The sequence below is a fragment of the Euleptes europaea genome, chromosome 2 (genome assembly GCF_029931775.1).
Source record: "Euleptes europaea isolate rEulEur1 chromosome 2, rEulEur1.hap1, whole genome shotgun sequence".
NCBI classification, from domain to species: domain Eukaryota; kingdom Metazoa; phylum Chordata; class Lepidosauria; order Squamata; family Sphaerodactylidae; genus Euleptes; species Euleptes europaea.
Window position 1 is genome coordinate 32,649,115 of NC_079313.1, and position 288,358 is coordinate 32,937,472.

Below are 288,358 nucleotides of genomic sequence, written 5' to 3' on the forward strand. Positions count from 1 at the left end.
TACTTATGCTAACTGTAATGAAAAATTTTGATTGTGTTTCCCTTTAATTCTTGTATATACGTTCACTTTTTGCACTTATCTGCACTCTTATAAATTTATCCTTTGTTAATATTACCTTGTAGTGCTGTTTGGATCTTTTCCAACCTCCAGGTAATAGCAGACGATCTCCTGCAATGGCAACTGATCTCCAGCCGACAGAGATCAGTTCACCTGGAGAAAAGGGCCGCTTTGGCAATTGGACTCTGTGGTGTTGAAGTCCCTCCCCAAACCCCGCCCTCCTCAGGCCCCAAAAACCTCCCAACGGTTGTGAAGAGGGACCTGGCAACCCTACCCTCATTGCCACTGCCTCATGCATTGTTCCCATGTTTATTTATAATTTCCAAGACCTTCTGCAAAGTAAATGAGAGCAACAAGGCAAACTAAATGAGAACCGTACCCTTTGAAAACCTATTTCGGCTCTAATGGGAAAGAATGTCCAGTGTCATGGGAAAGCAGTGTATATTTTGTACATTTTATGTCTGATTCAAAGTGAAACCAAATGATGGTCCACTGGCATTTAAGTAGCTGAAACCTAAACCGCCTAGATGTGTATACATACGAGGAAACAGTTGCTTGTTTAGACTGCCGAACTCTGTGATGCAGTTGCTATACAGAATTTGCATAGGGAGCCTTCTTCCTAATCTAAACCATGTGATAGCCCTTTGTTCTTACAAGAACTATTGTGTGTGCTGTGCAAGAGGCAAAAAAGTATGTGTGTTATACGTGAGGCAGGTAAATCAGTCATTTGAGCAAAGCTCCATTAACTGTGGCCACAATCCAGCCAAAGTGAAACAGTTTTAAATCCCACTGATCTCAGCAAACACTACATTGCAGTACTGGGATGTACATCAAACCTGGAACCAGTTTTTCAAATGATGAGAGCTGTTCCGTGAGGCCATGTGCCAAATAATTTCCAAACTGCACAAAATGCCTGGGTAGCCTGTAAAAAATGTGAGTTGCAGAGACAAAGTGGACCATTTAATCATAGTTGGACAATGAGGCCCTGGGTTTAAGCATGCTAACTACAAATCGTTGGATGCATTTGGAAATTGCATTTTTAACCCAGGCAGAGATACGGCTTCAGATTCAATCAAAATTATATCTGCTTGAACCTGATTTGTCTCAGGCCTTGCCCATGTGGGCTATCTCCAGCTCTAGGGTTGCCAACCTGCAGGTACCAGCTGGAGATCTGCTATTACAACTGGTCTCAAGCCGATAGAGATCAGTTCACCTGGAGAAAAGGGCCGCTTTGGCAATTGGACTCTATGGCATTGAAGTCCCTCCCCTCCCCAAACCCCACCCTCCTCAGGCTCTGCCCAAAAAAATTCCCGCCAATGGCAAAGAGGGACCTGGCAACCCTAAAGGTTGCCAACCTCCAGGTGGTGGCAGGAGATCTCCTGCTATTACAACTGATCTCCAGCTGATAGACTGGAGAAAATGGCTGCTTTGGCAATTGGACTCTATGGCATTGAAGTCCCTCCCCTATCCAAACCCTGCCCTCCTTAGACTCCACCCCAAAAACCTCCTGCCAGTGGTGAAGAGAGACCTGGCAACCCTAAGCGGGATGTACTAAAACTAAGGACACTGATTGCCCGTAGACAATACATGATTGCTCTCAGAGAATGCATGATTGCTCATAGGGAATAAAGGAAACCACAATTGTCATTGAGAATAATGGAGAGCACGCTTGCCCATAGCAGATGAATTCTTCAAGAAAAAAGAAAGAGTCGAACAGGAGGTGACCAGAAGTTGAACTGGACAAGGGCGGTTTCCATTATTCCCTATGGACAATCATGGTGTTCATTATTCCCTATGGAATAATTCTCGTACTTAAGATTTGCCCTGTGCAACAAAAAGGCTATTGCTTCTGTAAAATCTTTTGAAGGTTCTGTTTATATTTATTGTTAGTATTCCCTTTCCTTTCCTTTATTCCATTCTTTAAGCTCAGGTCATGAGCAAAACAAATTCAATACATTCCATAATACATAAATAACCGAACATACAAAAATATAATATCTAAACGGTACAGTTAAAAGGAGGTATCATTAAAAACCATAGATAAACATTTTGCCACGGCAAGGGTTACATTTGGATTGGTATCAGCCAATAACTTTGCAACTATATCTTGCTTTAGGGCAGGTCCCCACCTCTGAATGTATATTGTGATCCATTTGTCTCTGGTGAGAGCATGCTTTTTACAATCTACAAAAAAATGCCAAACAGTGCCCAGACTCCCTGATCCACAAAGTCGCTCGGAAAAGGGGACCCCTGAAAATCTGCCTGCTAACTCCCCCAATGGCAGTGCATTTAATCTGGCCTTGGAGAAAAGCACTCTGTATTTGGGAACAGATAAAAATTTACAATAAGCAGGTGGAATCTTTGGAATGGGGAGTCCCAGATGGTACAAAGAGCATACCCTGAGCGCTCTGCAGCCATTGCTCCATTTGTCAAGTACCAACACTCTAGATCTGACTAATTTACATGCAGAGGGATATTCCATTTGCTTTAAAACCTCCAAGGGACAAATTCAGTCTCTGCAATCTATCCTCAACTAATTTTTAATGTTAGTATTAATGTAGGCTCTTTACAAAACCGCTACTCCAAAAATGCGTTGTTGTCTGGAATAAGGAGCTCATGTACTATTTACAATATTGTCTGGAAAAAGTCCAGGACATAGTCTTAGCATCATTAATATATATCTGCCTGTCTTTCAGTTTGTCTGGAGGCCTCTTGGGCCTCCTGGCCTACCTTCAGCCTGAAAAGCCACTCAGTCTGTTGGACCTAGTGAAGGCCATTGGCAAAATCCTTCTGGAAAGTTTCCTTCAGAAGAAGAAAAAACGGATCCAAACTCTTTGACCAGCATTAAAGGAAATTTTACGCCATGATGTTGCAATGAGCACGATATCATACTGATGCTCCTTAAAACAGTGGGAGGTTGTTGTCCTGCTGTCCACAAGGGGGGAAATCCACATGTGCAGCAGCCCTAGACACACACAAATCAGCATTCAGCCTCTTGGGGATTTTAAAGGAGATGCCTTCTATCCCCTGCTATTATAACTGACCTCCAGGCAATAGAGATCAGTTCAACCTGGAGAAAATGGCTGCTTTGCTATTGGACTCTATGACATTGAAGTCCCTCCCCTTCCCAAACCCTGTCCTCTTCAGGTTCCCCCCCCCCCAAATAGGGTTGCCAAGTCCCTCTTCCCCACCAGTGGGAGGTTTTTGGGGTGGAGCCTGAGGAGGGTGGGGTTTGGGAAGGAAGGGACCAATGCCATAGAGTCCAATGGCCAAAGTGGCCATTTTTCTCTAGGGGAACTGATCTCTATCAGCTGGAGGTCAGTTTTAATAGCGGCAGATCTCGAACTAGTATGTGGAGGTTGGCAACCCTACCCCGCAAAAACCTCCCACTGGTGGTGAAGAGGGACCTGGCAACCCTACTTCATACCAAATTCTTGCCAAAGGAGATTCATAGCAAATTCTTTGCCAAGGGGAACTCAGTTTCTTCTTGGCATATCTACACTTTATGGGTACGTGTGTGAAAGGATGTAACAACCATCTGGCTGGCTGAGAAAGCACAGCTAACAGATGCCACCTTTTGTAGGACCGAGAGGTGATCCTGCTGAAAGAGACACTTCCATTGGTTTGTGTGTTGTTTAATTAGCTCCTCTGTGTAATTCAATGCACTCTTATACATGATATCCTCAGTTGCCACCCAAACTTAATTTGCCTATGGAGCCTTTTTGTCTGATCTGGATTATCTCTGTCTCTTTCAGAAACAACATATAATAGTAGAGCCATTCTCTGTGTCTATTGTTGGTCATCTGGTGATTATTTTGCTATAACAAATGTTTTCCACACTCTTGCATGGTTTATTTGTGCCTTTGAATTTCATTCCCTAAAAATTCAGCCATACTTCATTCCAAGAGCAACATAAGGGGAGACCCTGCTAACACGTTAACCCATTCTGAGCCACACATTCAGCCAGCATGAGGCCACATGCTATATAGCAGCATACTTGGATGATAATATCAATACCACAAACTTAAACCAAATTACTCTCTCCAAGGAACACTGGAAAATGTAGCTTTTTAAAGGACCTCTAAGCCTGACATTCTCATCAACCTCAACTAATTCCTAGGTTCTTAGGAAAGGGGGACTACTGCAATTAATCTGATATAAAGCCCATTAAAGTTTGCAAAATAATTATGTGCTCGGTCATCCTGGAGAATCTCCATAGCTTAGAGGCACTTAGTACGTAGATAGTTCCAAATTCTGTTCCTGGCATCTCAAATGGCAGAGCTGAGAAATACCCCTGCCTAAGGCTAGAGGCCCTGAGCTGGATAGCCCAGCACAGCCCGAGCTTGTCAGATCTCAGAAGCTAAGCAGGGTCGGCCCTGGTTAGTATTTGGATGGGAGACCACCATGGAATACCAGGGTTGCTGTGCAGAGGAAGGCACTGGCAAACCACCTCTCTGTTAGTCTCTTGCCATGAAAACCCCCAAAAGGGGTCATAAGTCAGAAGTGACTTCACGGCACTTTACACACACACACAAGGCTAGAGGCCCTGAGCTGGATAGCCCAGCACAGCCCGAGCTTGTCAGATCTCAGAAGCTAAGTAGGGTTGGCCCTGGTTAGTATTTGGATGGAAGACCATGAAGGGATACCAGGATCACTAAACAAAGGTAGACAATGGGAAACCTCCCCTGAGGTTTCCCATTGTCTTACCAACCAATCTCTTACCAACCAATCTCTTGCCTTGAAACTCCTATGGGGTCACCATGGCCTTTTTATGCAAGGCTGTTTCCCTGTGGTCACCCCCACCCCTGTCTGCTTTGGGGCTTTGCTTTGATTATGCATGCCTTTTCTGACCGTCAGAGATTGCCTTGCTCTCCTTGTGTGTTTGCTCATGTTTTGCCCTAGTTTTCTGGATGCTGGCTAAACACAAATCAGAATTTGCTCATATCTGATTTTGCACTGTGGTATCACCAAAGTCTGGTAATGTTAAAATGAGAATTTATTTATTTATTCAATTTGTTCAATTTAATGTACTTGCTTGGCTCATGTTTATTTCACTGTTTCTCTAAGGAGCTGGGGATAGAACACCAAGAATCTTCCCCATGTTCTCCTGACCGCAACCCTGTGAAACTGGTTAGAATAACCCTAGCCTGTTTCAAGAATGAGGCTGGCTTGGAACTGAGGTATACTGCCCCTGAACCTGGAGGTTCAATTTATCTGTCATGGCTATTTGCCTAATCCAGAGTGGCCAAAACCCAGGGACTTTATCCAGACCTTTTGGAGTCCCCAGTGTGGTTGCAGCACCCTATTTACACTCCGTGTTGATTATGGAACGATCTTCAGGGATAACCAGCCCTTAGAAAGTCACAAGAGCTGATATGCTAGTCTCTGCTACTACACTGGCTAGTCTCGCCTACAGCATGACAGAGACCACAACATGGTCTTTGGACACTTTTAGGTGGAAAGTTTGGCCTCTAACTAATTTTTGAATGGTTACACAGGCTGCTTCTCTCACAGTTCCCCCCCCCACTGTGGTGCTGGGGGGGGGGTAACATTTTCTCTCCTGTTGATCAAAACTGACAAATACGCTACTGTATGTTATTATACTAGGCTGGATCTAACCACTTTTTCCATTGTTGAAAAAGGGAGGCGAGCATCCCTGTTGACTGCCAAACAAGCTATGCTGCGGTTCATGGGATCTGCAAGGACAAAAGCCATGGAGGTTGTAGTAAGGAGGGCAATTAGGTGAGATGGAGTGAAAAAGCTGGCTGGATCCAGCCCATTGTGTTCTAGGTTACCGTAGCCCTTGGAGGGGAGGGGTGGGAAGACAAGCAGCTTTATTTGCTTACCGTTTTTTCTTCCAAAGGTAATAACAGCATGAGAAGGTTGGTTTCAGTTAGTAAAACCCACAAGGGGGTGGGGTAAGGTTGGGAAATTCCTGGCAATTTGGGGGCAGAGCCTGGGTAAAGTGCTTGGCAGAGATATAATGCCATACAGCCCACCCTCTAAAGCTGCCCTTTTCTCCAAAGGGACTGATCTCTCTCTTCTGGAGATCGGTTGTAATTCTAGGAGATCTCTAGACTCCACCTAGAGATTGCAGCCATCCTCCTGGGGGAGTCTCGGAAGCAGGAGTTTGGGTAAGATGGCTCTGGAGGTATTGCACTTAGTGCGTGTGTCTGAACCTCAGTTGTCCAACAATTAAAATTAACGCTTTTCATAAGAGGCTGGAATCATTTCTGGGGGGTGGGATGGGAACGACATCTCTGAACTAAATTAAAACCCCTGAGACCTATCGGTGCTATAAGTAGGAAAGGCATCAATGAAAAGCTGCCGGGGTGGGGGGTGATAGGTTATGTTTGGAGAACCTGCATACAGTCTTTTGCCTGGGACAGAGCTTCTTGCCCCCTCCCTTAGATGCTTCTATCTGCATGGCCCTAAACAGGGTATGCCTTAGGGTTGCCAGGTCCCTCTTCGCCACCGGCAGGAGATTTTTGGGGTGGAGCCTGAGGAGGGAGGGGTTTGGAAAGGGGAGGGACTTCAATGCCATAGAGTTCAATTGCCAAAGCGGCCATTTTTCTCCAGGTGATCTGATCTCTATCAGCTGGAGATCAGTTGAATTAGCAGGGATCTCCTGCTACTACCTGGCAGTTGGCAACCCTAGTAGGTCTGTACAACCTGTGATCCGTTAAGCTGAATGAAGTCCACCAACCAGGGATATGATAAAGCTGCAAAACGCTGCTATTAAAAGGCTTGGTGGATCACAATTTATACAGGCATGGCACCAGCACCCACAGCACCAAACCTAGGTTTCACCTCAAACCCATTAGCATGCTTACCAACCAAGGAACCTGGTGAGGAGGAGGGGTTGGTTTTTATTTGCCACCTTTCTCTGCCACTTAAGGAAGAATCAAACCAGCTTACAATCACCTTCCCTTACCCTCCCCACAACGGACACCCTGTGAGGAGGGTGGGGCTGAGAGAGTGTGACTAGCCCAAGGTCACCCAGCTGGCTTCAGGTGTAGGAGTGGGGAAACAAATCCAGTTCACCAGATTTGCCCCCACCGCTTGCTCATGTGGAGGAGTGGGGAATCAAACCCGGTTCTCCAGATCAGAGTCCACCGCTCCAAACCACCGCTTTTAACCACTACACCACGCTGGCTAAGCAATGATCAGCACACCCAATTAGTTACCACCCACATTTGGGTCCATATTTCTATTTGCTTATGCATTATGCTATGACCTGAAGCTCATTTTCCTAACAGCAACATTTTTTTTTTGGATGGAATCACAAGAACATTGTTTCCAGCTATTGCTAATTTCCTGTGATCCTCTGCAGCCACACATATCTACTGCACGTGTCCGGAAATGCTCAAGGACTTCCAATATCTTATCTACAACACTTCTCTGTTTGCCTCATGTTATGGCAATTTACAACTTAACTACCTAAAAACTAAAATGATGGCATTTGCCAGGAGACCCAAGCTACTATCATGGAACATTGAGGGCCACAATATAGAACAGGTCAACTGCTTTAAGTATCTGGGAGTAATCTTCCATTCCTCTGGAAGTAGAAAAGCCCATGGTGACAATGCAGCTGGGAACGCACAAAGAAGTGCAGCTGCCATATTAAAACACCTCAGGTCCAAAGGTGGACACTACATCCCGGCTGCCCTCAAATTGTTTGAAGCCAAGTCGATTGCGCCGCTTCTCTATGGTACTCAACTAGGACCTTGTGCCAATATATCATCACTAGAACGTGTGCCATCTAAGTTCCTGAGATCAGCCTTGCAAGTCCCGAAACATGTGTCTAATGCCACCTTATGCCTCGAAACAGGCTTCACAGTATTGATGGCCGCAATTAACACCTGGCTTAGGCTATCCTGCCAACCACGAGGCCTTGCTCCCTTAGTTACAAAGGATGACTTTCAATCATAATGGAAACAAGCGGTGACAGATAAAATGTCAACATTAGGCTTTACACCGCAGGTACTAACTGACATGGGCTATGATCAGGCCAAGGCAACGATTAAACAGCGTATAATTGACACAGAGCGTCAAACAGATCTAGCCAAAACACCAAACTCCATTATTAGTGAGCCTTGCAGATACCTTACTACTCCCATGGAGTATCTAAGCAGACTTGAAATTCCAAAACATCGAAGAGCTTTCACCCTGGCCAGATGCCAAGCTCTCCCGTCAGCCATCCAGGAAGGCCGCTACAAGAAGATGCCATATGAGGAGAGAAAATGCCCCTGTGGTTCTGGATACATAGAAACCCCTGAACATGTTCTTTTTCATTGTCAATATTATACAGCTGTCAGAGAAAGGTTCATCTCACCACTAATTCATAAATCTTCCAGCCAGTATGGACAGTTCCATATGTCATCCCTGCTACGAGATGTCAACTCAGATATAACGTATTCAGTTGCTAGATTCTGTGCCGCTGCAATTGACATACGACGGAGGAGGGGCTGTGCTAACCAGCAGTCTTGAAAATGAAGGCAAACAGTTATATTATATGTGCTCTCCTTTTCTTACCAAGTGGTTCATTCATTATACTAACTAATGAACCAGCATGTTTTATTCAGATGTTTTTTTAGACAACTGTAAATTGGTAACTTACCTGTTTTACTTGTGCTGGTCATTGACTGTAATAAAATTTTCTATTCACCCGGTGAGGTGGGTGGGGCTGAGAGAGTGTGACTAGCCCAAGGTCACCCAGCTGGCTTCAGGTGTAGGGAGTGGGGAAACAAATCCAGTTCACCAGATTTGCCCCCACCGCTCGCTCATGTGGAGGAGTGGGGAATCAAACCTGTTTCTCCAGATCAGAGTCCACCTCTCCAAACCACCGCTTTTAACCACTACACCACCACTACACCACGCTGGCTAAGCAATGATCAGCCCACCCTGTTAGTTACCACCCACATTTGGGTCCAGATTTCTATTTGCTTATGCATTATGCTATGACCTGAAGCTCGTTTTCCTAACAGCAACTTTTTTTTTTGATGGAATCACAAGAACATTGTTTCCAGCTATTGCTAATTTCCTGTGCTCCTCTGCAGCCACACATATCTACTGCACGTGTCCGGAAATGCTCAAGGATTTCCAATATCTTAACTACAACACTTCTCTGTTTGCCTCATGCTATGGCTGTCTGCAAATGTGCAGACCTTTAACAGCCCATTCAAATCACCATAGGATTTATTGCCAACAGCAGGTCAATACCAAGTAAATAAGAGGAGTTTAAATTTTATAGGTCAGAAATTCTGCTGAAGTTAATGACTCCCTTACAACAGCTGTGTAGCAGAGACCTCGGTTTTGCTTCCTATTTTCAATTGCCTCTCTTTGTGTTTGAGCAAACCATAGAGTTGCAATTTCTCTTTTCATGCGGTAAACATTGCAAAGGTACTCTTTCACGAGAAGAAAACTCTGACATCCCAGTTTTTCAATCCAATGAAATGGCTGCACTTTATTGAGCAGAAATGGATACGAAACTGTTCATGTTCAAACCACATTACACTGTGGCCTCTTGGACCCACATAAGAGGCCATGTGGAGGCCCTTTAACCATAGAGTATTACAAACAATGGCCCAGAACTTTATAAAGGAATCAACTATGTATATTTCATAGAAATATGTATGAAATATGTATCCTGTGCCCCCATAAACTGTATTCTGTATGTATGTACACAACTGACTTACGATGACCTAGTTAAGGGGCTTTCAAGGCAAGTGAGAAGCAGGGGTGGTTTGCCACTGCCTTGCTCGGCTGAGTCTTCCTTGGTGGTTTCCCATTCAAGTACCAACCCTGCTTCGCTTCCAAGATATAACAAGAATGGGCTATATCGTGCTGCTTTTCCCAAACTGTATTCAACACATTATCCTAAAGTGATGAATTGTTCTATGAGCATTTGACCCCATTGTATGACTTTTACTTGGGGGTTTCCTTCAAAGGATATCAGGGACAGTTAGAATGGGGAAACATCCAACATATTGGGGTCTAAATGATCCCAAGAAGGAAAAAAAAACCGAACCCCATTGCACTTAACTCAAGGAGGTGTTAATAATTTAGTACTGTTTGTTATTTACACCTTTGGGGTATCTATACTACTTGAGGGGGCAAAATGAGTTGAGGCAGCCCTAGGGTTGCCTGCCCTGGTGAGGTAGATTTCCACAATATTCAGAGTAATTCTTACACACACACACACCAAAAAAAAAACTTACCCAGCCCGATCTGTAGGGTTGCCAACCTCCAGGTAGTAGCTGGAGATCTCCTGCTATGACAACTGGTCTCCTGCCAATAGAGATCAGTTCACCTGGGGGAAATGGCCACTTTGCAGTTGGACTCTATGGCATTGAAGTACCTCCCCTCCCCAAACCCCACCCTCCTCAGGCTCTGTCCCAAAAGTCTCCTGCCAGTGGTGAAGAGGGACCTGGCAACCCTACCCATTTATCTATGTTTACTCAGAAATTATTCCTGTGTCAATTGGGCTTACTCCACATAAATGCACAGACAACTGCAGCTTTACTTTCTCCAGTTCCCACCGCCTACTCCACATAATAAATGCCTTATATCCCCCATCACTCATGTAAGCTTTAATGAGTATAGGGCCTCTGTGTTTAAGTGTATGTGAATAGGTTCCATTTGGGCATTCAAACCACCTCCTTCATCAGCATGGACTAAGCATATAAGTTTACTCGGGTGTTTATGTACAAAAGCCCCACTTCCTATTTAAAGTGATGTGTGTGGTGGGAGAGAGCACATAAGCTCAATGCTTGCTCCCATGCACCAGTGGAAGACTATGCACCTTGGCCCTACATGAAATGGCATAAGAGGGAGAGCTATGGAAAGGATCATGCTTATGCTGCAATTCTGCAGGAGTAGAGAAAAAAGCTTAGAAGGTGGTATTAGGAAAAGAATTCATCTTTTTGAGAATTTGTGGTTTTTTTAAAACCCCTCAAGTTTCTAGCTCTTATGACTGAGAAGATATACTTGAAAGAGTAGGCATTGTTCCAAGATCTCTCAGGCCAATTAGCTCTTTGGCTTCCCCATGACTACCAAAATTTGAAAAATTTAGGCAAAATACTAAAAATAAAAAAAAGGAACAAATCATGCAATAAAAGAAATTATACAAGTCTGACCATTTGGATAATGTACATAGGTTGCACAGTCCTAAAGTGTGTGACTTTATTCTTTGCTTGGCAGAGTACTCGGCAGTTACTCTTGTGATAGTTATCTGCCTTGAGTCCCAGCGAGAAAGGAGAACTTATAAATGAAGTAAGTAAATAAATAAAATTGGTTAGTGTGACTGGTAAAGCAGTGAAAATTGCCCCCGCAACACAGGAATAAAGAGAGTGGGTGAACCAGCAAACAACAGCTGAAAACAGGTTAAGATCTGACAGTGGAATTTTGATAGCTGAAAGTCGGGAGTGAGACAGAAGGGATTTTAAAGGGCTTTAGTTTAACAAGAACATGGGGTTAAAGCTCCACAGTAGTATCAGGTCTTTGGTTCAATTCCTCTGGCTGGTTAACTGAGGGAGCGATCCTAAACAGGTCTACTCAGAATCAAACTCAGGTCTATTCAATGGGACTTACCCCCCAGATAGTGTTTTGAGGATGGCTCAGTGTAAGCATATTGCTGCTTAGGGCTGTATTTGTATTCAGTAAACCTGTCTGGGACGTGTAACCTGACATCGCACATCTCCTTGCTATCAGTTAAGATTTACCAGTTTGTGTGTGTTTTTCCTATTGAATAAACTCTGCCTGTTTGTGTGTTTTTTCCTGTTTAATAAACTCTGTCTTGTTTCTTTGAAAAGTAAACCATTGTGTCCTTGTCCATTTACTTTATCACTGTTATGAATCCAGGTTTGGGTGAGTTTAATCCCAGGTCCATGTTTATTTCCTGGGAAAGTCAGCGTGGTGTAGTGGTTAAGAGCGGTGGTTTGGAGCAGTGGACTCTGATCTGGAGAACCGGGTTTGATTCCCCACTCCTCCACATGAGCGGCGGAGGCTAATCTGGTGAACTGGGGTGGTTTCCCCGCTCTTCCACATGGAAGCCAGCTGGGTGGCCTTGGGCTAGTCCCAGCTGTCTTAGAGCTCTCTCAGCCCCACCTACCTCACAGGGTGTCTGGGTGGGGAGGGGAAGGTGATTGCAAGCTGGTTTGATTCTTCCTTAAGTGGTAGAGAAAGTCAGCATATAAAAACCAACTCTTCTTCAGTTAAAGGCAAGCAAAGCATTGGAGAAAGTTTCCCTTTAGAAAAAGATGGCTATGGGTCATAGATTTATAAAATTATATATGTTATGGAGAAAGCATACTGAAATAGTTCTCTCCCATTACATCAAAACTCACAGTGAGCTAAGACAAAAAAAAAAGTACTTCTAAATACAATTCAGTTGGTTTATGGAACTCATCTCTACCAGCGCTGGTGATCATTACTGCTTTGAAAGGGGTTAGAACATAGAGCCCTAAAAGATAAGTCTATCAATGACAACTCTGTCTTTTGACAGAGGCCTCTGATTCCCTATAGCTGTGGGGAAAACAGCCTTTATTGTGAGCTTCATGGAGCTGTTGGAAAACAGATACTGGCCTACATAGACTTCTGGTCTGATCCAGCAGGAATCTTATAATACAGTAACAGCATGTCCTATCTAAGGCTGATTCCAAGGTTGTGAACTGACCGACAGGATACTACTAGGGATGATGCTCCATCTGGCTAGGCTCCACACACCCATTCAATGAATGTATATCTTATGGGAAGTACTATGCTAGACATTTAAACCGGCTGGGCTTGGGCCAGTTTCCAATGTTGCCAGTTCCTAGAAAAGGTTTACAAAGGCTTTATTACAGTTTTATTATCATGCTTCCGCCACCAATTTTGTCAAGAGCACTCAATTCCTTTTGGCCTGAAGAACTTAATGAGCATTAATAGAATGCCAGTGCGGTACAGTGGATGAGTTTTCAGAAGAGGGCTTACAGTGCATTCCTGAGAAGAATGCCTGCGCCGGGCTTAGGAGGCAACGTGGCTGCGCTGCCTCCAAAGGAGGTTTTGGCCCTGCCGAAACCTCCTCCTGGCGCCATAAATCCGTGCAACTCTCATAGGGCTAAATTAAAAGGGGCGTTCCCGAGCCGAAAGGGCTTTGGAGGCCGCCTAAAGGCGACCCCGCCCCCAGCACGGCACCGTAACGCCCCGGGAACACCTCCCCGGATGCCGTAACACCCCAGGAACGCCTCCTGGGACACCGGCGCGGCCTTTGACGGCGTTCAGACCGTCAGAAGTCCCAATCAGAAGGAGAACGCAGAATTTGTGGGAGAATGGGAGGCATGGACAACATATTGTGAAAATGACTTAAAGCTGGGAAGGCTTAAAGGCTATATTTTGATCTAATTCAAACGAGAGAAGTAGAAATATTATTAAGGATATTGATTTAGATTAAAAGAATTGTAATTAGATTGATATAAGAAATATATTATAATGAATTAGAATTTAAATGCAAAGGGGACAATTAAGTTATCAAATAGACAGAGGAGGGGAGAGGGGAAGTCAATGAAATACTAGCATTAATTAGTCACTTGGTTAAGAAAAATAATGTTTATATCACATAACAATGTTATTGAATGATGCAAATTATTGTGATATAAAAAAAACAATAAAAAAATATTTAATAAAAAAAGAAGTCCCAATCAGTGTCCCAGGCCTGCGCTGCTGCATAGGGTTGCCAGGTCCCTCTTCGCCGCCAGCGGGAGGTTTTTGGGGCAGAGCCTGAGGAAGGTGGGGTTTGGGAGAGGGACTCCAATGCCATAGAGTCCGATTGCCAAAGTGGCCATTTTCTCCAGGTGAACTGATCTTTATCAGCTGGGGATGTTGTAATAGATCTCCAGCCGCTACCTGGAGGTTGGCAACCCTACTGCCGCAGCAGTGCTCTGCAACCGTCACCCAGGCCTTTCTGCCGGCATTTGGGCCACTAACACCAGCGTTAGCTGCCTGGATGCCGTTGCAGCGCCTTCCTGGCCCTCCTAAGGGCTTTCGCCCTTAGAGCTCAGGAATGCGCTGTCAGCCCTTGGTTCAAATACTCAGCCAGAAAGCTCATAGGGTGACCTTGGGCTAGTCACTTTCAGCCCAACCTACCTCACAGGACTGTTGTGAGGATAAAATGGAGGACAGAACTATGCATACCACTCCTTAGAGGAAAGATGGTGTAAAAATGTGATCGCTTGCTGAAAAGAGAGCAGGCACGATCACAGTGCTGGATATTTCTTTCGTGGCTTAGGGGTGGGGTACTTGAAGAACTGCCTTCCTCTCATACTGTTGAGCTTGCCAGCTCAAACCCTCTTCTCAGGCCCGGCTCTTTGCCAAGGTGAGGCAGGTGGCAGCCACAGGCTGGGCCTTTTCAGGGGTGGCACCTTACTCTTGGATACCTGCCCCCTTGAGGCTCATCTAGTGCCTCCCTTACTGTAGTTCAGGCACTAAGCCAAATAATTTTTTATTCAGGCTTGTAACTGATTCCATCTTTTAAACCTGTTTTTATGGTCTGCTTCTAGCCTGAAATATATAATAGTAAGTTACTGAGTATTGTTTTATGAGGTGTTTATGCCTGTGGCTTGTTTTGATAACTTGGTTTTTGTTTAGTATTGATAATTCTTATGCTGCTGCCTTTTTAATTTTAATTGTATTTACTTTGTAGGTTGCCTCAAGCAAGTCACTGGAGAGGTGGCACATAAATTGTCAAGAGTGCGAAGAGGTGACTGAATGCCATGAAACTGGTTTTTCTGTGTTTCTAGCTTTCATGATGGCTGACTTCTAAAAGTCCTTTCTGTGATCCTGACAAAGTTCCCATACATCAGAATTAACTGAAGTACATGCTGCTAATTCTACTGATGTGGGGCTGATAGATAACTCTTATTTGGACTGTTTCCACTACCTCCTATGCATCCAAGCAAGCTGAATGGCTTTATATGGATAGAGAAAAAAGAAAGCTGTCAGTTTTAAAAGTCACCTTGGAATCTGTAGTGCTGTTGCCTGGTGACTGTTTTTCACTGAGAAACTTGATAAACCCTTCAAAATATTTTTTTAAAAATCCAGTTCCCAAAGAAACACTATTGACTTGTGCTAGAAAAGCACATTTTGTGGAACATACTGCCTAAAGTTTTTGCACCCCCCCTACAGTGACTATTTTGGAACTACCAGTTCTTCATTACAAATGACTGTATGAGAGCCTATATAGCCTAGACTAGTTCCCCCCCACCCAACAGTACAATGTATCTGAGGTCTCTGCACACAAAGACCACTTCGGATTGCTCAGGAAACCACTTTTACCCAAGCCTTGTTCTGATCGTAGTACTTTAAAACTGCAGTTCTTTACTTTTCCCTTGTACACTGAATGGCAGCCATTTGTCCAAGTAAAAGTGCATTCCAAGACTGCTCCCCAATCACCCCACTGTCTATGTAAGAGGCAGATCATGCACCTCTCTCCTATGTCCCGTAGAACTCAATAGGAGAAACTGAGAATCAATACTCTTTCTATTTTTCACAGCCCCCACAATGGTGGTCCTTTTCTTGGTCATCCCTGAAACTGGTTCGGGTACATATGCAGATGGAAGCTCCAAATGTTATTTGTGATTCTGCAGTATCTGAAAAAAGTTACAATTAAAACATTTTTACACTTGCAGCTGCATGATGTTATCCTAATTATTTGTGCACAGATGTAAAGGAAAGGGCCTAGCAGTTTATTTGCTTAACAGGATGGTATTTTCTTGCAGACTATTGTAAACTTAAGACTGCAAACAATGGCCTTCGCCAGTCTGTCTCCTTGGATGACTTCATCCCCCTTAGCTGAAAATAAATTCTTTCCCCCCTTCCAGTTACTCAAAAGACACCACAGGAACTTTCAGGTTCTTAATTTGAAGGCTCAGGTTTCAGATCAGCACTCGATGTCTCTGTAGCCTGATCCAACTTGTACCCCTATCTGTGTACCCACACACAAGCCACTTTCTCATGTACAATTCCAAACCGGTGAGATATGTGAAAAACAACAACAATGGAATAGGTCTCATCTGATTGGGTTGAAGAAAGACATGCACTATCAGGCCACAAACCCCGCCTGAAGTATTAACATACATCCTTCAGGGGTATGGGAATAAATCAAGAAAGCCAGCATGATGTAGTGGTTAAGAGCAGTGGATCTGGAGAACCAGGTTTGACTCCCCAAATCCGGGGAGCGGAAGGCTAATCTGGTGAACTGGATTTGTTTCCCCACTCCTACACATGAAGCCAGCTGGGTGACCTTGGGGGAGTCACACTCTCTCAGCCACACCTACCTCACAGGGTTGTGGGGAGGGGAAGGGAAGATGATTGTAGGCCGATTTGATTCTCCCTTAAGTGGCAGAGTAAGTCGGCATATAAAAACCAACTTCTTCTTTCAGAATGCATAGGAGCTGAAGAACAAGGCTGTTCTGCCCATGAGGGGAACCCCACTCCCAAATTTAGCATGAGTATTTAAGAGCAGACTAATTCTTTAGAGCAATCCAGATAACAAACTTCAGTCCTTGACTTCTAGGATGGTCATTTTGTATTCCCCAGAAACTGTCCATCGTTCAATAACAAGAAAGTTCTGTTACAAAAGCATCCACCACAATGCCTGACGTCTGAAAAGGCACCAGAGATGTTTTCTACCATCAGTGGTGTTTGTTTAAAATAAGTGCTCACTGAATATGCATGCTTCCTACAAGGAACAAATAAGTAATGCACCCCCAAAAGTAAACCAAAGATTCCACCCGTTAAAAAGACTTGAGTGAATGTAATATATCCTCCCCCCACCCTACAGTATTGAAGGATGAAAATATAGCATCTGTTTAATTCAGAATATCAGGAAAAATATATACATGTAGTGATGTACACCAGTGCAGGGCAGTTCAAAAATTCTCCAAGGAAACCTACAGCACAGAACTTCATATAGTGAATAAGCATCTCTAGCAATATTAGAAAATATTGCAAACCTCTTTTTTTAAGTTTCAGTGTCTCAAACAGTAAGAGAAGAGAGGACGGATTATGTGGGGAAACTAATCACATTATCTACTGATGTAATATTGCAACATACAAGGTTTGCCAAAATAAATATGGGAAGATTTATTCCCCCCCCCTACAAAGCAATAAACTCTTGAGCTTATTCATTGGTCATTGTAAGTGACTACCATTCAAATTGTAGCTTCAATTCTGTATAAAATTAGACACAAACTCCATAAAAAGAAGAATGCTGGACAAGCCACTGAAAGACTAACGGTGCAATCCTTTGCAAAGTTACTCCCGCCCAAGCCCACAGGGCATAGACTGGAGAAACTCTGCACAGGATTATGCTGTCAGAGACCAAGACAGTAAGCGGTGATAAGCAAAGAAAACTGAATTTTTAAAAGAGAAAAAGTCAAGCTTTCTTTGCATAACTATATTCAAAGGCTTCAATGAGATACAAGATATTTAAATATGTTCATTACAGTAGAAAGATTTACATTACTTGCACAAGTTTGGGTCCATACAAATTGCAGCTGCATTTCCTGATTAAATATGAACAATCAGTCGTATTACTGTTAAACACTGGAATTCGACAGAGACTCTAAAACCCATTACTGAGTGGTACATGCACATGATGCAGGGGGGAAAAGGGAAGATTTATAAGACCCCGTGCAAATGGTACAGGACAAACTGTTACGAACGTGCACCGGACAAATTTGAACTTTACAAGAAGTCTGGCAGAGTTATTTTGATGAAGGCAAAAATTCAGGAGCACATTTCCCCCTCCATAAACACAGTCTTCATTTGGCCTCCTGAGCTTTCTTCGCATTCTGTTTTTCTTTTGCCTAAAAAGATAAAGGTAAACACAGACATCATGATGGATACCTGTAACACAGTACATGATTTCTGGATGCAACTCGGCATATACAAGAGGTACCTGTTGGACGATTCAGCATCCTATCGACTACATCCTACAAATCTGCTAAACGTCCTGATACCCAGTTACACACATCAGTTCAGAAAATCCGTGAGTTAAAGTACATGCATGCCCCCTGCAACATTTTTGTAAATGCACCTCTTGAAATTGGTACTGTCTAGAGTACAGGTCATCAGCACTGGTGTACAATTCCTATTATATCTCTGTAACCAAGAAAGCAAAAACTACTAAAGCAGCCTAACATAAAACATATGGCATCCAGGTTGAGTGCTCCTGCTACAGCCGTAGGTGACTCAGCCCCAAAGTAAGCTTAACTTTCACTCTGAAAGGAAAATGCCCCAGAAGTCAATGAAACCAGCCAGGCTGCAATCCAGGGGACCAAAGTTGGAATGCTCAACGTATTTCTAAAACACACATACAGTGTCGAGAGAATTTTTCTATGCATAACTTTCTCCAAGTTTGGCAGGCATAAAGAGAGTATGCATTCAAACAGGCTGGGAATTCAAACTTGTCACTTGTTAAGAGCTGAACTAGCCTATGTTCTACTAAAACTGCGACAGCTGTTTCTTGTTAAATGGTGTTCATCGCAGCCAATAGCGCAAAGGTTTTGTGAATTCTGATTGATATTTTGACTTAAATTGGTATCAGATATTCAACATCAAGCACACATGGGAAGGACATGTGCGAAGACAACAACCAAAATAAGGTCACGTGAGCCATCAAGCAACTTAATAGCTTGATAGGAGACTGACGTGGGACGTTACATATATCTTAATTTTATGTGCTTTGACTTAAGCCACATCAGTAAATCAAGGTTACAACTCTAACTAGAACAAAGAGGAAATTGCAAAAAGCCATCAAGTCAATGGCAAAGATCCTACAATAGCAAGCAGAAATCAACTGCATACCAGCCATTCAGAAAAAAACCTGCACATTAAGAGTGCGCCACCTAATGTTCACAGCACAGAAAGGAGAGTACTATTGTGCAGAGACTTTTAGATGCATATACTCAGTGTTTTTTGTGTTAAAAAATGCCAGTACTCACATATAAGGTTGCACAAATTTCCAACTCAGGACTTGGGAGAGCCCCCCGCCCCCACAAGGTGGTACTAAGTATCAATAAGTACTACCACAAAAAAAGTCTTGTTTACCATTTTGTATTATGGGGACAATTTCGACTACAGCTTTCTTGTCGGGTGGAAGCTATACACAGATCCAGCAACTACCTGGCGAACAGTAAGGGACTCGCAGCTCACCTTTTCTACAAGTGGGATTAATTGTTGGTGTTCAGCTAAAGTCTTCAGCAATTCCATGATGAAAGGCAGGTAGTTATGTTTTCTTCTAATATTTTCAATCTGCAAGAATGAGACAATACTTACATCAGATTCCCCCCTCCCAAGCCTTACAAAGTTTTATCTCCTTACATGAGTATATGCGTAACAGTGAGTCTGCAAAGCACCTGAAAAAAAGCCTCCGCTGTGCAAGTCTGTAGTACTGATTTTTGGAGGGGGGCACAGAGGTGGAGGGGGTGGAGAGACAGAAGATGGCTAGAGGATGCAACACAGTTAGCCCTCACCCCATCTTGAGCTGCGATAAGAGTTTACCGTGGAGTTAGAGGCTGGTATCCTGATCTGCCTGGGTGTGTGCATGTGCACATGAGATTTACACAGATACGAATATATTAAGTCCTACAAGTGGCACACTGAATATGTGCTTAAGTTTCTCTGAGGGGAAAATTAACCAGTTCAGAGGAAGCCCCACAACATCTGAAGGAAAACCATTTGCTTTCTGAAGAAAAGCAAGTAAGAGGCAACTTCAGTTGGTTGATCTTAACTGGTGACAGGCAGTTGAAATATCTAGAGGGCGATAAAACTGGTATGCTTGCATGCCATGTATCTTCCATATTAGCCTCTGGTCATAGCAACTAAAGAAAAGAAAAACCAACTAAAAAGTTGCCAAAACATTATAACAACATAAAACAGGAAGTATCCATAAAAGCCTGCTTTGATTTAAGCTGTGAGGTAAATAGAGAAAACCAGATTTACAGATGCTTCTAGCACAATTAATTGTGTTTTTTTTTTAAAGGCAAGCAACCGGCAACTATTTTGGCAAAACAGCTTTGGTTCAGATCACAATCTCATGTCATCTACGAAGGAAAAAAAAAGCTTGAGTGTGCAATCCTATGTCCACTTTTTTGGAAGCAGGTCCCACCAAAGCTAATGGGAACTACATCAGAATAAATATGCTGCAAGAGAGGAAACAGGAAGAAACACCACATGCAGGTACTACTGATTTCAGGAAATGTTCAAATCAATGGAAAAGAAAGCCTGATTTACTGCAGGCGGTCCTCTTGGTACATAGTGAGTTAATGTAAGGATACAGTTAGCCTGTACAGTATTACAACTTCAGATATCAGAAGACAGCACCTGCAGGAGGCAAGGGGAAGGCCATTCTGGCCTGTATTACCAGCCACAAGTATAAGGCCTCCCTCTCATGAAGAACAGCCTAGCCCTGTCAACTTGAGAATTTAGAGTTGTCAAGAGCTTCTGTCCTCCCTGCCAGAAGGAACTCTTCTCCAGCCGCCAGTACCTTATGTCTGCATTACTGGTGGTGGGGAGAGGAGAGGAATGGGCCCTGGCCTCTGTCACCGACTAGCTGCTGAGCAGTTGCAGCATTTCCATCTCAGAAAGAGGACGTCAGTGTTGGACCCAAGTGTTTAACTGCTTTCTTCTAGCATTGTCACACTGATTGCCCTCCTCTACCCCTCCCCTTGTGCATCTTTTAGTGAGGGAGCCTGAGCACAATGCCGGCGTCTCATTTTCATCTAAGTACAGCGCCCTTAGATGTTAGGACTGTGATCTGAATTTTAAACTATGCCAAGAAGCCATTTTTGTTTGAGAAGTGGGATGAATAAATAAAATGGCATCTAAAACTCAGAAACAGATGTCCTTTGAGAAAAAATATTGATGCCAGGGAATATTAATCTCAGTTTAAGTAAAAGCTTCTACCCTCATAGCTGTGCAAATGAAAGGATGACAGTGCTGCTCAGAAGCCAAATTACGAACACCCCTGCAAATCATGTTTTCAAACCCTACTGCTCAGCTCACTTAGGACACGGTGAAAATGTTCCCAAGTTACCCTTTGTAATGAGCCGGACAACCACTTGGTGCATCACTTTTCTACTAACACAGTTGAACAAGACTTCTGCAGTAAAACAAAGTCTCTGGTATCTTTTTTAAAAAACCACCTGACATTGTAACACAAATGAATCAAAGAAGTTAGACCAAAGAATTACAGCTGGAACCGATGTCACTGCACCTAATGCTCACAAATAACTACACATGCTAATGGTAGTGCAATGCCCTGCCCAAGTTTATCTAAGGTTGTTCTTCCCTTTCAGGAAGAAGGAAATAACAAACTGGGACTTTCTTATTCACAATACAGCCATCTTTGCGAGTTTGCCCTTCTAACATTATGTGGCGCCTTCTTGGTCATATATGCAGTTAGTTTGCGGGAGCTAGATAGCTGTACAGAGCAAGCTTGGACAGGCTGTGCTGGTCCCACAGAATGCAAGGACCACTGAGCAAGAAACAGGATACTTTTATTGGAACAACAAATATTTGAAATTATGGAAACTAGCTCAAAAAAGGGGGGGAGGTTTTTTAAAAAAATAAAAACAAACAGGAGCTAAGTCAGTTAGATTACAAATTATCTGACCTTGCTGGAGGGATCAGGTTGCACAGCCCCCTAGAATCAAGGCAGAGAAGAAGTTTCAACAAGGCATGGAGAGGAAGTGGGGGATAAAAATCGAGCATGAAATTAAAAAAAAAGGCATCTTTCCATCTCCAATATTATCAGGTCTCACAAGTCCCTTCTAAGGTGGAGGATGCGAAACAAGTAATTCAATAAGAATGGGAGGTAAATTTGGAAACAGGTGATTCATATCAATTGTCCACAGTGCTGAATAGCAGTCCAAGGGTATGTCACATCTTCTCTGAATCTTCTATTGTTTCAAATAAAAAATGAAATTTTATATGATTAACATCAGCCAGGGCACATCATTTGATTTCACTGTCTCTTTTTAAACACAAGGTATTGGAGACGTTACCTTACTAATTGGAATTTTTCCATGTTTCTTTTGCTGCGTTACACATGAAGTTGCAAGGAATCTAAGATGCCAAGTGAGTGGTTTTCAAACTGTGTTCCTGGAAAATCCCATAGTTTCTCAGAACCTTATTAGGGAAACCTCAGTTGGGGACACACACACCCCGACAAGAGTATACACAATACAACACAAGAGTATATAAACTTCATTGAAATATTATCAATCTTCTGGAAAGTGCAGCAGAGGTTCTGTGCTGGGTGTATTTTAAGGGCAACGATGAGCCCCGGAAGGCCTGTATGAACCAGTTCAGGTGAACAACTGTGCACCCTATATGAAAACCCTGCAATCACAGGGCTCCGTGGAACACATGCTAAAGCAGCAAGCAAGGCAATATAAAAAGCGGTTCCTGAATAAGGAAAATCTGAAAGTCATTTTTTAGAAACATAGTTTAAGCTAACTACCTGTAGGACAGAACACCCTGTTAGGTAGCCATCACTCTGGACACACGATATTTTAACACCAAATGAAAAAGAAATAATCTGGATGCTCAAAATGTTTTCGTTCACCTTGCGATCCCCAAAATGGATACAGTTTCACCTATCCCGTGTTTCACATTTTGTGGGACCAACACAGCAACTCAGTTCAGTGTTCCTCAAGCCTTTTTTTTTAAAGTTCAATAGACCATTTGTACCTTTTACTTATTATTCAAAGCAAGAACTCTACACACCTTGTATCTTTTCAACTTTTGGTTTTCTTCATCAATTAACATCTGGTATTTGGCAACTTCTGACTGAATAGAGCTTAGTATATTACTGCTCTGATCTGTATCCATGGGCTCTTCCTTTGGGAGAAAAAGAGGATAAAGAATTTATGTGTTGTTTCCATCAAGGTACAGTCTATTTAGACTGTTCTGTTTTATCAACAGACAACCTATATACCTAATTCTCACATGTGCCCTCTGCCTGCGGATACTAAAATCCACAGATAGGGGGCACATTTACCCCAAACAGATGTTTCTGCAGACCTGGGGGATTTCTCCGGGCAAGCTGCCAAGAGAGCAAAGCTCGGGGCGCTGTTCAGAGAGAGAGAAAGCAAGAACAAGTACACAAGGCTCAGCAGGGCTTTCAGAGACAGAGAGAGTGAGCAAGCACATGAGCCTCAGCACATCATTGAGAGGGAGAGGGAGAGAGAGGGGGGAGAGTGGGAAGAAAGCCTTGGTTACTGAGCGGGATGGAGGGAGGGGGAGCCTCTGCCCACCTATCTCTGCTAATTTCTTGCGAGTCTCCACTTATATAATGGTCAACAACCCAACCTTTGTAGTCTTTAACAGCAGCATCTGTCTTTAAAATAGAGGACTAGTATACTGTTCTGTTTCGCCTAAACGTTATTTTAAACAACTGTATTCTTCATAGTGCTCAAAACTTTGACACTTTTCCAGTGCCTTCAGTACGTACAAGTTACAATTAATTGTAGTTTTCTTAATCGAGCTTAAGCTGTCTCCTAGTACTCATTTTAAATGCTATCTTTTAGGAAATCAAGAGAGGTGTCTCTTGTGCAGTTCAGTTAAGATTTTGCCTTGCCATAAAAAAACTATACTTAAACTTCATTCTTACACAGGCCTCCCTCATCAAGGAACTGATCAGGTCCATGCCTACTTAAGATTTGACGACTGTAAAGCAGAGAAACAGCCAATTGGAGTCACACAATACCTCAGCTAGTTGTCTCTGCAACTCTGAAATTTTCTGTTCATATATCATTTTTCTGTCTGATACAATTGCCATCAAGTTAAACCTTATTTCACCTTCACTATACCTACAAAATAAAAACAAAATTGTCAGAAACCATCAATAGCATAATATGGGTTATTAATAAGCTTCAGGAATTTACAAATCACAAAGCCAAATGAACATTACATTTAATCAGGAGCAAATGCAGGCGCCAGTAGTTCATAATGAAACATAACTCTTTCCCTTGTGTGAATTTCTTGAAAAGTCAAATGGCATAACATACATACCTCACATTTATTTAGAAAATTTACATTCCGTTTGGTCATAACATGCAAAGCTGTGTACAAGAAAATCACAGCAGGTAAGAAAAATCAGAAGACACGGTAATAGATCCTACCATTTCATTCCATCAGCACTTGTGTGTTCTCCCAGCACAAGGACCCTTCTGTCATAAAACTCACTGATACAAACGTGATTGCAGAAAAATCCTTAGGCCAGAAGAAGGTGTGAACATCTAAAGAACAATGCAGTAGGAGCAAGCCTTCAGAATATTTCAATTCCACTGCTCTATGGACCCCATTTTAACTCCATGTGTACATGCAAATTTGACAATTTTCAGCTTGATGCTTGGAAATGTTAAGGATTTCACTACAGCTAAACAAGCCCAAGCAAAAAATGGTATAAATCAAACTTGGGGAGAAATCTAATAAATTTTAGCCTGAAAGGGAGTCACAGGAAAGAAATATTTTCTTTGTTTCTAGTGGCTGATTTTCTCATGCCCAGTCATATATTCATTCGTAGAGGAAGTGGCAAAATAGTAAAGTATCATGCTATATCCTCCGATGTTATTTATTCTAAGACTACCACAATAAATAATGGTGGCTAGAAGGCATAGAGGAGTCCTGTGGCGCAGAGTGGTAAGCGGCAGTACTGCAGTCCAAGCTCTGCTCACGACCTGACTTTGATCCTAACGGAAGTTGGTTTCAGGTAGCCGGCCCAAGGTTGACAGCCTTCCATCCTTCTGAGGTCAGTAAAATGAGTACCCAGCTTGCTGGGGTAAAGGGAAGATGATTGGGGAAGGCACTGGCAAACCACCCCGTAAACAAAAGTCTGCCTAGCAAACGTCAGGAATGACCCGGTGCTTGCACAGGGGACCTTTACCTTTAGGAGAAGGCAGATCCCAGTTACATACACGCTATTTATTGTGTATTATGATACTATTGTTTTTAAATTGAAGTATTATTGATGCTATATTGGATGTGAGGTGCCCCGAGCCCGACCCTGGTTGGGGAGGGGTGGGATAAAACTCTAACAAACAAATAAAAAAATTTTTTCTAAAAGAGGAAAAAAGTTTTTTCCCCTTTACTGATGGTGGCACATAGAGAAAACAGCCTACACTGGTACACTGGGGTTATTTTATTTTTAGTATTCGTTAAGGAGTGTTAATACGTTAAATACATTATGTTTATCTGTTTTTGGGGTTGATGTGTACCATTATTTTTAATTTTTTTTGTATTTTTGCTATATTTGCTGGTTATGGACCATAATAAATACCTTTCATTTTGACAATGTTAGCCATTTGAGAATATGCCAAGAATTTCACCCACAGGAAGAGGGGAGAATGTACTCGTAACCATTTTGCCTTACGCCAAGGAAGTTTTACAGGAGTTTAGGTTGTTCAAGAGTAGTTTACACCAAACATCCTGCTTATGACTTGCAGCCTGAAATTACAGGTGTCAGCAGCACCAAGCACCCTACAAATTCATCTCCAAGAAATGTGGGATGTAAGGGCAGACTTGTGTGTAGGAAGAAGACCAGAGTACTATTCAGAGTACTTAGCTTTCTAAGAACTAGTGTCACAATTCAGCTTCAAAATAAAAACAGCTGAGTTGTATACAAGTTTTAAAAGTTTACTTTTGTATTCTCTTTTCTATGACAGGCCTTACAGCGCTGATCCAATCATCTTGATTGCATGCTCCTAAAATGGAAACACACAAGAACTGAAAGTCAACATTCCTGCAAACACAGAATTTCAGGCTTTTAAAATTATCAGTGCAAGAGTCAAGATCATGGCTCCACTAAACACAACTACACAATTCTGAATGTTGTATGTTACTGTCTAATCAAGATCAATATATTATTCATAGTCAAATGTTGGTGGCTGTTGAAAAACTCGAGGGAAGTGTCAGCTGAACTGAAATGCTTCATTTACTGATCATAGTGTATTCTTATAAACATGAAATAGAAGTTTATTAATTTTAGAGTTAGGCTTAGTATACAATTGTTATGACTATAATGGAAGAAACAGTAAAAGGTACTATCAGTATATACTTGTCTGCCCTATAGTCCTGTAGACAAGGACACTCAGTCAAAATGACTAGCTTTAATAATGAAGGCGTATAGGGGTCATTTTTGAAATTTTAAAAGGATGACCTGTGACATTCAGAGAAAGGTAAGGCTTTTACCAGTAATGCATATAACGAAGAGACTAAAACTAGTTTCTTTACCACCCCCTCCCAAGTATATGCTGGATGTAGTAACACACAGATTTTGTTGCATATCTGACAGTGCTTTGGTGTCTTCTATTTCAGGTTAAGTGATTTAACTACTTTAAATATATTTTCCTGTTCAACATATATCGATTATTGTAAACTATTTAAATAATCAGAAAAAAACTCAGAAACATTTTAGCTGCTTGTGATCGTTTTGGGAGTGGACAAGAACTGAACTAATAAAAGGTCTAATAAACTGTCTTCTGAGACAATAATGGTTTTGGGGGGGTGATTTAAGAGTTACAAACCTTTACAGAAGTCCATTTGCTGCCCCCCCACAGTCTTTTTATGTTTCATGCAATTTTAAACAGCCTTCTACATTAGCCTATTTGTAATATTTTTGCAGAACACTTATTTTGAAGATTAATCGTCTAATTTAGAATTGTTTCACAGCCATTCATCTATCTGAAGGTGAAGGTTTTCAACATCTGCAAGACTTCGCAAAATGAAATATCAAGGACACTATTAAGAAGTCAAAAAGGAAATGTTACCCAAGTCAATTGGGCCTTCTCTGAGACCATCAAGTTCATATAATCTCCCATTTACAGGAACATAACTGACAAAATGGAAAGCATCTTCTTCTTTAGCTGTTGACTTTGCATCAAATTCAAACATTTGTTGTCTAAAGGCAAGACAAAGACAAAAATGAAAGTTACATAGTCTCCCAAGATAGCCTTGCTTATTGGTGACAAGTGTAGTTTCATATTACCTGGCAAAACTGTTATGGACTTGCCGAATCACTTCTGAGTTACTTAATGCTAGGCCCTTCATCTAAAATTGAAATGAGAAATTCAGACATATTGATCTCAAACACGAGGGTTCCAGAGAGGTAACAGAATCATTGCACGTACCGCTGCATCAAAGCTTTGTGAGAATTCTTTAAATTCTGATAGCGTTTCTCCTAAGTGGACATCTTGATGGGTACAGTTCAGGAGCACACTTACTATGGCTTGAGTTGCACAAGCATTATTTATTACCTGCAAAGATATATGAAAATATAGTTACAAAAATTACAAGAGGAGTTTCATTCTTTTCCCCGCTGGAATCCCTATGCTTCTGGGACTCTACATCTACAGAATATCAGGGACCTGTCCATACCAGTATGCACTGCATAGGAAGACTATTTCATGCTTTCTAAGCACACATATTGAAACATCTGATAGATTGTGGTTTGATTTGCAGATTCACACAGAAATAATTACAATTGTAACTTTATTACCCTAATTTTAACAGGCAAGCACAGCATACTGTTGTATAGTTTAGTCAAAATTTATTGCCTTTTAATATGATGTTTGTATGATATACTGTCTTGTACCAATGTAAGCATAAGAGCCCCATGGCCCAGAGGGGTAAGCTGCAGTACTACAGTCCAAGCTCTAATCACGACCTGAGTTTGATCCCAACGGAAGTTGGTTTCAGGTAGCCGGCTCAAGGTTGACTCAGCTTTCCATCCTTCCGAGGTCAGTAAAATGAGTACCCAGCTTGCTGGGGGTAAAGGGAAGATGACTGGGGAAGGCACTGGCAAACCATCCCGTAAACACAGTCTGCCTAGTAAACATCGGGATGTGACGTCACCCCATGGGTCAGGAATGACCTGGTGCTTGCATAGTACCTAATCCAGCCTCCCATAGCCTCTTTGACAACACAAATACTTTCTGGAGACTCTCAAGTGTGCAAGCAGTACACTAAGCAGAGAAATTATATGTTACAAACTGGTAAAAGAAAAAAAAGAATGATCCTCAAATGAACAAGCACATCAGAAAGATGAGACAGAAGGTATACAGACGTTAAGATGCCTAACAAATCAAAACAGAGTCATGAATCATGACAATAGAACAATTAGGAACATCTTCCAGAGCAACAGCTACCGTATATACTCGGGTATAAGCCGACCCGAGTATAAGCCGACCCCCCAAATTTGAGGCCAGAAAAGGGAATTTCTTATTGACCCGCGTATAAGCCGAGGGTCAATAAGAAATTCCCTTTACCGGCAATGCTGCGCTCTAAAATGCCGGCCGCCATTTTAGAGCGCAGAGCCCCTGCCCCAGGTTGCCCTCCCGCCGCCTCCCAGGCCCTCCCGCCCCACCCCACCCCCAGTGCCATCCAAGGGGGGGAGGGGGAAGAGCCCCTGAACCCCCTACTTACCGGGAGACGCGGCGAATCGGCGGTGTGGCCTTCCTGGGCCGGCAGGAGGCCTTTCCAGGCCCCTGCCGGCCGGAGGAAGGCGCTTGGGTGCGTGGGTGGTGGCAGCGCAGCCGGCAGGGGCCTCCTGCCGGCCCAGGAAGGACCCTGCCAGCAGAAGAAAGGCGCCCGGGCGGCGGCAGAGCGGCCGGCAGGGACCTCCTGCCTGCCCCTCCAGGCCCCTGCCGGCAGGAGAAAGGCTCCCGGGCGAGGCGGCGATGGCAGCGGTAAGTTCCTCCCTCCTCCCCCCTCCCCTCTCCTACCGTATTGACCCGTGTATAAGCCGAGTTCGACTTTTTCAGCCCTTTTTTTGGGCTGAAAAACTCGGCTTATACACGAGTATATACGGTAATTCTAATTTCTTCAATGTTACAATGTAGTATGACAATGTTGGATAATAGGAAGTCAAGATCAGAAAAATTCAAACTGGGTAAGATAAGATGTTAGCTCTTTAGGTTATGTTCTGGTCATATTAGCGCAAAGGCTTAACTAGCTATGTTCCTCTACTCCAGGGGTGTCGAACTCATTTGTTAGGCGGGTCGGATATGACATAAATATCACTTGGTTGGGCTGGGCCATGTGCAGAAAAATAAATAAATAAATACGTAAGAAAGAAAAGGAGGGAGGGAGACAGAGAAAGAAAGGGAGAGACAAAGAGGGAGAAAGAGAGGGAGAGAAAGAAAAGGAGAGAGTGACAGAAAAAGAGGGAGAAAAGAAAAAAGCCTCCCCCCCCCACACCCGGCCCCGCGCGACTGGGCCAAACCTTCTCCCCCCCCCCCCCCGGCTGTGCACGCGGCCCTGCACAACCAGGCTGAAGCCTTCCCCCCACCTCCCCACGGCTGCACACATGGCCCTACGGGACCAGGCCACTTCAGCCACTCTATTGCACTTCATAGTTAGTGTATTATAAATATATTATACATTAAATATATTATAAATAGAGCAAAAGCAAGAACAACATCAAATGCATGTAAAATGACAGCCAGTCATCTCAAAGTCTGAGGAATCTTCAGTTGCCAAATATACTTGCATCAGCTATTTAAAAGACACTGTACTTTATTTATTTACTTGATTTATACCCTGCCCTTTCCTGGCAAGCTGGGCTCAGGGCAGCTTACAACAATAATGATCCATAAATATATATATAAATACAAGTTAAAACATACAATTAAAACCAGAGCCCTAATCTACCTAACCACCTACATGATGATGATGGGCTAAAGATGGTAACAGGGAGGCCACCAGGCATGCAGCAGACTCTACTGCTCCAAGAGGAAGGAGACAGGGACCAGAAAAAAAGGAAGTGAAAGGAGAGGAGGCCAGCTAGTATATAGTACCATTGCTATCCTCAATCATAGGCTTGGCAGAACATCACCAATGTCAATTAGGGGGAAAAGCAGCTTGCCAAACTTTAAACATTACCAGCAATGGTCAACAACAATACTCTGTGAAAATCTTATGAGTCTAGTTTGACAAAACAAAGCTAGGGGGTTTAGAGTTAAAGCAAAAACAGTATACTTAAACTCACCTTATAGTATCGAGGTACCCTAGACCATAGAATCATAGAGTTGTAAGGGACCACCAGGATCTAATCCAACAATGCAGGAAATTCACAACCACTTCCCCTCCCCCCCCCCCAGTGACCCCTACTCCATGCCCAGAAGATGTCAACAAAAACCATCCAGGATCCCTGGCCAATGTGGCCTGGAGGAAAATTGTTTCCTGACCCCAAAGTGGTGATCGGCATTACCCCAGGCATGTAAGAAAGGGCCACGAGAGCCAAAGATTGACACAACCCTTCCTGCCCTCCCTCTCATGATCTGCCTAAGTTCACAGAATCAGCATTGCTGACAGATGGCCATCTAGACTCTGCTTGAAAACCTCCAAAGGAGAGCCCACAACCTCCTGAGGAAGCCTGTTCCACTGAGGAAGCGCTCTGTCAGAAAGTTCTTTCTTAAGCAAGGCTACTCCAAATTTCATTTCAAGCAGACAACGTGCTGTAGCCCACTCCAAGCAGGGCTTCTCCAGCAGTTGCTCCCTACAGTAAAATTCTTCCCTTTCTGACAGTCTTTTAATGATGGCTCTGAACAATTATCTTTTAGTCTTGTGGTTTTTATGCAAGCTGATGAATTTTTGATGTTGTGAACATTAAAGCCATAAATCACTGTGTCTCGTAGTAAACTGTCAGCGCCCAACCCCACAGATGACAAAGACGGCACAAGCTTGCCCACAGAGAAGACAAAGGGTCTCTGCATACTCAGAAGACTCTCTATACATGCAGAAAAATATAACTCTGAAAACCAAGTAACCAACCAAAAGAAAGAAAAACTGCCCTAAAAACCATTCTGATGAGGGCTGGCAATCTGAGAGAGAATAAATGAGATGCTGAGAGCAGAGGTGCATCAGCTGAGTGGGTAACCAGTCTGCTTGATCACTTCAGAGAAAATCCTGGACCACCAGGGGGGTGGTGGTGGGAGGATTTCAAATTGTTCTCCTTCCTTTAATTCTTCATCAGCCCCAAGCCCATATAAAAAAATATTGTTTTTATTTCTTTATAGCAACTTTATTTCAAAATGATCTAGATATCCAGAGTAACTGGTTCATACAAATTTAAATGAGATAAAGCAGTAGGAATGCAGAAATATGTTCTACTATGTCCGCCCGACACCAAGTGGCCGTGTCTCAGTCGATTCCTCCCCAAAAATGTGCATTTGGCTCAGACTACTTTTCCACGGATTCTGGCACCTCGACTCTGTTGTCCATGTGGGCCGCCACGGAAAGGGAGCAACTAGAGAGCTGCCGTGAATGGTGGGAGACAATCCCACAGGGCGTGCACTGGATAGGCATTGGCTTCCTGGATAACATCCGTGGCTTGACATGGGATCTCGTTGAGGGGCAGGTGCACCTCCAGGGGTCCTTCGACAACCTCTCCCACACTCTGCAGGGTCCTCCACCGCCCACCTCTCCCTGGCTGCTGCCTCCCAGGGAACCTGAACAGGTGCTGTTGTTGATGGGCAACACCCCTCTGTCCAGCAGGGCCACCGTTAGCACCCCAACTAACCTCTCCTTTCTGTCCCGATTCACATCTCCCCCTGGCTAGCACCACTAGGAGTATGGCAGGAGGCTCGTTAATTCACCCCTCAAACAACATGCAGGATCGAGGCATCCTTCCCCACTACAACTCTTGGTATGTGAGGATGCAGCTGCGTTTTGGATGCTGCTTGGCTGCCACTGGCCCCAAGGTGGTGTGGTCGTGGACCCCTGGCCACCTGTGACAGTTCCCCACCCCTCCCCACGTCTCAGCCGCCCTCCCTCTGATCCTCATTTGGGTGGGGGTGGACCAACCCTTTGGACTGCTTTGCCTAATCCCACCCTGCAGGTTAGTGTAGGAAGGGTCACAAGAGCAACCATCTCTGCCACAATGATATTCCAACCTGCCTTGGCTCACTTTCCTCTTAGAATTTTACACGGAAAGAAGTCAAAAAGATTTCACCTAAAATGAGAATCTCTTTTGAGAGGTACCATATTCATTGCATAAAGATATTTGACTGGTAACGACTCTGTGGACTATTTTCATGAGAAGTGGCAGTCATTCTACACATATATCTAACATACAGACTATGTATTTTTTACTTTTTAGTAATAATTTTCTAGCAACTCTCATATAAGAAAGTAGACAATGTAACTAGTTATATGAAACGTACTTGGAATGGATATTGATATATATATTAATGACCAAAAAATGTTTGTCTATTGCAGACGGATTGTTTTATTCCTTCCTTTTTTTCTTCCCTTCCTGTATCCTATATATACAATTAAAAGCTTTAAAAATGAATAAATAAAATAAAATTCAAAAAAGTTTTTGACTGGTTATGTCTCTCCTGGAAAGCATATACATTACATTTTGCTATTCATTTTCAAAGCAAAGTATAATCATTTTTGTTAAGTGATAGAGGAAATTCCTAAACATCCTCAGTTGCTATACATGCTTAGCTTCTCAGGATTAGCATAGTTTCAGCATGCATTTACTCAAGACACCCTATCATATCTGACTATCACATCTTTAGCACAATCAACTGAATGCTCATTTTAATACATACATGCTGCTCTTTGCCTGAGATGACTTATCTGGCTTATCACTGAACAACCTGTTTTGCCATGCTGCCTTTCAGATTATATTTCTGATTTTACATTTTCATTTAGTATATATAAATAGAAATTGCCACAGAAGAACTGTTACTATACCTGTTTAGCAAAAAATATTGTATCTAATCTGGAATCCTGAACAACAGAACCAGCTGGTTCTTCACCTGGTTGCCACTTGAATAGAAAAATTAACCCATGAACTGGCCTATATGAAGGGGAGAAAAAAATATTTAAAAAGCGCAATTAAGTACATACATTTAAAACTTTAAACATGCCTACTGGAAGCTAATTCAAATGAAGCTAGCAAGACACATATATTGCAAAAAATGGCACTCCAGATCACCTATCAATAAAATCTTGGCTAGCAATTGCCAAGGCTGTGCAGCATAAAGTGATGGAATGCTATGTTTTTCTAAGGTGTGTGTGGGGGGAAACCTGTGGTATGCTGCTCCCACACCAGGTTACTGGTGCCCTCAAAAAGGAAGGCTCCAACAGAAAACTGCTGAATTAGATTTCATCAACAGGAGTGACAGCATTGATCAGGGGCTCAATAGATCTGATAAATTTCTCAGTCTCGTTAAGTGTTTAGTTGCTTTATGTAACAAAGTAGTCTGTGCTATCACCAACAGTAGTTGTTGCAAATGATCACTGTGTTTATTTTCTGTTTTACATAGAAATGTCATAAACTAGACCTTTTAACTTTCAAATTTTATTCCTTTCTCTATGTATTAGAAAAAAATCTTCCTGACTGAGAACCCATTTCACAGTATCTGATGAAGTATGTTCAAGCCCATAAAGGTTTGTGCTATAATAAATGTGTTAATCTTTAAATGCCACAGAACTGTGTCTCACTGTGCACATTCATCTGTGGAAGTCACAGCTCTGTAAATGGACAAAGTTACATCTGGACTGTGCCGCTCCATAGCAAACAGCAGATATAGGCCATAAGGCCCACATCTTGTACAAATATAAAAATATTCCAACTATAATGTTGCACCACTTGTTCCCCTTTTGGATACTATACCTTCTAAATTCCCTGTGAAAGTTATTAACAGCAAGACTGTGAAAAGTTAAGCTGTTGAAATTATAAACTTACTTTAACTTTTCAAAGTTCTCTGGCTCCAGACTCCATATTTCTTCAACCTGTGCACCCCTACAACCTGGAAAAAAAATTACTTTAACTTTCTATATAAGAATGATTACAAGCGAGACACACTTATCAACCTAGTTTCAGTATACAAACAATAACCTCTCCTTGCTCTAGTACAGTTTCCAGAGCATCATGTATTTCATGATGCTTACCAAATTGTAACAAATTATGCAAGTCACCAAAGCCAGAAAAACTCCAGATGTTGAAAAACCTCCATATTCAGTATATTTGATCTTGCATATTAGAACCTAAGAACCTCACATGCAAAAATTTTAGATATATTACTTCTGTCTGCTTAGAGTTCTAACAGTCACCAATTCTAGAAGTAATTGTTTGTATTATAAGAACTACGGTGATTAGATGCCCACTGTGTTCATCAAGAAGGTAGGACAATTCACAACAAGAACATTTATTTTATCTACTTCATGTATACCTCACCTTTCTCCCTGATGGGGACCCTAAGCAGCTTACCTTGTTCTCCTTGGCTGAGAGTATGTGACTGACCCAAAGTAACCCTGCAACCTTCCCAAGCAAAGAGGGGATTTGAACCTGGGTTTTCCAAGTCGTAGTCCAATGCTAACCACTATGCCACATTAAGATAAACTACTAATGTGCTTGAAGCACCAACCTTGTTTACATGACCCAAATGGACAAGGAATATCACTACTTAGTAAATATTAAACAAGTAACTCTAGCCTTTTTAATTCTTTAGAACTGCAAATTGGAAACATTATACTAGAAAGAGTATTTTCATTGTTATAGAACAGTTTGATATAGATTTTCTGAAAACTGACTGAAATTTACCAAAGAAGGAAAAATTATCAGTCCATACAAGGCGTATGCCAACAGTTCTGCATTAAGCCCTCTGAAGACAGCACACTCAATCACACAGTAAATTACTAGGAATGAATGAGTGGAGAGCACAAGCATGGAATCTTGCATACATATAAATGTGCTCCATGACTTAGCTTCCCAATCTGCCAGCTCCTTCATGCAGCTATTCCAGGAGCTAGCCAAACTGGAATGTGTGGTTGATTTTTGATAAGATATTACTTTTTAAATTAATCTGAGCTTCCAAGGAGCTCAGAATGATAGCTTAACATAACAACAAACCTAATAATAGGTTAGGCTGACAGGTAGAAGTACCCCATGGCCATTGGCTACCTCGCATGTTGTGTGACAATTTGCAAGCAAGCATACACTACTATGTGGATCTTCTCAACAAATCCTATCAGCACAACACACAATTGATGCTCACACTCTATTCACACGATCTCCATTAGATACTGTAAACCCCATATAGGTAAAACAATTTGTAAAGGGCAAATACAGTAAATGCACGTTTGCAACTCTGTATTATAAAGGCACACACGAGGGACTGGCTGCAGTGAGCATGCTTCATCATATATAAGGACTAGGAGTCATCTTATGAACTGCAATATTGTAGTCAGATTAAATTGCACAGTCTGCGGAAGCAAGTCAATGTGAAACAAGTATATACTGGAATCTTGTTATATTTTTGTGCAATATTATCGTCTGTGATGCACAGCACCAGTAATTCATAAGTCCACGCTAGCTGATACAGCAGATGGGAGATTCAGGCTAACTAGCCGATCCAGCAAGCGGGATTCCAGCTACGTGATTGGCCAGCACCAACCAGCTGATCGCAACTCTGTGTGCATCTTTTTATCACAACAGGACTAATTTTGCTTGAAAACTTATATAGACCATCTCTCCGGAACGCTCCACTTAGTACCAACAGTGTTTTCTGATTCCAGGATCACCGTGAACTGAATTTATAACCAAAGATAGGTTAACTGAATGTGAACATTTGGCAACTTGTATACACATTGATGTTCATGTCATAATTACAGTAGAATATTTGTAATTATCAGTGGCTGTGTACTGAGTATTATTTCCTTTAGGATTGCATACCTTTCATCAGTACACATCGTGTTTATTGTATCATCATATAGAAAGCTGACACGGCTCTTGGGCATTCACGAGAACCAGCACATGTAAAGCAGCCCTGAACAAATACTTGAACACAAGACTCCTGATATTCAACACCTTATTAACTTATATGCACAATGTAGACATGGGGAGGGGGGAGAGTTAGCAGCAATCCTGCTCATCCGATTAGAAGCACAGCCCCATCAGCTGCTGTGTGTGTGTGTTAAGTGCCGTCCAGCCGCTTCCGACTCACGGCGACCCTATGAATGAAAGTCCTCCAAAATGTCCTATCTTTGACAGCCTTGCTCAGATCCTGCAAATTGAGGGCCATGGCTTCCTTTAGTGAGTCAGTCCATCTCTTGTTGGGTCTTCCTCTTTTCCTGCTGCCCTCAACTTTTCCTAGCATGACTGTCTTTTCCAGTGACTCTTGTCGTCTCGTGACGGGACAAAAATACGATAGCCTCAGTTGAGTCATTTTAGCTTCTAGGGTCAGTTCAGCCTCGATTTGATCAGCTGCGAGCCATGCAGATTTACTAGCCCTGCAACATTTTATCCTCCAGACGTAGCGTATGGGTGGGAAGGAAAGAGAAGTGATAAAAGAACGTGTTCAGGCTTTTACACCTTGGAGAGACATTTTGACACTTGTGTTTTTTCTTTTTAAAAAAAAACACGACTTCCCACCCAATGGCTACAGACGCTATGCACGTGCCTCAGAGATACTCGTGTCCTTGGGGGGTGGGGTGGGAGAGAGATCCTGACCTCTTAACAAAAGAAAAGGCACCCAGCACGCGCTCAGAGGCAGTTGCTTTCAAAACTGAACCCGGCCTCTGTTGACTGACTGACTGACTGACTGACTGACTGGCCGCCCTCCCTCCCTCCCTCCAGCCCACCGCCTCGGGAGAAAGCCGCGGCCGGCCTCCCAAACCTCACCGAACCCCTTGATGAGCTCCGTGAAGACGCCCGGGTCGCTCTCCATGAGGCACCACTCGCCGGCGCTGCCTCCTCCTCCGGCCATGGCGCGGGACCGGCCGCGGCCTCTTCGGCGCGCAGCTCCGGCGTCTCCTCCTCCTCGCGCCGCCGGAAGCCTCGCGCCGCCGCCCGCCGGAAGCCTCGCGCCGCCCGCCAACCCTGCGCGAGCTCGACGCGCGCGCACACAGGAGCGCCGCCGCAGAGGCTTTCGGGAAAGGGGTCGGCCGCGCTGGCCGACCCCTTTCCCGAAAGCCTCTGCGGCGGCGCTCCTCCCCTTCAGACCTCTAACCGCGACCATCACGTCATCGTTAGGGCTGGAGGAAAAAAAAAGCGGCCGGAAGTGCACCACCGAGAGGAAAGGGACGCTCCTTCCTGTTTCACAGAGGTGGACAAGGCGACGCGTTCGCGCCTTTTTCTTCCGGTTTCTGGTTGGACGCGTGCGCGGTCGGTTGCCGTACTTTGACCTGAGCCCAACCGGAAAGCTCCCTTGTCTCGCACACACAGGGAGTAGAACAGGGCAAGAGTCCAGTAGCACCTTAAAGACTAACAAGAATATTTTCTGGCAGGGTGTGAGCTTTTGGGAGCCACAGCTCCTATCCCATGTAGATGTAGAAAATATACATATGTATATGTAGAAAAGGGGAAGAGTCCAGTAGCACCTGAAAGACTAACAAGAATATTTTCTGGCAGGGTGTGAGCTTTTGGGAGCCACAGCTCCTATCTCATGTAGATGTAGAAAATATACATATGTATATGTAGAAAGGGGGAAGAGTCCAGTAGCACCTTAAAGACTAACAAGAATATTTTCTGGCAGGGTGTGAGCTTTTGGGAGCCACAGCTCCTATCTCATGTAGATGTAGAAAATATACATATGTATATGTAGAAAAGGGGAAGAGTCCAGTAGCACCTGAAAGACTAACAAGAATATTTTCTGGCAGGGTGTGAGCTTTTGGGAGCCACAGCTCCTATCTCATGTAGATGTAGAAAATATACATATGTATATGTAGAAAAGGGGAAGAGTCCAGTAGCATCTTAAAGACTAACAAGAATATTTTCTGGCAGGGTGTGAGCTTTTGGGAGCCACAGCTCCTATCTCATGTAGATGTAGAAAATATACATATGTATATGTAGAAAAGGGGAAGAGTCCAGTAGCACCTGAAAGACTAACAAGAATATTTTCTGGCAGGGTGTGAGCTTTTGGGAGCCACAGCTCCTATCTCATGTAGATGTAGAAAATATACATATGTATATGTAGAAAAGGGGAAGAGTCCAGTAGCATCTTAAAGACTAACAAGAATATTTTCTGGCAGGGTGTGAGCTTTTGGGAGCCACAGCTCCTATCTCATGTAGATGTAGAAAATATACATATGTATATGTAGAAAAGGGGAAGAGTCCAGTAGCACCTTAAAGACTAACAAAAATATTTTCTGGCAGGGTGGGAGCTTTTGTGAGCCACAGCTCACTTCTTCAGATACAGCTAGGAGAGTGAATCCATCTGTCTTTAAGTAGAGGAGAGTGAATTCAGACAAGCATTAGTATGTAGATCTTAACAAGTGTGTAAATGTGAATAGCAGGCGTGATGGGATTAGGTGTGGTATGCAGAAGAGTCTGTGATGCCCAGGGGAGAGATGGGTGTGGAGAGATCAGCGTTGGTCATGAGCCATGAATGCAAGGTCTTTATTCAGCCCAGGTAAATGCATTGACTTTAGTTTGAATATCATGATGATAAACTAAACAGGAACATGGACTCTGGCACCAAGGCCTGCAACAAACCAAGGTGCCAACTTTGCCCTCATAGAGATTCTAGGAACATCATCTCTGGACCCACCAATGTCAGCCATACTATCTCAGGTTCATACTCCTGCTCATCTTCTAATGTGATTTATGACATCACATGCCAGCAATGCCCTTCCACAATCTACATTGATTGGACAAACAGGTTAGTCTCTTAGACAAAGATTAAATGGACATAAGTCTGATATCAGAAACCACAATATTCAAAAACCAGTGGGAGAACATTTCAACCAGGACATTCTGTTGCAGATTTAAGAGTAGCAGTTCTCTTACAAAGGAATTTCAAAGGGAGATTGGAAAGAGAAACTGCTGAATTACAGTTGATATTCAAACTAAAGTCAATGCATTTACCTGGGCTGAATAAAGACCTTGCATTCATGGCTCATTACCAATGCTGATTTCTCCACACCCATCTCTCCCCTGGACATCACAGACTCTTCTGCATACCACACCTAATCCCATCACGCCTGCTATTCACATTTACATACTAATAATGCTTGTCTGAATTCACTCTCCTCTACTTAAAGACAGACGGATTCACATTCTAGCTGTATCTGAAGAAGTGAGCTGTGGCTCATGAAAGCTCACACCCTACCAGAAAATATTTTTGTTAGTCTTTAAGGTGCTACTGGACTCTTGCCCTTTTCTACTACTGCAGACAGACTAACACGGCTACCCACTGTGAATTACACACAGGGAGAACAGTAGCGCTATTATGTACAGGGGGTGTTTCTCCCGGATCCCATGTGGTATTAGGGCTGCAACGTTCACCGCGATCCAACACCCACGACAGAACCAATGTAGCCAACGCCGGTTCTAAGAATAGATGAGAACATAAGGAAGGCCAATGCTGGATCAGACCCAGGCCCATCCAGGCCAGCAGCCTGTTCCCACGGTGGCCAACCAGGGGCCTCTAGGAAGCCCCCAAACAAGATGACCGCAGCGGTTTTTCGTGTTGCGGCCAAACCAGTCTCCCTTCCCGAGCCTTCTGCTCAAGCCTCCTGCGAGAAGAGTTAGACGGGGGCGCGGGTGGTGCCTTCCGGGTCTTTGTAACTCTTGAGGGTATCTATCGGGGACAAACCACAGCGGGTCACCGTGTTAGTCTGTCTGCAGTAGCAGAAAAGGGCAAGAGTCCAGTAGCACCTTCAAGACTAACAAGAACGTTTTCTGGCAGGGTGTGAGCTTTCGTGAGCCGCAGCTCCCTTCTTCAGATACAGCTAGAATGTAGCACGATAGTATCATGATAGAATGTGGCTAGAATACAGATACAGCTAGAATGTATCCTGATAGAATGTAGAATGATACATTCTAGCTGTATCTGAAGCTGTGGCTCACGAAAGCTCACACCCTGCCAGAAAATATTCTTGTTAGTCTTTACGGTGCTACTGGACTCTTGCCCTTTTCTACATATACATATGTATATTTTCTACATCTACATGAGATAGGAGCTGCGGCTCCCAAAAGCTCACACCCTGCCAGAAAATATTCTTGTTAGTCTTTAAGGTGCTACTGGACTCTTGCCCTTTTCTACTACTATCAGGGACAAAGTGTTTCTGAGACCCCCCCCCATCTCTCCCCCCCCCCCGAGGGCGGGCATAACAACGCGGAGCTTCTCCATCCGGGTCCCTCCCCAGCACAGGGACGGGGAGGAAGTTGTCAGGCCGGGGCTGGGAGAAGCGCGCAGGAAAGAATCCCGCAGAGCAACCGAAGCTCCTCTCTGCTTGATTGGCCGCCGCTGGCGCGCACGCACGCACGCACCCGCACCCCTGGGCTTTGCTGCGCTCCTTGCGAGCCACGGAGGTAGCCGCGGTCACCGCGCAGGTACGGCACGCTTGGCGGGAGGGAAGCCCCCCCGCCGTGCAGAACCAGCTTCCCGGGAGGGAAGGGGTGGGGGTGGGGGACGGCGTGTCTTCTCTTTCTAAACCGGGGACCCCTTTTCAAGGGGTGCAGTTCACCCACCCACCTACCCACATGATGTGCCGGATTTACGTATAAGCGAAACAAGCTATAGAGTAGAAAAGGGCAGGAGCCCAGGAGCACCTTAAAGACTAACAAAAATGTTTTCTGGCAGGGTGTGAGCTTTTGGGAGCCACAGCTCCTATCCCGTGTATATGTAGAAAATATACATATGTATGTGTCGAAAAGGGCAAGAGTCCAGTAGCACCTTAAAGACTAACAAAAATGTTTTCTGGTAGGGTATGAGCTTTTGGGAGCCACAGCTCCTATCTCATGTATATGTAGAAAATATACATATGTATGTGTAGAAAAGGGCAAGAGTCCAGTAGCACCTTAAAGACTAATAAAAATGTTTTCTGGTAGAGTATGAGCTTTCCTGAGCCACAGCTCCTATCTCATGTATATGTAGAAAATATACATATGTATGTGTAGAAAAGGGCAAGAGTCCAGTAGCACCTTAAAGACTAACAAAAATGTTTTCTGGCAGGGTGTGAGCTTTCGTGAGCCACAGTTCTGAAGAAGTGAGCTGTGGCTCACGAAAGCTACTGCAGACAGACTAACACGGCTACCCACTGTGAATTATCAAGCTACAGAGCTTAGGGCCCCACTCTCTTGCCCCCCCCCCAAAAAAAATTTAAAGGAAAAAAAAACCCTGGATGTACATTTCCAAAATATAAGATAAAAAAAACAAATAAAATAAAACCAACATACAGCAACAGGGTTTTGCTGTTAAGTTAGAGCTTGATAATTAAGTTAATAATTAAGTTAGAGCTTAATAATTATTTTACTATTAATATACTTCTTAATTGTATTTCAGTTCAACAGTTACTTTGATAAAATACGTATTTTGTTATGTGCAAACGGCTTTAGATACCTGTTAGGTCCATAAATTACCATATAGCATATATTCAACACAAAAACCAGCGACAATTTGTTGTTGACAGCTGGACATATAAAGGGCCCCATTACCTTCAATAGCTTAGGGCCTCATCAAACCTAAATCCGGCCCTGCGCCACATCCCCGCCCCCGCTTTATGCATTCCAAAAACTACAAGGAATTGGGAAAATCCCTATTATTGACATTAAAAAGAGGACTCACTTTATGAAAGAAGGTGGGAGAACGAATACGGAGAGAAGAGGACAAACTGTGTTACGAGCACTTATTGTGAAATTGCCTGGTTTGCTGGAGAGCTGTGTGTGAGTTCAGTGACGTTGTTTATTAAGTACTTTTTATTTCTCTAAGGAGCACAAGGTTCTCTTCAGTTTTATCCTCGTGTCAGTTGCATGAGGGAGGTGAGATTGAGAGAGGGTGACTGTCCCGCTGTCACCCAGGGATCTTCATGGCAGCACAGGGCTTTGAACCAGGGCCCCCCAGATCCTACTCTGATATTCTAACTGAGGGGAAGGGAGCTGTGGCTTGGTGATAGAGCATCTGTCTTGGACTCTCCAGTTAAAAGTTATGAAGTGGTAGGTGGTGTGAAAGACCTCAGTTTGAGATCCTGGAGAGGTACTGTTAGAGTAAACAGTACTGACCTTGTTGGGCTGTTGGGCTGATTTAGTATATGTTAACTGCTCTGGCACATTTCACATTTACATTCACATTCACATTTACATTCACATTTACATACTGTTCCTCTACTTAAAGACTGATGGATTCACATTCTAGCTGTATCTGAAGAAGTAAGCTGTGGCTCACGAAAGCTCATACCCTACCAGAAAATATTTTTGTTAGTCTTTAAGGTGCTACTGGACTCTTGCCTTTTTTGCTCTGGCAAGGAAGTATACACACTCCATCCTGCCAGAAAGGCACACTGCCCTGATTCAAGCCTCACGTATAGTAACCTGAGGCCTGGTGTACGCATGCAGCAGAATGAGGTGGTAAAATAGATGCTACTACTTAAGAGTGCGGGTGATGAATTCTGAATTTGAGTGAGGTCAGGCACTGGGAATTATATACAAAACAGATTGTTTGAAAATTATTTAAGAAGTAAAATGTTCAATGTTACGCTGAATGCAAAAAGAGACTTTCTGAGTTGCATGGAACTGTGTAGCAATTCTGAGCAGGACATACCACCAGAACCTGTGGAAATAGCTAGCGCACTTTCCTTATGTTCAGTAAAAAAGAAGGTGGTGTATCTGCTGCTATCTATTGAATGTTGTAGCCTGTGAAAATGACAAGTTGGCAGTGTGTTCAGTCATTTGCACATTTTCACTAGTAATTGATAGTATGCATACAGTATGGTTTTCTTTGTCAAAAAGAGAAATTGAAGGGTTCATGATATAGTGGATACAACAAGCCAGGTGAGCGAGCCACTTCCATGAAAATTTAGTGAGGTGTCACATTTTTAAACATCCCACCACTAGGATGAACTGGAAATATGGAGTTTCACACAGTCGTAAAATATAGTGCTATATGGAAGTGTGTATTAACTGTGCTTTTAGCTGGCAGTAAACTATGTGCAAAAAGGTTGGGTTGGATTTTATGTTGCATTTTTCAACTTCATAATCCTTTGTGTTTTAAGTATTTAGAAAGTGCCTTTTATTTACCTAATTTCACTGTGTGGCTGCAGAAAAAAAATACCTCTTAAGTCTAGGAAAATTCAAATGTAGGTCAAAGTAGCCAGCAAAGCCCTCCTTAGCAGGTCCACTCAGAATCCTACTCAGGTCTATTCAGCATGGTGTAGTGGTTAAGAGTGGTGGTTTGGAGCGGTGGACTCTAATCTGGAGAACCAGGTTTGATTCCCCACTCCTACACATGAGTGGCGGATGCTAATCTGCTGAACCGGGTTGGTTTCCCCACTTCTACACATGAAGCCAACTGGGTGACCTTGGGCTAGTCACAGCTCTTAGAGCTCTCTCAGCCTCACCTACCTCACAGGGTATCTGTTGTGGGGAGGGGAACGGAAGGCAATTGTAAGCTGGCTTGATTCTTCCTTAAGTGGTAGAGAAAGTTGGCATATAAAAACCAACTTTTCTTCTTCAATGGGGCTTAAACCCAAGAAAGAGTTCTTAGGATTGTAAAGCAGAATTTGCTATTACATGCTTAAACTACCTTTAAGTCTGTTAAATAAATATGTGCTGGTTTAATAGTGTGGTGGATCTCACCAGTGCTTATTGAAAAAAAATGAGCATAGATTTAATGTACTTCTGAATGACATCTGATTATATGACTATAGAAAAGAGATCAAAAGCATCATGTTTATTTTAGAAAATATTTTTGGGTTTTTTCTTTCAGGAAGCCTCCAAACGCCAGAAAGGTAATGGAAGAAGCAGTGAGCCAAATGGAGCCCTTGAATGAAAAGCAGGTGTCAAACTCTGCAGATGGATATGTATGGCAAGTTACCGACATGAATCGATTGCGTCGTTTCTTGTGTTTTGGTTCTGAAGGAGGTACTTACTACATCAAGGAACCAAAACTGGGGTTTGAAAATGCTGATGCACTGCTTAGGCTTATTGAAGATGGCAAAGGCTGTGAGGTGGTACAGGAAATAAAGACGTTCAGCCAAGAAGGGAGAGCAGCAAAGCCAGAACCTATATTGTTTGCACTTGCGATTTCATCACAGTGTTCTGATGCAAAAACAAAACAAGCCGCTTATAAGGCTGTCCCTGAAGTCTGCCACATACCAACTCATCTTTTCACTTTCATCCAGTTTAAAAAGGATCTCAAGGAGGGCATGAAGTGTGGCATGTGGGGTCGTGCTTTGAGAAAAGCGATTGCGGATTGGTACAATGGAAAGAATGGCATGGCTGTTGCATTAGCTGTTACAAAGTACAAGCAAAGAAATGGCTGGTCTCATAAAGATCTTCTCAGGTTATCCCACCTAAAGCCTGCAAATGAAGGTAATAGGAACTGAGAACATTCTGATACACCTGTGTTTGTCAGCATTAAATATATTGCCATATATGTAGGAGGCATATAAAATGACACGTTTGTGGATCTGAACCACTGAGACGTTACAGAAATGGGTGTGGTTTTTAGAAACTGTGCTAGTATGTAAATGCCCCTGTGAACAATTTAAGAATAGAGCTTGGGAATATGTGCAGTGTCTAGAGTTTTGCCACATACTATGGACCCATTTCACAGTTATTAGATAAATTTGTGACACTGACATTTCACCTAGGACTTTACACATATTGTGAGGAATCCCCTTTGTTGTAACACTATCATGTAAAACTTTGAGTAGTGGGTCTCATTTTACAAACTGCTTGTCAATATTATTTGTGCAAATTATGATTTCATTCTTTGCTTCCAAATGAAGGAAAACATATCTTAAACAGTTTTTCAGGCATAAATCTTGCTTTGGTCATAGTGCTGACATTGTTCTAGAAGCAACAAATTTGTATTACGTTTTATTTTTATTCAATATAGTAGTATCAGTAACAAAATGAGGGCAAAATTACAAAAAATAGTTTGAGTGTCAGCTTTATGAAAATACTTATTTCTTTTGTATGTGAGGGTTTAGATTCCCCCCCCCCCATTAAATACATTTTTGCATACAAATATGCATCGAGAACTATAAAATTCGGAGACAGGATTATGTCTTATATATAAATTATCTTTGTACTTGTTTCCCTTTTGAATGCACATGTTTGGGCTGCTATATCCTGGATCAGTTAGAACGTCTGAATTGTTTTCAATGAGGGTAGCTTAGTATAGCTAGTGAAACAACTGAAGATGCAAAAACACACTTCTGTCACCTGAGCATCCAGAATGTTGAATCCAGGAGCATCCCCAAGCTGTGAACTTACTCCTTGAGGAGAAACATGACCGTCTTAAACAGGCATATTATCTGCATCCAGGTCAAGAAGCCTACCCATTATAAACATCTCTGTCTTGTCTGGATTGAGCTTTGCTTTATTTACCCTCATCCAATCCATTATGGATACTTAGATGGTCATTCACGGAGAATCTTATTTCATCAGATGGAAAAATGAGGTGGGGGAGCTGGATGTTATCGGCAAAATGTTGATATTGTATTCCACATTCCCAGAGGTTTCATGTAGATGTGGGAAACCATGGGAGACAAAGCAGAACTATGTGGAACCTCACAGAATGATTCCCATGGGGAGGAAAATTAATCTTCTGACAATGTTTTTTGAAACTTTTTCCCTTAAGGTGGAAGGGGAGCCATGGCAAAGCAATGCCTTATACTCTTAACTCACACGGGCCGTTAAGAAGAATGCTGTGATTGATAGTAACAAAAACCGTAGAGTGATCTAAGAGAATCTTCAGAGTTATGCTCCTCCTATGTCTCTCCTCAGACAGTTTGGCTGGAAGCCACAATGAAAGCATCAGATTAAAAGAAAAAGTTCTGCTTGACCATCTTGGCCAGGAATGGCAGGTTTGAAACTAGTCTATGCTTCTGCAGTGCAAGAGGGTCAAAAGAAGAGTTCATTAACTACAGTTGTACAATTGCATTCTTAAGATCTTACTAAACTGGTGGCGAACCTATGGCACGCGTGCCAGAGGGGGCACTCAAAGCCCTCTCTGTGGGCACATGTGCCGTCGCCCCAGCACAGAGTTCACCTGAGTTTGTTACTAGAAAATAAGAGGGATGCGGGGCCGGGCTGCTCCCCACGCGCACCTGAGGGCATTTCTCACATCACCCGCCCCTCTGCCCAGCAGCCCAAGGGGAGCGCTTCCTCCCTCCCCTGCGGCAGGGCAGCTCACATGCTGGGCGGCTCACATGCGGTGTGAGGGTACCGCATGTGAGTTGTTTTTTCTAAAGTAAAACCTCAGTATTCAGGTTAAATTGCCGTGTTGGCACTTTGCAATAAGTAAGTGGGTTTTGGGTTGCAGTTTGGGCACTCAGTCTCTAAAAGGTTCACCATCACTGTACTAAACATATGATAGTGGAGCTGTTCTGGTCTTACGATTCAGTGAGTTGAAGAGTATTTGCATTTAAAGTATTAAACATTTATTTAAACTAATTTCATTAACCCCATATAGTTTAGATATTTTTGAGATTTTAATTACTGTATACATCCTAGAAAATAGAATGGTGTTAAAAACAAACTTCTTTCTTACGTTTGAGACATATAAAGATGAAAAAAATAAACTGATTTTACATTCTACACATCCCATCAACCCATGGTCAGTTGCAGGGTGGGAATGCCCAGAAACAAACAAAGCAATGATTGACTACACCAGACCAGAAAAAAATTCAGTGTTTGTATATTGCATCCATGGCAAAAGAAATGTAATAGGGAAAAGTCATTGTGTCTGTGTATCTATTATAATTGTATTTTATCTGTCTCTTATTATTGGTGAAATTCAGACAATAAATTTCCAAACTGAGTATATTTCAAGATAAATATATTTTATAACCTAATGCATTTTTGCAGGGCTCTATTTAGAGTTCTTGGCTAACTGGTGAACTGTTTGGAGAAGCCCATCTCTGTTTCAGAGCATCTTGTTAAGTTCCTTTGAAAGATTAACTGGGTCCTTTTTTCTTTTTCTTTTAACAGGCCTTGCTGTAGTCACAAAGTATGTAATGAAAGGGTGGAAGGAAGTCCAAGAGGTATATAAAGATAATAAGCTTTCTGCTGAGACTGAAAAACTGTTAAAATATTTGGAGGCAGTGGAGAAGGTGAAGCATACAAAGGATGAATTGGAAGTGATTCATTTGATAGAAGAGTATGATTTAGTCAGGGAACACCTCCTCACAAGCCATTTGAAATCTAAAGAGGTGAGTAACCCATAGGAGCATTCATATTTTGCATCATGTTTATGATCATTTTTGTGCATTTTGCTAAAATGATCCTTTTAAAATATATTTGAAAATGGATCACTGTCTAAGGTTGATTCTTAAATTGCTACTTGCAGATCCTCATGTTAAAGACTCTTAAGTTCTCTCATTTTGGTACTAATTTTAACCCATTCTGTACAAGGTATGGAAAGCATTGTTGCAGGAGATGCCTTTAACAGCAATATTGAGGAATCTAGGAAAGATGACAGCAAATTCTGTACTTGAACCAGGAAGCCCAGAAGTAACAATTGTTTGTGAAAGACTAAGAAATGAAAAACTCCTTAAAAAGGTAAAGATTTCTCTGTGTATTATTCTAGCATTTATTTAGTAACAAGATTTTTACCCTGCCTTTCTGCCCTCATAGGGCCACCAAGGTGGCTAAAAATCTCACCTTAAAAGCCATTAAAACAAACACACAAATACATTATTGAAACAAGTTAAAACCAGAACCACCTGCAACTGTTGTTGAGTTGTTCCACTAACAGAACGTCAGAGTTGAAGATGAGGCTGTGTTTGTTAACAAAGTATTGTTTAGTGTTTGGGAATTTCTCAATTTCAAATCTTTATTGATAGAAGTTTATCTTTAAGTGGATCTTTAGAAAACAGGTGACTATCACTTCAAGGGACTCATGTCTATGGCTTTTTTAAAAATTGGGAAACATTGTAGATAAAACAAGCGAAATAAGAGTCTTGAGTAGTCTTCTTTCTGCACATTGCCATTTAGTGGCTGAAAGAAAATGTTGGGAGTTATCCTCTTAGAAAAGGGTGGAATATTAAAAGGTTTGCTTAAAGTAGCAAAGTATTATTAACTTGTCCACTATTTGGGATGTATATTCAGGAAAAAGTGTTATTTTAGACAAGTGTGGAAGAAGACAGACTCTTAGGAGCAGGGTTGATTCTTCTGTGAGCTTTCTGAGAACAATACTTGAAGGAGGATATGAGAAATGTAGAAATTTAGAGAAATAAGTTCATGGGAGGTGAAAGGATAACAGAGCTGGACCTCCTGAACAAAATTGACAAGGACAATAGAGAAAAGTAACAACCTGAATGTGACAAAAGTTATAGTTGGAAACATACTTCTTATTCCAGTTGCTGCAAATAAGAAATGCTGTTTTAATTTATTATTTTTTACTTGATTTATACCCCACATTTCTCCCCAGTGGGAACCCAAATCAACTCTGTATTCTTCTCTCTTCCATTTTATCCTTACAACAACCTTGTAATGTAGGTTTGACTGAGAGTGTGAGACTGGTCCAAGATCACCCCAGCAAGCTTCGATGACAGAGTGGGGATTCCAGATCCTCGTCTGACACTCTAATCACTACACTTCACTGGGTCTAATTGTTACATTAAGTCTTTGAATAATTTATTTCATTTTTGATGCTTAGGAGGCAGTTAGCAAGGTTATATTCCTTCTTTTCTATATCTAGTATAGCTATAGAAATTCCTTCCACCAAAGTATAAATCACAGCGGTAAAAAAAGTATATTTTACATACATTTTTGTGTGTTCTTTTAAATTAAACAATTGAGAGTGTACTTCTTGTGTTGCTTTTTTCAGGCTCGAATTCATCCTTTCCATATATTGGTTGCACTAGAAAACTATAAGGGAGAACGAGGTTATCGGGGAAAACTTTGCTGGCAACCTGACAAGGACATTTTGGAAGCTCTTGATGCTTCATTTTACAAAACCTTCAAGGTAACTGTTAGCTATTGTAAATACACTGGTTGAACAAATATACTGTTTTAGAGCTGTATCTTAAATACTTCCAGTATAACTCTTTGAGGATGACTCAGCCTTTCATCCTTCTGAGGTCGGTAAAATGAGTACCCAGCTTGCTGGGGGTAAAGTGTAGACGACTGGGGAAGGCAATGGCAAACTATCCCCTAAACATAAGTTTGCCTAGTAAATGTCATGATGTGACATCACTCTATGGGTCAGTAATGCCCCGGTGCTTACACAGGGGGCTACCTTTACCTGTTATAGGGTTGACAGCTGGTCAGCTGCAACTTACAATGTGATCCCAGTTCAACATTGTCAGGTATCTCATGAAGACAAGAACTGTGGAAGTGGCAGCTTTCCTTTTCATTTCTTTATACTGCCATTCTACTCTGATCCAGAGCCACAAGATAAGCAGTGGTTCAGCATCCCCATGCCCTCAGCCTTATTAACTTCTGGATGGGCTGCTGCTGCTTCCTCTATTCTTACCAAGTTAAAGCTTTCCTGGGATTGTACTGCTTCTCCTGCCACCTTCTGTCGACCTAGTATTTGGCTGGGAGTGTTAAACTGAAATGAAAAATATCTATCTTTACATAATTAGCATATATCCACTCTATTGAATATTGAAGTTAGTTCCTACAAGCGTGTAATTTCTTTGACCTTATTGATTCAGAATGTAAGCGTGCATTATAAAAGTGGCAATAATTAGTTCTTTTGTTTCCCCCCCCCTTGTCCTTTAGACAATAGAGCCAACAGAGAAGCGTTTCTTGCTTGCAGTTGATGTCAGTGATTCTATGTTGCAAAAGGTTTTTGGCAGTGTGCTGAATGCTAGAACAGTTGCTGCAGCAATGTGTATGGTAAGACTAAAATTATGTTACATTCAAATTCTTTTGATCCAAATCTGAATGTGGGTGATTTTGTGTTCTTTCCCCCCAGATTAAAACCTTTTTTTGCAAAATGCAGAGTTTAAATAAACTTATGATAAAATTCTCCATGTGAAACCCACAAAATCCTTACCCCTTACAGTGTGTAAATAAATTGGAGCCCCATACTTTCCAAATAACTTACTGTTATTGACATGCCATATGGAAAGGAATGATGGATGACATGGAGTCAGGCTGACAGAACCGGAATGTCCTAGCCGTTGAGGTTAGTACATTTGGGTTCCCCCCTTTTGCCATTCCAGCCCAGTCTGTCTTCTGCAACTCCTTCCATCCTCTCACAACTCATATGACACCCTCCCATTTTCAACAGTATTTCTTTAGTTGTCCTGCCTGGGAGAAAGTGTTTTCATGATGGCCTGTTCCTCCCTTGCTAGTTTGAATGCTTTTGTCAAGATAGAGTCACCCTGCTCTGGAAAGGGAAGAAGGAGCCATCTTGAATGCACTTCTCTGAACTTTAGCACTGGGGGGGGGGGGTACAGTAGAGGTGGAGACTGGATAGAGAAGGGGGTGGTGGAATATCTGGAATGGGGGAGGTATTGTATGAGTATTGGAGAGCATTGAGAGAATGCCCTTTGGCCAGATTCTTCCATCATGCATGGGTCTATTCATGCATGCATGTATCTGAGGAGGTGTGCATGAATGTGCATGCTGAGGGTTGTGTAGGTGAGTGTATAATTGAGAGAGACTGGGTGGATGTCTTCTTGGAAGAGAAGGATTTTCATCTGTTTTAATTTACCATGTAAGAAATGTCTTCTGTGCGTGCTCCAGAGTCCCTATCTCTCTTTGCCTTTCTTTCTTCCCTCCTCACGAATATCCGTAGTCTTCTCTCCTTAAAATTTATAGCCTTCCTTCAGTTAAAAAAAACAAGAATGCTTGCAAATTCAGTAAAATCCTTAGATTAAGAAATATCACACCCAAGGGTGTTTTGCTTTGCTTCTAAGCCAAACTTAGAAGGCAGTAAAGTCATAGCTTTACAATGAACCACACCATTCTGGTGCTTCCAGTTACATAAGAGTCACTGACCTTCCATTGCTACCCTGATCTACAGTAACAGCAATGAAAGAAAATTGAGCAGTCATTATGGCTATATTCTGTACTTCTATTTAACTTTTTCCCACAGATTATTGCACACACAGAAAAAGATTACCATATTGTTGCCTTTTCACATGAAATGGTCCCTTGTCCTGTGACTGAGGACATGACTTTACCTCAAGTATTACAGAAGATTTCTGAGGTACAGAAAGTTTTTGATTTAATTCTCTTTTACATTTTATAAGTAAAAATTGTATTGAATCATTAATAGTATATAGTGCTTATATCTGTATCTTCCATTTTGTTGTGCCTACTGTGTGACAGCAATGGAGGCAGAGTGGAATCTTCCATCACCATTGCATCCTTGCAGTGGGTTTTTTGGGGGGAGGGAATAGTTATATTTGTTTATTTTACATATTAATACAGAAAAAATAAAAAAAAATAAAACAGATAAAAAAGGATAATATAGATAGGACTGGGATTACTACTACTCATGAGAGTTCCTAGTAAATTCACACCAAGCCATGATTAAAACTTAATGCTTTAAGCTTGTTTAGCATAATATTAACATAACATAAAAGAACAGCTATCATGATGCTTTAGAAGTCATACCACATTTGAAAACATCTTCACTGATATAACTCATATAAGAAATAGCTAAATTAGTGAGTGAGATAAATGGCCTAATTGAGTTATTTCTAAGGAGCCCAATAATTATTTCTACTTGTCCCTGCAAAACAGTGCTTTCTATATTCTCTATAGTTACTTAAAATATGTTAATAAAATAAATCATTCTACAATATATTGAAAAGTTCGCTTCGCTAAAGAAATATAATTCACATTTAAGATAACAGCCTAACTTTAACTCGGTTCTTAGGAACAATATGAATAATATAATTTCCATTTATCATCAGATTCTTCCCTTGGCCTTTTGTTAACATAGCTTGTCAGTTTTGCCATTGCCGCATATTTGGTGACTTTGCTATTCCATTCCTCCAGATTTGGACAATCTTCTGATTTTCATTTCATTGCTAGCATGACTCTCACAGCTGTAACCATATACTTAAATAGTTCTACTGAGATGTTAGGTATAGTTGTTGGTACAATCCCCAGTAGCATAGTAGCTGTTGTTGTGGTTTTCTTATTATCTATTGTGGCTGTTATGTTTGTTTGTTTTTGCTGGTCAGTGACCTTTTAAATACATTATTATTATTATTATAATCCCCAGTAGCATGTTCTTTGGGTTCATAGGAAATTTCACTTTTATAATTTTTTTTTATTTCTCCATGTACTTCTTTCCAGTACTTCTTAACTCTATTACAAGTTCACCACATATGATAAACATGCCTTCAATCTCTTTACATGTCCAGCAGAAACCTCTGTAAACTTTATTCATCTTCCATCGGTAAAACATCTTATACCAGTTTTCTCTTAACAATTGACAGGCTGGGAATTTAATGTCTTTTGACCATAATGTCTCCCACTATTGCCATTCAATTTCTTCCCCAAAGTTCTCCCCCAAAGTTCTGCATCCATTTCACCATGCATGTCTTAACTTGCTTAGTTTCTGTATCATATTGAAGCAACAGTTCATAAATTCTTCCCAACAAATGATCTTTACATTGCAAGATCAGCTTTTCAAAGCCAGTCAAATCTCCTCCTGAAAGTTGGAGCTCTTTTTTAATCTTGATACCATCTGAAAATAAATTAACCACTGTATATTTTTCCCTTCTTCCTTGGTTGTTTGCCACAATTTGATTTCTCCCTTAGCATTAATCATATCTTGATACGTTAAGTAATCATTATGCTTCTTTTGGAATTTGTCATAGAATGCTTATAGTGGAGACATAAGTGGTGAGGGTGCTGGACTTAGCCTTCTTCGAGTGGACTCCCAGATTCTAAATAGGCCGCTCCTAAATGCTTGATCTCTATTTAGACAAATTTTAGTTGCAAGTGATTGTTTAGACCATAAATGGAAATATAATCCTTCTTTCAAATCTGTTTTCTCTAATTTTATTAAACTCGATTCTGGGTAATTAATCCAATCTGCTATCCAAACCAGGCCTTCTGCTTGATAATATAATTTAATATTTGGTAAGGCTAGATCTCCTTTCTTCTCATCTTGTAGTACTTTGAATCTGATTCTTGCCATGCCATACTTGTTTATCTGTTCCATAATTGCCATTTTTTCAGCATCTTTTCCTCCAAATGAATAGGTAACATCTGGAACAGGAAATTTATTTTGGGCAATACATTCATTTTTGTTGACATTCTTCCTAGCCAGGAGATTCCTAATTTCGACAATCTTGTTAGGTCCTTTTCTGTTTTCTCCCAGATAACTTTATAATTTTCTTTAAACTAAGATTCTGACCAGATATATTTATTCCCAAATATTTGATTGGACCTGCAGTCATTGTACATCCTGTAATTTCTCTGATGGCATCCTCTTCCCTGTTTTCATCGAGATATTAGAATTATTTTTGTCTTTTTTCTGTTGATTTTATATTCCAAATACGACCCAAATTTATCAATTTGCTCCAATATCAACTGAACCGACCTTTGGGGGTTTGAAACTGTCAGTACTGCATCATCTGCATAACTCTTAATTTTGAATTCTTCGCCATCTACTGTCAAGCCTTTGATTCTAGTGTCTTGTCTTGTTCGCTAGTATTTCTAGTGCTAAGTTGAATAATAGTGGTGACCAAGGACATCCTTGTCCGGTCCCCGTGTCTATTTGAATTCTTTCAGTTAGAATACCATTTATTAGAATCCTAGCATTTTGGAGTATATACTTTGTATCTAGTTCATAAAACTTGGGCCACATTTCAGGATTTCTAATGTTTTCATTAAGAAAGACCAAGAGATATTATTGAAGTCTTTCTTCGCTTCCAAAAACATAAACACAGTCTCCCCCCACCCCCGCTTTTTTTGACAAATTCTATAACATTTATCACAAAGTGGACATTATCTTTCATGTGTCTTTTTGGAATAAAAGCCGTTTGGTCTGTGTGTATTATTTTGATTATACATGTTTAAGTCTTTTAGCCATTATAGAGACAAATAGTATACATACATTCAACAATGAAATGGGTCTATAATATTGATTCAGTTTCCAACAACTGTGCTTATTTGAAAATTTCCACTAGGGAGGATCCTGATACACATTGGTTATTTGATCCAAGTTATCCCCTCTCGTCCCTGGACTCCAGCTAATTCCCCCAACTTAAGTGGAGACTGTGTATTCAGGGTAACAGCTGGGCTTTTGTTAGTTTATAAATGTTAATGATTTTTGTGCTGTTTTATGATTTTCTCATGCTTTACTTCATAAGCTGTCTCAAGGAGAAGCAGTATTTGCACTTTCTAAATATATAAATAAAATCCTTTACAGAGGAGTGGAAACATGAATTGTTTTTGTAGTACATGTTTCTGTGTAATAAGCAACAGTACCATGGCCAAATTAAAATATGTGTGCAATAAATGGAATTTAGTGTTCATTGCACTGAAAGATAATTGGGCTATACTGGTATTTATAATTCAATATTTAATATTATTATATGTCTGCTTTGTGGTTGGTGCATACATAATATAATAGTAGTGGTGTGTGCTATACATCTCTTTTTACATCACGGTTCTAACACGAAACCTCTTAACATGTGGTTTGTTCTTTTCTTAATCCTAGATTCCAATGGGTCCCACCAATTGTTCTCTTCCAATGCTGTGGGCTCAAAAAAATGGAGTAGCTGTTGATGTCTTTATCGTGTTCACAGATAATGAGACCTTTGCTGGAGATACTCATCCTGCCATAGCCTTGAGGAAGTATAGGGAGGTAAATGTTCTTTGTATAATGCTATGCAGTTGTTTCTGTGGAATATTACTGATTTCTAAATTGTTTCTGGCATTTTGAAGATGCATACTTTCGCTAAAGAAAGGGGAAATGTCTCTTCAAGTCATTAGGTACAACAGCATGAACTGTGGCCAGCATACTAATAAAAATGTTTGTATTTATTTTTTCTTTTAACTATGGTCCAAATACAGTAAAACATTGATTCCCCCCCCCCCAAATCAGTACATATTAGTTATATGAATGTTGGGGTCACAGCTCTCTTAGTTTTTTGACAGCACAGAGACCAACCCACACTAAAGAAAACAAGGCTGGGGTAGATTTGACACTCAGATATCCAGGTACATGCCCTTTGGGGCTATTAAGTCTTCCTGGAGTCAAGCAGAAGGGAGCAACAATAGGAAAGCGGGCCACTGGAGAGACAGCAGCAGGACACTCTTCAGAGGCCAAGAAAGTGTATCCCTAGCACTGGAGCATGGAGCAAGGCAAGAACCTGGACGGAGGGTGAGAGACAGCATGGAATATTGTTCTCTGAGGGGAGTGGGGAAGGAGGGCCTTTTCTTCTCTCCACACTTGCCACAATAAAGTATGTAGACTTTTTATGAATGGTTAATGCATTGCTGGGTAGCGATATGCTGAAAAAGTTTTTGTTTGTTTGTCTTTAGGGAATGAGTATTCCATCCAAACTTATAGTTTGTGGAATGACATCCAGCAGCTTTACTATTGCAGACCCTGATGACAGAGGAATGCTGGATATATGTGGCTTTGACATGGGAGTACCAGATGTCATTCGAAACTTCACTTTGGATCTGATTTAAATCTGAGCCCCTGCCTTATTGAATTGATACCAGCTTGAAAACTTTGATCCCGAACCTCCCAGTCTGATTGGCTGACTATACTATACTAACTGATGGCTGAGTTCAGTGCATCTATCAGAATGTTAAACATTTTTGTCAAGGGAGATAGAGAAGCAGAGGTGAAGTCTGTTCTGTAGGGACATTGTTTACATTTGTTGCACATAGTATAGAAATAACAATGGGAAGCCTTCTAGAAATAGCTACGGAATACAGTGTATACTTTAAAAAAAATTTAATAATCGTTTGGCTATACCAAGATATTCCATTACGGTAGACTTCATTTTTCATGAAGTGATTTTAATGGTTTACATTGTGTTGGATTAACAGTTGTTTGCCTGAGTAGTTTTGATTCTTTGTATTGACAAGGGAAAGTGAGGCCAGGTATGCGCTACAGGTTACCTCACTTCTATCGATGCGTATATGTTCGCATTGCTTATAGCACATTTATATTGAGCAACTTGCTGCTTTCCCTGTTCCTTATATTAGATGCAGACATTGTAACTACATATGTTGGTTTACTTTGGGACAACTGGATTGTTTCAAGAGATGGGTGGGTGTTGCCTGGTCGATCAACCTTCTAGATCCACCCTTTCAAGTCTTGCAAGAATTGCATAATTTTGTATTCATGCATTATGACTGTACCAGTTTATAAATAAGCATCTTTTACATTTTCTATATTTGTTACGGGAGAATAACAGGGCTTACCTAGCAAGTTTGGTTGTGATGACCAGTTTGTGGGATTTCTATTTGCCCCACTACAGTCGTAAGAGTGATAATACAGTACCTATACAGATTCCCACATGGTTTCAGTGCAAATGATACTAATTAGAAGTATGTTACAGGTGTTTACAGTCAGTAGTTATCTGTGGTAAAATATTAGTAACAAATTAAGCCTCAGCCTTAGTTCCCCTCCCCCCCCCCCCAGGGCTGTACTATAGAGAAATGGTTCCTGGAATGCACTAGACCATGTAGCTGTGACAAGGGGTATAAAAAGGAAATATCTGATTTTTAGCTGAAGAATATAGAAGTTTTGGTACAGTTGCGATTGATGTTATCAGGTTTTTCTGGAGATGAATTTTCTGGGTACATAGATCAAGATCTTCTGTGTAACCTCTTTTAAAATGTGTGGGAGATACACAAGAGCAGCTGCATATATAAACCATGTTCCTTCAGTGCATTTGTTTAGGGGAAATTCTCACATGACCTTCTCCTTTGCCTTTACAGATTTGTATTAATCAGTGCAATGAGTAGAGCAGAAATCAACATGAAAGCATGTATTTTGGAGTCTTAAAGATGCCATGTAGAAAAACATTTTTCTTAATGGTGTAGTCATAATTTGGATTCAGTTTGACAGGGTGTGGAAAATACTCTCCCTCAGTGTGAACAGTGATCCTTTTGAAAACTAGTGGCAACTGTAGCAAAGAAATAGTGTAGTTTTTGCAGGGTATACCCTACATCCTGGAATGTGATACTATGTAAACAATAAGAGAGGTGGTATATGTGCAGTGTTCTTAGTGTTTAATACAGGACTGCAACTTTTAGTCAGGTACATCAGTTAACTAATGGAGTGTACTTTTTTGGGGGGGATTGACTAAAAAGATACCCTCAATTCCTTGGCCAACATGTTTTATTTTACTTTAAACAATATTTAGAAGCACTTACAAGCATTGCTACCATCAGGTATCATGTTAGATGTGTCCTAGCTGAATATCTTTCCGAATAATGGTAAAAATTTGTGAGTAAAGTTGTTTCTATGTCTGCTAAGATCTTCTGTCCTCTAGAGGAAACGCATCTGAACTGCATGTAAAATCATGCTACTTGAAGAACTGATGGCTGCATGGATCTTTGTAAATGATCTTTGTTATGCTGTGGAGTTTAAAAATGTTTCCAAGGGGCTGCTAGTGAGTTCTAGGAAGGAATTTGTTCTAAACAGGCTCTTGAGCATTCCTTATTTAATTATATATAAAAAAAGAACACCATTCTGGGTTCTTTGACTTTTCTGCCTCTAGAGAAATGTTCTATGTGGCTTTGGCTGGGAAGAGCGGGATAACAAATGGAAATAATAAAAGATATATATATGCATGGTTGATCAAAAGATATTATTGACAGATACTGACAAGATGAATGTGTGCATCTCCCCTCCCCAGTTCCACATGAAATCTCAAAAGTATAAAACATGGTAGAATAGGAACTTAGTCCAATAGCATGAAAGTAAGGCATAAATAGCGATGCTTGGGTTTTAAGCATATGCTTCTATGGTGTATGTAAAGGTTTGGTGTAAACTGCAGGTGATTCAAAGAATGAACAGTAGGTAGACATTTTTAAAACGTTAAGTGACCTTGTATGGGTTTAATACAGATCTGCATTTTACTAAAACACACACACAAAAAGGAATGCAGCTGTCCCTGCACTTGTGCTTAGATCAGGATCCTCTCCTGTAGAACTGTCTCTGAAATGTATGGGGGGTGTACAAGACCAGTTGTGTGCTTAGTAAAAGTTCTATTGCTTAGTAAATAGAGAGTTAGAGCCAGTTGTTATGTAATGGTTTTTTATGAGTGGAAGGATGCTTGTAACAGAATGTAAGTGAAAAAATGAATGAAATATCTATGTGCGTTTACAAAACAATATCCAGGAAGTAGAAGGAATCTGCTCATGGATTCAGAGAGTTGTTTTAGGGATGTTCAAAGCTTTTGGTATCCCTAGTGGAGTTTTTGCCTTTTACCCTCCACTGAACAACATCTCTTCCCCGTGCCTTCTATATCATAGATTTCTTGTATAATTCTCTGTAGTTTTAAAAAAGGTTTCGTACATGGCATGGAAGGATGGGACACGGCAGGTCAGAAAGCGTAAGCTGTCTTGGGTATGTGAAACTAGTCATGGAGTTCTTTAAAGCCATTTTATTTTCAGCAAAATGTCTGTTGGTTTTTAAACCCAACATAATTTTTCCATCATAAGGGGCAAATGTTACAATGGAATTAATTTCCAGGTGCTTGGGTCAGACATTACCTGGAAAAAGCCTTGGATGCATGTCTCTCCTCTTCTGTATACTGCAGTTTCCCTCTTGCCGTGCTTTGCAGCAAGGCACATTTTGGTGTATCTGCAGACTGGCAGATTCATGGCAAACGATTTATGCTTCACCTGTAAACCAGAATGACAAACTAAATGGGCTGCACATAATTCTAGTCTGCTGGTTTAGCTGCAACTGCAGACAGTGTTGCCACAAACCAGGGCGGTAATTGCTTGGCACAAGTGGAGAAGGGAGTGCACAAATCCAAGGTTAATTCCAGAATAATTTGTGATTCAGCATTACCTGTGACCCAAGCCACTGTATTCCATGCTATAGAATATTGTGTCAGATTGTTATTGGTGACAAAAGCCTTAGTTTGTTTTATTCAGAATTTCTAGTTTCCCCTGTTGACAAATGCTGATTGCCTGACATTTATAAATAACATTGAAAATGCCACGTAATTTGGGACTTGACCACCAAACTATAGTCAGAATTTATTCATACAAATGCTCAGTGCTGCCTTTTCATCAGAATATCATATTAAGAGAAGAATACTATGCCAGTGATTAATGGAAAAACTAAAAGGGAGGATCGAGTTAAACACAGTTTTGCAAAGACTTGTATCACTAGTACAGTAGACTTCCTCAGGGATGTTGATGGTTATTCTGATTTTCGTTTACGATGTCGTAAAATGATTAAGTCCTACATTCTTCTGCCTGTGTTGCAGAAACAGCAGTCAGGCAGCTAAGTGAAATGAATTGGGCAGCAGATCAGGACTGAAGGTATCATGATTGGTCCCACATGCCAGATGGTTAGAGTTGCTGTTCTTTCTATGTGCTGGATATTTGTATCACTGTTTTGTCTTCTAGCCTGGTTATCCTCCCCAGTATATACAAAATTTACATCTTTCAAAATGATGGAATAAGATAGGCTCTATGAATGTGGGAAGAACTGATCGGTCGTTGGTTGTTTGGTAGGTAAAGTGTAGCTGTAGGAGAGGCTGTTATGAGCATGCTTGGATACTTGAAGAATTTGAATGAGTACTTGTAGAAGAAAGATAGAAGTTATCTGCTAAATATGGGTACATTTATGGATCGATGGTAGCATCCCTGTCATTTGTGTAAATGAGCTAAAAGGTTTTCAGTTGCTCAATATGGCAGGTCTAAGTTGCTTATTCTGGAGAAGTCCTATAAATGTCCACAACCTCTCTGCACTGATGGCTCATGGGGTGCACCTTTTGACTGCTTCAAGCTCATTTCTTTGTTCATATTTGATAGGCAAAACTACAAAAAACAGTCTAAAAGAATGTAGTGGAAACCTGAACACTTGTAGATACTTTTGTTCCTATGGTAGGAATGCTACACATGCACAGGTTAAGAGAGTTTGATATGGTTCGATGTTGATAAAGCCAGATTCTGAAAAGAGAAATCATGATTGAACTGAAATTAGAATCATAGAGTTGGAAGGGACCACCAGGGTCATCTAGTCCAACCCCCCTGCACAATGCAGGAAATTCACAACTACCCCCCAGTGACCCCTAATCCATGCCCAGAAGATGGTCAAGATGCCCTCCCTCTCATGATCTGCTTAAGGTAATAGAATCAGCATTGCTGACAGATGGCCATCTAACCTCTTCTTTAAAAACTCCAGGGAAGTAGAGCTTATCACCTCACGAGGAAGCCTGTTCCACTGAGGAACTGCTCTGTTAGAAAATTCTTCCTAATGTCTAGACGGAAACTCTTTTGATTTAATTTCAACCTGTTGGTTCTGGTCCGACCTTCTGGGGCAACAGAAAACAACTCTGCAGCATCCTCAATATGTCAGCCCTTCAAGTACTTGGAGATGGTTGTCATATCACCTCTCAGTCTTCTCCTCTTCAGGCTAAACATACCCAGCTCCTTCAACCTTTCCTCATAGGACTTGGTCTCCAGACCCCTACCATCTTTGTTGCCCTCCCCTGGACACGTTCTAGCTTGTCTACATCCTTCTTAAATTGTGGTGCCCAAAACTGAACACAGTACTCTAGGTCTAACCAGAGCAGAGTAAAGCGATACCATCACTTTGGATGATCTGGACACTATACTTCTGTTGATTCAGCCCAAGATCACATTTGCCTTTTTAGCTACTGCATCACACTGCTGACTCATGTTCAGTGTTTGGTCTACTAAGACCCCAAGAACCTTTTCGCGCACATTGCTGCTCCGACAAGTCTCCCCCATCCTATAATTATGAAATTGATTTTTCCTACCTAAATGCAGAGCTTTACATTTATCTTTGTTGAAGTGCATTTTATTAGTTCTAGCCCAATTCTCTAGCCTGTCAAGATCATCCTGGCTCTGTCTTCCACCATATTTGCTACCCCTCCCAATTTAGTATCATCTGCAAGTTTAATAAGCATCCCCTCTATTCCTTCATCAAAATCATTTATAAAGATGTTGAACAATACAGGCCCCAGGACAGATCCCTAAGGCACTCCACTCTCCAAGTGTATGAGAAATCATTAACAAGCACTCTTTGGGTGCGATCTGTCAGCCGGTTACAGATCCACCTAACAGTAATAGGATCTAAACCACATTTTCCCAACAAGAATACTATGTGGAACCTTATCAAAAGCCTTACTGAAATCAAGATAAACTATGTCTACAGCATTCCGCTAATCCAGCAAGGTAGTAACTTTCTCAAAAAAGGAGATAAGATTAGTCTGTTTCTGTATGCCTTTTGAAACCTGTACATTATTTTAAAATAATGCATGAATTAAGCTTAGTTATGGTCAACTTATAGCTATTGCATAACATTAGACAAGTTTGAGCCAAAGCACTGCTTGCACAAGGGCCCTGTGTTCTCTTCTTTAAAGGGAAATGATCAGTGTACTTATGAAGATTTGCTGCTCTTGGTATAGTTCACTCTTCTGCTTACAGAAGAGAACGGGGTAGCTCCTAGGTGTGCTGAGCACTACCCAAGCACCATAACTTTTGACTCATGGCCAGTAAATAGCTTGTGTTTTTATACAGTCCACAGCATATGAAACTGACTTGTTAAAAAACAAGTGCCAATGCTTTTTTCACTAGTGTTGTATATAGAATTTTCATGTCAACCGGTCTTATTTTGGAAATATAGCTATTGTTTGTCTTCCACCATTTTTGTAGGTAAAAGCATTAAGGAAATATGTGGAGCATCTATGAATGGTGCCGTAAACTGGAAGCTTTCTATTAGTGATTACATTGGCCAACTTAATTCCCCTTCTCTTTTTGTTTTTTCAGGTTTGACAGGGACACTTTTTTTCTTTAGATCCTGTTCATACATTCTCTTTAGTCAAATCTTAGGTTACGTCTATAGGCTAGTGTATACATCAGCACTCTTTATGTCTTAAACCTTGGTTAAAGCAGCAGCCATAGAATTATGTGCTCTGCTTTTTTTCCTCTTGCATGTTAATACACCTTTGCTTTCCCTACACCCCTAGTTGATGCTGACCAGGACTCACTTTTAATCATGACTTTTCATCAGCTTCTATCCCTGATTTTTATATTCTGGTTAATGCTGACCATTGTTAACAATGGTTCAAATATAATCCTTAACCTCAGCTGGGGGTAGCAGGGGTATGGAGTATAACATTACACAACCCTTCAGTGACAGTTCCATTTTTGAAATAAAAACAGGGTTTCTCCGTTTTATTTGGGAATTTTCCAAGTCTGTTACTAAAATTTCTGTGTAGCTGGAATACAGGTTTTGTTAAAACACAGTGGATACATGTGTTGTTTCAAACAAGATCCATTAGATTGAATTAGAAGTTTCAGATGTTGTCTGTTATATTGTGTGGGAGCATAAACTTATGGCTTACCACTTTGTGAAGAATACTTTCAATTTAGTGCTTACTGAGATCACTTAATAAATGATTTTTTCCTAAAATTAGACCATAATGGAAGGTCTGGATTAATTTTTTCTGGTGCCTGACAGCAGTTATTGCTGCATAAGTCATGTGTGAGCCATCACTTCAAGAAAATCTACAGTATCAGTCTAAACCCAAATCTTGTGTGTATCAGTAGGGACCTGTATTTCCAACCCAGAAAAACCTGACCAGTGGGGTTATCTTTAGCTAGACTGAAGTAAGAAGGAAACCCCCCCCCCCCATCTTTTGTTTGTGTTTGTGCAATTTAAAGGACTGAAGCTTGGGCCAGCTAAGTGTTTAGGAAATCAGGCTGGCAATTTCCACAGTCAGTTGGTTATCAAAGGACACAGGTGTATATTTGAATATAGGTAAGAAAAATGTGACAAGAACAGAATAAGTTATTAAAATAGTACATTGGAAACATGCTGCCGGTTACTGATAAAATGATTCAAACACTTCAGTGGATACTGTCTGAATGGGTTTATGCATGTGACTTTGCTTTTAGAACAAAGGAGGGTTTTGTTTCTTTAACTTTTCATTAAAATTTTTTTTTTAACTTTTCAGATATTTGTAAATTTAGAGTGCTGCTTGGAATACAGAAATATTTAAGACTAATGCACTATAAGGCACAATACTGCTACCATAATTTTAACTCTAATGGAGTACAATAAGCAACAAACCACACTTTTCTTTAATACAGTTCTTAAAGGTAAAGGTAGTCCCCTGTGCAAGCACCGGGTCATTCCTGACCCATGGGGTGACGCCACATCCCGACGTTTCCTAGGCAGACTTTGTTTGCGGGGTGGTTTGCCAGTGCCTTCCCCAGTCATCTTCCCTTTACCCCCAGCAAGCTGGGTACTCATTTGACCGACCTCGGAAGGATGGAAGGCTGAGTCAACCTTGAGCCGGCTACCTGAAACCGACCTCCGTCGGGATCAAACTCAGGTCGTGAGCAGAGCTTTTGACTGCAGTACTGCAGCTGAACACTCTGCGCCACGGGGCTCCTCGAGTTCTTACTGGGGTGGTAAACCTGTGTCTAGGCTCTACATCCTCAGCCTACTAGTGGGAGACATATTTGAATACTCTTCTGTTTACAATAAAATAAAATTCAAGCCTGCATGTGGAAAACAAAGACAGACTTTCCCTCTGACACGTCTATTTTCTACGCATGGGGATTTATTTGTTCTTTTGGTATGGAAAAGCATTAAGTATTGCAACTCTTCACCTTCAGTCTGAACTGGTTCATCCCTGACACGGGCTTAGCATCTCAGTTAGAACAATTTAAGTTGAGCTGCTGCTCTTACAAGCCCTTTGAAAAAAGAGAGACTCAGAGGTCACCTGTTAAAAAGAGTAGTCTGCTAAAGTAACACATACCTATTGACAGCAATATAGGTTCCACTACAAACAAACGTTAATTGCTTCTGTTGGGTCATATACTTTAGTAGGAGACCCATTTGAAATTACATATTACGTAGTCAAGTCTGCTATGCTGCTTAATTTTTAGAGCCAAATTGGGCTGCAATGTTGTATTAATAGAATGGTAAATATGGTATTAGCTTCTTTGTTTAATTATTTAAATTCTATAGAAAGCAAAGATCCTTTTTCTGTGGAAAAAGAGCCTTTATTTGATAAATAGTGTCATAATTAAAGTTTATAATGCCTTAAGACACATGGTATCATAAGAAATGGGCACCCATTAGAATCTGTAGATGTACATTTTCCCTCAAATATTTGTTAATGGATGTTTCATGTTAAGCCACACCATTTTGAAATCTGAATGTGAAGAGGGAAGAGTGGTTTACATTTATATGTAAGCAAGGATCTAAAATAAAATATTAACATTGTTAAATCTGTGTAGCTTAGACATACCAACAGTTTTTGCATGTTTTATTTTTGCATTTTTTGATTGAACTGTTTTGTACTATTGGAAAACACTGTACACATAACAAAGCTGTTTATCACTAATTAAGTAGTAATCCACTGACCAGATTAATTTATTTTTAAAAAAAAGTATTGTGGGAAGGTACATCAGCTTTTGGATGACAATTCGGTGTAATTTCTTTAAGAAATGTTGAGACAAAATATTTACCAGCATTTGTGCAAAAATTTTTAAATTTGGTATGTTTAGCATGATGTGTGTACTTGTATGTCTAATTTAGTAGAATAAAAGCTACTTAACAGGGTTGTGAAGAACTTGGCAACTCTTGCAGGAAAAAATGCAGTTATCCAGGTTTGTGAATTTTGCTTTATATACGTTAAAGGTGCACTACATATTTCAAAATAAAGAGACAAATAAAGAGACAAGCTAATAAAGCTGACCATTTAGACTTTATGATGGAAGTAAATGTGTGCATTAGAGTGGCTTGAGTTTTGAATTAGAAGTTGCTGCTCTTCTCTGTATAAGTAGCAAAGACTGCCTTCTTTAAGCATTGTCAGGGAATTTACAAGTTACAAGCAAACACATATAATAAAATCCAGTCAATTTTGAAACTACAACTTCAGGATGGATAATTTTAAGTAGAGGAGCAGTGGTACATGTATGCTTTTCCCTTGTATGTCTTCAGACCTCTGTTTTCAAGGGTAAACATGCTTCTTGAATCCTGGAGGAAAAAAGCAGCTGGGGACAGTGGTAACATGGAACAGAATTATGGCTGTCCACCATCCACTAAGAATCACTTCCTCCTGAACCTGTTTTTCCCATAAGAAAGGCTGTCAGGATTTCATAACATGCACTTGTGTAATGTGTAGTAAGGATGCAACTTCCAGTGATATTTGACAGCTATTTTAAAAGTAAAATACGCCTTAATATTTAAAAAATGTAGTGCACCTTTGAGGCATGAAAACCTTCTTAATAAGCAAGGTGACCATACTTTACTCAGAGGGCAGGGTTTTCATCTTACTCATATGGCTCATAGTTGAATAAATGACTTTTTAGATGCAAGTGAAAATGTTCCTAATTTGCATTATAACTTGTAGAACATGACAAGGACAAATTAAATTCTATGCATACCATTCCTTGGAATTGACCTTCAAACCCCACCCCCAAAGTAACTACAAAATCATTCTGAGTTTACTACAGGTACAGTATCCCTTATCCGGACTGATCCAAAAACGGGACCCTTTGAACCAGCATGTAGGCAGATCCATGCTGCCTGCTTTCAATGTTTTCTCTTACCTAAAAACAAACAAAATATAGTGTACACTTCATCATAGGTGGAGACTGCCTTTGTTTGTTGTTGCTCTTGTTTAACAGTTGATACAAATATTCTGGTGAGACAGTTACATCTTTGCTTTCTGATAGTTCAAAGTACATCAAATTATTAAAAATATTATTTAAAATTACATTCAAGCCATGTGTATAAAGTATATATAAAACAATGAATTTGGGTCCCATCCCCGAGATATCTGATTATGTATATGCCAAAATTCCAAAACATGTTGGGAACCACTGGTCTAAAGAATCACATTCTCTCTCTACCCCTCCTTATATTTATACTTCTTTAATATGTTAAACGGAAGTCTTTAAAGCAATTTGCAATATTTCATAAGGGACAGTAGTATTTCAAAGAAAAGTCAAGTACCCCATTACTGTGCAAGCTATCTTTAAAAACACAGGTAAATCATGTAGACATTTATAGAGAATGGTAAAAGGAAAACCAGGTAACTGGCCATGCTAGATTGCTTCATTCTATTTTTATCTCAACAATAGAGAAAATAATACATTAACTGACTTGCCTATAGTCCCAAGAATGTGTTTGTAAGAGTCCAGATAAAAGTTTACAAACTGACTGTACATTACAGTAAAAACAGGTGTACTTTGTTATTCTCTGTGCCTACAGAAAAAGAAGGTTTCTACTACCCTCTTATCTGCACGATACCATTGAGCCCGGGTGGGAGGGAGGATATTTTGCAAGAGGGGGACCTAACTATTCTACTGCCTAAGAATTATATCTGGCAAAAGTACCCTTCCCAAATAATTTTTATTTTTGTCCTCAACCATTCTTCAAAAAGCAGCATGACCCCAAAGTAGGGGCACTTTGCTGCCCTATAACCCACCAGTTCTTCCTGGTAAGTACTCTGCATGTATTTTGAAAAACACATTTTTCAAGATCTAGCTCTGCCCTCAGGCTGGCTGTAGTAACCAGGGGCTTGTTCATCCTTAATGAGGGAATGCAATGCTCTGTACCTACCATTACTCCTAAGCTCTAGCTGACACACTGATAATTGATATGAAGCAGATACTCTTCGTACATTAATTTTCTCCAGAGAATTCTCATAGGGCTGTTGTGAGATTCCTTCATCATTTTGCTTCATTATGAAAACAAGTTCTTGAATTAGAACCTGAGGAAAGCACAGCCCATTCCTGAGGTGGGGGCTGAAAGTGGTCTGAATGCTGCGTGACCCCGCTACCAGTGTAAGTGGCCTCTTATCACGGAATAAGAGGCACTTATGCTGGCAGATGGGGCAGTTCCATTGGCACCTGGGCGCCACGGAGCTGCACACCGTTCCTCCAACACCACAGTCTCTCCGGGAACCTAAATCCTGGAAGAGAAATGTGCCAGCTTGGGGGGGGGGGGGGGGCGGAGCTGACGGTAGTCAGCTTCCAAAACCCCTCCAGTAACAGTGGTGCTGCGCCAGGTTTTTGCTGGCTCAGCACCGCTATTTTCAATGGGGATTTTCTGCCCATTATTGAATTGTTGGTTTTTAAGCAGTGCAGTGGCCAGAAAACGTCTTTGGAGGTGCCGCCCCAGCGTCTCAGCCACACCGTCTCTGACCGCTGCAAGGCTCAGGAATGAATGGTGCCTTGTTTACTCACCGTGAGGGCTCCTTCTATTCTGGGGTAGAAGGGCATCTTGCAAACTTCGGGTATTACCATCATGTGCCCAGGGAGGCAGGACTAAACTTTCAATTTCCTGTCTCCCTGGGCGGGAAACCCGCTAGCTCCAGTTTTTGGACTTGCCGAGCTAAAAGGAGACAGGAAAGCACACAACAGCAAACCACAGCAAAGGTATACAATAGAGTAAACAAGTTCTGTAAAGTGTGAAACTTTCAACAACACATAACCAAAAGAGAACGTTCTGCAAAGGTATAATGTGAAGGTGGCAAATGTAAGGAGTACCTTAACGCTAAGCTTTCTCCCTTTCTTGTAAAGATCCGCTACCCTGCCCACCCAAATTGGGTTATATTAACATAGTCTTGGATTAGATAAAATCTGAAACTGATGCCCTTCTACCCCAGAACAGAAGGAGCCCTCACGGTGAGTAAACAAGGCTCCGTTCTCGTTCTGGGGGAAGGTCATCTTGCAAACTTCGGGATCTCCAAGAGCTAGATAACTCGGCGGGGTTTAAGACTGATCCAACACATGCTGCAGAACCCTCCTACCAAAGGCCATGGAGTCAATTTTGTAATGTTTTATAAAGGTGGAGACCATGGACCAAGTGGCCGCTCGACAGATCTCCTCCAGTGGGGCTTGCTTTTCAAAGGCCGCTGAGGTAGCTGCACTGCACACTGAGTGCGCGGTGATACCGATATTGTAGAAGGATAAGAACACAAGTCAGGACAGAAACTGGAGCTAGCGGGTTTCCTGCCCAGGGAGACAGGAAATTTAAAGTTTAGTCCTGCCTCCCTGGGCACGTGATGGTAATACCCAAAGTTTGCAAGATGCCCTTCCCCCAGAACGAGAACTGTCAGTTCCAAAAAGACACAGCTGCTCACCACCAAGAGGGGTGATCCATTTTCCCCTTTCAGCTACAGCCCTTTGTGTCCTATAGAATGCTGCCCTGAAGGGGCACTTGACCTTTAGGAGTGACTTTCTGAGCCGAGTATGGGGGTGGCACTGAAACACCCTGATATCTGCATTTGGAAAACTGTGCTCGGTCCTCTGAGTGCAGCACGAAATTAAAAAAGAAGCTTTGTAAATGGGCAATATTAAAAATAGTTTCTTGAACCCTAGATCTCTTTTCCTCCTTTTTTTTTTTGCACTGAAGATCAAAGCTCTGCTAATATGATCTTTAATAAAGAAGTTCATGACTTCAGGGGAACAGCTTTCCACAAGAAAATTTATACTTCTACAGTGTATAGCCTTGAGACAAACGAAAAAAATCAGGTTTAATCAGACTTTTTTCTGTAGTCAGTGTTTCTCCTTTCTGTTGGAAGCAGTATCCCATTGAAATGAGACTTTGGTAGCTAATGTAAAAAGACTGTTTGGTCTAGCTACTCATCGTGATCTGATCTAGCATAGTTTTATCTTGTTAATAGGAATAACAAAGAAACACTTTATTACATATATTATACACATGGTTAATAAAACGGGGAAATATATACATACTATATGCTGTTACAACATAATCCTTTCTGGGAGCTCAGTCCTAAACATAATTACATGACCGATACATAATTATGAATACATAATTACATGACCGATGGATGCCCTTTTGAGGTTAATCCTTACACTCCTTAGGAATACTCTTAGATTGACGAATTTTAATAGCTACTGCACTGAACCTTGTAGTGGAGGATGTAACCTGCTTGTTTTCCCCCAATAACAACATCTGCAATAAATCTGCTTGCGGTACCCCTGTGACACCTTTTATTAGGGGAAAAATGAGCTGGACACGAGCCTCATTATACCAGGGACAACCAAATAAAACAAGTGCCACTGATTCCAGCTTCCCTGACCCACAGGGGCAGAGTCTCTCTGATATTGGTATCTTCTTAAAACGGCCCTCCAACATAGCCGGAGAGCCTGGACACGTGCTAAAGTAAATGCTCTCCTATGGCTTCCTCCTTTGTTGATAGGAATAGGTTTACCCCAGCAAATAATCTTAAGAACTAATTTGGCAGCAAATATTATCTACTAAGGGCTCATCCACACATCAGCTTCATATTCTGCTTTTTCTAGATTTTCTAGAATTATTACCTTACAAGACCATTCTATGCTACATAAAGTGCTACACCATGTAAACAGCTAGGCTGAAATATCAAAATGGAACCTGTAATTACAGGACAACTTGAAGACTGGATGAAAGATTTTCTAAACCACTTGATAAATTACCTGGTTTCCTCAAGTTGCCAGAATACTTAGCAACTTCCTATGCATGTATCCTTTATGTTAAAAAAATGTGACAATGCTAAGAAATCAAGAATAAGGTTAAGGAAAGGTACATGGTTGTTCTGAGCTTCCTGATCTTTGAATTTGACATTGGTGCACTAAAGGAAGAAGCTTGCCCTCCCGGTGGAGTCTCTGAGTATCTGTGGCCCCTCCAACGAAGGTTCCATTGATAAATATTCGGGGAACCTGTTGAGGATAAAAACATTGTTATATCTTGCAGGACTACAATGTGCATTCTCTGTGTTATAGTGTTACCACATTCTCAACTGTTCCAGATACCTGTTCATATCTATTGAGGAAAATGGCTCATAGGTACAGTTTTACAGCTTGGAGGCCAGGAAGATACTGATGAGGTGACAAGGATTTTCCCTAATATCCAACAGCAACATCCTGCCCAAGAGAGTCCAACTAGCCAAACACAGTGCTCTAACTCATTTTCCACATCAAGTTCAACCAGAGTACTGAATTATACTCTGAGTATTGAATAATAAAGTATTAAGTCCTTAGGAGCCCCGTGGCGCAGAGTGTTAAGCTGCAGTACTGCAGTCAAAAGCTCTGCTCACGACCTGAGTTCGATCCCGACGCAAGTTGGTTTCAGGTAGCCGGCTCAAGGTTGACTCAGCCTTCCATCCTTCCGAGGTCGGTAAAATGAGGACCCAGCTTGCTGGGGGTAAAGGGAGACGACTGGGGAAGGCACTGGCAAACCACCCCACAAACAAAGTCTGCCTTGGAAATGTCAGGATGTGACATCACCCCATGGGTCAGGAATGACCCGGTGCTTGCACAGGGGACCTTTACCTTACCTACTTAATACTTTAATTGGAGCTAACAGATGTTGGATGGTTCATAACCTGAACTGAAATTACAAAGTTCTACACCAAGATGACTCAAATCACGGGTTCAGAATAGCATACACAAATCATTCTAATTAGCTTTCTGAACATAAACTTGTCAACAAAGACTGAAAACTTCTCACAAAAAGGGATGCACCAAAAATCCTCTTCCTCCAGAACACTGTAGCTCTTTCAAGGCTGCCTGACTCTCTTCATTGCTTCTCTACAAATATGATGGCTAGGCACCTCCTTGTAATGGGAAAAGGGGGCAGCTATGCTCAAGAATCCAGGTTTTGTGCACACATCAGAAAATTTTGCTGTCATAAGACAAAATTTTACAAATACAAAAGCAAACAAACCTTTGCATCTGAAAAGGATAAAGGCTGAACTAATATGATCTCATCAGACATCCCTTGTTTCCTTTGGGCTCAGATACTCAAAACACATGGCCTTTGTTAACCCCATTTGCTTCAATAAGAATTGGACTAGGAAAGCTAATTGAAGTTTCTGTAAGTGACCCAACTGGGAAGAAAGTACTCACTGTCCTGCCACCAGTCATTCGGTGAAGAACATCTTGAAATTGATTTCCGTTTTCATATGTGTCTAGCTCTACGGATTTGTAGTTCACGTTCATATCCCGAAACAACATCTTTGCCATGTTGCAATAGGAACAGGTTGTTTTTGAGAAGATCACTACACAATTGTCCGTGATAGTTTCCTGTGTGTGTTCAAATAAGAACTTTAATAGTGATGTTCTTCGTGTAATGAAAACTGTAAGTGAATTTACAGAGCAATCCTAAGAATGCTTTCCTGGGGGTAAGCCCAACTGAATAGACCTGAGTGGGAGTCTATATTGATTTGCTCACAATTGCTTTTGTAATATAGTTGCTGTTAGAACTGAAACTGAACGTTCAAGTTGTGATTCTTTCCCAACCCAAAATGTAAATTGAAAATGTCGCTCAGACAGACACGTTTTTATCAACCTTTACATAAAAAGTTCACCTATGTATTTTATTCTGACCCTCACAAATGTTGACTACTAAAAATGGATTTAAAAACAAGAACTGTGGGAAAATAACCTCTGCTATCAATTGCAAAAATAAACCCTCAGGCCCCTCTTTATCACCTTAGAATTTCTATTCCATGCCTAATGAAAATAAAATTAATTAAAAAAATCAAAAATATGTATTCTATATATGTCATATGCAAAACAAAGCATAGCCCCTGCTTGGCTGTGCTCTTCTACACCATGGTAAGTAATCATAATATAAAGTAAGAGTTCTAATTGAGCATTAGGAATATCTTCAGGCCAACATATGCAAGGAGAGGAGGCAACTTTTGCTGATCTCCCACCCCCACGAGAGACCTCTGATTCCCCTCAAACTATTCTTGTGGGATACTATTTCCCAGGAGTAACATGGCACTGCTGGGGGAGGTGGGAATCAGTAAAAACTGTACTTGGAGAAATCTAGGTGGAATCCAACCTGTTATATGTTAGCAAAAATGTCTCGAAACTAAAAAAACAACAATTGCATAGGAAAAGTTGAACTGTGTTTCCTTGAAAAGCTGGAAGTTTAGCTGGACTCTATACCAAAATATAACAGACATATTCGGGTTTGTACTGGCTCTTTTGAAGTGGTTAATCTTCCACTCACATAAATCACAGCACAAGACCTGTGGAAAATGAAGCATACTTTTCCTAAAGTTCAGAATTATCCCCAACTAACCTATCTACAATGCCATCCTAAGCAGAGTTACATGCTTCTACATCTATTGAAGTCAATGGGTTTAGAAGGGTATAAATAACTGCATGGGAATGCGTTATTATTTACTAAGAAAATTTTCAGTCACTTTTCCACTACAATTTGTCCATAAAGGAGCTTACTGTAAAATAGAAAAAAAGATAAAAACACTAAATGGAACAGCAACAACCAATAAAAAAGTGAACAGAAAATCAAATTAGAAGACCGGTAAGTGTTCAGCAAATAAAATTAGTAAACAACTAGTAAACATTCAGAACAGAGCAAAGTTACAGGTCAGCCACTAAAAATAAAAAGTGTTGACTTGGAGCTTCATGAATTGGTCAAGGACAGCATTCCATTCATTGAGTCACCACTGAAAAGGTCCTCTCTCTGGTCACCACCTGCTTAATCTCAGATGACAGTGAGACCTAGGGAACAACCTCTGATGCATTTTAGGTTATGTCCTGTCATTTTAAACAATGGAAAATGCACAAACACTATTTTAAAAACTTTGAAGTAACACTCAAATATGTTTTGTGAAGTACAGAGAACAACAGATTAACATGTAAGCTAAGATCTATTTTACTCACCTGTATTTGGTTAGCAGTAGCAACATTAGATAAATCTGTTGTAGTAGATACACTGTTCCCCATTCTAAAAATAAAGTTTGAAAGAACTATTTTAAAAAGTAGTTAAACCCTATTTTGCAGCATTGCACTTCAGTTTAAAAAACACAAAAAGTTTGTTACATTCAGTTTTAGCTTTGTCTTGGAAGTGTATGAACTATCAGCAAATTGTGTACATATTTGGACACTGGACAGTAATTAAGTGTGCATTAGTCTGTAGTCTTCACTTTTCTTACCAATTCTACTGTGAATAATTATTTCAAACTACTGCCCAAGTCTGTGCTCAGAGGCAAACTACTGCAACTTGAAGGCACTTTACACACACACACAAGGGAAAAATACTGTATCCATGCTCAGAGTTGTATTTTTTTTTCTTCTAGGTCTGACAGTGCAATTCTGAAGGGGGGGAAATGGCGTGATCCTGAGCTGGCGTAAGTGGCCATTTAAACCCAGGATAATGGGCACTGCCATCCCAGGTGGCACATATGCCGGCGCCTGAGAGCTGTGTGATGCACGAGTGCTGGGCCAGCCCCCGTGGTGGCGTATCTCCAGCGCAGGGGCCTGCGTCAGCATGAAAGGGAGTGTTCCCAGGGGCGGGGACGACATTAGTCAGCTTCCTGAGAGCTTTCAGGCTGGGAACACCCAGCGTAGTTACACCAGCTAAAAACATGGCTCATAGAGTCCCATTATAGGAGTTTGACAGTTCCGTCCCCCTTCGGTGCACCCTTGCCCCCAGGGCCCAGTCAGCTGAGGATGTCGACGAAGTGGCCAGCCAATGGGCTGGGGGCAAAAGGGGGCCAAGCCCCTACAGTGGCAACCTATAGCGGAGCACCAACCCCTTCATAAGCACCAGTCCTGCCACAGAGACCTTCCAGCAGGTAAGGCACGTGCAGCTCAGGATGCTGACAGTTCCCTCCCAGCCATGTGGACTTATTGTGAGCAGCACGACACTCATGGTGGCAGCAAGAGCACAAGGAGAGCACTGTGCACAACAGGGCTGGCACTCTGCACAAAAGCCCACCTTGGAGAGCAAAGTCTACACCCCGTGGCTGAGCTCTCCCACCAAAGTTTCATTTCAGGTACAACATATGTACAGGCAGGACCCGACTGGGCGCCCACATCTATTCAAGTATGCTAGGCATTGCACCCCAAACCACATTCTCATCCCCCTTTTCCTCTACTGAGGTTGGCAGCCCTCATGGGCCAGGCAGCGCTTATGCTTATCAGTGCCACTAATGCCACAGGCCCCACCCCTAAAGGCTCCCAACCAGACCGGTTGACTATCCTGGTGGATCCCATGCACCCACCTCACGCATCCTTTTGCGGCCATGCATGCAGTTTTTTCTCAACAGACTGCTGCAGGAAGTAATCCAACAGGTAAAGCCCTTCATGCAAATGGCAACTTTTTGCTCCACCCAAAGGCTTACCGACTGATTCAGCATCCTTTCACGATGGATATGGCCCTGTTGGATGGCTTTTCCTGTTGGGGATCAGTCTATGTGGAAAGCTGCAGCAAGTGGTGGTGAAATGTGAGCGCCCAGTAGACCTAGAGGTGGACGCCCTCAGCACCAGCGTCTGCCTCAACGTTAATTGATTTAAAATGCCAAATTTGCGGAGCTGGCTGCGGTACAGCAAACCTCTTCGGAGGTGGCTGAGCTGTGCTTTTGCTGCACCATCCATGGCCGCGGCACAAGTACCTCCCCTTCAGGATTGGGCTGTGAGCCCTAGGCTGTTACTGCACTAGGTATTCCCAATAATGTATTAAGATATTGTCGAAGGCTTTCACGGTCAGAGTTCATTGGTTCTTGTAGGTTATCCGGGCTGTGTAACCGTGGTCTTGGAATTTTCTTTCCTGACGTTTCGCCAGCAGCTGTGGCAGGCATCTTCAGAGTAGTTTGAAAATGTTATAAAAAAACATCGCTTTAAAAGAGTTTTTGGATACTATGGCTTATAAATGGTTGGAAAACGTTTTCGCAGCTAAAGGGGCCAAACAAAGTGCGAACAGTATTTTTTATAACGTTTTCAAACTCTTAATACATCGGTGGGCATACACAGAAAGTGCGAACAGTATTTTTTATAACGTTTTCAAACTCTTAATACATTGCTGGGAATACAACTGTGGTAACCCCTTTAGTGTTGTAAATAACATTCCCAGTCTATGCCCTTGTGAGGTCTTGGCACAATTATCTCTGGAATTAACCATGCCGACCAAAATCAAAAAGGAGTTTTATACCACATTAAAAATAACAGATTAATTATAACATTATGCATCTGATGAAATAGGCTGTAACCATGAAATTAAAGAGAGTCAGCAAATACATATCCACACGTGAATGAAGAGGAGAAAAAAATTATGAACACTAGGGTTAAAAAGCCATCAAACACACAGCTAGCTTACTCTCCTCTAGGAGCCCTATCACCCATTCTGAGGAGAGAGTAAGGAAGGAGAGAAGGAAACCATTCCCTTCATTCTAGAAACATGTGGCCTGGCTGAAGTTCAAAAGTCACGGGGAGAGACAACTCTACATGCTAAGAAGTAATCTGGTAATTTTAAAAGGTTACAGTTATATATTTAACAGCTGTATCTTACTTTATATGTATGTTTGGTGGGGTGGCACATTGAGGATACAGCAGTCATGTGGCTCTTTTAGTGAATATGCGCTACTAGAGTCTGCTGAGGCTTGACTGAGAAGCAAGTTCTGTCAGCTGAGGGCAACAGAAGACATTAGTATCTAAAGCTATTAGTATCTTTAGATAATAATGCACCACTTTCACCCCCACCTGATTACCATTTACTGGTCCCAATAGTATCTCTGTCCTACTAACTAGGACTTCTATCCAAGCATCAATAATGGCCATCCTTGAGAAACACCCAGTTGTCAAGAGTGATTATGGATGACTCATAATTACATGCTGATGGATGGTTTTTTCGAGTAGAGCAAGTACAGCATATGGAGCAGACTCTTCTGCATACCACACCTAATCCCATCACGCCTGCTATTCACATTTACATACTGTTAAATTTACATACTAATGCTTGTCTGAATTCACTTTCCTCTACTTAAAGACAGATGGATTCACATTCTAGCTGTATCTGAAGAAGTGAGCTGTGGCTCACGAAAGCTCATACCCTGCCAGAAAATATTTTTGTTAGTCTTTAAGGTGCTACTGGACTCTTGCCCTTTTCTACTACAGCATATGGAGCAGTTTTGCGAGACCACGGCTTAGACTTTCCTGTAAGCCCTTTGCCTGAATTAATGTAGTAGAAGCTGAAGAAGTGAGCTGTGGCTCACAAAAGCTTGTACCCTGCCAGGAATTTTTGTTAGTCTTTAAGGTACCGAGAGCCCCGTGGCGCAGAGTGGTAAGCTGCGGGAGTGCAGTCAAAAGCTCTGCTCACGACCTGAGTTCGATCCCAACGGCAGTCGGTTTCGGGTAGCCGGCTCGAGGTTGACTCAGCCTTCCATCCTTCCGGGGTCGGTGAAATGAGGACCCAGCTTGCTTTTCTTCAACAGAAGCTGACACGGACGACTCGCTGGAGCGGGAAAGTACTCTTCACACGTTCAAGCAGACCCCGTGCTGGTTAGGCATGCAGGTTCCAGCGCTACCTGTCAAGAACCATGCCAAGCACCATGCTTGTTTCTGTTCAAGTGTATTCATTGTTTGTTGTTCATGTGTCTCTGGGCTTTGTTTCTCTGAGAAGTTCAAACCACCACGTGTCTGGCTGTCCAGGCAGGCTCTTGACATGAGTTAGGCCCATCTCTGTTCCAGTATTATTTCGATTTTGTTTCATTATGCTGTACCCGCTCCTTTCCTCCCCCCCCCCACCGCTCTGACCTTGAGTCTCTAACAGGCACTTCAGTATTATGGCTTGCTCACTTCCTACCAGGTGTAGCAGTTCTTATGATTTTATTGCTTTGGCTGGGCACACCCTCATTGCTTATAATATTGTCATAACGATTTCTGGGTCTCATCTCTGGATATATATTGTCCAAAGTCTACTGACTGTACAGTGACCTAATGACCTCAGTGGGGCAATCTTAAAGGGATTAGCTTAATCCACTCATTGTAAGGTACTAGACAGCCAGATGTTTGCTGTAAAGATGCTAACTCCAAGATAGAATGTATCATTGTTTCTCTATGCCTTGATCTCATTAATCGTGGTATGCATTGCCTAAAATTCCATTGTCTAAAGCACTGGTTCCCAACCAGGGGTCCGCGGACCCCTGGAACTAAATTAAGGTCCATGAAACAAAGTTATAAACCCATAATAAATTAATATTTTCAATTAAAAGTTCTCTATTATAAAAATATATATTCAAATATTATTCTAAGCTTAATGTTTAACTAACAGTTATGATTAAAGTTTATTTTCAAATTCTCGGAATTTTTATTTTGAACCTTGGGATCCTTGCACCGAACAAAAAAGTCCTAGTGGTCCCTGGTCCAAAAAAGGTTGGGAACCACTGCTCTAAAGTAACGATCAACCTTGCTATTCATTCATTATGTGTCTTTCTTAATAAAAACCTGGGAGCCCCACTCAGATGGCAGAGCTGGTCCTCTCACGAATCAAGATACACTTGTGTGCGTTTTCCCTTCAACCAGGCACCCTGTTATCTCTTTAACTCCCAGGCTGCTTGGTTTTGCACCTGGGATGGCTCTTATGCTTAAAACCACGTTTTGCAGTTTGGTTCGCCATTAGCAGCTTGGAACCTGCGGGCTGCTCCTGGATAAACGTTTACCTGCTTAAGATCTACCTGCCTGAGCAAGTGGCTTTTGGGGGATTGCTGAAGGACAGACTGGCGATGCAGTTCTAGGTGCTGCTGCTACTCCAGCCTGAATCCCTTCATTGCAATGGGCTCCGACTGCAGTCGCTGCAGACGGTGGTCCTGCCTGCCCTCGCCCGCCTTGCTCCACGCTACAGTTCTGCAAAGCAAGCTTACTTCTGAGTAGACACAGCAAAAGCTCCCTGTCCGGAACAGAGGAACCTCCGCGCCTGGGCCGGCCGAGCCTCTACCGCAAGCCTCGGAATACGGGCGCCCCCCGAACGCTCACCGACCTCTACCGTAAAACCCCCCGCCGCGCGCGCGCGCAAAAACGCCCACCGCACCGACCTGGCCCGACAACCCGCGAGCCTCAGCTTCGCCAGCCTCCTCAGGGCCATAAGCAGGTCGAGGAAAGCCGACGCCCGCCCCGCCCCCTCTCCTGCGCCGTCGAGGACCCCTGCCCTCGGAGGCTAGCTATTACATTGCCTGAAAGATAATTCCCAGTGTTAGTCTGTCTGCAGTCGTCGAACAGGGCAAGAGTCCGGGAGCACCGTAAAGACGAACCAAAAAAATATTATTTTTTTATCCTTTTATTATTTATTTATCTTTAATAAATTTTTTATTTTATTTTATTATTCTGGACTCTTGCTCTTTTCTACTATTACATTGCCTGCCGGGTGTTTTTTTTTTTTTTTGCCCTGTTTTCAGCGCCGAGCCCACGGCCCAACCGGACCGCAGCCCCGGCCCTCCCGCGTCCCCGCGAGTGGTTCGGCGCGCTGCCAATCACCCTCGGCGCCGCCCGCTCTGGAGAACTGGGGGCGGGGCCTCTGAGCAAGCCCAGGCCGCCTCGCTGCCTTCCCAGGGCCGCCGTCGGGAGAGTCTTAGGCGCAGGCGCGAGCGAGGGCAGCCCGGCGGGGTCCTCTTTTCGCTCTCCGGCTGAGCGTCGCGCGGCGCGGCGGTGTCGTCGTCTGGGCCGCGGCTCCGTCGGTTGGTCGGTCGGTCGGTCGGTCGTGCGCGCTTTCCTTCCTTTCCTGTCAGCGAGGCGGCCGGTCGGAGGAGGAAGGCCTGAGGGGGAGGAGGAGGAGGGCGAGCTGAGGCGATGGCGGACGTCCTGAGCGTGCTGCGCCAGTACAACACGCAGAAGAAGGAGATCGTGGTGAAGGGGGACGAGGTGATCTTCGGCGAGTTCTCCTGGCCCAAGAACGTCAAGACCAACTATGTCATCTGGGGGTGAGCATGGAGGGGGAGGGGGAAGGGAAGGGCTCCTCGAAAGGGACGGAGGGTGGGTGGGTGGGGAGGGCGGATCCGCTCGCACGGGTCTCCACAACCAAGGATATGGATCAACACGATGGAGTTATACGCCAGTGTAGTTTTTGCAGCAGCAGGAATTACAGTAGCAAAGAAGCGGAAACAAGTCAATCAACCTTCAGTCGAGGACTGGAGGGAGATAATTGTGGCTCTAGACGCGGGTGGCCAAACTTACAGATTCTTTACATCAGTGGTTCCCAACCTTTTTTTGACCACTAGGACTTTTTTGTTCGGTGCAGGGACCCCAAGGTTCCAAATAAAAATTCGGACAATTTGAAAAATAAACTTTAATCATAACTGTTAGTTAAACATTAAACTTAGAATAATATTTGAATATATATTTTTAAAACAGAGAACTTTCAATTGAAAATATTAATTTATTATGGGTTTATAACTTTGTTTCGCGGACCTTAATTTAGTTCTCGCGGACCCCTGGGGGTCCACGGACCACCAGTTGGGAACCAGTGCTTTACATGGTGAAGATTTGGAAGAGTTCAAAAAAAAAAAAAAACTTGGCTAAAGGCCATCGCGTTTTGGGATGAACTGGCAAAAATGAACTTCACCTATAATTCATTAACTATACTTGTAAACTGGTAGTTTATATAACAATAGTATAAGGTCATCTCAAATACGGTCAAATCACTTCTCCGGAAGTTCACTGGTGGGGGGATACACATGTAAGGCAGGTGGTCGGTATATGGGCACTGTTTATTCAATAATTTCACAATAGAAGAGGTACAATTGTAGTGTAAGATGGAAGGGAGAAGGAAAGGGCTCCTTGAAAGGGAGTGTGTGTGGTGGTAGGGTGGAGGGAGGAGGGCGGATCCACTCGCACTGGTCTCAATAACCAACGTATGCTGTAGAGGTCTGGGTTCAAATCTCTGCTTCACCACGTCCTGTCGAGGAACCTTGCCCCGTGCTTAGCCCGGGGGTAAGAATGCTACAAGGATAAAGTGGGAGTGGTTGACAGACTAGTCCCCCAAACTCCATAGCGAGCAAGCGCCCTGTTGCATTGGACCTTATGGTCTTATGGACTCCAGCATCCATGCTACTTACTATGTATGGGTGTGAAAGCTGGACAGTGAAGAAAGCTGATAGGAAGAAAATAGATTCCTTTGAAATGTGGTGTTGGAGGAGAGCGTTACGGATTCCATGGACTGCCAAAAAAACAAATCAGTGGGTTCTAGATCAAATCAAGCCTGAACTGACCCTAGAAGCTAAAAAACTAAGCTGAGGCTGTCGTATTTTGGTCACGTCATGAGACGACAAGAGTCACTGGAAAAGACAGTCATGCTAGGAAAAGTTGAGGGCAGCAAGAAAAGAGGAAGACCCAACAAGAGATGGATTGACTCAATAAAGGAAGCCACAGCCTTCAATTTGCAAGATCTGAGCAAGGCTGTCAAAGATAGGACATTTTGGAGGACTTTCATTCATAGGGTCGCCATGAGTCGGAAGCGACTTGACGGCACTTAACACACACACAAAGAATGCTACAAGGATAAAGCGGGAGTGGTTGACAGACTAGTTCCCCAAACTCCATAGCGAGCAAGCGCCCTGTTGCATTGGACCATATGGTCTTCTGGACTCCAGCATCCTGCTTCAACCAGTCGCTGTGGAGGGCCTGCAGATGGGGGCATAAGAGGCAAAGGCCTCTTGATGTTCCTACTAGTCTTTAGAAGTTCATTGGTAAAATTCCTTTTGGTCATCATGTTTTAGAAGCTATTGATGGACCTATGCAAGTTCCATGAGTCTGTCGAATCCCTTTTAAAATCTGCGTGTGGCTGTCACACACCTCCACTGGCTGAGAATGCTACAATTTAAGCTCTGTTGAATGAAGAAACACAAGGGGTTACCGCACTTTGTATTCACAGCGATGTATTAAGAGTTTGAAAATGTTCTTAAAAACATCGCTTTAAAAGGGTTTTTGGATGCCACGGCTAATAAATGGTTAGAAGACGTCTTCACAGCTAAAGGGGCCAAACAAAGTGCGAACAGTATTTTTTATAACGTTTTCAAACTCTTAATACATTGGTGGGAATACATAGAAAGTGCGAACAGTATTTTTTATAACATTTTCAAACTCTTAATACATCCCTGGGAATACATAATGCGGCAACCCCCACAGTCTCTTGTTTGTCTTGAATCGATTTATACGTCAACTTCACTGGGTATTTCCTATTAAGAGAGGAAGATAAAAAGTTCTCCCTGTCCAATTTCTTCATCACATGTATAGTTCTACATGCATGGCAGAAGGTTTGGATACCTTATGTGATAAATCAGGAGGACATTGATATTGTTGGATTTTATCAGACCTCTAGTTCAGCATCCTACACCAGTCAGTCAGATGTTACCAAAGAGGTATCTGGTCCATACAGGATTCCATTATTTTATCTTTATCCAAAACAGGGCACCCCCCGCCCTGAAAACAGTGTGTGAATTTACTTGCCTCTAGTCCTAAACATGTTTGAAAGACAGCATAATAGAGTTTCACAGGCAGGGAGTGCACTTTCTAGCTCACCGGTGCCCAGTGGTTTGGGAGTCACATTTTTTGTGGCTTCTGAGCCCTGTTTTGAGGTGCCCCAATGTGGCAAGGCCCTTACCTGGTGCGGCTTGTGATTGACAGGTGGTTCCCACATTGAAACAACTGTTGGAGAAATAATGGCTAAGCGGTGATCCTTCCTGAAGTGCAGGGATGGAAGTAATGTGGTTCTTTTGGTTTATGGTAATTGTGAATCTGGTTTTCTGTGAGCCATGGAGGGAGTACCGCTACCCTAGTTAAAAGAACAGTAAGTGAATTCTTTGCTGTTTTCTGTGCACAGAGAGATGGGCGGGGCAGTTCTGCCACAGTCTTTCCTTCACTGTCCTGTCTTCATAAATGTAGTTTGTCTTGGTATCAAGGTGGATTTTATTTAAATCAAATTGATTTAAATCACGATCTAAAACAGTGGTCAGTAAGATTTGGTTTAAATCATGGTTTTCTACATAAAGACTCATTATTGCTGGTATAATCTTAATATTTACAACCAGATGAAGGTTTCATTCTTAGAATAATAACTTTTCAGATTAGTTTTGCAGTCATATCAAAAAATTACTGATTTGGTTATACTATTAGAAATAGTATAGAGAATTATGAAATTATTGCAAAGTGACTATCTCCAGCTTCATTTGGGCCACTATGCCTTGCATTTCATTGTTGCAGTGTTTGCATTTTGCATGCATGTCTGCCTTACCCATAAGTAGAGAAACTTCAGTAAAGTATTCCCAAACTGGGTCTCTTTTACAGCCTGGTGCGATATAGATTTTCTCCTCCAGGGGGAGAATAATATGATAAAACTCAGGCTGTAAACATAAAGATTCCAAAACTTGTGTAGAGTTCTGCTAAAAAGGTTTCACTTTCATTTTTACTGCCTGTCCCTCCCTCCTCTCACTTAGCTCCTTGTGCAAATCTATTCCACTCCAGAGAAGCTTCTATTAATTGAACTTCTTGAAACTTAGCTCTTAAGAGGTAAGGAGTTGATTCTATGTACATAGATTTGCAAAGGAACAATGGGATTAAGGTCTTTTTCTCAACTCTGTATGTTTATTTTATAACATTTTTGCTGTGAAGAAGAGGCACGTTATCTCTGCAGACACAAATTCACAGTTTTGAGAACTGCAAAATCAAGCATCTGTGATAATATCTTCTAGATAGAAAAATTGCCCCAAATAATCTTACAGAAACCTCTGGAAGAACATAACATTGTGAATGGATTACTAGAATTCATTTACCAAAAAAATTAAACGTTGCATGAATATACAGTCTCATGCTATATAATTAAAAACTAGCCCTTATTTCATGATGAATAACCTTTGGACTATAATGTATCTTAAATAAGAAACTATTTAAACTATCTTTAGATAGATTTTTCCTCAAAAAGCATTTTATTTTAAAAAATCCAGTTTAAATTTTAAATGATTTTTTTATTACAAAAAAATCATTGGTTTTTATTCACCCTGCTTGGTATGATGTCTTGATTGGAAGGAAGAGGCCAGGATGGGAATACTCACTGGCCCCTTTGAGATAATAGGGTGATGAGGACATTTTGCAGGGAAGAAGCAGGAGGTAGGAGACCTAAATCTACTCTAATCTATCATTTTAACACTGACCTGTCTGGAAAACAAGAATGCAACTCCTTTTCTCTGCCGCTGACCAATAGCCTCTAAGTGTAGAGTTATGGCCAGTTGCCATTGATTTGTGTTTCCATACAAATCCAACTTTAAAAAATGGGGGGGGGGGAACCACCTCTACTTGTAGGAGTGCATTCCATAAACCTGGCTGTTATTGTTACATTTTTATGCATGCTTATTTGGAAGTGAGAGCTAGTGAATTCAGTGAAGGATGGACAGAAGAGAAGGAAGTGGAGTGTGGGGAGTTGGTTATGAATACAAGAATGACCAGGATGGGATACAATGTGGCAGTGGTCTCTGAACTGACTGCGAATAGAAAAGAGAATGGAATGGTGAGCAGCCCGCTGAGAGATTAAGGCTGGAAGAAAGCTGCAGTGGAATCTATGGGACTGTGATGTTCGGATATGTCTGCAATCCTACATATGCTTATCTGGCTGCATACATTATGTTAAAGGCCTGCTCTTGAGTTGCATCTTAAAGTGAGCACATTGTAAGGAGGGAGTGACGAGTGCAAAGGGGATTCTTGGCCAGATGTCTGTGAGTGAAAGAGACACTGTAGTGGTTAAGAGTGATGGACTCTGATCTGGAGAACCAGGTTTGATTCCCCACTTCTCCACATGAAGCCTGCTGGGTGACCTTGTTAGGCCAGTCACAATTCTTCCAGAACTCTCTCAGCCCATGTGGAGGCAGGCAATAGCAAACCACTTCTGAATGTCTCCGAATGTTGTGAAGCACTACTGTGCTCTTTTCCTGCCCCCACTGGGAGTGGAAAGGCTCAAATTAGCAAAAGAATGATTTTGATGTCTCCTTCTGTAGTTTTTTTTTTTAATTCTTAAATTCTCTTTGGAATCTTGAATAGATCATGTTGCAAGGAGCCATATAGAGCTGAGTGTGGTGTTCGTAAGAGTTGCCAAGAGACAGAGAAGAGATTATAATGCCCTGATTTTGCTTCTTGTGTTGTAAAAAAGATTGTCTTCCATGATCTAACTCTTTCTAATGTTGGTTATTTGCTAACACACTTGCACTTTTACATGTTCTTTGGCATGGACCTAAGGCTTGCAATTTGGCTTCTACAGAGAGAGGCAGGTTCCACAACTCACAACAAACTCTAAATCGCTGTGCAGTTTAAAAAGGAAACAGATCTTTGCTTGAATGCAACTTTTCTAGCTGCTACTTGGATGAGCATTTCTGCCAATCCACCCCTGATTATGCTGTAAAGGGTGTACTATTGATTTTTTTAAAAAAGTTTTTTTGAATTTTGATTTTCAGTTCTAAATTAATAACATGCTGTAACTTGTATGGCTAACCGGTCAAGCCTGGTTTGAATGATTTCCCTCTGCTCCCTCTTTAAAAAGAATTCTCAGCAGGGATGGCTAGGAATGTAGACAGGGTGGATAAAAATCAATGATTTGATTTTTTAAATCATTTTTTTTTATTTAAACCAGATTTTTCAAAAATTTAAATCAGTTTTTTTAAATAAAATGCTTTTTGGGGAAAAAATTATCTAAAGATAGTTTTTTGTTTAAGATGCATTATAGTCCAAGGGTTATTCATCATGAAATAAGGATTAGTTTTTAATTATGTAGCATGAGGCTGTATATTGATGCAATCTTTATTTTTAATAAATAATAATAAATGATAGTTTCATTTCCAAGACATAAACTATGGTTTCTTGTCTTCAAACTGGGATTCCAAATCACAGTTTAGTCCTGTTATGTAGGGCAGGGGTAAACCATAGTTGTGGTTCAGATGTTAACCAGGTTTGTTACAAAAGTAGAAACAATTAATTTTTGAGCTGCATTTGAGGGAAGGAAAGCACATGCTTTCCAAGTCCAGACTTTCCTTTGTCATTGCTTATGAACTATGCTACTTTCCTGCAGTTACTTGGTTCCCACAGAAATGGTTGGAAAGCACAGGGTATCCTTGCTGCAGCCAGGGTATAGTAAGTGTCTGGATGACAGAGACTTCCTGGAACTTCTGTGTAAGCTGCCTTGAGGTCCATGAAAGGGAAGAGGTTCATTAGAATTTTGTTGTGTAGTTGAGTTGTTGTTTTTTTTGCCGTGTATGGGTATACATTTAATAATTAAAAAAAAGAACTAGGGGTGCTGTTAATTTTGTGTCAAACATGCTCAGCAGTCAGACTTACCGTGTTCAAATTAGATGATCAGATACAAGTTGATCACCTAGTCTGGTGAGCTGGCAGTGAACAACTTGAATGTTTGCCAAACAAGTTTGCATTTGTTTTAAAAATTGCACATATGCAAAGTGCTGCCTGTCCAAGCAGAATTTCAGCCACTTAGATTAACACTGAGGGGTAGGATTTTTTAATACAGCATTTATTTATGATTGAACTATCTATAGCTGCATCCACACTGTGAGCCACTCTTTCCCCTGTATTTTTTGTCGTGCCACCAGAAGCCTTGTGGAGGTTTGTAAATGATTAAAAATTGCTATTGTGCTTGTGTGATCAAACCTTTTAGCAATGTATTGTCATGATTGTTGGAGTCTCGAAAACAAAAATAAGTTCCTAGGCCCTTCTGTTGTGAAGTTATAAGGGGAAATGTGCCTTTTTTAAATGAAACCTGATGTAGGACTGAGGTTGACACAGAGAGAGGTTTCCTTAAGACCTCCCAATGTGCTTATGAGATTCTGTTGAGGGATGTCATTTTCTGTGTACAGAAAGATTTGCTGCTGTGGAACATGACTTTCTCACCCCCACATCTCATTGCAGGACAAATGCCACTGAAATTATGCTGTTGAGTGAGAATCACCCCCACATCTCATTGCAGGACAAATGCCACTGAAATTATGCTGTTGAGTGAGAATCCCTCAAGAAGAGCATTTCGAGGGGGATTTGGACTGCAGCTTATGAAATTGTACTAATTGGCATATTTATGACATTTCAAAGTCTTAGTTTTTTTTCTACAAATAGGATTGCAGATATATCCAATACTTGATTAAAAACTCTTACTGCAGTAAGACATCTCTGTGGGGGAAAAGAGTTGCACTATACTATTGTAATGTGGCTAGGTATATAATCCATTCTTAGCCTGTGTTGTGACCATCAGCAGTAGTTTGATCCTTTTATTTTGTTTCTTTCTTGTGCTGGTGGAATTACTTTGAGATACAATCATATAACACACCTAATCCAGGGTTTATTGATGCAGGTTCTGATTGCAGTAGTCTGTTACATTGAATCTACTTTAAGCGCTAGTTGAATTAACTGAAGTTTAATGGTATGGGTGATGAAAAGAAAATTTTGCTATCTTTACCCCTGTTGGCCCAGGCCAGAGGAAATAATTGTGGTGGTCAAGGTGATAAAAGGCAAAAGGTCAGTCAGCTGTGATGGGGGAGAAGACAAGCAAGTTGGCTGACTTTCCTTTGTAAATTCCTGCATTATGCAGGGGGTTGGACTAGATGACCCTGGAGGTATCTTCCAACTCTGTTTCTATTATTCTAAACTTCACAAAACAGCTTTTACTGTACACATATGTATTTTTAGTATTTTCTTAAAATATAATTAGAGTGTCTGAACTTCCACTGGTAAAATCTTTAGCACCCCAATTGGTATGGGTTCCTTAAGAGACTTCCCAAAAGGTTTGCCAGCATATGGCAACCCCACTCTGGTTCCAAGCACAGCAGTAACCAAGCAGCTCATCCTACATGCTTTTTTCAGTAGATCAGGGTAGTTGGTCATGCCAGCTCAACTACAGAACAGAATCAGTGTTTGTATGTGTTGTCTCTAAACTATTTTCTAAGCTCTTTGTTTCCCATGCTTTACAGGACTGGAAAAGAAGGCCAGCCCAGGGAGTACTATACTTTGGATTCAATTTTGTTCCTGTTGAATAATGTGCATCTTTCACATCCTGTTTATGTCCGGCGTGCTGCGGTAAATATATCCCACAGAACATGATTACTTGGTGAAGTTCTTAAGTTGCCTGCTTGTCAACCAAACCCTTATATCATTTGAGAATATGGCATTTAATGCTTAAAAAGTCCCAAGGCAGAAATCACAAAATCACAGTCCTGCAATACGTTATTTACATTGGATGCATTTGCATCAGTGCACTTAGCTCTTACGCTTTGTAGATTTGAAAATTTATATTAACTTATTGGCAGGCACTGAAGATATTTTGGGCTGCAGACAGATAAAGCTTTGAGGACCAGTGAGAGGGAGTGGCAGTTATGCTGAGTGAAATTCAGTCACTGTTGCTTCACCCATTTAATTATTAAAACGTACACAGAAGGTAGGATTTTCTGCATGTTACTGTAGGCCAGTCCGGCCATAACTTTGGCTCCTTTTTAACAACAGTTCATGAATTGGTGGCCAGCCTTTGCTAATGCTTTTTCCACAGGGGCTCCTGCCTGCCTCTTCTATCTCCCTCAGCTTCATTGGAATGACTTTAGCAACACTAAGCCCAACCAGAATTTCTTGTAATCCAGGATCTGAAACAGTGATTTGACGGGGGTTTGAGGAGCTAGATTGAAGGAAATTCTGGTTAGCTTTAACAGCAGGGAATATCAGATGATCATGAATTGCCTGCCTTACAGTTAGGAGAGGAAGGGATCATTTACTCCTGGAAGGGAAGGAGTTGTGAAGGGGGAGCAGACTTCTGTCAGGCTTGCCACCAGTTTGCTAACTATGGTTAGCAGGAAGGTAGCATTGTGTCAGAGCTGTCCCTGTAAATCAGTGTCCAGTCTGTTGCTGACTTAATGTCTGTGCCATCCTCTTTCAAATATAGTGCACATCTCAACCTGTTTTCTACATCTAGTGTCTGTATTTTTCCCAGAGTACCCAGTGGCTTTGGCCCAGAACTGAACATTTCAAATTCAGAGGATCAGGATTTCAGGAAATAAGGCCCTGTCCACTATTTCTCCACTCCTGATCTGTTGTCAGATGTGGGAGTGGTATGTTTCCCATGACACCATCATGTGTTATAGAGTGTTGGATCTATGTTAATTGGTGGCAGATGTGTCCATTCAGGCTGGCTTGATGCAGGAGTCGAGAGCCGGTCAGTCTGAAGAAGTTGCTCATCCATCTCTGCAGTCAGAATGTTTGCTTTTATGGCAGGTATCTTGTAATGGAGCTACCCCTACCCTATGTAATAGGAGCTAGCCATTTTGTACTGGGTTCCTTTCTTGTCCATTTTAGCCTTACAACCTGTAATCTTGCACATTGCTGTGGTATTTCTGCTTATTTTCCTTCTTGACCTGTGCTTTGCCTCATTCTTGAAAGAACAAGGTAAAGCTTCAAAAGGAGAACAAATAAATACACTACAGAGGATGTTTGTGGCAAAGCACTTCTTAGAAATTGCCACTTTGCTGTAGGAGCTCAGAGAACAAACAATGGGAGTAGAGATAATTTTAGTACTGCCAAGGTAGTGGGGAAACACGTACAGTCTTTGCGGCTTCACATGCATTTTGACATTGGCAGCCATGAGCAAATGAAATACAGGTTGAGTGTCCCTTATCCTGACTGCTTGGGACCAGAAGTGGTCTGTATATCGGATCTTTCTATATTTTGGAAATTTTGTATATACATAATGAAGCTATCTTGGTGATGGCACCCAAGTCTAAACACGAAATTCATTTATGTTTTATATATGTTCTATTTGTACTTTATACACGTAGCCTCAATGTAATTTTAAACTATATTTTAAAAATAGTTTTGTGTACATTGAACCAACAATGGCCCTGCTGAGGGCCTGTGAGTAATGCGCGTATGCTGGCTTAAAAAGTCCGGTTTTCGTATTCGTTCGGATATCGGATGTCCGGATAAGGGATACTCAACCTGTACTTTTAAAATCATGTTTTTAAACATCATTAAATCCCCTTGATATATTAACACCTTAGTCTTATTTATCTGAAATGCCCTGAATCTCTGTGGCATTTACAGTACAATCCTATGGTGAGTTACTCCATTCTAAGCCCATTGAAGTCAATAGGCTTAGACTGGAGTAACTGTCCATAGGAGAGCACTGTTAGGCATATTCTGGTTTGCAGCCTTATTGGAAGAAATCACATTTTTCTTTTATGAGTTATTCTCCTATTTTAGTTTAGTGTATTTAAAGAGCATTCAAGTATTGGTATTAACACTACATGCATAACATTTCATATAACGTTAACATTGTTATCTCTCCCAAGGCATTGAAAAAGTGTATGCTGGAAAACCAAATGTGTACTAATCAGAATTTGAAGAATGAAGAATTGTGATTGGTCATAATATTAATTTCCTAGTCACATCTGGTGGAGGTTTTCCCCCTAATTTTAACCCATGTAACCCCCCCCCCCATCTCCAGCCATGCACTGTGAGGGCTGTAGTTGCCCCTGAATCTGTCTTGTTTTACAGAAAGATAACAAATATTGGTAAAATAATTAATCAGTTGGTGTCTGATGGTTCCAGACTTAATGAAATGTGCTGAAATGGAGCCAGTTAAAATTAATTTGAAACGAGCCATTACAGAGCTGTTATTAAGCGATCTAAAGGTCTCATCCCTGTGTCAATTCTATTGTATTGAATCATACTGATATGATAGTAGGCCCTATGCAAATATATCAGTATTTTTCTTTTTATGTCTTAAGTGTTATTGAGTACAAGCTCATATAATACTCTAACTGTGGTTACTTCTAGATGAAGAAACTTTTCAATGGGGCAGTTTGAAGTGGGCAAGACAAGGTGCTTACTGCTTCTTCTGCCTGCCCTCTCCCTCTGAGCAGTTACCTTTTCTCCTCGTGATGTGTGAAAGAAGGATAAAGCAGCTTTTCCTCACGTGCACCCAGCCACTTCTCTGACGAAGCTATTTGTCTAGAAGAAGAAGCTGTCATGGCTTTTATTGCATATGTTTGCACACAACATATAGTTAGTCCTTCAGGTGTTAATGATGTAGGGCCCAAAGAACAACTCCCTTCTGTCACATGGCATGTTGAATATTTCATTGGTATCTGGTGGACCTTATGGCTCTAGCGGTCCCCAAGCATTCTTGGGGTGGAGAGAAGTGGCACTGTGCAGCTTCCATGCAACACTTAGTGATTCTGCTGCGACTGGTTGGAGTAATCACAGCTGCAGGTCCTTGAGGTCGTGGTGCTTGCCACTTTGAACTTTCTTTCAGCAGTGCTGGAATTTGTAGCACAACAGAATACTCAATCTGCACCTTTGCTGAGTGTCATTTGAGTGGTAAGCTGGTATATTTGACATGCTTGTCTACGTCTGAGGTATAAGAAGCAGTGTGACACCAAACTTTATTGTATAGGCTTGTTAGTTTGGGTTTGTTTTGAAAGTATGCTTTTTAAGTTGTTGTTGGTTTCTGATACCCAACTTGCCTTCTTTTTAGACTGAAAACATTCCGGTGGTAAGAAGACCTGACAGAAAAGATCTACTTGCATACCTAAATGGGGAAACATGTGAGTTAAGAGCATTTAACTTTTTAATGTTTTTTACAAGTCATAGTATTTTTCACCTGCTTTATATATGTTTCTCTGTGTGTAAGTATATGTATGTAGGTATATATAGCTGGTATGTTTTGGATTTCTTCAAACAGTCAGAGGCCAAGTCGTACTAGAACTCTGTTCTCTAATTAGACTTAAACATAACCTATATAGAAATCCGAAATCCTGAGTTAAAATGAAATTTAGGTGAGGATGTGAATAGATCTTTGAGTGCTCTTGACTGTCTATCCCCAAAAAACAAAAGGGCAAGTAGTCCAAGAAAATGTGCTACGCCAAGTTGGCAGTCAGGAATGTTGTTTGTGCTCAATATATACTGCATGCGTGAGATAGCTAGTCAGGAAAAAACAGTTCTAGATGTCTCTTCTGCTCTTTCCTTTTTTTCCTGCTGATTGCTTTGTGCCTGTACCTTTTAATGATCTGTTATTGTTATTTTCCCATTTGTACCATCTAGCAACGTCATCAAGTATAGACAGAAGCGCACCACTAGAAATAGGTCTTCAGCGATCCACTCAAGGTATGATTTAATTATCAAGGATAGTAATGATACCATTTTGTGAAAGGTTGCCCCATTAATAACTTTTAATTTTTTTTGTAGTTAAAAGAGCAGCTGATGAAATACTAGCAGAAGCAAAGAAACCAAGAATAGAAGTAAGATAGTAATGTTTACATGTAAACTTTTTGTCTTCTTTTACTACTCCTTGAATAAATGTATTTTTATTGTATTCTCATGAACGCAGCTCATCATATTTCATGGTTGTATAAGGGAAGGAAAGTCTTCTCAATAAAAATCACAATCTGAAGAATCGTTAAGGCTTAAGCCAGGGACTTGTACTAGACCAGTGGCATTTTGTTTTTGTTTGGACTGCCAGTATCCCACAAACTGCATTTGAAACTTTTTCATTTTCAAAAATGGCCAGTTCTGCCACTGGCAGTGGAGGGGTAGGGACTGAATTTTGTTTGAGAAGAAATAAGCTTACAGTCCTCCTCCACTCGTGGGACTGATTTAATAGTTTGTTTGATCCTAGACCATATTAGGTTAAATCTTGCTGAGCACTTCTTCCCTGATCACATGAAATATCAGGAATGCATTCTGTACCATAGTGAACTGTCGGGTTCCCTTTAGATGTTAACAATTCAGCACTAAGCATTTGGTTTTATGTTAAAATGTCTTGGTTAATACTAGCTATTAAATACTAATGGAGGAGTGTAGGGGAGAGTTATTACAAGAGCAGCCAATGCAAGTTTCTAGTCTTAAACTCAGCATCCCAGTTTCACTGTTTGGTGGACTTGTGCTCCTTGTGATTCTTTAATCAGAATAAACTTGGTACAGTGTGGTAAAGGGTTCCTTTGCAGGACCCATCAGGCAGCTTCTCTGATGCTATAACAGCTTGCTCTCAAAGGAAAGCCAGGGGCAGCCTTATAACACTACTTCTCTCCTAGGATGAAGAGTGTGTACGTCTGGACAAAGAGCGACTGGCTGCTCGGCTTGAGGGGCACAAGGAAGGCATTGTGCAAACAGAGCAGATCAGGCAAGCTTTGCTTTGTTCGTGATATTATTGCAGTATTTAAAGGAAGAAGATCCTCAATGTAAGACAACCTCCCCTAAAAAAAATTATACATACATTTTTTTAATTACTTCACGTAACTGTAACTTCTTTGAGATTGTAAGGCAACCCCCTCTTTTTTTGGATGGTATACCTGGGGGAAAAAACCTACTGTTGCATTAAGTATAGAATCATAGTCTTGGAAGGCACCACCAGGGTCATCTAGCTCAACCCCCTGCACAGTGCAGGAAATTCACAACTACCTCCCTCACACACACCCTGTGACCCCTACTCCATGCCCAGAAGATGGCCAAGATGCCCTCCCTCTCATGAACTGCCTAAGGTTATAGAATCAGCATTGCTGACAGATGGCCATCTAACCTCTTCTTAAAAACCTCCAGGGAAGGAGCACTTACCACCTCTCAAGGAAGTCGGTTCCACTGAGGAACCGCTCTGTTAGAAAATTCTTCCTAATGTCTAGACGGAAACTTTTGATTTAATTTCAACTTGTTGGTTCTGGTCCAACCTTCTGGGGCAACAGAAAACAACCTGGCACCATCCTGCATATGACAGCCCTTCAAGTACTTGAAGATGGTTATCATATCGCCTCTCAGTCTTCTCCTCTAAATTGCGGTGCCCCAAACTGAACACAATACTCTAGGTGAGGTCTAACCAGAGCAGAGTAAAGAAATACCATCACTTAGCGTGATCTGGACACTATACTTCTGTTGATGCAGCCCAAGATCTCATTTGCCTTTTTAGCTACCACATCACACTGCTGACTCATGTTCAGTATTTGGTCTACTAAGACCCCAAGACCCTTTTTGCACACACTACTGCTAAGAAAAGTCTCCCCCATCCTATAATTATGCAATTGATTTTTCCTACCTAAATGCAAAACTTTACATTTATCTCTGTTGAAATGCATTTTGTTGGTTTTAGCCCAATTCTCCAGCCTGTCAAGATCATCCTCTATCCTGGCTCTGTCTTCTACCCTATTTGCTACCCCTCCCAATTTAGTATCATCTGCAAATTTAATAAGCATCCCCTCTATTCCTTCATCGGAATCATTTATAAAGATGTTGAACCACACAGGGCCCTGAACAGATCCCCGAGGCACTCCACTAGTCACTCCTCTCCAAGTGGATGAAGAACCATTAAAGAGCACTCTTTGGGTGCGATCTGTCAACCAATTATAGATCCATCTAACAGTAAAAGGATTTAAATCACATTTTCTCAGTTTGTCAACAAATAAATACAGTAATTTGAGAATTGTGAATATTCTTTCGTAGAACACCTCTCTCAGCACATAAGCTTTTCTCAGTGTGTCACAGCAAAAATGGGTAATGCTTTAACAGTACCATTTTAAAGCAGCTTGAAAGTGGAAATAACGGTGTTGGTATGAAAAATCTTGCTGCTTCTTCATGAATCAATCTAATAGGAAAATAGCTATTTCTAATGGGGCATACTGAAAAGGTCAGAAATGTGACAGGCACCTTCTGTTTAAGCAAAGAGCCTGGTATTTCCAACATGCTCGCTATAGAATGGGCAGCCCAATCCAATGCATATTTAATAGAAGAGAAAATCCCAGTGAATTTAGCAGGACTTACTCTCAAATTTTGCAGCCTTAGACTTGGAAGACTAAATCGCAGCCTGCCAGAATACTTTGTAACCCTGGGCAAGTCAGTTTCACAGCTTCTTTTTTGGACTTGAGAAAAGAAAGCAGCGAGGGGATGGAGAAGTTTCTAAAGATGATAGCAGGTTCAGTATACTTAATGAAAATCGGATGCTATTAATAAGAGGGAAATGGGACCAAGGTTTAGAAAGATAAGCTGCAGAATCTTGTTGAAGCCTGCAACTTGGGGCCTGCCCACATCACAGGCTGACAACTTACTTGCCTGCAGCTTTACCTCTGAATTTCCTGAGGGTCCACATACCTCACACAGGACAGCACTGCCAGGCATGATAGGTAGATTTAATGCATATAGCAAGCAGTAGGATTTATGCTATCAAAAGCCAATCACAGTTCTTTGCCTCTTTCTTGCATACCCTATTCTTTGTCTAGCTGTTGCTTCTGAAAAACCGCTTGCTTCCCTTCTATAAGCATGGAACAAGCTTGTACCAAATAGTACGGGGGAAGATTGCTGAAGGAGTGGTTATTTCTTGTTTCTCAGAGGTGTTCTTTAAAAAGCACACATGCATCCATAGCCTAGATATAGTTTAAAGGAGAACGTTAAATTGAAAGGCCATTTGTTCTTCAGTTATCTAAATTACCATCCGAGGGAAAGATTAGGTAGTTGTGTCCATCACTGGAAAAGCTCTCCAACACTAGGCAAGGCCATCAGTTTGTAGGCCCAGTGGCTTCTGTTTGTACCAGTGGGGACCCTAAGTGGCTTACATCCATCTCCTCTCTTCAGTTTTATCCTCACAACAACCCTGGGGCTCTTAGCCTGGGATCGGGCCTGGGGACCCTATAGAGTGGGGAAAAAATCCTGTAGCACCTTACGTCTTATTAGTATTGCTGTAGATATTAAGGCAATACCTAAACAAAGCTAGGTTTTAAAGGTTGTAAACCTTTAAAGGTTATCAGGTTATTGGAACAAAGTACAGGAGAAGCACAGGGCATAGAGAGCAGGGCACCTATCTTTTTTCATCTCCAGGGTAAACACACCAAAGAGTGACACTGGACAGAAGTCATGGGTGTGTGTTCAGTGCAAGGAGCTCCTGGCTTTCAAGGAGTGAGTTCCTTTCCATGAGACCAAGGTAGCTCAACTGGAGGAGCTGAGACAGGCAGAGAGAGAGGTAGGCAAGGACTCCGTTTATGCAATAGTCGCATCCCAGTCCCAGGGGTGACGGCTCCCTGCTAGTCATGGATGATGAAGCCCTTGGTGAAGGAGGTAATCTCTCTAAGGTAAGGGGTTGTGGTAACTTAGAAGGGACCCCTTCCTTGGTGGATGAACAGATATCCTCTTGTACTGAGGAGATGCCTCTGAGGGTAGGGGGGCTTCTTGTAGAGATTCAGTCCTTAGAAATGTGACAGCTGGGTTTCTGGTGAGCGCAAGGACTGCATGGTAACTTGCCTGCTTGGTGTAAAGGTTGTGGACATAACCTGTCATTTAGATAGTTTGGTAGATAGTGCTGGAGAGCAGCCAGTGGTTGAGGTGCACATTGGCACCAACAATGTGGGGAAGTATAGTCTTCAGGTCCTGGAAGCCAAATTTAGGTTCTAGGCAGAGACTAAAAGCCAGGAACTCCAAGGTAGCTTTCTCTGAAAGGTTATCTGTTCCATGTGCAGGACCAGCTAGACAGTCACAGTTGGGGAGTCTCAGTGTTTGGATGAGATGGTGGTGTAGGGAGGAAGGCTTTAGATTTGTTAGAAACTAGGCAACATTTTGGGACAAGCCAAACCTGTGCAAAAGGGATGGGCTCCACTTGAACCAGGATGGAACCATACTGCTGCCACGTAAGATTAAAAAAGTGGCAGAGAAACTTTTAAACTGAACCTGGAGAGAAAGCCAACAGGAGCTGAGAAGCATCTGGTTCAGGCAGACTCAGTGCAAATGGACAAAGGGAAAATGATTCTGGTTGCCCAAATGGGGATGGGATGGATATGAAAGGGGATGATAAAGCAGGATAGCTTCTTAACGGAGCCGAAGGACACATGCCAGGCAAGTCGAAAGAGAGAGAGATGTGGAGGTATTTATATGCCAATGCCAGAAGCCTCCAAGCAAAAATGGGGGAATTATAGTGCTTGGTTTTAAGGGAAAACATAAATATAACATTACAGAAACCTGGTGGAAGGGAGAGAACCAGTGAGATATGGTCATTCCTGGATACAAACTCTATAGAAATGACAGGGAAGGGCGTATTGGAGGGGGTGTTGCTATGGACATCGAATAAACTAGAAACCATAAAATGGGCAGACTCATCCACAGAATTCTTATGGGTGACAGTACTGGGCCCCAAAGGTAATTTAGTACTGGTGACATTCTGTCTGCCTCCTGACCAAAAGGCTCAGGGTGATTTAGAGATGGAGGATGAAATAAGGGAAGCATGCAAAGGTGATGAAGTAGTAATAATGGGAGACTTTAACTACCCTCATATTGATTGGATAAATGCATGCTCTAGTCAGGCCAAAGAGATAACATTTTAGACATCCTCAACAACTGTGCCCTTGAACAGTTGGTCATGGATCCAACCAGAGGGGAGCCGGTACTGGATTTAATACTCAGTGGTGCTACCAGTAACGTAGTGTGGGGTGTGGATGTGGTTGAACCAATTGGCAAAAGTTACCACAAAGGTATCAAATTCAATGTATACGTTTGTGGGAAAATGCCTGGGAAAACTCAAACAATTGCATTTGACTTTAAAAGAGGGAACTTCTCTAAAATGAGAAACCTGGTAAAAAGGAAGTTGACAGGAACAACTAGGAGGGTTAAATATCTGGAAAAGGCTTGGGGGTTACTCAAGTCCTCAATACTAGAGGCTCAGCTAGATTGTATACAACAGATGAAGAAAAGTAGTATAATGTCCAAGAGGTCACCATCATGGCTAACAGGTAAGGTGAAGGAAATTATTAGAGAAAAAAGGTTTCCTTCAGAAACTAGAAGGCTTGCCTAAATGAGGCAAACAAAAGCAAACACAAACTTGCACAAAAGAAATACAAGCAAACAACTAGAGATGCAAAAAAAAAAGATTTTGACGGACATATCGCTAAACACATCAAGACCAAGAATAAGAAATTCTTTAAGTACATTAGGAGCTGGAAACCAGCTAGGAAAGCAGTGGGACTATTGGATGACAATAGGAGTACAGGTACACTAAGTGAGGATAAAGTGATTGCTGAGAAACTAAATGAATTCTCAAATTCTTATGTGTACATGTGGGAACTTGCAAGAAACTTGTGGGAGTGGCTCTCCCATTCCCCCCCACACTGGTTTCCTCCCCTCTCCCCCTATTTCTCTCTCTCTTCCTCCCACCATACCTCTTATTTTCTCCACAATGCCTGTTATTTTCTCATTCTACCCTCCACACAATCACTATTTCTCTCTCTGCCCCCTCCCTTCCTTCCTTCCTGCCCCTGCCCCATTTCTTTCTCTTGCAGTCCCCCAAGTTTGGGCCCACAATGACAGGAAGTTTTTTTTCTCCAATCTACGAATTTCGATAGCTGCACATAAGCCCACTTGTGGCTATTACATATATAGATGCTGGTAGGAACAATGCTTTTCTTGCCTTTTAGGCATCCAGTCAGGATTTATCACTAAGTAGATGAGAGTCTGTATAACAAGTTCATTGTCTGTTAGGGTCTTCAGTAGTGACAAATGGTAGATAACTATCACAAATTCTTATATTTGGGATTCATCGCACCACCCTCTCAGTCCTGTCATTCATGACATGGGTTAGTCAATGCTAGGTCTTCCTGTCAATCTTGGCCAGACAGGGAAGAGACCACAGAACTAGAAGAACTTAATAGTTCTTTTATGTTTCTGGTATTGAATATGGGGAAGAGGGTAAATTCAGAGGAGTGACAGAGCCACTAAGAGTCTCCTTCACTCACCATTAATTGCAAATACATAAAGCTTAAAATATTGTCTTCAGCCAGAAGATGGAAATGGGACTCTGGTATGTTGCTTCAGTTTCCTCCTTCCCCATTCTCTTTTGGTATGTGTATTTTTTTTATTCTGTGAGTCTTTTGTCGGGCGGGAGGACTAACAGGACATTCAGTGTGTAGAAATTGCCAGATTTAGCCATAGGAGAGTGAATTGGTTTATTTCTACAAAATAATACTTTGATGTTTTGTTGTAAAACTAAGGAAAGTAATTTTCCAGACTAATTGGTTAATTGTTGCTTGTACTGCCTCAACACTCATTCAGACCATTCAACTGAATCATATAAGTGCTGGCCTGTAACTGTGCTTACTTTGTTTTCTACAATAATGTTTTTCTAGGTCCTTGTCTGAGGCGATGTCTGTGGAAAAAATTGCTGCTATCAAAGCCAAAATCATGGCCAAGAAAAGGTCCACTATCAAGACGGATTTGGATGATGACATAACTGCTCTTAAACAGCGAAGTTTTGTAGATGCAGAGGTTGACGTAACCAGAGATATTGTCAGCAGGGAAAGGGTGTGGAGGACGAGAACTACCATTTTACAAAGCACAGGGAAGGTAAGGGTGCATTCATCATATTTGTTTTCAGCCACTAGGAAGATTATTTTTTTGTTCATCTAACTGAATAATTAAGCTAAAGTACATTCGGACACCTGACTGCGCACATTACCAGTTATCATCTTTGGAACTCATTTGTGTCTTGATTATGTTTAACAGTAATTTGGTTATTGTGGTTGCTTGTTGGTCTCATTTAAACCTTTTAATATCATAGGATTTTCCCACTAAGCTCCCATTTTAGAATTTGATTTTATTCCCCGCTAAAATTGGGAGTAGACAAAGCTGACAAAGTAGATGGGCTGTTTGTATAAAGATGCTTTAAACCCCACTGTTTCCTCAAAAGTCCCATCTGGAGATACTGTTGTTTCCTTTATACCTCTGTTATCTTCTGTGCTAATTTAAGGAATAATAAATAGAAATAGAGGTGCTCTTTGGTGCTATCAAAACAGATTAATATTCCTCTTATGTACTGGCAAGTAGTCGTTAAACTAAGACCAAAGGATAATATGAAGATGTGATTGGTGTGAGATTGATGTGTATCTTTCAAAGATTGGAGAGAACGGCAGCAGGCACTGATCAGTGTGTTAAATAATTGGGATATTACCAGACTTGTATACTGATGGATAAGCAAGCTAGGTGCTGAACCTTGGTAATTGTGAACAGGGGAAGAATAAATGGGATTGATTCAGGTGTGGGAAAATACAGGCTTGATTCAGATGTTAACACTAGAACCAGGATTTAGGGGATTAGGCCATGGGATTCTTTCTACATTGTCCTCTGTTCCTCCAGTATATTTTTCCCACCTCTGCTACCTAGGTTTAGTGTTGTTTGACGGTTGCTGACTTCCTCTTAAAATGCATGTTATTATGCACTTAAACTTAATTTGACTAGTTTCTAAAAGTGAGTTTTGGAGCATACACTCTAGTTTGGGTTGGCAAATGTATTTTACCCTGCTGCTTCCCTGGGGCGCCTGGTATTCAGAATGTCAGGGTGTGTGTAGTCTCATTAATTAAAACCTTGGTCCATCCAAACTGGGTCATAGATTTGTTGCTGTCACTATCCTAAAAGCTGTGGCAAGAAAATGTGTGTGAACCAACATATGAAACTAAATAAATGTTCATGTTCTGCTGCCTACCCTGAATTGTCTCTGGCTACCAAAGCTCAGTGTAAACTGAAAAGCCTTCATTTTTGAAAAACATTCAGAATCTATTTTAGTCAATTTCCAGGTGGGTGGGACCAGTGAAAATTATATGGTATCTCCAGATACTGGCAACTGGAGGTATAAGCTTTGATTATTTCAGGCAGACGATTGGCAAACAATGCTTAGAAATAAATTACAGTTCATGTGGGGCTTCTGAGAGAGATGGCTTTGGAGTTAAATGATGAACCTTTTAGAATTATTCTAAAATAAGCTTATACATTGATTTGTGTGCATACCATTTAAAGATCTTTCTCATTCCTCATGAGTGAACATTAGTAATGGCCTAAAATGTTTTGCTTCAGTGCCAATAAGTATTTTCTTGTACACTGGAAAGTTTTATAGAGCATGTGGGAAGTCTGAAGCTTCATTATTTTCTAACGTAGATGACATCAAGATCTTGTTAAAGTAATCATTTTATTGACAACTAAATGTGGTGTTGGAGAGGCGGCTAGACTGTTCTTGTCAGATCTTATAATTCTAGTCCACGCGAGCTTGAACTATTGTCTGGTTCAGATATGCCAACAGCAATATTTGTTTTTAAAAACTTACTTCATAGGATACAATGATGCCCCTGCTTGTAATCCTCAATATTTGCTATCTCGATAATCTAGTTGTGTATTTTATCCTAAAAACTGGTACTATTCATAGATAGTTTAAAATGTTGGTGGCAAGGACTTGTTCAAAATTATTTGGGTTTGATTTTTAAAAAGATTAACAGGGCACAGTATAGTCTGCTTTCAATCTGTCTTTTGTTATGGAATTACTAGCAAACTGCCCACCAAATGGTGGGAATGTGTGGTTGAAATAGTTATGAAGGTAAATTTCAGCTGAGTGGATAGGTGAGCACTTTAAATTTGGGTTCTGTAGATGACACAATGCCCTGACCTGGATGGCCCAGGCTAGCCTGATCTCGTCAGATCTCAGAAGCTAAGCAGGGTCGGCCCTGGTTAGTATTTGGATGGGAGACCACCAAGGAAGACCAGGGTTGCTGTGCAGAGGAAGGCACTGGCAAACCACCTCTGTTAGTCTCTTGCCATGAAAACCCCCAAAAAAGGGGTCGCCATAAGTCGGCTGCGACTTGACAGCACTTTACACACACACAGATGACACAATGCTACTCCCATCCCTAAGCAGTCAGAATTGGTTCTTTTGTTCTTTTTCTGGCAGGCTTTGTGACCCTTTTTCTGCTCACCTTTTTTTTAGCATTCCTCTTTTTCTTTTCTTCCTTTTGCTTCTGACCATTTGGAACCACATCACAGTTTCAGAACTAGGATTAAAGTTTGTTTTTTCTTTGCTGCTCTGCCTTTTTGTAGTCTTTACCACTGCCTCACAGCTATCTTTCTGTACTCATTTAATATTATGTATCTGTTCTTGCTTTTGCTTCCTCAGCATAGGTTTACATTTGCATTCTCTTCACTGAATGATGCAACTCCCAACTCCCAATTGTCTAGCACTGCCTGTGGTGCTCTAAGGGGAGTTTCTCCTTAACTTGACCAACTGTGGCCTCTTTTGAATTCTTACCCTTGGATATTCTTGACTCTTTTAAAGTTTGTAGCCTGGAACACTTTAGATCAAAGCTTATTAAACTGTGGGTCGCCACCTGGTATGGGGTCGCGTAACTGAATGTGGGGGTTGCAAAAAAATTTGGCAACAGTAAATGGTAAAATTATATGTATACCAAAGAATTGTTTTAAAATAAATTTCTTTATGATTTATTACCAGTAAATGTTTGATTTGTATACCTGTTTTATATACCTATATACCCGGGGTCGCGTAAAAATTTCTCTGGCGAAAAGGGGATCATGAGTGGAAAAACTTTAAGAAGCCCTGCTTTAGATGACTCTCAGTGATGGTCTTGGTGTCATTCAGTTTAAACTTTTTTTGTTACACTGCTTGGCATTCTTAAAGCAGTCTCTGCTTTGCAGAGAACCTACATTCTCAAATGGCCACACTTTCGGCCGTGGGTTTGGGTTGTTTTTAAGATGCTGTGCTGGTTTAAAGCTGTTTTGTAAGCCTACAGTTCTAAGATACATGAAGCATAGAAGAGGGATCTGTTTTTTTCCAATTAACCAGTCATTCTCTCTTTGAGCACTAGGTGGTAGTCTTGTTCCATGTCTGTGAAATCATAACCTGGACAATTGAATTTGAGAAGCAGAGGAGTCAGTTGCAGGCTCAGAGCGCTGATTTCCCCTGTTGTCGGCTTATTCAGACTACAATTCTGAGTATTTCTTTTTGGTGTCCAGCATTATGAATTATGAGTCTCATGAACATTTAAATCAAGGCAACTTCAATTATCAATTAAAAAGGCTAATTTGAATAATTGATTTAATTTGAGGTTTCATTGTGTAATTCATATATTTCTTGAGCAAGATTGCATACTAATTGGTTGATGAAACAATTTGAACATGTTTTGTTTGCTGTTATGTAGACCCTTTATTCGATTTAGAAATATTATCCTGAACTTCTGGTCATGCTTTTTGCATTATGAAAATATATCCATTGAAACAGTGTATTTCCACTTGGTTTTCTATACCTGTAGAAGGACACTATTAGTCCATAGACAAAGTTAGTTATGTTTGAAGGGTGTTCAGCTATCTTAGAAGCAAGGGCTGGTAGTTTCTGGGCAGAATAGTATTTCTCTACAATGTAGAAAATAAATATCCATTCTGTTTGCTTTGAGTCATGAATATAGATAATTTATAATAATGAAATATGCATTTATTTGATTTAAAACTGCCTTTCTGCACACAAGGAGCACACAAGAAAGTTAACAATAAAACTGTAACATTACAATAGTTTGAAATTTTTTGAACAAATCTGGTTCCATAAACAGCTATATCCATTCAATAAGAGCAGTGAGCAAAGTAGTCATACATACATGTTCTCCTGGTATAAACCATTTTTAATCTGTGCTGGAAACCTTGGAGAAGTGATGTGTCTCGCCTCCAGAGGGCGGGTGCTGGGAACTTCCTGCGAGTTCTGCTAGCCTAATCTTCAATAATATAGGTTCCCACAGAACAGCCCAATCCATTTATCTCAAGGCTTATGCAGAATGGTAAAGGTGGAAGTAATCCTACCTTGTATCCAAGCTATTTAGGGCTTTAAAGGTCCTATCCTGCACTTTGAATAGGGATTGAAAAGAAATGAAGCCAGAACAGTTGACAAAGTACTGGGTATATCATTGCAGTGAGTCCTACTAAGGTCTTAATCTGCTGCATGGTGAACCAGCTGAAGTTTCTGTACTGTCTTCAAGGGCAGCCCTACATAGAGCACATTACAGTAATCTAATATGGATGCTACTAAGGCATACATAACTATGAACATGTTTGCCTTTTCTGGTAGTACCCACAGCTGGCAATTCAGCACAGACTGATAAACGACACCCTGTGCAATCTCCATGAACTGTCCATCCAATGTCAGTGATTCCAGAAGCACCTCCAAGCTGTGAACTTGAACCTTTAGGGAGAAGTTCAACTTCACCAAGAATAGGCTACATGCCTATTCCCATATTGACATTGCTTCTAACCTGCAGCAATTCTGTCATGTTGGTTTAAATTTCAGTTCAGTCAACCTAATGTAGTCCTTCACTGCCTCTAGGCACTGGTTTAGTGTTTCCACTGCCTCACTGAATTTGGATAGAAAGCTCTGTGCCATCAACATATTTGTGTCACTGTTCTCCATATCTCTTGGTGATCTCTCCTAGTGACTTCTTGTAGATGTTAAACCGCATGTGGGACAAGGTGGAACTTAAGCCAAAGGCCATGGGCCACAGGAAAAGGTTCTTATGGTTTTAGTGTACATTGCTGCTATCTGTAAAATTTAACCCTGGAAGTTATTCTGTGAGACTAAAGATCTCTTCTGGAATATCCCATAATTACAGGGGGTTTTGAAGGAAGCAGAAGTTACTCTCTCTCTCTCTCCCCCCACCCCCCGCCCCAGCCAGTAAGAGCAGATGGGTGTTGGTTCTTCCTTTAAACCAATCATTCCCATTGAACAGTTAGTATGCTTGGAGATTTGCTGACAAACTGCAATTTTTAAAAAATTGTTAATGTGTCAAATTTTTAAAGTGTCAACCATTTAAAAATTGTTAAAGTGTCAAAAAGGGACTAGCAGGACTCCAGACTTTCTTGTTGTACCGATTTAGCAAGAAGTCTTCACAAAAACCTATCACAGGGTTGTTACAAGGGATAAAATGGAGGAGAGGAGAATGATGTGAGCCACTTTGGGTCCCCATTGGGCAGAAAGTAAATAATAAATAGGGACTGTGAGCAATGATTTAGAAGATCCTGGTTCAGACGTTTCCTCTGCCGTGAGTTCAGTGACAGCTGCAAATGATAGTAATTTTTGTGTAATTTTTGTACAATTTGTGACACGTCTACACATGCATGTCCACACATAATTACATGTTTTTGACAAAAGGGCTGAACTGCTCACTAGCCACGTTATTTCATGTGACAACCGACTAGAGCTGGGGAAAACCCCTGTCTTTGTTGCCTGGGACTACACTAATGGGAGGATGGATTTTAAAGTACTCGCAGTTCATTCTTGTGTATGTTCTTCATATATTTAGGGAAACTTGAGTCCTGCATTTTTATGGCAAGATTCCTGGCGTCTTGGTTGTAAACATTTGATATCTGAAACAAAGGACTTTTTTTTCTCCTGTGAATTAAAATTAGTGGCACTCTTGACTCAGCACTGGAAGTTACATATATTTTATGAATCACCTCCCAGAATGGACATCCTCTATGCTACTGCAGGGTAATCCAATTAATATTGCTTCCTGCCCTCTTTGCCAAGTCAGAGATGGAGCAATGCCTTCTGAGTGGTTGTGCTTCAGAGATTGCCCAGGGTTTGTCAGCTGTGACACAGCGACAGGGGAATCCTGTTGAGTTTTTATTTCCTCCCATCAGAGAATGTCATTGCTTTTATATTGGCAGAGAGAGGGGGAATCCTGTATATCCTCTCCCCACTTGTGGAGGGGTGGTTGCATCCACTTCTGTCTTAATTTTTTCAAGGCATACTTTTGTCCGGGTATATAGTTTTGGAGTTGCTGTACTTTTTAAAAAAACGACAACAAAAAATCCAACAAAACCTCCTCCTGTTTTATGTAAGTTGATGGGACCATCTGTTGGCATGTCTGTACATTCTTTTTGATCATAATCTCATTTTAGGTATAACTGTCTGGAGCAGATGCTTGTTTCTTCCATGTAAAAATGCCCTGGCGCAGCAGATGGATACTGTGGAGCGTGGATGCTGCTGCTATAGTGGAGTATTCAGCTGAACAAATGCAGACAGCAGATTTTCAACCTGTAAGCCACAGCACACACATTGGCCTGCTAAGAGCTGTGCAAACCACATGGACTTTCATCTCCCTAGTTTTCAGCTCGTCAGCTGCTTTATAAAGATTTCCAAAGGGATTTTTCCCACTTTTTGTATAGTTGCTGAAAATGATGCATGAGTGTTAAAACCACACAGTGAGAAAATGCAGGGTTTTTTAGAGTAAAAAGTGATGGGTTGGATCCTTTAGCAAAACATGAAGGAGGAGTAGGGGGAGCAGTTTTTCCCTTTAATGCGCCTAGATCTTGGAATTCCAAAATGATGCAATGTTCTGACCAACAAGAACTGAGATGACAAACACAATCCAAAGAGATCGAAGTGCATGCATACACATACAAAGACCATATGTGAATTTTGCCGCCTACCAGCAGCCTGTTGTGAGAGTGAGCGTGACGTAGTGGTTAAGATCAATAGACCCTAATCTGGAGAACCAGGTTCGATTTCCCACTCTTCCACATGTTGGGTGATCTTGGGCCAGTCACATTTCAAAACTCTCTCAACCCACTCAGAGGCAAGCAATGGCAAACCACTTCTGAACATCTGTTGCCTTAAAAACGCTGCAAGGTTGCCATAAGTCAGTTGTGACTTCATGGCACACACACACACACAACAGTCTACTGTCCTCTCCCCTTGCTAGGCAGGAAAAGGATTTTGGAGGAGGGGGTGATTCCCTCACAGGAGACAGAAAGTGAAAGATCTGTTACTGCCTCCACGAGCAAGTGATAGGAATCACCCAATCTGAAGATGCCCTTCTTACCTCAGAACAGAAAGAACCTTTACGATGAGTAATCCAAGGTTCATTCTCTTCTTTGGTCTTTGCTCTTCACTGCTTTGCCAAAGATATTTCACTGAGGGTTGAGGGACTGTTGTCAATAGAGTACATTGAAGCAATGGGTGACAGTCACTGAGAAGGGAGAATTGGGTGAAATTGCCATCTCCTTTCTTTTCCTGTAACGCAGAACTTGGACCACTATGGATGGAGAAGGAAGTGGGAGGTGATTGCTGACTGCAGGTGATAGCTAGCAAGAGGTACCACAGGCCTTTCCTTGGGAATTCTATTTTGGATTGTCTTACTGGGCCTATGCGAACATTGGCCGGCATTCAAAGGGTTCATATGCTAAACCATACTTACTTAGGGCTTTACAACCTCCACCAGCAATTGCCATGCCGCCCTGGAAAGGTGATTCAGAAGCAGCATTCCATGAGGCACAGTAGGCTGCGCTGTGTGTGTGTGCTCCATCAAGTCACAACTGACTAATGGCAACCATGTAGGGTTTTCAAGGCAACAGGCATTCAGAGGTGGTTTGCCACTGCTTGCCTCTGCGTGGGTTGAGATAGTTCTGAGAGAACTGAGTCTGGCTCAAGGTCACCCAACAGGCTTCATGAGGAGGGGGGAATCGAACCCGATTCTCCAGATTAGAGTCTGCCACTCTTAACCACTAATCCACGCTCGCTCTCACAACAGGCTGCTAGCAGATGGCAAAATTCGCATAAGGTTTTTGTATGTGTTTGTCATCCCAGTCCTTGTTGTTCAGAATATTGAATCATATTGGGATTCCAGGATTTTGGGGCAGTACAAGAAATGTTTAGAAATGTGAGCAACTCTGAACAATAACAGGCAGTAAGATGAATGAATGTGCAGTAACTTGAATGTCCCAGGCTACCTGGTACACCCTGGAGAGGTGTACAGGACTGGAATGAACGCACAAGAAGCAGGGCACTGCTGTGGAGCCAGAGGCAAAATGGAAGTTTTCTGGTAGCCATCCTTGTAGACAAATTTGGAGCTGACAGGGCAAGTACAAACTTGTCTGTAAGGCTGTTGAATTTTTTTTTTGGTAAAATTTAGATTCTGCAAAATTTGGCCAGTTTTTATTTGGGAAATGCCAAAGTCCAAACTCCCCTATTCGGATCCGGGGAATTCGGCATAAAATTCGGCGTTCCTGAATTAATTCGGCCAAATAAAGCCATTTAAAGCACATTTGCGACTTTGTGGCTCCGGGGGGGGGGCATTTTTGGAGGTAGAGGTCCCAAACTTTCAGGGTAGCTTGGAGGGACCCTACTTGCAAGAACCCCCACGTTTGGTGAAGATTGGGTCAGGGGGTCCCGAGTTATGGGGTCTGGAAGGGGTCCCCCATCCGCCCATTGGAATGAATGGGAGCAGGCAATCCTTAATGTGCATCTCGAGAGTGGCAAATCCAAGGCAAAACCTCCCATTGTTTCTCGTTGGCTATTTATGCACGGGAGGTTTTGCTTGGATTTTCCGCTTTCTAGATGCACATTTCCCCCAGACAAATTCTCAAAACTCTGCAGGGGGGCTTATTGTTGAGATTTGAGAATTTGGATGGGAAAAATATGCATGGGAAAAATATGCATCTAGCGAGTGGAAAATGCAAGGCAGAACCTCCCATTGTTTCTGGGGCGGCCAGAGAGAGACTCTCTGACCCACACTGAAACCAGTGAAAACAGCAACAATCATACTCGCAAAGAGGAGATCAAGCCCCCCCCCCCCAGGACAGGTAAGGTAACCCCCCTTTGGCTCCCCCCCCCACACAGTAGAAGCCCGTCCATGGCTTCTAAGAGCTGATGTAACACAAGCAAGAAAAGCTTTCATACTACGCCGAAAGTGCATCCTAGAACGCTCAAAGCGTAAGTAAACAGCGTAACTAGCATGGGTAACGCACTTTGGCTGTGTTGAAATGAAAAGATACATCTTATAATGCTACTAGCATAAGCGCGACCTGCGCAAATTCCGTATCTTCAGTATTGATAGATTTCATGCTGCTGGATTCAAATCTTCCACAGCAACGATCACACTTGCAAAGAGGCAATCAGCCCCCCCAGGACAGGTAACCCCCCCAAATCACACTCCACAGAGGCAATCAAGCCCCCCCCAGCAGAACAACCCCCCCCCGAACCAGAAGATGCAAATTCCAAATGAAGGATAAGGGGCCAGACAGAGACAGACTCACTGACATGGGATGTACTAAAACGAATGACAGGCTAGCCCATTAGAAACAACGGGAACAGCTGCACTCAACTCCAGGCGAGGGTGGCAACGGGCAAAAAAGGCAGAACGCACACTCCCGCAGAGGCGAGCGGGCACCCCCCGGTAGAACAGGCCAAAGCCCCCCCCCTCAAACCAGTACGGCTTTCGGCTCAACCCCATAGAAACGACCCAAGGGTGCAGAGAGGAGGGAGACTCACGCACGCACCGCCACACTGACTCAACTGCAGGCGAGGGTGGCAACGGCCAGAAAAAGGCAGAACGCACACTCCCGCAGAGGTGAGCAGGCACCCCCCCGGCAGAACAGGCAAAAGCCCCCCTTTGGCTTCCCCCACCCACAGAAACTGCTTCCCCCCCCACACACACAGAATCTGCTTCCCCCCTACACACACACACACACGAGAAAAGGTATAGAGAAAACCCCCAAAAATCAAACTGTGTGGATGTCTTCCAGCAGAAGCAGGGAGAAGTAAATCCAATCCAGTTCCTGTAAGCAGGATCTCTCAGGAGCAGCGCCACCAAAATAGAAGGAAATGAATACAGACTCGGGGCAGGACGGGAGTTTTTATACTCTTCTCCTGGCTAATTCAAAAGGGAGAATCCCTGCTCTGATTGGCCAGAAGAAGACCCAGCTTGGGCCACCATTGGCTGCGGGAGAATGCTGAGTTGGGGACGCCAAATTTGGCCGAATTTATTCGGCGTCCACCTGAACTCGCCGAATTCGGCTTGTCGTTTTCCCGCCTCTTTTCACTTCGGCTCTATCCAAACTGGAAACTGCCGAATCGGGGGAAATTCAGCTGTTTTTCATGTCGGATGGAATCGAATCGACAGCCCTACTTGTTTGCCTATCTCCCCCCCCCCCCCGTCTATGCCAGGTAAAACCTCAAGAACAATGAGAAGGGAACAGCCCCTTTAGCATATGTGTTAGCACTCTCCTTGCAGGCCATAGGGATCCATATATGTTAACACTCTTGGTAGCTGATAGCAAAACCTCATACCTCAGTAATTAGAAATCCATTCAGGGAACTTGGAACCAATTCTTTACATACCCAGATGTCCAGCTAATACCATCAAGTTGCAAAATAGGTAAAGCCAAACCCCTCTAAGTCATCTCCTTCTTCCTGGGAAGACTCCCAAAACATCTTCACTCATCTGGAAATCTATAACAAATACTTAACAGTATATAATCAGAAGAACCTAGGTATTGTTCCTACTTGCTTCCACCTCCTGTTCTTTCTTACTTAAACTGTTAAACTAATCAAAGAGCAATCAAGTCTTTGTCCCTGGCAACGTTTGGTTGCCAGTGAAATCATAACACCTCAGGATACATTTTTTGGGTATAAATATACCCCCAAATGGCATCCATTGTGTGTGTTGTGTGTCCTGGAGTATGCATGCACCTCCACTTGCTGGTGGCTCCTTTTCTCCCTCTCTTTTGTAGCTGCCATCTTTGGACGTTGCTCATCTGATTGGTAAATATTTTCCCCTGGGAATCCTCACATCTTTATGTCCACCCCCTCATTCCTTTTGTTTCCTAGTTCTTGAATGTATCGGGTACAGTGTGATTTGCTGTTTGTGCGTTTGAAGGTATTTTTACAATAAAAACCAATTAATCTTAAACTAAATATTCTCTTTATGGAGAGTTTTGCACAGGGATTTGATCTCTGTATACACAGGGAAAAGATCCCGGTTACCCCTGCTTTTTCCAAAATATAGTCTTCCCAGCTACTTCCCCCCAACCAAAAGGGGAGACGATCTAATTTGGGTAGCACAAGAACATAATAAGCTAGGTCTGTTACAACCCGTTGACTTGGAAAATTCAAAATCAACCTCACTGTTTACTCTCCATTTTGAAACACTTAAAATTTGACTAATCCCAGAGTCTCATCTGTAATGTCTTTGTTTTAAGCCAAGTACTAGACCTATTAAGGGTAAATCACTGCCCTCTGCCTGTTTGTATGTTTTTGTTTTATGTAAAGGGGGTAGTGTATGTATTTACATATTCTGATCATTGTGAAAGGGCTAACTCGGCAGCAGGTAAAATCTAAAGAAATTTTAGTATTACTCTTGGAATGTTTCACGGGCTATTAGTATGTAGTTGCTCAAAGAGATGGGGCAAATGAAAAGCAGGATTTCCAGCTGGCATGTTGCAGTGATCTATACTCGAGCAAGATATGGACAGTACTTGGTTCCATTATGGCCACAGCCATACCATGGAAGCTATTTTTGTATCCATGAAGCTTAATTCCACACCTGACTTAATTGGGTCATATCTCCGCCTGTGTTGTCAAATTTCTGTAATTCCCAAACCTCTTTTGCCATATTTCTCCTTTAGTTGAAGCCAGGGATTCTCTGAGTGGCCTTTAGTGGGCCAGTTTGCTGTAGAGAATTGCAAGCCTTCTTGGGCAGTAAGCTGATTCCTGGCTTTTTACCTCAGCTGAGCCATTAGATGCTTTAAGCAAGCCACTTTCTCTCTCTCCATTCTAACTCCTGCACCTGTAGTATGGGATAATTTGATTGACCTTAAGGAGAAGTTGTAAGAGTTACTGAGAATGTTTGCCAAGTTGTGAAAATGCTTGGGAAGAAGGAAAGTACAATATCAATTTCAAAAATGAATGGTGATGTCTTATCTAATTTGTTTCTGCTCTAATTCTGATTGTATCTCTTTTCTTCTTCCCTGGAGTTGCCAGGTATATATGGAAGACATTTCATGGTTTGAACTGCCTCTTTAGTTGGGGACCTAATATTTCCCCTTGTGAGAGGAAACTTTACAGTGCATGGGCATCTATGAGACCAGTGCTACTTGTCAAGAATTTTTTTTTAGCTTGTTGCTTTCATTCATAGAATGTGGTGGATCAGTGTGCGGGTCATTCCTCTGGAGGTGCAGCCAGACATGTATTACACATGCCACTGAGATCTTTGTAGTGCTTTGTTGAAGCAGTGAGATCTAGAGTTCTTCCTGCTGTAGCTACTACTCTAAAAGAACTGCAGGCAAGTTACTGTTGTGTTTTGGCATTTGCATTCATGGCATCAGAGGGTTTTGGCTTGCTGGCACTTTGCAGGGCAGAACAGTAAAAACATGCTTCAAGTTGAATAGGTTAGCCAATGATCCCCTTTCAGTAAAATTGGATGAAAAGGTCAAGACTTGTAAAAACTAAATTGCCACTTATAACAGGGAGATTGGTGATATTCAAATAGTATTATTATGCTAATTGAGGGCTACTTGTGGTAAAATATTAATTGAAAGTGTGTACAATTTGAAAGGGGAAACAGTTTGGAGTTAATCATAGACTTGACATGTTCATGTGTAGAATGTTACCTGCCATGAGTCAGCCTGCTGAGGCTTGAAGAGGACCATGAAGCAGAAGAAGGCAGTGGAACAGAGCAGCTGCAGCAGGCTGACCAACCACAGGTAGAAGGTAGAAGGGGCCTCCCTGTGTCTACAGCCACCCAGTGCAGGGGACTTACCTGTGCTAGAAGCTCAGCCTCAGGCAGTGCCGCCAGAAAGCCCTCCAGAGCCGCTGGAGCAGAGGCGCAAAAGACTCAGGGTACAGCTACATGCCAGACTACAAGCTCAGTGAAGGACACTCCCATATGATTGTAATGAGGCTAACGAACTTCACCAAGCTAAGTTAGGGTAAAGCTCAGTAGCTGATCCACTTCAGGGCTATTTGAGCAGGCCACTGCAGCTGACTCATTGTGGGAACAACTTGTTGCTACCATTCTGTGTTGACCCTGACCGCTCGTTTGGATTATGCTTTTGGTACTGCTGCTTGGAACCTGAACCTAGAGACAACCAGGCATTGGACTTGGGCTGCTCCTGACCACACCTCATGCTTCTGGCCCTCAGACCAGGTAGTGTACAGAGCGAGCATGGTGTAGTGGTTAAGAGCAGTGGTTTGGAGTGATGGGCTCTAATCTGGAGAACTGGGTTTGATTCCCCACTCCTGCACATGAGCGGCGGAGGCTAATCTGGTGAACTGGATTTGTTTCCCCACTCCTACACACGAAGCCAGCTGGGTGACCTTGGGCAAGTCACAGCTCTGTTAGAACCTTCTCAGCCCCACCTACCTCACAGGGTGTCTGTTGTGGGAAGGGGATTGTAAACCGGTTTGAGTCTCCCTTAAGTGGTAGAGAAAGTCAGCGTATAAAAACCAACTCTTCTTCTAACCTGGCTGCTTTATCGTGAGATGTTGTAATATTCAGTTTGTAGGTGAAAATGAGCTAGATCTGGATGATGACTGGCATCAGAGCTGAGAAAGCAGAGTCCAGTAGCACCTTAAAAACTAACAAAATTTCAGGCAGGGTATGAGCTTTCGTGAGTCACAGCTCACTTCTTCAGAACTGGTAGTATGGTATTAAATTACATTAACCATAGTTAGTGTGTCAACCAGGGGGAACTTCTTTTAACTAGCAAGAGAAACTGGTTTAATGTGGGTTCTGAATCCAGGTTAAGTGAAAACCTGGTCAGCTTTCTCTATGGCAAGGGTGAAAAAAATTGCTTAACAACAGTTGTGATGGAGAGGACAGTTGCATTCCAGGGAGGAAAGGGACAGGAGTGTGTATTCTCAGCATTCTCAATTTATGGGCAGGGAGCTGGTGGTATATCTGCCCTAGGCCAGAGAAGCTTAAGGAGAAGAGCTACCTGTAGCAACATCTTTTTGTTGTCTGTCACATGAAGTGCTTTCTTTGCATTGACTTTCATTCCTCTGCCATTAATTCCAGCTGCTTCTGAAGTTGACTTCAATGAGCTCTCAATTTTTAACGAAATATGCTTTTGGGGGAAGCCACCACAACAAGTTATCCCCACTTACAATTTTAAAGCTATTTTAAAGCACAGCGAACACCTAAACATGGCATGTAAAGTACATTATGTCCACAACACACTAGAGAGACCTTGTATATGCATATATAGCGTGTACCTGTTTTTAATGTTTTATTGCTAACCTGAGCCCGGCTTTGGCCAGGGATTGAGGATGAATAAATAAATGTTTGCTTAATTAATAGAGAAAACTCCTTTTTCATTATAAATGTTCTTTGTGAATCTCTGCTTTTAAATGCATTCATTGTTATTTAGAATGTTCTGGAATAGAGGACATCTGTTGTGTACATATGCCATTTAACATCAAGGGCATCTTGATGGTTGACCCAAATCAGTTCAGTATGGGCCTTTTAAAAAATGACTGATATATTAGGGTTTACGTGCTTCATTTCAACAGCATAATGCAGTTTAGTTATGGTATCTAGCTTTAAGCATTTAAAACATACTATATAATTTTTTCAATTTATATGTCTCTCTCTTCAGTGGGCTTGTGTTTTTACATTCTGCCTATACTTTTGTGCACATCCTCAGTAATTATTTCCTTTGAGTTTCAGTTTGGGAAGAAAAATAGGATATACATTAAAAACCATTCGTTGTAGGTCTTGTGCTTTGGTATGTAGGTTATACTTGTTCCTGTAAACAATTTCAGCTACTGATTTTACTATATATAGCTTTATTAGTACCCCATCACTTTATCTTCTATGACCTACTCTGTTTTATGAATGATATTCACCCACTGCTTTTTATTATTCTAGGAAATGCATTCTTGATGGAAGTTAATGTTGGATACCTTGCTTTGTTATAAAGGATATGCTCATGTATTGCTAGTTTCTTCTGTTTCTTGGACCATTAACCTATTTGGGATGCTGCATTTGTTTCCAGTGTCTTTTGAACGCTAGTGTCATTGTATGTATCCTCTTATGGGTGAACATTCCAGATGGTCAGGATTACATATAGTCTTAAACGTTTAAGATAAATTTGAAACCTCATGTAATTATATATTTGAGATTTAATTTCTTCCCAATATTTCTATATGGATTGATATGACAATATAAAGTATTACATCTACTGCAGTTCCCCTATATACTCTCCCCCTCACTATTTTCTCTTTCTCTCCCCTTAGCAGCCCCCATATCCTCTCTTCTTTCCCTGCTCCAAGGATTATGCTAATTCTGACAGGAGATGAACCTATCTTTGTCAGTTAACTTGGAAAGCAGCTCGATTATCCTGTCTGATGGTTACATATTTTTTCAGGTGTTTCCTAATTGTGCAGGAATGTCTGGGGGGTTACTGCATTATGTATTCCCAGCGATGTATTAAGAGTTTGAAAATGTTATAAAAAATACTGTTCGCAATTTCTATGTATTTCCACTGATTAAGAGTTTGAAAAGGTTATAAAAAATACTGTTTGCACTTTGTTTGGCCCCTTTAGCTGTGAAGACGTCTTCCAACCATTTTTAGCCGTGGCATCCAAAAACCCTTTTAACGCGATGTTTTTTATAACATTTTCAAACTCTTAATACATCTCTGGGAATACATAATGCGGTAACCCCCAATGTCTCACAATCACCAGCCATCCTTTTAGTTTGACCTCATGGAGTCAGGAGACAAGTCTTTAGATAGAGAGGCTGCTCAGTTTCCTAGTTGCCTTATTGTGAGATTGCATGTTATTAGATTTTGTCCAAGGTTGATTAAAATTCCTTGCTCTGACTGGGATGAAAATCTTTTTGCTACACCTGTGTTTTCTCTCGACATAGAATTATAAGGTGCTGGCATAACAGATGGTCAGACACAAAAGTTGTGCACATTTTGGGAATCAATGCTGCAAGTTTGGCCTGAATTAATTGATAGCTATTTATTTATTTTCTTCATTTATACTCTGCCTTTCCCTGCAGTGAGGAACCAAAGGGACTTGCATTGTTCTTCTCTCCTCCATTTTATCCTCCCAACCCGGGAAGGTAGATTAGGTTTAAGATTGTGAGACTTGCCCAAGTTACTCAGCAAGCTTCCATGGCAGAGTGGGAATTCAAGCCTGGGTCTCACGGATCCTAGTTCCACACTTTAACTACTATACCACACCGGCTCTCAATTTGATTGGCTGAGGTATATATACTAAACTAAATCAATGCAAGGTGAATATGACAAGGTTTTAAATTCTTGTTTACAATTTTGGATACATCACTCAATTTTAAATACTGTTACTCACAAAAAAAAACTTGCAATTGCTTTTGTCATGCAGCTGAAAAGTTTAAATTTTTGAAGTTGGAGTATAAGTCCAGATGCTATCCAAGCTACACACTAGTCATTGTATGAAGCATTGGGGAAAGGAAGGGCAGGTTCAGTCATCTTCAGACATTGTACTTAGGTGACAACTGTGTTTTGAGTTACCAAAGAGCTCACTGCAGAAATTACTTTTTTGTCTTTTAATAAGATAAATACACCGTAGAAACAAACAAGTTTCTCTCTGATGTTTTGTAGCTAATACAGAAGAAGTTGTTGGGGCGTTCAGAGAAGCCTTTTGACTAGGGAAATAAAATATTGTCCCACTGGGGAAAAAATAGTTGAGTGTGCTGTGGATTGAACTTTGCAATTATTATATCATTCAAATTATAAACTGACAACAAGAAGTGAAAGGCAGGCTGTTTTTCAATGAGTAATTTTCTAAGCCTTGAAGCCTCTCGTCTTTTAGTGACTTTGTAAGTAAAGACAGAATATAATAGGTGACATCATATGCATGTTTAGCTGAGCCATAGAAGATCTTCCACAAGACTGAGTCAGTGTGAACAGCATTTCCACTGTGTGCATCATGCTGCTTCAGATAGTAATCTGAATGGAGAATCCTGTGAAAGCACAAGTTCCATGAGTGTGAAATGATAGTTGTTATGTGATGGGTTGGATGGAGACGCGAGTGATCAGAAATCTTGGAAGGCTGGGTAATTATTATTCCTCACTGTGTAAGTGGTAGAGGGCAGAGGAGCAGCTGCACAACTTCAGGGCTTCATCAGATGCATGACTGATGATTTACAATCTCAAAATTGTATCTTCCATGTATATGTTGCAGAACTGCAGACTTGGTTTGCTTTATTTGTTTTCTAATACACGCCCCATGATTCTCTGCCAACTAGTGTTATCCAAAGCATTGTAGAATCTAGAAAATGTGTAAATCAAAACTGAATATATGTGTGTGTGTGTGTATATATATATATATCACAAAGATGAGTATAACTGAATCACTTTCTTTGTATTCTAGAACTTTGCCAAGAACATTTTTGCAATTCTTCAATCAGTCAAAGCTAGAGAAGAAGGCCGTGCACCTGAACAAAGACCAGCACCAAATACTGCACCAGTGGTAAGGCGAACTCTGCACTTAAGGCTAAAACCATCTTGATTTTAAAAATGAAAAAAAAGCATGGTTGTTGGGTTTGGGGAGAGTTGCATTTTAAAATTTGGTTTATTTGAAAAGAAAGGTGCTTCTAGTGCCGAGTAGTGACGGACAGCCTCTAGTTCTGCCCTCTAGGAATCCTAGCATATCTCTGCCTTCAGGGGGAGTAGTCAGATATCAGGCAGCAACAGCCAGTGAGAGGCTGTGGAACCTTTGGAGAGTTGAGTGGAGGCAAAATCTGTTATCACCTCAGATGGGAATTGGAGAAGCAACAGAGAATCAGGAAAACTATCCGGAGATTAGTTAGGTAGTTAGGTTTCGCCCAGTAAAGAGAAGAACACATACATCATTGGGCTCTGGCCAACAACAAGGCAGGAATAAAGCAGGTTTCCTGTGTTACCTTAGGAAAATAGTAAGTTAGGGACTTGTGAGGGGATTGAAGAAAATATCCCAAGAGACAAGCTAACTCTTAGGCTCTATTCTTGGGTTTAAAGAGTTCCAAATGAAATCATTCTGTCCCTGACAGAAACACCCTGTCAGTTCAGTAAAGCAGTGTGTGTGTGAAATTGTGTTTTAAAGCAGAGTTCTGCTGTCCTTTTCTGTAAACAACCAATAACTTGTTATATTCCTTGTCTGATCCATAAAGCCACTAAGCATCGAGCCCATCTAAAGAAGAGTCAATAAACTTTTTTTTTAATGTGAAAGGAAGGGGTTGATGCAGATCACTGAAGGAAAAGGGGAGGCAAAAGTAGTAGAAATTACTTCAGATTCCTGTTCTACCTCCCCAGGCTTCCTCTATAATAGCTGCATGTAATCCAGCACAGTTATTTGTTAACAGTGCCTTATGGAGCTCTTGGATTACAAATGTTAAGGAAAGTACACAAGTGATCAAAATACTCAAATTCCAGAATAAACATAGAAAAGTTCAAACCAGTGGATTAGATACCAAGTTGAACAGCAGTTCTGCTGGTGGGATGACATTTCCTTAGTGCTGATGTCCGTTTAATCTTTTTTTTCCTGAGAACATAATTATTTCACTCTCTTCTGGAGCTGATGGCAGTTGATATTAGAAAAAGAGATAATGACTGGATGTTCACTTACCTCATGTTCATGTTTTCTGGACTTTTTTCTGCATTTTAACCATAGTCCTTATACTTGTATGTACGGTAATTGCAAGATGAAATTTCAATGCCTTAATGGAAGTTTTAATGTTGAAATGTATAAAGTATGCATGGGTGTTTTCAGAGATACTATCCTAAATTATTGCAACTGTGAATAAATTACCCATTCAAAAGATGGATAAAATGGAACACATTAGGCACTATTTTCAACTTTTTAAATTTTTTTACAATATGCTTCCCCCTCATATCCTCCCAAGAAAAATTATGTGTGGAATATATAGTTCCTTCCCATACCAGCATCACTCATCTGTAGTTAGAACAACACTGGTACACAGAGGAGCTGCATCATTTGTCCAACCCCCATGGTTCCTCGTCTCTCCCCCTTGCCCAGCTTCACATGGCAGAGGAATGGGCCACTGGAAATTGGCTTCTATACCAGTAACTCAGAATTAAGTACAATGTGGTATCTTATTAGGTGGTTACAATTTATATATTCAGAAGGTAGGAGTCATATAAATTTATATAGCAAATCAAGTTTAGAATAAGAACACAAGAACATAAGAAAAGCCATGCTGGATCAGACCAAGGCCCATCAAGTCCAGCAGTCTGTTCACATAGTGGCCAACCTGGTGCCTCTAGGAAGCCCACAAACAAGACAACTGCAGCAGCACCATCCTGCCTGTGTACCTCAGCACCTAATATATTCAGCATGCTCCTCTGCTCCTAGAGAGAATAGGTATGCATCATGACTAGTATTCATTTTAACTAGTAGCCATGAATACCCCTCTCCTCCATGAACATGTCCACTCCCCTCTTAAAGCCTTCCAAATTGGCAGCCATCACCACATCCTGGGGCAGGGAGTTCCACAATTTAACTATGCATTGTGTGACGAAATACTTCCTTTTATCTGTTTTGAATCTCTCACCCTCTAGCTTCAGCATTCTAGTATTATGAGAGAGGGAGGAGCTGTCTCCTCTCTCCAAACCATGCATAATTTTATAGACCTCTATCATGTTTCCCCTTAGCCACCTTCTTTCCAAGCTAAAAAGCCCTAAGCGTTTTAACCGCTCCTCATAGGGCAGTTGCTCTAGTCCCCTAATCATTTTGGTTGCTCTTTTCTGCACCTTCTCAAGCTCTGTAATATCCTTTTTAGGTGTGGTGACCAGAACTGTACACAGTATTCCAAGTGTGGTCTCACCATAGATTGGTACAAGGGCAGTATGATATCAGGAGTTTTATTCTCTATTCCTCGTCTAACTATGGCCAGCATGGAATTTGCCTTTTTCACAGCAGCCGCACACTGGGTTGACATCTTCATCAAGTGATCCACTACCACCCCAAGATCCCTTTCTTGGTCTGTCACTGCCAGCACAGATCCCATCAGTGTATATGTGAAGTTGGGATTTTTTGCCCCAGTATGCATCACTTTACACTTGCTCACATTAAATCTCATTTGCCATTTTAATGCCCATTCTTCCATTTTGTAGAGATCCTTTTGTAGAGATCCTAAATAATTTGGTGTTATCTGCAAACCTGGCTACTTTGCTGTTCAATCCCAACTCCAGGGGTTGAATGAAGTACAGTTTAAATTTATCTTCAGAAATGGTAAGCAATTTCTGTCATTTGTGTTAACTTTTGACAGATACTTCCCTCAGATGTCGAAGTGTAAATTTTTAACAAACATTCAGCAGAACTTTTTTCTTTTGTGTGTGTGTGTTTCAGGACCCCACTTTACGAAACAAGCAGCCTACACAAGCCGCCTACAACAGATATGATCAGGAAAGGTTTAAAGGAAAGGAGGGTAAGTTTTCCTGCATTGGTCTTGTCTTAACGTTAATAATCTTGGGTAGATAAAGTTTGGGCTGCACATAACCAAAGAAATTCACAAAAGGAAAACAAAAAACAGCCAATTATTTAACAAGTACATTATATCTTAAGTATTCGTCCTTCTATTAGTTTTGCTCAAGTTCAGTTTATCCTGTGGATAAGCTTCTTAAGAAATGTTTTTTGCAACAAGAACCAAACCGGTGGGGTGGGGGGCGTTTCATAGCAAACAAGTTGCAGTTCCTGATATGTTGTCATACCCTCTTTGTGCTTCCTCACTGCTAATAGTACAGAACAGCTAACTAACCAACTCTGGCTTCAATAGTGAACGATCAACTTGTCTTCAGGTCAACTGTGTAAAAAAGCTGTAATGATGCATCTCAGTCTGCTTTCCTTTTTTTTTTTCTGTCAACTAGAAGCTTGGTTTACTGATAAATTACATCCCTATAATGTCTTCATTAATTGTTGTTTGGAAGAATTTTTGCTTTTTCATGTTCTATCAAAAGTGTAACAGCTCAGACAAATCAGTGGTCTGTCTGCCTGTCCTTTTAAATTCATTTTTGTGTGGACTGTTATTTCATCTGGTAACTAGTAGCCAGCACTCTGAAAGTCTTCATCCTTGGCAAAAGGATGGAAAATGAAACAGTTCTAAAATAGTCTCCCTTGAAATCACAGAGAGGCCAGCTTTCAGAACTAAGCTGCAAATATTTATGAAAGAGAACTTCTAATTTTTAAAAAAGAGCAAGAGTCCAGTAGCACCTTAAAGACTAACAAAAATATTTTCTGGCAGGGTTTGAGCTTTCGTGAGCCACAGCTCACTTCTTCAGAGACAGCTAGAATGTATCTATGTATCTAGAATGACATTCTAGCTGTATCTGAAGTGAGCTGTGGCTCACGAAAGCTCAAACCCTGCCAGAAAATATTTTTGTTAGTCTTGAAGGTGCTACTGGACTCTTGCTCTTTTCTAGTACTGCAGACAGACTAACACGGCTACCCACTGTGAATTCTAATTTTTAAGTGCTTCTGCTATAGTCAAAGCACTTTCTCCTAACCTCTTGCAAAATGAGGTAAAGGAAAATGACAAGACCAGAGAAGCAATTTCAGTCACAATTATTCAAAGCCCTAGAAACTTTTCCAAAGGAATTTATTTATGCTGCAGTCAGATACCCTTTCTTCTTAGTCAAGTCTATCTAGAGCCTCCAGTCCTGTCTTTGCCTCACTAGTAATCCTCTGTAATTGGTTGAAACTTCTTTGCTCTGTAGGGTCTCTGAGGAGGCTGGGTACTGGTTGCATATGTGATCTGTAGGGTTGGCCCATGGGACCAACAAAGAAGACAGGGTCAGTTGAACGGTCAAGTAATTTTAAAACCTTAATTTTTTTTAGGTAACTGCTATTATAAAACCACAACATTTTACAATAATAAAATGCATAAAAGGTACTAGTTTAAAACTGCTGGTAGGAGAAGAGCTAATCAAATGCCATCATGAATAAAGCTGTTTTCAACTTCCTCCTAAAGATCCAAATTGAGGATGCCAGGCACATCTTGCTGGGGAGGTTGTTCCTTAACCCTGGGGCTGCAACTGAAAAGGCCCTCTGTTGTGTACCCACCAGATGAGCTAACTTGGTCAATGGGACAGTCAAGAGGGCCTCTCCCAGTGATCTTAGTTCCCAGGCAGGAACATATGAAAGAAGACAGTCCTTCACATAGCCCAGTCCCAAACCACGTAGGGCTTCAAAGGTCAAAACCAACATCTTGAATTGGGCTCGGGAGTAGATCGGGAGCCAGAGTAATCATTGTAATATTGGCATCACATGATCTCAGTAACTGGCGCCACCAGCAGTCAAGCTGCAACATTCTGCACTAGCTGCAGCCTCTGAGCACTCTTCAAGGATAGCCTCAGTGCTTTTCAATAGTCCAGTCTAGATGTTACTAGGGCGTAGATCACTGTGGCTAGATCAGACTGAACCAGGAATGGGCACAGCTGGCGCACCAGCTGAAACTGGGCGAAAGCACGCCAAAGTACAGCAGCCACCTGATTTTCTAAAGTGGCTGCTGAGTCAAGCAGCACTCCCAAGCTGCAAACCTGGCTTTTCAAGGAGAGTGTAACTCCAAACAAGACGGGAGATCTCAAGTCCGTGGTGTGCCTTTCTACTAACCCAGAACACCTCTGTCTTGTCAGAATTAAGTTTAAGTTTGTTCACCCTTCTCCAGCCCATTACTGAATCCAAACACTGGTTTGGAACATCAGCAGCTTCCACAGAATTAGGTGCAAATGAAAAGTAGAGCTGGATATCGTCCGCATATTGGTGACACTGTAACCCAGACTTCCTGATGATCTCTCCCAGTAGCTTCACGTAGATATTAACATGAGGAATAAAATCAAACCCTGTGGAACTCCACAGGCCAATGGCCATGGGGTAGGGCAAGAATCCCCCAGCGCCACTTTCTAGGACTGGCCTCCCAGATTGGACTCTGACCAAGGTAACACAGTACCCTTTAGTTCCAGCACCAAGAGGTTTGCTCAGTTAGGATACTGTGCTCAATGGTATCAAAGGCAGCTGAGAACTAGCAGGGTCACTTTCCCCCGTCTAGATCTCGGTAGAGGTCATCAACCAAGGCAACCAAAGCAGTCTCTGTTCCAAATCCTTGCCTAAAGCCAGCTTGAAATGGGCCCAGAAAATTAGTGTCTTCCAAGAACCTCTGGAACAGAGAGGCAACCATCTGCTCCAGCATTTTGCCCAAGAATGGAAGATTGGAGACTGGCTTGAAGCTTTTACATGGAAGGGCTCAGGGAAGGTTTTTTCAGAAAATGCAGTTTTTAAGTTTCAACAGCATTGAGGACAGTGTCTGTAAATATGAAGGATTCACTGAACATTTCTTTAACTTTTTTTTATCCTGGAACTCTGGTGCCAACCTATTACATTTAAAAAATGAAATTAAAAGAGAGCAAAGTAACAGCAACTAATATAAAATAAAATCTATTTTAAAGGCAGTTATATTATATAGGCAGCACATCATCTTTTCCTGTTTTGAGGGGCTTGCGATAGGCCTCTAGGATGAGCTTTTCCATGCTGCTAGGTTTACTCGTGATTGCAGCAGAGCTACAAAGAAGCAAACCTCATTCCTTCCCTCGCTAACAAAGGATCCCCGTAAAGAATAGAAAAGTTATGTTTGCACCTCCACATTGGCATTCTTGGCCTCATGGAATACTTGAACATGGGCAAATAATAGGTGATCAGCTAGCAGTGTTGGATTGTCCATTGCTTAGTGTGCGAGTCTAGCGGTTTGTCCCTGGATAAAGAATTGGGAGAATTGCAGTAGTGTTTATAGGAATGTGAGCTCTAGTCTTAATTTTGAATCCCCCTTCCCTTAATAGATATGTCTTCACCAGCATTGTTAACCAGGAGTTACTCATTCAGGATTTTAAATCCTGGTTTTTCTGTTTGTGGTCAAGAGTAGAGTAATTATATCCTGAAACTGCGGTTAGACGAGGAAAGGAAATTAAAACTTGGAAGGGAAGGGGCTGGGGATAAGGGAATATATGATCTTGTAAGCAGTTCTAGGTCCTTTGTCTTTGGTAGAGGAATGAGCTGTGTTATATCTGCACCAACCTAAGTGGCTGTGTATTTTCTGTCGCTTTTTCCAGTTTCACTTCTGAATTTTACGATATCTACAGCTAATATTTTATAGCGTGATTATGTCTTCTGACATTTTAAATTGCTTTACAGTTTTAACGTGAACTGCCTTGATCAGTGGAAAGACAGCATATAAATTTAATAAACACATGGGCTGAAAGGAACTGCCAGTCTAGCTGAGCTACTGTAAACATGGAATTATACTCTTCAACAGCATTCCTTTCTAAATCTTTGGCATTGTAACCAGTGGCTTGGTTCTTGCTAATGGTCAGACTCCTACTATACCACAGTTAGTTTAAATTGTTATCTTCAGTCTATTATAAATGAGTAAAGTAGGAGCCCTGTGGCGCAGAGTGGTAAGCTGCAGTACTGCAGTCCAAGCTCTGCTCACGACTTGAGTTCGATCCCAACGGAAGTTGGATTCAGGTAGCCGGCTCAAGGTTGACTCAGCATTCCACCCTTCCGAGGTCGGTAAACTGAGGACCCAGCTTGCTGGGGGTAAAGGAGAGATGACTGGGGAAGGCACTGGCAAACCACCCCCGTAAACAAAGTCTGCCTAGTAAATGTCGGGATGCGACGTCACCCCATGGGTCAGGAATGACCCGGTGCTTGCACAGGGGACTACCTTTATCTTTTTAAAGCACTGCATTGTTTAGATCAGGGGTGTCAAAGATGCTGCCCGTGGACCACATGTGGCCTTCTGAGGGCTTTTCTCTGGCCCGCAGAGCTGAGGCAGCCAGCCTCCGCTCCCCCCCTCCCCCAGCCAGCTACCCTCCACCATCCCTTTCAGGGCTTCCTGGGGCCACAGCGGCCCCTCAAGCCCAGCCAGCTACCTCCCGATCCCTCTTCCTCCCTCTCTTTCTCTCGCTTTTTCTTTCTCTCCTTCTCTCTCCTCTCCTTCCCTCTCCTGCCTTTCACCCCCTTTCTCTCTCTCCCTGTCTTTCTGGACCAGGGGAGAGGGCTGCGGGTTCACCAGCCAAGGCAGCCACCCCCACCTCAGATTAAAATTTTAAAAAATAATAATGCCAGGGACCAGAGATATAAACTTTATAGAAGGCACAGGCAAAGCCAATATTATTTTTTTACTTAAAATACAAACATGCTTAAAACAATAATACTCTTATAGTATTTTCTTTAACAGTGTTATTGTTTTAAGCATGTTTGCATTTTAAGTAAAAAATAATATAATAGCTGTGCCTGTGTCTTCTATAAAGTTTCTGTCTCTGGTACCTGACATTAAATTTATGGTACAAATGGCCCGTCCTGACCAAGTGACATTTATGTCATATCCAGCCTTCTTAACAAATGTAACTTTTTGTTTTTGTTTTTCCTGGGTTATTCATGTGTGTGTGTGAGGTTAGATTTTTCTACATTTCATTTTTTAGAAAGTGATATATCCTGATGACATCTGAATATTGTATCCCTTTCCCAGTGGAGCTTTTATTTACTACTTGAATCAGGAGTTCTAGGAGAAATCCATATCAGGTATTCACTTGTTTTAGGAGTCTGGTGCTTGTAACTGCAATTCAGGAGGATTTCATATATGTTAAAAGCCTATGGGGACAGTTCCCTGATGTATTACTTTTCATAATCTATACTTGGGATGTTTCTAAAACCTGTCATTGGTCTTTTTTCTCATGAGATTTATGTCTGCCTGGGGAGACATTACACTTGTCATACTTTCTAAAACTGTGCTAAGGTGTTTGGGATGATTTTAAGTATGAAGATACATATCTCTGATTGCTTAACCTACTAGTGGCTCTGATTTTGGGTTATGCTGCAGAAATGGAAAATGTAATATTTTTAAGTGAACAGTGAATTTGTATGATGTTCCAGCATCATGGCTGTGCCCACTTAAACTTTGATTAGGGATGTTGCCTGTTCAGGGCTTACTGAGGAAACTGTTCAGTCAGGACCTCTGGGACTTGATTGAGGCATCTCAGCAGTTGAACTTACCCTGCTGAACTACTATGGAGTGTGAGTGCTCAGGCCTCAGAGCTCTCTTCAGGCATAGGAAGAAGATGTACAGCATTAGCTCTTGTGATTGGCCAGTACTATGAAACCTCTGGATTGTTCAAGCCTGGCATAAATATTAGGAGCATGTCTGATTTCCTTCTGTCAACATCTCAAATTTTCCCAGAAAATTTTCTGATGCCCTATGTAGAGTGTGATTTGATTTAGCATGTTTGTTTTTTACTTGGGTTTAGTAAACTAAAATTTAGACGTACCCAGTAGATGTCCCAGTAGAAACAAATACTTGAGGTGAAATATTTGATTAGGAGACACAAATAAATCAAGTGTTATTTAAATGTCCTATTAAAACAAAAATCAAAGCTTTAAAGGGAAGTTACCTTTATTGAACTAATGTTGTAAATCTTTTAAGATAATCTAGCATGTGTTTCCCTTATATGGTTTAACTGTAAGTGGAACTCTTCCACGGAGGTCATTGGAGCACCTCTGTCACTCTGTAGCATCACTTGTATTACTTGTTGAAAGAACAGAAGTGTTCGGTCTGTTGATTACATGTAAACTGATTTTGTCCTTTTGGAATAAGAGGTGAGATTTCTAGTTCTTGTTGCTGCATCTTCAACTGCGCACAGCTATGAGCCCTAATTACTCATCACCCCAGGATGCTGGTCATAGACTGGTGTGGACCATGAGAGTGGACTGCCCATAATACATGGGCAGCAATTGTTCAGAAAGCCACATATTGCCGTCCTCTGCTGTACATTGTATCTGGTGTCCCAACACCCTCTTTATTAATGGCTAGCTATTATAGTGAATACTATTCCTTTATACTACTCCATCCTTTTCATGCTAAAAAATATATGCTTTCTACGGGGGTGGCTCTGTTAGGTTTCTCTCTGTAGTAAGAAAAAGACAATGGAAGGTTGGTAGCAGCAGAGTGTGTTTCCCCCACAGCTGGTAATAGCTTTGTTAAAAGGAAATATTCACATCCTTTCTAAAGCGATTTTGTGTCCTCAAAGATTATGAGAACAGAGTTGCGGCTTCATATCTTGTGAATAAAAAGCCCTGCGGGATTAACAGAGCATGGTAATAAACACTGGCAAACCTTTAAGCAGAATATATCAGCCTTTGACAAAGTGCAAGCAATTTTTTTGGAAATGGTTACTGTCTGATAAAAATAACTCTCACTCACTGACACACCAAACATTTAAGTGGAAAATGGGATTAAGCTGCAAAAACAGTAAAGACCTATAACTATCATCCCTAGATATCTGTTGCCCTCAGCCCTTTCTTTGCACTTCAGAATCTTAATATTCTCCAAGTCTTGAAGCATTTGCTGCAGTCTTAAATTTTTGCAGTGATTCTTTCACACTTCAGATAGATTTATTCAGACCGTTTGTCTTTTTTTAAAAAGAGACTTTAAAATTCGAGCTGATTTGAATATTCATCTATATTTTATTGAATTATTCATTTTATGGCTTAAGTCATGTGGTGAAGCTCAAATATGAGATGTTTTAATGAATACTAAAAACAACAAACAAACAAAGAAGCAGGTCCCTGACAGGTTGTAGATCTAGCAGTTGAATACCCCATGAAAGTAACTGAGTATAAGTTTGCATGTGGTAACGGGATTAGCACAATATATTGGAAAATCCACAGTACACAAATAGAAACAATTTGTAAAATGTAATAATTTTATACAACAGATTAACATTTCTGCAAGTGGAGGGGGGATTTTAACCGGTTCCCCCACAAACACACTGCAGGCTCCACTGTCATGCTGATCCTAATGGTCCCCCGGTCTCCCAGGAGCAGAATGAGGGCAATTTTGGGCTATAGCAGGAGGAGGGGAGGCGAGAAAGTTGCACTCTGCCAATGCAAATCTTCCCTTTAGTGATAAGTTTCACCAAGCCATTGCCTCATGACCATAATGTTTAAGGCAGTGTATAAGAATAAAAACAATGGGTTGGATCTGGACTGAATTTTCTAATGTCAGAATGGAACTTTCCTGCTTCCCCCTTCTACTGCAGACCATTAATACCAGTGCAGTGTTTCTCCTAGGGAATAGGGAACCCTAAGGATTAATATGGAGGGAGGATCTGCTATGGAAATTACAGATTTGGTCAGGATCTGACCCAGTGAACACATCACAACCACTATGTGTGTAGGTAGGGGAGAGGGCTAGGATATTGAAAAGACCCTCGTTAGTGCATTACCTGCCATATCTTGTAAGCAGCACTAGGTGGAAGCTGTATGTTGCTATCACTGCAACTGTGTTCTTTAAAGGCATGAAAGGCAACTATTCAGTTACACTGAAGAAAGTAAACAAGTACAGGCAGATAGGGAAGATTTGATTTAAATCGCTAGTCAGTAAGACTAGATTTAAATATAATGAGATACCTTGGGGATGGGACCCAACTTCATTTATGTTCTAGATACACTTTATACACATAGCCTGAATATAATTTTAAACAATATTATTAGTAATTTTGTGTACACTGAACTATCAGAAAGCATCAGACTGCTTGTCTCTCTCTCCTTACACTTAGCTCCTTGTGCAGATCTATTCCACTCCAAAGAATCTTCTGTTCATTGAACTTCTTGAAATTTAGCACTTAAGGGATATGGGGTTGATTTTGTGTGCATGGATTTTCAAAGGAACAATGGGATTCAGGTCTTTTTGTCAACTCTCTATGTTTATTTTGTAATATTTTTGCTGTGAAGAAGAGGCATGTTATCTCTGCAGACACAAATGCAGTTTTGAAAACTGCAAAACCAAGCATCTGTGATAATACCTTCTAGATGGAAAAATCCCCCAAAATAATCTTACAGAAACCTCTGAACGAGCATGATATTGTGAATGGATTAATGGAATTCATTTACCAAAAAATTTAAGCATTGCATGAATATGAAGCCTCATACTTCATAATTAAAAACTAATCCTTATTTCATTATGAATAACCTTTGGACTATAATGTATCTTAAACAGAAAACTATTTGAACTATATTTAGATTTTTCCTCATAAACATTTTATTTTTAAAAAATCAATGTAAATAAAAATGTTTTTTTTAAAAAAATCATTGATTTTTATCTACCTTTCTGGCAGGAAATAACATTGGTGTGTGTGTGTGGGGGGCCTAAACCTCCTCCCACGTTGACCTCCGTTATTAAGCATACCTCTGGCTGCTATCTTGATGGCTTCGTTTTGTACTGTCTTGGTTCTTCTAGAATCTAGAGTCTGAAATATTGGCAACTAGTTTGGGTGCATATAGACCACTTATATAACATTTTCAATGTGAAAGGTGTCTATTTTCCACATTCTTCCCTCCAAGTACTTAGGCACAGGATTGCTATTTTTGTGGCACAGAATGAATTTGACAGAATTCTTGCTTAAAGGCATCTTCCACTATTATTTTAAGAACATGTTTTTCTGTTATAAAAGGTAGACAATATGTATGTTAAGTAATTGGCTACTTTGTTGCTGTTAGCATATTAACATTTATATAACACTTTACGTCACTTACTATGTATTAACTCTGGTTATTGGAACAAAATGGTGGCTTGCCAAACACTTCCTAATGAGTGGCTGCAGTGAAATGTGAACTGGGAACTTTTACTCTTGGGTACCATGCTATAACGTTCTGTTATTGCCCCAACCCAGTGAAACTGTTATCAGGCCTTTGCCTTTTAGCTGGAGTAAAGGCTCTTGACATGAGTTAGGCCAGGTTCTGGCTACACGTCAAGTCCTTGGTTCTCATGCCTGTGAATGTCTGTGTACAGTTTCGCTCATCCTGTTTTCTGCAGCTGCGGTAATGTTTAGTCTGTCTTCCTGGGAACCGCTTATCTCGGGGTTGCCTAGCAATGTTTACCTTTTCAGTCCATAGTGTCTTAAGCATGTAACTTGCCTGTGTTCAGACATTACCAGCCTTACCTACCTGAGGGTAGTCAGTTTTTTAATCTGTCTTTTGCTCCTAATAAAGTCTTACTGCTTCAGATCTGGATGAGTCTGGATGAGTTTGCTTATGGGATGCTAAGGACAGACGCCTGATCCTGACAACTGTCTGCCTAAAGCAAGTCTTTGGGGTTAAACCATCCCTAAACAGTTGACATTAAGAGACTGAACACTGCCTCCCTAGTAGATCTTAAACAACAGTGAAAGCTCAGATGATTGTAAAAGCGTGTCCAGCATAAATGTGTCCCAGAGTTGGGAAGAGACACTGAGTAACAAGATACAAATTAGATTTAAAATATTTGCTTGTGATAAGACGATAGATACTGTGGGGTCAGATGCCCTGGGTGACTGAGAACTTCACATGAGATTTGTCCTATTGTTGTACTTGCTGATGAAGTTGTGCAAAAAATAATAATGGATGGTTATTCTAAAATAAGCCACTCTTTACAATCAATCAATCAAGTTTTATTTCGATACAATATCAGCTCTGATAAAAATCAAAGTTAGGTTAAAATAATAAAATAAAATAACAAAAGTTGATGATTCTGGAAAGGATGATTTGAAGAAGAGGAGGAAAGATCTTCTGTGGGGAAAAGTTTTCAATTAGCCGTTTATGAATCCCATTAGACCAGATGCAAAAATTGGTTACTTGAGTGGTAATCTCCCGAGAGGAGTCTTCTAAGAGAAGGGAATACTTACCTGGTGGGAGACACCATGATCACTCTTTACAATTAATGTAAGATATTTTATTATTAACTAAGAGATTTTATTATGGTCAGTGAAACTTCTGGCAGCAATTAGTAAGTTCTCGTGGTGTCATGAAGATACTGATTAAAATTCAAGTGCTGATGGAATGAAATTAGGGTTGCCAGCTTCCAGGTAGTACCTGGAGATCTCCTGCTATTACAGTTGATCTCCAGCCGAAAGAGATCACCTGGAGAAAATGGCTGCTTCGGCAATTGGGCTCTATGGCATTGAATTCCCTCCCCTCTCCAAACCATACCTTCCTCAGGTTCTGCCCCAAAAACCTCCCGGCAGTAGCAAAGAGGGATCTGGCAACCCTGAATGAAATCCTCAATATTAGAATATTTGCGAGCATTCCAGCTTCTTAGGGGAAGTGAAGGATTAGATTGGCTGGAAAAATCCCACGAACTAGATCTAGAGACTGGCATGCTAGTATGAATAATTAGGAAGAAGGCTCATAAATAAGGGCATGGAGTGAGGCCAAGTTGGCAGCTTCCCAGTTTCTAGGCACTTCTTATAAAGAGTATGGCTCTGTAAATTTTGACCAACTATCATTTCAGTATAAAACCTGAGAGGAGAAATAATGAGAAACTGATTTGGTATGGGAGAATAGTGTAGCTCTGATCCTTGTTTATCTGTATGACTCAAAACCAGCCTGCCTCATTGCTTAATTTGTATTCATAGAGGCACCCTGGAAGTACGGCTAAATGAAAAAGCAAATTGCAGATATATGCAACACATTGATTATATATGCACACAGTAATCTCATTACTGTAAAAACAAATAGACTGAGCTCTAATGAAATTGATAAGAGCTCTTTTTAAATATAGTACAATATGCAGCTCTTGAATCATGTTTAAAACACATACTTCCTTCTCTTTGCCTCATTTCTAGGCAAAGAGAATGCCTTGTGCTGAGAGGGCAGGGTCCACTGGGACCTTCTCCAATAAACATGTTGCTCTTGTGCAACTCTCATGCGCATGGAAAAGGTTTTGTGTCCAAATTCTTCAAATTGGTTGGGTGTCTAAGCTCAACCACGTTACCAGTAGAACATCAGGTACTTGTAGATGGTAAGTAATGTGACCACGGCAGGGGGAGTGGGGAGAAGAAGTTTGAAAATGGCATCGGTCCCACTGTTCTTCAACACACAAAAGGCTGGAAGTATGAATGTTGGTTGACGGGGGTTTCTTTTCCATTCCATGGCAACAGTTTCCAATGTGCAAAGCAGTTTTATTTGCTGTTTCTGTTAGTACATCTTGGCTTCAGTTCTTTGTTTTTTAAAGGGCAACTAAGAGACAGTGGCTTAGAACCACTGCTGTGTGAACAGAGTGATTTGGAACCTTCACTGCCTTACCTTTCCCACTGCAATCCCCTGTGCTCTCAAAGCCATTCCTGAGGCCTGGGAAATCCTTGAGTACCTTGGTGTGCAGTGCCAGGGACAGCAGCAAGGAGTCAGAATTGCTGCCAATTCTTTTGTTTTTCTGCAGATCCTCTTGCTGCATCCTACATTATTCCTCAGTGCTCCTTGGCCCCTGGAAGTGGCAAGATCCTTTCTGCATAAGCCATTCTCTTCTTTTTTTAATTTTAACTATTAAAAACAAATACAATACAAGAGTCTAGAACAGAAATTACTAAATACATCAACAACAGAATATACAAGCACAAACTAACTGTACATTCTAGATAAAAAACGTTCCATTTTACAAACTCTTCAGACTTTTGGCTGTGTAAAAGACAGGTTAGTTTACTCAGATGAAAACATTCTGACAGCTTCTCTAGCCACTTATCCTTCTTTGGGATTATATTTTTCTTTCAGTTTTGGGCAACATATGCATTCTCTTTGCTGGAGGCTAATATTTGTGAATGGAGTGAATTGGGACTTTGGTGGTCAAGGCTGAGCTGAGAGTTGCATCTAGGTCTTAATGGTTTTTTTACCCCACACTGTCAGAAGATCATATTGGTTCAGACCATGATTTTGAAATTTTTTGACTGTTCTTCATCCATGAGAACTGTTGTAGTGGCTTTAAGTTTCTTGGTTATCTTTGCCAGGTTGTTTACTACAAGGGCTTTAACACGAGTCTGTATTTTGATACCTGGAAATAAAGCCATAGGGCCAGAATTGTTCATGTAGCCTTGGTCCATCAGCAATGTAACCCACTTGGTCAAGCCAAAAGAGCTTGGCTGGAATTATCAAGCATTTGTTCCATTTTAAATCATCAACAAAATAACCCACTCATATCAACATGTGGCGTTTTATTAGGGTTGGTGAAATAAGTAGTGCTATCCAATAGTTTGAACTTCTGCCTTTTAAATTGATTTCAAGATTTAAGTTTCCCTAAATATCTGCATTAGTATGAATAGGCAGTGTTGCTGACAGGTTTTGTTTTCAATGTGTGTTTCTAGTTTACTCCATTGTTACCTTTGGTCTCCTTTTTATGGCCTTCTGAAAGAAATGCATTGTTTAACAAGGGCTATTATTCCTTTCATTCATTGCTTTCAGCCTGTTGCCAAGTATGTAGCTGTAAATAACTCCTCTTACAGTATGAAAGACTTAAGTGTTGGATTTGAGAAAAATTCTATAGAAGTCTTAGATTGTGAATGACTAGAACATGTTCATCACTTCAGAAAATGTGCCTTTGTTCGTTCATAAATGGCGACTAGGCCAGCAAACCATGGGTACTTTCAGAATGCTGGAATCATTCAGCAGCATTGCAGACTTGCTTTAGCCTTTTTGGCAGAAGCAGCAATGACAACATTAGGGGAACTGACTGAGGTGTACCTTGGCATTGCCCTTTTGATAGCAGGATAGGGGACCAGAGAGGAAGGTATGAACTACTGCCAGTGGGGTTGGAAGGAACAGGCAAAAAGGGTGGGTAGTCCACTTGAGAGCCAGCGTGGTGTAGTGGTTAGGAGTGGTAGACTTCAATCTGGAGAACTGGGTTTGATTCCCCATTCCTCCACATGAGCGGCAGACTCTAATCTGGTGAACAGGGTTGGTTTCCCCATGAGGCCAGCTGGTGACCTTGGGCTAGTCACAGCTCTCTTAGAGCTCTCTCATCCCCACCTACCTCCCATGGTGTCTGTGAGGAGGGGAAGGGAAAGTGATTGTTAGCCAGTTTGATTCTTCCTTAAGTGGTGGAGAAAGTCAGCATATAAAAACTAACTTGTCTTCTTCTTGTCAGCTCCTTGGCAACTTGTTACATACTCTAGTAAATTATCCAAATCACTAACAGTAGCCACAAATTAATTAGTGGTAGAAGAAATGTAATTTACTGGGTCTTGTTTTATTTTCACAAGGATAATTTGGGGATATACGAGGCAGTGCATACCTCTTTTCTTCAACTCCTCTTTAAAATTCACATCATCACCTCCCATCTGTGAATATTGATGAATAATGGCTTCAGGAGCAGAGGCAGGCAATATGGCTAACTAACTTTTCCTCTGCAAGCAGCATCCTTCTTCTGCAAGGCTTTAATCTTTATGGATCACACAGTACTTAAGACAGTGTCTTCTTGCTGCACCACTGAGCTAATATGTGTTGAGATGGTTTTTGCAGGTTCTTGAATATTAAATGACATTCAAGAATTCTAAATAGTCCTTTACTGACCTTGAGTTTTGCCTTCTAAGTACAACTTCTTTATACTTACTGCATTTCTGTATGAATATTTCAGTGTCAGGTCAGAGGCCCAGGACAGGTAATGCTGAAGTTCATGAGTGTTCACAAAACAAGTTTAACAGCTGCAGTGGAACATATGCTATAGTCTTCGAGAGGAGTATTTTTATAGCAGGGAGAGCGCTGCAAGCCAGAAGTATTTTTGACTACTTTGTAGAACTCTTAATAAAATGTCTTATTTTAAGTCATGGAATAGAGTCGGAAGGGCCTCAGGAATCAAGGCCAAATCCCTGCCAGAAACAAGAATCCTATCTAAAGCTACTTTGGTCAGAACTATGCACCCCAGTGATATCTGTCCATGGACATAAAGCTGAAAGTGAATTTAAAGAGGTCATAAAGCCAATCCTTTTGTTGCTATGGTGGTTGAGTCCACTTCATTTTGTTGTATAACCTGTTCTTAGAGGCCTCCTGCAGAGACTATTCTTCCTGTCCTTGACCCTTATTTTAGTTAATACCATGCAACTTAGGCAGGTTTTGAGTTGTCAGAATTGCTTGGAAATCACAATTATGTTGGTTTTGGAGATTATTGGGCAATATTGGTAGCAATTGACCACAAGAGAGAGTTCTTCTACCCATCTACTCATATAATTAAGGTTATCACAGGTAAACATTCCTCTCATTTACAGGAACTATTTGCATGCTTTGAAGATGCTTTAGTTCCAAATACTCTTCATTTGAAACTGCTAGTGTATGGTACCAGATTGTAATAACATGTAGATAATGATTATAGCCTTTAGAAACACTTCTTATACTGTTGGCTGTTAACAGCATACGTAGAAAGTAAAGTACATAGCATTGCATAGTCTATTTCCTGTACTCTCTGAATGAGCCTAGTGTGTGTCTGAAAGGAAAAGCTAGTCACTTGTGCCATAGCAGTTCACCAAGTTAGTGCCACAACATTGCATGGCTTCAGTTGAGCAGGGATAGACTTTTAAACAGAGCAGAGCTTCCTTGTCTTCCGAGGAGTATACCTTTCTAGTTCTTTACCTGTTTAGAGGTTGTCTAGAGTGTACAACTGTCTTTTGCTGTCTTGAATTCAGCCATGGTTCAGTTTCACAAGGGAAAATAAAATCAAATCTAAACAATGAAGTATACAGAATGTTCCCTCCAGTTATGGTTTTCAGTCAGTTGCCAGAGGCTTCATGGATAACTGGTAAAAGAGCACCCATTTTAGATTCTCTGAAATTCAGGGTCTGTGTCTTTCACTACTGCAATAGCTACTGTAGTAGCCTACCTGTACAAATGTCTGCATCTGTATTGTGGGGATAGTGGGAGAAATTTGTAACTCCAGACAACAGTAAGTCTGAGTCTTAAGGGGACCTGTGCCCAGTCACCTTTCTCACAGTTGGTTTTCTTGAGGCCTTTGGTAGATTCTCTGCTTGTTTCTGTTGAAACAACAAAGGTGCTTATGAGAACCAGTTCAGTTTTTTTTTCCTGTGCCTCTCCTGGTCCCTAAAGTAAGCTGTCCCATGGTTGCTGATGTTAACCATGCTCGATGTGAACTAGGTTCCATGTTATCCAAATGTTCCTAGTTAGCTTCAAACCCTGCTAAAGAGGATCTTCTGGCTGGCCTTAATTGTGATTAATGTTGCTGGTGATGACAGTCTCTACCTATAGTGAGACAGGTGGAGAAAACTTTGAGGAGGAAAGAAGCCGCAGTGAAGGATCATGCAATCCCACAGTTAAGAGAGGACCTCTGTGCTTACAAGCATCATAGATTTGCAAGCAGGTCCTTCTCAGTAAGTATGTATTAAAGCGCTCAAGTTTCCACTGCACTTGAAATTAGTTTTCATTTCTTTAATATAGACCTGCCCTGACCTGGATGGCCCAGGCTAGACTGATCTCGTCAGATCTCAGAAGCTAAGCAGGGTCAGCCCTGGTTAGTATTTGGATGGGAGACCACCAAGGAAGTCCAGGGTTGCTGTGCAGAGGAAGGCACTGGCAAACCACCTCTGTTAGTCTCTTGCCATGAAAACCCCAAAATGGGTCGCCATAAGTCGGCTGCGACTTGAAGGCACTTTACACACACACAATATAGACCTAATCCTTTTAAAGGCAACTGTGCACTAACACTGCTTCAGGGTAAAGTTGGGAAGGAGTAGTAGTAGTCTGCATTACAAAACCTTCCAGACACAATTGGTAGATTATCTCAAATAGCTTCTAGACAGCAATTATTGGGGGTGCCTGTTCCTGTATCAAAGCAAACTGTATTCTGGCTATTGAGGTTAATTGTAAGAATAATACCAGAGAATCGGTTTTAACCTTTCTCCTGATAGGTGCCTGTAAGAGCAGATCCGTTCCTGATTTGAATTGATGATGAGTTCCTGCCCTTATGCATTCAGGATTGATTTTCCATTTACATTTTAATACTCACTAATGTGACTGCAGTTACAGTTGTATTCATGATAACATCTAATCTTTATTTTAAGACATGCCTGGGTTTTAATCGTGGCATTTTTGTTTATATAGTTGACTGTTCTTGTCTCTCTGAAAGTGTACTTTAGCAGCACTATTTAGTGTGCGTAATTTTTTAAAGAAGCCATTAGTCAAAGAATAGGTAAGTGTATGAAGCCATTGGTTCTCGTAGGTTATCCGGGCTGTGTAACCTGTGTAATGCCGGCCACAGCTGCTGGCGAAACATCAGGAAAGAAAATACCAAGACCACGGTTACACAGCCCGGATAACCTACGAGAACCAATGAACTCTGACCGTTAAAGCCTTTGACAATAGTATGAAGCCATCTTTGTCCAGAACTAGACCAATGGTTCATCTAGCTCAGTTACATGCATTTTTATTGTGGTTTGTAATCTCTCTTCAGTTCTTAGGGGGAGATTTCCCCCTGCCCAAGCACATTAGGTTCCTAAACTAGATATACTGCTGTCTGAAGGCCCCACTGTCCGAGTTCTGTATCTGATTGTAACTGAGGTGCCATGTCACATTGGACTTTATCCAGTCTGTCATGGGAAGGGTTGGTGGGAGTGACTGAGCAGTGCTGCTTTTGCAGGCTGCCTTCTGTCGTGAAATGAGAGGTTGCCTAGAGGCCTCTGCATCTCCTGGGTATTCGATAAGCTGGAAGCTGCTCACAGGCAGACAGCAGAAACTCCTGGGCTGGAGAGAAACACTTCTGCTGCCTTCAGCCTACAAGTGTCCTTCTCTTGGGATATGAGAGGTTACCCTAGAGGTGCAGAGACTGAGGTAAACTTTCATTTCCAGTGGAAGGTGTACCTGCAGGCAAAGCAATGTGACTTCCCTTGGACTGTATTTCACCATTCAGAAACAGGAGGGAGGGGTCATAAAATTTGGACTGTACCTCAAGCTGAGAACATGGTCCCTGAGCAGCTTGGCCAGGCCAAGCCTGCCTGCCTAGCTCAAGAAATAGAACATGTCTCAGCTATGTCCATGCACTTTGTTCAAAGGTACGTGCTCTTCTGTCACTGAAACCAGGACAAGGCCAAGTGTGTCCAGTACCTGAGTGGAGGGTAGAATAGGGTATTCTGGGTGTACATTGCTCTTAGTTCACATTTAAATATTCCTCTTCTCCCAATGAACAGATAAATAGTACTTCCTAATCTTTATGGAAGATTCGCACACCCTGTCCAGTTACAATCTGTATATAATATTGGCAAGTCAGTTGTATTGCTTCAGTTCTTGGGGTTTTTTCCATATCCTCCTATGTGCTGATGAAGATGCCTGATGTAGTCAGTTTTCATAACCTATCAGTTACAATTCCAAGTAGTTTCAGGCTAGTGTGTGTAGTAAAACCTGAGATGCTGTGCCATTTGGGAGATAATTCATTAATACTGGAAACATCATTGTCACCTGAATCAGCTTTCTTTATGTTAAATAATTAGGTTTCTTGCTTGTATCTGATGAAGGGAGCTTTGACTATTGAAAGCTTATACCTTGGAACACCTTTTTGGTCTTTAAGGTGCTATTGAACTCAGATCTTGTTCTCCTTGTGTTGAGAGTGGCTCACATTGATGCAGTTTTGTTTAATGTGTCTTGAGTGTGACTGTGGCAAAGTTTTGCATTAAAAAATGGCTTACTTTTTTTCACTCCACAGAGACGGAAGGTTTCAAGATTGACACCATGGGAACTTACCATGGAATGACTCTGAAGTCTGTAACGGTAAGTGGGAAAAATATTTGCTGGAACACTGTTGGGAAGTCTTGGGAGTTTTTTTCTTTCAAATTTTCTTTATCTTGTCTAGCCTGAGAGGAATCTGTTGTGTATTATGATAGTGAGAAATCATTGCCACCTGGGGAATGAAGCAAAGGTGGTTTATAGGCAGTGTGTTGGTATCTCTAGTTCTTTTAATGTAGAATTGATACCAGGTTGATTTTGCTTTATGCCCTGTCTACTTGCAAGGCTTAAAGCTGAGTAATGAAGTTCTTTATTTAAAAAGGAGGAGGGGCATCCCGTGGAATTGGCATGATTGTTTCATTTTAATGCATAGAGCTACTCACACAACTGAAGGAGGGGAGGCTCTGAACTAGGTTTTCGTCCTGTGCTTGTCTTAAATTGTCGGCTTTTATGGAAGTGGGTTGTGTGTTCTCAAACAAATGCTGTTTTGATCTGCCTGCAAGTAGGACAGATGCTACAGAACTAGTGTAGAAGCCTCATTAAAGACTTTTGCCATCTGTATGCCTATATAAATGTGATGAATAGACGGTACTAAACAGTCTCCAAAATCTGTGCACCTACTTCTAGTTTGCTCTCCTAATTTGAACATAAAATAATGCCTGGAATGTAAATGTCTCAAAACCAATTAGAGCTAACTTGTTTAAACTTTCCCTCATCTAATAAAATTGTTCCTTAAGTTTTCCCCATCACCTTTCAGTCTTTAAATGTTGGCCTCTAATTCTGTTTTAATCACGTAATCTGAGGATTAATCCTTTACAGTGAAGAATACCAAAGCAAAAGACATGACATCTTTTATTTCTGATGATGTTCTTAGTTGGCAAAGGGCCAAGCAGTTGCTTTAATAGCAGCATTTGGGCGAGGGGAGTAAAAAATAAGATTGAGATGGTCATTTTGTCAAGTGGTGCTTGCTTGTAATGTAACCTGAATGCAAGAGAGAATGCTTTGTTTAAAAGGTATGACTATGCCAACTGCTGTATCTAGAAATAAGTGAATCAAGCTTCTTCTGGATAAGTTTCTAACCCACCTTCCAAATAAGTTTCTGAAAACTGCTGGTTCACAACCATTTTTATCAGTCTACCTGCTCATGTATTAGTCAGTTAGGTTGTGTGTGTGTGTAAAGTGCCGTCAGCCGACTTATGGCGAGCCCTTTTTGGGAGGTTTTCATGGCAAGAGACTAACAGAGGTGGTTTGCCAGTGCCTTCCTCTGCACAGCAACCCTGGTATTCCTTGGTGGTCTCCCATCCAAATACTAACCAGGGCTGACCTGGCTTAGCTTCTGAGATCTGACGAGATCAGGCTAGCCTGGGCCATCCAGGTCAGGGCTAACTGGGACATCCAGTTAGGTTAGTCAATTACAATCTTATGCAGTGGATTTCACCTTGCCATGATCAGGGACCTACCTTGAACCTGCCACCCATTTTTGTGCTTTTACCCCTAATGTAAAATAAAGTACTTTTAACACTTAAAAACTAGGACAGGTAAATCGGCGTATACTCTGAATGTCCAGGGGCGAAGGCCAGCGATATGGAGGCAGATCCCTGTTCCCAAAAAGCTGAGCCCAAGAGTGGATTGGGCAGTGTTGTGTAGTGGTTGAAGTGTCAGACTAGGATCTGGGAAATCAAGGTTGAGATTCCCATTCTGCCATGGAACCTTGCTAGGTGATCTTGGGCCAGTCACACACTCTCAGCCTGATCCACCTCGCATGCTTGTTGTGAAGATAAAATGGAGAAGAGAATGATGTAAGCTGCTTTGGGTACCTAATGGATAGAAAGGTAGGATATAGATAAAGTAAATAAAATAAATAAATAACGTAAATAAAATAAAAGAGAATGTGAAGGAGTATGACTACTATGTCCCTTGCCACAAGCAGTACATGATTCCAGGCCAACAGAGATTGTTCTTACACAAGGCAGACTCTGATTGTGTCTCAAAGCAATTAAGCAAGAATGAAAAATACATAAATAAGCTGCACATTATGCCACATGTCTGCCTATCTCTCTCACATACATACACACAAAGCTTATTAGAAGGTACTCTAGAAAACATTTGGCCAAATGACAGACAGGAAGTACAGTCTCTCTCATTTGAAAGACAATTGCTGAATTCATGGTAGAGAACTGAAAACCCATGCAAAGCAGATCAGTAGGAAATCAAACCACAGAATATAAAAATGAAGTGATTGCAGCTGCATCTTGTATTACTAAAAACACCTTGAAGCAGATCACTCAAAACTTTTTTGTGACTGTCAAAAACTGCTCAACTAAAAAAGCTATTTCATTCTCTTCCTAAACAAAGGCCAAACTAGACCCAGCAGAGGCAACCACATTGTCTGTTCTATTCGCATATAAAGTTGGGTATGTCTAATTTTAACATCAGAATGGGTATGCAGTGAATGCAGCTGAACCTTCTCTCTTCCCCCTGGTCCGATCACACCAGGCTGACTCCAGCAATGAAAGTGAGCTGAGCTGGGAAAAAACTGCTTGAGGGCAATGGAAACACACCTCAGATATGCCTCAGTAACCAATCTGTATCTTTGCATGCCAGATGGCAGTCAAGCCATGGCAAAATGGACAGTGCTGCTACTTGAGAATATGACCGCGGGAAGCTGTTTGAGTCTCAAAGAAATTGACCCAGAGAGCCATCTTGGATTTGTCTGGCTTATTCTCAAACTGATTTAAGAGCACAGACTGACTGCAGTGCTATGCATGCTAAAGAAAGCTGTGCTCTTGCCGATACCCTTCCTGTTCAAAGATTTAGTTTGTACTCTATGCACACTTTAGAGTAGGTTCCATTGAACTCAATGAGGCTTACTTTTGAGTAAGCTTGCTTTAGGATTGAACTGTTAAAGGTGACAGATTCCCTCCTTCAAGCGGATAAAGATCTCTCCCATACACATCTGAATATTCCTGCTCTCCATAAGCAACCAGGAAAGTAGCTATTTACAAGCCTGTTAATCTTTCTGGACAATGGTGCACTTGCAGCTAAAGCTATGTGTTCAGGTATGAGCTGAGTAAGGCATTCCAACTCCCCTTGCTTCCTCCTAAGCACCCCTGTCCTAAATGCCATTGTCCCTTGAGGATTTATATGTGATTCAGCCTTAGTCAAGAGTGAGGTTGGGGTGGGGAATGAACATATGGTTCTTGGGCAGGGAAGGCATGAAAGATTGATTGACACTGGGGCCACCAGAGCTATTTTTAAAAATTCTCTAGCACTGCAAGCCTAGATGGAGCAAATTATCCCAAGTGAGTGGTCAGAACATGGTGGTTTGTTTTCATCTTTTAAGTAGCTGCTCAACAAGGAGCTGAATCATTTTAGGAATGCTTGTCATTTGACTTTAAGTAGCAAGGATGGATCTTATTAAATATTTTCTACTTTAAAGCAACACAGGAGTTTGGTCTGTTATTACCCAGTCAAGTTTTTATGATTTCATTATGTCTAGGTTTGTATGAAACTTAGCATCCTTTTTGTTTGGATAATTTGAAGCCAAAGAAAACATGATTTATTATTAACTCACCCTTCAGATGCATTTTGGTAAATTATTTTTAGCTCTTTAATGAAAGAAAGACTTCTACACAGGTTCATTAATGATAACAAGACAGAACTTTTCACAACTTTGATGCAACAGATGGTGAAGGCTGGATATTTTTAAAGTAACATTAATGGAAATAATTTGTTTGGCAAGGTCTTCTCGGTAATACTTTTATCAAGAGGAAAGAATGAACATTTTTAATGATTTTTTCCCCTTACCAAATGAGAATTATCTCTGGTTAGCAACATTATGTATGCACTGTGCTCTTTTCACTTGGAGGCTCTCCCATTGTTTCCTCTGTTTTTGTCCTTTCTTAAAGGCTTGTCTGTGGTTGTAGAGTGAGCAATTCACAGTATAGTTTTATGTTTTTGCTCATCTTCTGTGCATTGCACAGCCTTTATTGTGTTATTCAAGTGATGTGCCTTCCTCCTATTTCATCCTATCATTTAACTTCCATTAATTCAAATATGGAGTGGCTTGGATTTTTTGCATTGGAATGTTTAAAATTTAAAAGCAAGCAAATAAACCAGCCCTAGAAGATATTCCAAAGGTAGTTTTCCTCTACACTGAAAGATTTGTTTTTTAGGCTGATTTTTGTTCTTTAATAAGATCCGAAGCATGCTTAGTCCCACAAGTCAGAACAGCCCGTAAGAACATAAGAAAGGCCCTGCTGGATCAGACCAAGGCCCATCAAGTCCAGCAGTCTGTTCACATAGTGGTCAACCAGGTGCCTCTAGGAAGCCACTAACACGACGAGTGCAGCAGCACCATCCTGCCTGTGTTCCAGTGCACCCAAAATAATAGGCATGCTCCTTTGATACTAGAGAGAATAGGTATGCAGCATGATTAGTATCCATTCTAACTAACAGCCATGAATACCCCTCTCCTCCATGAATATGTCACTCCCCTCTTAAAGCCCTCCAAGCTGGCAGCCATCACCACATCCTGGGGCAGGGAGTTCCACAATTTAACTGTGCGTTGTGTGAAAAAATACTTCCTTTTATCTGTTTTGAATCTCTCACCCTCCAGCTTTAGCAGATGACCCCGTGTTCAAGTATTATGAGAGAGGGAGAGAAAAACGTCTCCCTGTCCACTCTTTCCAAACCATGTATCATTTTATAGACCTCTATCATGTCTCCCCTCAGCCGCCTTCTTTCCAAGCTAAACAGCCCTAAGCATCTCAACCGCTCCCCATAGGACAGTTGCTCTAGTCCCCTAATCATTTTGGTTGCTCTTTTCTGCACCTTCTGAAGCTCTGTAATATCCTTTTTTAGGTGTGGTGACCAGAACTGTACACAGTATTCCAAGTGTGGTCTCACCATAGATTTGTACAAGGGCAGTATGATATCAGCAGTTTTATTCTCTATTCCTCGTCTAATTGTAGCCAGCATGGAATTTGCCTTTTTTACAGCAGCCGCACACTGGGTTGACATCTTCATTGAGCTATCCACTACTACCCCAAGATCCCTTTCTTGGTCTGTCGCTGCCAGCACAGATCCCATCAGTGTATATGTGAAGTTGGGATTTTTTGTTCCAATATGCATCACTTTACACTTACATTGAATCTCATTTGCCATTTTAATGCCCATTTTTCCAGTATGCAGAGATTCTTCTGGAGCTCTTCACCTTCTGATTTTGTTTTAACCACCCTAAATAATTTGGTGTCATCTGCAAACTTGGCTACTTCACTGTTTAACCCCAACTCCAGATCATTGATGAACAGGTTGAAAAGCACTGGTCCCAACACAGATCCCTGAGGCACCCCACTGCTCACATCCCGCCATTGGGAGAACTGACCATTGATTCCTACTCTCTGCTTCCTATTTTTCAGCCAGCTCTCAATCCATAAGAGGACTTGTCCTCTTATCCCGTGACTATGAAGTTTGCTTAGCAGTCTTTGGTGGGGGACTTTGTGAAAAGCTTTTTGGAAATCCAAATACACAATATCCACAGGCTCATTCCTGTCCACATGCTTATTGATGTTTTGAAAAAACTCTAATAGGTTAGTGAGACAGGTTAGCCTTACAGAAGCCATGTTGGGTTTTGCCCAGCAGACCTTGCCCTTCTATATGCTTGACAATTCTATCTTTAATAATGCTTTCCACTAATTTACCCAGAACAGACGTTAAGCTAACTGGCGTGTAATTTCCTGGGTCCCCCCCCTGGAACCTTTTTTATAAATGGGTGTTACATTGGCCATTTTCCAGTCCTCTGGTACAGAGGCTGATCAAAGGGACATATTACATATTAGCTCACAGTTATCCTTTCAGCAAGTCTATGGGTTGGGTCATTTATAAGCCTCTTTTTCACAGATAAGGAACTTAGACAAGAAAAATGAGCTAAGCAAGGGCTCATTTGTTGCCTTGGTGGCTAATCTAGGCTTTTGAAACTTCCAAGAGCCATTTTGATGTACACATGGCTATTGCGTGAGTGACTGGAGATGCATTTGATGTATTTGAAGTTCTTATTCTTAAATTGAAAAGAGATTTGATGAAAATCTTATTGGATGGGTGCCATGTGATTACATAGGCTTTCCCTTGAAGGTGACAGTTCCAAGATGGAGAATATGGAAATTTGAGCAGATAGTATTGCACAGCCTTCAGCCATAAATTGCAAGCCAATGCAATTATAAAAAAGTCAATAAAAGAAGTGATCTGCCAGCTTGTTGTAATATTGAAGTGATGAAAAGTAGTTTTTCTTGTGTATGCACTTCAAGAAAATGTGTATGTTGCTATTGTTGGGAGAGTTTTCCTGAGGATTAATTCTGCACCATCCACTCATTTTCTTGTGATTCTTGGGCAAATCCAAGTCTAATCATTTGCCCAAAATGGTGTAAAACCTTGTTAATTTAGCTTTTAAAGCCACCATTTAGCATGTATCAGCTATTTAATAGGTATTGTGTTGTGCTCTTAAGCAGTTGCTGTCTTCCTGAGCCCTGAGTTGGTTAGAAATCAAGCTAAATACAAGGAAGATAGGGCACTAAATGAAGCCTTCTGACAGCTTAGCCTTGAAACAAAGCATAAGAGAAGAGTTCTGTGTGACAAATCCTTCATTTCTTCATGAGTATGTTAAATTAATTCAGTCTTCCCAGTCTTTTTTTCTTTCCTCCTTGTGGGTAGAATTCTGTAAATTCCATAGGATGTAGCATGGTTGTTTTACTGTATTATCTATTCTGGCAGGTTTTGTACTTGCTTGTACAAACTATATAAAATTACTGTAAATGCATCTCTAAAAACAGGGAAAGTAGCCCCACAATTAAGTTGAAAGGATGGTGCTGAAAGATGCATAAGATGCATGGTTGTAACAGCAACTCAAAACGTAAGCTTCACATATAATTTGCATAATCAGTCAAAATGTCTATCTTTATTCTCTCCAACGTTGAGTAACAAGATGAGAACACAAAAGCAAGCAGAATGTTCAGATTCTCTCAGCTTTTCCACCTGGAGTTGCTGGAGCCACTGAACTATATGCTGAACAGTTGTTATACCTCTCTTCATACTAAGTTTGTTGTGATGCATAATGAAATTGTCCCTAATAACGGTTAAGAAATTGAGCGGTGGATTTTTTGTTTTTGATGTTGTTGAACGCAGTGTTATTTTTAAAGTGTTCTTTGCTTTGTAAAACGTGATGCTATCCAGAACAAAGTAATTGTAAGAGGATTATGAAACAGAAATCCAGTGGCACCTTAAAGACTATAGGAGGATTGTCATGTCAGTAGCCATTTCCTGTTCAGTAAAGAGATCTGGATAGCCCAGGATAGCCCGATCTTGTCAGATCTTGGAAGCTAAGCAGGGTCGGCCATGGTCAGTATTGGGATGGGAGACCACCAAGGGTTGCTATGTGGAGGCAGGCAATGGTAAACCACCTCTGCTAGTCTCTTGCCTTGAAAACCCTACAGAATTGCCATAAATTTGCTGCAACTTGACAGCCAAAAGAGAGAGAGAGAGAGATTACTTGCACTGAAGGTCATAGTGGAAAATTCACTAAAAACATCGACTTGGTATGCAGTGGCATGCGAAAAAAGATGATGATTCAAACGATTAGGAAAAGAGCTAAAAATGATGCTGCCAGTACCATATGCAGATGTCCCAAACACGTGGGCTCTCACCTCATGGGAAGGAAGAGCAGGCAAGAGCATCCTGGCCCTGCCCTCCATCTCCATGTAATCTCCAGGTGAACGCATGGAGGAAGCACCCGTATGCACACCTAGTCCAGTGATCAGCAGTGTTCAGCACTGCTGAGCACAGGGAGTTTACATGTACTGGTATAGAGGCAGAGAGTGAGGCCAGCACATGCATGCTTGCTCTTTCTCCCTGTGTTGTGAGTGCCCACACAATTGGGACATCTGCCTAGGGCTGACGACTAATCTGGGATGTGGGCACACTCAGAATACTGTGCACTCTTCTGATTGCTCCATTCAAAAAAGGATATCATATTGCTGGAAAGGTGTAGGACAGGGAAACTAAAATGAACAGAGTCGAAGCATTTTTCCAGTCAGTTGAAAGAAAAACACTCAAGAGTTTGAGACAACTTAGTTTTTTTTATTTAAGCATCTAAGTAGAATACGAAAAGTTTGTAAAATTATGACCGGATATATCCAGATATAGTAGTAATGAATAGAAGAACAGTCAGGAAATGAACTGTGTATTAAAGCAGTAAAAATAAAATTCCAATCAATGCTTCAGAACCTATAATAGATTTCATGCATTTAGCATTAGCACTGTGTAATTTTAGTTTGCCTGAATGCTACTGTTCCTTCTTGTGGACATAAATTGTACTCATAAACCCACACCTAACAGTTTTCCCCCTCCTTACAGTCTGGTTTACATCCCATAACACAATGTATTAAGAGCCTGTCCTGCTGTGAGTTGGCTTGTTAAGCAACATATGACAGAGGCTACAGATATACATGATGGGCTTTTGGTGAAGAGCCCCCCACCCCCAATTATGAGTGGCAACAACTGTGTGACCACAGCAGCCAACAGTTTTTATTTTTGCCCTTTTTCACTGCAAAATCATAATTTATCTCCCCAGGTTTCTTTTGTAAATTCACACAGAATTCTTTGTCCTGACAGAGTACAAAGAATTGGTAGGATTATGCAAACTTTATTGAAAGCTAATTGAAATTGTTATATCATAAAATAAGTGGGGTAATTCTCTCATAGAAGTCTTTAAAAAAAATCAATTATGTCCACCAACATCTTTTGGCATTGACTTGGCTAGCTGCCATATTTCTTCAGAAGTCAAGATACCAGACTGAGCAATTTTTGACAAAATAGAATGTTTTTAGACTATAAGTCTGGATCTAAAAACATGAATTGCATGGTATAGAACTACTGTCTCGTGCTTTTTATAAACCTCCTTCTGCATGTGGTTGTGATATTGCCTGACTAGTTTTTCCAGTACAAAAGAGTGGAGTTGCATGATGCATCTGGTTGCTTTTCCTCATCGTTTGCCACAGATGCAGAAATAATTTTCATCTTGTCTTTTGTTCATCTACTTCCCTAGTTAGTCTGTTGCCAGAGTGCAGAAAGGCCTTCTCCGTTTTGAAAAACTGGAGGAGTGATTGGTGACTCTCAGTTCCTTGTATTTTGCTTTGTTTAACTTCATTATGGTTGTGGTTGCCTGATTTGTTTTTCTAGGCAGACAGTGTGTGTGTGGGTGCATTCATAAAACTGACCTCAGGAACTCAGTGTGAAAAAATTACTTCTCCACATCCTCTCACTTTTCTTCTGGCTGTAGCAGTTTTCCCCACAAACAAAAAAAAACCAGTTTCTAAGAATGAGCACACTAAAAATGATAAAACCATATCATGCCAGCAATGAAGCCGAGCCCTAAATCTACGTCTGCAGTCCATACAAATGACAATAAAATCACCAGAAAGCTTTCTAGAATATTGCCGTTTTATAAGTTCTGTTAAATTCAGATGAGGAGGTGAGCTTCACTGACAGCCCATTCCAAAGCATCAGGACCACAGCTGAATGGGCCCTGCAATGGGCTGCCATGGACCAGACATTTCTGTGAGAAGAACAATAGGAGGAAGCTAGTGGGAAAATCAAAATTGGTACATGGGCTCCTACAAGGAAAAACATGGCTTTATAGCTGAAACCACTACCTTAAATTAAGCCCCCAAACAGACCAGCAGTCAATGTTGTGATCAGTGTAGAGAGACAGAAGTGATCTATTCTCTTCAGAAGGTGAGATGCTGTGTTTTTTTGAATTAATTGAAGTTTCCAGGTTGTATTTAAGGGCAGCCCCACATAAAGCACATTGGAATAATCTAGTTTTTAGGTTACAGTGATCTGGTTTAACATAGTCAGATCAGCTGATTCTAGGAAGGAAGCAAATATCTCACCCAGATGTAAGAAGAGGAAGAGTTGGTTTTTATATGCCGACTTTCTCTACCACGTAAGGAAGAATCAAACTGGCTTACAATCACCTTCCCTTCCCCTCCCCACAGCAGACACCCTGTGAGGTAGGTGAGGATGAGAGAATGTGACTAGCCCAAGGTCACTCAGCTGGCTTCATGTGGAGGAGTGGGAAAACAAATCCAGTTCACCAGATTAGCCTCCGCCGCTCATGTGGTGGAGTGGGGAATCAAACCTGGTTCTCCAGATCAGAGTCCACTGCTCCAAACCACTGCTCTTAACCACTACACTACGCTGGCTCTCTAAGTGGAAAAAGGCACTCTTGGCAACAATGCCAGTCTGGGGCACTAAGTCCAAAAGCACCCCCAAGCTTTTCACATAGTTTGACAAAGATATGAGATTCCCTGAAACTATCAGCTTTCTTAACCAGTATCACCTCATACTTTTCTGGATTCAGCTTGTTTCCCCTTGAGCCACTTGGCTGTAGCATTCAAGTGTCTGTCTGGGACAGAAATGGCTGCTTCTGGGGGCTTAGTGAAATACAGAGTTGGGTGTTGCCAACATATATGTAATATCAAACCGCAAAACATTAGGCAACCTTATTGTGTGGGTTAACATTGATATTAAATAGCCTATGTAAAAAGACTGGACCTTGGGGTGTTCTGCATATTGACACCTAAGGAACTGAGTCTGACAGTTGACCCAACAGTGCAAGAAAATTTAGGGTAGCACCTGCATTTTCTGCTTGGAGGTACTAAAGGAGATGAACAGCAGACTAATTGGGTGGGGTTTAAGAATGTCTGGTCTGTTGTGTATATCTCAGGTTAAACAAGGTTCACGTGACACTGGCTTATACAGTTTATGGTGATGTCTGATGCAGTCATATTTAACCCTTGTGTAGTTGAATGTATGGCAATCTTGTTTAGTTTCATCTGGTGGGAGAATATTAGATTTCTGTGCTGACTTTCTTCTTAAAACAGTCCAATGTTGTAAGCCAATGAAGAAAATAGTATGATTGTATTTCAGCTCAAATGTGTTTGAATATACACTCACTAATGAAAATTGAATTTGCCCTTTCAGAGTCGTTGTATGAGCCAGAGTGTTTAAAGGGCATTTTTTAGTCAGCTGGGTAAAGAGTGGTGAAGGGATTGGAAATTTCAGTAGATTGTTGTATCAAAAAGGACTGAGCCAGAGTGCCATTACTCATTCCCCTATTTTAATAAAATGTGATTAACATCTTTTTGTTCATCATTTGAATATGCCAGAATTATTTGGGCCTACCATTCAGTGGCATCAAAACCAGAGTTGGGTCAAATCCCTCAGGACAATTCAACTGCTAGTTTAATTTTATCAAGATGACAAAATACATTTCATCAGAAGATTTAGGTCAGTTTGTTTGATGCTATGTGTAAATTTGTACATTTGTGTATAGGCACTAGAAATCATAATTTCCTACTTGCACCGCAGTTAGAGGTCTGTAGTCATTAAACCATGTAAGTAGTGAACTGTTAGCCTGGAGCAGGTCACTAGGAGAAAGTATGGTTAATTACAAGAGAGATAGTTGTTCAGAAGAAAACAGTTTTTAAGGGTAATATAGCATGGATAATGAACATTGCATTAGGACAAGGTAGAAAAATGTTAGGATTTTAGGTACAAATGTGCATGGCATTTTGGGCATAATCTTTACAGATTTCATCAAGATGGCTACAGCTTCAATATTCAGGGTTTTTGGAACCTCTGCTTGACTGCAATCCCAGTATTTGCCCATCTCAGAGGTGGTATTTCATAGAATCATAGAGTTGGAAGGGACCACAAGGGTCATCTAGTCCAACCCCCTGCACAATGCAAGAATTTCACAACTACCTCCTCTCCACACCTCCAGCGACCCCTACTCCATGCCCAGAAGATGGCCAAGATGCCCTCCCTCTCATGAACTGCCTAAGGTCATAGAATCAACATTGCTGACAGAGGGCCATCTAGCCTCTGCTTAAAAACCTCTAGCGAAGGAGCACCTACCACCTCCTAAGGAAGCCTGTTCCACTGAGGAACCGCTCTAACTGTTAGAAAATTCTTCCTAATGTCTAGATGGAAACACTTTTGATCTAATTTTAACCCATTGGTTCTGGTCCGACCTTCTGAGGCAACAGAAAACAACTCAACACTTTCCTCTATATGACAGCCCTTCAAGTACTTGGAGATGGTTATCATATCCACTCTCAGTCTTCCCCTCTTCAGGCTAAACATACCCAGCTCCTTCAACCTTTCCTCATAGGACTTGGTCTACAGACCCCACTCCATCTTTGTTGCCCTCCTCTGGACCCGTTCCATCTTGTCTACATCTTTCTTAAATTGCGGTGCCCGAAACTGAACACAATACTCTGGGTGAGGTCTAACCAGAGCAGAGTAAAGAGATACCATCACTTCATGTGATCTGGACATTATACTTCTGTTGATGCAGCCCAAGATTGCATTTGCCTTTTTAGCTACTGCATCATGGCACAGAACAAGGAGGAGCTACAGTGAGATGGTTCTGCCTCTGTAACTCTGGCTAGGATCCAGTGAGATCCATCCATGTATACTTGCAAAATTCTTCCATATGTGCACAAGGAGGCAGCTGATTTCTTTTCACTTGTAACCCTGGTGGTGTTCCATGTCCCTAACCTTCAGCAATCAATTTGAGGAGCACTAGAATATGCAACAGGAATAGGGGAGCTTAAAAAGCCTCGGGACATATGTGGGACATGATCATGGCCCTCTGGATCCCTGCTTACATTTTCAGCAGGAACATGGAACATTTTTTACCCTTAACTACCACCCTTTGAACAAATAAAATTCCTTGGTAACAGGTAGCTGCTCTGCAGCAGTTTGTTTCAGATAGATTTGAATTACAGCTTCAGAGTAATATTTCACGCTGCCTATGGAGTTTGTTCTGTAATTACTGTTTGATGTAAACATAGCTTCCTTATAGATTCAGTGTCTTATTTTTTTCATTAAATTTTTTGCTTCTGTGTTCACTGTGGAAAGTGTGTGGTGTGTACCCAGGCCACAGCCGCTATTTTCTGGAAGGGAGTCTGAAGAACTTAGTTAAATTGAGGTAACAAGAAATGAAGTTCTAGACCTATTTCTGAAATTAAAAACCAATAAGTCTCCAGGTCCTAATGGCATACAGCTGAGAGGGAAATCAAATATGAAATTGTTGGTCTATTAACCAGTATATGTAACTTATTTATTTATATAGAATATTTCTATGCTGCCTCTTCAGCATCATGCTTGAGATGACTTTAAATTAAAAACCACAGTATGACTGGTCTCTAAAATCAGCCACTGTCCCAGAAGACTGGAGAATGAGTAGTAAATGCTCCCCATTTTTTTAAAAAAGGGGGCCAGAGGGGAACCAGGAAATTACAAGCCAGTTAGCCTTTCATCTGGCAAATTAGTGGAAACTGTCATCAAAGATGGAATTATTAGGCACGTAGAGGAACAAAGTCTGCTGAGGGAACATCAACATGACTTCTGCAAAGGGAAGTCTTGCCTCGCCAATCTTTTGGAGTTCTTTGAGAAACTGAAGAAACCTGTAGATAAGTGACCTGGTAGACATTGTATTCTTGGACTTTCAGGCTTTTGACAAGGTACCTCACCAAAGATTCCTGAGTGAACTTAGCATCCATGTGATAAGAGGACAGGTCTTCTAATGGATTAAAAATTGGTTAAATGACTAGAAGGCAGAGTTGGAATAAATTGACAGTTCTTACAATGGAGGGAAGTAAGCAGGAAAGGGATTGAAAATAACAGTCAACATTATAATCCCCTTGTATAGATCTGTGATGTGGCCTCATCTGGAATACTGTGTGCAGTTCTGCTAACCATATCTCAAAAAGAACATTGAAGAGCTGGAAAAAGTACAAAAGAGGACAACCAGGAGGGTTAAGGTGTTGGAGTACCTTGTGTATGAGGAAAGGCTGAAGAGTCTTTTCAGTTTAGAACATTATTGAGATTTAGAAAATTGTGCACAGGGTAGAGAGAATGGACAGATAATTTTTTCTCCCCCCACCCCCCCAAAAAAACTATTAGCACTCGAGATCATCCAATAAAGTTGATAGGCAGTAAATTCAGGACAGATAAAAGGAAATACTTCTTTACTCAACAAGTGTCTAAAATGTGGAATTCACTGCTGGAGGAATTAGTGATGACTTTAAAAGGGGGTTAGACATGTTCATGAAGGTAGGGTCTATCAGTGGGTACTTGCCATGGTGACCAAAAGGAACCTCCACATTTGGAGGCAGTAAACCTGTGAATACCAGTGCTGGGAGAAACATCAGGGGAAGGCCTTATATTGGCCATACTTTGAGACATGATGCTGAACTAGGTGGGCCACTGTTCTGATCCATCACACCTCTTCTAGGTTCTTTTGTGGTGTTGCTTTTATATGCTGACACTTAAGCATGAGAAAATGTGTTGTTTTTCCTAATTTGCATTTCAAGGTTGAAAGTATTAACTTGGGTAGGTTTTACCCTCAGATATAATGACTTTTTTCTCAGTGTGTTTTCGATGTGCAATATTCATGGTTGCTCTGTAGCCTAAACATGTACTGGCTTATCCACCTGTGGTGACAACAGTAATATCTTGTCAGTGCTGGTATAGCAAAGCTTGTGACACTGCAACAGGACATGCTCCACTGCTGCTAAAGTTAGCATTGGAAAGAGGGCTCTCATTTCCAATTTTAAAGGAAACAGTTTCTTGTGCTACTGGTATATTGTTGTATAGAACAACGCTGTAACTTTCCATAAGCAATTATTTAGAACCTACGGAAGTTAAACAGTGGTCAGTTATTTCAAATTGTTTTTGACTGGTCTTTACCCAAACTGATGTACATGAAAAGATGATGGAAACCTGGATGTTTATTTCCTCTTCAGTTGTGTGCTCAAGCCTTTGAAAAACAAAAACTGAGGAATGGCATGGGAAAAACTGGCATTTCCTCAAGACATTTCCCTCTTATCTCCCCCCCCCCCAACCATGCATAGTGGTTTGCAGCGGATCTCTCCTTTCTCCTCTTAAAGGTAAAGGTCCCCTGTGCAAGCACCGGATCATTCCTGACCCATGAGGTGATGTCACATCCCGACATTTACTAGGCAGACTTTGTTTACGGGGTGGTTTGCCAGTTCCTTCCCCAGTCATCTTCCCTTTACCCCCAGCAAGCTGGGTACTCATTTTACCGACCTCGGAAGGATGGAAGGCTGAGTCAACCTTGAGCCGGCTACCTGAAACCAACTTCCGTTGGGATCGAACTCAGGTTGTGGGCAGAGCTTTTTATTGCAGTACTGCAGCTTAACACTCTGCACCACGGGGCTCATCCTTTCTCCTCTTACTCTCTGTAATTTGAGCCAGAGTTTGCTAGAATAGAGGTCAAGACCGTTACTTGCTGCCAGGATTTAACCTAAAAATGTGATGGGAGTGGAGTGTTAGTGAAGTTCTCTCCCCCCCCCCCAATTAGACAGGTATTCATGAGTAATTTTGCATGGTTCTGAGGCTGTATACCAAAACAGATTCTACGCGCTATGCTCTTAAGGCAGCTGCAGCTTCTGCTTGGCACAAAAAGGATACTAATGATTAGAGCCCTTTGCAAAGCAGGAGGCTTCTTGGGAGAAATTACTCAGGCAGTAGTTGATGAGTATTCAGTCAGCACAGAAGCGAACATATCCACTGGATCTTTATTTTAATAAAAATAGATGGTAGTAGGGCATCTGCTTTTCATGCAGACAGTTCTGGCTTCTCTAGGCATCTCCAAGTTAAAATGTACTAGGTGATATGCAAGACATCTCTCTGACACCCTGAATAGCCACTGCCAGTCAGAGCTGACAATACCGAGTTTGATAACCAGTGATTTGACTCAGTATAAGACTGCTTCATGTGACTTTTTGTGTGCTTGTTCTTTGGAAATTGCAATTTATTCTGTGGCGTCACAGTTTTTGGAGTTATACAAAGGAAAGGGATAGTATAAACAGGGAGGGAAATTTTGTAGACTCATACAAATACAATTGGCGGAGGGGGGGGCAAGATCAACTCCAACTCCAACTCTTTCCATTCACAAGTTCAGCTGTAGTATTTTCCATGGTCAAGGAACCCATGATATCTAGGGGCAGGTTTTTTTCCAGGTTCTTTTAATTGTAAGACTTCTTAAAGCAGTTCATTGGATTTTTTTTTTTTAATTTAACAGATTTTTGTTTTAAAGGCATTCATGGCTGCTCTGTTAAGACACAACTCCCACTGTAACCTAAGGGGAATGGTTGATACGGTGCAATGTTTAGTTACCAATCAGTTAGCTCCTGAAGTCAACTGTGGCCCTCCCGTCATTCAGATAGCATTATCAAGAAGCTGTCAGATATTAAATACTTAGGAGAGAGCTCTTATAACTGTTGCCATGGTGATAGCATGAAGGCAACAGAGTAGTTTTCATCTATATCCATGTTTGGTTGATTCCTTTTATAGTCATTTAGCTGTGAAAGGATGGTACCATTCAGTAGTCAGGTTACATAGCTTTGAGATGCACCACTAAAAATTAGGGCTGCAATTAACATTTCCCCTGTAAATGAAAATGTACTTCAACGTTAGTTATAGCGGGTCTAGTATGTTCTTGTGCTACTTTAATATTCATTGACTGATTTCTGTGTAGGTTTGCTTTGGAATTATCGACCTACTATTATGCTTTCATGTCACTTTCCTCCTCTAGTATTACCTCTGCTCAGGGTGTAGTTAAGTATGTCTTGCAATCAGAGTAATTGCAAAGCCATTTGTGATTTTGACATGGAAATGGACTTCCACCTCTCTGTCTTTTACTTCTTTATGCCCCCTTGCCTGACTGGGTAACTACAGAGATATTTAAAAATGTATTGAAATCTTCTTAACATTTATGTTATTTATTAAAACATGGGTATATGGCATTAGTTTAAGTCATCTTAGCAGTTCTATAGATCAATTAATATGATTCAGTCTTTTATCTTCATGCTCTCTGTGCCACCAACGTAGGGTGACTTTCCAGGGTCAACCCATGAGCCCCATAAATGAAATGTGATTTCAGCACTGTTCAGAGGCTATAGTAGCTCACATAGTTTTATTTGAAAAACAAAATAATAGAGATAGAGAGTAAGCTTCAATGATATTGTAAGACAAAAAAAAAGAGTTGGATCCAGAACACCATGAGTAAAGCTGAGCTCAAGGAATGGATCTTTTCCACCCTGCATCTTTCCACCAGGAGAACATGAGGTTTGGATCCAACCATATAAAGCTACCCTTAACCAAGTGAGGCCATTAGCTCCTCTAGTTGAACATTGTCTTCTCTGGTTGGCACTGGTTCTTCCAGATTTTAGGCTGATATCTTTTTCATACCTGCCACTGGATCTCTTTTTTTAAATGGGGATTCTAGGGATTGAAACTGGGATCTTTTGTATGTTCTCTTCTAAGCTATAGTGCAAAATGGTCGAAAGTCCTACAAATCACCCCGTCTTCTTTAGTCTCATTGAAAAAACCATTCTCTGACTGTTTAAGATACCTTGCACTATTATGCTTGTGAATCCTCCCCCACCCCTATTTTAAATTGAGCTGGGTGCTTATTCTGATTCCTCAAAGACGTGAACTAGAGCATCATCATCATTCAAGGAGTTCTTGCTTAACTGATCATTTATTTGGGGACAGTGTACAACATAGTGTTTATTCTATGGAAAAACCTTACCATATCAAAAGTTACCCTTGTAAAAAGCATAGAGTTTTAGGGTTAGTGTACTCTGGGGAGGATGAGTTTCTAGGTTCTTTATTTTCCCCAGCTGGTGGTCTGATTCGATTCTCCTCACTCCAACTGCTCTCCTTTCCTCATTGCATATTTCCCATCTCCCTTCAGTGAACATGTGAGAATAAAGTGGCTGGACTGTTAACATTATTACGATAAAGTGTCTGGGAGTTTGTTAGGTTAAATAAGCTTTGATTACAACATAAGTATATGATTTAATTTTCAATTTTTTCTTACATCCAATATTATGGTTTTTGTGGATTGTAGAAGTTTGGTTACCAGATTGTGATTTGTCTGTGATCACAATTCTATAATTTGGAGACCATGTCTATCCTTGGTAAAGGAACCACCCTATGTATTTTCTTCTTCCTTCCTTCTAGACCATAACTTACCTTGCAAAGCTATTTCACACTTGTGAATATGAAGGCGCATCCTGAATAATTTAAGCTATAAAGAAAAGGATACTATTAGAAGTTATGAAAAAAGGCTATTTGGCAGTGCAATGTTGAATTCTAACAACAAGCTCTGTTCCCCAGGAAACTTTAATCTGCATTAGTGTAGTGACTATCAATATCTCCATTTCAGATTTTTTTTTTAAAAAAATCTGTAGTTCACTTTTCCTTTAATGAGCTCATCATTCAGCCATCACAAATGCACACTAAAACCAGTGAAGCAATTTTCTTCCAAGCTGGGTAAGAAATCGTGATTTTAATTTGAATGCATCCAGGTAATAAGAATTGTGCAGACATATGTTGCTAAATTGATCATGGGCACAGAGACACCAGTGGACCATATCATGATCCCCTGAGAAAGATGTCAGGCATATTTCAGTTTATCTGAAAGACTTCTGGATACGTAAATGTAACTTTGCTATCCTTTCTCTCCTTGCCACACTGTGATATACATTTCCTTAAACTCTCATACCCTGTTGGTAGGCATAATTTTTCTCCTTTAACTTCTTGAACACATGAAGCTGCCTTATACTGAATCAGACCCTTGGTTCATCAAAGTCAGTGTTGCCTACTCAGACTGACAGCAGCTCTCCAGGGTCTCAGGCAGGGGTCTTTCACATCACCTACCTGCCTAGTCCGTTTAACTGGAGATGCCGGGGATTGAACCTGGGACCTTCTGCATGCCAAGCAGATGTTCTACCACTGAGCTATGGCCCTTCTTGATCAGCACTGATGCCTCATGGATAGTAGTGCTGTGGATTATCTGCTCTGTGAAGTTAGATCCATGCTAGATCCCACTGTATGGTGCAAAAACTGGCAGATTCTGAAAACTTTGCTGGCCTGGGCACAGGCAAACTGAACAACACATCCATTGGGCTTGTATATACTTGAACATGTCCCTGTATGTGCTGGTGCAAACTTTACACTGCAGTTCCAGCACTCTTACACTTGATGGCAAAGTCTGTGTCTCTTTACCAGTCTCCTAATGAGAATCTGATGACTATATGCTGATTAAAATATTTATTATTGTTTGGGCTACTCTATGCTACTTTTCATCCCAAAGGGACGAAGTTTCCAAATAAGCCAATATAACCAAATTTAAATAAGACAAAACAATCATCCTGTGCAGATCCTCATTCCAGGCTAACTAAAATAGGGCCCAGGTTAACAGCCAAGAGCTGTTTGGCTCTTGCCCTTCAGCTCATGCCCATGCCTATACCCAGGCTTAAGTTCCTGCAAGTTTTTTGGGGGGGAATTCTGCCTAAATGGTACCTGGCAGCTGCTCGCAGGCTCTTCTCAGTTTTGTCCACTGCCAGTTTTTCCCACATAGTGGTCTTTGTGTACCCACAGCCTTTTTTTAAATTTTATTTTACAAAATGTATGTCTTGCCTTTCTGCCCTCAGAAGGTTTGCGCAAGCAGTTCTGAGCAAGAATGAAGTTAGATAACGCAGCCTGTCCAGGGTCACAAGCCAGACTTCCAGGCTTCAATGATTTTCTTATGGAGGGGCAGTCAATACAGCTTCACAGGCTGAAGGCTCTCAGGCTGACTCCAAAACACTCTGCCTTTCGATTGTAGAGAGATGCCTCCATTGCCCTGGTTATGAAGACAGTAGGAAATAAAGGCCCAGAACCAGGGGAGAGGAAAGCACATCTCAAACCTGTGGTTAGCTATTTAAATTCTGGCTTCTGGTGGAGAACACCCAGAACCCTTTCATGATGATTAGGCAGGGAGTCTGGAAATGGAGAAAAGTATTGTGCTGATCTCCTTCCTGATCTGAGGCCCTTTTGAGAGTTGTTGGGAGAGGCTTCTGAGCAGAGCAATGGGGAAGAATCTTACCCAGCCATCATTCAGAACTTATCCTGGGATTTTTTCAGTTTTTTAAAAATGGATTTTGTATTGCCATACAGCTTTTGCAAGTGATCACAGTAACATTTGAACAGTAGGAGATTAGGTTGATTTGATTAAAACGTGGTTGGTAAATTATCATCCGTCAATAGACCAAATCTTGCAATGGAATTGAACAAGTTGTGAGAATATGTTTTATAATGAGGTTGGAGAACATGATCCTGATGCACTTTACTGTTATTCCTTTCTAAATAGAATCTCTTTGTTAGATACACACAAGATTCTTTTTAAAATATAATACTTTGACTCCCGAGGCCTATAAAAAGAATTTGAGAATTTGCTGTGATGAATTTCAAATCTTCTGTATGGCAATTAAATACCCAGGCATGCATGAACACTCTACTGGCTCCATTAGTTTTCAAAAACTTCATAATGGGTACTACTGGTTGATTCCCCCTCTGTTTCCATGGGGGAGCACGTGTCCATTGTAAAAGGAAGTATAGGAGCAGCCACAGCAATGGCTGCCCCTGTGCTTTAGGGTCCAGATACAGCATCAGCATGAAAACTCTGGCTGATTCTAATGCTTTGAGCTGCCTGACCGTTATACAATAGACCATAAGAGCAGGATCTTCTACACCATTTTAACTAGGTGGAATGATGCAGCAGCATTACGATCTGCTGATAATAATCTATTGGTGGTTCCCAGCCCTAAGAGTGTGCGGCTGTCCTCAGCAAGAGCCAGGGCCTATTTGGCCCTGGCTCCGGCCTGGTGGAATGCTCAGTGTGGTGACATTAGGGCCCTGAGGGACCTTAAAGAGTTCCGCAGAGCATGTAAGACAGAGCTATTCCACTAGGCCTATAGTTGAGGACAGCTGCAGACATTTTGCTTTCTGGCCTCCCTATTCCCCCACCTTTTGCATTATATATCGGAATCCATCTGAGGAGGTGGCCTGCTTGTCTGCTCAGTCAAATCAGTAGAAATTGGAGCACCATCTTAAGACTTGTCTGTTTTAATTGGATTATTACTGTTTTATGGTTTTAAATTTGATTATTTTAATGTATATTTTAAAGGATGTGACCCGCCGTGGCTGGGGAGGGCAGGCAAGAAACCAATAAATAAATAAATAAATGCAGTCTGTTTTCCCCAATGTAAATTGCACAAATAGACCGGTGTCACAGAAGAGTTGTATCATTTGCAGAATAAGGAAGGAAAATTGTTGGGGAAACATCTTTCCACCTGTACTTTGTCTCAGCTGTGTGCTTTCACTTTCCTGCCTGCAGAGATAAGGGCTGGGTGTGGTGTGGTCAGATATATGAACTGAAGGGCCCTTGACCCTTTCGCTTATACCCTATGGTTCAAGCCCATGCCTATGGATGAACAGCTACAGAACTGCAACCAGCTCGAGATAATTTTAGTTGGTTGATTTCTATTATATTTTATAGTTGTAAACCACCTTGGGTCCCTTTAGGAAGAAAAGCAAGATATAAATCCTTGGTACCCTGTGTGTTTTAGGATCATTCAAATAATTGCATATTTTGTGAATATGCATATTTTGTAGATTGTAGCACTCTAGTTCTGGGCATATTCCCACTGTGTCCAAGTTATTCATATCTATTTTGGCAGCTCAGTAAACACCATGATAAAAATCTAGGGTGGCATCATATGTTGCCAAACATCAACCTCATGCTTCCAATAGCCAAAAATATTGTTCTAATATTTAATTATTAAAGAATAATAGGCAAAGTAGTCTAATCCATAACCATTCTGTAGTTTCTTTATATCAAGATTCTACTTTCTATTTCTGAATCTTAAAATAAAGCATTGGAAATAGTAAAAATTATGTTTCTTTTTTTAAAAAATAAATAAATTTTAGTATGAAATTTGCACAGTTAAATTTTATTGGCACATAAAATAGCAATTGTACCACCAAAGTGTGCATGCTTATTATTGCACATGAAAACAAATATCTTGATACTGTCTTTTTCTTCCCAAATTTCAAAAACCTTTTGGTTAATACTTTCTTCATACTACTTTTTTCAAGAGTTAGATTTTTTTTCTTTTAAATTAAAAAAATAATTTTGAAACATCATTAAGTGCTTGGTCTTAAATAGACTGTCCCTCTTAAGCGCATTTTTCCACTGTACATGCTTTCAGCCATATTTTTTACAAATTGCACATGGAATACTTTTGGGTGGGAAAGGGTCCCTTCTAGTGCAGTTTACGATGGCGGTACTTGCCCGCTTTTTCTTTTGCTGCATTGGCGCAGGCATTGTGCTTATTCTGTTGTAAATGGTTCCAGTATTTGATCAGTTCACTAGGCTGGAACTGATGGGAGGTAATTAGGTGACTGTATTTACAGCTGGAATAAGAGACCCGCCAGTGATTGAAGACAAACTCATTGGGTGGGGGCATTGGGTCAATTCGCAACTTGGCAAGGCAGATGCCCACATATACATCCTCTAAGTGCAAACGTCTTATACTCAATGAGACCTTAAAAATTTTTTCTGCTAAATCTCCAGAAAACACATAGCCAGTCCCAGAGCAGAAGACAGGGTAGCGTTCACTCGGGTACAGATCAGGTGGCATGTACCACTTGCTGTCTTTGTTCCGATTGGGTGCATACCCTCTCATTAGATAGCCTGTGAAGTATTTGTGCCTGGGAGACAATTCTGGCTTCAAAAGCTTATGTATTAAATACTCTGTATTGACAAACATGTCACTGTCTGTTTTCATAACATATGGAACGTTTGGGCAGTAAGTGGCAACCCAGTTCATCCCCATAAGTGTTTTGATGGTTAAGTTGTAATAAGTGTCTAAATACTCTTGTTGGATAATATCATGATATTGCCTGCTTTCCTCTAGGATAGCTCGCTGAAGGTATCCATTTAGTTTCATACTTAAACCCAGCAAAAAAATCCGAACGATTTGGATCCCAGGCGCCAGGCTCTCATTTCCCCAGGTTTGTCTAATAGCTTGTCGGGCTTCCACTTGGCCTGGTTCTGCAGCTATGAGCAGTATTAGAAATGGACTTTTTTCCTGGCATTTCTCAGGTTCATTGATGATATACTTAAAATGATATGAAGTTGGATGTCCAGTACCTCTTGCGTTATAAATACTCCCATTGGCACTGAGCGTGTTCTCTAAACCAGTAACTCCTTGAGGCGACAGCTCTGTATTGTTGGAATTAGTAATAGTCTGTGGCCTGAGAGTTTGAGGGACTGCTTCCTTCCAAATGGTCCTCAAAGAGCTGTGGTTCGTCTCACTTTTTGTTGATCTAAATCCTCGTGTAGTGTAAGCCACAGGGTTTTCTTTGAATCCAGCTCTGCCAGGCAGCCAGTCATGGTGATTGAAAAACAGAAATATAGCAAAAAGGAACACAAGAGAGAGTAGACCAATGAAGTGGGTGCGGAACAGAGTCCGCTTGGTATTCCAGGTCATCTTGGCAAAGCAGCAGTGCCGCCTTCTCCACTGAAGCATGTTGTAAGTATCCAATAATGGGATGTGAGAATGACTGAAGGAAATGCTTTGTTTTTGGATCCACTGCTATTTCTTGGTATTCATCTTCTGTCGTCAGATGGTTAGTGAATTACCAGCTCTGCAAAAGTGACAGAATGCTGAGTGAACAAGCTTTCAAAGTTTGCCTTTTACATTGTTCTATACAACTTGGAGAGAAAACTATATACACACATGGAAAGCCTTGCTGTTAATAAGCACTATAGCACCCTTAATTTTGCAAGGGCTATACGGGCTGCATTTATTTGCACAGCAAAGAAATAATCTTTGTTTGCTGTGGGTAAGCTTGAGGCTTGCCCAAACCAACTAGATAAGTTTGTTGCTGAAAGAGGTTGGTTTAACAAATTTATACCCCACCTTTCCATCCGGAGGAATCCCTGCCTTATAGACCCACATTCTATTAACTGCCTGCCACACTAGAGCTTGTTTGTCTAAATAAAAAGAGGCTAAGGAGCAAGTTGTCACTGTAAAGAAAAAAACTCTGTACCACCTTTTCCCTTCTTGACTTCATAGAACTAGTGCATCTATGTGCAGTGTAATCCTATGCTGAGTAACTGGATTGCACTGTTACTGACTGAGCCCCACACTGATTTCTCATGGGACCCCCAACAGTTGAGTTCCTGATGTTGCTTTTTTTTTTAAAGAGGCTTTACAATGCCAACCTGTCCAAAATGTCCCATATGTTTTTTCCATATGGACTGTGAAAGAACGCCTGCTTGGAACATAAAGATGAGAAAACTACTTGAACGGGACAAACATATAGCAAATGCAGGATGACTATGAGGTTTTTTGGGAAGGGCCAAGTATAAAGGCCTGAATACCAGATGGAAGCTTTATTGGCATTAATTAAAACTGATTTGACATGCAGAAGGTATCATGGCTCACAGTTGGAGGCCCTTTTTGCAAAATGATCATGTATTTGTAGTGGTGCAGACGATGGAAGGTTGATCGTAGCATAGTTCTGTTAGTCACAGTACACTGCTTGGCATGTTTCCATTGGGTCCCTGCTGTGTTCAGAAAGTCAATGAGAAGAAGCACCTGTCAAATTTAATTTTCAGGGTCCAGTTACCTCACTGCAGCATCCTTCAACATTAACAAATGCTAAACACTTTGGTTCACATCAACCTTTTTCTCTGGAACTGGGGGTTTAAAGAACTTCTTTCTTCGCCTGATTTTATTAATTGTCAAATAGCTTTATTTTTGAATGAACTGTTTACTAATAGCTATTGCAGTTTTGTGGAAGTTGAAGCGCATACATCTTATATTAAAACGTTTCCACTCTTGAAAAAGAATACTTTAAGATAGGCAGTTTCCACTTCAGGACACCTTTATGGTTCTTCCATTCATGATCCTGAAACCATGAAGCAGAATATGTATGTGTACTTGGCTGACTTTTTACAAACTACAGAATATAAATCCCAATTTTACAATTCCCCTTTGATACTTGAGAAGGGAGTCAGTGTGGCAGTGTCATGATAGTTCATATTAAAATCTGGTCACATCATCTTACTAATGAGCCTCATTGCATGGTATCAACTTGTAAGGGTTTTTTCCCAATTTGTTCTAGTTTATTTCAAAACAGTAAGATTTTGAACTGGGGGAATCTCATGGGAAGAAGTGTTCTTTTTATGTAAATGTGTACTTTATTAAATTTCTTTGCTTTCTGTCAAAGCCAGTATTTGGGCTAAATCTAAATAATTAGCTAAATAATATTTTACTTTTTCAAAAGAGTAATGTCTTCTTTGGGTAATGACATCTTTTAGTGTAAATCAATGTAATCAAGGCAGTCCCTGAAAATTGACACTTTTGTTTTAAACTATATATGAATGGATTGTGACCTAAACCCTTAAAACAGGCATGTGTGCTGAAATACAAAAAATATATATATACAGTGAAAATGGATAGTATACATATAGCAAAAGTCCAGAATTTGAGAGATTTGGAGATTTAATTGGACGTATACTTTCCAAAGGGCCAAATTGAAGGTGTGTCATACAAAATGGAAACATGCTGCAAATATTTGGATGCCTTGTGTAATTCAGAACAAAAGCTATACTTCATCTTCACTACCACTAGGAGGAGCAGACAGGGGGTTTAGCCCTGAATTGTAGCATGCAGTACATCCTTCTGCAATTTACACAATTACTCCGTTTACATTGAGATCTTCAATACTATTTGCCGTGAAACAATAAATGAGCTGTGAATTTTAAACAGTTTCTCTGGAATAATGAGGCACAAGTGTACCTTTTGGCATTGAGCGGAAGCCTTGGATAATCTGTTTATTGATGTGTGAAAATCAAAGAATAATCTTGATTAAATTACTGACAGAACAAGATGAAATAAATTTAGCAATTTCCAGGTCTAAGTGTGTAGTAGTACATAAAAGATGTGTACAGAGTGGAACATTTCTTTGTTTTGGAAATAAAGCTCATAAATGATATTTTTTAAAAGAAAATTATTAAGTTAACTTTATCCAAGGAATAACTGTTTTTCTAATTCTTTGTTAAATGCAAAATTGGATTAACCATGAAGAACAACTGTTGGTGTGAAAGAGAACCAAGCAATCAAATTCTGTAAATATGTGGTATATTGCACATATCTGTATTGACAGTTTTCTGCACTTACTTTGACCTACTGTACTCTCAATGTGTTGTATGCATACCGAGGATTTATTTGAACAACTACTGAGGCACTTTTATTATTTTTAAAAAATCTTTCTCAAAATCACTGTTAGTTTACGATTTGGGCTGTCATAATGTTGTTGCTGGGGGTGGATATCTTTCATAGCTTAACCAGTGACAGTTTTGTTGTTCCCATGAAAGATTCGGATACTTATTCAGCAAAGTGTCTTAATCACCCCAGTTTTGTACTCTGATCAATGTTTCCCTAATTCTTCAACACAATGTTTTTGTGTTCTTAAAATAAGATGACATATAGTTGAGGGTTATTCTACTGGACCACAAATATTTCTTTTAATACTGCAACATTTGCTGTTTCATTTAGAATCTGAACATGGGTTGAGTAATGTTACTACTTTGTGACTAGTGAATGGGGTTCCTGTGACACTTTGTGCATATACCATGGAATGTTGTACTAAGTTGTGCAGGTCTGTACACTATATGCAACATGTCATTTAAATCCAGGTTAGGAGTCTGTCAGAACTGTGTTCAGCTCCCCCTCTCCATGTTTGCATGGAAGTGCTTTCTGCTCAGATATGGGCCTGTTGGGCTCTTGGCCTATATTTAGAAGAGAACTTACATGCCTAATGCCTCATTAGGTTTCAGTTTCTCAGGCTCACTGTAGTATACTAATAATGACACTACTTGGTTGTGGTCATTGGCTTGTGCGTTCCAGTTCATATTTCCCTTCATTCTTGGGAGGCAGCTGCTCCCTAGAAGGGAAAGGCTAAATAGGAAAACATAACATCTGGTGTACTAGGTCTGATAAATTGTATACCCATACCACACAGGGCCCAATATCTACCTTGACATATGCATTAATCCTTTACCCAAAAGGGGAGGTGTACATTTAAAAATCCTAGCAGCTCCAGTAAAAAAAATCTCTGAATTTGACAGTATTTATATTTGAAAGACTGTTTTTTTACAGAGAGAGGTAAGTATCAGAAGTATTAGCATGCTTTTTAAAGTTTTGTGTCAAATATAAATGTATTTTGCTTTAATTTTTATTACACTTGTCTAAAGGCATTCTTTTAAAAGCAGGCGCTCTCTCCACATGTATACTAGTTTTACTTCATGTTGGTTTTGCCCGAAGCAGGTAAAACACATTTATATTTAATTGCTTTAATGATTTAGCATTGTTTGTTGGGTTGCTCTTTGAAGAGAAGTACTTGGGCATTAAAAAACGATTAAGCTGCTACAGATTTGGGTCTTAAAATTTTAGTGCAGATAAGTAACCTGAATTCCTTGTCAGTTTTCTTCATCAGTATGCATTCTAAACCAGGCTAGGAAGCTTAAATGATTGGAAACAAAGGCAGTTTAATTGTAGTGGCTGCTTTTTAATGGCTAAACAAGACAAACATCACACACTAGACAGAATTTAGGATGGCATGGTATACACCCTGGCTTGAAGGAAAAAGAATATTGAAGGTTCTTTCTGGGTTGCTGGCAGATATTACTTGTAGTATCTCAGTAATTTCAAGGTTGGTCCTGGGAGCTCAAATCACTATAGTCGAAGCTCTTGTGGAGGGTGTGTGTCAGATTTGGTGTAGCTGATGATATGAATCAGATGATACTTTGCTTGTGTGTTAGAGGTTAAGCGGGGTAGCAAATGCAGAAAAGGACTGAAGGTGGTATTGAACTGACAATCGGACTGCCTAATCTGCTTTGATGATTCTCAACATCATAGCTGGTTTTACCACCATTTTAAGGGTACGTTAGGTAAGGATTGGTGAATCTGACCTAGTTTGATTAGCTGATTTTGCCTGAAAAGCAAGAAGATGTAAAGTTGAACATCTCAGGACTCTACTAGTGCTACAGCTAGATTATTCACCTTAATCCCTTTTCTTCTCCCCCACCCCCAGTCCTTTCCCAGTCCTCCCTAGCCTTCACATTTGACTGAAAGTAACAGATTTCTTAAGTCTAAAGGCAGTGGTATCTTCTCAGCAAAGCAAAAACAAAAGCCCTCCTGGATCATCCCCCCCTCCCATTAATGGAAGCTTCCAGTTTTTGTAAGTGGGGGATAACGATGTTACCGGCAAATGCAGTTGAATGAAATATACAATGATCTGACATACCTTACTTGATCAGGCCATTTCTGGCAAGAGGATTGTACCCACTGCAAGTAGTTTTGGCATGCCATCCCTTCAGCCAAAAAGATGCTATCGACCATGCGCACATCTCCCTCCCAGCAGCCTGCTGCCTGCGACTGCTTTTCACCGTATCCAGTGTGTCCATCTGTATGCTTCCTGCTCCGCTCCCTTCCCTGCTCACCAGGGTGTTTGTCTTGATTTCTCCCCGGTCATCCTTCAAGCAACAGAAGCAGCACTTCTCGCTTCCGTTCTGACTGGCATTGTCTGCTGCTGACAACAGAAGCATTGAAGCTTTTACAGTTGGTGTTTCCCTTGTTGGACAATGCAGTGCTGTGTTCTCTTTTCAGTATCCATATTTCTAGTGGCGATGCCAGGCAAAGCAGCAGGAGCTAGAATCTGGAGCTGTTCACTTGCATTCGATAACGGGCTTTACTTCTCTCACTTCATTGTTGCTAGGCAGTAACCAAAAGGGTGTCTTCTTCTTCTTCTTTTTTTTAAAGGCTTTTAGCTGAGGGTTTTGGTCGGCAAAATCCAATCCATAGCTTCTCAGCCGCTGCACAGGCAGGCAGCAGTTTAAATGTGGGCTTTGACAGATGCTGTCTTCTGACAGAGCAGAATTTCACGTCATTGCTTGGCTGAGTCCCACGTGATAGTTTGCATTCATTTGGACTAAATTCTAAAGCAGCCAGAGAGAGCTTGGAGCTTTTGCTTCTGTTCAATAGAGGATACAGAATCCAGTGCAGTGCTGGATGAATAAAATGAGAATGAGGTTGTTGTGGTATGGCTCAAATTAATGAGTGTATCTTTCCCCAATTGCCTTCCTTTATCTTTAGTACTTTAATTTAGCACCCTTTAAATGCTTTTTTAAACACTGGATGTTATCTTAATTCAAGCACATCTGTCCATTGCATAAGTACTACAAGCTATTAAATATGTTGGCTTACAGCACTCCAAAGAAACTGTGTCTTTAGACTTGTGCAACCTTTAAAAGAAGTGAATGTACCTGAAGTGGACTCTGGCTCATGAAAGCTTGTCATCAGAAACCTGTTAGTCTGTAACGTGTGCCAGATAGAGGTTTTATCTGGCCAAGGGGCCGCAAATAAACTAAGATACATGGACTAAAATGGTCTTACCAACAAAGGTTTACAGTCTTAAGTCACTTAAAAAAATAAAAATAATAAAATAAATAACATTCAAGTTACATCTACCATTTGGACTAAGAGACTACTCTGTGGCAACGAATTTTCATTGCAGCCGTACAAAATTTTGCTACCTGAGAGGTGATTGAGGGATTATCTCCTTGTAGGAGCTTTTCTATCTTTTCTCTTTCCCTGTTGCGTCCCATTCTAAGTATGAAGGGCTCAATAAACTTAGAACGGGGTGTAGTGTAAAAATTACAATTCAGGAGAAGTAACGTGTGTCATGAAACTCTTCAAAATTAAATCAGATCCTACCTGCCTCAATTGTATGTACTGTGCATTTTATGATATTGGACAAGTCCAAACCGTTTTATTTGGCTCGATGTCCCATGATTTGGAGGATTTTCATGCATTTGATACCACACAATTCAGCACCACAAAATCCGATCTTCCAGATACATCCATCTTACTACATGCCCTTCTTGCTCTGCTTTCTTTTCCAGAAACCTCTCATGTCAAAGCTTATGAAGTCCATATGCATACAATGTATGATGGTTTGGGAGATCATAATCTGAAGAACCAGTTATTGATTCTGTTTTGGTTGTAAGCAAACAGTCATCTAAACACATATTGGTCACTGTTGACATTATAGTGTGTGTGTGTGTGTGTGTTTATTTTACTATTTAAATTTGGTTAACTTTTCCACTCAGGCTTTAAAAAATGTTATTCAAATGAGTGCCACATAACTTTCTGTGGAACGGAGTTTAAGCTGATGACTTGTGCATCTGCCTGATGTTCTCCATGTCTGTGCGTTCATGAACAGGGAACATAAGCATAAAGGTTGGCGCTAGATCACCACCTGTGAAGTCTACATTACAACAGAGGGAGACAAATTTAATTAGGGAGGATGGTAGGGGATACAGAGGCTGGCAACGGTCACTCTCAAATGGCAAGGAAAGCCAACGAGTCCTGAGAGTACTGTAGTCTGTGAGGAAAGGGTCCCGGTCATACACCCATCATGTCACTAGAGGAGAAGATGGAAAGCTAAGGGAACCCGTGTCTCCACCATTCCCCCATTTGTTCTCTATTTTAGAGATTCTCTTTCTTCCCTTTTGAACCCCCTGCTCTAGTTTGATTTTTCTATCTAGTTACCCAGTACGAACACCGAGGGCCTTTTTCTCCTCAACCCAGTGAACCATCTACTTGTTGCTTTTTAAAATAAAAGCTGAGATATTTCTGGATTCCTATCTAGCTGCCATAGAAATTGAGAGACCACTTCAATACTTGGAGATAGAGTTTTTGAGTTCCTGTGAGCGGGAATGTGGGGTTGATAGGCTCTTTTGCTCCCTTTCATATGCTATAGCATACCATATTTTTCGCTCCAGAAGACACACTTTTTTCTTCCTCAAAAGTGAGGGGAAATGTCTGTGTGTCTTATGGAGTGAATGTGCGTCCTAGCCCGGTCCATCCAGGACTCCCAGAGCCGGGGGGAGGGACCCCCTCCCTCCAGCCGGCTGGGCACGCCGTAACAACGCAAGCTGGCTTTCCCCACCCTGATGGCCAGCTGGGAGGCGGGCGGGGCGCACAGAGCCGGCTGGGCCGGCGTGAGCCGGTTTTCCCCACCCCGATGGCCACCTGGGAGGCGGGCGGGGCGCACAGAGCTGGGCGCGTTGGGAATTCGCGAACCGGCGTTCCCTGCTCCGACGGCCAGCTGGGAGGCGGGCGGGGCGCACAGAGCTGGGTGTATTGGGATGGCACGCTGGGAGGTGGGCGGGGCGCACAGAGCTGGGCGCGTCGGGAGTGCGCGAGCCGGCGTTCCCCGGCCCGACGGCCAGCTGGGAGGCAGGCGGGCCCGCACAGAGCCCGTTGGGACGGCGCGAGCCAGCGTTTCCCCGATCCGACGGCCAGCTGGGGGGGTGTGTCATATGGTCAGGTGCGTCTTATGGAGCAAAAAATACGGTAAGCAAGAAGCATGCATGTGTTGGATTGCATCCTACCTACCGGTTTCTCCTGGCACAAGAGGGGAAAGGAGTGATCTAATATGATCCAGCCCATCCACCCCCACCCCCCCACACACACGTACACCGCAGTCCCTTGTAATCACCTGATCCCCCCTACTTCAATTCCTGGCCATCATGATTTTATCCATATGGGTCCCCTGACCTTTGGCATAATATTTTCACAGGTAAAAAGGGTGAATGGGGTGAAGCGAGGGGAAGTACAGTAAAAAAAATCTTCCAGCAGTAGAAATCTGGTAGGATACCACCCAGTTGTAAGCTTGCAATGTTGTTGTTGTTATCGTTAGCCCTCCTTCTATCTGTCTGTGAGGTAGCTTACAACAGTAAGAATTCTAAAAGCAGTAAAAAAAAAAAGATGAAAGTATAAAAATGGCAACAAAACCAGAAAAAAGATAATGTTTAAAAACTTTCATATGTGGGCTAGAACAGCCACTATAAAACCAGGAAACCCCACTAAAAGAAACATGGGAAACGAGGACGATCTGGAGTATGAGGAATAAAACCCTGCATATGAGCGCAATTCTGTAAGGACTGGGAAAATTAAAACCTGTCTTCCCATAAAGAATTAAAATGTAAGTTCAGTACCTGGCAAGCTTCTGTGCAAGGAAGATGTTTCAGTGCTCAGGCACCACTATAGAAAATGCCTGATCTCTGATGCCCACCAGCCTATGAAAATGAGGGAGCACAGAAGAGGGCCTCTGAAAATCTTAACTGGTAGACAGGCTCAGACAGGATACCGTCCTATCCATTTTAAGAACACTTCATTCAAGTGACATTAGGGTCATGTATATCCAAGCAGAGTTATACTTAAAAAAAAAACACTAGATGTTATTTAACAGTGATCTTGTTTATTGTAAAAATATGAAATTAAGGATTACTGTTGTTTTATAGTAGAACATATATGACTGGGGCCTACAGTAATCATCTCTAGTATTGATTCTTATGGAGCCTTATTTGGAACACATACTTTAATCATAAACATTTTAATTCAACTCAAAACCTCCTGGAAGAATGAAAAACATACTTAGTTTTAACATCTCATTATCTTAACTGCTGTATCAGCATAAAATATGTGTTAAATGAAGGCATTCCTCATTTTAGGATGTTAGACCTAGTGTTGTCAATGTGCAGTGCCTCATCCCCCTTCCACCTTAATTGGTCTCTTAGTGCAATATTCTTTTAGTGAAATTCTTCATTAATAAACTCTCACAATGAGGAGTGTTGAAATGGATGTTGCAGAGAGGAGGGGAAAACTGCCAAAGTTGATAATGATCTTAAATAAACATGAGGGTTAAAATATATTTTCCACTTTTAAACAATCCTGTCAACAAATGAAAGCTATCTTGACACTATGTATGTTAAAATATATATGATTGAAGAATTGAATCATATTTTCCATCAAATAGAGTGGATTGCAATGACTGTTTCTGGAAGAAATATGGTATAACCTTGAGGTGATATCTAAATAAGAATCAGTGTTTAAAGAAGCTATGTACATTGATTATAATCTACTGGGATTCTTATTTTAAGACTGAGAAAGGATGTCTTCTCAAGTTTACCAGCAGATTATATGAAAAGCATGACAGATGGATACATATTATAGCTTGCTTTGTGTTTTAAAATTGCAGGCTGATGGTTTTGCATGCATGAATGTAGACAATGACACAAAATCCAAGTTTTTTCCTGCATTACCATGGATTACTATGACTACTAAAATGTGTTTAGAAAAAGCATATCCCTTGCATTTGAGCAGTTCTTAGATACTGTTTCCTGTCAAGGTTAATCAGAGGGGAAGGCAGGTGAGCCATTTGGCCAGGGCCTCAAGCTCAGAGGTGGTTGCAAGTTTAGACAAATAAGTGCATAAGCATTGTACCGCCCCTCCCCCCAGCTCAGCCAGCCTCTCTAGAAGAATACCATGGTCAATGGTATCGAATGCCACAGAGTTCTAGGAGATTCAACAGGGACACTATCCCAGGAAAGATAATCCATTAGGTCGACCAAGGCCATTTCTATCCCAAACAAGCCTGAATCCAGATTGGGTCTAGATAACCCTTTTTCCTCCAAAACCACCTGAAGCTGCATGACTACCACCCTTTTCAAGCACTATGCCCAAAAAGGGAATGTTGGCCACTAGGCTGCAGTTGCTCAGGTAAGTGCGGGATCAAGGTGTAAGTAAATAAATCTAGGAATGCCTTCTTCAGGAGAGGTCACCCAACCACCTCTTTCAAGGCAGCAGGAACTACACCGTCCTGCAAAGAAACGTTTATTGCCTCTCAGACCCATTCGACCTACCCAGCCTGTCTCAGTATCAATAGCCACAAAGGGCAAGTGTAGATGTGGTGGACCACACACTTCTGAGAAGCTTGTCTACTTCATCAGGCCTCGCCAACTGAAAGTCATCTATACACTAGGACCAGACTGCATTCCAGTGGTATCCAGAGATTGATCTGTACCAAACGTGAAATCTAGGTCATGATGGATGAAAATGATTTTATCCACAAAATGCATCAGAGCAGACTGGTATGTTTTCTTGGTCTACATTTTCAGGATCCCGGGTAAGAGCCCCTTCACAACCTTGTAAGGCTGCGCTTGGATGGCATTGTGCAGACACAGTGGTGGCAGAGAAGTGAGCTCACTTTGCCACTGTAACTGTCATGGTAATGTGCTCTCACCTGTGCCCTGTCACATCCACTTTTAATACACTTAAGCATGTTTTTTGGAGTTGGGGCCTTCACTTTCTCAGCCAGGAGCAGGAGAACATCTACAGTGTTCCGTTTCCTTCCATTCACTGTCTTGCTTCTGAGGAGACAGTCTGTCTTCTCTAGAGCAGCTTCTGTAACACAACAGTCATGTCAAAGAAACAGGAAAGAAGATCATGTTTTTCCATTTTGAGCCTGAGCATAGTTCAGCAATGTTAAAAAGTAAAAGGAAGCCTGACCAGCACCATGTTTCATGGAAACAATTCTGTATCTATGAAGGGCTATGGCAGTTTTAAGCATATTTTAGGATTTAAAATCTAAGTAACTGCTACTGCATTTAACAGTGCAAATATAACATTTTGGAGACACTGAACTGGGTGGAAAGGCAGCATTAAAACATTTTAAATAATTAAAAATAAAGACAGCAAGAGAGATCAGAATTTATACTGTAAACGTTTGGGAGCAGCGACCTGTACTTTTTGTTTGTTACTGCGTAAAGCACGAAGCTTGTGGTAGAATCATTTATTTAGCATAATCAGTTGTTCATATTAAACTAAAATTAAAATATTTCTGCAGTATGCAACCCATGACACTTTTTGTTGACATGAACATCTGAGGATTTCGTCTTCTATTCCTTACCAGACATTTATTTTGAAACCAGGAAGAAATTGGGGAGCTGTTACTACAGGATATTTAGTGCAAAAAGTCTGCGCCAGGGCTCCCGAACCTTGTTCAGTCTTCTGACACTTCTGGAATTTTGCAATGGCACGGTGCAACCACAAATGTTTATGTAACAAAATGTATGCCTGACATTGTCAGTTGAAAGTGGTGCCTCCTCCATGTTTAAAGAGGTAACTTTCTCCTCTCTAACCACAAAATTGGCACTTGGGAAAGAATTGGATCACTGCCTCTGTGTAGCTGGGCTTCCTTTCCATAAATGTAAAAGCATGAGAGCTGTTCATAATTGGTTGTTCCGTATACATATTTAAATGTAGGTGCTTTTTCTACTGGTTTACAATGCAAGTAAGACTCTGCCTTTAAAACTATTCTGAGCATGTCAGTTCATTGGATAACGTTTTATTTCTATCACAGTGCCAGTCTGAGGTGCACATTTGTAGCGTGGTAGTTAATGACTGCAATAATCTCATTTCTTGTCATACCACAAGGATTCTGTGAATTGATTTTAAAGCACACATAATATACAGTGACAATCTAGGGATGGCCACAAGTGTCACTGTTGCCTTCCGGATTTTCCCCCCCAAGAAGTTCTATTGCTTTAGTGTATTGTTCCCCCTCCCTTTGGTTGATCAATGGCAAAGAGCAATATCACTATTTACTTTGAAGGCTCAAACGGAGAGGAACCCTGTTATTCTTCCTTGTCAGGGAAGGCTTATGTATGCTCCTAGACAAGACTGCAGCTTTGTAAATAGCAACAACAGGTGATCTTTCAGGGTAATTTTACGAAACTTGAGGGCTTTTTTGTAACGTAAGCATTTGTAAAGAGGGACTTTCATAAACAAATCTGTGAGCTAGTAACACTTATGGAGTACCTTGAAAGGCTGCTGGATTACTAGCAAAACTTATCCCAACTGTCTTTTCCTCCTGTGCATAACTTCAATTGTGCTTATAAAAACGGTGCATCTTTTTTCTTCTAAGTCTGGCCATTTTATATTCCATGTATTTTTCCACAGTAAAGAGGTAATTTTTAGTGGTGTTTCAACCCTACCCTCTTACAATCTTGTTTGTGGGTGTGTATACAGGTTTTTGGTGACATCACCCTCTCTCATTTTTGCTCTTGTGGCAACTTCCTCTATAAACCATCTGATTACTTCATCCATTTTGAACTGCAAGTCTCCATCCCCTAAGCCAGCATTAAAATTGTAAAAATATTTTTATTCTAACAGGGTAGACGTGAAGATAAGTTTGGTGTAGTTGGTACCCTTCAACTTCTTCCTAATGTCAAGTAGGCATTAATTCTAGGATCCCAACGAGGAATGCTTCCCACCATACTGTACAACCTTGCGGCTTACACACTTCTCTGCCACCGGACTGATACTCACCAGTCCTAGCAGTAGTGCTTCATGCTTGTCAGGAATGCTTCTCTCTCATTCTAAAAGGAACTGCAAATTTATGAAGCTTTGATTCGGCACAGCAGGGAAGAGGAGGCCAACTTGCAGCTGCGCTGAACATTTCAAAGTGTTTTTTTTTTAAGCAAGAGGAAATTAAACTCTTATTCAGCACAGTAGAGATTTATACACTTACATGCATTGCTTAATAATATGAGGGGTAGATAAAAAAATGGACTACTGACCAAGAACTTCAAAGTGTGCTTTGATCAATTTATATATTAAGCATAGTGACAGTGTCATGTGCATACAGCTCTCTAAACATTTCTGAAAGCAGCGAAGTATTTCCTTGTATCATTGCTTTAGTTTTTATGGCTGTCTGTACTATTCTTGCTTCCACCCCCCTTGAGTACTACCTAAAGCACCCCTTGAATCATTAACTAAAAATCCTCACAATATTTTTTATGCTGCATCTCTAAACAGATGCTTGTTTTGAATATTCATCTTGAATTTGTGGAACCTGTACTTTTCAATGACAGTGTGTGCACTGCCTATAGGGAAACTGGGAAGCTCCATTGATTAAATGAACTTTTGCTCTTCTCATTGACAATGGTAGTCTTCAGTACATGCTTTAGTGTATCCAGTGAATGAATTGATTCTTTGTCTGTGGCCTTTTACGCATGTTCAACTTTTTTCTGCTTTTTTCGAGTGTTTAAGCTGCAAGGTTCGATTTTGGATATGCCTCGGATTCACTGCACCTCCGTTTCCCCTTCAGTTTCCGTCTCCCTTCTACAACCCAAAACTCCATATTGTCGTGTTTGGATGTAGTTGTTTGAGCCGTGTTATACTGTGTGGGCTGTACACACAAGCAAATTATCATTCTACGTCAGCTATCATCCCTCCACCCCCTTTTTTTTGCATACGCACCCTAATGAACCAGCATTAATTTTTGAAGCGGTGGCCATGTTATGCTTCCCCCCCAATGCTCTTGTGATAGTGAGATGCCACGTATAAGCGAGCTATTGGCTATTAGAATCATAGGGTTGGAAGGAACCACCAGGGTCATCTAGTCCAACCCCCTGGCCAATGCAGGAAATTAACAACTACTTCCCCCCCACATCCCCAGTGACCCCAACCCTCCCCCCACCATGCAGGATCCCACAATCAAAGCACTCCCAACAGATGGCCATCCAGCCTCTGTTTAAAGACCTCCAAAGATGGGGACTCCACCACCCTCCGAGGCAGCCCATTCCACCATCGAACAGCCCTCACTGTCAGGAAGTTCTTCCTAATGTTTAGGTGGAATCGCTTTTCTCTTAGTTTAAATCCATTACTCCGTGTCCTAGTCTGGAGCAACAGAGAACAAGCTAGTTCCCTCATCAACATGACATCCCTTCAAATATTTAAACATGGCTATCATGTCTCCCCTCAACCTTCTCTTCTCCAAACTAAACAAACCCAACTCCCTAAGTCTCTCCTCATAGGGCATGGATTCCAGACCTTTGACCATCCTGGTCGCCCTCCTGTGGACACGCTCCAACTTGTCAACATCCTTCTTAAATTGTGGAGTCCAAAACTGGACACAGTATTCCAAGTGAGGTCTGATCAATGCAGAATACAGTGGTAGTATTACTTCCCTTGATCTAGACACAATACTCCTATTGATGCAGCCCAGAATTGCATTGGCTTTCTTAGCCTCCATATCACACTGTTGACTCATGTTCAGTTTGTGGTCCACTAAAACTCCCAGATCTCTTTCACATGTACTGTTGTCAAGCCAATTCTCTCCCTACCTGTGCCTTATGTTGTTTCTCCCTAGGTGAAGTACCTTACACTTCTCCCTATTGAAATCCATTTTATTACTTATGGCCCAGCTCTCCAGTCTATCAAGGTCATTCTGAACTCTGACCCTATCCTCCGGGGTATTAACTACCCCTCCTAACTTGGTGTCATCTGCAAATTTGATTAGCATGCTCTCTATCCCATCATCCAAGTTATTTATAAAAATATTAAATAGTACCAGTCCCAGGACAGACCCCTGTGGCACCCCACTGGTCACTCCTCTCCAGGATGAAGTTGTGCCATCAATGAGCACCCTTTGGGTTCGGATGGTCAACCAATTACCAATCCACCTAACAGTAGCAGTGTCCAGCCCACAATTTACTAGCTTTGTTTCAAGAAGATCATGGGGGACTTTATCAAAGCCTTTACTGAAATCAAGATACACTACATCTACAGCATTCCTTTCATCTACCATACTTGTCACTCTTTCAAAAAAAGATATGAGATTAGTTTGGCTTGACCTGTTTTTGAAAAACCCATGTTGACTGTCAGTGATGCTTACAAACCATCTGTTTAATTATCTGCTCTAGTATTTTACCTGGTATTGATGTCAGGCTGACTGGGCGATAATTGTTTGGGATTTCTTTTCCCCCCCTTTTAAAGATGGGAAAAAAGCCCTCTTCCAGTCTGCTGGAACTTCTCCTGTTCTCCATGAATTCTCAGAGATTATTGCCAGTGGTTCTGAAATCACTTCAGCCAGTTCTTTTAACACCCTTGGATGCAGTTCGTCCAGCCCCGGAGACTTGAATTCATGAGAGTAGCCAGGTATTCCCGTACTATCTCAGTGTCTATACTATGCTATAATTCCCCTATTGCATCATCTGCTCCATTATTCTCAGGTTGAGCACTATTCCCCTTTTGGGAGAAGACTGATACAAAAAGGAGTTAAGTAATTCTGCCTTTTCTGCCTCCCCTGTTAATAACTCACTGTCCTCTCCACGCAATGACCCGATTGTTACCTTGATCTTTCTTTTGTTATGAACATAACAAAAAAAAACCTTTTTGTTGTTTTTAACTTCCCTGGCTAGCTGGAGCTCATTCTGCATTTTAGCCTTCCTGACTTTCTCCCTACATGTGCCGGCTATTTGTTTGAATTCCTCTTGTTTGAATTGTGCTTTCTCGCCAGCTCATCTGGCCTGATTATGGGGTGTTACCATTGCGTCTCCATTTTTGCCTATTCGCAGCTGACTTATGCCGAATGCTTGGAGCAGGGGCCCACACAAGCCATGACTGACCCCACTTGGTTCTGAGATCTGACAAGATCAGCCTTGCTTGGAGCTAAGTGCCTCAATCCGTGGGTTGCCATTCGCCATTTTGTAACTGCCAATCATGTTCCATTCGACAACCACCCTCGATGGTTTTCTCTTAGTAACACACACAAGCACAAATACAATCATGGTTGCCCAGCAAACACAGAAATTGGGAGAGGATCGGGGGAGGGGGTACAGATTTGCATCCGACGTACATGAAGTGTGCTTCTTGCAACCACAGGGAGTTGTGTGTAACAGAAAAGGGTTTATGGCTCTTCTGCTGACATCAGCTGCACGTACAGGCCTCTGCCTGCTCAGTAGCTCTAACTCAGGAAGTACCGCTGGCAACGTTGTCCACCTCCATCGGGCTGCATCTGTGTGGATGAGGGTCGCCCTCTGCTGGCAACAGCTTAAAGTAAAAGCAAAAATTAATGTTCGATGCAACAGTGGAGAAACAGACAGAAGCAGTCAAAGATGCACAACCACAGTTTAAGGAAATGCTCTGCCTCCTGCACATAGACAAAAAAAGGAGGGGAAATACAAACACGAGCAAAGAACAGGGACCTTTCCCTCTAGTGCAAGATCGATAGAGCTGCAAAAAAAATTTTTTTTTTAAAGGTTCAGGGGCCAGGGGAGGTGCAGGAAGGTAGGCAGGGAAATGGGAAGGGGAATGATTTCATTGCTGCAATCAATGCTGGGAGTGGTTACAGTGGGAAAATTGGGGGGCACGATTTTACACCACCAGTGAAACCGAGTTGCAAGCGCGTAAAAAAAGCTTGCCATATAACCGCTTGGAGAAAAGGCTTCGAAAACCCAATGTTGAAGTGGAAGGGCAAACACCTGTTGTGTAATTAAAAGAAAAAAACCGACGCTATGCCGGGCGATAACCGTCGGAAACCTCCCATGTGTAAAAGGCCACTCTCTGGATGTCAACAGCCCCCAATTATAGCAGCTCCGCTCTTTTGCATGTTTTCAAAGTAGTGTGTTTCCCTTCTATATGGCTAACTTCAGAAGTCTGCAGCATCTTAGAAGACCATTGAGTGGTCTTCTGTGCAAGTACACATCCCTCCCTTCTTTCCCTGCTGTGGGCTGCTTGCTCAGAGGGCCTGCAGTTATCCACAGTAGTGAAGGGAGATCTGAGGGAGCAGCTCTCTCCCTGCCTCTGTCATGTGCCCATTTGGGTACGAAAGCGTTGGTGCAAGAAAAAGGGGAGAGGGAGCGCTCCAAATGCTTTGAATCTTTGGGAAAGCTCTACAATCTTTTCTGTGGCTGGCCTGCACCTGCACAGTTCCCATGTGTGCCTGCACAGAAGACCACTTGATGAGCAACAGTTACCGGTAAGGGCAACCGAGTTTTCTTTTTCCCTTCAGCCACCGATAGTTAGATTACCTAGCTTCCTTCTGTATTTTGTAATGCCTACATTCAGATATTTTGTGGCATCCAGGACTTCATCCAGGTTAAGTTTGGACCTTGTGCTCCCACATTCCCTCAGTGCAGGTGTAAGGTAATGAGTAAATCATGAAATCTCTGGTTCTGTTATTACCTTCTATTGGGCGAGCTCAGACCTGCTTGTGATTTCACCCTGGTTAGAAAGGCCTAGCTGCAGTAGCATCTGAACAGGCTTTATAACTACATATGTTTGTTTGGCTTCTCACCCTATTTGGAAAGGTCGCTTCTTGCCACACAGAGTACATACAAGCTCTGAACAGAATTAATTCTTTGCAGCAGAGCTGGGAAGGGGCTGGGCTTGCATATGTCCCTTATGGGGAAAACAGTACTTTATGCAGGAGGAAATGGCTTTTACAACTGTGCAGTGTTCATATTTTCCTTTCCCACAGGGCTTTTCTGCCAGTCTTCATCCATGAGGGACAAGCAATTTTTTCCGTGTTGATTTCTGGTCTCTCTTCTTTAGACTTCTGGATTGTAGCACTCATGTATAAAATCATGTTGCAATGGCTTTGTTCTGATCGTGTTTCTTCATAGTTCATCTCTTTATACATTGTGATAAAGGGAAAATAATGTTCTTTGATTAAGTTCTGGTAAAGCAATGAAAGGTATGAAGGAGCAAAATGCATACAGCCAGTCCCTCTATATCTTGGCAAGAAGTGGTTGTTGCAGTCGCAAATATTTGGCCTATCAAAGGAGAGATGTGTGGGGGTGAGGGAGAAATCCATTCACTAGGAAGCTCCAAAGTTAAAGTAGTAGCCTATGCTGTTACTTCTTGTGCCATAACTCTTTTTTTTGGGGGGGGGATCATAATGTCTAAGATGTTTACTGCCCCTCTAGGATTTGTATCATGTCTATATTTTCCAAGAGTGTGATTGTTCCCTTTCATATCAGTTCAAACAGAAAATAAATAAACAGTAAGAGCACTCAGTGTTGCATAAAATGCAAACTTTCTGATCAGCATGAGCAAAGAGTTAGAATTCTGTTATATGCAAAATGTTGCTAGCAGAGACTGGGAAGGGGGAATAGATAATACACACCTGCCTGAATTTTGATCTTAGAAAGGGTAATTAAAAGAAGATTGGACTCTGTCAATCTTTGTATGTTGTATTTCATAACTGCTGAGTTATATAAAGTATAAAACTTCACTAGTCACAGCTTTTAATGTGAACAGAAGTAATTCAGCTCTGCCTTATGTTACAGTTCTGCATCTAATCCCCACCTCTCTGCCTTCGTGACTGACTGTCTTCCTTGCTGCTGGCATAAACTTCTGTCTAGTTTTAAAAGCTTTCAGTTGTCACCTCATTCAGCTCATGCTGTAGTGGCCAAGAGAATAGCCCCAGGCTTCATTCTCTCTGTCCTTCCCCTTTGCCCTCTTTTCTGTAGCTAGTGCTAGTAAAGGATGAAGGTTTAGCTAGGCTGCTGTGAGCACTGCAGGAAACTGACATTGAATGTCTGATGACATTAGGAAACAGCATGGTTGGATTTTTGGTACCTTGAAGCAGTGTGCACAGGACACAATATTGCAGAATTCATATGCCTACATTGTTGCATTAATTGGACTGTGAAGTCTCTTTTAAAAAACTTCTTCCAGTCCATACATTATGTATCTTAAAGGTGATTGCATGGCTTTTGATGTGGGTGCCTAATATTGCTGTGCAAGTAGAGACAGGGACCGAGCTAGCATTCAGGTTTGTTCGTACCTGGGTTTTTATCTCATTGGGTTGCCTGCCTTATTACTTCAGGTGAGAAAGAACATCTGTAAGAAAGAGAAAAATGCAAACCTTCATAGGCCTATTAGAAAATGCAGTTATATTCCAGGAGAGGTCCTAAACTTTTCCCTACTGCTACTTCAATTCACAGCCTGCATCCTCTTTTCAGCATGGTTTTCTGAGCCACATTTTCTGACATGTTGAAATGGCTAGTTTCTCATGGGTAATCGTCCTGGAAGCAGTACCAGTATCTGCAATCCAAAGGGAGGGAGGGCCAGAATAGTAGACAGCAGTGCCAAGGAGACATAGTTGGACCTACTTCCCCATCCCAGACATCAGACAAGGATGAGGAACAGAAGGAGGAGGTGTAGCCGTCAGTGGTAGGTATTCTGACTCCTGACATGCCACCATTAGCACCCACTCTTCACTGTGCTTGCCCCAACCCACCTCTGCTTCCATCTCCCACATTATAGTGCTGAGGGAGGTGGCAAGGACTAGATAAGAGGGTCAGCCAGCTAGACTGAGGATGCTGTCTTCTCCACGTATATGCAGATGGGGAGAAGGAGAACCTAGTTAAGAGAGGGGTGGGGTCTCCCAGTGCCTTTCACTGTGTCACTGCAGGTCCCTCATGTCTTAACTGCCCAGCTTGCCATTACCAGTACTTTATTTTACCTATGGAAGTCTTAAAGTGCTCTTAACATTCTCTTACAGCAGTGACGGAATTGAATGAAAACCTCCCTATAATAAATGTGCAGTGAGTTTTTACCAAAAGGGGAGGGGTGTGACTTCTGGAATAACCTTCCTTTTTTCATAGACTTTAATTCAACACAAAGGTTAGACATGTTTTCTGTTTACTAAAACCTCGCATGAAACCTTGTAACCCTACACTCTGGAGGCAATGTCTATAATTAATATTTTAACAATATATTTATGTTATTTGGGCAGGCTGAACCCTTGCTAGGTGAGTTCTTTATGCCAAATTTCAGACTGATGCGATACCTTGGGTATATGACATCATAGCCAACAAACTGCCATTCAAAACCATGTGAATTTAATAGTAAATAATGGGGGGATTTTTTTTTTCAGAATATGAAGAGTAGCGAGTGTAGGTAACTTTTTTTCATTTAAAGACACAAACGGAGGGCAGGCAGGCATCTTACTCTTCCTTGAACAAGTTTTTAAAAATGCTTGAAAAAGCTGTAAAGTTCAAAATGTCTCTGGCCCATTTTGAATATTAAATCATTGGACATTTCCCCCTTATGTCTGTCATGTTTTGGCCATTACAATGTAGTCCTTTGTCTCATAATTCCCATGTATGGACTTCAGGCTGCTTGGAGCACAGATGAATCCTCTGGAAAGCAATTACAGTTAGTTTCCTGTAGGGATGCTTAATGAAATAATGTTGCCTCATCAAATGTTAAGTGAATATATGTGTGTGTGTGTGTGTGTGTGTGTGTGTGCACTCACATATGCGCTTTTTACATGGATAAAGTTTTTCTGTGCTTCATTGTGACAACTTTCATTCAAGCTTAGATCAGTTTTTCTGAGAAGTAGAATGGCTGGTCTGCAAGCAGTTTGTCAGTAATACTCTCCCTGTCTCCATGCCCAGCTGAAAATATCTATAACTTTATCTGAAAAAAAAGGTTTTTTTCCATTTTCCAGAACATTTTCCAATTCATTTTCCTTTTCTGGAAACCAGACATAGTTGATCTGATATGTGCAAGAGTCAGTGTGGTACAGTAAGTAGTTAGATGTCAGGCTACAACTGGGGACATCTTGTGTGTCTAGCATGAAACTTACTGGGCGACCTTGGTGTAGTCACTCTCAGCCTAAACTACCTCACAGGCCTGTTATGAACATAAAATGGAGGAGACAGAAACTATCTGCTGCCCTGAGCTGCTTGGAAGGAGAGAAGGATTTTTAAAAAGCGAAACCTGAACCTGAACTCTGCAACAAATGCAAGAGTAACAAATTGTTGATGGATCCCATGATAATTTCCACTAAGGATTTCCATCAGTGGAACAATACTTTCTGAGTATTTCCCTTATATATTCCTTGAAATGCTACTCCTGGGGGACAGGGGACCCCAGGAACAGTATGTGGAAAGAGTTGGAGATCTCCTGTGGAAGGGAGCAGTCCACAACAGTTGGCCTCTCCCATTCCACTAGCAGAATGGATCCAACCCTATATTCAAAACAAGGGTCCAGGCAATTTCTTGAGTTGCTACTTCAAAAAATATTCTACAAATCTGAACATGAGAATTTCTACCAGTTGGAAACGGCCCCTTCCATAATTTTTTTCTTTTTTTTCTTACAAATCCATTCTGCACATAAAGAATTCAGCTAAACCAATTCTTCTAGTCCAATCTTGTCAGATCTCAGAAGTTAAGCAGGGTCGGCCCTGGTTAGTATTTGGATGGGAGACTGCAAAGGAATTCCAGGGTCACTATGCAGAGGCAGGCAACGGCAAACCACCTCTGAACGTCTCTTGCCTTGAAAACTGTACGAGGGCAACATAAGTCAGCTGTGACTTGATGACACCGTCTACACACACACACATTAAGTATAACTGTTTTATTGATGCATTAGTAAAACAGCTATAAAATTTCACCAGCTGTTGATAAAGGGAAGAGAATCATCTCCTTGCCCCATATTTCCCTGGATTTCTCTCTGTCATGTTCCCATTGTTCTTCTAGCCTATCAAGCTTCCTCCCCATATCTACACTGCTATACTTCATACTGCAACTCTAAGAAGTAATTGACAGTTTCCAAAATGATGTAAATCGAGACTGTTTTGATAATTACATAGTTTGGATTTTATTTTTTCCCTATTTTTGTCTGGATATTGAGATGCCTCTGGATAAAAGTAACCCCTTGCTTATACTTTGTCATGCATGGTGTTTTTGAAAGTGTGCTCTTAAACCATTTTACATGTATAGTTTTAATATGCATTTTCTACCATATGTATGGTAGGAGTATATGTGGAATAGAGCTTGGATTGACCTCTGTAGAAAACGGAGCCTTGTGTACTCACCGTGACGGCTCCTTCTGGTCTGGGTTGGAAGGGCATCTTGGAGCGTGGGTATTGTCATCACGTGCCCAGGGAGGCAGGACCAAATTTTTTTCTCTTCCGTTTCCTGTCTCCCTGGGCGGGACATCCAGTTTTTCGTCCTGCCTTGAGTAGGGTGGCAGCACGTAGCTGGAGCTCCGTCTGGGGAAAATTTTTCCCCCCTTTTTTCCTTCCCTTTTCCTTCCCTTTTCCTTTAACTCCTCCCGACAAGGATCTCCTCTTCCCTCTCCCTCCCGCCTGCCGATTTTAGACGCGAACGCGTCTGACCCCCTCTCCGGTCTACCGCCCCCCCCTCTCCATTTCTTCTTCGCCCAGCGGGCAAGATGGCGGACGGCAGGAGGGACTCGGACTCGGACCTCCTGTCCGAGGGAGACCAGGACCCGGCCCTCGTTGTCTCAACAGGGCGCAGGAGGAGAGATCCCGCTGGCGGCCGGAGCGGCGGCCGCGCGGCGGCTGGATCTGAAGGAGCGGCCGCGGCTAAGAGAGCGCGCTCTGAGGAGCCGCTCCAAAATGGCGCAAGAACCGAGGAGAGGCGCGATCGGGCGCAGACCGCGGGCCCAGCCCCGGAAAACCCGGCGAGTGCTTCGGCCACGTCTGATCCCAACGGAGTGGGTAACGTACCTAACGATGAGCCTGAGGCTCCGGTATCAAGGAGGGAGGTTTTGTGCTTGCTGAATGGGGTGCTTGATAAACAAGCACAGATGATGAATGCCTTCAGGGACTCCATGGTTCCTTTGATCCAGGGAATCAACCCCGCTCAGGCCACTGGCCTCAACCCACAAGACAGGGGGGAAGTAGGGGGGCGCCCCAGCTCTCAGTGGCCCATCAAGGCGGCCTTGAAAGTTCAGCCAGTGGAGCAGCAGTACCAGGCCTCTGAGGACTACCTATCAGTGGCCTCTGACCCTGAAAATAGGGAGGAAGGGGAATATGACTCCGAGGAGGACCCCCCTGTCCTCCTGGAGGAACAACACCCCCGCCTGTTCCTAGCAGAGGATTTCCAGGCCCTCCTGAACAAAGCCCTCATTGCTCTGGACCTCAATGAGGATCCAGAGCCCGTTAGTGACCCCAAGCCAAAGACAAAAAAGAAGGGAGCCAGGGAGTTTTTTCCCAGCACCAAACCCCGGGTCTGGGAGATCCCCTTCCCGGAATTCTTTGAGACTCAGGTCCAAACTGAGTTCGACAAGCCCCTTGCTAACAGGCAGTTCTCAGCAAGTATTAAGAAGCTGTACACAATGGTGCCTCAAGCCACGTCACTGTTCCAGCTACCGCTCATAGACTCTCCTGTGGCAGCAATCCACTCCTCGGACCTACCCGCCGAGGATGGGATGGGAAGCATCAGGGATCCTCTAGACAGGAAAACTGAAATCCTTTCCAAGAAAGTGCATGAGGCCTCCACCCTGGCCATTCAGGCCTCGGCGGCAACCTCAATCATGGCTAGGGCCTCCATAGTATGGCTCAGGAAGATCATCCAACTGTACACAGGGGACAATCGCAAGTTGACGGAGGGGCTCAACAGACTCCTCAAGGCGGCGGCCTTTATGGCAGACGCATCCCTGGACGCCATGTCTTTCGCAGCCAGGGCCACTTCTTCCAACGTCGCCATCAGAAGGGCGCTGTGGATACGCCCGTGGCAGAATGAATTAAAGAACAAGACCCTAACCATGTCTTATCCCTATTCAGGGGGGAAACTCTTCGGGGAGAGGCTAGAAAGGATCCTAGTAGAAAACAAAGACAAAAAGAAGGTACTCCCTAGATCCTTTAAAAGGGATGGGAGACCTCCCTCCTCATTCCCTACCTTTCGATCGTCCCATACGCTCGCTCCTTTCCGTTCAGACCAGAGAAGGGGGAGCTGGGGCAGCAGCACCAGCTACAGGGGGTCTCCTCGCAGGGGGGGCGGGAAGTTTTTTCGTCCCCCCCAGGGACATCAACACTTCTCAAATAACAAGGGAGATAGGTTCCCCAAGACCCACAAGCAGTGACGCCAACTGCCCGGGGATAGGGGGAAGACTCCTCCTCTTCCAAGAAGCGTGGGGCAGATCTTACACCGACGCCTGGGTATCTCAGGTGATTCAGTCGGGCTACCTGATAGATTTCACCAACATTCCCCGAGACAAATTTGTGAATTCCCCAAGATCTGCACGGGCAGAGAAACACCAGAGAACTCTAGAGGCGATCAGGCACCTGCAGGGGATCGGAGCCATAGAGCCGGTTCCTCAAACCGAACAGGGGAGTGGGGTATATTCGATTTTCTTCACAGTCCCCAAGAAAAATGGGGACTGGAGAGCTATATTAGACTTGAAACATCTGAACAGAAGTGTACGTTACAGGAAATTCCGAATGGAAACCCTCCGATCCATACTGGAGGCTCTCCAATCGGACCAATACCTCACTTCCCTGGACTTAAAGGAGGCATACCTCCATGTGCCCATTCATCGCTCTCATTGCAGGTTTCTCAGGTTCTGCTACAGCGGGAAACACTATCAGTTCAGAGCCCTCCCCTTCGGGTTGACCTCCGCTCCCCGCGTCTTCACCAAAATCCTGGTGACGCTGGTAGCGCTGCTCCGCCAGGAGGGGATCACCGTTTTCCCGTATCTCGACGATCTTCTGATCTGCTCGAGTTCCCGGGAGCAAGCTCTATCGCACACCTCCAGGGTAATACAGGTTCTCACCTCCCACGGTTTCTTGGTAAACATGGAAAAGAGTCACCTCATCCCCTCACAGAGGCTGGAGCACCTGGGGGTCATCATAGACACACACAACAACCTGGTGACTCTACCCCAGGACAAGGTAGTCAAGCTGCAGGACCTAGTCAGAGCCACCGTGAGTTCCCACCGGGGCAGGATCATGGGCCTGGCCAAACTGTTAGGGAAAATGGTAGCCTGCATCAGCTCAGTACCATGGGCCAGATTCCACTCCAGGGAACTCCAGAGGTTGCTTCGTCCCTATCAGGACCTCATAGCTCAGAGCAGGGACAGGGTAATCCCCCTACCGCTATCTTTCAGACATTCCCTAACCTGGTGGCTAAGGAGCAGCAACATCAACAAGGGACTGCACTTCCTAGTGGAAGATCAGATCCAGCTGTTCACGGACGCCAGCCTGGAAGGGTGGGGAGCCACCTGTCAGTCCCTGGTAGCCCAGGGGGCCTGGTCCACAAAAGAAAGAAAACTTCACATAAACAGGCTAGAGTTGAGGGCGATTCAGTACGCTCTACTCCACTTCCAGCACGCGATTCGACACAAACATGTCCTGGTCCGGACGGACAACATCTCGGCCAAGGCATACATCAACAAACAGGGGGGGTCGAGGTCTCCAGGTCTCCACAAGGAGGTGAGGGCGATCCTCCTCTGGGCGGAATCAAACCTGCGGTCTCTTTCCGCAGAACACATCAGCGGGGCCCTAAATTCACAGGCCGACTGGCTGAGTCGGCAGGTCCTAGACGAAGGGGAATGGTCCCTCAACCTGTCAGTCTTCAGGTCGATACAAGAAAGGTTCGGACGGCCCAAGGTGGATCTCTTTGCCTCGGCAACCAACCACCTTCTTCCCAGGTTCTTCACCCGGTACTTCCACCGGGAAGCAGAGGACATGGACGCCCTGGTGGCCCCATGGCCACAGGAGCTCCTATTCGCCTTCCCGCCCATCCCCATACTTCCCAGAGTAGTGAGGAAGATCAGGAAGGAGAGGGCCTCAGTCATACTCATAGCCCCTCTGTGGCCAAGGAGACCCTGGTTTCCCAGCCTGCAGAGAATGTCGGTCCAACCCCACTGGGAGCTCCCGGCTATCCCACAGCTGCTACAACAAGGCCCCCTGTTCCACCAAGAGCCTCAATGGCTGCGCTTAACCGCGTGGAAATTGAGCGGGGATCGTTACTAGGGATGGGCTATTCTCCCGCAGTAGTAGACACTATACTGGAGGCTAGAAAGCCTTCAACCAGGAGGATCTACAATACCTCCTGGAGAGCCTTTGTGCTCTGGTGTAAACGAAAGTCCACAGATCCCCTGTCACCGGGGAACCCTACAATTCTAGACTTCCTTCACGAAGGCCTGCAGCTGGGCCTCGCAGCTTCTACCCTACGGAGACAAGTTGCGGCCTTGTCCACAGTCCTACCCGAGGTAGAAGGGTTCCCCCTGTCCAGACACCCGCACATTATGGCCTTTTTAAAGGGTGTGGTGCAGACTAGACCACCAGTAGTGCATCGCTTTCCTACCTGGCGCCTTAACGTAGTCCTTTCGGCACTAACCAGGCCGCCCTTCGAGCCAATCAAGGAGGTGCCTCTTAGGATCCTGAGGATGAAGGCTATTTTCCTCACAGCCGTGACCTCGGCTCGACGAGTGTCTGAGATCAGAGCCCTCTCTTCTAGGGAAGGGTTCTGCGTCTTCCATAGAGACAAGGTGGTTCTGAGGACAGACCCCACCTTCATACCCAAGGTGAACTCCCTGTTCCATAGGTCTCAGGAAATCCATCTACCTTCCTTTTGCCCTCGTCCGGTACACCCCAAGGAAAAGCAGTGGCACAAGTTAGACCTCCGTAGGCTACTGAAGGTCTACCTCAGCCGCACAGCCGACATCAGGAAGTCGGATGCCCTGTTCATTTCCCTTACCAATCCCAACAAAGGGGGGAGGATGTCTAGCTCCTCCGTCAGCACGGCAGTTAAGCAGTGCATCGTGGAGGCTTATAGGGCCAGCAAAATTCCTCCCCCCACGGGAATCACCGCACATTCGGTGCGCAGTGCGGCCACTTCCGCAGCTTTCAGCAGACAAGCTCCCCTGGAAGAAATCTGTAGAGCAGCCACCTGGTCGACGGCCTCTACCTTTGCCAAGCATTACAAAATTGACTCCAGGGCGTCCGCTGAAGCGGCCTTTGGTAGGAGAGTGTTGCAGCAGGTCTTGGACTGATCCTGAGTCCCACCCCGGGGTATAGCTCCTGGATATCCCACGCTCCAAGATGCCCTTCCAACCCAGAACCGAGAACGGAGCCTTGTGTACTCACCGTGACGGCTCCTTCTGGTCTGGGTTGAAGGGCATCTTGCCCGCCCTTCTCAGGTCCAAGACAAACTCTCCGTACTAGTAGGGGGTCGGAACAGAGTTTCCGTCCGTACCGCAGGTTATAAGCCCATTGGGATACTCCCCATGTCCGCCATGCGCCGGGGCTCTTTCCTTATTACTAATCTCTTTTAACGTTGTTGTTTTGTTCATGGAGCTCATCGTTTTTGTTTTTTGTGCAGTGGTGTGGTTCGCCTTCTTTGCACTTACCTGTCTCCTTAGCTCGGCGAGTCCGTAAACTGGATGTCCCGCCCAGGGAGACAGGAAACGGAAGAGAAAAAAATTTGGTCCTGCCTCCCTGGGCACGTGATGACAATACCCACGCTCCAAGATGCCCTTCAACCCAGACCAGAAGGAGCCGTCACGGTGAGTACACAAGGCTCCGTTTTCTACAGCAGGTAGTGTGTGTTCATTGCTCATGAACAGTGAGCCTTTAATTCTTTTTAAGGACCTATGAAAACCAAACTTTATAGACTAAACTGATAGCAGAATTAGGTTTTATTTCTTTGTCCAGCTTTCAGAATCTATGGAACTATGATGATACCTGCCTCATTAACAAGAATAATTCCAACCAAGTTTACTTTTCCTATTGTTTGATTTCTGAAGGCCTCTAAATTGCCGCATATATTACTTGTGCCATGTTCATAGATTGTCCCATTAATTAGAGATGCACTAAGCCCCAAAGACGATGTTGATCTGAATTTCCTTGGGTTTCATTTTTAGTGACTTCTAGGGCAGTTTGGCATATCAGATTGGTACTTTGTATGTGGGCAATAATAAATGTCTAAAGTGAATATGTAATGCACATTTTTTATTACCTGATAGATGTTGGAATGTACATGCAGTTTCCTATGTAGTGGACCTTCTGGACTCTTTGTATCAACACAACAACTACAACTCCTCTTCAGTTTGTAGTTCCCACATGTGTATATTCAAACATCTCCCAACTGAATATAGGACCTCATAAGTCTGATAAAGTGGGTGTTGGATCGCAAACACATATGCCATAAATGAGTTCATCTTTAAGGTGCAGAAAGCTTCTTGGTGGTTTGATTGCAGCAGACCAACATGGCTAGTCTGCAGAGTTTTATGTTTTCGGGTACTTCTGGGGCTGCTCTAGCAGCTCCAGCTCTGGCTGTAAGTAAAACATGAGTGCTAAAACTTAAAAAAAAAATTCTCTGGTAATTGCATTTGTTTTGTCCTTTACTGTAGTATTTTGCAGGCTACTTTACAATGCTTAAAATGAAGTTCCGAGAAACCATACAATTCTATCCCAGCTCATCATTTCTGGATACAGTGTTTTTGTTCTTTACAGAACAGCTTTGAGCTCTTTTGTTTTCTTTGAGTAGCTGGGCAGGGGTAGTGGTTAAAAAAAGCTGTAGAAAAAATACTGCAAGTCTCGTAAATGCATCTGACAATTTCAGTTTATCAGTCATGTTGTCTTCTGTTGTTATGCATGCTTACCAGATGGGTGTTGAGGAATGAAATGTCATGAACAGCATTTGGTTATCTGAGCAGTCAAGTGTTGTTCTGTTCCCCATGGGTCTTAATAAGATTTCATTTTCCCTTTGGGAGATACAACTGAAACAAGTTTTTTAGATTTCTTTTTTCAATCTCACTTTTCTAAGAAACTCAAGTATGCAATCAAGGTACTTCTTAGAGGTTTTCGCCAATTTCCTAAACACATTAGCAGGCAGGCTCACTACAGGTTTCATTTGGACAAAAAGTCCAGACGTTTGGTATCACAGTAGAGAAGGTTCAGATCTTTGCCCTAGAGCCAAGTCCTAGAGTTCAGTTCTTATGTTCATCTTGTGTTTTTGGTCATTGTATGCCACACATAAATCACACAAGAAGCAGCCTTATACTGAATCAAACATTGGGCCACCAAGGTCAGTATTGTCTACTCAGACTGACAGAAGCTCACTAGAGTCTTAGGGTATTTCACATCACCTACTGCCTGGTCTCTTTTAACTGAAAATGCCGGGGATTAAATCTGGGACCTTCTGCATGCAAAGCTGATGCTCTTCCACTGAGCCACAGCCCCTCCCCTTTTAATATTTTGCTAGTTTGCAAATACATACATTCTATACAATGACAATCCTCCTTCAGCCTTCCTATTATTGTTCTGGAATTGGAGTGGGGGTAGAGAGCCTCTGCGGTAATCTGGGAAAATGAGGACAGGTGTATTGCTGTTTCATGAAAATGTGCATGTGTGTCTGTGTACACACACACATATATTTTAGGATATTTTGAATAATTGTACACACTGAAACTTCCCGTTTAATTTAAAAATAGTTTTTTTCTCTCAGTAGTTTCCTAACTTCTCATAATTTTTAAAGCAAGTCTTTGTACAGTACATATTCAAAGATTTTATTATGTCAATATGTGATATTAATTTTCATGAAATTCACTATTATGTTCAGTTAACAGAGTTTACGTATAAAATTAAGCTAAAATGAACTCTTTGCATTATATAATTGCATGTTAATTTGTTTTGTTGTAATCCAGTGGTATAGTATCAGTTTTGAGATAAAGATGAAACCGCTTTTTAGCTGTAGCCCATGACAAGCTCACTGAAGGTGTTCAAAAAGCTTGGGTTGTCATACTTAGGACTTTAAAAGCTTAAGCCTCCACTGAATTCTGTCACTTGCCATTAAAGAATTTGAGTAACATGAAATAGAAATGGAATGTCTGTCTGATTTGTTTTATCCAGGGTTGCCAACCAATTATTTAGTTGATTAATCAGTCAATTTAGAGGTCAAATGGGTAATTGTTTTCATTTAAATAAATCTGCATACTATCAAAGCCTCAGTGTAGATGAGGGTTGTAATAAACCAAAGCTGTCACTGTTGTTAGACTGAGAGGCCATTGTTTCATTTTTTATGCCTCACTATAATATTGTACTAGAAGCACAAATGAACTAAAAAATATTGTGCCTTTAAATCTCAGACCCTCTGATTAAAATTGACCCCCACTGATTAGTTGACTGAAGCTTCATAGTTGATTGATCTGTCCAGTTCCACCGATTACATTTTGCAGCAAACTTATTTCTTGTTACTTTTATGCACACTATTTATTGTGCAAACCACTTGAATAAAAAAGGTTATCTAGACATGGGCAAAAGAACTCTGAAAATAAATTGCCTGGCCCTTTACCTTACATTGTGAGGGCAATAGTGTTGTGCTCCATTGAGGATTACAGAAAAATTTCAGATTACTGGCATTTTGCTGGTATTAATTTGAGCTTTATTCTGTACTGGATTGTACGGACAACTTTTTAAAAAACAAAACCTTTTACATCCTTGATTTTTGAATGTGTGTAGGAGTTGTTAATGTTTAACAGAGCCACTATTAAAATTGGGAATCTTTTAACACAGTTGAACATAATTCATGTGAACAGTGACTTTATATGTCCATTTTGCAGCATGTTGGAAGTGGGGATTATTTTCATAATTAAATGAGAGCTAGTTTAGGTTGGATTCAGTGGTAGATTTAGGCTAACAGAAGGGGGGGTTCACTGATGTTGAAGAAGCTGATGGTTGTATGCCAAGCAGTAATTGCTCACCATATGTAATTAATCAGGCATATTTTACTACATTTAAGTAGGGAGATAGTTAACTAAATCTTAATCTTTATGAGCTGGACAAATAAGAGATGGTCCATGTTGTGTCTTTGTCTGCTACAAAATATCTGGCAATAGTAGTATCTTAAAAGTTACATTAAAATGATTTTATTTCTTGATTATATATGAATTGGATGGGCGTATGTATTTTTTTAATGTGTTAACTGGATATATTATCTATTTTATTGTCTATATTGTAATATTATAATATTTTAAGTCCTTCAAGATTTTATAATGTTTCAACGCTGTTTTATCTTTTATGTATTCTTTATGCTCAAGATCTTTGGTCATATGAGCTTAATAATAAAGGAAAAGATCTCTTTGTCTACTATTGAATTGCTTCAAAGAGCCATACTGGGTTTTAATTGTCATGAGAGAACATTTAAGTCAGATTTGGTTTAACAGTATCCATTGTCAAAACCTACCTATTAAATCAAGGATACAATCCACTAAGCACTGATGCTATTCAGTTTGAGTTTAGTTCCTTGGGACTTTTCCCACTCAAACTGCCATGCACAGCGATGTTGAAAGGAAGCAAAGTTCCATAGCAGCTGTGCTCTTGCCCAAAGTCACTGGTAAGTTGTGTTTATGTGCAGGTAGTAGTTAAACCACCAGTGGCCTCCTTTTGCCTGTTTGACTGTGTGTAGAATGTGGACCGAAGGACTGTGTTGCTCATTACATTGTCCCTAAATGGAGCCAATCATCAGGTCACATAACTTGCCACTAATTTTATAATTATTTTTTAAATTTATTAACACACTCAAGGCAGCTTTAAGAAGAAAAACAAGGTAAAAACACCCTACACATAACTAAAGTGTACAGTAGTATAACAAATATGCAACACTATACAAATTGGTCAAAACTAATTACCCAAATCTATTTTCTGGATGCAAGGCAACCAATTTGAATCTAGCTTATTTATGCATTTACCTTTCTGTAGATAAGCTACTTCAATTAAGAAACTTGCCACTGTTTTACTATGGGTCGTGTTCATTTGGAAACCATCTGATGTGCTGCTTCCATGTACACATAATCATGACAAGTGATGAACATACACAAATTATGTCTTAGAAAAATATGATATACACCCTATTATGACAGAACTTCTATTCTTTTCCAACTATCTGTGAGGTGTTAGCAAACTTTGGTGCCATTGAAATGATACCTCCTTGCTTAATGTTCACTTTCCCCCTATAACTAATTTAAAAATAATATGCTAGGTTCACATGGGTTAAAAGATTATTCTGACAGTTGGCAAGCCATTTTCTGTATGAGAGCAGATACCTGGATTGGCATTAGCAATATTTATGTATCCATTGACATTTCACATGTGTATTAAGGCAGGAATAGTTTGCTTTTTTACATTACAGTAGTTAATGTTGGCTTGTTTTGAGGTTTTTCAATAAGAGCAGAAATGGCTCATTCTTAGCTTTGAAGAGCCATGACTTGTACTCTCATAAAATTATTAATATTGAAGATTTATATAGTAAATCAGAGTGGTAAATAGCTACTCTGCTGTCACATATGGGAGCTCAGAATTGCCTCCAGGCAAGGAAACATCACTATTTTTTGTCCACAAGTTACTGTTGAAGACCCATTAGTGAATACTTTTTGTCTGTAATTGAGTAATTTTTTTAAAGCTGTATTAAGATTTCAGTCAGTTTAGAAATGCTTTTAGCCAGCTTGCTTTTCATTGTTTTTAAAATAGTGTCAGATAACTGGTGGTTGTTTTTTTTTTAAAGATCGGTTTTCCTCTGAATTTGTAGGTTTGAAATATTGTCATGCTGTTGCTTTAGTGTTCATGTATAATGTATATATTATACATTAATAAAATCCATGTGAAAATAAAGATTGTCTTTCCTCTTTCTTAAGGAAGGAGCTTCGGCCCGAAAGACTCAGACCCCAGCAGCTCAGCCGGTGACAAGGCCAGGTAAAAGCTACATTTTAACCACTATTTTCTACATTAGACTAACGTCCATACTGTGTGATAGGTACAATTTAACATAATTTTTAAAATTATATCTTCAGAGTATAGAACCATGATTCAAATGTGTGCTTGGTTGGGTCCTATAGTTGCCTGAGCAGAAGGCCCCCATGGAGTTGGATCTTTCTCTCCTTTTTCCACCCACTGCATCCTTCTGCAAACTCTGAATAGGCATTATCATGGGTCATGAGATCCCCTTGGACAAAAAGCCACTTGAGTCTGGGGGGTTAAAGTGAGGAGTGGAAATTGGACAAAATTGCCCCTACCATATCCTTGTGTGAATGGAAGATTCCTTTTCTTTGCATTCCTCCATGCCTGGTGCCTTTTAGTCCTTGTGGAGTCCTGCAGCCTCCATTGGTGCCTCATTTGGGTGTTGCAAAAGGATGCTGAGGGTAAAAGTCAGAGAAGATACACTTCTACAGCTACATTCTTTGAATGCAATTGTAGGATCCAAGCAATTGAATCTAATATGTACAAGTTGTGAAAACTGATTTTCCCTGAGCAGTTATTAGACATTTTTATTTAAAACAGAAACTGTGCACCTAATTATGTTGGATGAACCAGTAAACCTGATAGAATATATGGAAGAGGACGTCTATGCTGTAGACATATAAACTAGGGTAATAGTAGTTTCCCCTTTTCCAGAACCTATGGGGCTGTACTTCTGTGAAAGGAGGGAGAGAAGGGTCTGGATAGGCATTAAATTGATTTGACTCCTTCAATACATCAGCTCCTGATCTTTCTTCCACCTCAGCCCCCCTGAAAATATTCTCTTTTCAGACGTTCTAAATTACACTATTAACAAGAGCACCTCTTTGTGGTTACAATGGAAAATCACTGCTTCCATGTCCCATGAACATTGCTAAATACTTTTATCAAGTATTATCAACATATGTTTTAGCAAATGTAAAAAAAATCTTTAAAAATCTATCTAAAAGAAATCACTAAAGATTGAATGTTAATGTATTTAGAGTGGCATGGTATTGAGATTCTTTTCTGCTTCTGTTATCTTTGCAATTGTGTGCCTGTGCTTAGAAAGGTCATACTGCCTGTCATATTTATCTCACTAGGTCTGTTGAGAATAAGAATGTGTTTGGAACTGACAGGCAATGATATGAAAAGGGTAGAAATAGCAAGAGCAGAAATACATCTGGATAAACCATTGCATATGGGTCACACTGCCAGATGTGATTTCATACACATTAACTGAAAGGCCTGTACAGGCCTTCTTCAGCACAAAGGCTAGCTTATATCATGGTTGACCTTCCATTCTGGCGGTACAAAGACAATTTATTTACAGCCCGCCTTTCTCAGAGTCTCAAGGCAGATTATAAAATATAAAAACAATGAAATCAGACGGCATACGTTATCAAGTGAACAATGCAGTAGGACTAAGATTACAAAAATCAGAAGACGATACAGAGAAAAAGCATACATTAACATATGACATACTGTAAACAATGCAGTAGATGGATTACACAAGTAGAAGACAAGGCAGCAAAACCAAGATTATACATACAATAAATAGGACACAATAACAGCACTCCCCTGAACCATTCCTTTGTACAACAGCCCTATCTTCTTCATAAAAATGCCCGTCCTGAACGTTTTTGTTGCAAAACGATAGACCTGTGGGAGCCTTCCTGACATCTCAGCCAGGCCATTCCACAAAGTTGAGGCCACAACAGAGAGAGCTTGGGTACTGGCAGCTGTTGTTTTTATCCATTTGCAGGGTAGCAGAAGACTTTGCTCAGATGAGTGAAGCTGTCGCGGTGAAGCTTTGCTGCAGATGTGTGGGTCCAAGGCCACAAGTGCCATAGGCATCCTGAGAAACCATCACCAGTAGATTTGTTGTTGTTCCCTCAGTGTACAGGTTTTCATAGGCAATTTACTAGCTGAAACCACCCTCAGAACAGAAAGTACCTACAGGGGTATTGTGGTTTTCTTAAAATACCTTGGGACTGGTCAGCAACCTCCCTGCACTCATAGCACTCAAGTGCTATTCCCAAGCTTTCAAAGCCCTAGCAAACCCCAGCCATATTAGGGCTCAGGTAGGGGGTTACCGCACTTGTATTCCCAGCGATGTATTAAGAGTTTGAAAATGTTATAAAAAATACTGTTCGCACTTTGTTTGGCCCCTTTAGCTGTGAAGACGTCTTCCAACCATTTATAAGCCATGGTATCCAAAAACCCTTTTAAAGCGATGTTTTTTATAACATTTTCAAACTCTTAAGACATCGCTGAGAATACAAAGTGCGGTAACCCCCGTAGTTGCACGGGGCCACTTCCTACTCATTGGGGCTGTATTTTGGAAGATAAATTTTAGCAACTTCAGTCAAGAGCAGTTATGGAAAGTTGTAGTTTAGTCCTTACTTTTAAAAGCAGAGGAATTGAAATTTAATTTTTCTAGCTCCTCCAAGCATTGAGGATATGTACTATTTGGGTTAGAAGAATATAATGTCCTCACTTGTGTTTACTATTTTGATTGTACTTTTTGTAAGGATTGAACAGAAAGCTAAGGAACTAAAATAACTACTATGAACAGCAGGAAAAGTGGGTTCAAATGCTTCAATTAATATTTAAATAAAGAAAGGGGAAGTTAAGATCTGTAGTTACAATGTCTGTGTGAGATGAAGGAAGTTCTTTTTTCCAAGTCTTTCTTCACAGCAAGTGATGACTTTCAGATATAAATTTGATCATCGTGGGAATATGTCATTGAAGCTCGTCACTTACCAATTAACTTCTCTAGTTAAAATGGTGTACTTGTTTCTCACTTTTTTTGTCAGTTAGGGAAGCATAATTAAGACACTAACTCATGCTATTCTACTCCTCTATCTTTATATTTTTAAGACCAAAACACCATTTTTCCTGAAATTGAAGTTTTTTGCCTCTCAAATATGATGTGTGGGATATACCTGATAAGGGAAGGCCAAGTTGGTCAGTTACCATGCGTATCATGACAATAGTAGCTAGGGAACTTCCCCCAAGTGTCAGTTTCATGATGGTGCCCCTGTCCCCCACTGGTGAAGATGTTTCCTTTATCTTTCAATCTTAAGGGATTGGCAAAATTGTGGGAATCTTGCCTTGACTTCCCCTAGATTCTAACCAGTAAAACCACCAACCCTTGTTGTTGAGTCTGCCTTAATGTTAACTATGGCCAATGTTAATGTTAACCATGATTTGTGGGCAGCTTTGAATGTTGTTTTATATATTCTTGTTAAAAGCAAGCTCAGGCTTGTATTAATCTTGAATGATTTTTGATACAAATTTGACATTGAACCATGGCATCCAACAGAAGAGTTTGCTGACAGGAATTTTTGTCAGTAGTAGGGCAAGCACTCATTCAGTACTGCTCAAACCCAGAGGAGCATCATGGCATTGTCTGAGTTGCAACAGGTTGTTCTGCAGTAGACATCTTACCATGTATATGTACCATATATGTGATACCAAAAGCAGCACATGACATTTTCTGCAGCAGCACATGAACTCTTATGGTCATACAGACATCCCTTATGGTATTGTGGAGGATTCTGGAGCACAAAAAAAAATCTTTCTTGTTCGTGGCAGAAATGGTTTTAGGGGGGGTGGTTGGCAGGTGTAGGGGCTAAGAATTTCTGTGCCAATCAACTACAAAACTTTTATCTACCATTAAACAATTGTATGTGTTGGATCCAAATGGAATGGGTTTAATGGAAGGGATACTTGCTGATTCCCACCTCCTTTCCCCCTGCTGTCTCCCTCCACTTCTCCCAAAGATTGGGGTACTGTTGAAAATAGCACAGAATCTAGATGGGTTCACAGTGTGAAGGGGACATTCCACACCATCACCACATTCTTGTACAAACTGAAAAGCTTGCACAAGAGCAGGGGGGGATTCCTGCTGATTTCCTCCCTTCCTACTGCACCTTCCCCATGGCTATAGTATACCTGTGGCTTCTCCCATTTGTGATTCCTTATTGATTCCTTATTTTTACTTGCCACACTACTTGAGCAGTCTTTTGCATTGTAGAAAACTGACATTTGAGTAATGGGTGTAAATTTGTTTGGGGGGTTTAATTGAGTTCTCCTTGCCATAATCTGTAGGGCAAAAAGTATAATTCACTTAGTCTGTATAAAGGCTTTTAAAGACTAATCCCAAGCATGTTTTCTCAAAAGTTAATCACACTAAAATAGGATCTACAACTTGGTAAATGTGCTCAGCATGTAGCCACAGTCTTCACTATGAATATTTTGCCATTGTCCTCTGGGAAACACTGAAGAATATTGTCCTGTTACCGAACTGTGGTAACTCATATTAAATTCTTCTGCCGTGTTTGACATTGCTTCAGCAGGCACTTACATTCTCAAGAATATCGAAGGGTTGTATATTCAAAATTCTTATCCAGAACAGACTACTCTTGTGCACGTGTAGCAAGTCCCAGAGAATATGCTATATGCTCTTACTAACTCAGGTTCAGTTAGGACAGTGCAAGTTGAAGTAAATTGTGAACTTGGGCTACATCTCCATTATCTATAAATAAAACAAAACATCTTAGCCCTTCTGTTGGTGTGGGCTTCTTCTGGCTAGGAGAGACAATTGTAGGCAGCAGGTGTCATCAGCCAAACTTCCATCAGGCATTGCAGAAGCAGATAGAAGGTTTGTTCTAACCAGCTTTTCTGCTGCTGGGGGGGTGGAGGGCTTTGGTTACCTAAAAAGGCTATTCTGTGGAACATAGGACCTACATGAGGGATGGGGGCTGTGGTAAGGAGTAGGATTTGGCAAATTTTCTCTTGATTTGACTTTTGTCTCACACATCAGTAAAATCACAAAAAGAACAGCAAGATGCTTGCTTCTTTCTCTGAGGTGATAACAAGCAGAACGAGAGGGAAGGGTTTCAGCTAGTTTGTACATGGACTTGGATCCCATGCTCTGCCTTTGCTTGCACAGCTCTTCAGCTACTGGGTAGGGGGTCCTCTGCTGTGGAGAACGATCCTCTTGCTCAAGCAAGAGTGACTTTCAGTGATCTATAAGCGCCGGAGGATTGCCTTTGCAGTAGTGAGATAGTTGCAAGGTGAGAGGAGAAGCAACGATAAGAACCACACATCACTCAGGACTGATTGAGAGCTCTCATTATCCAGGAGCTTTTCTCCATTTACTCTGTTCAGCCTCTGATCAGTGCATTGGCTGTGTAAGGGAAATAGAGAAGAAAGGAGCCTTCAGAGCAGCCTTGCATGAATTACCTTACTCACCGCAACATATTACTCGCTCATGGCAGATTGGGATGGAAGTACGGCTGAAACTGAGTGGCTTGACTAAGGCCACCTGGTTAGTTTTTGATGAGAAGAAAACTAGAACCAGAGCTTTAGTGGTTTATAACTTCATTTCTTACCTATTCTGTTACACCAGATGGAAATAGATTGTGGTGTCTGTTTGTTTTTTTCACAGTCTCCCAAGCAAGGCCTCCTCCAAACCAGAAAAAAGGTGAGTTGCTCTTAATTTCACAGGCCCTTTTATATTTCTAGACTTAGTATTTTATGTTGTGGATCCGAAGTGGGGATTTACAATTAGTTCTGCATTCTTTGAGCTGCAGGACAACGGACAATGATAATGATGATTGTGTTTTGTTAAAATTCTATGTGTTACATAGCTAAAAAAAAAACACCTCTCTCTCTCTGTACAGGATCTCGAACGCCCATAATCATTATTCCAGCAGCTACCACCTCTTTAATAACTATGCTTAATGCAAAAGATCTTCTGCAGGATCTGAAGTAAGTAGGTGATTGAAATGTACTTTTAAAGACTGTTTCTTCAGATGTGGAGAAAAGATTGATGCAGTGGTAACATTCCTGAACAGCGTATCCATAATTTTGTGGGATTATAGGGAGTGGCAGCAAAGACAGGGTGTGAGAGAAAGATAAGTTCTGCGAGCAGGTTTCTGGAGTTCATAAAACAGCCCCAGGTCCATCTAGCCTGACATCCTGTTGCCAGTACTGACCAGCCAGATGTTTTTGAAAAGCTCTCTTGCAAGGTATGAAGGCAATTTGCCTTTCAGCAACGAGTACTCCAAGGCATGCTGCCTTATCTACATAGAGCTTCCACTTAGTAGAACATGTTCTTCATGGATGTTGCATCTTCTTTTGAAGCCATCTAAGCCAGTAGTCATCACGGCTTTTGGCATAAGAGAGTTCTGTTGTATGAAGAAGTCCTGCATCTGCTGCTAATCCATTTTACTGGTAACACAGTTTTAGTATTCTGTGCCAGGGAGGACAAGAATTCTTAGTTGCCTTCCTCTATGCCATTTATCTGTATATCTAACAGCAAAGTTGGCAAATCTTTGGATACTTAAATCCAGTGACTGGAACTGTGAATGGGCAAGATGGATCTTTCCACAAACCCAGGTTTGCAGAAAAATTTGAAATCTAAAAAAAGAAAGGAAAAAAAATACATTGGAGAGTTTTAAAAAGCCAAAAATGGTAAAAGGCCTATAGCTTTTAACAGTGGAATCCTTCAGTGGCTGTTGCTAGGCAACCACAGATTCCAGGCTTGGTTCTGCCAATAAAATGTGAGAGAGGGGGGACAAGGCCTTTTCCAGGCCTATTTTAGCCTTTCAGGGAGGACTCATTGGGGCCTGGCCTGATTACGGTTGCCAGCTCCAGGTTGGGAAATTTGTAGAGATTTTGTGGTGGAGTCAGAGGAGGGAAGAGGCCTCAGCAGGGTATGATGCCATAGAGTCCACCCTCCAAAGCAGCCATTTTCTCCAGGGAGACAGATCTCTGTTGTCTGGAGTTCAGTTGTAATTCTGGGAGCTCTCCAGATCCCACCTGGAGGTTGGCAACCCTAGGCTTGGCACAAATTGATACCACCCGACTTGCATGACCCTAGGCCTGGCTGCTTGCTACTGTTCAACGGCAACCACCCTACGACAGCCAGCGTGGTGTAGCAGTTAGAGCTTCAAAGCAAGGTCTGGGAGACCCAGGTTCAAATCCCCATTTTGCTGTGGAAGCCCACTGGGTAATTATAGTCCAGTCACATACTTTCAGCCTAACCTACCTCACAATGTTGTTGTGTGGATAAAAAGGAAGAAAGGAGACTAATGTAAGCAGCTTTGGTCCTCACTATGGAGAAAGACTAGTGTTCCAAGGTAGAGGCTAGGGAGGGGGGAAGAGACTGAAAACTGAAGACAGAGGGGCACGTAAAGATAGGTTGGCTGTTGGGTGAACAGGAGGTAGGGTTGCCAACTCCAGGAATTTCCCAGCCTGGAACTGGCAACCCTAAGGGGGACTGATCTCTATAGTTGGGAGATCCATTGAAATTCCAGGAGAGCCGCTGCCACCGCTGCTGCTGGGGGGTGGGGGAGTGGGAGCAGGTAGGCAGCTGGAAGGGGAACAGAGAGAGAAAGCGTGATGGACTGGGAAGGCAGAAAGAGAAAGTGACAGACATGGGGCAGAGAGCGTAAGAAAAGGGGTGGCAGGATGCAGAAAGAGTGAGAGACTGAAAAAAGTCGGGGGAAGGGAGGAAGCAAAGGTGAAGAGAGTGGGATAGCTGCTCCCACAAGTTTATTTCAGTTCCCCACTTGTAATGTCCTAAATACTGTATCTCCCTCCTCTCCAAACAATTTCTTTCTTTGAAAGGAAGGCTTTTCAAATTTCTTGATCATCTTGGTTGCTGTCTTCTCTGTATTTTCCAGCTCTTATACCACTTTTGAGATAGCAGTTCATGCGGTTCTGCTGATTACCTTTTGGAACATTCTCTGGTCCAGATTATACCTTAAAATCGTAGCATTCGAGATCTGTAGAAGCAGAGGAATGCCAGAGTACCGTTGCGGAAGACACTTATGTTTAGGGTAGCTGCATCAATGAAAATTTCCCCATTATGGGTTCAATCCAGGCAGCTTTTCCACTGGTGAAAAGGGAGGGAGGATTCCTAAATATCTATCAAAAAGGCTGTTCGGAATCATGGGTCTTGCATGGACAAAAGCCATGTGGAACGATGGCTGTAGTAAAGAAGGGAATTGAGTGAGAAAGCTAGCTGGACGCAGACCTATTTATCAAACTACAGCGAAATTGTAATGTGGCTTGCACCCTTGCAGTCCCTGCTGGGATTGCAGACTGGTTTTCATTGCAAGCAGGAATGTGGAACTCCAACTTCTGTAGGTGGTGGGAATTGGGGGGGGGAGTATAAAAGGAGCAATAAATTGCTTCTGCAAGCAGAGGAAATCCCTCCATTGCTGGTCATCCGCTCCCTATAGCACTTTGTGGTAGAGATGCTGCCAAGTAATGGCATGCCTAATGGGTCAGTAACCTGTTCCATCCTTGAAGGCAAACATTTAATAAGTTGTATTTACTTTTAACTCATGTTTTCGTTTGTATCGTAAGTTGTCTCGGTACTGATTTTCAGAGTAGAATAGCAGACCTTGTATAGCTGCTGCTTGATATATGTATGATAGTTAAAATATTAATCTATTATTATTTGCTTGTGTTTTTCCCATTTATTCTAATTTTTTAGAAAAATACAAATAGCCATAAAATTTTAATGTGTATGTGGGACCAATGTGTGCTAAATATAGCATCAGCAAAGAAATTAGCAAATGCTATACAGTGCTCTTTGTATAACAGAATATTGACCAGGTCATTACATACAACAATGCAGAGCAATTATACGTTTCAATTCTTAATCCATATTTTAATACATAATATCAATAAAAGGTTTCTAATAGTTTTAAAAAATAGAATTTAACTGTCTACCAACTCTTAAACATACAAGTTCGGTATGATTATTTGCCAAACTATTTTTAGCGCTTATTCGCAATAAGTATTTTAGTTACCAGTAGAAGAACCCTAGAAAACATAAGAGAAATGTGCAATATCTTAAAACCATTATATGAGTAGTTTCCAGCAAGATTTTTCCCTACAGTATCTCTGTGATTGGATCAGATCACCACATATGTCTAAAAACTGGAGGTTTTGAAACATTTCCAACAAACTAGATAGACCAGTCCATAAACCCCCTATTCAATCATTGCAGGGTCAGAAACCATGAGTGTTACTTTATAAGACTTTTGCATTTGCAGACCAGATGTATATATCCTGCCGAGAGAGTTGAATTTTTGGAAACATTCAAAGTAAATGAAAATCAAATAACTGTGTTGTAGCAGTAAGAAAAATATCTGCCCTAAACAGTGATGTTTTAGACATGTATGAGCATGCCTTATATTGAAAGTTCAATCTTCCCCAATCCTCTTCCTGGGGCCCCAGGAAGCACTGTTCATTTTTTACTTCTACCCCTTTGTCATCTTGTGAGTGTACTCTTGTGCCATTAAACATTAGTGAACTTGAGCAGTATTGGTTTGCGGTAGGGTTAAGTTGGTGTAGCCCAGGCTAGCCCAGTCTCGTCAGATCTTGGAAGCTAAGCAGGATTGGCCCTGGTCAGTATTTGGAAGGGAGACTACCAAGGTATACCAGGGTAGTGACTCAGAGGCAGGCAAGAGCAACCCATCTCTGAATGCCTCTTGCCTTGAAAACACCACAGGTCGCCACCGTAAGTCAGCTGTGAGTTGATGGCAAAAAAAGGCCAGTGTACAGTGCGATCATGGCAGACGGTGTACTGAGGTGATCTTCATTTTCTTGCCTGCATGTTTTAGACCCCAAGATTACAAAAAGAAAATTGCACCTTCTGCTGGATTGGTTTTGTGCATCTGGTGGTTTTTCCTGATCTGTCCTGCTCTCCATTTTTTATTTCTAGGGGTGTTTGGGGGTAGATTTTCCTATTTCAGGTATTTCACACATCAGTGGACCAAGAATGAATTTCAAAAGAGGTAGAGGGGCAGAAAAATGATTCGTAGGAGCAGCAAAGTTTCCATTGTTTGATTTTGATCAATTGTAGCAGCTGTTCTCAACTGTATCTCAGCTGTAAGAAGCTTTGGCATGGATCATAGTAGCTTTTATCATACCAGTACAGAACTGAATCCATGATCCAGGGCTTCTGTTTGTTGCAGAAATCATGCAGGCAAATAAACTTTGTTTTTTTTTCTTTTCTGAGTGTGCCTGTGGTACGACTAGTTACAGAAAACTACAGTGAAAGGTTATTTTAAAAGTACATTTCTTTAGATATGGCACTGCTATAAAAGTCTGACAATCTATCTATCTTTGTGTGTTTCTGAAGCCTGTAAAATTTGTAATGACTCTTTGACAATGAATGATAAATATAATAGCCATCTTGTAACTGTTACTAGAGGGCTGGAGCATCCTATAGGTTTATCCAGACCTTCATCCCTTCACTCTCACAAACCTTCCCCTTCCTTTCCATAGTTATCACATAACTATGGTAAGGGTTATACCTGTAACAGTGCCATGGATAAGTCTTGTAGTCTTTGTGAACAGCTTCAAAAGCAAAACTTTTTTCAATCATGGATATATTTTGTAGTCAGTGAAACCTTATTCCCTTTGTTTTTCAAATCCAGACATCTCTTCTCCAAGCTTCTTGGCTTCCCTACTGTTGTAATTATGGATGGCTTGTCATGAAGATAAGTCTAGATAAAGTTCACACACTTTGCATTTGATCATTTCACACGTGTAAATGTGACAGGTGGAGACAGTTGCCACTTGACTCATTGTTACTACTTAAGCCACTGTGAACAATACTGAATTTAAATGTATTTCAATTTATGGACCCATGTCCATTAGCAGGGGCTGATATCTTACCTTCTTGGTAATGTACAGCAGATGATATCTCCTTTTTAAGATTAGGATTAGTATGACAAACTTTGGGTTGGGAAACTTTTGCTGGATGATTAAGGCTTCGTTTACTTTTAGTGACTATATTTATGGTATTTGTTACTCTTTTGTAGTGGTCTAAGGATTTTCAAGACAACCTGAAGTGTTATTTTCCAGTGTCTCAGTAGGACACTGTTCCAGTTTCTGACTAATCGCTAGATCATGAAATGACTATGTTTACCTTGTCTTAACCAAATCATTGAGTGCCAATCTATTATGTGTATCTTGAAGGTTTGTGCCATCTGATGAAAAGAAAAAGCAAGGCTGTCAGCGAGAGAATGAAACTTTGATACAACGAAGGAAAGACCAGATGCAGCCTGGTGGAACTACCGTCAGTGTTACAGTGCCGTACCGCGTAGTTGATCAACCTCTGAAACTTATGGCTCAAGATTGGTAAGGGAGGATGTTTTGTTGCTAATGACGGTTTCCTGTTCAGAAGCATGTTGAGTGTTCAGTGCTTTTCTCTTCTCTACTTAGGGACCGTGTCGTAGCTGTGTTTGTGCAGGGTCCTGCTTGGCAGTTCAAGGGCTGGCCATGGTTGCTACCTGATGGATCACCTGTTGATATTTTTGCAAAAAGTAAGCTTTTAGCTTTGCACTAATTCTCTTGACATCTTTGTCTCTGAGTGATCTATATTATGCTACTGCAGGAGCTCTTCGTCTCCAGGCTCCTTCTAATGCGCCACAACAGAATTTTTGTATAATGTCCTTACAGGTCCTCTTGACCTCCAAATGTGCACAGAAGTCCAAAGTTAACCCTGGCACTTTTCCACAGTGGAAATTAACAATGGTTTAAAGTTTCTTACTGTAGATTGAATGATTTTTTTAAACAAATAGATGAAAGCTGATTGCAGTGAAATCTAAGAACATGTCTAAATGTAACATGCAAATCCCAGATTAGACTCCATCTAGAGCACATCAGACAATCCCACAATATCACTTCATCCTAGCCAAAATCCTTTAACAAACCTTAAAATAGTACTGTGTTTAGCCTGTTTTTCCAATCTACAGTCTCCACCTCTTGCAAAATTATTTATTTCTTTTTGGACTCTGCATCAGTTGCTTCTGTGGAGAATAATCTCTTTTATCCCTTCATTTCAGGGTTGTCTGCAAGGAAGTGGGCATTTTGAATGAAAAGTTTTTGTGTTTTGGCATTTTAACCAACATGAATATTTTATCTGAATGCCATTTTAAAGGTCTACTTGCAATTGCATGTTAATGCAAGTCTATTGAACTTGAAGGTCACTTTTAGTGGATTGATTCTTGTTCAATACTTTTTGCTCCTAACTCAAAGGGTCTGTTTGACATTCATAGATTTCTTTGTAAATGCATATATCCTTGATATACTTCATAAGCTTTCTTTAAAAGGAAAAGTTGCTGCAATGAGTTCTGAGATTAGTATTTTTATTTTAAATGCTGGAAATGTCCCCTATACTTAATGTTAATGTACTTAACACAAGGTTGATGTACTTTAACACAGCACACTGTTGATGTCAAAAAAGTTTTGAATGGAAGAAATTCCACCATTAGGCAAATTAGTATACCAGCTCAACTTCCCATGTGTTTAATTGTTCTGTTTCATCTGTATATAAACTGTAGAACTGGTTAGATGAGGATGGCTGTGATTTGTGATGCTGATCCTAAGATCTAGTTCATAGGTTACCCGCAGTGGCAGGACTGCCACTGAAAAGCCTCTCCCACATGGTTGGTACCTGCATCGTAGAGGTAACGTACGTAGGCTGTCCTCATTCAGATTGCCTGACATGCATGGTGATAGCCTACATGAGCACTGCTCTACTACTGGAGAACAGACATGTGCAGATGAGATTAGTATGGGCACCCTTCCCACATATTATTGTTGCATTGTGGAAGAGAAGCTTTTCAGCAGCTGTGCAGCAAACAGGCATTACACGAGCCAGGCCCATGTTTCCCTGTTTAAGATTAGGGAAACTGCCTAAGATTATCCTGATGTCACATCTGAAAAGGAATGTGTTGATTATAGCACTTACCTTTTAAAAAATGGGCCCATAGATGTCCAGCAACATCAGCAAAGACCTTGGTAAGTCTGTGAAAACGTTCTGTGATCCTTGGTGGGAACATAACCAAAATACACTGCCTTCTGATACAGGTTATATGTGACATTCACATTGCTGTAAATGTTTCCAAAAGGCCACTGAATACAGCAGTGCTGTGGTTTGGTTTGGTTTGGTTGTGTTCATTTCTTCAGATTATTTGACTCTGAAGAGCTAATCCTTTTCACCTAAGTCTGTGTAAGATAGGCACACAGAAGGTAAATTAAACCTTGCTCTACTATTTTCTAGTTGGCATTCAGGAGTTTTGGGGAGGTAGTCAGAATACTCCCTCCCAAATAAACCTCCCAAAAATATATCTATTATCCCCCAAAAAATATGTGAGCGTTGCCGAATGTGTCTCCTTCTCTGTCCTCTTTACTCCAAGATACTGAGCAGCTTTGAGTCCATTCTAGTACAGGATAGGGTAACCACAGTTGCCACCCTTCACCATTCCAATAATTACATCGTACAGGAAATCATGTGAGGTTGAGTGACACGTGCCTTGAGCAGTAACTGTATTATTGATTCAGCTCGTGATTTTCTGTATACCAATAAGGCATTACCAGTAAGGCATGGGAGAAGGCTACAGGGAAGTGGTATCTACCTGCTCTCTAGTAATGTCACAGCAAGGAGAGAAAGCATACCGCTTTTCCCTAAACCCCAGATGCAGAGATTCGAGCTAGGAACAGTCCACCAGGAGGCAGCACCCATATGACAAAATGTTTCTATAGGTATTCAGTTTTATATCACCCTTCCTCTAAAGGAGCTCAGGATGACACAGATGATTTCCCACGTGCGTATACACACACACTCAGCAGTCCTTTAAGACACAGAGTCCTGCAAGATCTTGATCAGTGCAAGGTCACACAGTGAGCTTCCTTGAAGAGTGGTAATTTGAACCTGCATCACTTTAGTTAAGTCTAAAGTTCTCATCAGTACACCATGGTAGCTCTGGAGTCTTGGGAATATGTAGAACCAGTAGCTGGCTCACAAATGAGCTTGTATGAAGGCTCCATTTGGCTTTCCAAGTGGATGGTGGCTAAAACATTGCTTCTGTCTTCATGGTAATAGAAACTTGAGTGTTTCCACCATCACAAGAATTGTGACAGGCTAGCTCATACAAATGGAGATACCACTCAACCCTGGCGTAATGGCCACTGGTGCTACTGCTTGCTCAGGAAGCAGTCACGCATGACTCACCATGTGTTAGGACTCGTCTTATATGTCTTAACTGGAATCACACAGAATGAGTTGCAGGTTCCATAACACTTATACTACCACTTTCCTCCTACTTTTATATCTTCTTGTAGTTAAAGCTTTCCACCTTAAATACGATGAAGTCCGTCTAGATCCAAATGTCCAGAAATGGGATGTTACAGTGTTAGAGCTCAGTTACCACAAACGGCACTTGGACAGACCAGTGTTCCTTCGTTTCTGGGAAACATTGGACAGGTAAATATTAAGATGGAGTAAAAAAAGTTACACGTGTAGTTTTATATAAAGGTGAAGAGGCATGTATTGAAGGTTTCAAGGAAATTGCTCAGCCTTAAAGTCCAGAAAATAACTTGTCAAACTTGCCTACTATCTGTTCAGGATTTAAAATCCTTCTGCCATTTAGGGTAGTTTATTCCTCTCGTACTGGCACGATTTGTCCATCTTTACAAACTGTGTAAGAATACGTGTGGTATTCCACTCCCCTGGCTGTCACTTAACTTGCACAGAACGGCTTTAGAGGCCTTGCCATAGTTCCACTGGTTTGTGAATGCATTACTGGTTTGTGAACGCATTACTGTGATGTAAGAACGGGCAATTACTCCAACTGTAACTACATGCGCCCCTTACGTAATATAAATCAATTTTAGCAAACCATTGGTTTATCAGAGGGTTTGACACAGACCCCACACAGCCAAATGCTGCTCTCAGGCTCATGAGTGCAAACAAATATATTTAAAAAGTGTAGTATTGATATTTTCATTTAATCCAGACTGTACCACTCTGTAAACCAGTTCATATCACCTTCATTTCAGAGTGTTGCTCAGAATAGTGAAAGATTACAACAGAAAGTAGTTAAGGGGTGATATATTAGCAAGTTAATCATACCGTTGTCATGAGGCTGTAGTGAAAACCCCATCTAGACATTGTGTAAGGGAAGAGAAAACATCTGCTAGGTTCCAAATGTTAGCAAAGGTTTCTTCATTTGCCACATTCCTGAGCAGAGTGCTTACATGTTGGAAACCTCAATCATGGTTGTTGTTGTTGTTTTTTAACATTGCAGGTACATGGTAAAGCACAAATCTCACCTGAGATTCTGAATTTGGGACTGCCATTTTGATTTCTCAAACCTTGGATTCAGGAATCTGGAAGCTACTGTGGTCTACAGAAGACAGTTCTCCCTGTCCATATTTGTCAGGAACAGTTTACAGATAAAGAAGGGAGTCATCGTTGAATCTTTTATAAGACCTTTTTGGACCGGAGTTTTGCAATGACAGCCTGACAGCCTGTCATCATTACAAGCAAAGGGTTTTGCGTAAAACTTATTTTTTAATAATGTAAACCTTCTAGCCTGCAATTCAAATTGTATATTTTGATAGCAGCCATTTCTTCCCCATTTTGTTAAATTGGCAGCATTTTTACAACTTTTTTTGCTTCTGAATAGAACATAAGTTGATTTTCTCAGAAGGTCATGAACGTGTGTGTGTGTATGTATATATAGGTGTTCTAAACCACTGCACTTCTGATCATATTTCTTGGTTCTTTGCTTTGTTTCACTTATGAAAAACAAATTCTGTTGTGATTAGTATTATCCTTCTAGTCTAAAGAACTATAGGAACTAAGTAAAATGAAGACTGCTTTAGATTAATCAAATTGTCAACCTGTATATGTACTGTATATTCTTCCAGTCTTTGGAAAAGGGATGAAAAAAATCCAGAACTGCTTCTTTTTTATGATACTTTACCAAAACTGTTTTAAAAATATTATGAATACTTTTGAACTATAACATCCTCCATGAACAGTTCATTAACTTAAAATTGTGTGTGCATATAACCCACATTGAGGCATATATGAAACTCTATATACACAAGAATATACTTAGAACTGGAGGATGTCTTGGATTATTTTTTTTCACGGAGATTGCAAAGTAGAATCATAGAATCAATTCGTTGAATCCTGATTGATGTAAACGGTGTTCTTAAATTTGCTTAGTGATATGGGAGCCACCACAGTGTTGCTCCTTCCCATGCTAATATGTAACATGAGAAACTGTGGGACCATGTGAGAAGAGCCCACACTGCATTTCTTCTCCCCGCTTTCCCAGGTTGCTGTTAACCCAGTTTTTAAGGGTTAAGATTGGCACAGGGAAGAGCTTCATCCTAAATTTCTTCTGTGTGGTCCATGACTTCCCTTGTTACCCTCCAGTGGTACAAGAAGGTGTGGTATCTCACACCTCCTAGGTAACAGAAGAGCCCAGTCTCAGTGGCACGAATCCAGACAGTGTAAAGCTACAGTTATGACTGGCTAAGCTAACTTGCCAGCATTCATATAGAATCAAAACTTTGCAGTAACCAAAGAGCATGCTTGTTTGATCGGGAATGAGCATAAGTAAGGGAAGAAAGTGCTGGTTATTTCCATGACGTTTGTATTTTGTAACACAGTAGTTGAATGCTGCAGACCACTGAGCAAAGAAAAATCCTAAACATAATCTTTTGGATAGATTTCTTTTGGGATGAACAAACCACTTATTTCTGCCTTTCAAAACCATGTTTTTAAGCTGTGCATCTAAGGTTTGACAAAAGTAAAATATTCTAGATGACTGTTGCTAGTTTTCCTTTTTTCACTTTCTAATTGGTTCCTTGTGTAGCATTTCCTAACGTGAAATGTTAAGGTGTTTCTTACTGTTTCCCTCTTAAGCTGCAGGTGAGGTCTAGGTGGCTTTGAGGATACTATGGATACTTTTCATATTTATTTCTAATATACTGAAACTGTAATTTCTATTTTGTTTAGTTAGAGTAAGAATCAATTTTCCAACCTTCCAATGCTTTTTTTAAAGTGGTGTTAAGAATTCACATTGGTAGTATTTTTGAAAGCATTTCACAATAGAACTAGGTAGATAAGCCAAATCAGGATTGGAATGTGTTTTAAAATAAAAAGGGGTCTCAGAAATCTCTCCACTGACTCTTCCTGCACTTTTATTTAGGATGACAAGAATCAAAGCTGTTTTTATTCTTTACTCATACAGTGATGTGCAGTTAAAAAAAGTTAACACTATTTTCTACTTATAGGAAAAAATCTACAATGCGAGGAGTCACTGAGAGTTTTTGTGGAAGTGTAAAGGATGATAATAGTATTGTAAATACAATACTGTTGTATTGTGTATGTTGCAATGCAGTGTTCCAAGCAGAAATGTGACATTGTGCTATTTATGACTCTGATCTACAACTCTGTGTTTACTGCAACATCTGGACCTGATGTCATGAACATTTATCTCTGTGGGAAGGCAGGTCCATGTTGAAATCCCTTTACACTTGTGTAGCTTCTTTGGTTAAAGTGAATAAGGAAGGCCTTACGTGCTCAAGAGTCTTACATGCACAAGGTCCTTTCTGTGCAAGAAGCTACTGCCCAAATCCCACACGATTATGGCACTGCATTGCTCATGAGGTTCAACACTAAACAGCTTTGGGTATGCACACAATTATGACTAGTATCTGTATAATCAGGGTTTTTTGTGGTGGTCCTCACCAGTACTACTAGCACCTCTGTAGGGGGCGCTCCCAAGTTCTAGGGGGGGGGGAGAAATTGGTGGAAATCAGCGCAGCCTTATATATGAGTACCGGTACCTTTTCTTAAACAAAAAGCTCAGTGTGTTATTTATTAATAGGACACATTAGCATAATGTCTGCTAATGAATCGGGGTTTTTTAAAGCAAGTGTTTCCTCCTTTAGCCTACCTTCATTCTCTGCTCCTTTGAGTTTTCTGTCATGTCATTTGGTGTGTTAGGATCATCCTTTCCCCTTAGTGTGAGACAAGAATCTGGGAGACCCAGGTTCAAATCACCACTCTACCATGGAAGTTTGGTAGGTGGCCAGTCATACACACTCAGCCTCACATATTTCACAGGAATGTAGTGAGAGTGAAACGGAAGGGAGGAGAATTATCTAAGCCACTTTGGATGCTACGGGAGAGAAAGGTGGAGCATAAATAAAAATTAGTACAAGATGTAGTGATGGCCGTATCTTAGATGACTTTAAAGGGGGATGGACAAATTCAAGAAGGATTGGTCTGTCGATTGCTATTAAATGTGGTGGCTAAATGCAGCTTCTGTGTTCAAAGACTGTAAATCTCTGCATGCCAGAGAAAGATGCTGGAGAATGGCTGTTGCTTTCCGTGAGCCTCCTGGAGGCATCTGTCTGGCCTCTGTTGGAAACAGAGTCCAAGTGCTGCTTTGGCCTGATCCAGCAGGACTCATCTTATTTGTCATAACAATATAAAAAGTGCATGTATGTATGTATACAGTAAACTTACAACATATCCCACTTATGCTACAATACAGAAAATAATACAAACAAATAGCAAATCATACCAAGATAAGGAGTTAACAAAGGAGAACCTTATGGGCAAATATCTAAATATATCATTTACCGGTAATTATAATAGACTTATTATTCACACTATAGACAGCACTTCATCAGGTGAAGTAAAGAAGATATAAATCAAACTGCCACATATACACAAAGTAGGCAGCAGGCAGCGCTTCAATAGGTGCACAATTGCTTGACTACACAGAATTGTGAATATCCATACTCTTTTCAAAAGTCTTCAATACATCATGTGGTATACAGATATACAGGTACGGATGTCCGGAATCAGTCCGTTTCATATCAAAACTTCATCAGCCTGTTTCATACCATTAGCTCAAATCTGAGAACCATTATTTAAAAGTCCTTCCAAGATAGGCTGCTAGTTCATAGCATATCCTTATGCAGGGTTAAGCTGCAGTACAAGCTGCTAGTATAAGGACTTGGTATTTATGTCTTCTTTACTTCACCTGATGAAGTGCTGTCTATAGTGTGAATAATAAGTCTATTAAATAATATATTTAAATACTTGTCAATAAGGTTCTCCTTTTTTAACTCCTTATCTTGGTATGATATGCTATTTGTTTGTATTACTTTCTGAATACAGTAAACCAGCATGTTTGGTTGATTGGCAACCCCAATTCCCCATAGATGCCGATTAACAACCCTTTTACTGTGTAGTCTACCTGACATAGCTGACAATAGAAAGTCCTCCTTGCCCATGTGTTCTATGCAGCCCACTCCTTGCCCACTGTTCTATGCATCCCACTAGTTCAGATTCATAGGTATGTAGTGGAAGCCCTAATAACAGTTGGTGGTGGTGGAAAATACCATCAAGTCGCAGTTGACTTATGATGACCCTGTAGGTTTTTCAAGGCAAGAGACGTTCAGAGGTGGTTTGCTGTTACCTGCCTTGTAGCAACCCTGCACTTCCTGGTTGGTCTCCCATGCGAATACTAACCAGGTCCGATCCTGCTTAGCTTCTGAGATCTGACGAGGTCAGGGCTGATAGCAGTTAGCACATTCAAGTGATCCCCGTATAATGTGTGGTGGCTTTAATACAATTTTTCCCGCTGGTCGTGGTGCTGCAGCTCTATGGATCTGGTTCTAAAAGAAGAACTGCCCATGCTGTGCTTGCAGCATGGCAAAGGACACTTTGGAGGTTCAAAGGATTTTAAAGTAATTGAGTCATTGACATCTTCACACATGGTAACCATGGATGCTTCCCTGGCATAGAATTTGGAGTTAGGGGTGCCTGGGCTTCAATTGCTATTTCCACATTAATAATTTAGTATGCAAACAGACCTTTGGGATGATCAGAGATAGTCATGTGAGTGCGCCATCTCAAGGAAATTTGCCTTATTCAACTCTGATTCCAAATTTATTACATTTTGGGCATGGAGTATTCTACCTGGATGTATACTACTTCAGATACACACTCATCAGGGTCTGTTCAAATACTATGATTCTACTTTTCTTTTTTGGTCAAATAGAACCAGGATCACAGATTTCAAAGCAGACAGAGTTAACTTATTATAGAAAACTTTGTTGTTTGTGCTATGGGAGGTAGAACCATATGTGGTGATTGTATTGTAAATCCATAAAGAGCCTTAATCTGTGATCAACAGTGATGCAATTGATGTCAGATAGATGGTTTATATGAACATCAGCGTTGTTTTTGACATTCATTTTCAGTTCAATCGATGCATAAAACATGCTGCTTGCTCTCCATGGAGGCTGCAGAACAATTTTATTGGTACAGCTTTTCAGTCCTCTGCCCAGAGAAATATGCCTTCACTTGGTAGTGCTTGCTAACACTCTGTATGTACAAAACAGAAGCTAGCCAAAATTAATGGCTTAGATGGTGATTTTAAAATTTAATGATGCGGGACTATGCTCATTTTAATTCAGGAGCTATAACTAATGCCAAGCACTTTATTAAAGCAATGTGTTCATGAAAAATTAAATATTCCCGCCTGGAGGAATTGTTGGCCTAGCAGGTTAAAGTTCGCCCAGCATGCTGGCAGCAATTGTCAACGGTACAATATACCATGTAAATCGGATTCTGTGAAGTCACGTTTTGGTTCTTCAAGTAGCCATACGATGAACACTGCAGTGATTTGTGTCCTGAGGTTTCATTAGTGAAAAAAGAGGGCTCCTTAAGTTTATTAGAATGGTGCTTTGGCCATTCAGCTTGGTTATACCGCCATGCTCCTGCCCAAAGATCTTTTCAACATTTTCTGTAGCATAGAGAGTAGTCTACAAAAAAAATGGAACAGAATCTTCCATATGTTTCTTCAATGTGCCTCTGATCATTTCAGCATGACATCTGTTGTCTGTATAATACAAGCTACGTGGGAAGCCTACTGTGATGAGCAGTAATAAGAACTCTGAGGAAATAGGAGGTGCACAGAGGAGAGCCCACGCTTGTAAGAATCAGGTTTGGCAAGCCAGATTTCAGAGTTACCTTACTTCATGAAGTGCAGGCCATTACAATAATATGAATGAGTATTACTGAGTATGAGCTCAAATGATAACAAATAGTATTTTACTCCACAGTTTAGTGAGAACAATATATAAAATCCATAAAAGTACCACTTCTCCCATATTTGATGTATGATCTCCTAATTTTCCTCCCCATCCTATTTCATTCAAAGCCAGTGAATCATAAAACTGCATTATATGGAGTCAGATTGCTGGCTCATATGGCCTGGTACTGTCTAAATAGCAGCAACAGTCCAAAATCTCAGGCTGATCTAAAGTGTATACTTTGCTGTGCATTGTTCCTCAAACAAGATTTATCCATCTTGGATCAATCATCCAGGACAATGTTCATCCCATATATAATAGACAAATGTTAAATTGCAGTTTGCATGCGTGTTATCTACATCGCATGTTGGTTATGACCAAGCTCAGTTTAAGATTTTCAAGTTATCTTTATTTCCACAAGTAGTAAATGAACATCTTAACACTGCATTGACACCAATTAGGTCTAAATGCTTAATTTTGCCTGAGTTGTGCTCATTCCTTTTATATTCTGAAATTAATCTCTAATGCTCTTGCTGATACATGGGGAAATGAACATCATGAGTAGAAGACGAGCTTGGTTTCTAGTCATTGTTTGCCATTAGGTGTTCAGACGTGCACGTGAACTCAGTTCATTGATAACATTTAGCAGTATAATGGAGGACTGAAAGAGCTTGAAATGAATTTTACTAGCATTAGTGTACACCAAGGGAATGAAACTGGATGTAACAGATTGGTTGTCCTGAACACAAGAAGATAATTGGTAAATTGTCTGAGGTGAAATAAAATTAGTTGAAAGTAGAAGGAAAATAGCAGGGAGATATTTGTTACCCAGGTGTGCATATGAATATTTGAAGGAACCTTTGTGCTTGAATTGGTGCAGACTTGGACTATAACTCAGATAGGGATTTGGAGTAGTAGACCATGTGGAACACAGTATTTTAGCTTTAATCATTAGGGTTGCCAGGTCCCCCCTCCTGACTGGAGGGAGGTTTTAGGGGGCGGGGCTGGGGCAGCTGCATGCACGTAATGTTGCTCCGTTTTACTTCCGGAAGCGCCACAATCGCATTTGAGTGCTAAAGCAGCTGCGGTGATGTGCGCTTTTGGAAGTAAAAACCGGAAATGACATCATCATGTGTGCACATGGGGCCACTGGTCCAGAGCAGCTGTGTGGAAAACCACCCACCTTGCAACCCTATTGATCATTATTGAGCATAAAAAATAATAGAAGAAAAGGCAGGGAAACGTAGGTAGAGCAATGTACTATATTTTGGGAATTACCAAACGATGAGTAACTATAGATCACATGAGCATTTGAGGAGTAAGCAACAATAAGAAATTGGGTGATTCCTAGGGAAAGCAGTCCGACTTCCTTATGTGTCCTCCCTCAGGTTAGTTCAAAGTCAGAACTCAACCCTGGAGGTGTTATAAGTGTCCAGTGTGTACAAAGAGGAGGGTTGAAGGGTGAAGGTTGATGTTTCTCTCTGCGCAGCACTGTACTTGAAAACATGTATCCCACCTTTCGGCCCAACTAGACAGCAGACAGCTAAAAGGCAGCAGACAGCTAAAAGACCAAATCAACTTTGAACAAGTACATATATTAAAAATAGCAATTAACACACACAAGGCGGGTCAGTAAGGGAGCACCAAATGAAACAAAGTTCTCATTTGCAGAAGACAATGATAGAGGGGGACAGACTAATTTACCAGGGGAGTTTCAGTGCCACAACCAAAAAGGCCACTTCTCAGCATGCCTCCATTGATGGGGCCCCTGGAAGATGACCATGATGGTCACATCAGCTCTTATGAGAGTAGGCAATGCTTAAGGTATGTTGTTCCCAAGCCAAATAGTGCTTTAAAGATCAATACCAGGACCTTGAATTGGGCTCTGAAGCAAATTGGAAACCAATGTAGACGGGAAAAGACGGGAGCGATTCTTGCTGCAGCATTCTGTACCACTTGTAGCTTCTGTACACTCTTTAAGGGCAGCCCCATGTAGAGCACACTGCAGCAATGTAGTCTAGATGTACCAGGGCATGCACCATAACGGTGAGATCTTTTTTGACCTAGGAAAGTTGGCTGGCTTAACCATTTGAATCTAGCAAAAGGCACTCATGTCCATAGCTTCTACTTGCTTATCCAGCAGGAGGCCCAGGCCCAGCACCCCAGGCTATGAGTCTACTCCCTTAGGAGTAGTGCAACCCAATCTAGAACAGCCCTTCTGGCCAGCAGTAGCACTTCTGTCTCTTTCAGGATTAAACTTTAGAGTGGAAGAGGACAGGAGAGAATTAAAGGAGCAGAGCAAAAAGTCATACCAAAAGTCGTATGAAGTCATAGTTCCAATGAGGTTGGAGAAATTCCAGAGTTGTGCGGAGGATGGACTAGGCAGAAAGAGAAGGTCTGTGTCGTGTGGCTTAAATAGTGGAGAACTGAATTATGGGTTGGGGACTGAACTTTACGCCACTAAGCCTCATCCTGTAGTGGTAGTCCAATTTGGGTTGCAACTGGACCCAGTTTGCTCATGCCACCTTAATACTATTTTCCTGAGCATGTGCTGTTTGAACAAAATACTATTGGTCATGTTTTTTGGATCCTGTCTGCCATGTGTATGTTTGGGGGTGGGGGGGAATCCTAGATCTTATTGATGTAATTGAATTGTTAGGGGGAAAGGTAATGGGGAAGGAGAGGAAGAAGATGGTACTAAGTGAGGTAATGAGGAAAGCGGGACGGATCTGGGTGGGATGATTGAATTACCTGAGTGGCAAACCAGATTAAACCTGTTCACAAAGGTCAGGAGATGAGTGATGGCCCTGGCTTCACTTATGATTAAATTTCTACAGAAGTCTGCATTGTAAGACAGATTCCCGAATGGTCCTAGAAGGCTGTGTTTCAGAGGATTCTGGTAAGGCATTAAGAAGCCCTGGGCCTAGGAATTAAGTTATTCTTTCTGTAGCAGATAATCTCCTGGAAAGAGGTAAACCACAACAATGTTTTTTGGTTTGTTATGGGGAAAGCACACAAAAATATTACTATAGGTTCTTGCCTTCATGGAATCTTTTTTTAAAAACACACACACACACACCATAATTATCTACACTTTTAACATAGACTAATTTAAAAGTATGTAATATTCACTGATTTTACTTAGATCATTAAAGGAGAGTGATTTTTTGAGCCCATAAAGATGGCTTAGCAAAAATAAGCTGGTTACAGGCAAGGAAGATGTTCCAGATCTATGCAGTTTCCCATATTTATAGGTTTTCACTTATATATGTTTTCACATTCTCAGATACTTTTCACTCCTGGGCCTAGACATATATCTGTTGATGCTAACTATACTGTTTCTAGTCTACCAGAGGCCATGCTATTCAGTTGTTCCTCTTCAAGGCTGTTTGGGTCTTGGTCTCTAAACTCTCTATTGGCATACTTACCTGAAAGACTAGGCCAGCCCTGCTTCCGGCCTGCAAAAGCATCCTTCATTATTTTTAGTCAAGACCAGCTCCTTTGTATTTCTAGCCGTATCTGTAATACTCTCCTTGTTTTCTTCTTTTCACTACGCGCAACTATTGAAGGGTGTCCAGAATTCACTCTAACATTTCCACGTGACCCAGAAAGCATCTACACTGAGGACCATGTTAGCACCAGGAAACTGGATAATATTGTTCAGACAACTTTTCTATGCACACATGATCACTTTCCCTATATTACAATTCTCACAACTAGTGAAAAAGCTCAATTTCCTTATGCAATTATATCTCAAAGTATAAAGTCAGTTCCTTCTTCTTGATGATGTATCACCACACATTCTTTCGGTTCAGGATCATCCTTTGTCTGCTGGGATTTCGTGGCATCTCTTCTAAGGTTCATAGTTCTTGCTTGCCACCATAATAGGAGAGTTTTGAAACATCTTGGTATCTCAAGTCCCCATAGATTATTGTTACAGATTGCTTGCTGGTCACCTTATTGCACATTTTCTCCAAGTGCCCTTTGGGGATTATATGATGGATGCTGCTGGTTAAAATTTTTCAGGACCTCCCTGGTTTAATTGGACCCATTATGGAATTAGATTCAGGTAAAACATTGGCTCTCTAAAATTTGTCATTTCTTTGGTCTGAAGGAAAAATCAAATTTCCATAGACAATCATTTCAAGTTTAGTATCAGTTATTCAGGCCTCTTGCCAGAACATTTCCAGTGTTAACACATACACAAGCCATATATACTACACAGCTGTGAATATTCTATTTTGCTTATTATTGAGTTACAGTGATTACACACATAGTAGTGTGTTTTTGCTCACTCTTGGACATTGATAACATAGGAACTACTTATCATAGCTTCAAAAAAATAGAAATTTTAGACTTGCATCAAAACAGTGTGACAATGGTTGTCATTTTAATTCAAGCCACAAAGCCACCAGAATTCTTACAGTTGTCACTGTGTGTTTGCAGTTCTTTTCAGTTAATATCTTGTTGGAAAATCTATAATGTTCTGCGAAATATACCTCTTATACATTATGCCCTTCTGAAGCTCTACTAACACAAGTTCATTACTGAGTATATTTCATAATTTAACAGCACAATTTACGTACAAATATAAAATTTTGATCTCTGTATATTTTATATTTGTATGCAAATCGTGCTGTTAAACTGACTGATCTTTTGATGGTTGATTGACTGAATTTTGAATATTTACCTTTTTCATGTGTTCACCATGGTCTTCTGACCCCCTCCCCCCCGGAAGTGTCTTTTTCTACAATTCCTGTGTCAGCTTTGAAACTCCATTTTCTGGAGGGTTCCAAGTATCTTCCCCATTTTGACATGTTCCAACTGCAATACTCACAATTCCACACATGTATTTTATGGGATTAAACATGTGTCTGGTTATACCATTCCTTGAATTCTTGTGTATAATTCTTTTGCCTTGAACAATACTACTCAGCACATGATTCTTCATAATATGTCCTGTTCAACATTACTGGAAAATGAGGCTTATAAAAATCCAATGCAGTTAAGTCTGCATGATCAAGCCATGAAGGTGCTAGTAATCCTTCCTTAAGTTGGTCTTTTCATCTTGAATACATAACTGATCATAGATTCGAGTCCAGTAGCACTGTAGAGTAGAGCTGTTGATTTGGTAAAGACCGAACTGGAAAAATACCGAATAAATGCAAATTTGGTAAAATTTGGGTTCGGGTTTACCGAATCCGCAAAATCCGGGAGGTTGGCAAAGCCAAATTTGCCATTCCTCAAAAAGCCGGATAAAAATCTGGCTTTTTCGGGAACGTCTTTCTGTGGCTCCGGGGGGGGGGGCATTTTTGCAGGTAGAGGTCCCAAATTTTCAGGGTAGCTAGAAGGGATTCTCCTTGCAAGAACAGCCACTTTGGTAAAGATTGGGTCAGGGGGTCCGGAGTTATGGGGTCTGGAAGGGGTCACCCCCATCCTCTGCCATTGAAATGCATTGTACATTGTATCTCTATGGAGGCACGGGGAGAACTTTCCCACTGTTTAAAGCCTGGCTTCTCCATTGAGATACATTGCAAAGATCACACTAAAGATTCTGAACACAGCCACTTTGCCAATGCTTTTCAATGGAGGAGGATGGGGGTGACTCCTTCCAGAAGGAGAGTCCCTTCCAGCTACCCTGAAAATTTGGGACCTCTACCTGCAAAAATGCCCCCCAGGAGCTGAGAAAAGCCACAAAATGGGTTTAAATGGCCAAATTTTTCAGGAATCCCAAATTTAAAGCCGAATTCCTACCTTTACCAGTACAGGAAATTTGGCATGCGGGTTTTCACGGGGGGGGGGGGGAGGCCAATAAACCCGAACCCAAATTTTCCTGAATATTTTTTTCCAACAGCCCTACTGTAGAGACCAACAAGATTTTTGGGGTACAAGCTTTCAAGAGTCAAAGCTCCCTTCACCAGACATGACTTTTGAAAGCTTTTACCCTGAAAAATTTGTTCATCTCTAAGGTGATAGTGGACTCAAATCTAGTTCTACTTAGGGTTGCCAGGTCCCACTTTGCCTTCTCTTATTATTCCATTGATTTCACACTTTCCTGTATGTTCTCATGACTACCACTTAATCTATCTGCTGTCTGGTAAAGATAAGGCTGTTACTCTATCTGTAGTTTATTATTTAACAGCCGTTTTGAAGATACGCCGAAAGTTATAATCAGGTTACACCTAAATGCTCATTTTCATACAGGCATTCATTTTACACTAGAACTGGATATTCCTTGTTTCTTTCAGGGTTGTCCAACACTATTGCACCTTCAAGAAAAGTTAAGTTATTACCCATTTATGTAGGGGCCAGTGATAAGATTCCCTTGCTTGACTCCAACATCCCAAGGCCTGAGAAGTCGAAGGGGGGTGTCAAAGAAGCATAAATATACATTTATAGTACTGGGAAACTTTAACTCCACATCTGCAGAGAACTGATCTATTGTTGCTTTTTTTGTCCACAGACGCATATTCACAGTGCGCTTTTTTTTTTTTTTTTAAGGTGTCAGTACAGATCCCCACTAGGCTGTTCTTTTGGCATCAATGAAGTTTAAATGTACTTAATTTTGTCTGGACCATGCCTTTGATTTGTAATGATGCAATGGCTGTTCACCCAATAGTCAACTTTCTTCAGACTTGGCTTTAATGTTCTGCTGGAAATTTGGGTGCATTTAGCAACCCAGAGAGTGACCTTATCCCACAGCTGAGAAGACTGCTTTGAAATCTGCAGTTGCTCCAAGGAGTGAGAATCTGAGCTGAAGGCTTCTACTGAGTTATAAAAAGTAAACCAAGGAAGGGGATGTTGAGAGCATCAAAGAAGCCATGTATGTTTTGCATCGCTGGAGGCAACTGTGCTTTATTTTAAGCTGGCTTTGTAGTGAGTTGACAGTGCTTTTGGATCTGAAGGTTATGGGATGCGTAGGAAAGTTTTGCCATTATCTGAATTGCCCAGAGAGAACTCTGCATGGCGGGAGGGGGGCTCCTTTCAGCCTCAAGAATTCCATGTTAATGCAAGTTTCTCTTCTTTGCTCCCTTAGAATGCATGACACGTGTGTACTTAATAGAAAACAGTGGAATGAAAGCAGTCCTTTTGTTCTTGCAGCTCTTTGCTTCCTATTACATCTTTGAATCTATCACAGTCTGTATATGTTTATCTAGGCAGAGTAATTGTTTTTTTAAAACCCTCCCAGAAATAAATGATCACTTCAGTTATTGAAGATCCATTCTCAAATGTCAATAGGTTTAAAATACAATGCTCCCTCAGACAGTTCATCTGTGCTTACTGCATGGACATGTGGGACCACTGCACCACGCACACAGCTGCTAAACTTACATATTGACCACACTGCTGAAGGAAGTTTGAATTATCAGGCTAGCCTTTACATGTCTCCACTTGCACCTTGGTGTCTGTGACACTTCCACCCATGTGCCTGACAGGCCACCCTCTCTCCAAATTTGGACAATCAGCCATTGAGCAAACGAGAGAGGTGCAGCCTTGCTCAGAAACTAGGGTTGAGGGAAAACCCACCCATCCCAGAAGGAGTCCTTCACTGCTCCCCAACCCCCTTTTAAGTGGGGTTCAGAGCCTTTCCCTTTGGTAGACTGCTTCCACCTTCCACCAGGTCTACCACGGGTTTGAACCCAGATCACTCTGGTCCAAGTAAAAGGTGTGTGTGTGTAAAGTGCCTTCAAGTCGCAGCCGACTTATGACGACCCCTTTTGGGGTTTTCATGGCAAGAGACTAACAGAGGTGGTTTGCCAGTGCCTTCCTCTGCACAGCAACCCTGGTATTCCTTGGTGGTCTCCCCTCCAAATACTAACCAGGGCTGAGATCTGACAAGATCAGGCTAGCCTGGGCCATCCAGGTCAGGGCCCAAGTAAAATAGAGGCTTTTAAAGAAGCTTAACCTGACCTGGCTAGCCCCAGGCTAGCCTGATCTTGTCAGATCTCAGAGGCTAAGCAGTGTTGGCCCTGGTTAGTATTTGGATGATGGGCAACCTCTAAGGAATACCAGGGTCATGACATGGAGGCAATGGCAAACCACCTTGAAAACCCTACGGGGTTGCCCTAAGTCTGCTGTGACTTGACAGTGCATACACACACATAAAGAAGCTTAAGCCATAATACCCTACTTTGTATCCTGTCCTAGCTTAATCTACGAATCTCTCATAGTGCAATATTATAAATGGAACTTTTGCATTAGAACACAAAGAAATATTTACTCTCCTAGAAATCAATTGTGCTGTAATAAGCAATAAAAACTTCTTAGTATTATGTTTCACATTCTGTTGATGATGCATAAAAATCAACCACACCAATCCCCAGTGGAGACAGTCCATTTTATTCCCATGATGCACTGGCACAAATCCTGAACCTTAGGAAAGTCTGGATGATAGTCTAAAAAAATCAACGAAATGATACTAAATTTATTTGGTCTTGTCACATGGGCTTTTAAGGAGGGTTTTCCTCTCCTCCCAACATTTAACTTCCATTAGTCTAAAACAATAAGGGTATTTCCAGGCAGATTAACACAAATGACTGGAGCTCTAGGCTAAAACAAATCGGCTGTCACTTGACATGCCCTGCAGATCAAAGCTGATTTGATTATAAATTTCCATCGATGTCTCCTGAAAAGAGTTTTCTGCAAGGAGGCCTCAGTTAGCACACAGTCCCTAAATTGGATCAGACAAAGGGCAGGTGAGAACCTTTACCCAGATTATAAAGGAGAAAGTTAGATCCCCCAAGACAGTTTGTACAAGAACCAAGAGGAAGGTGCAAGATACCCATGCATTTCAGTAATGAAGTGAGATAGCTACACCCATAATGATTCAGTATAATTTGAAGTATTGCATTTTTTTTACATTAAGTCACATCTGACATATGGTGACCCCTGGTGGGGTTTTCAAGGCAGGAGACATTCTGAGGTGGTTTGCCATTGCCTGCCTCGGTGTCAACCCTGGTATTCTATGGTTGTCTCCTGTCCAAATACTGGCCGAGGCTGACTGCTTACCTTCTGAGATCTGGTGAGATTAGGCTAGCCTGAGCTATCCAGATCAGGGTCAGGTATTGCATAGACTAGTAAATTAACAATATTGCATAGATATTGCATAGATTAGTAAATTAACAATATCCCAGGATGACTCCCCCGCCCAAGCCCTGTTAGCCTGATATCAGAACTGGAAAAGCTACAGAAAGGAGCACTGAACTCATCGAGGACTTGTTTCCTATGAAGAAAGCCTAAAGCATTTGAGGTTTTTACTTTTAAAAGAAGAAAATTCTAAGATTGAACATAAAAGAGATTTTTAAAATGATGACTAGTGTGGAGAAGGGGGATTTCCTTCCTCCCCTTCGTACGATTTGAACTTGGGTCACCTGATAGAGCTGCTGAGAGTAGGTTGAGGATTAGAAAACGAAGCCTTTTACATCTTCCTTCTACATCAGCCCTTTATGTTGTTGGCGCTCCTGCCCTGTGTTCCAGGAAAGGCCACTATCCACAATCCTTCTGATACAAATGATCACCCTTTTGTGTAAATAGGGCAATGTGACTGGAATACCAGAGTTTGTTACAGGAACACTTTTGCATCCTCCAGATTTTGGAAGTATACACATTACCCTATTCACACACAAGGGTGGTTGTGCATATCAGGAGTATCACAGGGAGCTCACTTTCCCAGTACATGAGGCAGGAGTGCCAAAAGGAGGGCTTTAAACTAATACTACAAGGGGAAGGACATGACCAACGTAGAGATTTAAATGAAGGTGATCCAACAGTAGAGACTCACCTGGGAGGGCTGGGTCTAAAGGAGAAAAAGGTGTGGGGCTTCAGGTCTATGTACCAATGCCCAAAGCTTGGGCAATAAGAAAGAAGAGCTTGAGCTTTAATGCAGTCAGAGGGATATGATTTAGTAGGCATTACAGAGACTTGGTGGGGCGATTTCCATGACTGGAATGTAGTAGTGGATGGATATGAGTTGTTCAAGAAAAACCAAGAAGGTTGAAGAGGTGGCGGAGTGGTGCTGTATGTGAGGAGAGGGTTTGCTTGTCAAGAAATACTGGAGGAGGAGGGTGACAGCCCAATGGAAAATATCTGGGTGAGGATAAGGGAAGGAAGGACGAACAGTATTGGGGCTGCAGTCTGCTACAGACCTCCCGACCAGGGTGAGTAGGTGGATGCTGCCCTCCTTGAGCAGATTGACAGGGTAGCCAAACAACAAACACTGGTCATTATGGGTGATTTCAACTTCCCTGATGTGTGCTGGGAGACAAACTCTGCAAAGCAATCCCAGTCACACAAGTTCCTCAACTGCCTGGCCGACAACTTCCTTCATCAAATGGTGGAGGTAGCTATGAGGAGCTCTGCCTTACTCGACTTAATATTGACCAACAGGCAAGAGATGGTAGATGAGGTGAAGGTGGTGGGGACCTTAGGGGGAAGTGGCCATGTCCTCCTAGAATTCCTTTTGCTGTAGGAGACCAAGGAAGTTTGCAGCCACACATGTCTGTTAGATTTTGTTAGGGCAGATTTTAATAAACTCAGAGATGATGAGAATCATTCCATCGGCAAGACTGCTGGAAGGGAAAGGAGCAAGTGATGGGTGGGCTCTCCTAAAACAAAAGCCCTTGCAAGCTCAAGCTCACTATTCCAACAAGCAGAAACATGGTAGAGGATCCAAGAAACCAATGTGGATGAACAAAAAACTCCATGATGAGCTAAGGCAGAAAAAAGGAAATGTTCAAGAAATGGAGGCAAAGACATACCTCTAAAGAAGAGTATCTGTGGGTTGCTAGGCACTGTAGGTCAGCCATCAGAGAGGCCAAATCTCACAGTGAGCTGATGCTGGCCAGGGAGGCTCGCTACAACAAGAAAAGTTTCTTCAGATATGTGAAGAGTAAACGCAAGGGGAAAGAGGCCATAGGCCCACCGTTGGGTGAAAATGGAGAAACTCTGACGAAGATAGAGAGAAAAGTGGGCAGATGTGAATAGGATGCAATTCAACAAGAAGAGCCAAGTTCTACATCTGGGTAACAGAAATGAGAGACATGCATACTGGATGGGGGATACACTTCTTGGCAGCAGTGTGTGTGAACAAGATGTTGGGATACTGGTGGACTGTAAGTTAAATATGAACAGCCAGTGTGTTGTAGCAACAAAAAAAGCTAATGCGATCTTTGGGTGCATCAACAGAGGCATAACATCCAAATCACAAGATGTCATAGATGTGCTGTACACTGCACTGGTCAGGCCACACCTGGAGTATTGCGTGCAGTTCTGGAGGCCTCACTTCAAAAAGAATGTAGACAGAATCGAGCGGGGGCAGAGGAGAGTGACGAGGATGATCAGGGGCCTGGAGACCAAGCCCTATGAGGAAAGGCTGAGAGAGTTGGGAATGTTTAGTCTGGAGAAGAGGAGGTTGAGGGGGGACATGATTGCTCTGTAAGTATTTGAAGGGCTGTCACTTAGAGGAGGGCAGGGAGCTGTTCCTGTTGGCAGCAGAGGATAGGACACACAATAATAGGTTTAAATTGTGGGTGGCAAGATACTGGCTGGATAGTGGGGAAAACTTTTTACAGTAAGAGTTGTTTGACAGTGGAATCAGCTACCTAGGGAGGTGGTGAGTTACCCCTCACCTGCAGTCTTTAAGCAAAGGCTGGACAAGCACTTATCAGGGATGCTCTAGGCTGACCTTGTATTAAGCAGGGGGTTGGACTAGATGGCCTGTATGGCCCCTTCCAACTCTATGATTCTATAACAATGGAAAAGGTCTAACTTCACTACTACAGAATGTAATGGATAATACTGAATAGCTTTTTCAAAAGTATGAGACACAATGGTAAAGGGAAAAATAAGAGTCTTGTGGCACCATAAAGACTAGCCATGGAAAGTGTGGTCAAATTGCAGCTGGCTTATGGAGACCCCATGGGGTTTTCAAGGCAAGAGATGTTCAGAGGTGGGTTGCCATTGTCTACCTCTGTGAAGCAACCCTGGACTTCCTTGGTGGTCTCGCATACAAGTACTAAGCAGGGCTGACCTTTCTTAGCTTCCAATATCTGACAAAATCAGGCTAGCAAAGACTAGCAAAATTTTGTTCTAGCATAAGATTTTTATAGATGATAACCCATTTTTTCAAATGCAATAAGAAAAAGTGGGCACCTTATGCTGGAATAAAATGTTGTTCATCTTTAACATGGCACAAGACTCTTGTTCCTTTTTGCAGCAACAAACTCATTTAGCTACTCCTGGAATTATCATTCATGGAGGAAACATGATTGACAACTACTAGGGAATCTCCATAGGCTGAGGCAGTATCCCTCAGAATACTAAATATGCACCAAGCAGACTGCCATGAGAGCCAGAATACTGATTATTGAATTTCTTAGCACATGTTTTGCATGAATTGTGGGTATCAGCTGTGTGTTGTATGTGCAATGCAATCCTGGCCTCGCCCCCCCAAAGAATTATGGCACACATTTCACAAACCCAAGAATGAGCACAGCATCAAGCTGCTTTTGACTCTGGAGAGTGTTTAAAAGCAGTCTAAGACATTATGTGTGGAGGGGTGCTTGCTTTTCAAAGAAAAAAAACAAGAGGTCCATTGTGCTTCTCTCGGCCCGATTTCCTTGTGCACAACACCTGGATATCTTACTACTATGGATTGTCTGTGGAAGAAAAAAAGATGTACCACTGTTTTTCTTTTTTAGTCTGCCTTTGTGGCCTCCTGGGTGTATTCTGAAACCTCATCTGAATACCCATGCTATTTATTTTATTTCTACATTGGAAGTTGTTCTGCTAATATTTTTCAGCATTAGTCATTTAGCAGCCCCCCCCCCCCAAAAGATGGCTTGTTGAGAGAATTTCAAAAATTAAAACTCCTTTGAACATAAATATTTGTTTTTCTCTATGGAAACCAGGAGAACAGAAAAAAAAAAAACACCCTGAATTTTCTTTCAAGGCATTTGTACAAGTGTCCTCCTTGGCTAACTAAATATTGGCTAACTAAATGCTAACTTCCATACAGAAAATCTGCCATGTCTAAAGCACATATAACTTCTGATATTGAGCTCCCCTTCATATATATTAATCTCCTTGTGCTGGAAAGTTCAATAGCTTACATTATGTATGCAGATTTGCATGGAGAAGGTTCCAGATTTGATAGATCTGTGGTTAAAGGATTCTGGACAGCTGAGGTCAAGTGTAGAGGTATGTTTTAAAAGTCCACGCTTCCCCGGTGTGTACAGGTCCAATTTGAATTGAGACATATCACATGTGGAGTGAGGTGGTTTAGACCTTCCTCTCTGTACCATTTTCCTGACCTGAAATGATCCAGGCAGGGATGCTGTTTGCCCTGTTCAGGTCTGCACAGGTACTGATAAGCTACACGTGTACAGCCCCCAATGGGGCAAACAGCATCCCTCCCAAGAACTGTGTCAGATCACAAAAAAAGCACAGGGAGGAAGGTCTAAGCCACCCCGCTCTGCATGCCCTGGTCCTGATCTAAATTGAACCTGCATAAACCTGGGAAGCACCTTCAGAATACAACTGTCTGAGCCTGAGTAAGTTCCATCATAATGTAAGAACTGGATGTGTATGTTTTGTAATATCTATTTGGAAAATTAAAAAAAACTTTTTTAAAAAAGAGAAAAGAATCCTAGCACCCCGGGGAAAGACCCGTCCCTCCAAACCTGGCTGACAGTTTAAAGTTCAGGTCAAATAGGTAAGGCTTGGGGAAATAGGGAAGGAGAATGCGCACCATAGGCAACAGTGCTGCCATTATGCAAGGAAAACCCCTCTGCTATATCGCTGTGTGTTAAAGCTTATTGAGATCTTTCTTTGTTAGCTCTGTCTGCAAATTCTCTCTTTTTTATATATATAAATTTTTATAACATAAAACAAAAACAAACAAATACAATAAAAATAATATATAAAAATTAACAAAAGAAAATACAAAAGAGTATATATACTTATTAATACGTTCATAATTACAAAATTATAAAGACCATAAAGATACCCCTTCGCCCTCCACCCACCTTAAAAAAGTGAGCCATCACCTGACTTCCGAAGAAGTGTCTTAACAGTTTTAAAAATATCTATTAACAGTAAAATATAAGAATATTAAAATTAGTTTCTATAACTCACTAATTAAAGTAGTAAAATCCATTTTTGCCAGTTTGTCCCAATATGTGACGGCCTTTGCCCAAGTTTTTTAAAATTCTTCCATATCTTTCCCATGTAGGAATTCAGTTAGTTTGGCCATCCTCATATACATCCACAATTTCTCTCTCCAGTCAAGTCTGCAAATTCTCATATACTATTGTTCGGCATTTCAGCCTGTTCCCACCGCTGAGCGCGGCTTTATTTAGTGACATAATTCTAGTTATGGCCAAACTGATCTTTGCTCAGAATCGGCAATCACATTTATTTGCTTGACTGTCTTCAGACTCTGTAAACAGCACCACTAATTGCCATTGAACAAAGTCATACAGATCCCTGATTAAACAGCAAAAAAAGAAAAGAAAAAAAAAGAACAACAACTTGAAAGGGTTGTTTTTATGGTGGTTCCCTCCCCAATTCCAGTCAGCTAAATTGTTTTTTTGTAATTAATTTTAAAGGCAAGATCTGTCCCACAGAATAGCCCTTTCAAGGGAAAAGGGGATTAATGCTACATTTCTTTGACAGCGTCGGTCGTAATTGCTTTCCTTGTGCAATAGTGGAACTCATAAAGTGCTTAATTGATATTGCCGTGTTATTTGGAATATCAGTCTCTTTCTAGTCATTGCCTTCTGCTTAGTTTGGTGTTTCTGCTAATTCTTCTGTTGAGCCAATTAATGCAAGTGAGAATTGTACATCTGGTGACAATAATCCCACTTCTGTGGGGATCATCTTCCCACCCCTTTCCTCAAGAGATGGAAGAATATTATGATAGTAATGTGCAAACTGTTTACTCGGGGGGGGGGGGCTAATTGAAATCCCATTTCCATCTAGGGGGCTTTTCCATAGTTTCCATAGTTACTTCCATAGTTCCTTTTTCACGGAAAGCATTTGTACAGTGCAGTTCTGTGGGGACCGAGTCAGTGTTAGGTTGACGAGTCAGGCGTCACTGAAAATGGCAACTGTACATTTAGGCGAGTGGCCCCGTTGCTATTTTTTGTTAGAACGTACCTGTGTGAGGACATCAACACTCTGTGCTTCCCTGCCCCAGTGAATGCTACCTGCATTCTCCCACCGCTGTACTGCATGTAGACCATGAAATGCAGCAGGTATGGGAAACAGAATGCCATGGTACGTGCCTTATACATCTTATTTTAGGGCTGGTTTTTATTGTTTTGTGGTTATTGAAACTGGATGGGTTTTTAAAAATTTTTTATTGTGTTACTGGTGTGTTAGAAGCTGCAAAGGTCCCCCCAACCTTTTTAGAGCAGAGGTCCCCCCAACCTTTTTGAGCCTGTGGGCCCCTTTGGGATTTTGAGAGGGGGGCATTAGCACCACCCCAAAATTGCTGTTGCAGGAAGCAAAGCAAAAACCAAAAATGGTAGCTGCAGGAGGTGGAGCCGAATGCAATACTTCCCACCTCACTTGACAAAAGGATCACAAAAGGGGAATAAAAGGAAATGAAGGAAAGTCCAGGGGGATGAGGAAGTGACAATGAAAAGTGGGACTAAAAAGAAGGAAAGCATGGGGGGGGGGTGGAATCACACACTGACTAAAGAAAGCCCGGGTGCCTGCCAGTTCTTCAGTTCTGCCTGATTCTTCACTGACTATTGCAGCAGAAAACCTTTCCATTTGAGTGGGGGGAGCCAGTAAGAAGCCCTGCCATACAGTGGTCTCACTTTCTAAGAAACTTGGTGGGTACCAAGGTGCCCATGGGGAACCCTTAAGAGTACAAGGTATACATTTCTAAATTTTAAAAAAATTAGGCATTACTGAATTAGGAGATACTGAAAGCATTGTTGCTGTTTTCAGGGGTGCCAGGGCATCTACTTGCATATACAACACTGTCCTTCTCTTTGTGAAAAATCAATACCATAAACTCAAACAGTAAATGAACACTATGACAATAGTAACAACAACAATAATCCCCTTGGTTGGAGGGGGGGTTACACACTGTGAGCCACAGGCCCAGAGCCCTTGGATCATGCTTCAGAAAAGTTTTGACTAGAAGGGGGGCCTTATACGCCAAGACAGTTCTGCACAGGTTTTTCCAGTTCTATTTCATCCATTGGTGATTTTAATTCCAGGATCCATTGTGGAAGCCAGTGAAGTGCAGTCGTTGGGGTGTCCCAACTGAAAGACTCAAGTTTGAATCCCGAGTCTGCCATGGAAGCTTGCTGGGTCTTCTTGGACCAGTCACTCACTCTCTGCTTAACCAACCGTGCTGTAAGCTGCTTTTGAGTCCCAACTCAAAAGGGGGAGAAAAGGGCGGGTTTTAAATGTCTAAATAAATAAATACTTCAAAAATTCCAAAACTGGGCTAGGAAGAGCCTGGTAAAATGCATGGATGCAACTCCAGGAATTTTTTTTTTTTTTACAGGAAGAGTTGTTCCACAATGGAATCAGCTACCTAGGGAGGTGGTGAGCACCCCCTCACTGGCAGTCTTTAAGCAGAGGCTGGACCAACACTTGTCAGGGATGCTCTAGGCTGATCCTGCATTAGGCAGGGGGTTGGACTAGATGGCCTGTATGGCCCCTTCCAACTCTATGATTCTATGATTCCAAGATTCTCCAGGGATCAAGGAATCAATTCAGTTGGCATTAATTTTGATTTTATTCTCCATGGGCTGGATCCTGTGCGTCCTTTGTTTTCAAGAAGGAAGCCTTCCTCAGATACATGAGGTTCCACTGATTTAAGATGCAAGAGGGACAATTTTGAGAAATGCCAAGCTGAGAGGGAAGCATGGTGTTGTAGTCCTACTGAAATCAGGGAAGGCCTGTCATCCAGATGATATTCTCCCAGATTAAATGTAATATTAAGTGGAGGTGGAACTGTACTATCATCTTTATTTACATGCATATTAACTCTGGTAGATAGGGTTGTCATCCTTCAGGTGGTGGCTGGAGGTCTCCTGCTATTACAGCTGATCTCCAGGAAACAGAGATCAATTCTCCTGGAGCAAATGGCAGTTTTGGCAATTGGGCATTCAAGTCCCCCCCTCTCCGAACCCTGTCCTCCTCAGGCTCCACCCACAAAATTTCCAGATATTTCCCAAACCCAGAGCTGGCAACCCTACTGATAGAATGGCAACAATCCAGGCAAAAGCAATAGTTATCCCAATATATAAAAAGAGAGATTAAAAAGGATCCTGCTAGCTATCATCCACTTAGTATGCTTTCTGAATTTAGAAAGATGCATACAAGTAGCTTTTGTAATAAGCCAAAAGTTTGGCAAGATGACACCAATGTTCTGAGTAAACAGCACTGTTGTTGTGTTAGCACATTAGAAAAAAAAATGGTGCTTTAGTAGGAGGGAAACTGGAGCTTTTATTGATGCTAGCTTTTGACTTAATTTCAAGTTAACTTAATTTGGCTTTACTTCAAGGTAGCTTTTGATTTAATTTCAAGGTAACGTCTTTGGATGAAGCTAGTGAAATCTACATTACAGAGGAGATTGTTACACTTAAGAAGGTGTCTTTACCCAAATGCATCTGTTCAGGTTTGCTGCTCCAGTAAAGGGCACCTCACTAATTCAATCACCACTGCTAGAAGTCAGGCTGAGTACTTGCTTCCTGTATTTCAGGAGAAAAGAAAAGGGTCGTACCAGTCACCGAGGCAAAAAATAAGGCCAAGGCTGATGGTGCAAATAAAGAAAAATGTGTTTTTATTATTTCTTGTTGAGTAGACACTGAAAGACTAACAGATTCCCCCGAAGAAGTCTGTTGACAAAATGCCTTCGGGGTAAATTGGTCACAGAAAGCGCAGGCATAAGAACATAAGAAAAGCCCTGCTGGATCAGACCAAGGCCCATCAAGTCCAGCAGTCTGTTCACACAGTGGCCAACCAGGTGCCTCTAAGAAGCACACAAACCAGACAAGTGCAGCAGCATTATCCAGGCAGCTCTGCTGTGTGATCCTTCAGCAGATAAGGCACAGAGAATGGGTGTTTTTCCAGTGCCATTTTAAAGCCACAGTTGGCACTATCCTAATGAGGCAGTTTTTGAGCCATAATGACAAGGTAGAAATCCAGAAACACATCTTCTTTAAATGCACAGTGGGTAGCCGTGTTAGTCTGTCTGCAGTAGTAGAAAAGGGCAAGAGTCCGGTAGCACCTTAAAGAATAACAAAAATATTTTCTGGTAGGGTATGAGCTTTCGTGAGCTACAGCTCACTTCTTCAGATACTTCACGATACCTTCAGATGGCTCACGAAAGCTCGTACCCTACCAGAAAATATTTTTGTTAGTCTTTAAGGTGCTACGACTCTTGCCCTTCTTTAAATGCAGTTTATTCTTCACTAGAATGACTATTAATGAGGGAAAGAAGTCTCCTCAGCCTGAAGACTGAGGTGAGGAAAAACACAGAACAGCAACGGAGATCCTCTCTTCGCAGCGGCAAAAAGGAGAACCGAGGGAGGAGCGCCCCTCCTCCTGGTCAGGTGACCATTTTGGCAATGAGCTGCCAGAGGTAGGTAGCTCCTTGTCTGCTAGAAAGCTTTGGAAATCTTTTCTGCGGCTGGCCTGCGCATGTGCAGCCCCCCTATGTGTGCCTGCACATAACATAACAACAGGAGCGGTTAAGTGCAACTCTGTTATCTTGTACTCAGTGGTGTGGATGGCACCTGGGTACCCGTCTTCCTTATCTAAGTCTCTGCAATCATCAACAATTTGCTGAGTTTCAGTAAAAGAAATGGGCAAGAGTCCAGTAGCACCTTAAAGGCTAACAAAAATATTTTCTGGTAGGCTGTGAGCTTTCGTGAGCCACAGCTCACTTCTTCAGATACAGCTAGAATGTGAATCCATCTTTCTTTAAGTAGAGGAGAGTGAATTCAGACAAGCATTAGTATGTAAATGTTAACAGTATGTAAATGTGAATAGCAGGCGTGATGGGATTAGGTGTGGTATGCAGAAGAGTCTGTGATGTTCAGGGGAGAGATGGGTGTGGAGAAATCAGCATTGGTAATGAGCCATGAATGCAAGGTCTTTATTCAGCCCAGGTAAATGCATTGACTTTAGTTTGAATATCAACTGTAATTCAGCAGTTACAGTAAAAGAAATGTTTATCTTTGCTAGGCCTCAGTCTGAACCATTGTCTGAAAACAGCAAGAAACTGCATTAAGAGACTACTTTATTGACAATGCATGTATGTGCTCATGGAAGAGAGTTATAATCCAAGAAAATAACTCTGCTGTATTTTCTCTCCTAGTATAATTGCCTTAAAAGTTGGAGAAGGCCCAGATGTTAGTCAAAGGATTTGCAATATGTTATGGCAAGTAGATTTTGTTCACTTTTAACTTTCTGATATCAACTTACTCATATCTAAGGAAAGTGCAAACTGTTTAGAAATCTGACATATACCAAAATATAAGAGACTTTTTACATTAGAATGCTGTAACATTTTGCCATTACCAATCTTCAAGGGTTGTAACAAGCTAATTCCTTCATGGAATGTGATTTGTGGCTGTGGTGCAGGGGGGGGATAGAGACTGTGTAGCTCACATTGCATTATTTTGTAACTAAAATTGCTCCATTATTGGCTAATAGTACCAGGCCATTCAACAGGTGATCTAATGACCTTTCTCTTGCTATGCACAAGAAAAGTTGCTATTTCTTTTAAGTAGCCAAGGAGGCAAGATCCTGAATGATAAAGAAGTTTTGTTACCCAAACATGTACAGTTAGTACATGCTATTTGTTTCATTTACTATACTGCATCGTAGAAGTATCCGGCTGTCCTCAACCAGGGCCAGGGTCTTTTCAGCCCTGGCTCCGGCCTGATGGAATGCTCTGTTGACTGAGACCCCGGCCTTGCAGGATCTAGCTCAGTGCTGCAGGGTCTGTAAGACAGATTTTTGCGAGGCCTACGGCTGAGGGCAGCAACAATTCCATCATAACTGGCCTTCCTGTATCACTTGTATTGTCTGTACCATCTTTTTTTTCCCATTCTTGGCTTCTTTTTGCCTACCTCACCGCTCTCTCCTGACTGGGTGGGTATCTCTACAGTCTGAATGATGTCATATGGACTTGTGCAATGTGTCACTTTCAGGTTTTACTAAAGTTTTAACAGAATCTGTTATGTATTATTGTGCTATTGTTTTAAATGGACTGAATATGAACCATTATATAACCAGGGAGGGGTGGGATACAAATCTAATAGAGGACCTGTTTTTTCAATGGAGACTAGAACAAAATACTTTCTCAGCCTCTGTTGGTCAGCAATAAGAAAAAACTCCTCTCACAGCAGTGGTATGAGGGTGAATAAGAAACTGTAAACTAGGGGTGGAAAGTGTCCTCAAGTCACAGCCAGCTTATGGTGACCTACAGGGTTCTCAAGGTAGAAGACAGAGATGGTTTGCCATTGCCTGCCTCTGTGTAGTGCCCCTGGACTTCCTTGGGGGTCTTCCATCCAATTACTAACCAGGGCAGACTCTTGCCTTTTATGCACAGTCTGTTTCTACTGAGTCTGTACGTGCACAGTATTTGTAGTCAAATTCTCAAAACACTATGCACAGGGGCTTTTTGCCCTGAAGAAATTCCAGGATTACCTAGTGATCTATTATGTATCCCCAGTGAGCTCCTTCTCAAAATGCTGCTTTGTAATTGGCTGTGAATTTTTTTTGTTTGAAATACATCACCAGCCCCGTAGCGGAATTCTTTCATTTGATCTGAACCAAGTGGCCATTTTACAGCCAAAGCAGAGAAGGGTCTGGACCCCCCACCTCACTAATTTGTTTCTGCATAACTCAGTGCAGGGGTCATAAGAATATAAAAACACTCTCACGGTCATTTGTGACATTTATCGTTCCATTGGTAGTCTTGCACTCACCAAAAAAAAAAAAAGCCTTTCATGCCTATAAGAGGACCCCTATAAGGGGAGGGTGGCAAATCATCCTGGCTCTATTCCATCCAGCCAAGAACTGGAAATGATCCACACTCACTGTGATACTGACCAAATAAGCAGCCCCATAGGTCGTTTGTGATTATTTAAGTGTTCTCTCAACTGTTCGATCTGAAACTGACCCACACTGGCTCTGAAACTGACCAAATAAGAAGCCTCATGGTATTCCAGCATTATTCTCTCACTAGTGGGCTCGATGATGGCTTTGAGGGGAGAGGTTGGATGAGGGTGACAGACACATGGGAGGGAGAGGTGAGAATGGACGTGGGGGGAGGAAACCCAAAGTGAGAAGTATGCACAGGACTGGCTTTCAGTTTGGGATCGAGGCAGACTTTAAACTTGCGATAAAACAGCATCCTTCTGGCTGAGGAAATTTGGCTGGCCAGCGTGTGTTGAAAAAACAAAAAGCGGCAATTACAAGGCAAAACAGAAGCAAAACATCATCAAGACCTGCCACACTGTTTCCATCCTGTGAGTAAAATACAGTTACCTAGCAACTATTGAAAACTGGTGATTCACCTTCCCCTGGCTTTCCTTGCCACATGGGCAGATTTGAGAAGGACTAAGTGTTCTATGAAATCCAATGAGTTCAGAGTGTTTCACCGGCAAAACTTTGCAACATAGCAGCTGCAGCTTAATAAGGGGCCTGCTGTTCAAAAGATTGCCATTATTTTCTCTGACACCAAGTTAGAAAACATGCTCGCTGTCATACTCAGACAATCACACACAGCTTCATATTTTATAATTATAAAGTAAGGCAATTCCAGGGGACTGGATTATGCTTTGCAAAATACAGCGTATGGTCCCTGACAAATTGAGGCACTTGCTGTAGCATAGTCATCTAGTCATTGATGTCTTGATACAGTGGACTGTGAGTTCATCACATAACACACTATGTTCCTCTTTGAACTGTCCTACAAACTCTGGAGATAGTTGTTTCACAAAACGGAGTGTACAGCAGCAACTGTAGTATTATAAATAACCAAGCGAAGAGAACATGGCAGCAATTCAAGGACAGGACACAGTGGGCAAGTGTGAGAAGTTACAAGAAGAAGCAGCTATATGAGAGGGGAGCGGGTCAGTGGTAAAGCTTCTACTTTACATGCTGATGGTCTCAGGTTCAATCCCAGGCATCTCTGGTTAAAAGGGTCAGGCAGTAGGTGATGTTAAAGTCTTCTACCTGAGACCTGCTGCTACTCAGAGGAGACAATACTGACCTTGATAGACCAATGGTCTGACTCAGTATTAGGCAGCTTTGTGTGTTTGCATGAGTGCCAACATTTTTACTTGGATATAGATGGAACTTGTATGACAAATGGAAGCTTCCACCTTGGTGTTCAGATCTGTTACTGTGAGTGGTTCTTAATTTCTAATATAAGAGAACCCAGGGCTCAAGATGGTTTGCTTAAAGGTTGCACCCTCTAACCCACATGTTCTTCCCCTCCTGGGAGGGTGGGCACGGTTGTCAGACTTCTATTATTTTACCAGTCCGTCCGTGTTTTAGCAGGGAACCAGCACTCAGGGCTGAAAAGCCAGCACATGAGATATCGTTTACTTAACCTCTACCCCTGACAAGCCAAACTCTGCCCTGACCCACTAGATTCCCACCTGGCTTCACCAAAGACTTCTCAACTGCTGTCTGCTTTGACCTCCTAGCTTCCAGCATCTCATCCTTTTGGTGATGCAAAATGAGATATAACAATTTTGAAAACAAAATTTGTCAGGACCACTGTTGGGACTGCATCACTTTCATGATCCATACAGTGTTTATAACCTGATTTAAACATTACCTGGAACAGCACAATAACAGTTGCTCCCATGGGACTCCTGTCAGATAGAAGGCTTCCACTTAGGGTTGCCAGCCTCCAGGTGGTGTCTGGAGATCTCCCTCTATTACAACTGATCTCCACATGATAGAGATCAATTCCACTGGAGAAAATGGCTGCTTTGAACTCTATGGCATTGACGTCCCTCCCCTTGCCAAATCCCGCCCTCCTCAGGCTCCGCCCCCAAAATATCCAGGTAATTCCCAACCTCGAGGTGGCAATCCTATTTCCACTCCATGGATTAGGGCAAATTGCATGGTTTATGAACCACATGATACATGGGATGTCACAGGAAGGATATCTAAACATGCAATCACTAGTCACATGAGCCATTTATGGAGGGTTAATTTTAATGCTCACTCAAAGCTATTTTTTAAAATGCGACCTTTAAAATGCCTATTCACAGTCCTGATGCAAAAGGAGAAATTCCACCCCCCCACTCACCCGCTCCTTCGCTCCTGTTTGCATAGCCATTAGCAACCACCGCGTGCATAGCTAACACGCCGCTGTGATTTTGCATGGTTCCTTGAGGGGATTCTTCACTGTGGGGGTGGAGCAAACACAAAACATCACGTTAAAGGGGCTCTTAAGAAATGCAAAGCAGGTATGTGCCGGCTTCGCAGTCACTTCCGGAATGATGGTTCAGTGTGAAAAACTCAAAAAAATATGCGGGGCAATTCAGCCTGGTACACACAGCTAATTACCAAGCATAAATGGCCATGGAGTGGGACCAGCTTTGGGGGCTACTAATGAAAGGCAGCAGCCATAACATTTAGGAAGTGTTTACTTGAGTAACTAGATACAAAGCCCACAGTAAATTGTATGGAACATCCTTTAATTTGTAGTCGTCTGTGCTCATGATTGCTGGGGAAGACCAAGAGCCTTTTTAGAGCTGAGGATTGACATGGGAGTTGTTCAACATCAATCTGCAACCATTAAGCAGGGAATTTGGCTGAGTTTTCAGTGGGAGATGACCATGTAGCTGGCATTCATTACATGGTGTGAAGGAGTACTGGCAATCAGTGTTTAGCATGGAGGTTGGCTTTGTAGTTAATTATTTGGGTCAAGGGAGTATTGTATCAGGCTACTAATGCAATTTTCTCTAAAGCATGGATGGCTTGCCGGTAATGGACATGAGGGATACATCTTACACAACGCGAATGCTGAGTTGGTGTATATGCCTTTGCAGTATAAATCATCAAAGGTCTCTTCTACTTAATTTGAGAGATGGAAGGTGACTAATTCAGCAGTAAAAAAGCACATTTCAATCAAAATTCATTAGTGAGAGCACACACGACCTTTTGGGTGTGATATACTCTGCTCTACTCTGAGCACAGTGCAGTAAGGATATCTTTTACCACTAGAACTTTATAGAACTGTTGGCCTAAGAAGGTCTGTCTGGTCAGTAAATCTCTGGGAATTAAATTTCTGGTGAAGGCTTTTATATGGAAAGGCTTTTTGTTATCTGTGGGTTGATCACTGTTCTATTCTGGCTTGTTGAGCAGTTAGGTCTGTTTTATCACTTTAATGCTTGAACTCTGGATAGTTCTTTCTGTTTTAAGAAACTTTAATTGGTTTTTATATCTGTATATTTAAAACAATATCTGTCTAAACAACCCATACTGGGTCTTAGGGTTGGCAGCCCTCAACTGGCAACCCCAGGAGCACTGGTGTGTGTGTGAGAGGCTTCTGCTACTGTACTTCTTTTTTTGGAAGAGGAAGTGATGTCATGATGCTCTAGGAATTTCCAAATCTCTATGGTAAAGTATCATGGCGCTTTAGGAATTAAAAAAAAAAACTCTGTGGTAAAACCCTATGGCATCATGATGTCATTTCCTGTTTCAAAACACAGTGGCCAACCCGTTCCTCTGAGGGGCCCAAGAACAGGGCAAAGAGGCAAAGGCTTTTCCCTGACGTTGTCTCCTGACAGTGATATTCAGAAATTTACTGCCTCTGAATGTGGAGGTTCTCTTTAGGCACAGGGGTTGTAGTCACTCACCGGTAGACTCCATGAATCTCCATGAATCTGTCTAATCCCCTTTTAAAGCTGTCTACATCTGTGGCCATCATTATATCCTCTCACAGCAAATTTCACATTTTAATCACTCATTAAATAAAGAAGTATTTTTTTGTCCATCTTGACCCTACTGCCCATCAGCTTCATTGGATGACCTCTAGTTCTGGTATTTTGTCAACTTTCTCCACTCCATGCATAATTTTATAAACCTCCATCATGTTCCCTCCTTTGCTGTCTCTTTTAAACAGAAAAGTCCCGGACTCTTCAGCGTTTCCTCATAGAGAAGGTGCTCGAATCCCCTAATCGTCTTGGTTGCCCTCTTCTGTATTTTTTCCAGCTCTGAAATGTCCTTTCAGATCTACATAGGGGCATTATAATATTGGCCATTTTATTTTAAGTCTCTTTCCTAATAATCCCCAGCACAGAGTTTGCCTGTTACACTGCTATTGCGCCCTGACTGACATTTTCATTGAGCTATCCGTAGCAGCCTAGGGTTGCCAATTCTGGGTTGGGGGATTCCTGGACATTTTTGGGGGAGAGCCTGGGGAGAGCAGGGTTTGGGGAGGAGAAGGACATTATTGGGTATAATGTGATAGACTCCATCCTCCATAGCAGCTGTTTTCTCCAAGGAAACTGATACCTGTAGTCTGGAGATTAGTTGTAATTCTGGGAGATCTTCTAGCCCCATGTGGAGGTTGGTAACCCTACTAAGACCCTGAGGTCTATTTCTGTCTTGGTCTCAAAAAGTTCAGACCCATTAGCATATACTAGCATACACTTCAAGTTGGGATATTTTGTTCTTATGTGCCTCACCTTACACTTACTTACATTTGCTATGTTGTTGCCCACTCACTCAATTTGTGGAGATCCTCCTGGATCTCTTCAAAATCAGCCTTGGTTTTCAACATCCTGAATAAATAAGATAATAATTAAGAAATACTTAAGAGGTGCTACAAGGCTATTTTATTTGCCAGTTCTTTGAATGCTGTATAGATTGCAAGTATTTTTTGGGGGGGATAGGTTATTGGATGTTTTATTGTGTGTGTTTTAAATAATGTTTTAAATGAAACTGCCTGGAGCCATGAGGAAAGGAGGGATATATACCTTCAAATAAATAAGTACCGGTAAATAAATTGGTATTTGGAGTAAATTGCTTTCTTCTATCTTACACAACAAACTTATTCTTATATTATTGCTAGATAGTTCACATACAAAAGATGCTAGATGACAAGAAGATGTTTCTAAGCTATCATTTATACCTTTTTCTCATGGAAAAGTTTGTAATTATATTTTCTCTGTTCCCACTGGGAAACTAGCAAAGGCACTGAAGCCTGAAGTAGAAGATGAAAAATAGTAAAAACTGCAAATATCATGAATGTAAAGTTGGTGAAATAGGCTTAGGGCAAAAGCTCTTTCTTCTTGTAATATATACCAAAACTATTCATTTATGATACAAAGGAAAGAGAAAGAGCCCTGTGGCACAGAGTGGTAAGCTGCAGTACTGCAGTCAAAGCTCTGCTCATGATCTAAGTTTGATCCCGGCAGAAGTCAGTTTCAGGTAGCCAGCTCAAGGTTGACACAACCTTCCATCCTTCCAAGGTTGGTAAAACGAGTACCCAGCTTGCTGGGGATAAAGTGTAGATGACTGAGGAAAGCCATGCCAAAGCCATGCCAAACCATAAACAAAGTCTGCTTAGTAAATGTCAGGATGTGACGTCACCTTTACCTTTACCAAGGAAAAAAAGAAGCAAGTTTCTGAAGAATCCAAATCAAATAATCTAGTTCCAATTATTCAATCAATCCAGGCCTCTAACTGGAATCAATAGGTATTATCCTAGGAACACTTTCTTGAGAGTAAGGTCAATTGAAAACCATAGGAACAGCTTCTGAAAAGCAATGCCTGGATACAGAGTTATGTTCATCCAGTTTTCTGCATCTTTGAGTCCATATACTCATCTGTCTCTCTATACTTTTCTCTGGATGTGTCTATGAGATTATCCAGTACATTAATCACTTGCAAACACTGAATATTACCATACTCCAAGGACCTTTTTTAAAAATACATTGAATTTTCATAAGTGCAGAGAAACAAGATACAGAAAAATAGAACAAAAAAAAATAGAACCCCCACTTGTTGATACAATACATAATAGAACAAATGGGAAAATTTTGATCTTTTTTGGACTATAAAATCAATAGGAAAAAGACAAAAATAATTTAAAATTTTTAATGAAGCAGGAAGAGGAAGATATCAGAAGAACTACAGGATGTAGTAATGTCAAATCCAGTTAAATATTTGGGAATAAACCTGACCGTACCAAATGACACACTATTCAAAGAGAAAACAATGTTTAGACCATCTATACATGAGGACATGTATAGATGGTCTAAACTAAAAATTTCATAGCTAGGAAGAATTTCTACAATTAAAATGAATGTATTGCCAAAATTAAAAAAAATGTTATTCCAGATGTTACCAATCTATATACAGGGGGAAAAACTCGGAAAGAATAGCAGAAACAGATACATACGTTCATATGGAATGGCAAAAAGCCAAGAATCAGATTGAAAGTTTTACAAGATGAAAAAAAGAGAGGACTAGCTATACTCCAGGACAATATTTAGTCATCATCTCTAGAATGCTGTTATATTTCTCAAGAATGGTAAGATCTTTATAGTACAAAGCCTTGAGGAAGATTCATGACAGAAGTGGATTCCTCCTTCAGGGGAAAGGTGACCTATATGTACTGAAGGGTGGGAGGAGGAAATCAGTACTTGACAGCCATAAAATTGTCATAAATTTATAGAAGCAGATGTCCTCCCACTTGGTTTCTGTTCCAAAGAAGTGGGATGTATTTCATACCATTTTCATGATGTTCGTGATTGCGGTTAGAACCTATATGAATTAATTACAGTTTATAATGGTCCTTTGTCAGTTAGATGTTTAAACTGAGTGAACTTTAGCCGGAACCAAAATTGTCCCCCAAAATAAAGCACAGAAGCAACATGGACACATTTCATCTTTCTATATTAAGGAGACATCCAGGGTGGTAGTGTATTCTGTGCAGGAATATGATATTGGGAAAAGAAATCAGCTATCTGAGAATGGGCAGCTCTCATTTCTCTGTGCTCAAAAGCAAGGTTCTAACCCTCATGGTTCTGAAGATGCCACTTATTTTTTTTAAAAAACATTTATATCCTGCTTTTCTCTGAGGACCCATGGTAGCATACAAAGCAAGTCATAAAACCCCCCCAAAACATCAACATCATAATCCAACAAAATACATAAATAATGTAACACGTAACAGTCTTCTGCAGCCCCCTTTTAATTGTGTTAAACTTTTATTTGCCTATCCAGGAACGGTTAGAATGAATTTCCCACCAGGATCTCTGCCTTCCTAACTAGCATTACCTTCAACTTGTCTAGATTCGATTTGGTTTGTTGACCAACAGCTACTTGGCCACCACTTCAAGACAGTGGCCCAGAATAATCACATCAGCTTAGATAAAGAGATGTAGATCTGAGTGTCATCTGCATACTGATGATCGCCACCTCCAAAGTTACAAATGGCCTCATTTAATGGTTCAACGCAAGTATGAAATAGATATATGCACAATCAAGTGATGGCCAGCATGGTGTAGAAGTTAGAGTATCAGACTAGGATGTAGGTGCCCCAAGGTCAAATCCCTACTCTGCCATGAAGTTTACTAGGTTACCTTGAGTAAATAACTCTCATTCAGCCTGACCCACTGTTGCAGGCCTGTACCTGTGGTATTCCTATGAATCTCATGAGTAAAGCATAGAAGTAAAAGGTTTATAGAGGCTTATTTCTCTGAACAGAATTGATGTGTAAAATAAAGTGGAGTAAAGGTCATGTTGGCTAAAACTATTCGGAGATGAATAAAACTGCAAAACTACAAGGTTAAGATATGCAATGTTGCCCGCTTGATGGTTGAGTCTGGAATAATATCAGCATCACTTATCCGAGGTGTTCTTCTTGACATTAACAAGAAGGTCATTTCTGCCTGGAAGTTTAGTCCCTCTGATAAGCTGCCGTGTGAGGAGGGAATAATGCTAACCTAATGACTCAGACCTAGTCTTCAAACAGTATAACAGATGGTGACCTTGCACTTGTGAACTTAATGACTTAATGCCAGGAACATGGTGGTGCTTTCTTCACAGACCAGGTGACAATAGCACACCACCACCATGTGTGACCATGCCAAGTGCAGGGATATGGGCCACCCAGGGCAGAAGCTTCTAGCCTCTCAGCTCAGATGACCACTGGTCTGAGAGAATAAAAGCCAGAACCAAACTGCCAGAAGGCAGAGAGTAATTGGAGGACAGCTTCAGCTGTCTGGCCTTGCTCTCCCCACATCCCCAAAGATGTAAAACTTGGAAAGGGAGTTGACGGAAGATGGCTAGGCTGTCTGACCTCTCTCTCCACATCCCCAAAGATGTAAAACATGGAAAGAAATGTTGGTAGAGGACAATGCAAATTGTCTGGCTATCAATCTTTCTCGGTCTCTTGCGTGAGACTAAAAGGGAGTAACTGGAGATCAGCTGAAGCTGTTTGGCCTTGCTCTCTCCATCTTGGGAGATGTAAAACCTAAGGAGATTGAAGGGAGACAACTCTGGTTGTCAGGCTTCACTCTCTTATCATCTCTTGCATACAGATTTACAGTCTTCTTGCCTAAAGCTAAGAAATCCCTATTGAAAGGGAATTCAGTTCAGTGAAATGCTGAAGTGAAATGCTGACAGGCTGCTCCATGACAAAGATAGAGACCTTAGAACTCCTAACACTCTACCTTAGAGATGGGAGTCTAAGTGTATTGGATCTTCACCATATTTGGTATATTGAGCCTCAATTGATCCTAGCAAGGATTAATGGAACCTCAAAGAAGATCTGTCTGATCCTGCTCTGGCTTTCCAAATGCTGGCAAGCATGAAGATTGTATATCCTACATAGATCCTATATAGATAATTCTCTGGACCTGTTCAGAAGTCTTTTCTAAATAACAGAAGGGCTTTAGAACTTTCTCAGGGTAAGAGGCCAGAGATATTCCTGAAAAGAAAGGAAGATCTCTGTTTTCTGTGGTAATGCACAAGGCACATATAATATGTTTACATAAAACATATACAGAACCAATTAGGCTTATTTATGGAGACTCTTACCAGGTAAACATATTCTCTGAGATTGGCAAAGCTAGAGAATAACTGAGACTTCCATAAAACATTAATACAGCCTTAAGCTTACACATAATGAATTATACATCACATAAGCTCTGCATTGCTGACTGTTAAGATACACACATACTTTCAGCATGTATGTAGCATTCCTGCTCTTAACAATGATCAGAAGTCCATAAACATAAAATAGATTAAATACAAAGCTTATGGTATTCTATCCTCTGCACACAGCATTGGGTAAAGCCAACATACTGGAACATATGAATATCCTAAACATGAGTTAGGTCCTTTACAAATCTCCCTAAGCTAAGCATATGAGCTGGAGAGATTTGGAAATAGTATAAGGTTGTACTTGGTTTAATACAACTTATGTTTTATATTCTAGGTACTCTGAATTAAGATGCTTTTAACTATAAGGTCTTCCCCATTGTACTAATCATATTTTAACAGGATTTCTGTAACTGTTATGTTCTTGAATGAAATGAAGTTACAAGTTCAAGGTCTGAACTCTCATATAGAGAAATATAAAGAAACATAGAAAGTGCTTACAAAGATTGTTTAAAACTGCTTGCGTATATCATAATGTATTTTATGACATGTTTTGAGAGTGTGTAAATATTCACATGCATATATATATATATATATAGTGAAATAAATGTTATTTAAAGAAAGTTCCTTGTTTATAAATTTTCTGGCACACTTCAATAGAAAGCCTATAGTAGTAGGAATTATCATTGACTCCTGTCTGTGAGATCTCGCTGAATAAGATAGCTTCACTTCTCAGTAAGTGATACATTCTAAGAGTGTAGACCTCTTAACGACACGAGCCGTGACACCACAGGATTATTGTAAGGATAAAATGGGGAAGGAAAAACCATGTATGCTGCCCAGAGCTGGTTGGGAAGGGGTGGGATAAAAATTAGATGGACGGATTAATAGATAACAAATGAAAAGAATACCACACAACCGTCCTCCCCACCATACAATAAAACTGCTGGAGACAATGTGGGACAAGGGAAATAAATTTACATACATTTGCTTATTTTTCTTCTGCTACTGCTGTGTTAGAATATCAAAGCCCTCTTCTTTGATTACTGATCCTCCCTCTAGAGCCCTTGATAGAGGGATGGGGGAGAAATAAAATTGCAGTGGCCCTGGCCACCTTTTGGCTCAATAAAGCCATGGAAGTAATGTGATTTGTTTTCATATAGTGTTTAGGTCGGCTGTAGGTAGTATAAGAGGGGAACAGAATCTGGAGCCCATAGTGGTTCTCAACAGCCTTTCCCCAACCATACTAAACATACTGAATAATTTGTTCTGAGCAAGAAATAAATGGAGGGACCCAAACTTAGGACTGCCCAGAGGAGGAGAGAGTGACAAAAATTGCAGGGGTCATGGTTATCCTGGGGTCCCATGGAGCCAAGCAACTTGTTCAGTTTGTGTATGTGAGTGCACACACGAAGTGGGACATGTGGTTTTCCTAATGGAGCAAATAGTACCCCTGGGGCTATTTCAACATGGAAAAATGGTGTGGGGGATGTCTAAACCCCTCCTTTACATGTGTGGCAGTCCTGCTCTGAATTGTGCACTGCATATTCAGGAACAGAGAACCTGCAACTCTTGTCTGACTTTTATAGAGGGCGGGGACCCCAGACCCAACTGGTGCACTCTGTAATGTGGGAAGCTGCCACCACTACGAGTACAGTAGCTTTGCTGATTCAGTACCAATAATTTCACCACAGACAGATGTGTATCCAGCAGCCCACTACTCAATAAGTTCAACAGCTGAATATGCAGCTTTTACTGTGCACAGTTTCCCACCTTTCTAGGAGAACCATGTGGAAACCTGCTTCTGCATGAGTATTTGCCTGACTGGATCAGGGCAAACCAGTTTACTGGTACTAGTTTACTAGCATAGCAAGGAAAGTACCTTCGACAGGACTTTGAGAGAGAGCTTTGCAACTATGCAGTGGTATTGTACATTGGAAAGACAGAATGACACCACTGCATTTTAAATTATATGCTAAAATAACCCTTTCTTCCCATATATTCTGACCTGTTTGCTTGATATCCCATTCCTGTGGAATTTGTTCCTCTTTAATAATAGCCATGTGCTTGCTGTAATTCAGATTCACAGATGTGCATGATGCTGCTGCTTTTCTCATGAATGTCAACGTGAAGTATGAGGAAATGATAAACACCCCGATCTGCATCAGAATTAGCATATGCAAACAAGCTGAAGGACAAAGTGTTTCAAAATATCTTCACCTTGAGCTATGACAATAAAATTGAGGGTATATGAGCAAAAGAGAGAGCTTGAAAGAATCCAATGGGTAATTAATGGGCAGTCCCTTTAAGACGATAAATAGTTTTTATTGCACAAACCATAAATGAAGAGACTAAGTCAGAAGAGTCATCCTGGAGTCTTCTCGGGCCAAAATCATCATCAGGAAAATAAAACAAACTGCAAGGAACTCCGTTGAGGAAGTAAGCCAAAGCTGTTTTGCATTTTCCAGAGAAGTGGTATCAGAGGAACAAGGGTGTTTTGTTTTTCCTCTTGGACAATGGCTGTTACCCACTAGGTATTCCCAGCGATGTATCAAGAGTTTGGAAACGTTATAAAAAATTCTGTTCGCACTTTCAATGTATTCCCACCGATGTATTAAGAGTTTGAAACTGTTATAAAAAATACTGTTCACACTTTGTTTGGCCCCTTTAGCTGTGAAGACGTCTTCCAACCATTTTTTAGCCGTGGCATCCAAAAACCCTTTTAAAGCGATGTTTTTTATAACATTTCCAAACTCTTGATACATCGCTGGGAATACCTAGTGCGGTAACAGCCAATGTATGGTATGGTAAATTAGGACCCGATGATCTGATATTTTGCTTCTAGAACAGAATTTGCTGTCTGATATTAATGCACTTCAAAGGCAAGGAAGAAGCCAGCTCATCTATTATGGAGTGGCATCTTAAGTAAGCACTGTCTTTCAATAGGGAAGATAATCTTTCAACTAGACTCTTCCATAGCTAATATTAAAGGTGCTTCTTTGATTGCCATTGAAGCTTAGAAGAAGCTGGTGGCTTCTAGCTTCACAGTGTTTGCCATCTTCTGGAAATAAAACAGCTTGGCAGTTTGAGTGTAACGACTGAAAGCAGTAGAAGATGGAGTTTTGTTGCTGACCAGCAACACTTAGGTCATTTATGCACGAAAGTTTTACCTGAGGTTCGTTGCTCACTGAACCCACGCTTTCCTGTTGGGAGTCTATGTAGCAGCAGTCTCCAAGCTCAAATCAGGAAGTATTTGAATCCCTGCCCCTTGAAATGCTGCTTCATAATTGGCTGTAGTGAGAGAAAAGTTCCCTCCCCCCAAACCAAATTACCGCATAAAAAAGCATTTAAAGAACAAAACCCAAAAAAACAGAGCAATCTGAAAAGGCTGGGGGAGAAATCCAAGCCTAGGTTTTAAAAAGCCTTTCTTCTGTTCAGAAAAAGCTCTGAGGAAGCAGGAAGTATTTGGGTGAAAACGCATGGTCGCTTTATCCTCCTTTAATCCCAGTTTCAGCAAGGATCAAACACACATTAAGCGAAATGCATACATTTGATCCTGGCTGAAACAGGGATTAAAGGAGGATAAAGCGACCATGCGTTTTCACCCTTTGGATCCCCGCCTCTGGGCATGCTGCTTTGTAATTGGCTGTGAGCGAAACTAAGCTTGCGTGTCCTGCACTTTGCCTTATGCACGTGGATTTCACCCGGGCTGAGCTCAGGGGAGAGGGAAGAATCGGGTTAACAGAGGAACAGGAAGGTCTAGGTTTTGTGAAGGCTGGCAGAGAGGTCATCTCTAATGGAGGGAAAACTCCTGCATAACTCCAAGGAACAACCAAGTTAGACGGGTGGGGGGGGGGGAAGGGTGTGAACGTGAGAGAAAGTACTCATGCATAAACGACCTTAGAAGGTGGGACACAAGATTCCAAAGGCTTGCTGTTTGTATCTGGAGGAAATTATATTTTTAAAAAAGTCTGCTGCTATCTGTCTGGGTCCATGCCTGCTGTCCCAAATTCAGTTGGGGGCAAACAATCAGGGAAATGCTCTTTCCTTCATGCCCTGCTTTTGGAGGAAAAGAAGCATCACAACCCAGGATTTAGATCTCAGTGTTTTATTTTCTGTCCTTCTTACAGCTCCTGTTCTCTTTCCCCCTCCATCTTACTTTCCTCTGTTTATGCCTACTTTCTGCTTGTGTATAGAGGGTCCAGCAGCAAACTCTGAACTCTGTAATGGGAGAAACTCCTAAACGCCAACAGTGTAATAAACTGCAGCTACTAAAATATAAAAAAGAAGAATGTGCTATTGAGCTGCAGCCCACTCATAGCAACACCTCTTCATGAATATCCCTGGAAGCATCTGGTTGGACACTGCTGGAAAATGGATGCTGGACTGGATGCATTTGTTACATCACCCCCATTCAGATTAATGCGTGTGTTTGTGCAGGGCACAGCAAATCAGGATCTTACCTAAAGAGGTGGCTGTGAATAACAAGTCGTCAGTAGGAAAAGGATTACAGAGACCTAATTTAAAAGGAATATGGAGTTTATTGAGGGATTTGATACAATAGTGGGGGAGGGGGGCTTATCCTAAGCAAATACCAAAGTACACACCCATTCCTTATCCCAATTCATATAGCAACAACTGACAAAAAATCAGCAGAGCTACTCAAATTTGGAGCAGGAGTTAAACTTTGAGCTAAAGGTGTGGGGAAAATGGAGAATGGTGGTTTGGAAAATAGGGGGGAGATAGATCAGGGGAAGAGCAAAGATTATTCTGCGAAGATATCAAATGGAAGGAGGGAACCAGTGCGCACTAGTAGTCTCTGTTCAGTTGGTATCCAAGATCAGACTCTCTTTCTTGGCTCTAAACCAGGTTAGTTATAAGTTTTTGGCCCATAGCGTAAATTGAGCTCGTTTCAGGAAACAAAAAATTATGACAGAGGATAAAGGAATACTTGGCAGTAATCAAGGGAAAAAAAACCTATCGAAATGACTAAACGGCACCAAGGAAGTGGGAAATTGCAAAGGAAGGGACGTTTTTGATTGAATTATAATTCAGGGTTACAAAAGCTGGAGATATGAAGCTGACTCATGTACTGGGCAGGAGCTTTGGGGACAATGGGAAGCTTTGAATGTGAGGTTCCAAACTGTCACAGGGCACTTAATGTCTGAACTGTGTTAATGGTCTGTCATGCATATCATGTAAAAGACAATACTGTGTTAATGGTCTGTCATGCATATCATGTAAAAGACAATACAGAAAGAGTTATCTTTGTCTTCTTGCTTGTTGTGGTTTGATTGCTGCCATCCTATTAGCACACCCTGATTTCTCCCAGAAAGGCTTCCTTGGAAGCATTGCTATGGTCATTGTCCCAGGATCATCTACTGTGTTCACTAGGGTTGCCAACCTCCAGGTACTATTTCTTGACTGTGAACAAGAAATAATCTCTGTCGCGTCAAAAACCTCACAAGTTACTGTGCCAAGTTGTCGTAAAACAGGATTAACTGTAGCTCTGAGGTAAATACCCAGATGCTGAAGGCTTCCGTGATTAATTGGGGTGGCTGAAGAAGGACCGAAACAGGCATTGACTGGTATCCTGTACCACTACCAAAACGGACAACAGACTAAATTTATTCAAAAGAAAGAAAGAACTTACCGTAAGAAGAAATATTAGAACATTATTTTGTGCCTCTTTGCAGTTGTATATAGCTTTATCAATTATCTCCAGCCAATAGAGATCAGTTCACCTGGAGTAAATGGCCGCTTTGGCAATTGGACTCTATGGCATTGAAGTCCCTCCCCTCCCCAAACCCCGCCCTCATTAGTCTCTGCCCCAAAACCTCCCACCGGTGGGGAAAAGAGATCTGGCAACCCTACTGCTCACTGCTGCAAGGTTCTCTCTGAGACATAAACATGGCAGTCGCTCCCCATGTTCTGTGTGTGCCTCATGGGACTTGTTCATGGTGTTACGCTGGCATTACATCCATTCAGCTTGGAGGGAGGGTGTGCAGTTGAAATGGGGGGGCTGGCAACACATTTTTTATTTGATCCAGAATGGCTGTGTTATATTGTAAGTTCCCAATAATCTCAATAAGGGAATGGATGCAGTAAAAGGCTGTCTCTAAAATTTAATGAAGAAAAACAGAAAAACGGGAAAAAACACTACTCCAACCCCAAGAAAAGACCAAGAAGAGGAAGAGAAGGAACTTTTTAAAGGTCAGAAAAAGTGTTCAAAATGGAACACTTCTGCTTCTGAGACACAACCAACTTCTTCTGCAGACACAACCAAGAAAATCTGGGCTTCTTTTGCATGGAGCCCTTTCTTCAGCAGGCCAAACTTCTTCAGAAAGACTGCATGAGACCAGTTGATACACAATCTGTGAGAACAGGTAGATTGTATTTTTTTATTCCACCATATCCCTGTAGAACAGGACTAGCATTGGCTGGAAAAGGAATGGGTAGTCCTTAGCAGGAAATACTGACATGGGTTCATTAACAGACCACAGCATATGTTCGGAGACTAAACTGTTCCTCAAATGTACAGTTAAAACATGAGGAGGCTCCATATTCTAAGATGCTATCGGTTGGACATGTTTGTCTCCAACTCGCACTCCTCTGAATTTTTGCCAGTGTGTTCAATTGCTTTGGCCGGCTGCAAAAGAAATGAAATCTGTCTCAGTGATTCTCCTCTCCGCTGGCAAATGTGCCTGCGGTGAAAATTCAACGGCAAGGTCCAACTGTCTGACACACTGTAACTGGAGGCATAAAAACATGCACACACAAAGAGCAGAAGAAGGAGGGAGCTGCCAAGTGACCTGGCGAGACAAGAGCTGGAGGCATTGCAAATAGCTGGATTTAATTTGCTATTTCCCTCCTGCCTTGGTTCAGCTGCTTCCCGTCATGCCCGCCACCCACACGTGATAAAAAGAATATCTCCAAAATATCAAGTCAGGCACTAAGAACAGCATGACAGCCATGGAATCTGTGACAGCTGTGGTAAAACGGGGCTTTTATGCACAACCTTCTAGATAATCCATCCAGGCAGGGCAAATTTTGACATACTTTTAAAGGAGGTGATGCCTGTTGTTGTGCCTTGAAAACAGAACCATCTGAAGTGCCAGGGACTGTGATTTTTGGCAACCAGGAATTTTTAGCATTTTGAAGAAATCTTTTGAATCAACATCCCCTGTCTATGAACAATCAGCACCCAGTTCCTTGAATTAAGAGTCCATAGCAGTGCAGTCCTAAGCAGAGCGACTCCTTTCAAAACCCATTTATTTAAACAGAAGGATGTAACTCTTGCTTTGGGTTCCCCTGCCATCTGAGGCTAGATGGGACTTCTCGGTTGTGGCGCAAAAACTGTGGAACTCCCTCTTCAGGGAGAGTCATCTGTCTCCCTCTATCGTTGTCTTCCACCAGTGGGTGAAGTGACAATTTTGGGGATTTACAAAAAAGCAAAACAAAAACAAAAAAACACTGAATCCTTATACCGGTATCAGTTTTTCCAGCTTTTTTCTGGGATTACAACTGATCTCCAGACTTCAGAGATCAGTTCCCCTGGATCCAATGGCTGCTATGGAGGGCACACTCAATGACATTATACTTCACTGAGGTCCCACTCCCTCCAAGCTCTGCTCTTCCCAGGCTCCACCCCCAAATCTCCACAAATTTTCTAGTCCAGGATTGTCAACCTTATACTAAAATGCTTTGATGACTTGGACTTTTCATGAACTTATTTCTGTGGCTGGCTTGACCCTAGCTGCTCTGGTTCCTGGTAATGGGAACAGAATAGAGCAAGAGTCCAGTAGCACCTTAAGGAAGAACCAAATTTCTGGCAGGGTATGAGCTTTCGTGAGCCACAGCTCATTTCTTCTTCTGAAGAAGGGAGCTGTGGCTCATGAAAACTCATATCCTGGCAGAAATTTGGTTCTTCTTTAAGGTGCTACTGGACTCTTGCTCTTTTCTGCTCTTAGTGTCAGATAACACAGCTACCCATTGAGAGCTATGACAAGGAATACAATCCATTGTAGAGCACTCATTCTTGCTTTTGATTTCTTTTCTTTGCGTTTGTATTCTGTTTTTGGTGCTCCATTTCTCTTGTAAGGCAGATTCTTCTATGATTGCGAAGTATGGTTGGTGAACTGCCATTGTGGCTGGCTACACAACTAGCTCCTGATCTTTTAGAAATGGAGGTCAGCCTTATTAACGAGCTGGTAGAAAAGCATTTTATAGAAACCCTTCCTGAGAAAGTTTCCAAAGGATTAGGCCTCAGTCTATTGTATTTTCCCCAAAGTGTGGAAATTGTGCATCTCCTTAGGTGAAGCTGCCTTCTGTGCTTAAAATTGCCAAATCTACTTTCCGTCTCCTACTAAAGCAGTAATGCAAGCACCATGGACTGACTTCAAGAATATTTAGCACAAAAGAAAGAAAGAAAGAAAGAAAGAAAGAAAGAAAGAAAGAAAGAAAGAAAGAAAGAAAGAAAGATCTATAGAAAGTGCCCATTTCCGAGTATCGTGGCCTATCCGAGCATTAAAATCTCCAAAAAGGAAAGTTGGGCTCATTGGAAAATCTTGAGAGATTTTCGAGACGAAATTGGTAAGGAGTAACCAGTTTGTATCTAGTGAATTGTCATTATCGGTAGAGGGAAGATAAATATTGATTAAAATAAAGCGAGGCTCAATATCAGAAATTAAAACAGCTTGAGCAATACATTTACAGGAGCCCAGTGACACAACCCTAGGGAAAATATTTTGTTTAATTAAAATGGCTAGGCCAGCTTTACCCCGACCCTTTGGGTTGTCTTTATATGCTGGTAGAGGAAAAGAATGATAACCGTCAACAGTAAAATTTTCTGTCATCCAGGTTTCCTGGAAGCAGATGCAGTCGAAGTTCCTAATATAATTGATAAAATCAAAATCAAGCTTTTTGTTGTTCCAGCCAGAAATATTCCAGGACATCATTTGGACATCTCTAACAGGGCTCTTTGAGGCTAGTCAGTCTGATTCTTCAATTAGGTCCAGCCTCTTGTGAGTGTCTTTGAAGATTCATCCATTAGATTTTGGAGGGCAGACAGGTAAAGCTGAATCTTTTACTAAATCCGAGGCCACTGGGATGTTTATAGTCTGGGAGGGAGAGAACATCCTTCCAATGCTGGGAGAAGTCGAGGAATCTTGGGACGGGAGGGCAGGACCTGCAGGCGGGCAGGACCCCGAAGGAGTGGCGGGGGTAGATGCAGATGTAGAAATTTTATGTGCTTGAAGACGATGGACTGTACTTTCCAGTTTTCTAATAACTTCCTGTTGTTCCAAGGGAGGCAATTTATCAAATGAGAGGAGAAAAGAGTCTTCAAGGGAAGCACAGTCCAGTGGTGAAGCAGCATCATTCGTTGCCTCACAATTGTTCCTCGACAGAAGGTCCATCTTGGGAAGTAGAGGCTCTCTAAGAGGAATTTGTGAGGGAATAAAGGAGTCAATTAAGAAGTCCATTTTGCCTGCTTCAGATGGGATAACACTAGGCACGCCCACTGGTAACTTTAGTGTACTGGGAAGAATAGGAGTCTCCTTCATAGAGTTCTTTTTTATAAGTGGCATAATAACATTGCTAATATAAAGGAAGATTTGTGATATATATATACATAAAAATGACAGCCCACTTAGATCCTTTGCATGGTGTGTCAGCTTCAATTCATGTCGCCACTTAACTCCTTTCCTATGAGTGAAGATCAAAATGTGTTGCTGAATTACACGTGCATTTGTATTATATACTGTTCAAATAAAATCTATCTAGTCTTGAACATGGAGGCAGTCCATTAACGCAGTGAGTTTCAAAGGAATTGAACTGAAGTTCTTTTCATGAAACCTTTTCTCTTTGCCAATAGCAACTCCTTTTTCATTTGGTTTTTTTGTGTGTGTGTATATGTATGTGTGTGTGTGAGTGTCTGAGAGAGAGAGAGAGAGAGAGAGAGAGAGAGAGAGAGAGAGAGAGAGAGAGAGAGAAATTACTGTGAATTACAGTGTAATTGTCTTTCCAGGACCATTTCAGAGTGAGGGCAACATTTCCTGCTCTTACTTGGAATTGCTATTGTCAAATAGCCAGATCTGGTTTACTCCATGAAGCCAACTACAAGCCAGTTCAGTGAAGAGTGTTTCTTCATTCTGAACTGACTTTGTAATGGTGCTCTGAGGCCATCAGGCTAATTCTGTGATTAGTTCCATGGGATCATGCAGCCAGGTAGAAACCATACAGTTTAAAAAAGTAGTAAATGACTTGCCATTAATGTGAAAAGCAATAGAACAAGTTTAGCAAGAGGGATTTGGAGCGAACAGTTTGCCCCCCCCCGCAAAGCCCCAGTTTCTTACCAAAAGCATTTGCTTTTGAAAACTCAAGTACAGACAAGTTTTCAAACTGTTTGGGTACAGAGATTCCTCTTCACATTCACTTGGCTGCTAAAGAACCACTGAATGTTGCACTTTCTCAGTTCACATTTAGTTGGTTGGGGAGGAGCTGTGGCTCAGTGATATTTAATCTCCAATTAAGAGAAATTCAGAAGGTGTTGGCAAAAACCTTTCCCTGCATGAGACCCTGGAAAGTTGCTGCTGGTCAGAGAGACCATGTTGAGCTAGATGGACCCATTATCTGATCTGATATAAGGTAGTTTTCTGTATTCAAATATGTTTATGCAGAATGGTGGCCAGAGCTGTTTGACCTCATGCTTGTTCCATCTCATTGGAGTGTGTATCAAAATTCCCCCATCAGCTTTTACTTGCAAATAAAGTCTGGCAAAGGTGGTCAAGTTATCGGTTGTGGAAGTTTGTCCTCAGTACTGATCTTCTCATTGGGGAATCCCTGCTAAACCTCAGGGAAACCAGATTTATTTATTTATAGCCTGCCCGAGTGTGCCACAACATCTGATTGTTTTGATGCACCATCTGTACTCTGGTCAAGAGGCTATTGTTAGGACAGAATATAGAGAAACAGAATGGTTTCCAATTGGCAATGGTGTCAGGTAAGGATGTAGTTTATCTCCCTATCTCTTCAAGCTATATGCAGAACATATCATAAGGAAAGTTGGATTAGAAATAGGTGAAGGTGGAGTGAAAATTGGTAAAAGGAACATTAATTTGAGATGTGCAGGTGATACCATATTACTAGGAGAGGATAGTGAAGATTTGAAACGACTTCTAATGAAGGTTGAAGCAGAAAGTGCCAAAGCAGGATTACAGCTGAACATCAAGAAGACAAAAGTAATGACTACTGGGGAGTTTCACAACTTTAAGGTTGATGATGAAGAAATTGAAATAATTATTCCTTGGCTCCATCATCAACCAAAAGGGAGACTGCAACCAAGAAATGAGAAGGTGATTGAGACTGAGAAGGGCAGCCATGAAGGAGCTAGAAGAAATTCTTAAGTGGATGTGTTTCTGGTGACCAAGATCAAGATAATTTATACCATAGTGTTCCCTATTACTATGTCTGGGTGTGAAAGCTGGACAATGAAGAAAGCTGACAGGATGAAAGTTGATGTATTAATAGTATTTAATGAGGGGCCCCAGTGGGGATCTAGAAACCCTATTCCCAACAAATCCATTTTTGTGTTTTGATGGTGCTATGGCAGGAGCACGCACACCCCTCATAAGGAACTTATTGTCAGTCCCTAGCAGAAGACAAATCTGTAAAGCTGACCAGAACTGAGTTCCTGTTCATAGCAGTGAGAGATACTCTTCTAACCTGAACTTACGTGAATGACATTTGAGTATGTAATGTGGAAAGATCTCCATTAGTCAGTTTAGAATTAATATATAGAGGGGTGGACTCAGAAATATTTCATAAAGGATGACAAGAATGGCAAGGCAAAGAGGAGAATCTTTCTCCTCCTGTTATCTTCGTTCTCTTTCCAAACTCCTTTCATAGCTTGATGGAGTGCACTGCAGGACCCATGTAAGCACCCCCTCCACTCAAACTGGGAAGTGCCACGGGGAATATCAGCAGAACCTTTATAGATAGGGATGCTCATCTTGCACAGACCATGTGGTGTACATTTCTAGGGCCTGTTCCCTCTCCTGTTACCCCTTGGTCATTTACACATGGTTGCTGTAGCCTCCTTTATTTCCTGTTTCAGCCAGGATCAAAGTAACTTGGGTTGGGGAAAACTATTTGCATTGGCTGGAATGACCAGGGACGAAACTGTATGCTAATGGAGGCATGAATACAGAAAAGCAGTCTCCCACGTTCAAATCAAGTCCCACCCCTTTTTCCCCCAGACCCAACTGCCGCATAAAAAAGCATTATAAGAACAAAAAACGAAAAACGGAGCAACCTGAAAGAAGGGGGCGGGGGAGAAATCCAAGCCGCATTTAAAAAAAGCCTTTCTTTTGCTCAGAAAGAGCTCCAAGGTAGCAGGAAGCAGGAAGCACTTGTATCCCTACCTCTTTGCACACTGCTTCGTGATTGGCTGTGAGAGAAGCCAATCTTCTGTGCTTCCCCTGTTTGGCTTTCTTCATGCTGCCTTGAAGAGGGGTTTGGAAAAGGGTGGGGGAAACTCAACCCGAGAAAGTTGTACGTTCGCTCAGTGATTCTGGAATGAGCCAGGAGGAACGGTTTAAATCGGGCCAGAAGAGGAATGGGAAAAGCTGGGTTCATTTTGCGTTGAAACAGGGTTGAGCCGACAAGGAATGAGTTGACGTGCGTTCAGAAAAAAATTGATCCTGGCTGAAACAGGGAATAAAGGAGGCTACAGTGACCATGGGTAAATGACCCTTAAGTTATGAGCAGGACCCTCTCCATGGTCCTTGTCCTCATTTGTTGATAACTTGCGTAAGAGAAAAGCAGTTCTCAAAATGATTTATTTATTGAGAACATTTATTCCACTTCTCCTGGAAAGAACGGCTGCTTCGGTGAAGAGCAGTCTGGGCCCCCCTGCAGGAGCGGAGGGACAGAGCAAGAGGACTAGAGTGCCAAAACTGTGCTGTTTCCATTTAAACTGCAGGCCGGCCCAGCAAACACAGAAAGCGCTGAGGCTTTCCTGGGTTCCCTCTCCACCTATTACCCCTTACTTTGTGAGCAGGACCCCCCATCACCTTCAAGGATCCTATGAGGTGCTTGGGGGATTTCCTGATGCCAGTCGGCCCACTTTATGCCCAACGCAGGCTACTTCCTTTTATTCAGCCTAAGTAGCTGGAAGGCCAAGGGGCTCGCATACACAGATCGCTGTCAGATGCTAAAGATATTAAAAGGAATGCATGTGTAGATCACCTCACCCCACTGAAACGGACAACAAAAGTCTTGTGGGAGGTCTGGCCATGCTAGGGTTGCTAACTCTGGGTTTGGAAACACCTGGAGGTTTGAGGGTGGCGTCTGGGAGAGTGGAGTTTAGGGAAGGGAGAGACCTTGGTAGGGTATGCCACACAGTCCACCTTCCAAAGTAGCCATTTCCCCCCAGCAGAAGTGGAATAACAGCACATTCATGAGATGCGCTGGTGGCCTGCACCAAAGACCTTTGGAGGCCGGTGAAGGCCTATGCCGGCGCAAGGGCCCACAGCGCCGGTGTCCAGGTGGCACACGCCGGCGTTTATGGCCCCAGCGCCGGTGTGCAGGGCTGGACACCAGTCGCTGGCCACTGCCATGGCATTGCTGGGCACGAATGCTGACGGAGCCTTTGGAGGCCACAGTGGCGTCCTGGGAGGAGTTCCTGGGGTGTTACTGCACTGGCCAGGGGGCTTGGCCACCATCAGGTGGCCTCCTGAGCAGTTATGGCTCGGGAACACCCCTCTTTCCCCGGGCCAAGGTACGCCACCTTTTAGGTAGCATATCTCCCGTGCAACCCTATGGTGCCGGGCTGCTGCGTTGCCTCCTAAGCAGGAATGCGCTGTAAATGTTCTAAAGAAATAAATAAGCTATTTGTGTAGTCTGGAGATCAGTTGTAAATCCCAGAGATCTCCGCCCCCCCCCCCCCACGGAGGTTGGTGACCCTAGGCCATGCAGGGCTCCTGCTCTTAGAACATATTGTTCAAGTTGTATTTATATCTACTTGGACTTTAAATATTATTTACTAACAATGATCTTGTGGCAAATTTAGTCTGCAGATCAGTTTGATGACAAGCCTTGGCGAGGAAGAGCCAGTACAGCTTCTGCCAAGGGAGGCCTTGTGGAAGCAGCTTGTTCATCCTCTTCATCCTGTTTGCTCATCCCCTAAATGTGAAGAACTGCCTTCTGGTGCAGCGCAAAACAAATGTTCCAACACATTATTATACTTGGCTCCTTCTGACAGCAAAGAGGATCAAGGAAGTTGCATCGATTTCCTTATTCCTCTTTGTTGTTTGTAGCCAAGCATGGAGTCATGAAAGGGAAGGTTCCTGGAGCAGAAAGGGATCTTGGCTGAGGCAGCCTTTTAGGGATGCCAGCATCCAGGTGGAACCCGGGGTTCCCCCGGGATTACAGCTCATCTCCAGACTACAGAGATCAGTTCCCCTGGAGAAAGGGATGCTTTGAAGGGTGGACCCTATGGCATTGGACTCCACTGAGGTCCTTGTCCTCCCAAGGCTCAATCCCCAAATGTACAGGAGTTTCCCAGCCTGGATCTGGCAGCCCTACCCCCCCATCCCCCACCACAGGCCAGGGAGGAACTGGTAACCCTACACCCTTACCAGGTGGCAGTGAGGTCTGTACCCCTCCAACCCCCAGCGTGGTGTAGTGGTTAAGAGCGGTGGCTTGGAGTGGTGGACTCTGATTTGGAGAACCGGATTTGATTCCCTACTCCTCCACACGAAGCCAGCTGGGTGACCTTGGGCTAGTCACAGCTCTCTTGGAACTCTTTCAGCTCCACCTACCTCACAAGGTGTCTGTCTGTTATGGGGAGGGGAAGAAAAGGTGATTGTAAGCCAGTTTGATTCTTCCTTAAGTGGTAGAGAAAGTCGGCATATTAAAAACCAACTGTTCTTCTTCTTCTTCTGATCCTGCCTATCTTAACCCTTGAAGCAAATACTGTACTCCACTGCCACCAACTTGGTCTGGGGATTTCCCTATAACTGGGGGAGCGATCACCCCTCCTCTCCCTTGCTTCCTTAGGCAGCGCCTTCTTTCCCAACCTGGGGTGATGGTGGCTGGATGAACAAACCAAGAAGCAACTGAGACATACAAACCCCCAGAAAAAGTTTTAATAGTGTTTGTTAATAGGTTGCATTCAGACAGAAAAGTAAAAAGAGCGAACAGTTGTTGATAGCTTGCATAAGAGAAAAGCAGTTTTCAAAGTGATGAACAGCTGGCCTAAACTTTGGGGACAAGCGCTCTTGGGGTCCCTGCAGGAGGAAGGGGGTAGAACATTTTGGCTTACGTCAAGAGGAGTAGAGTGTTGAAGCTGTGGAGTTGGAATTTAAGCTCTACACTGGTCCAGCAAACACAGAAAGCACTGGGGCTTGGTAAAAAAAAAAAAATACCATCCTGGGGTTAAAGCGACCAGGCACAAAAAGCAGGAAGGAGTTCCTTAATCTATCTAAAACTGAACTGGTCCCTAGTGTACCTACAGATTTCCTGATCCAATGAACGCTCTCACCTCTGCATCAGGGCATGCCTCCTTATTGACAGCAGCCACCCAGCTGAACTATTCTAGGGAATAAACATATGAGCTCCTTGGGAGGAATGTTTTATAAATCCCTTCCCCTTGTTTGAGATTGGCTGTACTTTCTCAGTTGAATGGGCAAGGGCCAATTCTGAGGCTTGAAAGCACCCAAAAGTAACTCCATAAAGGCAAGGCAGCATGAGGCCCAGGAAAGTCATCAAAAATTAGAAAAAACCATAAAGAATCTGCCATTCATGCTTGCAGTTCATTGCACATGAGCAGAGGGAAAATGAATGAGCTGGTGGCTGGGGACAGCAGGCAGTAGAGGGTTCCCAGGTCTCTCTCTGCAACCGGTGGGAAGTTTTTGGGGAGGGCGGGGTTTGGGGAGTGACTTCAATGCCATAGAGTCCAATGGCCAAAGTTGCCATTTTCTCCAGGTGAACTAGGGTTGCCAGGTCCATCTTTGCTACCGGCAGAAGGTTTTTGGGGTGGAGTCTGAGGAGGGTGGGGTTTGGGGAGGGGAGGAACTTCAATGCCATAGAGCAGTGGTCGGCAAACTCATTAGTCAACAGAGCCAAATATCAACAGTACAACGGTTGAGATTTCTTTTGAGAGCCAAATTTCTTAAACTTAAACTATATAGGTAGGTACACTGTTTATTAACTTAATAAACTTTAATTAAAGTTTTAAGTCTTAATTAAACTATAGGTACACTGAATAAAACTTGATATCATACTTAATAATGATCTTATTTATTGATAAAAATTAAATTGTAAGTAAGGTATCCATAAGCGCCTGAGTCTTTTATTCTGGTGCAACGCTCCCCCGCCGATTCAGGGGTTAGGGAAACATGGAAAATAAAGGGGAAACAGTCCTACTTGTTATGGGGCAGAGGCATTGGAGTCAACATGAGGGTGCCATTTTTAGAAGCAGCATTGTGCTACACGGTGTGTATGTACAGAGTATGCACCCATTTTGATCTGAACCTGGAATACATGCATGCAGTAAACATACACATATAATCCACAGAAGGCTTTGTGTAGTACCCATGGGCTCCATGTTTTGATTTCATCAGATTTACATGTAAATTAAGTGAACTATAGTTTGGGGTGGCAGATTTTGAGGGCCTCTAAATACAAAAAAATGACTAAAAAGACAAAATTACCATTTGGGGGGGATAATGCTATGGAGCATTTTAACTTTGACATGTCATGGGTATCTTAATCCAGCATGCCTTAATCTGACCCTGGCTAACCTCTTGTTTCCTTTAGTGTCCTCACACCTCATAGCCGTTTAAGGGCAAGTTCAAGCTATGCAAACTGCATGGCAGTAACCTTGTTCAGAACATGGAAAAGTAAAAAGGTACCTTTGAAATAGTTCTCATTATGTCCTGCTTCCTCTTTAACACACAAGTATTGACTCAAGAATTGTGAGAACCAGATAGCGGCTTTCTGGTTCTCACAATTCTTGAGTCAATGCAATGCACTGACGCCGCGAGCGGAGGGGATACCTCTGCCCAGCCTTTGGCAGCGGACGGGCCGCTTGCATCCTGCCACCACAAGTCCCCCTTTTGACTCTCTCACGCCGCTGCCCCCCGCCCGCGTGTGTTCCTCTCTCCTCTGCCCCCTTCCTTTGCCCAGCCGCCGCTCGGCTGCCCCCTTCGGCCCCGGCTCCTTGCCTGCCTAGTCCGGGCAGCTCTTTGGCGATGCTCTGTGGCACAGCCACTACTTCTGCAGCCGCCACAGGGGAGGGAGGGAAGGAAGGAGGGCGAGGGGGAGGCAGCAGGGTCGGCTCGGGCAGAGAGGGAGAGGCGCACGCACAGCTCCCTTCCCCGGACTCTCCTTTCGCCGCCGCGAGCTTCACCCGGCCCTGAATGAGGCAGAGGGGCTGGAGGAGAGGTGGGGGCTGGAGGCGGGGGGGGGGAGAGAGAGAGAGCCGGGTGAGAAGGGCGGGGAGGGGGCCTCGGTCTCGTCCGGCTGGGAGCTCAGCAAAGGGGAGCGGGCGATCGCCTCTCCGCGCCGCAGCCCCCAGGGCAGCAGCGCCTGGGGAAGCGCCCTGAGTCCCCGAGCACGCTGACGGCGCTTCCTGCTGGGCAAACGCCCAGCAGCTTCATGGGAGGGAGGGGGCGGGGGGCCGCCGCCAGGACAGTGCGCACGCGCTCGCAAGGGAACCCCCGCCGCCCACCTCCGCCACGCGGCACTGCAGACCTGGCGCGGCTCGGGACGAGGACGAGTCGATGGGCGAGTGCCGAGGCCTTCCACTGGCCCCACATTCCGCTGGAACGCACGGGGAGCAGGTGAGAGGGCTCCGGAGCCTCCCACCATGTGCAGCCTGGGCACAGGTGGGTCCCGGCGGTGGGAGGAGCCCAGCCGCGGCGAGAGGCGCCCAGCCGAGTGGAGAGGCGAGAAGCTGCCCTGCGCCGGGGCAGGAGCGGAGTGGCTCGGGAGTCCGAACTCAAGAGCCGCACTGAAGGTGCCAAAGAGCCTCATCTGGCTCGTGAGCCGCGGTTTGCCGACCACTGCCATAGAGTCCAATTGCCAAAGCAGCCATTTTCTCCAGGTGAACTGATCTCTATTGGCTGGAGATCAGTTGTAATAGCAGGAGATCTCCAGCTAGTACCTGGAGGTTGCAAAATCAATTGCAAAATACCGTTACAAGGAGGAGATGCAGAAGTGTTTCAGGAATCTCCAGTGCTTCATCTGTGATCTGCATGTTGTCACAGAATGCAAATTCTAGTTTTTGAAGCAATAATGGATTTATGTTTAGCTAATTCTTGCAGAGAACTGCTAGCACTTGAATTTCCTGTTTCCAAATGCCCTTGCTACATTCTATACAGAGTTAAATTCAACTGCCAACTCTATCTGTAACATCAGGATTAGAGGACAGCTTGACTGTGATTGCATATTGCAATTGAAGCAGAAGCACTCCACACTTGTTTCGAAAATGTGCAAGTAATTTCCCAGTTAGTTTATTTTTTGTAGCTGGGCTGCTCCAAAATATTTGCCACCTCTGAGTGGTTTGAAGAAATAAACATGTGAATTGGTGGTTTATTTATGAGATGTTAAATCAGAACTGCTCTAAAAAATTCAAACATTCTATAAACTCCATCATTCTAGCTCCATAATTTCCATATAATTGAACAAAAGTTGGCCAGCATTTGTTGCCAAAAATGTTTATGAAAAACGCGTTGCCTAACACATTAGGGAGTATCAAATAATGCTAATTTTGCTAAAAGGGCCTCAGGGAAGTCATATTTTAAGTACCATGCACAAAGCTCAGTGCTATGGGGAGTTTGTCTCTAGGGATATAAATTGCTTTTGTATCAAAGAAGCTAAGAATGGCTTCAATAAAATTTTAATAAGTGCCCCCTGGCCCCCCAAAAGCCCTGGGAAGTTATTTTTTAACACTTCCCATGTTAAGTGAATCCAGATAACATATTAGAATTGTAACCAGTTTACCATGTCTACAGGTTAACCCGCACTGACCTGAATAGCCCAGGCTAGCCTGATCTCATCAAATCTGGGCTGCCAAGAAGGATCATCCCTGGTTAGTTCTTGGATGGGAGACCACCAAGGAAGTCCAAAGATGACTTACAGAGGCAGGCAATGGCAAATCACCTCTAATCATCTGTTGCCTTGAAACCCTATGGGGGGTTGCCAGAAGTCGGCTATGACTAGGGTTGCCTGGTCCCTCTCTAACACTGGCGGGAGGTTTTTGGGGCAGAGCCTGAGGAAGGCAGGGTTTGGGGAAGGAAGGGACTTTTCCGAATATTTTTTGGCGTTTCCTTGTTGCCTTGTTGCTTTTTGTCTGCATTGCCGTTGTGGCAATATCCTTCATTTGGAAGTGACTGTTACTCACCTGACGAAGTGGATTCTGCTTCACGTCTGTCTTAAGAAACAGCCAGTGTGCCTATTTGTTAAAGAACTGAGCCAATGTGCCTATTTGTTCAAGAACTTGTATATATTGCATAGCACTGTATATTTTTTCCACACTGTAATGTTGGTTGATGTTTTGCACTTGTTGTGACCATTAATACACGTTTGATATTCTTGTAGTTGTGAGCCTGCCCTGTTTGGTTTTTACAATATTATATTAACAGTAGTTTTTGAGTTCTTTTGTTGACTACCTGGAGGTTGGCAACCCTAGCTATGACTTAACAGCAAAAACAAACAAAACACCAAAACAAAAACAGGTTGACCTATAGGTTGTAGTGTTTTGCCGTCTTGCTACACTGGGATTGCTACACTTGCTACACTATTATTGGTAGGTCTAGGGATTGTTGGGAAAAATATATGGTTTTACTACAGAGTTTCTGTTGATTACTAGAGCTGCCATACATCACTTCCCCTTTTTTTCCAGAAGTGGTTTGATGCTACAGCTGGCGTCATGGTTTTTTTTTTTAATTTTCCTTGCTGCAGGCAATGGGAGCAGAGGGTTGTGGATCCCTTGTCCTGACTGGGGGCCTGACAGTCCTAACTGGGTGTCCATGGTGGCTCTTGGTAGCCCTGACTTTTGCCACTTGCTGATGAGGGCTGGCCTAAGTAGTCATTTGGTATTGGTGCTAGGGTTGGCCAACCTTAGGGTGGCACCTGGAGATCTCCTGCTATTACAACGGATCTCCATACAATCAAGATCAGTTCCCCTCGAGAATGAGGCTGCTTTGGAGGGTGGGCTGTATGGCATTGTAACCCAGTTATGTCCCTCCCCTCCCCAAACCCTGCCCTCCCCAGGCTCCATCCCCAAATCTCCAGGTATTTTTCAACCCAGAGCTGGGAACCCTAATTGGTGTCAGTTCTAGCGGTATTGACTTAGGAAAGAAGAGCCATTTAGCAGGAATCATGTAAACAGTGGGGGAGTTCGCACGTCCCTTTTCTCCCCCAAATATATGCATGTCCTCTTTTACATTCCTCCTAAAGTCATAGATTTGGCTTGTGTGTTTTCTAAAAATAATGTGGAAAATAGCAACTCTTGATGATCTGCGGGAGTTACAGAGAGAACAGTGTTGCTATTAAAACCCACGTTAGCCATGGTAATACAGTGGAACAGAAACAACACACATGAGTGTGGGAAGATAAATAATACAGATCCCCAAGGTTGGAATGTTTGGGATCATCTAATCTACAGCTGCCAGGCCATTAAGTGCCGCTCTGGCATCATCCCAAAGTTCTTAAAGCAAATGCAGCCCTGAGAAGATTAAATTATAACAGCATGTGGTAGACATAGGACTGGAGAGCCAGATCAGATGTTGCCAAAAAGTCCTACAAGTAGATTTAGAAAGAGGTGCCCGGACAAACAGCCGAAACTTCATGCTTCAGCATAAGAAGCCCCTCTCCTCCTGAACAGCCTGTGAATTTGAGCACATGGTAAATTTGGAGGACCAAATGATTGAGGGCTACATTGTTTATGGGAATGGGTCATCTGTATTATTCTGCCCAGTGGCAGTAATTTTGCAAAAATCCTGTGTCTCATTGGTAGGGCTGCCAGCCTCCAGGTGGTGGCTGGAGATCTCCCGCTATTACTACTGATCTCCAGGCAACAGAGATCAGTTCCCTTGGAGAAAATGGCCACTTTGGCAATTGGATTCTATGGCATTGAAGTCCCTCCCCTCTCCAAACCATGCCCTCCTCCAGCTCCGCCCCCAAAACCTCCCACCAGTGGAAAAGAGGGACCTGGCAACCCTAGTAACATATGCACAGAGCCATGGCCCTAAGCAAAGGCAAATAGCCAAATCCGGATTTTTCAGGAATCGCCTATTTGGCTTTGGCTTTATCCCCAGGTTTTTGCATTCGGTCAACCCTATACCCAAAATTTACTGGAACAGCTAATTTTGAGTTTATTTTCAGTTTGGGTTTATCAGTATGCACAACCCTATTGCCAGCTCCATGTTGGGAATTTTTTGGAGATTTGGGTATGGATCCTGGAGAGTGCAGGATTTGGGGTGTTGGTGTTGGAAGGATCTCAGCAGAGTATAATGCCATAGAGTCCACCCTCCAAAGTACCCGTTTTTACCAGGGGAGCTGATCTCAGTAGTCTGGAGATAGTAGTCATAATTCTGGGAGATCTTCAGGCCCCACCTGGAGGTTGGCAACCCTGGGTCCAAGCCAAGTGGCTTCTGTAGTGATGGCAGAGGTACTGGGGCTAGGTTCTGCTTTGCTCCTGGATTCTGACAGACAGCCCTAGAAAGCAGAGTCCCTCTGGGAACCACCCTGGAAGTTAAATGGCCACTCCACCCCTGAAGAATAGTTAGCCGAGGGTGTTCCCAGGATGTTACAATCATCAGCATTTGTTGGTCTGAGTAAATTCCTAAGGAGAGAGATGTTGCGTGGGTCTGCAGGAGGAGGAAGTTGTGTTGGATTGCAGACGTGCAGATCCAGACTGATCTTGTTAGAGGCTTTACTCTGCTTCCTTGATCTTTCTGGAGCCAACACTGAAAACTTGCTTGCTGTGAAGTTCAAAGTTCATTTGAGGTTTCATTGTCACTTGTCAGGCAAAACAGCTGAGGAATTCCAAAGGACTCCAAAAGGGTTTATTTGTGTTGAATGCAATTTCCCCACCCGGGGGTTTGGTCAGACCTTTGCTCTTTCCACTTGCTTTTGTTTCTCCCCCCCCCCACTCCTTTTTGCCTCCCCCAACACACTTCAGCCTCTTTTTGATTGTGCTTCTGCTGGCATTAATGATTCCTTAGACCCATCTCACACTTTGAGAATTAGACATTAAGTGTGAAACCAAAGACCATCCACTGACTCCCAGAAAGAAAGATTCATTATAATTTTAGCACCTTTGCCTCTCATCCACTGTAACCCTTCCATACAGTATATGTCAGCTGTTGAACTCTGCAAATCATACCTTTCCTGACATCTGGATAGGTACAAGCCTATAGGGGTGAAGATTCAAACCCCAGCAAGCTCAGAAAATGGAACGTTAATGCCTGCCTGTCTTCAATTTGAGAGGAAAGGGTGCTACGGAAAACATAATTAATGCTGACATCCAGAGGTTGAGGAACTTCTCTTGTTAAGTGCTAATGCATTTGAACTTAATCTGACTGCAAGGTTGGGAAAGTCATTATGAGAATGTATAATTCACCAAGAAGTAGTATGTTTAGAAACAACGTAGATCACCTGAAACACCTTAAGGTTTTTATTATGTCAACTGTGAGTCACAATTGTGACTCAAACTCCTCAAGCAGTTATGTTTATTGTGACTCAAACTCCTCAAACACTTATTTAGTGTGTGAGAATATTTTATTGATCATAATTTTATAGTGTTTGGAATTGGCAGAGTTGGTGGCTCGAGAGTTGTATTTGGGGGAGCTGGTGTCAATTTCCCACACTCCAATACATCCGTTTGGCAGGAAGGAATACAGCATCAGTGAAACAACTCGGTTTACACAGAAAATGTATATAAACATCTGTTTATAGAGAACATATAGATGAGGCTTGCCAGCTTCCAGGTAAGGCCTGGAGATCTCTTGGAATTGCAGATAATCTCTAGACCACAGAGATCAGTCCCCCTGGAGAAAATGGTTGCTTTGGAGGGTGGTTTCTACGGCATTATACCCTGCTGAGGTCCCTCCCCTCCCCAAATCCTCCCCTATCCAGGCTGCATCCCCAAATATCTAGGAATTTCCCAACCCAGAGTTGGCAACCCTACTTATAATACCAGGCCTCAGTTAGACCTATCAGGCCTTCCTCCCAGTTATGACTGGAGGTTTCTCTCTCCCTCTCCCTCTTTCTCTCCCCCTGTGGGAAGAAATCTTAAAGCAGGGGTGGGGAACCTTTTTTCCGCCAAGGGCCATTTGGATATTTATAACATCATTCACGGGCCATACAAAATTATCAACTTAAAAATTAGCCGACCAATACGTTTCTCCATGGCCCAGGTGGAAAGGGTTAACAGTTTCTTGGGCGGTCCTAGCAGCTCCATAGCTAACAACTCTTCTGCAAGGGGGAAAAAAGGTTCATTTTCTTGGCAAAAGAAACACACATCTGCCTTGTACAGAGGCTATTCTTTTCCCCGGGCAGGGCGGATCGCCAGTCCTAGATACTTATGAGCTAGAGATCTGCCAGGACCCACGAAGGGCCAGACCAAAGATTTCACGGGCCTTAAACGCCCCCCGGGCCTGATGTTCCCCACCCTGTCTTAAAGCAACAGTACTAGTGTTCTGGAACTGCTTCTATGTCTCAAATCTATCAGGCCACTTTGTGGCTTCTGTTCTCCTTATGTAAAGTGGGGTTCATTGGTGTATGTGGTCTGTTTTTATTGTGGGACAATTACAAGGTGCAAACCCATAAGTATAATTTTTTTTTTAAAAAAAAATGCTGTTAGATGCCATGAGTTCCAGGATTGTGGGATATAAATTATACACAGGGTTGCCAGGTCCCTCTTTGTAACTGGCGGGTGGTTTTTGGGGTGGAGCCTGAGGAGGGCGAGCTTTGGGGAGGGGAGGGACTTCGAAGTCATAGAGTCCAATGGCTAAAGCGGCCATTTTCTCTGATGGAACTGATCTCTATCAGATGGAGATCAGTTGTAATAGCAGGAGATCTCCAGCTTGTACCTGGCAGTTGGCAACCCTAATTATACACGATTTATATGAAATTACAATGGCCTTTTCTGATGCCTCCTTGGGCTAGGATTGCCAACTTCCAGGTGGGGTCTGGATGTCTCCCAGATTATAACTGAGAGATCAGTCACCCTGAAGGAAATGTCAGCTTCAGGCAGCAAAGACTAGACTCTCTATTGACTAGACTCTCCCAAATTTTCCCCTCCACAGACACTGGGAATTTCCCAGGCAGCAAAATATATAAATTAGAACAAACCCATTTTAATCCATTGTAATTTCATGTAAATCATGCATTCTCTTTGCCTTTGGGAACTGCTGGATATACACAGCTGTGTTGCTGAACATTGCTTTCATTGGCACTTACATAGAATAGATTCTGGTGAACTGTGCCCACAGAGAGGTGGGAGGTTGCAATATAATTCATTATTGATCTTACTCTGGGATACAGAATTTTAACGTGCACATGATTATTTTTGAAAAGCCCATGTAAACCTTTTAAACCTCATTGGCATGGCAGCATGGTCCTTTGCTCAGTTGATTTGTTCCTAGGGGTTGCTTTTGGGAATTCCTTCTCTTCTTGTCTAGGAATACACTGAAAATTGACATGTGGTGTGTTGTGATACTAAGGCAAGGAGGAGGAAGATTTCTTCTTGACAATTTCTCAATATGCTGCTTTTATTCCTCTTTACATTGTTCCTCCCAAGTGAGCATCCTTGAAAGGAGATAAAGTCTTGGATCCAGACTAGATATTTCTGCAGGTGCAAGGATTTCCAGCCACGGGGGGCAATTTTCCTGCCTCCCCTTTCCCACATAGGGTTGCCAGGTTGCCAAGTCCCTCTTCGCAACCAGTTGAAGGTTGCGAAGAGGACTCCAGCTAGTACCTGAAGGTTGTGATAGAAATTGACACATCTGTGTACAATTGATAATTCAACACAAGTCTGACACAGAAGGGCTGTACAAAATATAAAGCTAAACAAAAAACTATATTGTACAGAAAAACACAATGTAACAATATAAATTTTCAGTTCATATCAGTTCTGAATCCTCAATATATAGAAGTTCTCATGTATTAAGTTTTCATTTTTTTAGAAAAAACTGGGGCTACAGTTTGAAAGAGGTGAATAAAACATGCCTCCTTATGTAACCGGATCATTTCAATGTTAATCCGGTCAAACCTCCTGGTTTTAAGATGCCAAACAACAAAATAACATAAATCATTTTCAGAGTGTTTGAGTTTTTGGATGACTTCTGCAGTAAGTCTTTTCTATTTAAATTTTCAGTTCTATCCCTAGCCTTAGAGATGACACTCTGGGGGTAACCCCTGCTGCTTAAAGAGGCAGCTAATTCTGATGCAGCTGCAACATAATTGCTGGTTTCAGTGGAGTTCCATTTAAGCCTGATCAACTGGCCGTAAGGTAGATTCACTCTGAGGTGTATAGGGTGAAAGGAGTTAAAATGAAGAAGAGAATTACAATCTGTAGGTTTCTTATGAACTTTGACACCCAGTCTGTCAGATTTTAACCGGTATACTACAGTATCCAGAAAAGCAACCTCAATCGGCCTGCATTTGCTTGAAAATTTTATAGTCGAGCATGAATTGAGCCAATTCAAAAATCCATCAAAATCAATCCCAGGAGATAAAATAAAGAAAAGGTCATCGATAAATCTTTTATACCTGATGATCTGTCCCATAAAAGGATTCTGATCAAAAAGAAATTAATGTTCGAAGTCCACCATAAAAATATTCGCCACTGCAGGTGCACAGGCGGAACCCATGGCAATCCCCTTGACTTGCAAATAAACTTGGTTAAGAAACCCACAGAAAACTAAGAACACAATTTATTTCACTGGGGATTAGAGGACAAGGTAGGGTTGCCAACCTCCAGGTACTACCTGCAGATCTCCTGTTATTACAACTGATCTCCAGCCGACAGAGATCAGTTCACCTGGAGAAAATGGCTGCTTTGGCAATTGGACTCTATGGCATTGAAGTCCAACTGGCCCAGAACTGAGATTAGAGGCATCAAAATGGCCAGTAGCATTGTGTGATTCCTATAGGTTGGTCCCCTGCTTTATTGGATGTGCAGAGGAATTGGCAAATGTGGAGTTCATGTTTCTGCCTTTATTGCTGGTGTGATCACACTGATTTTTATATGCAGAAGTGCATTTCTCTTATTTTACTAGTGTCCAGCCAAATATTGAAATAAGGAGTTTTCTTTGTGACCTACCCCGTTAGATGATTCAAACCTCTTTTATCTCTCAAACAAATAATTCTTTCAATGTTCTTGTTTCAACTACCTTATTGTATTATGGAATGGCACTGGATAAAAGGAGTTAATGTCCAATTGTCCTTTATAGAACAAAACACCATGATCATCTTATGGTTCCTTAAATCTGGAATTTTGTCTGGGACATAAATATTCTCTTTGCAGTGAGTTAAAATTGAAATTAGACTGAACAAGCAGATTGCTTGTGGGTTAATGGAGAAAAAGTACATGAATGTGGTGTTCTTCCTCTCCACCCCTAAACAAGGTCAGAGAACTATGTAGTGAATGTGGAGTTGAGATAGTGGAGTTGTAATGGAAAAGCAAAGCATATGAAAATGCCTAATGCACTCCCCCCCACCTTTGCTGGAGGTTGAACCTTTTCTTCTTTCCGTCATTCACTCGGAGAGTTTACACACGAGGAATTCCAAAATAAGGAGTACAGGGTTAGGCTATGAAAAAATGTATTGCAGGTTGAAAAACATTAACCATACTTTATTATACGATATTATCCTTATATTAAACCTGAAAAATAACTCTGTGTTTCACAGAAAACAAGGAATGGTTCCTTGAAACAAGGAACACATTTCCAACCGTTTCAGTTACTCAAGAACAGTTTCCACTAACATGGATATAAACATTGGCCATAATCGGATAAATTAATCTTGCAGACAATTTCTGCCCTGTATATTTATTTACCTTCTAAGAGAAACATCTGTTTAACTGATCAGAACAAGAGCTAATGATCTTGAAGCCCTGTTTCTGACATCTCAATATCTTTGTTTTTATCTTAATGGAAACAGTGTTTTGTTGGCATTCCAATATTATCCTTGGCTGATCTATAAAAGACTGGTCTTCAAGTTTTTATTATCTCCCCTGAGGTTTGGACTTCATGCTAAGCTGAATGGAAAAAATTTGCCCCTAGCTAATGCAAGCTTACGTAAATAAAATTGATTTTTAAGGTCATTAATTTCCCAGAACTTTCTGCTTTTAAACTAGATGTTCAAAATGCAAGAAAGCTTATTTGACTGAGACTACTCTATTCTCCCCCCCGCCCCTGAAACTCCTCTCTTTTTTCTTAAGGAATTTATTACAAGTAAAGGAAAATTACTGAATATCTTGAACCTACAAATCTTGGTAATAGACTTTCCATCTTCTGTTGGGGTAACAATTTTACTGTTGCATTCTGGGGCTTCCTTTTTTAAGAAGGGGGGGAAGTTGTAATGATGTTTGTAGGCATTTGTGCTGGTTTAATACTTAGAGCAGGGGTGGGGTACATCAGGCCCGGGGGCCATATAAGGCCCGCAAAATTATTTGGTCTGGCCCTTTGTGGGTCCTGGCAGATCTCTAGCTCAGAAGGATCTAAGACTGGTGATCCGCCCCCTCCTGCGGACAGGAATAGCCTCTATTCAAGGTGGATGTGAGTTTGTTTTGCTGAGAAAAGGACCCCCCCCTCTTGCAGAAGAGTCATTAGCTATGGAGCTGCTAGGACCGCCCAAGAAACTGTGTTAACCCTTTCCCACCCGGGCCATAGAGAAACATATTCCCTCTGGACTACAAGAGGTCTGGGGGCGGAAGTGGCGACAATAGAGAAGTTAAAGTGGGCAGGGCCAGAATGCGGGGGGGGGGTTAGTTCTTAGCCAGTGTGTCCTCATTTCATCCCTGCATGCGGAGGTAGCAGGAGCCAGCTGTAGAATCCAGCCCTGACCTTGTATGCAGGAGCAACTCCGGCGTGCAGCTGGACGGCTATGCCTGGCTGGTGCAACAGACCATCTTGTGCCACCAGGTGGGCGAGTGCGCCACAAGTTGGATGCCTGCCTGCTTGCCTGTACGGAGGGGGAGTCATCTGGGACAGCTGCCTGCTTGGGGCTTGGTTGGCTAATTTTTAAGTAGATAATTTTGTATGGCCCGTGAATGATGTTATAAATATCCAAATGGCCCTTGGCGGAAAAAAGGTTCCCCTGACCTAGAGGCTCACTATTCCTACTCCACTTAACAGACCAACACTATGGCAACTGAAAGATGTAAGGAACTTGAGAGGATTGGAAGAACAATAGCATCCTATAATTCCCATAAACATTGTTATTCTTTTAAAATAATTGACAAGTTACGGTAAGCTTGTATGATCTACCCAAGAATCATTGTGTACAGTTATTTATCTAAAAGTTTCTGCACTGCCTCTTAGACAACAGTAAATGGTGCTTGCAGAAGGGGGCGTTATCAAATGATTTCATCTCCTCGGCACAATCGCCCCAACACATGGACCACACAACCACAGGAATCCACTTTGCTGGTGTCAGTATGGATTGAGAGAGAGATGCAGGACCGCATCCTGGTCCCCACACATGTGATATCAAAACCATGGGATTCCAACATAGTGTTTTTCTGAATGGGAGTATTTTGAGTTGTTTCTCATGAAGCAATACAGATGGCAAATCCGTAAGGATTTTCAGAAAGAAGATGTGAGCAGAAATCTAATCTGAAATATTAGATTTTTTTCTGCCTCTGGTTTATTGATCTTTTGAGAAAATCTGTATAGACTTTCACTTCCAACTTAATTTTTTCCACGTGCATTCTTTTGTGGATTCCAATACAAAAAGATTTCCCTGGAGAAAATGCTACATTAAAACCTCTGTTTGGTTCTAATAGGACTTAAATAAGGATATAGTAACATACACAAACGCTTTATTGTCTCATCAGTTGTATGTGACGTAATGTGCATATATAATTAGGGTTGCCAGGTCCCTCATCACCACCGGGAGGAGGTTTTTGGGGTGAAGCCTGAGGAGGGCAGGGATTGGGGAGGGATGGGGAGGGACTTCAATGCAATAGAGTCCAATTGCCAAAGTGGCCATTTTCTTCAGGTGAACTGATCTCTATCAGCTGGAGTTCAGTTGTAACAGCAGGCGATCTCCAGCTAGTACCTGGAGGTGGGCAACCCTATATATAATATTTGGATGGGAAGTCTTTCTTCTGCGTGAACCCATATGGGGTGTAATCTAGTGGTGTCACTTAACAGAAAGTGTTAGAGTTCAATACCTTTCCATGTTGTGATGTACTCTCAATTTCATATTGACATGATGAGAAAATTACACTTTGCAATGATTCGCCACTAGCCATTGCAATGCTGGATCACTTTTAAATGCTAATAAGAGACTGGGAACCAGCTATGAAATCACAGTTAGAGGGCAAATTTACTTACTCTTCTCTTAACTACAGACAATTTATTCTTATTTATTTATTCTTTGCACTTATAGCCAGCCCTTGTTCCCGGCAAGCTGGGCTTAGAGCGGGTCACAACATTATAATCATAAAAACATAGATTTAAAGCATACTTTAAAAATTACATTCTCTATATAGAACAATAAAACTAGATGACATTCCTAATCATGAATAGTAACTATTAGAGAACCAGGTCAGGCAGTGGAACCCCCAAAGCCAAGTTTTCGGGTGGGGGGGGAGTGAATGAGAAGGCCTGCAAATGATAACATTGGAAAGATTTTAAGGAAAATATCAGTACCAACTAGGGTTGTGCAAAAAAATTTTTTTGGTAAATTTTGGGTTTATCGCACCCATTTTTTTTCAGTAAACCCGGAATAAGCCAAATACCCATACCATTAAAAGGTATTTTGGCTTTATTTCCGGGTTTACCAAAATTTCGGGGAGTCTGATAGCCTCTACTATACTTTGTGGGAACCATCTTATCTCTTAAGCAGAGCTAAGCCTTGAGGTCATAAATTTGCTCACAGAAAAGGATGGGCTTATGAGGCAGGCTTCACAATCTTGAAGCACACAACTCACAGTGCGATCATAAGGAGAATTACACCCCTCTAAGTCAATTGACCCAAGAACTGACCCTAGAAGCTAAAATGACTAAACTGAGGCTATCGTATTTTGGTCACATCATGAGACGACAAGAGTCACTGGAAAAGACAGTCATGCTAGGAAAAGTTGAGGGCAGCAGGAAAAGAGAAAGACCCAACAAGAGATGGATTGACTCAATAAAGGAAGCCACAGCCTTCAGTTTGCAAGATCTGAGCAAGGCTGTCAAAGATAGGACATTTTGGAGGACTTTCATTCATAGGGTCGCCATGAGTCAGAAGCGACTTGACGGCACTTAACACACGCACACAAGTCAGTTGAAGTCAGTGGCCTTAGAACAGGGGTCCTCAAACTTTTTAAACAGGGGGCCAGTTCACTGTCCCTCAAACACTGTTGGGGGCCAGCCGCCCCCCCCCCCCCGCCCAAGTGGGAAGGCAGCCAGGCTCCCAGGCAAAGAAAAGTTAACTTGCAGCAGGAGGACATGCCGCCCCTCCCCCAGGTGCCTCTCCATGGCTGACACTCCCCCCTTCGCTGGGCTGAGAGACCCCCTCGCCGCCGCTGCGTGCCCTCCTATCCGCCTCCTGGAGCAGGAGGCGGGCTGGGCTGGCCCCCTGCTTGGCAAAGAGCGCCTGAGGGGAAGGAGGAAGGGCGTGGGAGGAGGCTGGCAGGAGATGGGGGTCTCTCAGCCCTCCCCTCCCTGGAGGCATTGCCACCCAAGCCCCCCGCGCGGGGCCCCCGGTGCTCGCTCACCTGCTCGCCTCGCTTGGCTTGCAGGCAGACAGGGATGTTTTTCTTCCAACCCGGCATGGCTCCTTCAGGGCTGCTGCGGCTGCTGCTGCAGGAGGAGCAGCGGTGGCGAGGGGCACATTGCAGTCCGAGGCGGCGCCTCCCGTCCCCGAGCCGTGCGCGCGCCTGGGGAAAGGAAGGCGGTGGCGGCTCTTCAGGGCAGCCGTGGTGGGGCGGCTCCCGGGTCGGCGCAGGTGTCGCCGCTCCGCAGCTGCCATTGATGCTTTATATGGCGAACGGCCGCCTTAGTTTGGGGAAGGGACGGGCGCGGCGGCGGCTCCGGAGGGAGGAGAGGGCCTAGTTCAGGACCCTGACAAGCCGGTTCCGGCCCACGGGCCATAGTTTGAGGACCCCTGCCTTAGAAGCTTATAACCCTACCTAGGATGGCACTGTCTATCCCTTAACCATAACTAAGAGCCAGAGAGAGTCAATGTTGCACCTGTCTAGGTCCTGCATCAAAAACACCAGTGAGAATTAGGAGTGTATTTGCAATATTGTTATGGGACACACTTAGTGTTCACTGTGCTTTTGAAAATTCTTTCTTTTCTTGCAACAGCATCAATGGTAATTTCCGCATTGGGATGGGATTTTGTGGTTTCCACATTTCATGCTTCCCTGCAGTTTCATTACTTCAATCCTACGGAAGGAGCCACTGCCACTCCACTGGTCCACCAGGTCTTTTGCAGTTACCAAAAAGACACAAGAATATCATTATACAGGTATACTGTTGTAACAATAGAGGTAGCAGGCTGTCTGTATTCCCAGCTTTCATCAAAAAGGTAAATATCTAGTCCCTTGCCTTGTGAAGATATGCCTTATATCTCCTCAAGGGTGGGAGCCAGAGACCTACTTATATAAAAAAAGAAAACTAAGAATTGAGAGAACCTGCTATACCTATTGTTACAATGGTATATCGATATAACAATATTCTAGCACCATTTTTTTTTATTTAAAGCCTCCTGGTGGCGGCTGGGTAGGGGGTGGAGAAGGGCAGAGATGGCTGCCACAGGCATAGGGTCAGGGAAAATGGCTGCCATATGCACTGGAAAATCTGAATTTACCCATCTACCCACACAGCAGCCATCCAGGCTTTTCTGCGATCTTTCTCAAAACTTCGGAGCAAAGCAGGTTTGAGAAAGATTGGAGAAAAGCCAGGGAAGCCCCATAAGTGCATGGACGAACGATGATGCTATGGGAAAGCAGGAAAAAAACCACTTCCCAAAAGCGTTGAACTTTGGACAGATAACCCATGTGAAAATGACCAGTCTTTTAGATACTACTGTGTTAAGGATCCCCCAGATCTGGCAACAATGAGCTGTTTTTCCTGATCGCTTCTAATTATTTACCCAAGGCATCATCATTTAATTTGACTATCCTTTAATCCATGCAGACGAAGCTGTGTTATCAGAGTATCCTACCATTCTGATAAGCATGGAACAAGCCAAGGTATCAATATGCATACCCATTATCAAGGAATAGCATAATATTATTTGCTCTTCGTGCAGATAATGCTCATTTTTGTTTGCTCATTGATTAAGAGGTGTTCTGCAGTGGGAGACAAGTACTTAAATCTCATTGCACTGCCTATGGAATATTAGTCATTTTTGTGCTGTTATGTATGTTAGCAAGCAGTGATTCAAAGCTGGCTGTTTTTTGAGCATAAGGGGCTCCTGTAGTTTTTGCTCCCAGCTCTGGCTGCTGGGTGAAATTCATCCCTCAGATTTGTGATACAATAAAATAGAGTTCTCCAGCTGGAGAATTCTTGGTGAATCCTGCTAAAGAACCATTTTTGGTCGTTACCTTTTGAGCATTGGCTGATGAAGCCTGTTGGCGAAAACGTTTCCGGATACAGCGTTCCCTTCCTTCTGCTTTTCGCTGCGTGGCTCCTTGCTGCACCGGGACCTTCCCGGTCTCCTGACTCCCGCCCCGTGACATGAGGCGAAACCTTTGCAGCTGTTCGGGCGATTGTTGTGACACAGGACACCGCTGTTTGTGGATCACACCATGACATCATTGCCTTGCCAGGACGTCCTTTCACAGTATTGATACTTACCATTCCTTGGGAACTTTATACCGAGGTCTCTTTCGCTTGTCGGCACCTGCAAGCCTTGCTTTTATTGTATGATGTAATTTATTACCATAATCAAAATTATTGCAAAAATATATAGAATTTTGACAATATAGTAAGAAGAATAATTATTGAATATTGTTTGTGATAACTGAGCTTGTGTGCTGTTTTTTTCCTTACTACTTGTATTACAGCATCACTGGTCACATTTTTTGGGTTAACCTCCAGGTGGTGGCTGGAGATCTTCCGCTATTACAACTGATCACCAGGAGACAGAGGCTGTTACCGCACTAGGTATTCCCAGCAATGTATTAAGAGTTTGAAAATGTTATAAAAAATACTGTTCGCACTTTGTTTATTATTGCAAAAATATCTAGAATTTTGACAATATAGTAAGAAGAATAATTACTGAATATTGTTTGTTATAATTGAGCTTGTGTGCTGTTTTTTTCCCTTACTACTTGTATTATAGCATCACTGGTCACATTTCTTGGGTTAACCTCCAGGTGGTGGCTGGAGATCTTCTGCTATTACAACTGATCACCAGGAGACAGAGGCTGTTACTGCACTAGGTATTCCCAGCAATGTATTAAGCGTTTGAAAATGTTATAAAAAATACTGTTCGCACTTTGTTTGGCCCCTTTAGCTGTGAAGATGTCTTCCAACCATTTTTTAGCCGTAGCATCCAAAACCCCTTTTAAAGCAATGTTTCTTATAACATTTCCAAACTCTTGATACATCTCTGGGAATACCTAGTGCGGTAACAGCCAGAGTTCAGTTCTCCTAGAGAAAATGGCTGCTTTTGCAATTGGACTATATGGCACTGAAGTCCCTCCCCTCTCTAATCCCCACCCTCCTCAGGCTCCACCCCAAAAACTCCAGGTGTTTCCCAACCCAGCGCTGGTAACCCTACTCATCCTTTAGTTTGATTATTCACTCATGGGAGTGAATAATCTGGTGGAACATGAAAGTTAAAAATGCAAACTGTGATCCTCAGTTGAAATCTCATCTCATAAACTTGCTGCTGTGCTCTCAGCCTGAACTCCTCTAACCATTTGTAAATGCAGTCATAACAATGGCCTATCATCAAGGAGTTTTGTAATGATTACTAGGTGAACGTATGTGCCTGGGATACTTTCAATGTAAAGAATTTATGATGCTGTGGAAGATAACAGGTTTGTTAGGTGAATGCCTTCAAGCAAAGTAAATCCTTCTGAGAGAATGGTACATTTAAGTTTTGAAACGTAGGGTTCTGAAAGTGCACTTTATTTCTTAAGATCTTTATCCCTGTATGTAGAAGGCTAACTTCAAGCAATCCAGTATCATGGGAAAAGGTTTAAAATGAGAGAGTGCTTTCAAAAATGTAATAATTCTTTTTTTCTTTTTTCCATCACACCATTCAACTCTAATAAATTCATCTTCATTTTTTTCCTTTTACACAACAATTGCAATATATATCTCATAATTTATAAAAAAATTACTTGCTTTAAAAGTTAGCAAAAGCTCTTATCAAAGAAATGAAGCTTCAGGGGGGAAAGCCTTTTAAAGCTCTCGTCACATAATTATAAAAAAGTTGTAATTCAGTTTAGTGAAATTTTAAATGGAAGAGCAATTTACATGGAAATCTAACCCAAGCACTGAGGGCTTATGTGAACAACTGGGCACAAAGACATAAGAAGCTGCCTTATACTGATGGCTCTCTTCAGTTAGTGCAATTTTTGTCCTCAAACTGTGTGTAAGGAGAAATTGCAGTACTCACAATCCTCCTAATATGTTCAGTCACCATTTCATGTGAATAGAGTAAAATGCATATTTTCCAGCTTTTGTATGCATGATTGGATACCCAGAGTCTTCAGAGTATGCCTTTCTGTGTACTGTGGTAAAGAGTTACAAAGGATGATACTGTGAAGAAAAAGGTAATGTTTGGAGGAGAGGCCATTTGCTTCCTAGAGGTATTGAGAGCCAGCGTGGTATAGTGGTTAAGAGCAGTGGTTTGGAGCGGTGGACTCTAATCTGGAGAACCGGGTTTGATTCCCCACTCCTCCACATGAGCGGTGGACGCTAATCTGGAGAACTGGATTTGTTTCCCCACTCCTACACATGAAGCCAGCTGGGTGACCTTGGGCTAGTCACAGCTCTCTTAGGGCTCTCTCAGCCCCCCTACCTCACAGGGTGTCTTTTGTGGTGAGGGGAAGGTGATTGTAAGCCTTCACATTATAACATGTACCAAAGCTGGAAAAATAGGTGTGTTGCCCTGTTCACACAAAATAGCAACCATCTAGATCAGGAGGGTCATGGGTACCTGAACTGTAATGACTGAAAAGGGCTGATTAGCATGTATAGGGGATTGCATGATGGGAACCTGCCGGCTAGTCCTCCCCCAATTTACTTCACACATTCTTTAATCAGTTCATTGAACTGGAATCACCAAAGCCTAAAACATGTACACCAGTGGTGGAAAGTGCCATCAAGTTGAAGCTAAGATATGGTATCCCCATTGAGTTTTCAAGGCAAGAGACATACAAAAGTGGCTTGCCATTGCCTGCCTCTGTGTAGCAACCCTGGACTTCCTTAGTGGTCTCCCATCCAGGTACTAACCAGAGCTGAACCTGCTTAGCTTCTGAGATCTAATGAGCTTGGGCCATCCAGATCAGCGCAAGAATGTATCCCACCATTGAAGTAATGGCTCTGAGGCTGTACCCATACATCATTGGATAACAATGCTGTTGTTGCACTCTAGCAATCATTTAAACACAGGAAAATCCAGTTTTAAATGATTGCTGTAGTATCCAGAGATCTGTGGCTGCAGCCTCATTATCTTGATTCTTGCGCTCACAATAATTATTGCAGTATAGTAGTTATGGTCCCAGCTAGGAGTGTGCAAAAAAATTTTTGGGGGGTATTTTTCGGATTTGGGTTTATTGGACCCAACATTTTTCAGGAAACCCCCCAAAAGCTGAATATCCATACTGGTAAATGGGTATTCCGGCTTTTTCCTAGGTTTCCTGAAAAATTCAGCTCCATTATAGCCTATAGCAGGGATGGCGAACCTTTTAGAGACCGAGTGCCCAAACTGCAACCCAAAACCCATTTATTTATTGCAAAGTGCCAACACGGCAATTTAATCGGAATACTGAGGTTTCCTCCCAGCTGGGTGGCGGGAAGTCCAGGGAAGGGGGGGGCTTGCAGTTCAAAGCCCGGGGAGTCCAGGGAAGGGGGGAGCCCTTTGAACTGCTCCGAGCTGCCTGAGCAGTTCAAAGCCCGGGGAGTCCAGGGAAGGGGGGGTGCTTTGTGGAGCAGTTCAAAGCCCCTGCCGCCCAGCTGGGCGGCAGGAGTAAAGGGAAGGCAGACATGACGGCTGCACGTGCCCATAGAGAGGGCTCGGCGTGCCAAGTCCGGCACGCGTGCCATAGGTTCGCCAACACGGGCCTATAGGGATTTTTTGAGGCGCCAGGGGTGCCGTTTTTCAAATTAGAGTCACCAAATTTGCAGCATAGCTGCAGGTGACTCTCCTAAGAAGTACCCTCAAGTTTGGTGAAGTTTGATATTATGGGCCCCCAAAGGGGGTGCCCCCTTCTTCCATTGGTGTTTTCAATTGTTTCCAATGGAGCTTTCCTATTTGTCCATTCAAGATACTTCTCCCCCTCCCTCCTGTTGCCCTGAAAACCAGCCAGGGAGCAGGAAAAGGGCAAAAGGAGTTCACTTTTCTGAGCAATACATCCAAGATCGGAGGGGTATCATTCCCAGCCCAGAAGGACCAGCCCAGCAGAGCACCAGCCAAGGTAAGTTTAAAGGGGGGGGGTAGACCTGGCCTCCGGCCGAAACCACGTCTACTGCCCATTGAAAGCAATGGCAATATGTAGACCTGATCTCTGGACTCGGAGGCCAGGCCTATCCATTGTTTTGAAGCAGAGCAATAGGTAGGGCTACCTGCTGTTCCAGTGCAAACAAATGCGTAGACCTGGCCTCCAAATCTGGAGACTAGGTTTACCCATTGCCATTGCTTTCAATGGGTGGTAAACCTGGGTCTATTATGCTTTGGAAATTTGTGTTCGGCTTGCTGCTCTCTAAACGCACAGTTTTCTGTTCTGAAGTAACAAAGGTTTATGCATGGGGGCATTTGGAGAGTGGCAAACTGAACGCAATGAAGAAATCACCAGCGAAAATGTGATCCCTCTGAGTCACTCCCCCCTGAAAACGCTACCTTCTAATTGGCTGTAGTTTTTCCTTTGAAATTCACCACCAGCCCTGGCCAGCCCCTTCATAACAAAATCACAAAAATCACAAAATCACACAAGGTTGGAAGAGACCACAAGGGCCATCCAGTCCAACCCCTTGCCATGCAGGATCCCACAATCAAAGCACTCCCGACAGATGGCCATCCAAACTCTGCTTAAAGACCTCCAAAGACAGGGACTCCACCACCCCGCGAGGCAGGGCATTCCACCATCCAACCGCCCTCACTGTCAGAAAGTTCTTCCTAATGTTTAGGTGGAATCGCTTTTCTCTTAGTTTAAATCCATTAAATTCATGCGAATATGTAATTTGATATGACTTGACTGGCCATTTTACAGCCAAAACAGAGAGGGGGCTGGACAGCCCCCATGTCCCCCTACCCAACCAAGTAGTTTTTTGCTATCTTAATGCGGGGTCACAAGAACAACAACATGCTATCCCCCGTGGGGGGGGGAGACCAGTCCCCTCAGCCACTCTGCAGTGTGTTTTCACACAATCGCTGTGAAGCTGACAAAATAAGCATCCTATGAGACGATGGGCATTAGGGGAGGGTGGCAATCGGACGCCATTAGCCATTTTCCATCCAAAGTTCTCCTTAGGACACTGATGTGAGAATTTTAACAACTGAGGGGCGGGAGAATTTCCCCCCTCCTTCCTTTGGTTCGTTGTATTTGGACTTCCCGGCCTGCTTATTCACCAAAGCAATGACCAGGGAAAGAAATTAGGATGGTAAACCAGACAGATTTATTAAGCTTCACTTGATACATAAGGCAAAGGAAACAACAATACGTAACTGGATATATATGACAACAGTTAACAAGCTTACATACATTGGACATACAAACAGTTAGCAGAGATCTCTGGATCATTCCAAGAAGGAGACGGATGGCAATCGGGCCCTGGTCTCTTTCTTAGAAGGACCCCGAACTGGAATCTTGGAAGACGTTTTATAGGCTAAACTGTGTGTGAGAGAGGGTTTAAAACAGCCCCTCCTTGCGAATTCTCCCGAAGATGAGCTTTTCACACATCATGGTTTTATCTTGCTTGGTTTTTCCTGTTCCTGAATTGGAGCTGTATCTTGCTTTGAAACTTTCTGTTCCTAATATGTTACTTAAATAGTCCCTAACAATTGTCTGCTTGTGAAGCCTGTGTAAATTCCCTCATTCAGCAGGATCATTTTGTTGCTGGTTCAGAGGCTCTTTATGTCCCTGAAAGGAATTGTAAGCACCCATCTCCTAATCTGAAGATGGGTCAGACTAGAAGCAGCTTAAGGCTAAAAGCCATAGTCAGGCCTTAATATGATTTTTAAACTATAAGTTAGAGCCTATAAATGGTTCTTTCTTAACACAAACTAGTAATATGTTTTAATACTAAAGAATTCGCACCACAGACACAAAAGCAACCAAGCAGAGTAGAGCCGCTCCTGAGGAGAAGGTAGAGGAGGCGGCGGTGCTCAAGATAGCGGCTGGAGCTGGGCACGTTGATAGCAGTTGCACTCGAACGGGATCACAGGAAAATGGATTCCCTCTGGTTCACTCGGAGGGGCCGTCCTGCCGGTGGTTCCTTCATGCCTTTTTTGCGGGACGATGCGGGAGCCCTTTGCATACAGCATTGTGCTCTGTCCCTCTGAAAGAAGTTGCAAGCCTCATTGTGTGTGTGTAAAGTGCCTTCAAGTCGCAGCCGACTTATGGTGACCCCTTTTGGGGTTTTCATAGCTAGAGACTAACAGAGGTGGTTTGCCAGTGCCTTCCTCTGCATAGCAACCCTGGTCTTCCTTGGTGGTCTCCCATCCAAATACTAACCAGGGCTGACCATGCTTAGCTTCTGAGATCTGATGAGATCAGGCTAGCCTGGGCCATCCAGGTCAGGGATGCAAGCCTCATTACCGCATTAATAATTTCAGTCTTCTGTAAACAGAGTAGGGTCTTTGGTCAATTCTTTGAGCTTTAGTAAAATAACAGCGGAGTAATACTCAAGGTTGGATCCAGCCAGTTTGTTTTTACTCAATCTAAACCAATTCTCTTTCTTAAATAGCCCCTGTTCTATATAGTTTTCCATGCAGGTCCCACAATCCCCAGAATTAACCTTTTTTATTCTCTAAGGGGACCACCTCGCCCACTTTTTTAAGCAGGAAAGGTGGTTGAATCCGACTCTCTGATTGCAGGCTGATGGGGCCGGGACCATATAGGAATTGAAGAAGAGGTACTGAATCCTCCCCCACCCCCCATGGTATTCCTGAGTTGCAATTTGTTGTGGCTCTTGCTTTCAAAAAGGTATTGTAGTGTTGATGGGAAGGGGATTAAGGTATGTAGTGTAAAAGCTTGATTCAACTTTTATAATGTCTTACAGGTTCAGACGTCATCTGGAGTTTATTATCTTGGGAAATGGGAGTTGTTCATGTGGCTCTTTCAGTTGTTTGTTGTAATTACAGATTTGTCTGTGTATTTTGCTTATTTGATTTTCTTCCAGACATTACTTGGGTGGACTTCTGGCTTCTTTTGAAAATGTACAGTCACCCACAAGGATTACAGGCCACTGGAGCAGCCCAATAACACCCCATTAAATTATACTAATTAACATGCTTTACTTTTTTGGCTCACTTTTAATTGCATTGTAGCTTTAATGCAATCTTCTTGCATTCACATTTGTAATTAAAATCATACCGATGGATCTCGTATGTCAGTCTCCCCACTTCAAAATTTAATTGATACTGAAATTAGCTCTTTAATATTAATGCAGCAGTTGAGACTTCTAGCCAGAATGCTAAATGTTACCATTGTGGTATATGAGTCCAAAGTACTAGTTAACTGTTTAAACTCCTGCTTTTTTTGTTTGGTTGGCTACATTGGATATATTTACACCATGAACTTAAAACTAGTTGAATAGTCATTTAATTTTTCCAGGGAATTCTGGGAAATGCCTTCCATGGACTGTGCTAGGGTTTTCAGGATCACCACCAGACTACAGTTCGTAGGATTCTTTGAGGGAAAGCCATGGCAATTCTGTAGTGTAGTAACAAACTGAGTTTAGCTATGATGGTTTGATTCATTCATCATGTGAAACTGTGGTAATCCAAGCATAGGCCATTCCTCTAACGATGGTTAGTTGGGGTCTATCAAATTAGGATTTGAGACCATGATTCAGAGTTGGTTTATAAATTACAGTTATCTTTTTATGACAAATGAATAATGCAGATGTGCTGGCTTAACTGTGGCTTGTTCCCTGACACTGCCCTTAGTACTGAGCAGGTCAGTTGTTAGAACTTCCTGCCCATGCAATACAGAGAAAAGTACTTGATACTTTTGTTTATAAGAGGTAACATATTAATATATTGGGGGGGGGGATTCCTTAAAGCCTTGTGCCCTAAGCCTAAATTTACCTTTCTGGTTTGGCTGGCCCAAGGCCAGAGTATCACTTTGGAATAAACATCCAAGAACCTCATATTTCTTTTTGTTACTTTTGCTCAGAGCCAGCGTGGTGTAGTGATTAAGAGCAATGGGATGTGTTGCATGTATCAATGAGTTATGGTAGATCAAACATCCAAAAAATATTTTATGGCACCCACTATCATCTTCGATATAATGCTTTTTTTCAAATGGAAATATATCACACCATCAGCTGAGGATCCTCAAGTGATGATGGATGAACAAAATTAAGTACTTGTTTACTGAATGAGTAATTGTGGCATTCACTGTCAGTGCATGTAGTGATGGCCACAAAGACATACGGCTTTCAAAGGGGATTAGACCTCCATCACCAGCTACTAGGCTTGATGCTTAAAAGGAACCTCTAGGTTCAGATGCAGTAAACCTCAGAATATTACTGCTATCAGGAAATATTGGTGGAAGGCCTTGATATCTTCTAGTTAGCCCTCCAGGGTAACTGGTTGTCCACTAAGTAAAACAGGATGCTGGACTAAATCAGTGTTTTCCAATCTGTGGGTCCTCATCCAAAAGTGGATCATGAATCTTGTGAATGTGGGTTTTAGGTTTTTGCAGTTTTATTGATTTGTGCATGCTTTGTTGTTGTTGTTTTAAGTGGGCTATGATACCAAATAAATTTGGACTTCTGTGTTACCATACTAAAAAGGTTAGGAACTGTTAACACCAGATGGACTGATCTAGTAGGTTTCTTCTTATGTTCTTATGATAAGATGGCAAATAACGTACATTCATTCATGAAGCAGCTTGTATACATTAACCTAATATTGCTTTCAGGGTTCTACAAAACCATATTGGTGGGACACTAGATTTTAGTTTGTCCAAAGGAACTCCTGCCCAATGATGATCAGAACTGCTCAAATAGATAGAAAAATACATATTTATATTAACAGAGCCTATGATATCCATAAAAACAGAATTCACTTTAATATATTTGTCAAGCACTATATGTTACACTGATATAAAGGGAATTTCATAACATTCAACAGGTAATTAACATGCATGTTCAAACCAGCCCTGAGCAAGAAAATGCCTAGCCATCTACAGGTGCACATTTTTGTTAGTGCAAGTGTACGCATCCAAAGTGGAGAGCCAGAAAAACATGAATTTGCTTATTGTAATGCTATTTTAACTGGAGACACACTCCAGCTGTAGCAAAACATTTCATTTTCTCTTCACTACTGAATAATAAGACAATTCTTTCTTGACCTCCAAACAAACAAAGAAACTCCTTAAACTGTGAAGAACTACATCAAAAGGAAAAGGAGCTGCATTATTATATACAGAGCCATTTCATGTCCACATTTTCTACTGTGACTCTGAAAGATCAGCATCACAGGTACTACTCTATGAATTTGATGGAAAACAGAAAGATGTGTGATATTGCAGGAAGCTAAATGATGGTGCTAAGTGGCATATTATAGCCCCATCTCAGGTGTGGCAGAATTTCAGAGCTGTGAACATTAGAGGAACTGTTTTGTTTTTTTGTTTTGTTATAACAGCATTTATGAGAACTCCTCTTTCTTGAAGCCAGTCACCGTTAGCACTTGATTTATACCATGCGAACAGATAAGCCTCCTGGCAGCTAAGACCCCTTGATGGGACATCTTACTCCATAATCACAGATGTGCAGACACATTGGTTGCGATTAGTCAGTCATGGTTGAAAAGCAACTTCCTCTCTGGACATTAGCTAGTTGGTGGGAAAAGAAATCAGATACCTAATGCCAGTTCTGAGATCTGGATTCCAAACCCCAGCACTAGTGAGTCCAGATCTGATTTATTCTATAAATCCTCTATAAATACGAACAATACCAGGAATGTTTGTCTTTAGAAAAAGTTGTACAGCCATACTAGTCCATGCAAAATCCCAAACCAAGAGCAACATCTGTGTAATATCTTTTATTGGACCAACCAAATTAGCTCAAAACTCTGTGCCAGCTTTCAAGCTCAGCAGATCTCTTCATCAGGCTTGATGTTAATTTTTTTTTAAAGATAGAGGGTAGAAGACAGAATCCTCAGGAGATAATCTTAAAGTCTAATCTTACAGGTATTCTTTGTGAGATTTTTGTGAGATGCCAGTAGGCAATTATCTTCTCCACCTTGCCTCTGAGTTGCTGAGAATTTGGAAGGATAGATTCAGTTAATGTCTTTGATTCTTTGTTCTCTCACTAAAATACAGACACTACAAAGTCCATCTAAAAATTGTCTCAGATTTTAGCCTGTATCCTTTGATGAGGGACAGTGAATCCTAATTGGTTCCTTTGCTTCAAGCATGAAGAATGCTGCTTGAATCATATACTCCTGTCGTTGGGAACCAAAACTATCTTTGCTTGGACTACATCAGTTGCTTAACAGGCATTCCATCCCAACTCAACCATTATGTGTCATATGGCTCACTGTGGGAACTGGGGTCTTTCTGCCATGAGTTTCCTCATCAGATTCTCAATATGTGTGAAATGAAGACAGGGAAACTATGACGGCCCCAGCTCACATGGTAAACACTATTGTACAGCTGGTGGGGTGGAAAACTCACTACAAGAGAAGCCAGTAACTGTGGTAACTGTAGTATATTGCCTGGCTCTGAAACAAAGCTGCGTTCTGCACCTGTTCAGAGAGCGTGGTCGTGAGATGTATCCGTGCTGAAACCAGATGGAAGGAGGTACTGGAACTGGATTAATGAGAGGAACACGGACGGATCTGTGATGTTGTTTTGTCTCAACTATTTTGCCTTAATCTTTTGCTCTCTATTAGCTGTGATCTTGGCCCAGTCAAATTAGTCAAAGCACTGTTGTAAACAAATGTACCCCTGCCTTCAGCTATTAAATATATACAAATAGAGAGCTATTAAAATGTATCCTGGAAGGAAAAAATCCACATGGTTGGTTACTGAGAGAGATCTGAACAGGGACAAAGGATACAACGTATGTAGCACTGTTTTCTATTGTATTGGTTTGTTGACCTACCATCCATTCAACAAGGAAGAAACTAAGGGTGCAGTCACACATGCAGAATAATGCACTTTCAATCCACTTTCAATGCACTTTGCATATGAATTTTACTGTGGCCATTTATGCTTGGTAATTAACAGCGTGTTCCAGGCTGAAGTGCCCCGCATATTTTTTTTTTAGTTTTTCACACTGAACTTTCATTCAGGAAGTGACTGCAAAGCCGGCGCATACCTGCTTCGCATTTCTTAAGAGCCCATTTAACACAACCTTTTGTATTTCCTCCGCCCTCGCACTGAAGCATTTACTGAAGGAACGATGAAAAATCACAAACGCTGCTTAGCTATGCAAACGACCATTGCCAATGGCTATGCAAACGAAGGAATCAAGGAGCAGACGAGTGGGTGTGTGTGGAATTTCTCC

The 288,358-nt window shown here is 41.9% G+C and overlaps 5 protein-coding genes across 5 annotated transcripts; 2 read left to right on the plus strand and 3 right to left on the minus strand.

The window, feature by feature from the left end:
* Positions 1-17,259: 17,259 nt before the first annotated feature.
* Positions 17,260-36,841, minus strand: UCHL5 (ubiquitin C-terminal hydrolase L5). The gene is made up of 11 exons (XM_056867620.1): positions 36,740-36,841; positions 33,803-33,866; positions 32,806-32,911; positions 27,231-27,356; positions 27,089-27,150; positions 26,871-27,001; positions 25,742-25,805; positions 23,810-23,912; positions 22,828-22,941; positions 19,252-19,350; positions 17,260-17,903 (listed from the first exon to the last, which is right to left on the minus strand). The coding sequence occupies exons 1-11, from the start codon at positions 36,822-36,824 to the stop codon at positions 17,859-17,861; spliced, it is 999 nt and encodes a 332-aa protein (XP_056723598.1). The 5' UTR covers positions 36,825-36,841; the 3' UTR covers positions 17,260-17,858.
* A 6,947-nt stretch (positions 36,842-43,788) lies between these two features.
* Positions 43,789-55,679, plus strand: RO60 (Ro60, Y RNA binding protein). The gene is made up of 8 exons (XM_056844598.1): positions 43,789-44,368; positions 46,997-47,217; positions 47,420-47,566; positions 48,837-48,974; positions 49,736-49,852; positions 51,060-51,173; positions 54,651-54,797; positions 55,478-55,679. Exons 1-8 carry the CDS (start codon positions 43,789-43,791, stop codon positions 55,628-55,630), a joined length of 1,617 nt encoding a protein of 538 aa, XP_056700576.1. The 3' UTR covers positions 55,631-55,679.
* Positions 55,680-69,712: 14,033 nt separating this feature from the next.
* GLRX2 (glutaredoxin 2) lies at positions 69,713-72,902 on the minus strand. Its single transcript, XM_056845254.1, has 3 exons — positions 72,839-72,902; positions 71,048-71,224; positions 69,713-69,859 (listed from the first exon to the last, which is right to left on the minus strand). Exons 1-3 carry the CDS (start codon positions 72,899-72,901, stop codon positions 69,713-69,715), a joined length of 387 nt encoding a protein of 128 aa, XP_056701232.1. The 5' UTR covers position 72,902.
* Positions 72,903-78,706: 5,804 nt separating this feature from the next.
* On the plus strand, positions 78,707-208,958 carry CDC73 (cell division cycle 73). Its single transcript, XM_056867500.1, has 17 exons — positions 78,707-78,867; positions 86,896-87,001; positions 90,444-90,513; positions 91,010-91,072; positions 91,154-91,206; positions 91,999-92,087; positions 98,050-98,266; positions 115,881-115,979; positions 118,857-118,935; positions 136,996-137,060; positions 193,106-193,163; positions 198,643-198,678; positions 198,878-198,965; positions 204,201-204,362; positions 204,447-204,547; positions 207,351-207,492; positions 208,316-208,958. Exons 1-17 carry the CDS (start codon positions 78,737-78,739, stop codon positions 208,350-208,352), a joined length of 1,596 nt encoding a protein of 531 aa, XP_056723478.1. The 5' UTR covers positions 78,707-78,736; the 3' UTR covers positions 208,353-208,958.
* B3GALT2 (beta-1,3-galactosyltransferase 2) lies at positions 158,908-165,826 on the minus strand. Its single transcript, XM_056867499.1, has 2 exons — positions 165,318-165,826; positions 158,908-160,646 (listed from the first exon to the last, which is right to left on the minus strand). Exon 2 carries the CDS (start codon positions 160,526-160,528, stop codon positions 159,260-159,262), a length of 1,269 nt encoding a protein of 422 aa, XP_056723477.1. The 5' UTR covers positions 160,529-160,646; positions 165,318-165,826; the 3' UTR covers positions 158,908-159,259.
* Positions 208,959-288,358: the final 79,400 nt, after the last annotated feature.

Coding starts and splice junctions, on each gene's coding strand:
- CDC73 (XM_056867500.1), top strand. CDS start 78,737: ATGGCGGACGTCCTGAGCGTGCTGCGCCAGTACAACACGCAGAAGAAG. Junction 78,868..86,895: donor ACCAACTATGTCATCTGGGG/GTGAGCATGGAG, acceptor CATGCTTTACAG/GACTGGAAAAGAAGGCCAGC. Junction 90,514..91,009: donor ATACCTAAATGGGGAAACAT/GTGAGTTAAGAG, acceptor TGTACCATCTAG/CAACGTCATCAAGTATAGAC.
- RO60 (XM_056844598.1), top strand. CDS start 43,789: ATGGAAGAAGCAGTGAGCCAAATGGAGCCCTTGAATGAAAAGCAGGTG. Junction 44,369..46,996: donor CCTAAAGCCTGCAAATGAAG/GTAATAGGAACT, acceptor TTCTTTTAACAG/GCCTTGCTGTAGTCACAAAG. Junction 54,798..55,477: donor CCTTGAGGAAGTATAGGGAG/GTAAATGTTCTT, acceptor GTTTGTCTTTAG/GGAATGAGTATTCCATCCAA.
- UCHL5 (XM_056867620.1), bottom strand. CDS start 36,824: ATGGCCGGAGGAGGAGGCAGCGCCGGCGAGTGGTGCCTCATGGAGAGC. Junction 27,357..32,805: donor CAATATTTTTTGCTAAACAG/GTATAGTAACAG, acceptor ATATCTTTGCAG/GTAATAAATAATGCTTGTGC. Junction 25,806..26,870: donor AGAAGGCCCAATTGACTTGG/GTAACATTTCCT, acceptor TTTCCATTTTAG/GAGCATGCAATCAAGATGAT.
- GLRX2 (XM_056845254.1), bottom strand. CDS start 72,901: ATGGGGAACAGTGTATCTACTACAACAGATTTATCTAATGTTGCTACT. Junction 71,225..72,838: donor CTACTGCTAACCAAATACAG/GTGAGTAAAATA, acceptor GAACACACACAG/GAAACTATCACGGACAATTG. Junction 69,860..71,047: donor GAATGACTGGTGGCAGGACA/GTGAGTACTTTC, acceptor TATCCTCAACAG/GTTCCCCGAATATTTATCAA.
- B3GALT2 (XM_056867499.1), bottom strand. CDS start 160,528: ATGCTTCAGTGGAGAAGGCGGCACTGCTGCTTTGCCAAGATGACCTGG.